This window comes from Hippocampus bargibanti, linkage group LG14 (assembly GCF_051943395.1).
Source record: "Hippocampus bargibanti isolate YZ-2025 linkage group LG14, ASM5194339v1, whole genome shotgun sequence".
Taxonomy (NCBI): domain Eukaryota; kingdom Metazoa; phylum Chordata; class Actinopteri; order Syngnathiformes; family Syngnathidae; genus Hippocampus; species Hippocampus bargibanti.
The window spans coordinates 11,693,233-11,931,662 of NC_142747.1; the positions used below are offsets into that span (position 1 = coordinate 11,693,233).

The 238,430-nt window shown below is 41.1% G+C and overlaps 16 protein-coding genes across 31 annotated transcripts in view; 7 read left to right on the top strand and 9 right to left on the bottom strand.

Annotated features, from left to right (window-relative positions):
* Window positions 1-9,427, top strand: part of pde2a (phosphodiesterase 2A) — a 125,215-nt gene extending 115,788 nt beyond the window's left edge. For all 3 annotated transcript variants that reach the window (XM_089013519.1, XM_089013518.1, XM_089013520.1), the window contains 12 exons: window positions 76-153; window positions 250-372; window positions 479-549; window positions 1,226-1,348; window positions 1,441-1,528; window positions 1,975-2,022; window positions 2,562-2,636; window positions 2,716-2,815; window positions 3,419-3,531; window positions 4,502-4,540; window positions 4,732-4,838; window positions 6,261-9,427. In XM_089013519.1, coding sequence (XP_088869645.1) covers window positions 76-153; window positions 250-372; window positions 479-549; window positions 1,226-1,348; window positions 1,441-1,528; window positions 1,975-2,022; window positions 2,562-2,636; window positions 2,716-2,815; window positions 3,419-3,531; window positions 4,502-4,540; window positions 4,732-4,838; window positions 6,261-6,495 — 1,200 coding nt within the window. In that variant the 3' untranslated portion in view covers window positions 6,496-9,427. The remainder of the gene's footprint in view (window positions 1-75; window positions 154-249; window positions 373-478; window positions 550-1,225; window positions 1,349-1,440; window positions 1,529-1,974; window positions 2,023-2,561; window positions 2,637-2,715; window positions 2,816-3,418; window positions 3,532-4,501; window positions 4,541-4,731; window positions 4,839-6,260) is intronic.
* Window positions 9,428-11,004: 1,577 nt separating this feature from the next.
* cul3b (cullin 3b) lies at window positions 11,005-22,138 on the top strand. The gene is made up of 16 exons (XM_089013905.1): window positions 11,005-11,266; window positions 13,209-13,406; window positions 14,026-14,139; window positions 14,234-14,394; window positions 14,504-14,618; window positions 15,420-15,648; window positions 16,720-16,865; window positions 17,107-17,283; window positions 17,374-17,544; window positions 17,730-17,837; window positions 18,225-18,349; window positions 18,570-18,666; window positions 19,376-19,510; window positions 19,621-19,807; window positions 19,982-20,127; window positions 20,899-22,138. Exons 1-16 carry the CDS (start codon window positions 11,204-11,206, stop codon window positions 21,028-21,030), a joined length of 2,304 nt encoding a protein of 767 aa, XP_088870031.1. The 5' UTR covers window positions 11,005-11,203; the 3' UTR covers window positions 21,031-22,138.
* Window positions 22,139-23,065: 927 nt separating this feature from the next.
* Window positions 23,066-32,583, top strand: fam124b (family with sequence similarity 124B). Of its 2 annotated transcripts, none has more exons than XM_089013912.1 (7): window positions 23,066-23,272; window positions 23,586-23,617; window positions 24,913-25,122; window positions 26,687-27,082; window positions 28,033-28,229; window positions 30,112-30,274; window positions 30,344-32,583. In XM_089013912.1, the coding sequence occupies exons 2-7, from the start codon at window positions 23,602-23,604 to the stop codon at window positions 30,799-30,801; spliced, it is 1,440 nt and encodes a 479-aa protein (XP_088870038.1). In that variant the 5' UTR covers window positions 23,066-23,272; window positions 23,586-23,601; the 3' UTR covers window positions 30,802-32,583. The 2 variants fall into 2 exon arrangements, with proteins under 2 accessions (XP_088870038.1, XP_088870039.1); XM_089013913.1 differs by having other exon boundaries at window positions 30,448-32,583.
* A 129-nt stretch (window positions 32,584-32,712) lies between these two features.
* mmp28 (matrix metallopeptidase 28) lies at window positions 32,713-43,922 on the bottom strand. 3 transcript variants are annotated; one of them, XM_089013911.1, is made up of 9 exons: window positions 43,650-43,922; window positions 42,785-42,861; window positions 42,039-42,238; window positions 37,688-37,909; window positions 37,042-37,287; window positions 34,644-34,796; window positions 34,029-34,196; window positions 33,821-33,942; window positions 32,713-33,320 (listed from the first exon to the last, which is right to left on the bottom strand). In XM_089013911.1, the coding sequence occupies exons 1-9, from the start codon at window positions 43,755-43,757 to the stop codon at window positions 33,306-33,308; spliced, it is 1,311 nt and encodes a 436-aa protein (XP_088870037.1). In that variant the 5' UTR covers window positions 43,758-43,922; the 3' UTR covers window positions 32,713-33,305. The 3 variants fall into 3 exon arrangements, with proteins under 3 accessions (XP_088870037.1, XP_088870036.1, XP_088870035.1); XM_089013910.1 differs by adding an exon at window positions 42,333-42,391 and having other exon boundaries at window positions 32,713-33,942; window positions 43,650-43,698; XM_089013909.1 differs by having other exon boundaries at window positions 32,713-33,942.
* A 204-nt stretch (window positions 43,923-44,126) lies between these two features.
* On the bottom strand, window positions 44,127-53,452 carry taf15 (TAF15 RNA polymerase II, TATA box binding protein (TBP)-associated factor). 2 transcript variants are annotated; one of them, XM_089013914.1, is made up of 16 exons: window positions 53,322-53,451; window positions 52,627-52,660; window positions 52,482-52,515; window positions 52,308-52,395; window positions 52,147-52,219; window positions 51,940-52,049; window positions 51,664-51,859; window positions 49,665-49,699; window positions 49,134-49,166; window positions 47,109-47,218; window positions 46,837-46,966; window positions 46,654-46,749; window positions 46,501-46,570; window positions 46,326-46,411; window positions 46,108-46,246; window positions 44,127-44,505 (listed from the first exon to the last, which is right to left on the bottom strand). In XM_089013914.1, the coding sequence occupies exons 1-16, from the start codon at window positions 53,329-53,331 to the stop codon at window positions 44,466-44,468; spliced, it is 1,284 nt and encodes a 427-aa protein (XP_088870040.1). In that variant the 5' UTR covers window positions 53,332-53,451; the 3' UTR covers window positions 44,127-44,465. The 2 variants fall into 2 exon arrangements, with proteins under 2 accessions (XP_088870040.1, XP_088870041.1); XM_089013915.1 differs by lacking the exon at window positions 49,665-49,699 and having other exon boundaries at window positions 53,322-53,452.
* Window positions 53,453-54,383: 931 nt separating this feature from the next.
* On the bottom strand, window positions 54,384-75,937 carry porb (P450 (cytochrome) oxidoreductase b). 2 transcript variants are annotated; one of them, XM_089013907.1, is made up of 16 exons: window positions 75,686-75,937; window positions 72,445-72,620; window positions 66,565-66,613; window positions 65,324-65,452; window positions 64,988-65,140; window positions 62,480-62,604; window positions 62,205-62,294; window positions 61,921-62,019; window positions 60,577-60,693; window positions 60,352-60,470; window positions 59,812-59,993; window positions 58,613-58,762; window positions 58,262-58,529; window positions 56,675-56,820; window positions 56,419-56,504; window positions 54,384-55,623 (listed from the first exon to the last, which is right to left on the bottom strand). In XM_089013907.1, the coding sequence occupies exons 2-16, from the start codon at window positions 72,606-72,608 to the stop codon at window positions 55,479-55,481; spliced, it is 2,022 nt and encodes a 673-aa protein (XP_088870033.1). In that variant the 5' UTR covers window positions 72,609-72,620; window positions 75,686-75,937; the 3' UTR covers window positions 54,384-55,478. The 2 variants fall into 2 exon arrangements, with proteins under 2 accessions (XP_088870033.1, XP_088870034.1); XM_089013908.1 differs by lacking the exons at window positions 72,445-72,620; window positions 75,686-75,937 and adding an exon at window positions 69,311-69,660.
* Window positions 75,938-76,806: 869 nt separating this feature from the next.
* LOC148888317 (transmembrane protein 120A-like) lies at window positions 76,807-104,814 on the bottom strand. 6 transcript variants are annotated; one of them, XM_089013018.1, is made up of 16 exons: window positions 104,625-104,814; window positions 104,364-104,428; window positions 104,103-104,245; window positions 91,045-91,193; window positions 79,894-79,943; window positions 79,605-79,723; window positions 79,234-79,344; window positions 79,038-79,097; window positions 78,774-78,869; window positions 78,604-78,693; window positions 78,460-78,525; window positions 78,307-78,368; window positions 78,133-78,225; window positions 77,947-78,011; window positions 77,646-77,679; window positions 76,807-77,301 (listed from the first exon to the last, which is right to left on the bottom strand). In XM_089013018.1, the coding sequence occupies exons 3-16, from the start codon at window positions 104,147-104,149 to the stop codon at window positions 77,135-77,137; spliced, it is 1,209 nt and encodes a 402-aa protein (XP_088869144.1). In that variant the 5' UTR covers window positions 104,150-104,245; window positions 104,364-104,428; window positions 104,625-104,814; the 3' UTR covers window positions 76,807-77,134. The 6 variants fall into 6 exon arrangements, with proteins under 6 accessions (XP_088869144.1, XP_088869143.1, XP_088869147.1 ...); XM_089013017.1 differs by lacking the exon at window positions 104,364-104,428; XM_089013021.1 differs by lacking the exon at window positions 104,364-104,428 and having other exon boundaries at window positions 79,894-80,001; window positions 104,625-104,788.
* gdpd1 (glycerophosphodiester phosphodiesterase domain containing 1) lies at window positions 80,088-88,991 on the top strand. 2 transcript variants are annotated; one of them, XM_089013025.1, is made up of 11 exons: window positions 80,091-81,572; window positions 81,669-81,806; window positions 82,095-82,137; window positions 82,212-82,347; window positions 83,910-83,955; window positions 84,645-84,766; window positions 84,906-84,995; window positions 85,114-85,247; window positions 85,488-85,547; window positions 86,796-86,847; window positions 87,961-88,991. In XM_089013025.1, exons 2-11 carry the CDS (start codon window positions 81,671-81,673, stop codon window positions 88,093-88,095), a joined length of 954 nt encoding a protein of 317 aa, XP_088869151.1. In that variant the 5' UTR covers window positions 80,091-81,572; window positions 81,669-81,670; the 3' UTR covers window positions 88,096-88,991. The 2 variants fall into 2 exon arrangements, with proteins under 2 accessions (XP_088869150.1, XP_088869151.1); XM_089013024.1 differs by having other exon boundaries at window positions 80,088-81,806.
* LOC148888319 (protein yippee-like 2) lies at window positions 89,824-102,707 on the top strand. The gene is made up of 5 exons (XM_089013026.1): window positions 89,824-90,069; window positions 94,253-94,484; window positions 95,474-95,517; window positions 95,949-96,057; window positions 98,546-102,707. Exons 2-5 carry the CDS (start codon window positions 94,368-94,370, stop codon window positions 98,633-98,635), a joined length of 360 nt encoding a protein of 119 aa, XP_088869152.1. The 5' UTR covers window positions 89,824-90,069; window positions 94,253-94,367; the 3' UTR covers window positions 98,636-102,707.
* A 4,814-nt stretch (window positions 104,815-109,628) lies between the features above and the next one.
* Window positions 109,629-142,422, bottom strand: hip1 (huntingtin interacting protein 1). Of its 3 annotated transcripts, none has more exons than XM_089013674.1 (31): window positions 142,132-142,422; window positions 129,151-129,214; window positions 127,553-127,695; window positions 127,315-127,371; window positions 125,639-125,719; window positions 125,086-125,162; window positions 123,781-123,842; window positions 122,969-123,109; window positions 122,511-122,568; window positions 122,334-122,409; window positions 121,659-121,802; window positions 121,460-121,557; window positions 121,098-121,170; window positions 120,781-120,964; window positions 119,529-119,617; window positions 119,325-119,441; window positions 118,782-118,883; window positions 118,302-118,496; window positions 117,296-117,443; window positions 117,128-117,214; window positions 116,917-117,024; window positions 116,017-116,153; window positions 115,817-115,927; window positions 115,622-115,680; window positions 115,131-115,224; window positions 114,851-114,951; window positions 114,577-114,682; window positions 114,364-114,487; window positions 114,167-114,228; window positions 113,015-113,132; window positions 109,629-111,613 (listed from the first exon to the last, which is right to left on the bottom strand). In XM_089013674.1, exons 1-31 carry the CDS (start codon window positions 142,246-142,248, stop codon window positions 111,606-111,608), a joined length of 3,141 nt encoding a protein of 1,046 aa, XP_088869800.1. In that variant the 5' UTR covers window positions 142,249-142,422; the 3' UTR covers window positions 109,629-111,605. The 3 variants fall into 3 exon arrangements, with proteins under 3 accessions (XP_088869800.1, XP_088869799.1, XP_088869802.1); XM_089013673.1 differs by having other exon boundaries at window positions 109,629-111,725; XM_089013676.1 differs by lacking the exon at window positions 142,132-142,422 and adding an exon at window positions 136,257-136,554 and having other exon boundaries at window positions 109,629-111,725.
* Window positions 142,423-146,704: 4,282 nt separating this feature from the next.
* On the top strand, window positions 146,705-149,005 carry bcl7bb (BAF chromatin remodeling complex subunit BCL7B b). The gene is made up of 6 exons (XM_089014452.1): window positions 146,705-146,952; window positions 147,351-147,426; window positions 147,633-147,720; window positions 148,211-148,369; window positions 148,543-148,646; window positions 148,761-149,005. The coding sequence occupies exons 1-6, from the start codon at window positions 146,840-146,842 to the stop codon at window positions 148,830-148,832; spliced, it is 612 nt and encodes a 203-aa protein (XP_088870578.1). The 5' UTR covers window positions 146,705-146,839; the 3' UTR covers window positions 148,833-149,005.
* Window positions 149,006-151,137: 2,132 nt separating this feature from the next.
* On the top strand, window positions 151,138-165,900 carry baz1b (bromodomain adjacent to zinc finger domain, 1B). Its single transcript, XM_089014028.1, has 21 exons — window positions 151,138-151,878; window positions 153,311-153,427; window positions 155,712-155,856; window positions 155,991-156,183; window positions 157,308-157,429; window positions 157,575-157,772; window positions 157,843-158,031; window positions 158,126-159,416; window positions 159,526-159,675; window positions 159,764-159,902; window positions 159,985-160,118; window positions 160,627-160,738; window positions 160,839-160,937; window positions 161,311-161,488; window positions 161,603-161,785; window positions 162,271-162,418; window positions 162,867-163,014; window positions 163,118-163,233; window positions 163,613-163,743; window positions 163,864-163,970; window positions 164,073-165,900. Exons 1-21 carry the CDS (start codon window positions 151,760-151,762, stop codon window positions 164,677-164,679), a joined length of 4,626 nt encoding a protein of 1,541 aa, XP_088870154.1. The 5' UTR covers window positions 151,138-151,759; the 3' UTR covers window positions 164,680-165,900.
* A 19,439-nt stretch (window positions 165,901-185,339) lies between these two features.
* fzd9b (frizzled class receptor 9b) lies at window positions 185,340-187,835 on the bottom strand. Its single transcript, XM_089014027.1, has one exon. The coding sequence runs from the start codon at window positions 187,453-187,455 to the stop codon at window positions 185,698-185,700; it is 1,758 nt and encodes a 585-aa protein (XP_088870153.1). The 5' UTR covers window positions 187,456-187,835; the 3' UTR covers window positions 185,340-185,697.
* Window positions 187,836-208,382: 20,547 nt separating this feature from the next.
* On the bottom strand, window positions 208,383-213,477 carry grk7b (G protein-coupled receptor kinase 7b). Its single transcript, XM_089013360.1, has 4 exons — window positions 212,153-213,477; window positions 211,631-212,068; window positions 211,265-211,536; window positions 208,383-211,002 (listed from the first exon to the last, which is right to left on the bottom strand). Exons 1-4 carry the CDS (start codon window positions 212,744-212,746, stop codon window positions 210,675-210,677), a joined length of 1,632 nt encoding a protein of 543 aa, XP_088869486.1. The 5' UTR covers window positions 212,747-213,477; the 3' UTR covers window positions 208,383-210,674.
* A 491-nt stretch (window positions 213,478-213,968) lies between these two features.
* On the bottom strand, window positions 213,969-215,477 carry rnf7 (ring finger protein 7). The gene is made up of 3 exons (XM_089013554.1): window positions 215,242-215,477; window positions 215,097-215,144; window positions 213,969-214,462 (listed from the first exon to the last, which is right to left on the bottom strand). The coding sequence occupies exons 1-3, from the start codon at window positions 215,405-215,407 to the stop codon at window positions 214,344-214,346; spliced, it is 333 nt and encodes a 110-aa protein (XP_088869680.1). The 5' UTR covers window positions 215,408-215,477; the 3' UTR covers window positions 213,969-214,343.
* A 177-nt stretch (window positions 215,478-215,654) lies between these two features.
* rasa2 (RAS p21 protein activator 2) lies at window positions 215,655-236,457 on the bottom strand. The gene is made up of 24 exons (XM_089014134.1): window positions 236,058-236,457; window positions 233,788-233,911; window positions 230,223-230,326; window positions 230,046-230,140; window positions 227,698-227,774; window positions 226,113-226,196; window positions 225,917-225,989; window positions 225,724-225,800; window positions 224,624-224,725; window positions 224,106-224,259; window positions 223,806-223,954; window positions 223,520-223,634; window positions 223,310-223,384; window positions 221,038-221,161; window positions 220,763-220,869; window positions 220,596-220,679; window positions 220,256-220,333; window positions 220,102-220,175; window positions 219,753-219,859; window positions 219,114-219,196; window positions 218,798-219,006; window positions 218,135-218,238; window positions 217,668-217,848; window positions 215,655-217,591 (listed from the first exon to the last, which is right to left on the bottom strand). Exons 1-24 carry the CDS (start codon window positions 236,113-236,115, stop codon window positions 217,561-217,563), a joined length of 2,469 nt encoding a protein of 822 aa, XP_088870260.1. The 5' UTR covers window positions 236,116-236,457; the 3' UTR covers window positions 215,655-217,560.
* Between the last annotated feature and the right edge of the window lie 1,973 nt (window positions 236,458-238,430).

Sequence of the window (238,430 nt, forward strand, 5' to 3'; positions counted from 1 at the left end):
GGTCAACTTTATTGTTGTGATATGTATTATTATTTATTTCTAGGCAATTTATACAACTGTTTGCTGTGTTCTTAGTCTTTGCTGTACAAGAAGGTTCACGAAGCTCAATTCAGATCTCACCTGGCCAATGAAATGATGAAGTACCACATGAAGGTAAATTTTAACTGCACGGCTCGAACTCGCTCACGGGGACTTGGTTTGAATCGTGGTTATTTGTACACCGCATCATTCGGTATGTGTATGCAACAGCTTTCAGAGGACGAGGTGTGTAAACTGCTGGTAGTAGGGATCGAGCCGGTCAAGAAGATCCACCCATGCTTTGCTGAGTTCACCTACACCCCACGCTCGCTACCTGATGAGACTACACCTATGGTAAGCCGAGGGAGGATTGGACTTGAAGAGCAATAGGCTGTACGAGGCAAGATGTTTGGAAGAAGTGGAAGGGATGAGTGACTCATTTTCTCGTGTGTGTCTGCAGTGTGTCCTCAGCATGTTTGAAGACATGGGTTTCATCAACACATACAAGATCGACCGTCAGACTCTTGCCAGGTCTGATATTCTCAACAGTCCAAATGCAGTACATTTTTATTGACGTGCTTTTTTGATCATTTTTCACCAAACAATTATGTATTTTTGTTATAATTCTTTTATTATACCTGACACAGGTTTAAAGCTTGTAAATCAAATCATTCACTGCCAGACAATGTGCAAATATGTGTCCACTCCAGTGCCAGGGTTTTTGTCATTTTCACTCAAATTTCAGAATATTGAGTTTTAGGACAACATAAACATTCAATGCAGCATAAGAAACCTTACATTGTCTTCTTTCATCAGAAAAAAATATTTAATTCCTAAGTTATGAGTCTGGAGTTATCTAAACTTAAAATGGGGGCAGCTGTCCAAAAGGCAAATGCTGCCCCGTCGTGGAAGGAAAAAAAAAATTGCCAGAGGTCTGACCAGCACTTTAGACAAACCAAAACCCGAACAAATTCGGAAATGGTGCTCCACGTCATATTTTCAATTCCCAAATAAATTCCGGAATGGCAGTGAATGAGTTAAGTTGTGGAATTTTGCAAGGGGGCTATTTTTTATCATTAGATTTATTTGTTTGACATATGTCCTACATCAACTATGAGGAAAAAAAACTGCACTTTTTAAGATACTTTTTAATCCTAAATGTAGCTCAACACTGAACATTTGAACTCTGTTTTACCCCTTTGGATAGGTTTTGTCTAATGGTCAAAAAAGGCTACAGGGACCCGCCATATCACAACTGGATGCATGCATTCTCCGTTTCCCACTTCTGCTACCTACTCTGTAAAAATTTGGGCCTGTCCAACTACCTCGAGTGAGTCTCTAACCCCGATCACGGATAAATCTTGACAGTGACGCCACTCGTTGCCTGTGGTGAATAATCTATTGACTCCGCTCTCTTTTTAGGGATATAGAGATTCTAGCTCTCTTTGTCTCCTGTCTGTGCCATGACCTGGACCACCGCGGCACCAACAATTCATTTCAAGTGGCCTCGGTGAGAACATACGAGGATTTCTTGTAAAACTACCGATGCGGTGACGCACGCGGTGGCTTAAAAGGAGGAGTTGGCCTCCTGAGCATCAGTCATAGAATGACGTTTTGTAATGCAACTCAACTTGAAGGCTAAGAGTGGGAGTAGAAATAACAACAACAATAACAATTTGTGAGCGGTTTCCCGTGGGATTGTGTCTCACCTCCAAAATGTCATTGGGACTGGAAAGCATGTTTGTCTGCTTCATTCACATCTTGTATGAACCCCTACTTCGCTCCACTCCATTCGTTTTTTTCAGATTCTTCAGAACAGAGGTTACAATGAAATGAGTGTTTTGTTTGTTTGTTTTTTTTTTTTGGGGTGGGGGGGGTTGCTCTCGTTGATTTTCAATCAATGAAACGTTTGAGGTGAAAGGCTGTGTTTCATTTCTTGACTGCCTCTACTTTCAGCAATCTGTGCTGGCTGCTCTCTATAGCTCAGAAGGATCCGTGATGGAGGTAAGCGTGCAGCAAGAGACACACAATATCTGGGATGTGTGATACGGTGCCATCTTGCAGGAGCATACATGCTGTCAATGCTATCCGCTAGTATTGGCTTCCGTTGCTGACAGTCTATCTTCAGAGAACATCTGAATTGGTCGTAAGGTGTTGTGAAAGGTGGAAATGGAACAGGAATTCAAGATTCAGATGAACTGGAAGAGACGAGACAAGGCATTTTGCTCTTTTTTAAAACAGTCCATGAATGTTGTATGATTTATTGTTTTTGTGATATTAACTGTTCTGTGATTTACAATAGTGTGCCTGCTATTTGACATATATTAGGATAATTTCCATCATTTGTGGTGGGTAAAATAAACACAATGTCAAACATAGTCAATTGACTGTGTTGTTATTTTGTATTTTCTGACACCTTGTGGTCAAAAACGACACTTTATACAGAAGTTTGTTTTTTCATTTTTCTCATTTATTAGTCATCACATTTTCATCTGACAGTCATCATCAGTCTCAATCATTTGTTTTTTTCCCCCTTCTGACAGAGACATCATTTTGCCCAGGCCATCGCCATTCTGAACACCCAAGGCTGCAACATTTTTGAGAAGTTTTCACGAAAGGTGCCATCTAAACAATTGCATTTACACGTATCTGTTGGCCATTTTGTTAACTTGGTGTGTCATCTTTTGTTGACATTAGGATTACCAACGCATGCTGGATTTAATGAGGGAAATTATTCTGGCCACAGACCTGGCTCATCACCTTCGCATATTCAAAGACCTACAGAAGATGGCTGATGGTGGGTGTTATACAGCGGAGATGCGACATTATCACCATTTTTTACCTTTTAATTGTCACAGTGGTCCTGTTTTCCAAAACTGTGTCTGATTCATTAAAAAACATTCATAACCAGATCATCAATACATTTTGTAGTTAGTGTAAACTGTAGATGATTATTTTTGTACTTACATTACAACCCAAATTAGTGGAATCGTTACCATTCCAATGAATTTCTGCTTGAGGAGCCGGTAACTTACTGTATAATATAATTGGCTATTACCTCTTGACCAGTGGAGTGTTACGAGTGAATGCAATCAATTAAAAGTCATTCTGGCTGAATGTCGATAAAATGGAGCCTATTTTGACCTACTTTGATGATTCATGGACATGATTTTTTTTTTTAATGAGTGCCAGTCAGTCATGGATGCGCGCCAAGGAATACAGTTCCCATTCTGACATTTTTTAATGGACTCAGGTAACACTGGACAGTCCTGTCCTTCAAAAGTATCAGTGAGAAAAATTGAGTTGGCAATTTCCGAAATTCGCTGCATCTCATTTGAATGTTACATTTGTAATCACATGGCAACTTTGTGTGTGTGCGCGCGTGCATTGATGGCTTCAGATGGCTATGATTCAAAGTGCAGTACCCACCGCTCCATGTTACTGTGCCTGCTGATGACATCATGTGACCTGTCAGACCAAACTAAGGGCTGGAAAACCACACGCAAGATTGCGGTCAGTTCTTTTTTTCTTCCTCATTTGTAATTTGTGTACTGTATCGATGTAAAGCGTGTCTGCTTGTTGCTGTCTGTATGCTAGCACGATTGTAACAGCTAAAAATTTATAATTGCCCTTACAGGGGTTTTATGCTGCTTATTTTTTATTGTGGACATACAGTAGTCATTTATTTCAAGGGAATTGTATGATACGTTTATGCGATAATGTTTAATCTTCCTCTGCCCGGGTTTCAACACAAGTCTCTGACCCTGAATTCACAGACCTCAAACATTGGCTTTTATTATTATTATATTATGTGTGCGTTACTTGCGGGTTGAGTGAACGCTAGTGCGTCTGGCTGCCGCGGCTCACCCACAGAAACTTATCCTGTGACTGTAAAGTGTCATTGAGAGTTTTGAAAGGCGCTTATAAATGAAATTTATTGTTATTATGGTGAGTATAGTTTTTGCTTTTTTGAATGTTGCTGTGCCAATTACGATTTCGTAATCGGTACACACACATGTGTGTAATGTTGCTTGTTCTGTAGCCACAAAGGGACATATGTCTTCTTGTGCCGGTCCCAAGCCCGGATAAATACAGAGGGTTGTGTCAGGAAGGGCATCCGACGTAAAAGCTTGGCCAAAACTAACATGCGGATCAAACCTCGAAAGATCAAGGACACTGATTTGCTGTGGCGATCCCTTGAAGGGAAAAACCGAAAGGAAAAAAGAAGATTGTTATTATTATTATTTACTGTTTTGCCATAATACCTTCATCATTCAGTCGCTGTGGCGACCCCTTGAAGGGAAAAGCTGAAAGGAGAAGAAGAAGAAGATTCAGTCAACATAACTGATTCTAAAACATTGATTAAAATGATTGATTTGTATCCCGGTTCAATTAAAATAACTGATTTTAAAAGAGCAATCAAATATTTGATATGTAAAAGACACTGAATGAACAATGACACGTCATTCTCCTTTGTCTACAGGAACTTATCTATAAAGAGTTCTTCTCTCAAGGAGATCTGGTATGTGCAAAGAGACTGTAAAATAAGCAATTTAACATGTTTATCAAGTGTTTCTAAGATCTGCGATGGATACATGAAATCTTGTGTGTGTGTGTGTGTGTGTGTGTGTGTGTGTGTGTGTGTGTGTGTGTGTGTGTGTGTGTGTGTGTGTGTGTGCGTGTGCGTGCGTGCGTGCGTGCGTGCGTGTGTAGGAAAAAGCCATGGGGAACAGGCCCAGTGAGATGATGGACAGGGAAAAAGCATACATTCCAGAGCTACAGATCAGCTTTATGGAGCATATCGCCATGCCCATTTACAAGTATGTATCAAACAAAATGCTCTACCTGATCATGGTTCACCAAAACAAACTTTGTGGAGATGTATCAAATAATATTGATTAGCAATTGATTTTCGAGTTGTGCATTTGCAGCTAAATTGAGCCACTTTTTGGATTCTAATAAATTCATGAATGTCTTGATCAAACTGGCGTCGTTAATTAGACTAGTATTCTGCTTACTGATGACGGGAATGTAAGAGTACATCCAAAGGTTATCAAGAGAGTTGGTTGTGTACAAACAGGCATTTCTAGATCATAAATATTATGGGACATCAGTGAAACAAAATAAATTAAGTAGCACAAGGCATCTCCCTCCCCAGTACTAAGCGAGAGCCAAAAGTAAATTTGAACACAGTACGTCTGTGTAAGCTCTCAGTCGTACAGGAGTGGTCCATCGATGAGAAGGTTTCTTCAGCCGTCATCTGTACAAAAGTGAAGGTTTCGGACGTATCGCCTCCTATCCAAGAGACTTCGTTCGGTGACGAAGTCTCTTGGATAGGAGGCGAAACGTCCGAAACCTTCACTTTTGTACAGATGACGGCTGAAGAAACCTTCTCATCGTTTGAACACAGTAGCTCGTTTATTGCCAAATTTCTGGATAATTTCCTCAGGGGCCTAGCAGAAGGGACTGGAAAAGAGAATCAATGTTGGCTGTTGTCCAGCCACCATCTGCCAACACTTGAAGCATCTCTGCTTCATGATCAGATGGATTTTGTATTTCAATTTTGCTCCCCTCAAGTGGCCAGATAGGTTAATGGCAGGTGGCGCCATACCTTTTGACTGCAGTTAGTACAGCGCTCGTATATCCGGATTGATGGCCTCCAATACAGCAGATGTATCTGGAAAATACTTTAAAGTCAGTACAAAACTCATCATATTGTATCGTAAGTAAGCTGTGTAATGTTTTCCCCATTTCACGCAAACAAGCGCAGTGGTCAAAAGTAATGAAGTACATTTGTTACTGCGCTTAATTAAGGATATCATTCATTTTATTCACTTTTTTTGGTGGGTTTGACTATATTTTCCCAATATTTTAAAGTTGATATTGTACTTTCTTCTCCTTATTTGGTCAAAACAGGCAAAATGTTCCCCCTCCAAATCTGTGACTATGAGACCAGGAGTGGGTCGAGTGGCCAAAGGTCTACTCAGAGTCCTGTGACTGTTGTATAATGACTCAAGTCGAAGTAAAAAGTAGTCCTGCTATATATTGACAAAAAGAATTCCAAAAGAAAACCTACCCAAGTTCTATCTAGTGACTGACTTTGTTTTTTTTCCTGAATGTCTACATTTACATATTGGTAATCAGTATCACTGAAACCAAAACAGTCATATATTTTTGGTAAATTGGGGAGCGGTGGGGGTCATTTGCCTCTGAAACTGATATCTGAAATTGTGTTCTATTAGGCTGCTGTCTGAACTACTTCCCGGGGCCACTGAGCTCTACGAGAGGGTGGCGGCAAATCGAGAGCAGTGGACCAAAGTGTCCCATAAGTTCACCATCCGGGGGTTGCCAAGCAACAACAGCCTAGACTTCTTGGACCAGGAATATGAGTTACTACAGTCTCAGGGCGCTTTCGGGAATGACCACCTCTGCCTTAACGGCTGCCTGGACGATTGTGAAGGGGGGCACGGGCAGTGACATCAATAGCCCGTCTTCGGGCTCATGAAGATTTATTTGGTGGTTCGATAATGAGGCTGGGACACATTTTCATGGCCGAAGAAGGAACAGTCCCACTGTTACTTGTCTTAGCAGCCGTGCAGGACGGACAGGACATCATTTCCAACAAAATCCAACGAGATGAAGGAAGGATCTGAAACATCTGAAGGTGTTTTTCATGATCACACGCTTCATGTTGCTGGCGTCCGCAGCTCACGATCGCAAAAAGTGGTGCAGTGGAAAATGGACAACTGTAATAAGATATTTTACAAGTTCATATGTGCAGTTCTCCTGATTAAGATTGTACAAACACATTGACACACATGAACGTCTTGACAGAAACTTTTGGGGAGGGAGTGAAACGTTGTCATGTAAACATATTATAAAGTGCTTATAAAGTTCAGTGATATGTTCCATGATGTTGAATATTAATTTGAATAGCTGAGTGTTCTTTACACATAAGCAACTGCCATCAACTTAAGAATGCTTGCGATGTCTTATTCTCCTCTTCCATCAAAATGACAATGCAGTCCAGGTTTTCATCATAATATTTTTGTATTGAAAATTCAAATGAGGTCAGTCAGTCCCATCATTTCTGCATTCCCACAAAAATCTGCAAGGGCAATTTGTTTTGACTTTAGCCTGAAGCCTTTTGGGCAAAACAGTTTTGACAATCACTCTAATACATTAGATTAAAAATATATTCAAAACCACATCAGAACTAATGTAATTATTTTCAAGGCGGTAAATTCTTCCATCACTCACGTATCACCTTTTTTGTTCCGATCCTCACAGAACCACATGAGATGAAAGTGAAGCCCTTTAAACGATCCATCCTACCTGTTGTGTAAATGAGCCAGAGTTGAGTGTGCTCCACCAATTGTGTCATATGGATCTGCCTTATTGTGCATCGTTGCTGCCTTTCTTAGAGCTTATATACAACTGAAATAAAAGAGCCTGTTTATTATCGTGTATTTGTTATAGACATAGCTTGACCGTCAATGTGGTGACTGAAGAACCAGCTCAGACAAGGTATATTTGTGTAATAGACTTTGTGAAGACCTCGATTTTGTCATCTCACCCATTTGATTTTGAAATATGAAGCCATCATTTGGCAAGTCTCACTCGTCAGGTGTTGCTTGTGTGGCTAGAAAAAGGAATCAGCGATGTAGCCATCAATTTAATTATTCTCAAAAGAAAAGTTAGAACATTTTTTTTGTTTTTCTTTTGCCAGCTCTTAGATCGTGCCTCATTTATAAACGTTGGAGTCCTTTGTTAAACGTTGCACCACATTTACCTTGTTTTAAATAGGAAATGCTGCAGCTTTTGTGGAGCCAACCACTAAGTTACACAACATAGTCGAACGAAGAACAATGGATGTGGGCTGTGTCTGCCCGTGCGTGGATGGGAGAGAGTTCATGACCAAATGAGTGCATGAAAAGTTTGGCTGTGTGGGTAGCTGGGAAAAAAAGAGGTTTCAATTAAGATAGCGTGGCTTATTTGAAATGATATTGTTACGTATCTGGCAATGCCATTGGGGGTGGAGGAAAGTACAGAATATTACAATCAGGGTGTATATGTGTCCTGTTTTTGTCTCTCAATGTGTGTCATGGGCACTTATGTTGGTATATGTATTTTACTTACACAGCATGGCTTGAGTGTTTTCTACTCAAGTGCTTTAAAAGGGCATAGATTGATGTTTTTACAGTAACTCCCACTCAACATTTCTTTTACGTTGCTCCGTACCATTTCATTTTATTTGAAGCAACAACTGGCACGTTGCCTTTTTTCCACATGCAATTTGAAATGTCTCCCTGAGTGAAAATGTAAATTCTCCGGCCGCTCGTTAATTTATTTTCCTGGGATTGGAGCTCCCAGAGGCTTTCAAAATAAGGGTCACTGAAGTGTGACTGTTTTAATCCCGGAATGCCTCAGAAAGTTTCAATATTGAGTGGGTATCTGTCATTGTGTGATGCCTTTAGAGCACAGGTGTCAAAGTCAAGGCCCGCGGGCCAAATCCGGCCCGCCACATATTTTTTTTCGGCACGCGAAAGCAAATCAAACTTGTTAAATTCCAGGATGATTGCTAAAATCTGAGCCAAAATTTCATATTTTTGGATGTCAACCACAATAAAAGTCATTATTCTTGACTTCAGATTTGAAAACGAGTTATTCATTAATTTGCTGTGTGCTCTATATGTAATATTTGAAGGGATTTAAACATTCTAATGGGTTCCCCAAATTCATAACGGACCTCGAGAGGAAACCACAACTACAACGTGGCCCGCGGAAAAAATGACTTTGACACCCCTGCTTTAGAGAGTCTAAGCTATTTGGCCGGGTGAAGATTTGCTTCACAGTTAAAAATAAATGTATTCTCTTGTATATGTCAAATGGCTTTATTTTTCTGCTACATTATTGCAAGCTTTGAAATGTCCCCATCACAATGCAGTTAAAAAAAATAATATTCCTGTAAATAGGAAACATTGAAGAAAGGTAGGTTATGTTATCTGTCATTATCACCATGGGAAACATTTTCTCTGTAATTAAAATGTTTATTTTGCACACCCACACACGCACACACACATACACACCCGCCACCCGCCATGCCCCTAACTCCATCCCCTCACTATTCCAAACTGAATTTTCAAGAGATGTGAGAAAAAAATATATACTGTATTCTGGAGTTTTGATTGTGTCGCACAAACAGGAGCCAAATTAAACCTGATACTGTATAAAAGATGCTTTACTGGGTAATAGATAGTAATTGATTTTTTTTTGTTGTTTTGTTGAGTCTTGAGAGCTTGGGCTATGTCTTGACTTTCAATGAACAATGATGTATTTGGAAGGGGGTGAAGACAAATGGATGACTTGTTTGGTTCAATTTAGGAATAAATGTGATGAAAGCTGTCAACATTACTGACTAAATGTTTTGTGACTGGGAAGTCATACTGTATATTTAAATTACCTCATCATATTTATCTTACAAAATCAGAGGTCATTGATAATACAGTAGTTCAAGTTACTGTATAAAGGGAGAATAATAAGTACACCTTTATTTGTCCCAAAAATAAAGGTGTTAAAAAATAAAGATGGTTTTAAAAAACAAGGGTGTGTGTGTGTGTGTGTGTGTGTGTGTGTGTGTGTGTGTGTGTGTGTGTGTGTGTGTGTGTGTGTGTGTGTGTGTGTGTGTGTGTGTGTGTGCGCGCGTGCGTGCGTGCGTGCGAGTGACAATTTTGAAAATACGTCATATAGAATGTTACGGGGGCGTGATTTCCTTACCTGTCAGACATGACAGGGAACTAATATGAAATGTTGCTGTTTTTTTTTTTTTTTGCAAGAATCACAGAAATCAATGCACATTATTTGGCCTCGTTGACAGGTTGCAACAAATGGTGTTCTGTTATTAAAGTGCAGGCATCCCCATCAGGGAGATTCAATTTCAAGTCAACTGTCTGACAGAGTTGACGACATAACATCACCGGTCCTAGCGACACACAAGAAATAAAAGTGGCCGATAACAATAAAAGTTTTGAAATTACGGAAGAGGATTAGAGCCATGTAATGAATGAGCAAATCGTATTTGCATGTTCGACTCGTGATGCCTGGCTATAGACCAAACGGAGCATGCGCTGCTGCGAGTCAGTCGTACGAGAGTCTACGAGAGGCACGCATGTCAATTGCCTTCTCCCTCCTACTAAAACGTCAGTCCTAATAAAGAACTTCAACTATATGCGGAAGTTGTATCATTTACCGAACCCGCTTGCACAAAGCAACACAGTCAACTAAAGGAAGAAATAAGGTTGGGAGACTTTCACGTGAATCTCAGAATTCTGATTTTTAAAGTGAGAATTCTTAGATTAAAGTGAGAATCTTGACAACCGTATTTTTTCTTCGGTGGCCCTTTTCCTCTCCCGTACATCACCACAAATCATTGTTGTCTTTAGTTCTTTAGTTTATGGTCGTGGACGGGGAATACAGTCGCTTTTCTGGATTACCATAGTTGTCCAGAGCGTGTATCCTCTGCGTTTCACGATCACATCCCTCTATGACGCTGCTTTGCTCCCCAAGTTCAATGTAACTCAAGCAATCGCTCAATAAGATCTCAAAAGCAGTATATTTGTTTCGTCTTTTTTGCGTCATGTCATCAATGCAGGTATCAAAAATTAACAATTTTGACAAAAGGAGTAGAATGGACAGTTCATATGTCGTAAGAAAATAAATACAGTTAAAGTCGTCAAGTACCGATGCTTAAATAATCTATTCAAGTATATTGACGAAGTGTTTGTCATTAATTACTTTAAAATGCAGTGAACTCTGAAATATTAAATGCTTTTCTGCAGCACTGCAGAGATCACTTTGGCAAATCGAGATGTAAATTAAACCATTAGATAAATGACATCCCTTGTGTTTGAATGCAACAATCAGATGTTCGTCGTGCCATGTTTCCTGCAACTCTCGCGCGATTTGCAGCGCGTGAGCTCTGCGCAATGAGACTTGTAGCTCATCCGCCATTCCTGAGCCAAGTACTACTAGTGAATTTGGTTGTCAACAATAAACTTACTGCGCCGGGACACTGAGCGACGAGTTCGAGTGAAAGCTAGTCGTCAGCTTCGGTACCCTGTAGGCGCCCCCGTCCCTCCGTGGAGAACTTTTTAATGTGAATATAGAGCTCACGGAAGAGGCAACCATGTCCAATCTCAGCAAAGGCGGCACCAAGAAGGACACCAAAATGAGGATACGGGCCTTTCCTGTAAGTGGACGCCGGAGACGATGCTTTGTCTGCCCGCCAGGCGGTGACTCGATCGCCGTGGTCTCGGGCTGCTGGCTTGCTAGCTCAGAAGCTAACCAGCTGAGCAGGAGATGACTAGGAGTAAACAGTGGCGCCGTCAAATGTCGTCGAACCGCCAAACCTCCCCTTCACATATATTGTAGCCCATTAGATGATATTCGTGTATTATTCAACGAACATCGAGGGACGTCTCATCAATTTTTTTCGTGTTTGTTATTTTGCCTGTTAGCTTAAAAGCTCCCTAACGTTAGCTTGATGGTTATATGAGTCGTTGACGCTAACATTAGGTCGACTCGTGACACTTGTTTTTTTGATTATTTTTGGCTTTAACAATAACATGCCTCTTTCACACGTAACTTTATTTGAACGTTTATGATAACTGACACATTTGCCCTACCATGTCAAGTTACCCATCGGCGACATAAAAGAACAAACAGACGTCACTACATGTAGATCGATGGCTCACCATTATTCGGGTAGTTAGCACCGTTTTGGTTTTGCGACGCTATAATGGGCACTAGATCCTAACTCGGTGGATCGATATTTTCGAATTGCGGGGGTCTAGGAGGAAGCCCATCTATCCACCTGACACTCCTTTTGTCTGCAAGTCATTGGATGCCCTCGTATTCAGCTGACCTCATTTAGCATAATTATAGAAATTCACTCGTGGAACTGCTGAAGGGAGCTTGTATATCTTCCAAATGGACCTTGTGGCTGATGTTCCTGTTCTACTGATGGTTTAAACCATCGGTGTCAAAGTCATGGCCTGGGGCCAAATCTGGCCCACCACATCATCTTATTCGGTCCACGAAAGCAAATCAAGCATGTCAAGTTCCATGATGCTTGCTGAGCTCCTAACCAAAATTTCAAATTGGTCCGCGGCAAAAAGTGTGTTTGACACCCCTGGCTTAAACCATATGTCCATGGCGTCACACAGCCTAACTGTTGTTAACTTGATTTGGGTCAACCTGTTGATAAGGCCCAATGGAATATACATCCAGTTTTGGGCTTGCTTCTAGACAAGATAAGATGAAGGTGGGAATAGCCACATCCCCACATCTGAAAAAAAACATATTTACTTTTGGATAAATTGTGATCATCATTCAACTCACAGGGTGGATGGGGCATGCATTGAGCATATTTGCAAAGCAGTTCTCAGGTTGGGTTGAAATTTGTTGCTCCGGCCTTCGTGTTCAATTTGTCTTCTCTCCCAGTGCTTGTTCTTGCTTGGTTAATTGTTGTATTATTCCCCCCCGCCCCAATACTACAGTTTCCTTACACATTCCAAAAACTCGCATGCTAAGTTAATTGAAGACTTAGTGAATGGTTATTTGTCTATGTGCACTGCAATTGCCCTGGCAACATGTCCAGGGTGGATGCAATTAGTCAGCCAGTTCACCGGTGTTCGAAAATAGATGAATGGATTTTCGAAATCGTCACTGATGGTATATGTGTACACCCACCAGATTTATGTGCGGACAGCATGGAATCGGTTTCCACCCAGTCTAGGTGTAAATATTCTTATCAATGCCTGTTCTTCTCTATGCGTCCCCCTCAACCAATACAGGGTGTGGTCTCCTTTCCGCCCTTGGTCGGCTGGGATAGGCTCCAGCCTCTACTTACGACCATGTACAGGCTAAGCGGTTTTGAAAACGGATGCTCGTCAGTATGGAATTTTTACATGGCCAATTTGCTATTGCCCAGTCCAGGGTGTAACACACCAAAAGTCAATCAGCTATGATAGGATCAAGTACAACCATGATTCCAATGAGGATGAATGTAATCTCTTTGTGAAAAATGTTTTCGAGAAGAGAATTATAGTGCCAGTAAAGGACACATTCAAGGTTCACTTCCAAATGTTGGCATGAAAATGCACAAACATTGATATACAATTACTTTGCAGATGACCATGGATGAGAAGTATGTGAACAATATATGGGACCTCCTCAAGAATGCCATTCAGGAGATTCAAAGGAAGAATAACAGCGGCCTGAGCTTTGAGGAACTTTACAGGAACGCCTATACCATGGTGCTCCACAAACATGGCGAGAAACTTTATACTGGCCTGCGGGAGGTTGTCACTGAACATCTGATCAACAAAGTAAGGTCAACTGACACACTGTATCACAAATGGCTGTGATTATAGTTGCAAATGACTTGTGACCTGTGATACACATTTTTAGTTTTTGAGAAGTGTAATGAAGAGGAAGCAGCTTGCCAATGCATTGCATGAACACGACATGGATTGTGGAACCAAATCAAGATACACACACACACACACACACACACACACACACACACACACCTATTAATTTTGTCAAGGAGATGTTTTGTTCCTGGTTTCACATGCCATCGACATAAAAAGTAGTCGTGGGTTTGATGGAACAAAACCTGTAAAACAACTCAGTGTGATTATTCGTCATGTCTCCACTAGGGGGTAAAAAGGCTGGAGGTCAGCTTGCCCTTAAAATCTACTGTGACACTTTTTTTTTTCCCTTTACTGTTGAGTCACACTCATATCACGCTGCCGAATGTCTCCTAGTGATGTTCCGTGGACCAGGAAAGTGTCGACCTTTATAAAGGAAGATAGGAAAACCACAAGGAAGTTGACATATTTAGTCCAACTCTCGGTTTCATTTTGGTCACCATCAGTGCATCGTGTGCGGGCACATACCCACTTATGTGTTTTGTTTTTTGTTTTTTTTTCCTCCTCCGGAAAGGAACGAGAAGATGTCCTAAACTCCCTGAACAATAACTTCCCCCAAACTCTAAACCAGGCATGGAATGACCATCAGACTGCAATGGTGATGATTCGGGATATTCTGATGTACATGGTGAGCTCATGATTTTTTTTCTCCTAGCCTCACTGAACATGATGACACTGCCCGTCACTTAAATTTAATATCATCGACACTCCCCTTTCCACAGGACCGTGTTTATGTGCAACAGAATAATGTGGAGAATGTCTACAACTTGGGTCTCATCATATTTCGAGATCAGGTTGTCCGCTATGGCTGTATCAGAGACCATCTCCGACAAACCCTCCTGGATATGATCGCGCGTGAAAGGAAGGGGGAAGTGGTTGACAGGTAGAACACCAAGCATCATTTTGTAGATTTATTACTCGTATCTTTGAGTAAATACCACTTATTTTGACCTGGTGATGGTGGAATTAATATTTGGTCCGCAATCCGTTAGGGGCGCCATCAGAAATGCCTGCCAAATGTTGATGATCCTTGGTCTTGAAGGCAGATCAGTTTATGAAGAGGACTTTGAAGCACCTTTCTTGGAAATGTCTGCAGAGTTTTTCCAGGTCCGTCAAATAGATTTGACTGCGTGGCACTGCCAATTCACGTGTCACCATTTACCCAATATTCCATCTCAGTCCTGCGATACCTGTCCTCAGATACACTGACTTCCATAATTAATGCCGCCCCTTTGTAGGATGCTCTGTTAGCACACTTGGGTTAAAATTAATAATAATAATAATAATAATAATAATAATAATAATAATAATACATTTCATTTAGTTCGGGGCTTGGCACATGAAAAAAATGCATGTTTGATAGACATGCACCTAAACTACATGACAAGTCCTTTCGACTTAATGTCCACGCTTTCCATTTCATGCGTAAGGGCTGGCGGGGACTGTTGCCCCTACCAACATGGCTACCACAGTTTTCCAAGCATTACCTTGGACAGTCATATTTATTTTACTTTTAAATAAGGAACAAAAGAAAAAAAGACAGAATGTAGATAACTGTATTTTAAAATATATTTAACCTATAGAAAGGCAAACTAACTGATTGAGGTACAAATGATGGCGGGAGTGGCCTTTTTACCCATTTTTAATTACAAAACATGTCAAACTTGGTACTTTTAGCAGCTTTTCTTGTCTCGACCTTTGGCTACAGTGGCGCTATTTGAGGTACATTCAAAACACATCGAAGAAAAACGATACTCGTGTGAGGCTTTTTCTTCCATTTTAAAAATATCATTAGGCAAAAGAACATCAAAGGCAGTTAGACACGTGGTTTACAATTAGGTCAAAAACTAATAACTGGAATGACTCAATATATCAAGAAAATAATGTTGCATATCATGTATCTCTTAGATGGAGAGCCAGAAATTCCTCGCAGAAAACAGTGCGAGTGTGTACATCAAGAAAGTCGAAGCCAGGATTAATGAAGAGATTGAGCGGGTGATGCACTGCCTGGATAAATCCACTGAGGAGCCCATTGTCAAGGTAGTCGAGCGGGAGCTCATATCCAAGCACATGAAGACCATTGTGGAGATGGAGAACTCTGGTCTGGTCCACATGCTCAAGAATGGCAAGACCGACGGTAAGGCCACTGTTTTCCGTGCATGACATGCTCTTTTTTTTTTTTTATTAGTTGCAAGAGTCACAAAAAATCCAGTTTGAATCTTGTTTGAAGTTTGATATGTAGCAAAAAAAATCCAAATGTTCAAAGGCACCTACTATTTTGCAAGGCACTGTGTGATACATACAGAGTATGCATATTGCAATTTTCATACTCAGCACCGGCAGCCAATCAGAAGACTGTTTCGTGCTTCGGACTAGACCATGACTGAAAAGTGTACTTGAGAGTTTTGAAATGAACATTCATTTGGCAATATGCATACTCGGCACCGGCAGCCAATCAGAAGCCTGTTTCGTGCTTCTCAATACACCATGACTGAAAAGTGTACTTGAGAGTTTTGAAAACTGCCGAGAGGAGTCCACGTAGCTTGTTGCGTGTAGCTTTTGCTTTATTGAATAAAACAAACATTTGATTTGAAAAAAAATGTTATTTTTTTTCTTGAAGAAGTTTTGAAAGTCGTACGCCCGACGTAAAAGTTGTACGCCCCGGGACTCCGGGCAGACGTTATTTCAAACACTGCCTATCGTCAAGGTCACTTCACACTTGACCAAACTGCACCAAACAAAAACAAACTGGAGTTCAGTGTGTCAATTGGTTACCTGCCCACAGTTTGGACACTTGTAGAACAAAGAATGTGTTATGTCTCCAGTATGTGTGAACGTACACAAATATTAAAAACAATGAATCCTGTTTGTCAGGCCTTAACTCATTGACTGCCATTCCCAAATTTATTCGGAACCTGAAAATATGACGTAGAGCGCCATTCCCAAATTTGTTTGGGTTTTGGTTTTTCTTGATGGGGTGCCTTTTTCCATGTTAACACTTTGTTCTAGCTTCAGCTGTTGTTAAAGCGCTACATAAATCAATATGTATGTATTGCATTGTGTTTTGGACAGCCACCGTCATTTCAAGCTCATGTAACTCCAGATCCTTATAATCTAGGAATTAACTTTTTCTGATAAAAGGAGATTCTAAGGTTTCTTACGCTACTTCTGATGCATGTGTGGGGGTTCTGTGCATGTCAATCCTCAGATCTGGCATGTATGTACAAGCTGTTCAGTCGAGTTCCAAATGGACTGAAGACCATGTGCGAGTGTATGAGCTCGTACCTACGGGAGCAAGGCAAGGCTCTCGTGTCAGAGGAAGGAGAAGGGAAGAACCCTGTGGACTACATCCAGGTACATCTAGCAAGGCTTTACTGGCACCATGTCACTCAGATTTGCATTTTCATTTGACAACCAGTCCAGGAAAGAATCACAGATGAGTTTCTCATTTTGTGGTCGTTAAAAAAAGAAAAGAAAAGAAACAAGGTGAATTAACATTAAAAAAATATGTTTAGGGTCGTCAGACCCCCGTCAACCTTTTCTTTGTGAGGTTGCTGTTGGATAGCCCTCGCCAATTTGCTTCTTCTTCCCACAGGGTCTACTGGACCTGAAGTTGCGGTTTGACCGATTCCTTCAAGAATCCTTCAGTCATGACCGTCTCTTCAAACAAACCATTGCTGGAGATTTTGAGTACTTTCTCAATCTCAACTCGCGCTCGCCTGAGTACCTCTCACTCTTCATCGACGATAAACTGAAAAAAGGAGTAAAAGGGGTAAGTAAGTTTGAGCATTCCAACCCCTCTCCATATCCCCCACTTCCACTTTTTCCATGAACCAGTGTATACATTTATTTTTTTCTTCAGCTGACAGAGCAGGAAGTGGAGTCCATACTGGACAAGGCCATGGTGCTGTTCCGCTTCATGCAGGAGAAGGATGTGTTTGAGAGGTACTACAAACAACATCTGGCCCGCAGGCTGCTCACCAACAAGAGTGTTTCAGATGACTCAGAAAAGAACATGATCTCCAAACTCAAGGTGTGACATAAATATTAATCTTTCAATCTAATACGCACACCTGTTTTTCCTACATCTTTCAAATGCAATGTCACCATTTGAGAACAAATGACATTCGCACACAATGATTAACTGATTGCGTCTCGTAAAATCTAGCTCATATGTACCATTTGTGATCCCTAATCCTTTTGGTCATCCATGGTCAGACCGAGTGTGGCTGTCAGTTCACGTCTAAACTGGAAGGCATGTTCCGAGATATGAGCATCTCCAACACCACCATGGATGAGTTTAGACAACATCTGCAGACCACAGGGGTAAGCTGATGCAAAACGCCACACCTCCCTGTCAACTTCTACTGTGTCATCGCTAGGCTAACCGCCAAGCTGCGAAGATAACTGATTTGGTCCCAAGATAATCCAAAAAAACATGTCAATCAAATAACTTGTTAGTGTGTATGGTGAAATATATCAATTTATTTAAAGTGTGTGGGTGGGTGGGCTATATCATTGAACATTTCCGTATCAGTATGACAGATGCTAGCTAATGGCTAAGTTTTAATCTGTAGTCCGCTTGGCAGGTTGTCCCCTTTTCATTAAATGCGTGCACAAAGTGACTGCATTGTGTAAGCATGGCCTACTGGATTAAAGACACTGTCTGTTGTGGTGCTATTGTCTTTTTTATCCATTTACGGGTTGCCCCAGGTGTCTCTCGGAGGCGTCGATCTCACTGTGAGGGTGCTGACGACAGGTTACTGGCCGACGCAGTCAGCGACACCCAAATGCAACATCCCTCCTTCGCCTCGACATGCTTTTGAAGTCTTCAGAAGGTCCGTACATTAAACGGGGCATTTTGCTGTGCGGGTTCTTTTTTCCAGGTTTTTTTTTGCATATTGTTTTACTGAAAGCGTTTGAATCACTGATGTATTCCTTGAATGTTTTTGTCGTTTAAAGCTATATCTATTCTATATTGAAGCAAAATCCATGATTCATAAAACCACAGTGACAATTCTTTAATGTTTCTCTTGTGTGACTTGATTGTGCATGTAGGTTTTATCTTGGGAAGCACAGTGGCAGACAACTCACACTGCAGCACCACATGGGCTCCGCAGATCTAAACGCTACCTTCTATGGCCCTATCAAAAAGGTATGTGCCATTCGTAATAGTCAATGACAGCAAACGTTGTGACCCCGGTGAGATGATTTCTGCTTTATAAAATCGCTCAACTTTCCCTGGCAAAAATCAACGTGTTGACTTATCTTAAAATAGTACAGATTGCACCCCAACTTACGAACATTCGAGTTACAAATAACGGTACATTTGAACATTTTTGTGGGTATGTTCGGACAGTAATGCTGTAAGTCAGATTTTGTATTGCACGCCTTTTCTCGGCCGAGGTCGCTTGCGATTGGCTGCGTACTGTATAGAGTATGTGGGCAGGGAGGAAATCGCTCTTCCCAGTTGACGCTCCAAGAGGATGCGGTGCATAACAAAAAGTAATGGCTGCTGGCACGTAATTTAGTAATTACTTGCCAGCAGCTTCAATAATGGCTTACTGAAGACCCAAGGATATATGTTGTCGTGCTACATTAGGTGTGAATTTATTTTACGACAGTTAGAGTGTCTGTGTTTTATACTTCCCCATCCAGTGTTTGACTTAAACATGCATTACATACAAAATATACCACTGAAGAAACTTATGAACAAATTCACCTTACGAACGACCACTCGGAACGTATCTCGTTCGTGAAGTGGGGAGTGTCTGTAGAGTGTTTTTTTTTTTTTTAAAAAAGCAATGGAAGGCCTAATGTCCATCCTTTTTTTAAAAAAGTGATAATGGATGATGTGTCAACAGGAGGATGGGTCAGAGGTCGGTGTAGGTGGAGCCCAAGTAACTGGTTCCAACACCAGGAAGCACATCTTGCAGGTGTCCACCTTTCAGATGACCATCCTCATGCTTTTCAACAACAGAGAAAAGTCAACATTTGAGGTGACATTCTTTTTTTCCTCCCTCATTTACACAATCTACTGCGCCTTTATTGCTGATGCGAGACTTTGCATCACAACTCAAAAGTGTCCATTGCTTTCTCAATCCTGTAGGAGATCCAACAGGAGACGGATATTCCGGAGAGGGAGCTGGTGCGGGCGCTGCAGTCGCTGGCCTGTGGGAAGCCCACCCAGAGAGTGCTCACCAAGGAGCCTAAATCAAAGGAGATTGAGAATGGTCACGTGTTTACAGTAAATGACCAGTTTACCTCCAAACTGCACCGGGTCAAAATCCAAACAGGTATGCCGGTCCTTCTAGTAAATTAGAGTGGTCATGTTTCATTCATTTTCAGTCATTTTCACAGAATCTTTTTATTTTTTTTTTTCTCTTGATGTACAAAGTGAATACAAAGCTGACGGAAGTACTTTCCAATGTGTGCCTTGAGTCTTGACAGTTGTCATTTTCTCCACTTAGTGGCTGCTAAACAGGGGGAATCAGACCCTGAGAGGAAAGAGACCCGACAGAAGGTGGACGATGATAGGAAGCATGAGATTGAAGCGGCTATTGTTCGCATCATGAAGTCGAGGAAGAAGATGCAGCACAATGTCCTAGTCGCAGAGGTGCTTTTTTTTACATTTCCAGGGATGCAACTGGGAGGATGCAACCCTTTCGCCATTTACGCATTTTGACAGCCACTGGCTGGTGCATTGCAGTATTTACATTGAACATGGCGGATGTTTGCAAGAATGCAGCATGAGAACAGGAGTAAAACTAAAAGACATTGTAAACAAACATTCTCATTTTTTCAGAAACAATTGAATAAATCTGCGCAGTGTAGTGACAATTTGTTACAGCAAACTGCTGTTAATGATTCGAATTTAGTGGCTAATGGAAATTATGTCAGAGCTGTTGCAGCACATTGGAAATAAAAGTAAAGTCGACACCGGAAAGAAATGTTGTGCTAATTCTGTTATCTTTCTATTTTCTGTAATACCGTAGCATATCAAAATAGCACAGGCTTGATTGTGTTGTAGCTAAAGAAAATTTAAAATGTTTGTTTATTTTATATACAAATAAATTATTTGACTTGAATTAAAATTGTTGATATATTTGAAAAATATATTTTAGTCAAATAATAGTTTTTCATTTGCAATTTAGAAATATCATGGTCCAATGAATATATTTTGCTTTATTTCAATCCGTTTAGCATACTTTGGCAATCTAAGTCGGGCCCATCAATTTTAGAATTTGGCCCCTTTTTCAGACACAAGGGGGCCAACTTTTTAATTTCCCAGATGCATCCCTGCATTTCAGTGTTAGGCTCCTTAAAAATAAAATCCAATTTGAGCTTTTACTGAATTGTTTTTTTTTTTTTTTTTTTTTCCTTCCAGGTCACACAACAGTTGCGAGCACGATTCCTCCCCAGTCCTGTAGTCATTAAGAAGCGTATTGAAGGACTCATTGAGAGGGAATATTTGGCAAGAACGCCAGAGGACCGCAAAGTGTATACCTATGTAGCATAAACCACGTGAATTCATTGCACCGCGCAGTCGGGAGAAACAGCGAGCCTTGTTTTTTTTGTGGACTGCTATACGTTTGAAAGAACTTGGAAGTGCTCTCATCATTGATTCTGGGATACACTGGGAAGTTTAACTTTTCTTCCATAAAAAATGTTAGGAGAAATAAAAAAAAAATCACGCAAAGGATGGGGAAGTTTTCTAGCAATATTAGATTCCTTCTGCTAACAGAAATGACTGCAAGGTCTAGTTTTGTACAAAAGTATGTTTCTTGTGGCCTTTGAAGAGAATTGTGGGAGCCTGTTTGACCAAAAGGTTGAAGGAGTGTTGTTGCTCTGTGGTTACTAAGCAAACCTGGTGTGGCTACACAGAGACTTAAGAAAGCTTTTGAATTCACGCCCCAGTTTTAATTGTAGATGTCTGTCTTATGTTTGTGTTTTGTGGCACAACAATGACTGTACAGACACTCTTTCCCTTCCCAGAGGACGGGAAATGGAGCAAAGTGTAAACTGGCACGCACTTGGCTTATGGTGATGTCAGTCAAATTCACTTTGAGTACTTGAGAAAACTTGATGAATGCTTAATTTATTTTGCAAAATCATCTGTTTCTGAGGTTGTTCAATACCTGGAAGTAATTATTTGCTCCTCCAATGCTCTTAAATGCCATTGTCACATACGATGTTTTTCAGAGGCTAAACCACCGCACTTTTACCACCCGACTCCTTCATGGGAATAAGACCCATTCAAAGATCCGTAGATGTTTTGGTCGGTCATGACATATGATGCAGGCCTGTAGGAGTGATCACGTAATAGTGGCTGCTCTCTGAATGGTGACATCCCTGTGGTGCAGGTTGCAATGAGGTTTTTGTTTTTTTTTTCATTCTCGGTTTCATTTTGAATGGGTGGAACCTACCTTGCACCATGTTCTTCTAATGTGTACAAATTGTAAAATAATTATTGTACTCACTGCAAAGGTGGATTGTACAGGGCCTTGTTTTCATCATAATAAATGTAGAATAAAACGGATATTCTCTCTTGATATTCTTCCAAGATGAAGGCCCGAGCAAATGTCAACTGCCTCTGCAACTGTCAATTAAATGTACTTAAAGCTCTACCCACTTGTTCATCTTCCTACACCGAAGGAGCTCAGCAGGCGTCCCACAAACCCAAGTGCAACTCAAACATTTTGTTTTCAAGTACAGGAGTCACTTGTATTATTGTATTTTCCAGACTATAAGGCATACCGGATTATTAGGCGCACCTTCAATGAATGACATTTTAAAACTTTTTCCATATATAAGGCGTACTAAGGGGCATGGTCAGCTTTTGAAAAAATGGAAAGCTTTTAGGTGCGCCTTATAGTGTGGAAAATATGACATTTTAAATTTGGGGAAATCACCCAATGAACGTGTTTGTACCACTTTACTAAAGGGAACTCGTGGTTATGCAAATGATTACAACAACTATTGGATGTTAAATTAAAAGGCTAAATAAATGTAGTACAAATACTATCAAATTATTGTACAGGAGTAATGTTGATTGTATCATTCCATTTAGCTTATTGTGACATGACAGGATAAAAAGGTGGAATGAATGAACTTGAAGTGAAATTTGAAATGTCTGAGCTTCACCCAGTTATTGGAGCAGGACAGCTTTGTTAAGTGACGTTGTACCTAGGGTGATGGTCTCTGAACGTGGTAAATAACGCTAAACTACCCAAACGGGGGAAGAGCGAGCTCAACGTGGACTATAAGACTCTTAGCAAGCTCTGAACAAACAATGATAAGTTGAAAGCTTCCGTGCACTTTTCAATCCGTACGGGCCGTCTGGACTCTTTTGTCTTGTCGCACGCCATCTGGTCGAAGTATTAGCGACGGCTTTAAAACAACACTTGGAGTCGCCTCCTTTCGCCCAGGCTTTACTCAACCCAATACCGACGAGTCTTGCCGTGTTTTGTTTTTGCAGGGTAGCCGAATTTATAACAACCCGACGGTGTCTGCTTTGCCGGTGACGTCATCACCCCCGAGTCGGTTCCCAAAGTAACGGCGTTCGCTCGATTGGGGAAGACGTCATCCTGGATGCTCTCCTTGCCCCGTAGTCTGTCAGCTGTCCCCGGCGAAACTTTGTCTAGTCGTGCAGAGTGACCCGGACAGCGTTGGCACGACTGAAGCTGTTCAAGAGAGGGCAAAATGATTCCGAAGCTGAAAGTGGCAAATGTGTCGACGCATCGCTCGTAGTTCGCTTGAAGGTAGCTTGAGGCTAACGCCAGTTAGCCATCTTCGCCTTTTGACCGGAGACAAAATGGAAAGTAAACTTTTTGGAATCGCTTTCCCTTTGCTTACAACATTGTCAATTTTCCTTTATTGCTTCCTGCGTTTTTAAATGATATTCATCAAATTTCTATCGACTTCTCGTTGAACCTGACGAGCTCCTGATAGCTAACATTGCGTTGTCATGACGACCTGACCGAAGTGGCAGGTGTCGGGAGCCATCCTAATTACGAGATGGATTCAGGACATTGTTTTCGAAACTTGAAATCATCTTCTTGTGTTCTCTCTTAGATCGGACTCCAGTAGGATGTCAATATCTGCCGGTAAGTGTGCTTAATTCTTCACCGTGAACATCACCGTCGAAACGGCTCATTTGGTTTCATCCTCACTTAGTCCGACTCAAACGAATACACCGAGACCTCAACTTACGAACTTAATTGGTTCCCAGACAGAGTGTGTAAGGCGAAAAGTGTGTATCTAAAAAAAATTCCCATAGGAAACCATTAAAATGGTTTCCATAAAATATACTTTTCAACTAAATCAGCCTTAAAACTACACACAACATACCTTATTCTATGTATAATAAATGTGCTATTGTATTGCAATGAAGGAAATACACTGCATTGTATCATAAAGTCACTTTATTTACATTTGTGATGGTCATTTATGGCTTGATGGAATGGCGTCGAAGGTCAAAGGGAATTGCACGAGGACTGTAATTAAAGAAATAAACTGTGCTGTAAAATAAAGTTTTATTTACCTTTTTGATGGTCGTTGATGGCTTATGGAAGGAGAGTCACCTTCCATAAGGACTGTTGGTGCTGTTCGGTCGTGGTCTTCCACCGAAGATCACTCCACCAGCCGTGGTGGGTGTGTATTATGAAAATAGTGCTTATTATAAGGTTTAATTTTCATAAATTTGACGTTTGTAAGACGAAAAGTTTGTAAGTTAAGGTGTTTGTAAGTTGAGGTCTCACTGTATCCCCATTATTAGGTACAGTTGTCCAACGAACGACGTTCTACGTAAGAGTTGTTCACTTTTCAGTGACAAAGGTGTATTCGTTTAAATGATTGACATTTTTCATTTTTGCACTGCTCTGATTTGCAATCACAAAGATAAGTAAACATACTGTTATACAATCAAAAGAACAATTGCTGGATCCGTGTTCGGTACTCCAGCACCACCAACCAATGAGAGCCAATAGTAGACTTAATCTGACTTTTTGGAAAGTGAACTATCAATAGTATGTTTTCTTTTTCAGAAATAAACAAAGCACAGGGTACAAATATAACACTTTTGATGACTGGCTAATAAAAACCCACAAGCATTTATGTGAAAAGCTTTTGAAATACCACTCAAAGCACTGTTTTCTTAGTACTAGTTGTCTTTCAAGCTCCCCTGATATTCAAATTATTTTGTACGACCAAAGCACATTGCGGACCAAGTTCATTTATGGCCAACCAAATCTTGAGATGTTGTTTATTTTTCGAACTAGCTTATGTTACTAGTACTTAAGCACTTGTGTTTCCTGTCCATATGGTAGACAAACTACTCTGCATTGTTCGTATTTGCATGGAAATCCTACTGACTTGTCACATTGCAACTTTTCTTGATTAGCTGAGCTGATGAGCCGGTGCGCCCGAGAGCACCACCAGCAGCGCCTCTTAGTTCTCAACTTGCATCTCCTGGCCAACCCCGGAGACTCTCTGTTGTTGCAGCACAGCCTGGACCGTCTACTCCGCTGGCTCTGCCCGAGCCTCCACGTCTTCCACGTGTCTGAGAGGGCTTCTCCCCATGGTGGCTGCGATCGTCCCTTTCTGGTGACAGGTAGGAGCATTCCTCAGCTCCCTTGATGGGGTCGCCACAGCAAATCAGTGTCCTCCATCTTTAGAGGTTTGATCCGCATGTTTGTTTTGGCCAAGCATTTATGTGAAAGTCAAAGTCAGCTTTATTGTCAAATATGCTAATATACATGACATACAGCACAGATGAAATTACTGTCCTCTCGGACCCAGCATGCAAGGCACTTATGATGACTTTAACAAACATAATAAACATGAAAACGACAATTTGCCGGCAGAGGGGATGTCGGATGCCCTTCCTGACACAACCCTCTGTATTTATCCGGGCTTGGGACCAGCACAAGAAGACTTATGTCCCTTTGTGGCTACAGAACAAGCAACTCGCTCAGTAAAAGGCTCCGGTATCTGACTCATAACCCTAGCATATTCAAACGAATGTGCCTAATAATAATAATAATAATAATAATAATAATAATAATAATAATAATAATAATAATAATAATAATAAAATTAAAACATTTCATTTATAAGCGCATTTCAAAACTCTCATGGTCACTTTACACTGCATGGTATGAGCCTAAATAATATATTAATTTCACCTTTTAAGTTGAATTATGTAAATGAATAAACTTTTTCACACCATTCTAATTTTCTGATTTTTACCCCCCCCAAAACAAAAAAAAAACAAAAACAGGAGTCCGATGCAAGATGTAAACAATGGATCAGCGATTAAATTTGTCTCTCCAAGGTCCAATAAAATGAGTGGACAAAGGAAATAAACAGCATAAATAAATAAATAAATAAATAAATAAATAAATAAATAAATACCTGAGCATTGCAAAGTTAACAAGCAAGTGGCAGAGAGAGCTGGACAAAGTAATGTAAGAAGAATAAAAAGTATCACTTTCATACGAAATGGGAGTCAGACTTTTTTTTTCACGATCTGCCAGTTATCTGTGTGAACTCAAGTATAATGGCAAAAACATGTACATCATTATATTGTGTTGTGCAATATATGCGGTTATATATTAACATACGTTGCAAGAATCCGCAATATATTTCTCAATATATCGATGAGAAGGTTTCTACAGCCGTCATCTGTACTTTTTTGAAGGTGTCGGACGTTTCGCCTCCTATCCAAGAGGCTTCGTCAGCGAACTAAAGTCTTACTGGTTGTATCGGCCCTATTTATATCGATGGACCACTCCTGTACGACTGAGAGTTTACACAGACGTATTTCTCAATATATTTCCTTGTAAATGTAAATTTCTCCACTGTGAGACTAATAAAGGTAAATCCAATCCAATAAATATAATGGGTAAATCATTTTGACATTTCAAAAGTAGCTCCCATGCTGAAAAAGTGTGAGCGCCCTTGCCTGAAACCATCTGTATCGCCTTTTCCCCAGGCTGCCCATAGCTACTCCCAAATCAAATGCAAAACCTGTCAATCAATCAGCTAAACCAAAACAAAAATGGCCGTTGTAAATAATAGGAGGTATTGTTGTCATGAGATCACAATTGTCATGATCTGTTAATGTTATCCCCCTTCCTCTAGAAGTGTCATAATGTGTGTCTTTTTCCCCCTAGGCTCCCCTTCCCTTGCCATTACTTTCTTTCTCCACGAGGCTTACGGAGAAGAGCGAATCCTGAAAGTTCTGGACTTTTTCCAGCGGCCGCCTTGGCAGTACCACCACACGGAGAGCTGCAGCGGCAAATCCGCCGGACTCACCAATTCCCGCGGCAGCTCGGCCGTCAATGCCCTATTGCGGCCTTACCTCCTTCCTAGTCGGGACTTTTACAGCTTGGGGGTAGGGATGCCCGTGTGGGGCGTCCGACCGGTGCACTGCGGCGGGGAGATCCTCCGCGTGACGTTGTACAGCGCCTACGACAACTACGAAGACGCCGTACGCTTCTATGAAACGGTGCTGCAACAGCAGGCGGAGGAGCAGAAGACGGGCTTCTGCTGGTTCACTCTCCACACGGGTAAGATGGCGCATTCTTCACATTTTTTAACTCATTCACTGCCAGACGTGCTAAAATGTGTCCACTCCAGTGCCAGGGTTTTTGTCACTCGAATTCCGGGACCCACATAATATTGAATTTTAGGACTACATACGTTCTGTCCGCACTATTGTTCAAACATGGCTGCAATGGCACATCTTTATGCAGTTACTATTAACTCATTCACTGCCAAACAATGTGAAAAAAATATATCCACTCCAGTGCCAGGGTTTTTGTCATTTTCATTCAAATTGCAGGACCCACAGAATAATAAATTTTAGGACTACATAAACATTGAATGCAGCGTAAGAAACCTTAGTCTCTCTTCTTTCATCAGAAAAAAAAGTTAATTCCTAAATTATATGGGTCGGGAGTTATCTGAGCTTGAAATGAAGGTGGCTGTCCAAAATACAATGCAATACATACATATTGGTTTGTATAGCGCTTTAACAACAGCTGAAGCTGGAACAAAGCACTAACATGGAAAAAAGGCAAAATGTTGCCTCCTTGTGCAAGGGAAAAAACATTGCCAGAGGTCTGGCCGGTGCTTTATCGGCATCCAAACAAGAAAAAATAAAACCCGAACAAATTCAGGAATTCAGAAGAATCATAATCATCTTTATTGCCAAGTATGTCGAACACACAAGGAATTTGTTTCCGGTAGAACACGCTGCACTAGTATCATCATCCAAAAAATTGCAAAGAGGCACTAAACGGGTCTATTTGGGTGATTATTTGAAGAGTTAATAGCTTGGGGGAAGAAGCTGTTTAAATGTCTACTGGATTTGGTGCGCATGGATCGGTAGCACTTGGTATTGTGCTCGACGTCATATTTTCAATTCCTGAATAAATTTGTGAATGGCAGCGAATGAGTTAAGAACATCCGCTTGGATATTCATTTCCTGAGGTTTTTGTCTTCATGCTCCACGTAGAGCCTGGCCTCAGCCTGCAGCTCGCAATCAAGCAGGTGTCAGCGGGCGTCGGTGTGGAGCCGTGTGACTCCGCCGTGTTGCAGTTCGGCGTGGATGAAATCGGCCAGTTGGTCCCGCTGCTGCCCAACCCGTGTACGCCCATCAGCCCCTCTCGCTGGCAGACAGAAGACCTGGATGGAAACAAGGTTCTCTTCCAGGTAGCTCACCCACAAGTCACCAAGCACTTTAATTAATATTCACTTATCAAAGTCCACCAGGAGAACATTTCCTCCATGTTCTTTTCAGAGTGCTGACTGAGTAACACTTTTATTTGAAGCACATTCACATGTTGTGTTAGAAAAGTGACTTTTGGGATATCGGGCAGTTTTTTTAAAAGTTGTCTAAAACCCTCTTTTCTACTTGTGTGTGGAAGATGCTGAATCTTGTTGAATGACCTGCAGTTGGAGTTCTTTCTGGGAGCAAAACACAAAGTCTGTAATTGTGATGAGAATGTATTCCTTGTCGTTATTTAGGAAATGCTGAATTTGTCTTGGAGTTGATTGGAAGTACCTAACATTGTGAATACATCATACAATATTCTTTTTTTTACCATTGTCATATTTTGACAAAACAATAGTCATTGTTTTATTGTGTTGGAGGTTTCAATGATAATATTGTAAAGCACAACAGACATTACAGTGTGATGGCGTCAACGTGGGGTGTGTGTGTGCGTAAGTGTGCTCACAAACGTGTGTGTGCATGTGTGTGCCTGCGAATTTGTGTGTGTGTATATGTGGACATATGTGTGTGTGTGTGTGTGTGTGTGTGTGTGTGTGTGTGTGTGTGTGTGTGTGTATTATGTGTGCGCGCCCTTGTGTGTATGTGTGTGTGTGCGCATTTGAGTTTGTGTATGCGCAAAGCATGCGTGTGTATGCGCTTGTGCGTGTGTGTGTGTGCCTATGTGTATGCGCTAGTGTGTGTGCGCATGCGTGTGCGTTTATGTGCTCGTGTGTGCGTATGTGTGTGTGTGTTTGTGTGTGTACGTCCAGCTGTCTGGCTGTCTGTTAGCTATCTAGCTAGCTATTTGGCTAGCTATCTAATAGCTATCGAATGGATATCTAAGAGCTATCTACTAGCTGTCTGGCTGGCTACTAACTATCTGGCTATCGGTTAACTATCTGGGTAGCTATCTAATAGCTCTATATTGGCTGTCTATTGGCTAGCTGGCTGGCTTTCTATCTATTTGAGTTACTTCCGGGTTGGGTGAAGGCTGGCGCATGTGGCTGCCGCTGCTCACCCACAGAAAAACTTATCCTGTGACTGTAAAGTGACCTTGAGAGTTTTGAAAGGCGAAAATTAAATGTATTATTATTATATGTGTATGTATTTATGTGTGTGCATGTACACGTGTGTGTGTGTGTGTGTGTGTGTGTGTGTGTGTGTGTGCACTCATGTGCGTGCATGTGTGTGTTAATGCGCAAAAATGTGTGGTTGTGTGTGTGTGTGTGCACGCTTATGTGTGTGTGTGTGTGTGCACTCATGTGCGTGCATGTGTGTTAATGCGCAAAAATGTGTGTGTGTGTGTGCACGCTTATGTGTGTGTGTGTGTGTGTGTGTGTGTGTGCGTGTGTGCGTGTGTGTGTGTACACTCATGTGCGTGCATGTGTGTTAATGCGCAAAAATGTGTGGTTGTGTGTGTGTGTGTGCACGCTTGTGTGTGTGTGTGTGTGTGTGTGTTAATGCGCAAAATTTGTGGGTGTGTGTGTGTGCGCAGTCATGTGCGTGCATGTGTGTGTTAATGCGCAAAAATGTGTGGTTGTGTGTGTGTGTGTGTGTGTGTGTGTGTGTGTGCACTCATGTGCGTGCATGTGTGTTAATGCGCAAAAATGTGTGGTGCGTGTGTGTGTGCACTCATGTGCGTGCATGTGTGTGTTAATGCGCAAAAATGTGTGGTTTTGTGTGTGTGTGTGTGTGTGTGTCAAGGATGCCATATGCTGGACGCGTATGAGTGTTAATTCCATGGTTGTGCTCACTTATCCTGTTTGAAAGCCCCTCCCCCCACATCGTAATCCCTCTCCTGTAATTCCTTCTGTGCCGCAGGTGAAAACCCCGACCCAAACCAAGCCACCTTCCACCTGCGCTTTCCCCCTCACCTCTAACGTCCTTCCCCGGCGGGCCACGCAGCTGAAATGCGGAGGACACCCCCGAAACTTATCGCCGAGCAACCTTGAGGCTCCGCCAGCCTGGCAAAGCCACCGACACGGTAAGAAAGCTCCATTTGGCGTCGGCCGGCCGATTGCCGATGAAACACGTCCACGTGGCCGCTCCGCAGGCCCGAGAGTTGCGGGCGAGAGCGCTCCGGAGAAGCTGCCGGGGAGCCAAGGATCCTCCAGCCTCTGCAGCAGCCCTCCAAGCAGCTCTTGCTACTCTTCGCAGCGCAGCAGCCCAGCCCAGCCGCCTTCCTCCGACTCGCCCCTGCGTCCCCCGCTCACCCGTTCGCCGTCCCGTCTGCTGCCGGAAGAGGACGAGGGGGAAACCAACGTGGACACGGGGATCGCCGTCCCCGCCGCCATCGTTCCTTCTTCTTCCGTGGAGCTTTTGCGTCAAGCGCGGAACCCCTCCGGGAAGTGTCTTTCCACCGATGGCGCCGACGCCGTCATCCATTTCCCAGCGCGCCGCACGACGGATTCCTGTTACATTGAAACGAGCGGCGCCGCCGTGGAGCTTTTTACCAAGAAGTCATCATCACTCGCGAGTGCCGAGGAACACGCCGACGAGTTCTTCATCTGAAGCTGCCGGAGAGAGCCGCACTCAAGTCCAGCGGCGGGTAAAGTGCCACTTTTTTTGAAATATTCCGTCACTTGTTGCTTCTGACTCAGACGAGTCAATGAACATCACAAACAGAAGTGTACATATTTGTCCAAAGCTACAGAGACCAGTAGATAGTGTGTAGTTTTATTTTCAATGTTATTGTGTGAATGTGCCATGCGATTGACGGGTGACCAGTCCAGGGTGTAAACATTTCCTTGCTCAAAGTCGGCTGAGATGTGGTCCTGCTCACCCACAATTTGCGACCATAATGAGGGTAAAAGCGGGTCATAAGAACGCTATACAATATCGGCGGATAAATACCGTGTTTTATGGTGTATAAGGCGCGCCTTCAATGTATGAAAAAGGTTTTTAAAATAGAATCTATAAATCTATAAAAGTTTTCCAAATATAAGGCACAGCACATTATAAGACGCTACAGTAGAGGCTGGGGTTACGCACTACTTCTACAGGGGAGGGAAATGGAGTTGGTGGCTGCTGACAGTAATTGTGAGTCATAGTGTGGCTCAATATGACTTCACATGTCAGGGGCACCTTATATGGGAACTACACAGAAGAAAATCAAGGCTTTTGGGTGCACCTTATTCACTGTAAAATACGGTAATTTTATCGTTGCAACGACTTTGTGTTTCTACGTGCAACTTGTGTTAGTTCGTGAATATCATTTTTTTTAATTTACGCCTTTAAAAATAAACAAATAGCCACAAATAAATGAATTAAACAAATTTATAGATGAATAAATACACATCAAAATAAATAAATTAAAGGACAACCCACATCTCGTCAAATCGCTTCAAATGACTTCTACTGAGCGTATTTTACAAAGATTCCACCACATATAGCTATATTTTACGTTTTAAGACTCGCGCTGAATATTCTGGAAGTCTTGTTTTTGAGTTAGTGACGAGTCCTCGCCCTACGTCACTGAAGGAACGCCCCTCACCGAGAAAGGACATACCTTGCATCACCTCAATGCATTTTGCGGTACTTTGTTTGGTCTGAAAACTTTGTGTTGATCCGTGTTGATGGCGAAATTAGAAGGAAAACACATAAATAACGCGATGGTGAATCCTTGTGTGTTGCGCCAAGACTTCTACAGTGTATTTGATGTTCGCTTACAAAACGTCCCAGGAGACAATTTACACGGAGCTTTGTCGCCCTCTTCTGCGTTTTTTTGGGTACTGTGACTACTAAAGAGTTTGTCACTACATTTCTCTCCAGATGCCTCAAGATGACCGGAATAAATTCTTTAATCGATTGCAAACATGTATGCTTTCCTCTACAGAACTATTTGAATCATATTCATAACTGGATGTGTAACAAGAAAGCATCTTTTCCGAATCTGAAGCCATTGTTTTGATTCTCCAGCAAGGTAAAAGACGTCTTGGGGTGACACCACGAACAGAACAAGGGGGCGAGAACTTCTGAAACTGGCCACTTCCGGGTTCAATTTGAAGTAGTTTTTGGACACTAAGTCATTTTTATTGTTGTTTTGCATTTGACTAAAAATATCATACTGCGTTTTGGGTATTTTAGATGCTATAAACGGTTTTTCTGATGTCAGTTAGGAAACAAACAAGTGATGTCGGTTTTCCTTTAATACACAAATAATTACATAAATGAATAGATAGCTTAATAAATAAATACATAAAAAACATCCGCACAGAAGCTGAATTCTTGGAATTGATTAAATGTAGAAAATAGCAGCAATGTACAAATCCTTTCTAGCAGGAGTTATTTTTTTGAATGCATAACAAATGATGGTTTGTATATATTTAGGAGAAGTGCGTCCTCTGCATTGTTGTGAACAAATATTGCACCCAATGATGAAACTTTAGTGGTGTGTAATCTATATTATTTCAAGAGGAGATGTTGGAAATGATGGATAGATCCACTTTTTTATTTGATCTCACAAGTTAATAGCACAACTTGAGTTTTGTGACAAAAAAATGTTTCCGTTCTTGTGTTCATACATGAATAACAGTGTTTTCAAAGTGCTGCGTCTTGGTCTTATTCACGTCGTTTCCGATTCTGCATCCAAAATGCGAGTATTATACACGTCCAGCAAATTTTGAGTAACTGTTTGATATTGTTATAGCAACTTATACTTGTTCTGTCCGCACTATTGTTCAAACATGGCTGCAATGGCACATCTTCATGCAGTTAGTATTAACTAATTCACTGCCAAACAATGTGAAAAAAATATATCCACTCCAGTGCCAGGGTTTTTGTCATTTTCATTCAAATTGCAGGACCCACAGAATAATAAATTTTAGGACTACATAAACATTCAATGCAGCGTAAGAAACCTTTGACTCTCTTCTTTCATCAGAAAAAAAAACAGTTAATTCCTAAATTATATGGGTCTGGAGTTATCTCAGCTTGAAACGGGGACAGCTGTACAAAAGGAAAAAGGCTGGTCCCTTGCTGGAGGGAAAAACATTGCCAGAGGTCCGACCAGCACTTTATCGGCACCCCCCCTGCAAGAAAACACAAAACCCGAACAAATTCGGAAATGGCGCTCCACGTCATGCTTTTCAATTCCCAAATAAATTTGGGAATGGCAGGGGTGAGTTAAACTATTACTTTCGATGTTTTGTAAGAGAAATAATCCAGAAGTAGCATGTTTTGGCCAGACATATAAAATAATCAAAGTAAGTATAGTGGTAGGTGAGCACATGCAGTTTTGCAAATCAAAAGATGATGATCAAAGAATGTCATTGCTCTGAGGAGCCCCACCACATCCAGTCCAATTCAGCTCCTCGACCCACTGGCCCACCCTGGTGACTCGAACTTTTACTGGGTCAAACCTCCAGAAATGGCGCTGCCTGAAAAAGTAGAGGCGCCCATCCGGACGACTCAATGCCCCGTTAGTGCCCTGTGGTACACCATTCCAGTCTTTTAACTTACGGGGGTAGTAGGGTTCTCGGCTAAAATTTTGCAGGTTGAGAACAAAATAGCGAGAGCCCTTAAGTAGTACCATGTGACCCAGAGGGGCGTAGAAGAAGGCGCAATCCAGGTGGCGGGGTAGGCCCATGTCGGTGCTCCGCCGGGGGAAGCCTGCGTCAAGTACTTGGCCCATGTAGCGCCATATGTGCTTCCCTGAAGGAAAAAGGACAAACACTCCATCTAAGCGTGCATAACAGCGTCAACACCACCTCAACTGAATAATATTTATTTGTACTGACCTTTAAAGAAGTACCACTTTGCGTCGAGAGGCGAAAACGCAGCCGCCTCGATGGCCGACGGGAGGTCAGCCCAACGGTGACGGAGATGCAAGGCGCCACTCACTCGCCCGTCAGGTGTTACACTCCAGAACACGCTGCCTCGGAACACCAGCACTGTCCCGTTTGGGTCTAGATTTAAGACAACAACAACATTTAGGAAAGAATTTGGTAAACGCAGCTGCCTCCAGTGAACCCAGAGAGAAAAATAAGTGTGTGACGGTGCTTTAGTCGTCTGTATTACTACTATTTAATCATGCAGGGGGGCAAAAAATACATACATTAAATGTGTGTTTCAGTATCCCAGGTGATTCAAAATGATGTCATTTAAATGTTGTCCCCAACAGGGGGAGCAGTTGGAATACCCCAATTGTCGAAAAATACAAACGGAAAGCAATGATGTGAAAAATCCTTTTTAAATGTTTTTTTTTCATGCTTAGACCTGATTTTTTATTTTTTTTTTTTTTGGGGGGGGGGGGGAAATCTTGACTTCTTTTAAATTTGATGCCGACAAACCCAAAACAAAGGTAAGCCAAGGAGCACGTTTACCACTCTGTTACATTCCAAGTCATGACTCACCCGCGGTGATGGCATCAAACACACCAGAGTGACAGTAGAGAGGCAGACCGCTGCTCTCGTCGGACACGTTGACATCCATGAACTCCCACTCCTGCAGGGTTGCGAACAGCACCTCACCCGGCAGTCGCACGAGCCGATCACCGGGTGGCTTACCTGAACCGTGGTGTGAAATAAGGACAAGAAGGAGTCAAAAGCAGGAAAAGGGAGCCAGGAAGCTGGCAATCTGATGTAAAAAGGTGTGGCACGCACACACACACACACACACACGCAAACAGGCTGGATTGATTTAAACACATACGCCAGATGAACTGTTTCAACTACAGTTGTCAAAGTCGAGGTCCGGGGGCCAAATCTGGCCCGCCACATCATTTTATTCGGCCCGCAAAAGCTTATCTAGCATGTCAAGTGTCATGATGGTTGCTAACGTCCCAACCAAAATTTCAAATTGTCGTATGTAAACCACAATAACAATATTTACTCTTGAGTTGATATTTGAAAACTAGTTATTCATTAATTTGTCGTGCATTCTGTATGGACTATGCGGAGGGGATTAGACATTCTAATGGTTTCCCCAAATTCATAATGGCCCTCATAAGTAGAGTAGGCCGTTTTTAGCCCGAAAAAAAAAACAACGATGTATATTAAGGGGTTTTTGGGAGAAAACACGACCACATGTATAGCAAGGTGTTTTCAGCCTCCCAAAAATGACCGTGTATACGTATAGCAAGGCTTGAGCCCGAAAAAAAGACCATGTATAGTAGGCCATTTTAGGCTGAAAAAAAAACATTTTCAGGAAGGCATTTTTAGTCAGAATAAAACAACCAAATGGTTGAAAAAAGACCATTTATATAGTAAGCCGTTTTTGGCAGAAATTCTGGGTTTTTATCCCAAAAAACATGACCATGTATAGTACGTCTTTTTTGTCCCCCAAAAAAAAGACCATGGATATAGGAAGGCATTTTTAGCACGAAAAAAAACGACCATATAAAGTAAGCCGTTATTTGGTCGAAAAACAGTTATCATGTATTGGAAGCCGTTTTTGGCAGAAATTCCTGCGTTTTTAGCTTCCCCCCCAAAAAAAACGACTATGGATAATAAGGCGTTTCTAACTGAAAAAACTAACTGAAAAAACAACCATGTAAGGTGTTTTAGCCCAAAAAAAAATGACCAGGTGTAGTTAGGCGTTTTTGGCCCCCCAAAAAAAACACCATTTAGAGTAGGGCGTTTTCAGCCCGAAAAAAACGACGATGTATAGTAAGGTGTTTTTTGCCCGAAAAAAAAGACCATGTATAGTAAGATGTTTTTGGGAGGAAAAAAAACACCATGTACACTGTACATGGTGATGTTTGTAAGACGTCACCCAAACGAAAAAAACACCATGTATACTAAGGTGTTCTAACCCGAAATAAAACGACAATGTGTACTGTAACCAGTGTCTGAAACTCATGACAAAAAGTTAGCGGACAGCAGGGCAGACAACTCTGAAAAGCTGCCTGCCCCATTTTTCACAACTTGAAACACAATAAGACGACTAATCGCAAAAAAAAAACCCATTGTTGCAAAGTATTAAGGATTGTTTTCATTCAGGATGTACCTACTACAAATGCTACCTTGCTTGATTTATCGTAAATATCCCTTGCTGATGATTTTGCTCCAGTTGGTCATTTGTCCATACACTGTTCATCATTTTGCACAATGCAATGTTTGCGTTGCGTCGTCTGCTACAATCCACGTGAACTCCTCTTTCCACCATGCTTTTAAAGTACGTTCAATTTCTAAGCGCCTTTCAAACCTCTCAAGTACACTTTACAGTCACGGTATAATGTGCGTTTACGTTTTGTAGCGTCATAAATTTAATTTTGTTAGCTTCTTTTGAATCTATCTTCTGGGGATGAGGTTCTGTGTATCTACTTCGGAAAATGATATGCAAATGCAGGCTTCTGATTGGCTGCTGTGCCCAGTATGCAAATTGCCAAACAAACCAAAATTCAGACATTTCTAAAGCGAATGAAGATTTCGAAATCGGAATAATTTATTCTGATTTCAAAATCTTTGTTCAAACGTTTGATTTGAAAAAAATAGATATATATTTTTTTTTCTTGGAGAAGTTGTTGGCCACCCGGGCTGAGACATTTTGTAACTTGTACACCCGACTGCAAAGTTGGACGTCCCGGGCAGATGCTATTTCAAACACTGCTGTAACACGTATTTAACTGAAAAAAAAGATAATGTATAGTGACCGAATTTAGCCGAAAAAAACAACCATGTAGAGTGAAGTGTTTTTAGCCCGAAAAAAGGACCATGTATGGCAAGACGTTTTTAGCCCAAAAATAACAAGCATGTATGGCAAGGTGTTTTGAGGCAAAAAAAAAATGACAACGGATAGACATCATCTCACCATACAGCTGCTGCACGGCCACGATGTCATCCCAGCTCATGACCAGACTACGGCCCAACTTCCTATAGTATGGCGACATGAGCGCGTGGCGCACGGGCGAATGCTCCAAACCCAGAGTGTGTCCAATCTCGTGGGCCATCACCATAAAGAGATTATGGCCCTTGTGTCCGTTTAGGGTCCACCTTTCCGCCTTGTCAAAATGGGCCTCCCCTCGGCGGGGGAGGAAGGCGTGAGCCAAGGTTCCCCCTGAAAGGTCAAGAAATGAGACCAGCTCACATTTTTCACCTTCTCACTTCACATCTCATTGTACATAAAGAGAACGCTGTCATAAGATGATAGCTAATTAACTCATTCGCTGCCATCCACGAATTTATTTTATTATTTATAAGTGTGACATGGAGCGCCATTCTCAAATTTGTTCGGGTTTTGGTTTTTCTTGCGTGGGTTGCCGATAAAGCGCTGGCCAGACCTCTGGCAATGTTTTTTTCCCCTTTCCACTAGGTGGCAGTATTTACCTTTCGTCCATGTTACCGCTTCAGCTGTTGTTTAAGCGCTATATAAATCAATATTTATGTATTGTATTTTGAGCAGCCGCCCCCATTTCAAGCTCATAACTCCAGGCAAGAACATTGACTTTGGCCAAAACCTGGTCCATCAAAGGCGTTGCCAGTCCCATCATTGTGGACGCCCTCGTAAAAGGCCAGCCGGATATCTGCGGGTCCTTGGGGGGCCTCCTGGAACACCAGGCCTGACACGTTGCTCCACATTTGGAAAGCGGCGCTCACTGCCAGTCGTACCGAGCCCAGAGACAAGTGGCCGGGCCAGTTCACTATCTGGTAGGTCAGGTGACTCTTGTACCACTTGTCACCTACACACACACACAAACAAAAACAAATATAAAGCTTAAGAGGAATTAATCAGAGTTGTTTTCAATTGCAGCAGGCTAGACTGTACTTGCAATTCCGACTCATGACTCTTGTTTCTTACTTACTCTAGCAGAGACATGACTTGCCAATTCAAATTATATATTACCCGTAAAGGCTCACTAAATGTCTCAGACTAACAACCGTGATGAGTACATGCCAACTTGCCAGCAGGGTATTTTAAAAAAACCATGTGGTCATAAACTTACCAAACATTTGTTTATGGATATTCAGAACTAAAGGAAATGCAGGACACATTATGCTGCTGTTTAATCGACACAAGTATAAACAGGAATACACAACGCGTCCATCCGCAACCGCAGTAGACACATAAAGGCAGCCACGCATGGAGTACACATCCGCAGCACACAGACACAGCGGCTGTGTGACAGGAAACAAGCTTTAGATACGCTGGCAAAACTTTTGGAACATCCAGCATGATTGTAGCTGGCGGTCAGAGAAAAAATAAAATAACGATTGCAAGACTTAACTCATTCACTGCCAGACGATGTGCAAAAATGTGTCCACTCCAGTGCCAGGGTTTTTGTCATTGTCACTTGAATTCCAGGACACAAAATAGAGTTTTAGGACTACATCAACATTCAATCCAGCGTAAGAAACCTTAGACCGGGGGTGTCAAAGTCATTTTTTGCCGCAGGTCACATTGTAGTTATGGTTTCCTCTCGAGGGCCGTTATGAATTTGGGGAAGCCGTTAGAATGTTTAATCCCCTCCACAAATTCCATATACAACAAATTAATGAATAACAAGTTTTAAAACCTGATGTCAAGAACAATGACTGTTATTGTGGTGAACATCCCAAAATATGAAATTTTGGTGCGAATTTTAGCAAGAATCATGGAATTTCACAAGTTTGATTTGCTTTCGGGGGCTGAAAAAAATGATGTGGCGGGCCGGATTTGGCCCTCAGGCCTTGACATTGACACCTGTGCCTTAGACTCTTTTTTTCATCAGAAAAAAAGTTAATTATATGGGTCTGGAGTTATATGAGCTTGAAATGAGGGTGGCTGTGTCTTTGTTTTGTCATATTGTCTCTATGCTGTCATATTATTTGTTATTTAGTTTTTTTTGTTCTTTTGACTTCAAGACGGCGCCGCGAGAGTGGCTGCCTTTCCAGCATCTCATGTATTTTGTTTTTCTACTTTCATTCCTTTCATCACTTTGCTGCTGTGAAATGTAAATTTCTCCACTGTGAGACTAATAAAGGCAAATCCAATCCAATCCAATCCAAAGAGAACACGGGGAAATGCTGCCCCTTATGGAAAAGAAAAACATTGCCAGAGGCCATGACCAGCACTTTATCAGCACCCAAGCATGAAAAAAACAAAACCCCCAAAAAATTCAAGAATGGCGCCCGATGTCATATTTTCAATTTCCGAATACATTCGTGAATGGCAGTGAATGAGTTAAAAGTCTGAATATTGAATTTCTTTAAGGTTGATGTGACCACTGAATGTGGTTCTGCATCAGAGGGGGTTCTGGCAGTTGTCAAATGGGACAACTGCATGACGTAACGTCGGACCAAGAGTGAAGATAAACACAGTCCTACTTGAGCTTGGCGGAGGCTCATATTAGAATGACCTCATTCAAGTAATGACAGGTTGAAAAAGTACACCATGACAAAAACATATTCGCACTCACTCCGCACTTAAAAAAAAGTCTGGTTTTTTTCCAACAAAACTACCAAGTTAAAAAAAAGTAGTATTGCTCGGTATTGAGAGGTCTCTGTAGACAGCTGAGAGGCCAGGAAGTTGGATACACACAACATTCATCCGACTTCTAAAGAATTAGGAAGTGAGTCTGATGACCAGATAACAACGACTTATTGTTTGTGTAGAAGCTGACACGAAGAGGACAATCCTTTCATACACGCATGTGGTGAGCCGTCACAAGTCATCACGGCAATTGGCGAGTTGCGAATGCGTTTGCCAGATGGAACGTGTCAGGTACATGAAGCGGCAGGCGGCGCGCAGCAGCCGTCGGTGCATTCCCCGAATGTTAAGCAAACTCTTTATGTGACACTGAGGAATGCGTGAATTCAACCATCACAACGAAAGCAAGGGGAAGGCGCAGGTCGGGAGGATAACAACACACAAGGGCACGCCCACCCTGTGTGGGATAAGGAAAGTCACTCCGAGCCGTTCCCATGTGAAAAAACAAGGGAGAAAATCCACACAAGGAATGTGCAGAAAAGATTTCATCACCTCCATGCAACTCCAAACGTCATTAAAAAAAAAACACCCAGTGGTGTGCAGGACGTCTTTGTAAACTCATTCGCTGCCATTCCTGAATTTATTCTGGAATTGAAAAACAAAAACCCACATTTGTTCGGGTTTTGGTATTTCTTGTGGTGGGTGCCGATAAAGCGCTGGTCAGACCTCTGGCAATGTTTTTTCCCTTCCACGAGGCGGCAGCCTTTGCCTTTTGTACAGCCGCCCCCAATTACAGCTCAGATAACTCCAAACCCATATAACTTAGGAATTAACTCTTTTTTTCTGATGAAAGAAGAGAGTCGAAGCTTTCTTACGCAACATTGAATATTTATGTAGTCCCAAAACTCAATATTCTGTGTGTCCTGCAATTTGAGTGAAAATGACAAAAACCTTGCCACTGTAGTGGACACATATTTGCACACCGTCTGGCAGTGAATGTGTTAAAGAAGGAAAAAAAACATCTTGTCAATTGTAAAGAATGGTGGGGATAGTTTTTCATAGAATTCTTTAAAAAAATGTAATTACTGTATACTTATCATTCATTCAGAAAATAGTATGCATTTTTCGGTATGAAGGCATCAAATCCAGATAGAAGAATCTTTATTTTTTCAACAGACTCTCAACACCATCACGCACATTTCCCATCTGTGCGCAAACGTCCCTAATCCTTCAGTGTCGCCCTCAACACTTTTGACGTGGTTTGGATTGGATTGGATTTGCCTTTATTAGTCTCACAGTGGAGAAATTTACATTTGGTTGTCTCTCTTAAAGGACAACCGACATCTCCGGGCAAATTGTGTCCATAATTTGTAAAATGGCTTCAAATGACTTCTACTGAGAGTATTTTACAAAGATTCCACCGCATATAGCTATATTTTACGTTTTAAGACTCGCGCTGAATATTCAGGAAGTCTTGTTTTTGAGTTGGTGACGAGTCCGTACGTGACGTCACTAAACGAACGCCCCTGACCAAAAAAAGACACATTGTAGCAGTCCTTTCATCACGTCAGTGTATTTTGCTGTACTTGTTTGGTCTGAAAACCTTGTGTTGCACCCAAAAGCCACCAGAAGAGGGTGTCCAAGCTCCATGGAATGAATTTATCAGCCTGTGGAAACGTGCTGATTCATTCCTCACAACAGTTCGGTGGCCATTTTCTGCCTCTTTTTGGGTGAGACATTTCCCCCCAATGTTGCCTCAAAATGGCACGTAATAAATTCTTTAATCGATTGCAAACATGTATGCTTTCCTCTTCAGAATTATTTGAATCATATTCATAACTGGATGTGTAACAAGAAAGCATATTCTCCGAATCTGAAGCCATTGTTTTGATTCTCCAGCAATGCAAGACGTCTTGGTGTGACGTCACGAACTGGGGGCGGGACTTTCTGAAAATGCCCAATTCGCAGCTCAATTTTTTGCAGATTTTGGACACTTTAAGTCATTTTTATTGGTGTTTTGCATTTGAATAAAAATATCATGCTGCGTGTTTTGAGTATTTTAGATGCTCTAAAACGTTTTTCTGATGTCAGTTAACAAACAAAAAAGTGACGTCGGTTGTCCTTCAAATTTCATGCCAACTCCCGTGAACTGCTGAGGCAGATCAACAAAGACATGAAGAACAAACACAGGGATCATCAATCAGAAGAAGTCATCCTGGATCATGACAAGGCAAGGCCACGCGCAGCAACCCAAACGATGGAAACCATCAACGAGTTGGGCTAAGAAGTGCCCCTTCCTTCTCCCACCGGCACACAACATGCATGCACACATTACAGCCGCCTCTGCAAGACAAATACGGCTTGCATTGATGATAAACATTTGAAAGAAACAAACACCCAACCTTTTTTGGCGAACCGCTTCCTGCGCCTCCACAACTGCCCTGCTGAGGAAGTCCGGGCAGTGAAGATGATGTTTACCCTCTGGGCCCACACCTGCTGACTGCCCTTATCTGACACGCCGCAACGCGGCTGGGCCATCTGCCTCAGGGTGGCGCTGTCTAATTCACCTGTCACGGGTAGGCGAGACAATCGCTGGAATTTCCTAAAAAAAAAGCGCAAATGTTTGGATTCCTCGCATGCATTTTTTAGATGATTTTGAAAACGTTACATCGGAAATAGTGGTTAGCGTGACTTGCCTGATGTAAAAAGTGCGATATTTGGCAATCACGTACAATATTTCAGACAAAGTCGTACTCTGGAAAAAAATATTTCGGTCACAATACTGCTTAATGATTTCAATATTAAATCCAGCGACACATGGCGGCATGGTGCAAATGAACTAGCCTTGCAGTCAAACATTGATTGCATTGATGGACTGGGACTAAGTGAAGCCTACTTGTGGGTGTGTTTAATCTTTTTCCATTACTATACAGGCAAGCGTACAGGTTGGAAGGAGAGTGTGACGCTCTTGAAATTCCTGGATGATTCAGGGAGCGTTTAGGAGAGGTTTGTGGTTTTGAGGTGAGTGAGGGACCTTGCTTATACCGAGCCAAGCCACCATCCACAATGTATTATTTGGCTATCATCGCCCTGAATAAAATCTGTCACATGAGATCATGGTTTTATAGTTTTGAGAAAGGGAACTTACTGGATTGCTGATTGCATCTCAACTGCATTGTGGATAAAGTGGTCGTCGTGTAGGTAGCCATATTTTTCCAGAAATGCCTGCAATTGATATCATGGTCATTAGATGTAGAGTCATGCAAACGCAATGCGCTCTAACTTTCATGTTAACAAACCGTTGGACATTGATTTGTTATAATCATAGTGAATAGTCAGAAACCAGCACAGTCTCTGTGATTACAGATATGTAGTAGTGGAAATAAAAAAAAAAAAAAAAAAAAAAAAAAACAAGGCAAAGCAGAAATGAATGTGCAATATAAAAAAATTGTCTGTCCGGTGCCACTATATGCAGTAGTGTAAAATGAGTCTGCACATACTTGCCACCATTTAATTCCTGTAACCTTAAATACAATTCTAAGATTCTTGTAGACTATTGCCTAAATTTTCTTCTTACTACCCAAAGGCCCAACATTGTGTGCAAAAATATCATGTGGTTTGAGCGTAATCCCAGTTCCAGCTGAAGAAAAACACCCCAAACATTTGCATGGAGCATATTTAGGAAACCTTGAGCAAAAATTGACAAATGCCTCCAGTGAGTGGAGTTAAAAAAGTACTATGAACACGGCAAAACAGAAATTGCCCCCTTCCTTCTTAAAAACGTTGACTATATCAACAAACAAGGCAAAAGTAGCATATACTGTACATTTCCTGTGTTGGGAGCAGTTAGGTAATTAAGACCCAGGAGAGTTCCAAAATGGTAAACTGCATTCAAAACAAGACAACACAAATATCGGTCATTCAGAAACAACAAAAGTCGACCAGTTTCAGCGTTAGACCTTACAAATGGAGTTTAGTAAGTTCTAAGGTCATCATTTTGGGAGATGAAGTACCTGTGGGTCGAGCAGAGGAGAGCCGAAGGCAGCGCTGGCGCTAATCAACCAGGTCGCGGCCAGGATCCAGGCGGGCTTCACGACGCTCGCAGCCCAGTACCGGTTCATTGTCGAGCGGCCTCAGCGGTGGTACAGGTCGCATTACTGGACTTCAGAAGGACCCGTTCGTGATAACATGGCTTGTCCGGAGAGAAACAAGGGCACGACTGCGTTTCTGGCTCCCCGTCCACATGCCGGCGAGCAGTGACTTTAGCAAGCGTCGGTTTAGGTGGGAGACGGCCCCACCCCTCCAGCGCCACAGCTGAGCTCATTAGACTACGACTGTACGCATATCAAGACTTGTAATTGCACTTCCTTGAAGCCAAACTATCTGTCGATGTTTGTCGCTAACAAAACAGTTGATTGCTTTGTGTAAATTATTCATTCCAGGTTTAAAATCAACTACCTTCTAAGTAATGTAAAGTACATAAAACAAAATGAAAGATCACAGTTTAATATTTGTTGGGGATAGAGAAGCAAAGTAAAACATTTTATTCCATTCATACAAAACAATGGTACGAAGTCTACCACACATCTGCAACCGGGACAGAAAATTAAAAGATGTACAAATAAATGAAACAAATCCATTTGAGTACATGCCACAGCCAGTGAGTCCTTGTCATAGTTTCACATATAGAGTGAATGATATTCTTGACTTGGAGCAGTTGATGGAAAAAAATGGGGACAAGTCAAAAATGTCTGTCTAATCCCACTTTGACAAAAGCTCTGTCTATGTGGGACTCTGTGGCTTGACGAATGCACATCTACTCTACACTTTTAATATGGCCGGTCTCTTCGGTCATCCCTCCGGTCACCCCTGAAAGACAGATGCATCCGAAAATAAATAAATAAAATGGACCAAATGTAAACCATCATTAATACAATACAAATTGATTTGTATAGAGCTTTAACAACAGCTGAAGATGTAACAAAGCGCATAAGGTGGACAAATACCATATATTCCGAACAGACCGCCCAACTCTATTTTAACGCAGAGCCATTTTCTTTTAGCTAACAACCATAATGTCTGTGTAAGCTCTCAGTCGTACAGGAGTGGTCAATCGATGAAAAGGTTTCTTCAGCCGTCATCTGTACAGATGACGGCTGAAGAAACCTGTACAGATGACGGCTGAAGAAACCTTTTCATCGAACAACCATAATGCCGTGAAGTTTGTACATCATTTTCACATTACAGGGGACCATACTATACAATTTGTCACTTTTCAAATAACACCCTTTCGGTTGCCGCGTGGGTTTTCTCCGGGTACTCCGGTTTCCTCCCACACTCCAAAAACATGCATGGCAGGCAGATTGACCACTCCAAATTGTCCCTAGGTGTGAGTGTGAGAGTGACTGTTGTATGTCTTTGTGTGCCCTGCGATTGGCTGGCAACCAATTCAGGGTGTCCCCCGCCTCGTGCCCGAAGACAGCTGAGATAGGCTCCAGCAACCCCCGCGACCCTAATGAGGAATAAGCGGTACGGAAAATGAGATGAGATGAGACTTCAAATGACTTCTACGGATTCCACCGCATTTCGCTATATTTTACGTTTTAAGACTCGCGCTTAATATTCAGGAAGTCTTGTTTTCGAGTTGATGACGATGCCCTAAGTGACGTTGAGGAGGAAAAGCCAGTGACCGAGAAAGTGACACAGAATGCATTTTGTATACTTTTTTTTCATCTGAAAACACTGTGTTGATGGCGAAATTACAAGGAAAAATACATAAACAACGCGATGGTGAATCGTTGTGTGTCACAGCCAATTGCGGTAATACGCATGAAGAAGGTGTTAAGTTGACAAATTCCCAGCGGACAAAACAGCCCATTTCCAATGGAGCTTGTGCGCCATTTTGTGCATTTGCTGGGCGCTACATTGGAGTCCAGACGGCTCAAATTGATAGAGAAGGACTTCTTTAATCGATTGCAAACATTTCTGCTTTCCTCTTCAGAACTATTTGAATCATATTCATAACTGGATGAGTAACAAGAAAGCATCTTCTCCAAATCTGAACTCTCTGAAGCCATTGTTTTGATTCTGGAGCAAGGTAGCGTGTGACCAAGAGTGATGTCACAAGCAAGTGGGCGGGACTTTCTGAATCTGCCGAGTTGCGAGCTCATTTTGTGGCAGTTTTGGGACACTTTAAGTCATGTTTATTGGTGTTTTGCATTTGACTAAAAATATCAGCCTGCGTGTTTTGGTATTTTTGATGCTATAAAAGGTTTTTCTGATGTCAGTTAGGAAACAAAAAAGGTGTCGTTTGTCTTTAACATTTAAGTGAATCATGCCCCCTGCTGGCACAGGAAGCTGAATCAAAATTGCTGTCATTACCACTCATTAACTTTGGATTGGATTGGATTGGATTTGCCTTTATTAGTCTCGCTGTTGAATTTTAAAAGACGGTAAAATAATAAGACCAACCTTCCTCCCATTTTGTATCCCCCTCCATATCCACCACCACGATCACCTCCATAGCCACCACGGTCTCCACCACGGAATCCTCCGCGGCCGCGGAATCCACCCCCTCTGTCGCCGCCATAACCGCCTCTGCCCCCACGATCTACAAAAAAATCAATGTGTTACGACTTTCCACACGTACACATGCGTGGAACCAAAGAAATAGATGAGGAATCACACACCTCCAAATCCTCCTGTATCACCAGGTTTGGGGGCACCGCACTTGTTACACTCTTGTCGCCGTGCGAAATTCATGTTGCCGCAGGAGCTGAAAACGACACAACACAACGCAGGAGGAACTGAGTTGGTCTGAGATGGGCATCAGATGTGCATAGTTGTTGTCGACTGTGGACAAACCTGTTGGGGCAAGGCCAGTCTCCGCCTTTCATATCAAAGTTAGGACCGCCACCTCCGCGACCTCTGAAACCTGAAAGCGTAAAGAGGAACAAACATATCAACACGAAATTGGACGAATGTGTGAAATCGTTTTTTTCCCCTCCCTCTACCAACCTCCTCTTCCGCCACCTCTTCCTCCGCCACGCTGTGTGAACTCAGCTCTGCGGGTGGCAAACGACACTTTGATGGGTTTGCCATTGAATTCTTTGCCTGAGATGACAAACAGGAGCAGTTAGAAGACACCAAATGACGAGAAAATCTTCAAGTCTATGTCAGTCTGTGTGCGAGGGTCTTTACCGTCAAACCAGTCGATGGCAGCTTTGGCAGAAGGCGGGTCATCAAAGGACACCGTGGCTTCGCCCTTAGGCCGGCCGGTGGCTTTGTCAGAGTAGAGGTTTATCATTGGCTGACCAGTCTTCTTGTTCACCTGAAAGTGGCGAAGTTCACAATTTCAATAGTGTAACGTAGCTCCTCATTTCTTGCCAAGCATCAAGAGTTTTTACACCACAGTGACGAAATTGAGATAGTGAATGCAGGTTTCTTCAAGATAAACACACAAAAGTCAATACCTTAATAATGCCAATTTGCTTGAAGTAGTCACCCACTTCCTGAACTGTGGCATCTTCTCCCAGGCCTTGGACAAAAATGGTGTTGTTGTCAGAGTTGTCCTGGTCACCACCTGTGGGGTGGGTAAATGAAAACAAATTCATCATTAGTGATGAAAGAAGCCAGTAAAAGTATCTTCAAATGAACCGTTCTTATTCTGGGTTGCATCTGGGAAAGTAAAAAAAAAAAAAAAAAAAGGAGGGGGGGGGGCGGCTTGTGTCTGAAAGGGGGGCCAAATTCTAAAATTGATGGGCCTGATTTAACTATATTGTCGAAGTTTACAAAAGTGATTTAAAGGACAACTGACATCACTTTTTTTGTATCCTGACATCAGAAAAACGTTTAATAGCATCTAAAATACCCAAAACACGCAGTATATTTTTAGTCAAATGCAAAACAACAATAAAAATGACTTAGTGTCCAAAAACTACTTCAAATTGAACCCGGAAGTGGCCAGTTTCAGAAGGTCCCGCCCCCTTGTTCTGTTCGTGACGTCACACCAAGACGTCTTGCCTTGCTCGAGAATCAAAACAATGGCTTCAGATTCAGAGAATATGCTTTCTTGTTACACATCCAGTTATGAATGTGATTGAAATAGTTCTGAAGAGGAAAGCACACGTTTGCAATCGATTAAAGAATTTATTCCGTGTCATTTTGAGGTAATAGGGGGGGGGATGTCGACCCAACAAAACAGGCAGATGGCGACAAAGCTCAGTGTGTAATAATAATACATGGGCTCAAAATGTCACAACACACAAGGATTCGCCATCGCGTTATTAATGTGCTTTCCTTCTAATTTCGCCATCAACATGAATCAACACGAAGTTGTCAGACCAAACAAAGTACCGCAAAATGCATTGAGGTGATGCAAGGTATGTCCTTGCTCAGTCAGGGGCATTCCTTCGGTGACATAGGGAGACTCGTCACCAACTCAAAAACAAGACTATTCAGTGTGAGTCTTAAAACGTAAAATATAGCTATATGCGGTGTAATCTTTGTAAAATACGCTCAGTAGAAGTCATTTGAAGCCATTTTACAAATTATGGACACAACTTGTCCGGAGACGTCAGTTGTCCTTTAAATAAACCAAAATACATTAATTGGAGCATGACATTTCTAAATTACAACTAAAAAAACATTCAAAAATCTTTTTTCTAATTTATAAACAATTTTAATTCAAGTCAAATAATTTATTCATACATAAAATAAACAAACATTTTTCATTTTCTTTAGTTACAGAAGACAAAGAGAAAACAATATTTCTTACTAGTGTCTACTTAAATAAATGTATCTGCTTTGAATATTTTCAATGTGCCTGGAATCATTCCGATTATCCACTAAATTCGAATCATTAACAGCAGTTTGCTGCAACAAATTGTCATTGCCCTCCGCAGACTCATTCAATTGTTTCTTAAAAAAACGAGAACATGTTTGTTTGCTGCCTGTTTTTAATGTCTTTTAGAGTTTTACTCCTGTTCTCACGCTCTATATTGCAACAATCCGCCATGTTCAATGTACAGTACTGGAATGCACCATTGGTAAATGAATCTTTGATTTGTCAGTTTACGGCGGACCACGGAAAAGCCCAAAATATCACCATCGTGACTTTGGGATGCAACGAAACAAATGCAAGGTGATCATGGCTCGATATTGGCAAGGCAAGATGGCAGATGACGAAAGTTAAAACCTCTGAAAGAAAACGAACAGTATTCAATTGCTGTTTAACTAAATTAACTTCTTTAGCAATTTTAACAGAAGTATGTCATATGTGGTACGGATCATCTAGCAATATGCACGAATCCTAAGACTTGCGCCAGTGCAGTGGAGTTACAAAGTTGCACCAGAGGCTGTCAAAATGCGTAAATGGTGCAAGGGTGCGTGCGGCCCAGATGCAGCCCTGCTTATTTGTTCCAAGAAAACTCAATCCGATACCGTTAGTGACTGTGATATTTGGTTACTAGCGAGTACGGCCATAGCGTGATAGTTACCAGAGTCATCCCGTGAGCCATAGTCTCGAGAGCCTGCAAAACAGGTAAAAAGGCATAGAGCATATGAGCAAGAGATCTTGTCTTGTTTTATATCAACATCCTAGCAGAGTATAACAAAATAGAAAATTTAACAAAGTCCACGTTTACAGATGTGTTTGGTGTTTTCATACCGTAGGCTCACAGCCACCTTTCACCGACAAAAAGCCTCATTCCGTTTTCTCCCACCCTTTCTTTCTTCAGTTAAACCACCAAGTTTTCAAATTCTAGGAGGTTTACCTCTTCATCCCAGCAACACCTGCCACGTTAATAATAAAGCGTTGTCCTCATGCAACCGTTACCATTATTTTACATCTCAGGCCCCTTGTCTGTTACCGTATCTGAAGACTAAAGCGAAATCCAAATAAGTCAAATCCTTTCGGTTTCGGCATGATATTGATGGCATTCAGTTGTTTTATCCCCAGTTTTCCTTTTGTGCTAACTCAAGTTTTTTTTTCCTCCCCCACCGACACAGTTCTGATGCTCGTCACTTACCACCGAAATTTTTGAAGCCACCACGGTCACCACCTCTGCAGAGGGAAAATTGGAGAATTGATGGCTTTTCCTTTGTCCCAACTGAGAGCTCAAAGCTCCCCTACATCCCACCAGTTTGCACTCCTGTCAGGGTGTGTGACAATGTGGAATGTCTCACACGAGGAGTGTTGTTAGTCTTTGACAATTATCAGTGGACAGGTAGATGACCAGGTAGTTTGGACTCAAGCAGACGTGTGAAGATAATTATCACATGTCGCGGAGTCAAGAGTTTAACCAATTTCATACTTGGTGCTGGTTTCCATTCGAAGGAAATGAAAGAAAAAGAAAATAGTGTTGAAATAGCATTGTCTGGCAAATTTGTGTTTTTTAACATGAGAGGCCGAATTGGTGAGAAGGGCTTGATACGCAATCTTCCACTGAGTGCGCTTTTGACATCCTTTAACTGAGGTCCTTGTTATAGTTCAATCACTGTCATACCTGTAGTATAAAATGTAGATCCATGTTAACAGAACACACATGTTGGCCATTGTCAAAAATACAACAGTTGAATGAAACCTGGAGAATGCGAAGCAGCTGACGACGTCGCTCCAGGTCTAACCGCAGCGTTTCAGCCAAGAGTTCCTTGTTCAAAAAGCTACATGATCCTCAGAACAAGGACAGACCAAAGTGTTGCACTCACACTTCCTCTCAAGATGCGTCGGAACTTTGAAAGGCTTTGGGTTATTGGCATGTTAACGCTCCTTCTTGGCCGTGCAATTTATTGGTGCAATTCTTACACCGTCATCCTTTTGTCGTGTACTTAAGTGACTGGTTTAGCCAACACACAAGAAGCAAAGTAAAAATATATATATGAAGAAATTATTGTCTTCTAATCGTTGGAAAGCTCACTTTTTAAAATTTCTGAAATAAGAGTTATTAGGAGTCATTTTGCCATGCTGGGCCACAAATTTTCTCACTTTCCCAATTCCTGACAGCTTACTGCTGATCGCACCTGTGACCTCTAGTTTGGCCACTTCAACCATCTGACAAAAATAGACCATGAAACTGCTGACATCCACTAGGAACCTTGTGCAGTCACAAACGGCCTGGCCCGTGACAGAAATGAGACTGTCTGAAATTAATTTTAAAAGAAAAAGGAAAATAAATGTCCACGCGTCTAGCCGGAGATAAAGAATTAAGTGTGCATCTTGTGTTTTATTTGGATAAAGCACACATTGAAAATGCTCATTTGCCATCAGCTGAAGTTACTGACTTCTGATATTTATAATCATTTGCTTAATAAAATATTGATTCCCAAATCTAGAACAGGTGAAACACAGTCCCCATCCTGTCAGTTTGCGGCTTTTTCCATCTTGATAAAAGTCCTGCTTGAGTGTTGAGTTTTTTTAACCATACACCCCCTTAATGACAACATCCCTGACTGCTTTAGCCTTTTCTTAAATGCATGTATGAGTTAGTCTGCATTTTTGCATCTGAATTGAATACAGAGGGCCTCGGGTAAAGACAGTCCAAAAATGTAAACAGACGGCACAAAAATGTTGACATGTGCCACGAGATGTCCTACACATGTACTGCCCATACTTCCAATATTAAAATTTATAGCCTACAAGTGTTTTTAATATAAGTAATATTCCAAGTTTAAATGCAAAAATATGTCACCAGTAATCACTGTATTTACTGTTTTTCATTTGTCTTTTACTTATGGATTAAAAAAAATACATCCTGCGATTTAGTTATTTATAGAACAAAAACATTGATAGAAACATTGAAAGATTATGGCGGGTTGTAACTTCTATTCAAACAGAAGCTACATCGCTATCGGAAAAGATACGCCGTCAAACCGAGGACCCCTGTATACAAGTGAAGATGATATAAATCGATCAACACAGAATTTGGGTTTACAGACCTAATGTGGATTTCAAGTTTGATGGATGAAGTTGTGAGCCATGTTATAAAAAACATTGAAGTACCTTAGGGGTAGTGGCACTGTGCAACTTACCCCATACCAGAATGTCCGCCTCTTCCACCACGGTCATAGCCACCACGGTCATAGCCGCCACTGCGGTCATAACCGCCACTGCGGTCATAGCCACCTCGGTCGTAGCCGCCACGACCCCGGCCTCGGTAACCTCCGCCTCCTTCGGACCGGTCTCCTTGGTCACGGCCATATCTGCCACCCTGTCCGCCACTGTCTCCTATTGCATACGAGGAAAGACAAGTAAGATCAGCTGCTCTTTGATAGCATTACAACTTACAAATATAATTATTTCTTTACCTTCACTCCATCTTCCATAACCGCCGCCTCCACCACTTTGTCCCTGGCTACTGTATGACCCTTGTTGGCCAAAGCTATCTCCACTTTGTCCTTGTCCATATGACTTCTCACTGTAACATGGCACAAATGAGTCAGTTAATAAGAGGAGATTGTATGATTAACAGAAAAATAATACAAGAATAACTTTTGTATTATTAAAATGCTCACCCAGATGACTCCTGTCCATAATTATCATAGCCTTGTTGCTGCCCGTAGCTTCCCTGAGACTGACCATATCCCTCTGTCAAAAATATATATATGGAAAAATGTCTGTCATTATTTGGCTTTGAATGTTACATTTACACACAAAACACAAAGTGATACAACACCTTGTGTTCCAGTTTGCTGTCCACCATAGCCACCAAAGCTTTGGCCCGAATAGGAACCTGCACCGTTTCCTTGGCCTTGACTATAATTCTATAACATATGAGCAAAGACACATCAGATACATAGTTCAGGATACGTCCAAGATCAAATAGTCAGTAGTTAAACGCAGACGTTACCTGTCCACTCTGCTGTCCGCCATACGAGCCATAACTGGAAGACATTTGTGAGGTACAATTTAGTATCCTTCAAACTATGTGGAAGGATTCCACATTTCCATGTGGAAACCTCCACATGGAAATAAAGACATCAATGTAAACGTACCTCTGTGAGCCACCATGCTGTCCAAAACCCGAATCTAGAAGAACAGGATAATTGGATGTTATTTACACAACACGAAAAAGCAGAACGTTCATCGTTGTAAAAGATTACTACTCATGCAGCGCCTCAACACGCCTTCCATCACGCTGTTCTGGTGAAAATGGCGGTCAAATCAGGCTACGACTAAACCTTGGATCGACGCAGACGTTTGGAAGACAGAACATGACCAAATTGCAACTAACATCAAATTTAAAACGATTGCAATTTGTAGAATACGCAAACGGAACGAGGGTGTAGCGGATTTGCAGAACAATACATATTCGCATCCACGTGCGTTGACTTAAAACGGAAGCCAACTGCTAAATTGTAAACAAAGACAATCATGCAAACCATCGGGCGCCTTCGGCAAAGTAGGCGAAGAACGACATCGGCAGGCCTACTTGCAATTTCATAGGAATGGCAAGGTCAAATATCATAATGCAAACCAAATTTACGAGTTGACCAAGCACGCTAAAAAGTTAAGAATAATTTACACCGATGCCGTTCGGCTAATCAAAACGACAACTCCAAGAAATAGACGGGCTCCACTTTAGGCCTCGCGGTGAGCAAGCAAGTTAGCCAGTTAATACGTTATTTTAATTTTGAACTCACGTCACAATCAATCCACATTATATTCAAATACAGAATGAAAGTCTTACCGGTGGCCATAGTGCTCGCCTAAATCGATGGCGTGCTTCTCCACAGAATAGTTAAAAAAACCCGGTAAGTGTGCCACAACGCCCCTAGGTTGAATGCTAGGCCAACCTTACGCTGCACTTCCGTCGTGGCTATTCTTCTTCTATCTCAAAAAGGTGTCAGCTATCCAAATTCATTAGGCTTTACCGCCACCCATTGTTAAAGAGAAATAGCGCGCCTCATCCCTCAGAGTCCATTTCGACATTTGACTGCCAAACTGCCCGAGTTTTTTCGTTAAACTGACCCTGAGCGAATATAATACTGCACCTTCTAATTTTGTCAAAATCACATAAAAATACCAGCTTTATCGACCGATTTGAACCCAAATACTAAACACAACCTTACAGGGAGTGTGCACTTTGCTAAAGACATTTGCATCCTGTTCAAAAATATACATGTACCCTATGTATTTTGAACAGTTACGTTGACGGAGGTGGGGGTACCCGCAGTGGCTCCTCTCTTCTGTTTCTATGTTTGCACTGGGTTGGAGAGAAAATACATTTTATCTGCGCTGTATGTTTCACATTGAGCACATTTGACCTGTCAAGTAAAATTTTTCTTCGCAGTTGATTTCCCTAGTAAATGATATTTTAGAATTACCAAAAAATATGCTTAATATTTATTTAAATTCTGCAAAAGGTGTATTTTTTTCCTGAAACATCTGCTGCTAAAGTACTATTCAGTAACATGGTAAAACAGGACAAGGTAGACATGTTTTTCTCACAGCATGAATACACTTAGGGACATAAAGTCCAGCATCCACGTTTGCGGAAAATTGTTCACAAAGGCAACATTTAAATTGCTAAAATCCAACTGTTGTATTGGAAAAAAAACCCTCAGGGTAACAAAGTATTTCTATTAATTTACATATAAAAAAGGCAGGCATAATTTCAGCATGAAGAGGAATGGACAAAAGTGACAGGATACTCAGCAATTCCAGTTAAAGTACACGAAACATTCAAAAGGAAAATAATTAAAGTAAGGTTTACAAATCCAATATGAAAGGCAGTGTTCAAAAGGCACAGGTTGCGCACGATTTCTTTACTTTTCAAATCCATGCTTCACATACAATGTGTAGGGAAATCACAGACCAAGCGACGGAGAGAAATGTCTCTTTTGTGGGACTTAATGATCGGATACATACATATGTTGCATTAAAATGTACAGTCAGATGTATTTCAGTGTTACTGGCACTGGACAAACCAGTCAAATGCATAAAAAAGAAAAACCCAAATGCTGTTACAAGCCAGATTTTTCAATCCTGTAACACTTTACATTGTCTCTACACGTTTTCTTTTCTGTTTTGTTTTTCATTGCATGCTTATATGAAGTCGAATACAGTAAAGAATCCCCTTTGCATCATTAATCTCATAGGTGTCAAACCTAGGTTCTCTCGGCCTGCTTTTCTCCATGTTTTCCATCCCTTTGATCATTTGAATCAGTTGTTGCAGCAGGGAGGGATGGAAACCCCGGAGAATAACGGTCTTCGGGGACCAAAGTTTGACACCTGCGACCTACCTGCATTTCAAGTTTATTACTGATTAAACTAAGCAGTAAAGGTCCCTTGTCAAAACAGAAAGCTGCACATTACATTACACGTTGATGGCAGTTAACTAAAAACACTTCCCTCAAAATCTTCATATCTTATAACATGTTTGATTGTAATTTTTCGCTGAAAAAAACATTTACAGTCGACCCCTGCATAGTTATTGTATTGCACCCGCAAATTTGCTCAATTTGCATTTTTTTAAACCATCGGAATATGAAGTTTAAAGAGGAGGAAAACAAGAACCCTCCAGGGTAATCTACTTTAAATACCCCTTTATTCCAGCCAGTTAAAATTAACAGCACAGAGGACCCGCACAGTGCTTTGGGAGGCTGAAAGACAAGTGCTGAAGATCCAGTTATACACATATGTTACAGATGAGTAGTAGGCAATGGGTTTCCTAAATAATCAACAGAGGTAAGGCTTCCACTTTAAACTTCATGAACCAGAATGAAAATGAAAGAATGTTAAATATGTTCATATTCAGTCACAATAAAATAAGACAAAAAAAAACAGATACCACCATTTAAAATCAAGCACTTGAGAAGTGAGCTGAAAGTTGGGTTTGGGAATTTTAACTCCACACATCTTGCGAGTAGCGTCCCTTGGTCATCAGTTTCTTGATGTAGTCTGTGGCCTGGGTGCGGGTCATGCCTTCAACATCTTCTGCTATCTCATAGAAGGCCGTCTGCACATCCTTTGCCATGTTCCTTGCATCACTAAAAGTTGAGACATATCGTAGCCAGTTTTATTTTTTCATCATGTGGCACCTATAAAATTCTACGTTCAAAGTTCATTCATGTAAAAAAATATATTTTGTCATTGTAGTGTATTCAATTACATACTGTATACGTTGGATGTGATTTGCAAATTACAGTATTGTTTTTAATTTACATTTAAGACAATGTACCAACTTCAATGGAATTGGTTTTGTACTCTTACAGCACAAAGCCTTAACTCATTCACTGCCATTCACAAATGTATTCAGGAATTGAAAATATGACGTAGAGCGGCATTCCCGAATTAGTTCGGTTTTAATCTTTTCTTGCTTGGGTGCTGATAAAGCACTGGCCAGACATCTGGCAATGTTTTTCCTTTCCACGAGGGGGCAGCATTTCCATTTTTCCCCGTGTTAGCATTTTGTTCCAGCTTCAGCTGTTAAAGTACTATATAAACCAATGTGTGTATTGCAGTGTATTTTTGACAGCCGCCCTCATTTCAAGCTCATATAACTCCAGACCCATACAATTTAGGAAATAATTCTTTTTTTCTGAAGAAACAAGAGAGTATAAGGTTTCTTACACTGTATTGAATGTTTATGTAGTCCTAAAACTCAATATTCTGTGGGTCCTGGAATTCAAGTGACAATGACAAAAACCCTGGCACTGGAGTGTTAATGCAAATTAAACTTTTGTTCTTCTTTGTTTCAAATTACAAACACTGTCAAAAAAACAACCGAACAAAAATAATCTGTAAATTATTCAGACCATGAAAAAAAAATGAATAAAACCTACCCGCAAATGTAGATATGGGCATTTTCTGAGTGAATGAGTTTCCAGATTTCCTCTTTATTTTTCTTCATGAGGTGTTGCACATAAACCTGGCGTGTACACAAAAATAATAAGAAAACCTTAAGATAATTAAAAGAGAAGGTTTAGATACAAACTATAGCGCTTAGAACATTAATACGCATTCACAACAAATCAAAAATTATGGTTTCAAGGCTGCAACTAACAATGATTTTAATCATCGATCAATTATTTTTTTCACCTTTTGCTCCTGGTCTCGGGAGAAGGCAACATTGAGCCGTGTTAGAACGTCATTCTTCTCAGCATCCTCTAGTTCCTCCTGGTAGAGATAATCTTCATTCTGATGTCTGCAGCCATAGAACAATAATGTCTCTCCAACTTCCTTGCCTGCACACAGACAGGAGAGAAACAGAGCAAGAGGGAACATCAAAAATGCGTGTAATATTTCTTCTAGTTTGTTTGACGCAAAATTTTACACAAAAATTGTTCGGCGGGCAGACTACATCATCGACTGTTTGTTGCTCAAACTTATGAAGATTTTTGTGTTTGTTTAAAATAAAATCTCATTTTGATTTTATTTTGATGCTTGCAATGTGTTAAAAAAAGATGTAACAGGGGAAAGTCAAGGAACGCTTAAAATTTTGGGCAGGGGAACATTCCAGAGGTGAATATGTTAATTGGAAGCACGTGAGTGTTATAATTGTTATTTAACTCATTTAGTCCCATTCCCGAATGTGCTCGGAATTGAAAATATGACGGGGAGTGCCATTCCCGAATTTGTTAGGGTTTTTGTTGCAGGGGTGCCGATAAAGCTCTGGTCAAACCTCTTGCAAAGTTTTTTCGCTTCCACAAGGGGGCAGCATCTGCCTTTTGTACAGCCGCGCCCCTCTTGCACCTCATGTTACTCCAGACCCATATAATAACATAGGAATTAACTCTTTTTTTCACATGAAAGAAGAGAGTCTAAGGTTTCTTACACAGCATTGAATGTTTATGTAGTCCTAAAACTCAATATTCTGTGGGTTCTAGAATTTGAGGGAAAATGACAAAAACCCTGGCGCTGGAGTGGACATATTTTTGCATGTGAGGTAGTGAATGAGTTAAATAGCTCATCTTTGTTAGTCCCTGTAGGAATCCATGATCACAGAATTTGTGGCAAATTTCAAACCTCGGTGAAATTAGAAGCATGTGGCGGAAATAAGAGTGAGGTGCACAATATTACACTTCCATGTACCATATTTTCCGGTGTATAAGGCGCACCCCAAATAAATGTTGTATTTTCCGATTTTTTCCATATATAAGGTGCACCGGACTATAATGAAAATGAATGAATGAAAAACGTTCTCCAAACGTAATATATAAAAGTTTGTCAAATATAAGGCACACCACATTATAAGGCACTAGAGTAGAGGCTGGGGTAACGCACAACTTCTTCTACAGGAGGAAATTGCGAGTAGTTGTTGTGGCTCAATATTACTTCATAAATAAGGCGCACCTGCATATAAGGTGCAGCGTCATCTTTTGAAGAAAATGAGGCCATTTGGGTGCCCATTATACACCAGAAAATATGGTAGTTTTCACCTCGGCAGCTAGATGTCACAGTGTGGGCGTGTTGCCCAGATACTGTCCTAAAAAATTCTTGCTTCATTTTTAGATTATTTAGCTTCATAATCACTATTTTCTGTTGATCGTTACGTTTTATACAATGTCGCGACGTTGTGGGAATTGGGGTTTATTCACAGATATATTTATCTTGTCATTGTAACCTTTTGTAGGACTGACTTTGAGAAAGTTTATTTAAACAAGGCCAGATGTCATTGAGAAATACCTTGCTCTTTGAGCCAGCCCCTTTCCTGGATGAAGCCCATGAAGGGAGCGATTCCTGTCCCGGGACCAATCATGATCACCGGGACGCTGGCCTTGAAGGGTAGGCGGAACTGAGACTTGCGGATATACATGGGAACAGTAGATTTGTGGCCGTTGTCAGAGACCAACTTGTTCTTCAGCCAGTTTGTGGCCACTCCTTTGTTGATACGGTTCGTCTTGGTCATGTACTCCACAACCACAGCACAGATATGGATGCTGTTCGGGTGAACCTGGGGGACAAAGAAAAATAACATTTCTGCATATACAAATCGAGTGCTGCCTGCGTTTAGGTTGTTACTGATGAGAGACTTACTTTAGAGGAGGAGGCTATGGAGTAATATCGAGCTTGAAGACGAGGCAGAAGCTCACACAGGTGGTCAATGGGTGGCCTTAAAGAGGGCATGTCCTCCAGAATGGCAAGAATGTTTCTGCAGGGTTCTAATACCCAACTTTGGTAGAGTGCCTAAAGAGAAACAAAAACAATAAAGATGCTTAACTCATTCACTGCCATCCCCGAATTTATTTGAAAATTGAAAATATGACATGAAGCGCAATTCCCAAATTTGTTCTGTTTTTTTTCTTTCGGGGCTGATAAAGCGCTGGGGGGGCAGCATTTCGCTTTTTTCTATGTTAGCGCTTTGTTCCAGCTTCAGCAGTTGTTAAAGCGCTAAATAAACTAATATGTACTGTATGTATGCCCTCATTTCAAGCCCATATAAACCCAGACCCATAAAATTTAGGAATTAACGCTTTTTTTCTGATGAAAGAAGAATGTCTAAGGTTTCTAATGCTGTATTGAATGTTTTTGTAGTCCTAAAATTCAATATTCTGTGGGTCTTGGAATTTGAGTGAAAAACCCACAAAAAAGTGGATACATTTTTGTACGTCTGGCAGTGAATGAGTTAATATTTCTCCCCTCGAGACAAAAACTACAAATGTCAAGTCTAATCTGAAATTTGGTAAAAGGCAATTTTCAAGCTTTAATGGGTAACTTGACATTATATTTCTGATCCTGTCATCACTTCTTACCTACATTTGTTGCAGCATGATTCTCGACCATGTTGATATGCTCCATTTTTTACTTTTTTTTTGCTGAAAATGACTAGAATGAAATTACTATTACTTTGTTACAGTTAAAAAAAACACCCTGAGCATTTTCTGCCACTGGAAATGTATTGTCACAACCCAGCAAAGAGCTTCTCGATTGAAATCAAAGACATTCAGACTTTTCTGATTGGGCTTTACAAGTTCTCCCTGTAATTTTGTGTGTTCTTGTGCATTGCTGTCTCACAGAATGTAAACTTATCAGTAAGTTGAGCTTTCCACAGTTGTGTCAACTGTCTTCCGTGTGTTTTGCATCCAGCCCTCCTCTCTGTGGTTACTTTGTATTTTCATAGATAAGACTTTTACTATTCAACTTTAATCTCATATCTGCGACTGGTGACAAAAATGTATTTACAAGGCGTAACAAGCACTCCGGGCCCACAACAACTTAGTTTTACACACACTGACCTTGCCCTGAGGGGAGGAGGACGCCATCTTGCGCATATTCTCCTGTTCTTGAGGGTCCGAAGCATATTGTGCAAGCTCATAGAGGACATTGGTGCGAGGAGGGTGCGTGATGTCGAGGTAGTGAGTCAGAGCTGTGCGGTACGTCGTGGGGCAGGGGAATGGGTGTTTCTTATTAGACTCCTCTGAAAGATAAACATTTGATATGTATACATTAGTTGTCACACTGTGGCGACCCCTTGAAGGGAAAATCCGAAAGGAAAAGAAGAAGTTGTCACACAGAAATGTATATATATATATTAAATAAAAAACAAAATGGGGCCACCCCTCACCAGCTCAGCGTATATCACGCAGATATTAATCATTCCCGGCTCAATCACTCACATTTATTATAGTAGAAATAAAGTCATAACCAATTCAAAGGACTTGCAGCAATTATAAAGGAGCCGATTGTGCAAGTGCAGCCATCAGGGGGGAAATGTCCTGACAGATTGAAGGGAGGAGCTCTTTAAGTCAAACCACTTTACAATTTCAATATCATACCATCAAGGTTGTTCAGAGAGATAACCACATCAAGGTCCACACCAAGGACGTGTCCCAACTTATTCACCAACGCTGCATCGTTAGTAGGGAAAACGGCCACATGGTCTCCTGACTCATATCTGCAATGACAGAATATCACGTTAGCCTTTGGTCATATGTTGGATGAAAGCACTCAGTTTTATGAGCCTCATTTAAGAAGTACACCTACAAAGCCCCAAAACTCACCTTATCTTTGAGCCTGAAATATCTAATTCAAGGTGCATCAGATGCCTCTGACCACCTTTGTTGAGTTTACGGTTGACAGTGACCGGGGCCAAGAAGGGATTTTTAGAGTCATACGGCCTGTCAAGCAGAGGACATAACTTTAGCCAGGTACAGATATTGAAAATCACTTGGGATAAAATTGTCAAATGTTCAAAGTTATACTTTCTTCGAGGTCTACAACAATTTTTAGACATTTTAAGTGGCAAATGTTCACGTTATTTGCACCCAGAGGGAGGTTTGGAGAGGAAAGTGTTGTAAATGTGAATAGGAAACCATTAAAATGAGAATAATCAGTTCCCAGGTCCCCATAAAACATAATTTTCTACTTTCTAATTTTCTAAGCCTTAAGACTACACAAAATATACCTTATTTTATGTATAATAAATGTGCTATAGTATTATGATTAATGAAATAAACTGTACTTTACAATAAAGTCATTTTATTTACCTTTGTGATGGTGGTTAATGGCTTGATGGAATGGAGTGTCCGGTTTCCTCAGCATTAAACACTTGAAGAGGAACATCGGCTTCTTTTACCATCTTGAGGAATGATCCGTTTTAGGTGCTTTCTCTGTGATAATTGTATCTAGTTCTTCATCAATTGTGATCTGTTTAGCTGGGTTAATAGCTTTTTGCATCAAGTGTACAGATGACTCGTGTGGGTTATTTGTGGAGCCTGATGGATGGGATATTTTAACATTTTTCTATCCATCTTCTGACGATTCTCACACTCTCACACTTTTTTTTTGTTTCAAGCTCTGTCATCTCCCTTTCGTGTGTGTGTGTGTGTTTTCTCACTCTCTCTCTGTCGGCCTGTCTCTTTAATGTTTAACCCCCCCCCCCCCACTGCTGGGTTCTTGACCAATTACGTGGCTTTAACCGAAGACGCCATTTTGTTTTTTGGAGAACGGCCTCACTCTCTCTCTGTCTGTAACCCCATCCACCACTGCTGCGTTCTTGACCAATCACGTGGCTTTAACAAAAGACTGGGGGCGGGGAATAGAGGACAAAAACAGTGGGCACCATTTTCTTGTTAGGAGAATAGGCTCGTTCGCGAATGACACATCACTCATTTGGCAGCTCCGTGTGTATCCCAAAAAATAGTTCGTCGGCTAAGGTAAAATTTTCATAAATGTAACGTTCGTAAACCGAAAAGTTCGTAAGCCAAGGGGTTCTTAAACCGAGGTTTCACTGTATTATAATTCAGAGGGCAATTTTTAAAAATAATGTCCACCAGAGGGAAGCAAGCCTTCAATGACCAAAAATAAGATTTGCAGGAGGCAGATTTCTCTAACACAGTACTTACGGTTTCTGGACCTCAAAACTCTTCAGACGGCCAATCTCTCCCGTGAACACTTTATTCATGTTGATGTCAGTGTGCTCCTTCAGTTCATATTGCCGTATGCTATGTGACCAAACAGCACTTTAAGTTAGACATTACATAAGAATAAAATGACACCTTGTATTTTTCATTCACACAGGAGAGAAGATGAGATTCTAGTGTGACATTACGCCAAAGGATAAGTGATGTTTTATCTGCAAGAGTCTACTCAAAAGAACAGCGACAAGTATTACAGACGAGACATGCACCTTGAATCATCTCCTAAGGCTTCCACGCCAAAGTGCTCACAGACAGCTGGCCAAAACTGCTCTCGCCACGAGACAAAGTCTTCTTCCAAGCTGTGAGAAGAACAAAGAAATGTGAAGTGAGCGCTCAAATAACATATTTACAGTGGAAAAAAAATAAAATATTCAAATCACTTGCATTTATCTGATGACTGGTGGATGGTGTGTTATTTCAGGCAACTGACCCTTACTTATTACCATCAGACATAGCAAGGCATCTTTCTTTTTTGGTCACTTACTTGCCATCATCATCACCTAAACCGAGGTCAAAGATGCGTTTAGCCCCAAGTTCCTCCAGCCTTTTGTCCACATATTTCCCCATGGCATTGTAATGCTCATATGTCTTGTTACCCAAGGAAAATACCTGCAGGAAAAAAGAAAAAAATAATTCCAATCCGAAAGGCGCAACAGACTTTTCACAGAGACAGCTACTCTCATTTTTAATCTGGAAATTATTTACAGTGAATCAATGAGGGAAAAAAGAACACACTATGCACGTTAAAATAAATTTATGAGTAGTTGTACAGTATATGGCTGTAAATATTCTAATTGATCCGGGTCATTTCATTTTCAGGGCACTAAATCAATCCCAACTGGACTGCTGTGGTTCTTTTAAATTTTCCTTCTCAACCGAGCAGGTTCAATCATTTCGTGCGTAGTGTCTACATTCACTTCTCAGCACTCGCTAATGAGAATGCTGTTATGATACATTTGAAAAAATAAAGTTGCAAGTGTTTGATGCAGATCCACTTATAAAAAAAATGTACTCAGAGTTTTATTGTTAAAAACATTAACTCATTCACTGACAGACGATGTGCAAAAATATGTCCACCCCAGTGCCAGGGTTTTTGTCATTTTCACTCAAATTCCAGGATCCACAGAATCATGAGTTTTAGGACTACATAAACATTCAATGCAGCATAAGAAACCTTAGACTCTCTTCTTTCATCAAAAAAAGAGGTAATAAGTTATATGGGTCTAGAGTAATATGAGGTGAAAGTGAGGGCGGCTGTACAAAAGGCAAATGCTGCCCCTTCGTAGAAGAGAAAAAAAAACATTGCTAGAGGTCTGACCAGCGCTTTATCGGCACCACCGGAAGAAAAAACTAAACACCAAACAAATTTGGAATGGCGCTCCACGTCACACTTTTCAATTCCTGAATAAATTCGGGAATGGCAGTGAATGAGTTAAATGAGACACCCTGAAAAAAATCTGAACTTAAATTGACATATAACTTGAAAGCCCAAAAAACAGGTCATAACTTCAATGTATGTAAATTTAAAGGACAACTGACGTCACTTTTTTGTTTTTTAAATGACATCAGAAAAACGTTTTATAGCATCTAAAATACCCAAAACACGCAGTATGATATTTTTATTCAAATGAAAAACACCAATAAAAATGACTTAAAGTGTCCAAAATCTGAAAAAATTGAGCTGCGAATCGGGCATTTTCAGAAAGTCCCACCCACAGTTCGTGACGTCACGCCAGGACGTCTTGCATTGCTCGAGAATCATAAGAATGGCTTCAGATTCAGAGAATATGCTTTCTTGTTACTCATCCAGTTATGAATATGATTCAAATAGTTCTGAACAGAAAAGCATACATGTTTGCAATCGATTAAAAAATTCCGTGGCATTTTGAGGCAAACGGGCGGGGGGGGGGGGAATTCACACCCAAAAATGGCCACCGAGCTGTTGTGAGGAATGAAACAGCCCGTTTCCACAGGCTGATAAATTCCTTCCATGGAGCTTGGACGCCCTCTTCTGGCGGCTTTTTGGTGCAACACAAGGTTTTCAGACCAAACAGTACAGCAAAATACATTGACGTGATGGAAGGACTGCTACAATGTGTCTTTTTTTCAGTCAAGGGCGTTCCTTTAGTGACGTCACGTACGGACTCGTCGTCTTCTTCTTCTTCTTCTTTTCCTTTCGGCTTTTCCCTTCAAGGGGTCGCCACAGCGAATCAGTCACCTCCATCTTCAGAGGTATGATACGCATGTTTGTTTTGGCCCAGCTTTTACGTCGGATGCCCTTCCTGACACAACCCTCTGTATTTATCCGGGCTTGGGACCGGCACAAGACTTATGTCTCTTTGTGGCGACAGAACAAGCAACTCGCTCAGTAAAAGGTTCCCGAACACAAAATGGTCATCAGCACAGCAACAATCAAAAAGGCAAAATTACTCGTCACCAACTCAAAAACAAAACTTCCTGAATATTCAGCGCGAGTCTCAAAAAGGTAAACTATAGCTATATGCGGTGGAATCTTTGTAAAATACGCTCAGTAGAAGTCATTTGAAGCCCTTTTGCAAATTATGGACACAACTTGTCCGGAGATGTCGGTTGTCCTTTAAATGATGGAAATCACCTGGAATCTCATTTGCTGCTACAAAATGACAAATGTCAAAACATTTTCAGTGTGGCGAGTTTATAAAATTATTGCGGTTGCAGAGAGACTATAAATCCAACAGATCTCTCTCAACGGGCTAAAAATAAATGTCCATGTTCAGTAGGAAATCGTTTGAATTCTTTACAAAGTCGAACAACTCTAGAGACAGAGAGAAACAATGGTGGCAACATTCAGCGGCTTCAAAGTTGAGCAAATTTGATGGGCCGCTGAATGAAAAACCTTTACGATGGTAAATTCACTATGGTGTGTTCGACCACAGATAGGGAGACTAGCAAGAACCTTCATACTGGCACTATTTTTGCAAACTGACAGAAATGCGTGAGAATAAACCCTTACCGTAAAGTTCAGTCCCGAGAGATCTTCATCGTCATTTTCCTGCAGCCAGTCATAAAAATCCTGTGCATTATCCGTCGGGTCTCCTTCTCCATAGGTGGCCATGCAGAATATGGCAAGCGAGTTTTTGATCTCAGACAACCGAGATAGTTCACCCTGAAGAGCATGACAGGATGCAGAATGAATGAGACTTTTTCAATTTGACTTTTGCAATAAATATGAGTTTCCTACATTATGAAGGACAGTATTTAAAAAAGAGAGACTTTACGTGTACTGTATGTTGCACAAATTGTCCCCATTGTGGTACTATTGAAGCCTTTCTTTTTCTTATTAAGTTACCATGTCATATTCTTCTGGGTCAGCCGCCATTCCTTTCATCCCGTAACGCTGAGCGTCTTTAGAGAGTCTGTTGGCAAACTCCTCTGCTGTGCCCGTCTGGGAGCCATAGAACACAATGATGTTCTTTCCCTGAAAGGGAAAAAAATAAGTTGAGGGGGACAAAAAAGAAAACTAGTGAAATAGTGGTAACAGATAGACTACTTTGCTATGACAATTCACAATGCAGACCAACAGGTAAAGTTTAGCGCGCTGCTAAATAATATAATAATAACAACAACAACAACAATACATTTCATTTATAAGCGCCTTTCAAAACTCTAGGTCACTTAACAGTGACAGGACAGGTTTTTCTGTGGGTGAGCAGCGGCAGTCACATGTGCCAGCGTTCAATCAACCCAGAATAACTCAAATACTGTAGATAGAAAGCTAGCTAGGTAGCTAGCTAGCTTAGGAGCTAGCTAGGTAGCTAGCTAGCTTATAGCTAACTGGTAGATAGATAGCTAATAGATACATAGCGAGATAGTTAATAGAAAGCTAGCGAGACAGCGAATAGATAGCAGATCGCTTTTACTTCATAAGTAAGAGTTTTTTTTATAATGCCGTATCTAAATTATGTGCAGCAAAACCACAGGAATCAAACCCGCACTATTTCTAACCGTTATTCACAACCTTTCATTTAAGTCCAACAAATGACGCAGTCGCCCATCGCAAGTGCTATTTAGTACATGTGTTCTTAGATCAGAAAAGGTTTTTCAAGTGTGAATACTGTACATGTGGGAGACACTACCAATGCCGAGACCCAAATACTGAAACCACATTTAAAAGAACCATGTGACCAAATGACAATGAATTGAAGGATGGGAGGCGACTAAAATATCAATCAACCTTGACAAAGCTAATTCTAGCTTTGAGTCATATAGTAAAGAGGTTATTATGAGAGCAATATTGACTTGTGGGTTTTCATACCAAGCTAAAACCAAAATATTTGAAAGAGCTTGGTGCAGTTCGAGACGATTGCTGACAATCACCACAATAATGAACACATTTCTGGCTTAATGTCACTCAGACAGTTTGACTTTCAACTGAAACTTTGCAGGAGTCTCTGAAAATATGAGCAAAGACTTTCTCTTCTGGATTGAATCACCCGCGCCCCATCCTACTTTAAAAACATTCCTGCATTGTTTGCATCAAATTTACCAATACAAGTTTAGAGTAAAATTGTTGAAAATAACACAACTTACTGTTTTCTTCATTTTCTCAATGAAACTTGTTTCTCTTGTTGTTGGGGCTCTGGAGAAGACAAAATGTTTAACTTGTTAGACTAAAGTGGATAGAAAATGAAGACGTGAAAGATATATATATTTTCAAACAGGTCAAGCTCTCTTCTTTCAGTCACATCATTCATGTGCTTTCCTAAGATATTAGCCCCCCCACCCGTGGGATTGCAGAGCGACAAAAAATTGCAGAGTAAATCCCCTTTTGATACTCACTCCCCCTTTGAATCTTGGTTCATCAATAACATACACAAAAAAATCATCAGGTAAACTGCAACAAATCCTAATTAATTCATTCACTGCCAGACGACGTGCAAAAATGTGTCCACTCCAGAGTTTTTGTCATTTTCACTGAAATTCCAAGACCCACAGAACATTGAGTTTTACATAAACATTCAATGCAGCGCAAGAAACCTTAGACTCTCTTCTTTCATCAGAAGAAAATAGTTAATTCCTAAGTTATATGGGTCTGAAGTTATCTGAGACATGCCATGGGGGTGGCTGTACAAAAGGCAAATGCTGCCTCCTCGTAGGAGGGAATAACATTGCCAGAGGTGAGACCGAACATTAAATTCGAGAATATAATCTTGGCATACAAACTAGTTTTCAGGGGACGAACCAAACCACACAGCGCCATGGTAGCTGGCAGACTAGTTTTCCACATAGCCTTTGAGTGCAGACATGGTTTGCTATCGAGTGGAGTACATTTGCTATTATGGGACCGAAAAAGACCCCACCACAGGCTAGTGTTAAGCCGAAGAGCACACAAAAGAAAACTACGGTTGTCCAGAAGAAGGTGATCACGTAAAAACACGAACGAGGTGTGCGTTTGTGTGACTTAGCATCCCAGTACCAGTATGCTACGTGTGGCTAAGGGTGTTTCTGTGTTGTCTAAGCAACGGTCTCAGGCAATAGAAGAGGTTGAAAAACTTTTATTTGGATTTACCAAATCCAGCTAGCAGGGGACCGTGTGAGTGAGGGTATTATTGCCGAGAAAGCGTGGCAACTTCACTCGGACATCATCAAGAGGCAACTACATCAACGACCATCACAAAGGTAAATAAAACGACTTTATTATACAGTACAGATCATTTCCTTAATTACAATCCAATAGACAATAGATAACATTTATTATACATAAAATAAGGTATATTTTGTGTAGTTTTAAGGCTTATTTAGTAGAAAACTATGTTTTATTGAGACCTGGGAACGGATTATTCTCATTATTAATGGTTTCATATGGGAAATAAATGTTTGGCAGACGAACTTTCGCCTTACACACTTTCTGGGAACCAATTAAGTTCGTAAGCCGAGGTATCACTGTCTAAGTATCTAATAAGTGATTAGGGATGTTTATGTTTCAGGTGTCAATAGGATAAATAAAACAATCGTATAATTCTCATCTCATCTCATCTCAGATGAGATAATTCTCATTTTTCCGTAAAACAGCTTAGCAGTTCTACTGCAAACATAAGAAAGCAGTTACAATTCAAGCACGAGAATCCAGTGCCCAAACTGCCATAAAACACTTATACTACACTTGTACTCTGGAGCAAAGATGACTCCAGATGGAAATAAAAGAAGCAGACATTTGCCCCCAAGCTCACGCATTCCTGTCAGACCTAATATAGAGTCTAAGAACATAATCAGATAGTTTTGGAAAACGTCTGCAGCAAATGCAACAAACCTGAGCACGTGAAAAAACCCTAAGTGCTCTCGGGGGAAACTCATTGTACAAAGAGCTGAGTTTTTGTGCAGTAGCCATCTCAAATACTGCACTTCCAAGCCCTCCCCTCTCTCTCTTCTGTCAAAAAATAAAATGGAAATGGACCCCCCCCCCCCCACTTGAAACTTAGAGTAAGTTTCAAATTAATTGTCCGATGTATTATTGCGCACTTTCAGAACAACCTCTGCGAGCTAGCTTAGTGCTTATAAAGCACATTGACAGTGTCATGCTTGCGTATGCAATGTTTTTTTTTTTTTTTTTTAGGTGACTCATGACTGATGGCAAACAAACGCTGCAATTTGTGGTTAAAAAAACACATTTAATAATTTTCTCATGACTTACTGGAAACGCTGAGTCACTTTTAACTTCATTGTCAGGGCATTAGGAATTTACTTCCAGATCTTAAATTCCAGAGCACCTCAAACTCTGCCATGAGCTTGAACCCAAGATTCTTTTGGTTGCAGTGAACTCATTCACTTCCATTCACGAATGTATTCAGGAATTGAACATGTAATGTAGAGCGCCATTCATAAATTTATTCGGGTTTTGTTTTTGCATGCTTGGGTGCCGATAAAGCACTGGCTAGACCTCTGGCAAAGTCCCATTCAACGAGGGTCAGTATTTCCCTTTTTTTGCTAGTGCTTTGTTCCAGCTTCACCTGTTGTTAAAGCGCTATACTGTATAAATCAATATGTATGTATTGCATTGTATTTTGGACAGCCGTCCTCATTTCAAGCTCATATAACTCCAGGCCCATTTAATTTAGAAATTAACTCTTTATGATGAAAGAAGACAGTCTAAGGTTTGTAAACGCTGTACTGAATGTTTATGTATATCCCAAAACTCAATAGTCTGTGGGTCCTGAATTTGTAATGACAATGACAGAAACCCTGGCACTGGAGTGGACACAGTTTTGCACAAGTCTGGCAGTCAATGAGTTAAAATGCTTCTTTGATCCAGGGAAAATCAAGCAGATAAGTAACTGACCTCTCTGCAGCATCTCTCCTGTCTTCTGGCAGGGAGAAAACACAGCCCATGGCATTGAGCCCTGTAAGTTCAGCAAAGCCACGATCACCGCTGGCTGGGCAACGCCGCACCGCGAGCAAGCCAGGCTCCGTATCAATAGCAGGATGTCAACACTCCGTAGCCACAAGCAGACGAAAACAAGTCCAGTCCAGAAAGACACAAAAAAGCTGTGCCAAGAGTGGTCTGCTTTCACCCTTAGAAGCTTCAGCGTTATCTGAATTCAGCCTCTTCCTGTGCTACTCTCAGAATTCCGTCTGTTTCTCATACTCTGACCATAAAACACGCACATTGCAGTCCCGTCAGTGTCTGGACACAATGGTGGGAAGCTGACTTTCCCATAAAAAGTAGCAGAGCTGCAGACCCACATTTTTTACTTATAACAGTACAAACTGAACCACCGCTGAAAAGCCTTCCCCCTAGGACCGCCCCCTTTTCCTCTCCGGCCTGAAAGGTGTTAGGCAAGAAAAAGTCTACAAGATCCATTCTCAGGATTTGGCTAGTCAACTAACCAAAGCCACTCCTCCGTGGACCACTAAAAGTGGGGAAAGAGCTGACTGGAGGGTTTCTGTCCCCCACCCCCACATCACCGGAGGAGAGAGGGGAATGCCATTGCTATGGCAACCTCATTTATCACAAAAGGATTCATTTGTGACATGACCGAATGGCAGAGGAGCTCATCTGACGCACAGAAAGAAAAAGCAGGGAGAGGGGAAAGATGGGGGTGGGTGGGGAGAGGGGTAACAGGGCTGAAGAAAGAGTTGCTTGTCTTTTGCCTCAACGTCCAACTTTTGGAAAGGAGTCACAAAAGAAGCTCGGCTCACAACTTTCTCATGGTTTTAGGGCCAACAAAAAGTTGCAGGATATACATGGAGACGACGCCTCCTTCAAAAACATTTAGGTAGTCAACACACTCTGAAATGGGACAGCAGACGATCTTCAGGATTGTGTGATTTTGATGCTTCCTTCCGGTAACCCCTCTCCTACTGCCATTCGCATATCAACCGAGCAAAATGCTTCCTGATGGTCATTCCTCTGGTGACCAACACCCAGCACACAAAGTCAACAGTTGTTTTTGTGACCAAACTTTAACCACACAGAGAACAGAGTTCAGGGATGAATATCTGTTGTGGTTGGGGACGGTCTCCAAACGCAGCCAGTTGAGTTCAGTGGAAACAAAGCAAGCCTCCATCTCTTGTCTCTTGTCACGCAGGAAGAAATGAACCGAAAGGGGAACTTTCAATGCTGCTACGCTGTATTCAATAGACAAGTGCTCATTTTCTATCCAAAATACACGCCCATGCTAACCAAACAAAGTTGGTCTTCTAATTTCAAATGTTATAGTTGACAATATTCAAAATAATTTTGAAAATACCACACGTACCATATTTTCCGCACTATAAGGCGTACCTTCAATGAATGACATATTTTACAATTTTTCCCATATATACGCGCACCGCATTATGAGGCGCTACAGTAGAGGCTGGGGTTACGTTATACATCCGGTGCGAGACGCTGCTGAGACGGTGCAGCGCTAAAGGCAATGTCAACAAAACAGTCAGATAGGTCAGCCAAACTTTATTAATAGATTACAAATCAGCTTTCTGACAACTCCATTCACTCCCAAAATGAATAAACAATTGTTTGATTATTTTCTCCAAGGTAAAGTATTCGTACTTTTGTGACAGTTTATCTTTTAACAACAGCAAGTTAGTGGAGGGGAACTTTTCCTCCATTCAGTAAACACGTAAAAAAAAAAAAAAAAACATTCTGATGCTGTTACGGTGAATTAAACGCAAGTACAATCACAATATACTAACACTCTTACTAGTCCAAAGCTATAACAACAATAATAACTCTAAAGCAATAGCGTAATAGCTGATGTTCACGCGTTAATGTCCATACTCACAATATGATCAACATTGTTGAACTGTAAACACACAAAGGAAACACGTTAAGGTCACTTTATCAGTTCATTCTTCATCTATGAATCCCTGGAATTCTTCTTCTTCCGTGTCAACAGCTGGGCGAATGCGTCATCCAACACGCCCGGCTCCGTCTCATCCAAGTCGCCATTCATGGAGTCAGTGTCGCTGTTATCTGGCAGTTCAGTGACAATTGCTGCCTTCCTATTAGCCCAGGCATTTATAATCCACTGGCAGATAGAGGCGTATGTCATCCGGCACTGTCTCCCTGTCTTGGTGAACGTGTGTTCGCCTTCTGCATCCACCATTCCCACGCAATTCGCGGTCTCGCTTTGAATGCTCTGTTGACGCCGTTGTATATATCCCAGCATGCACTGTGCACCACTTCTTCTTCTTCGGGGTAAGTTGGAATCTCAGCTGCTTACCGTAGTTGCGAGACGTGTTGTGGCTCAATATTGATCCTTATATACGCGCACCGAATTATGAGGCGCATGGTCAGCTGTTGAAAAAAACTGAAGGCTCTTAGGTGCGCCTTATAGTGTGGAAAATACGGTAATTAACTTGGAGGGATTTACCTCTGCCAGCTAGTGGTCAAACAGGGAAACGCGATGCAAACGCATCATTGTTTATTATCATTGCAGAAAAAATAATACATTTTTCGTTTTAAGTACGTTTATCAAAGGTGACGTACAATGCCAACATATATTTGAGAAAAATGTACAATTGACATTTTTTTAACTTTGCACAAAATGTTAATATAGTGTATAACGTCTTGTTTGGTAAATGGAGTTATCTGAAATAAACACTGAAATAAAAATAAATCAGATAAAAAAATAATTATCATATTCTAATTCTCATGTCACTTTTTGAAACGATTGTGGTCCCATTACATTATTTCAGTCTGCAGTTTTTATATAACAAGTTCAATAATCAACCATTTATGAACCAACTGTACTCATTTAAACAACTTTTGGAATGATATTTTGAACAATCAAAGCAAGTCATCATCATCACAATTGTGAAATATTAACAGAACAGAACGTAGTGGATGTTCTTTTTTTTGAAAATTCTTTGCCACTCCACACTTAATGGTAATGTGCCCAATTTTTTTAAGGACTCTTGAAATCAATAACATGAAAAAAAAAATGAATACGAAAGGTGAAAGAGACTCACATTGTTTCAAGCTTCTTGAATTCAGGGATGGGTTCAGGCTTCTTGCGGGACATGAACCAATAGATGACAAGCCCGACAATGAGAGAGAATAAGAAGAGGTCGAGATTGCTGAAAAGAGGCTCGTCCTCGTCCGCCAAGGTTGTTGTGTCGGTGGCGGGGTCCATGTCTGCCAACCTCTTGACAAAGAAAGAAAACCCTTATGAACAATCTCTCAAATGATAATGTCAATCTGATGTTTTCAAATTGGACATTGAATTTCCCTGTATTTTCTTTTGCTACCTTAAAGTCAGTAATGAATCATTTTATTTCACTCTCAAATGAATAAAATATATGAATCTGCTCTCATGGTTAACTGGTAATTTCATTTCTGGTGACTTCATTTGGATCCATCATTAGTAAATGTATTATATGATGAAAGTTATTACTGCTATTTTTACTTTCACTTTGATCATGCATGAGTTACAGTAATAACAAATAGCTTATATGAGTCGGTTTTCGGTAACAGGGCTGCGAAGCTAATTTTTGTCCCGGGCCAAATCATAGTCATGGTGTCCCCCAGATGGCCCATATAGGTTGACGATGTAAGAGTAAAATACACAGCTGCACAATCCATATAAACCATGATCGCATTAGATTAAATAAATATACATCAGAAATTGATGAATAACAAATGTTGAAATCAGAAGGCAATAAGTTTGTTCAACTATTTTTTTTATTGAATTGAAAGGAGGGATCGGTAGCTAAAGGTGCTTGCAATATCTCATCTCAGAGTTAAGAAAAGTCAAGACAATTTGATAAAAGTAGGAATTTGATGCAGATGATCGCTAACGGTCTGGGTCAATGTAGGTTCGGCGGTCAAGGTGGGTTGGCCGGCCATGATGGACTGGCCCAGATATACACTCGCCGCTTGGTAAAATTCACATATTTTCTCAAAAATCCCAGTAGCCGCACCACCCGTGGAACTAGTTAACCTGCATTGGGAAATATGATGATTAACAGATGTGGCCTATGCCATTACATTCTCTCTACAATGGCGGCTTTTGTCCAGACCTTATTGAACTAATTGGCTGGAAATCAACAGAAATATCTAGCTTTGCTTCAAGAACTGCATTGAGAATAGCATTGTTTTGTTTTTATTTCATGAGTGGAAAAGACGTGCGCTGAGCTCGTTTCAAGTTTTTTTTCCTTGGGGGGGGGGGGGTTTCCAAGTAAAAGAGCTGGCTGCTAGAAAACGTGAAGCCCGCTTGAACAGTGACCCATCCATTTTCACCCATTCATTCATATATCAATTGCTCATGCCGTTCAGTCATGTGTGAACTGAAGGATATCAAGATAGTCCATGGCATGCGGGCAAGAAGCTGTCGCAACTACAGTGATTCCTTGAGATGCAAGTTATTTAGTTGCACGCCCATGCTTAATAATCAAGACTCTTATCTCAAAGCATATTTCCCTCTTAACTGGATGAATTGCTAGTAATGGGTTCCAGCGCAAAGAAATACAAACATAATTAATTAAATTAACAATTGGTTTGTAAAAATGTGTGAACTTGAATGACCCCTGATGAACTCTGATGTAAGCAACATTCACTGGCTTCAAAACATTTTTTTTGCCACTTGGTGTGTTAGGGGCTAAAACGGCATTGTAAAGGAGTTGAGTGAACTCCGAGTGCAGCAGAGAGGCTCGTGACATTAAAACAGCGCAAGTTCCAAAATAAGATTAATAATAATAATAATAACAATAATAATAATAATAATAATAATATATTTAATTTGCGTAATGAGTGAAATTTTATTTGGTGACAAGCAACCTTGTTCCCCACTGGTGGCATTGGCACATATTAGGTGGAATGGTACACATGCCATACAGACACACACACACAGACAGACACAGACACACACACACACACACACACACACAGGTTTATATATTTTATATATATTATGTCGACGCAATATATTATGCATCCACATTGATGTAATATCTTAATTTGAGAAAATAGCATGCAGCCCTTTAATTTCCAATGAATGCATTGCAGAGGTTTTCTATCAAGGTGCGGCACCAGCAGATACTTGAATCCAAAGACCAAAAAAGCTTAATGGTGACACCCCTAATAGCTTTAATAAGTGAACACACACCTCATAAAATACTAGTCTAAAGCCACGTAAACCTGTTTTAAGGAAAACATTAACAAAGTGAGAAAGAAGCTAAATTCAAGTTGAATCATTATTAGTGGTAGATTCCAATTCTTATTATTTAGTGTTTGATTCTTTCTGCTGAGGAGAACCCAGGACAACTGATAAGAACTATTAAAGACAGCTTTTCTTGCATATTGTGTGAGACTGGCTTAACGGGCAGCATATTATTTCATAGAAACACTCTGTGGGGTTAAAAAAAACAAAAAACAAATACATTTGAAATCCACTTTTGGTCTGAATGTATGAAGTTGGCCAATGGTGAATGTCTCCCAAGACAACTCACCTGTGTACCTTTGCTAACAAATGAGCTAATGAACTCATTAATGAAAAGATTTGATGTTGAAAAATAACCTTTGTGATTGAGAAAGTTGACTGAAATCGAAAGGATTTGTCACATCATCCCAAAGTGAAACACTGCTTCACTGGGCACCAGTCATACATGATACGGGTTCATTCATAAACGTGTCTAACAAGGGACTGGTTCACACATCATGTGAAACTTGGGTTTCTTGCCAATTACAATCCAATGAAAGGGGCTTTTAACGGAACGATGGTTGGACATCCAAATATTTCACCCAGACAGGTCACGAGATGACATATAACATGAGTACGAGCAACAATGAAAGTGCGAAGAAAAGGTTAATACGTTTATCTCGATTACTGCTGCCCTTTACACTTAAGTACACATAAAGACAATATTGACAACAAGCTAGCCGGACTTTATTTTGGCCCCCTCTGGACAAACAGCAACGAAAAAGCACATTGCGCCATAGAAGCACTTTTGCGACGAAGTACATTTAGTCAGCTACGTAGCACATGTTTTTAGCCAGTGTTCATAGCAAACCAAGGTAGCGAAAACCCTACTTTAGCTTTACATTGCGTAACCCCACATCACATCTATCAGCTACTTCGTGTATAAAATTGAACTTCTAGTCATTGTTTTGACGGTTATATCCAACGTGTCATTCCAAAGTGTAATTACATCCAATTGCCACTCATTAAAAAAAAAGATCTGTCAATAATCGTCAGGATATTACGAATCTTACCTGCTTGCCTCCCAAACTCACGTTCACAAAGCTCACAACGCTGAAGGAAACTTTACGGCATGTTGGACCATACCATCATTGACTTTACAGCGGGGTATCCAGCTGGGTAGTCAAAATAAATTCTACAAAACGTAGTCGTTCTCTGCTCCTTTTTTGTTTGCTTATGCGCTCCAGAATACTATTTTTGGAGAAAATTACATTCACGTGACTGTGTGTGTCGTTGTGCGAATTATTTAATCAGATGGAATCCTATAAAGCTGGCGCGTTTTTCGAAGTAAACCCCTACAAAAGCATTACCTAATATCGTTAGACTATTGTAACCTTCCATGATATATAACTGCTGAGGTATTCGAGAGCAGGGTTCATGGTTATGTAATCTGGACAACACAACACGCTGTGTAGCCCTGACTAACTAGACACCGAGTCCTCAAAGTCGTTCTCCTAATGTTACAAAAGTGTTATATTCTGAACACGTCCGGGGAATAACCCAGTATGTTATGGTTCCTTCCGCACACCCAAAACCGCTCAACATCAGTGTCCTGGTATAACTCAGAGAGCCCTAACCATATCAAATAATATTGTGCAGTGGGATGCATTATAAATGCAGTCAAAGTATTAATCAGAGGAACTAATTAAATTTTTTACTACCTTCGTAAAATAATGGTTTAAAAATTTCGACAGTCAAGTACAACAATAAAAATGATGACGCCCCGTAATATGCAAGACTCATTTCGATAACTATACACATCGAGAAGAAATACAATTTGCACACAAATACTCTTTTTACGTTTTAACTTGAAATTGTTCTATATTTTTTTAAGAATATTTGTCTATTTTATCACGAAGTGTTCAGACTAAATTGATAAATGTTTGTGTGTTTATTTATTTATTTATTTGTTTATTTATTTATTTATTTTATTATGTAGCCTGTACATGGACGACTGGTTAGCACACCCGTCTCTCAGGGCTGTTGTGTTCCATTCCTCGCCTATTGCCCAAAGACTGCTGGCATACCCGCGACACTCATCAAGATAAAGTGCTTCAGATCATGGATAAATTCATAAAGACGGCAAGTCCCAAATATAGACATTGAAAACACACTGTGATTTCTAACACACAATTCCAGTGTTTCCCAACCTTTATTGAACCAAATCACAAATTTTATACAGCAAAGATTTCATGGTAAAACGCTAAACAAAAATTCAACCATACAAATTATAGATACAGTAATAATGATCGGCTTGTCTGGACCTGTTGAATTAAACACAATGTTGATACTCGGAGGAAGCCATCACTTGTGTTGTGCAAGCGATGGATAAACAGGTTTATTCTAACTTCTAATGACTTATAGTGGAGGAGTACAGAGATGTTCTGATTGCCAACATACACCTGTCTGTTAATTAAAAAAACTTTTGATGAATTATGTGAAAATTCATGATTTTCAATTATTCACTTGTGTGCCACAGCACCCTCCTCAAGATAAACTACTCGTACTGTTTGAATCATAGGATCTTTGTTTTGTGATTCATCCGCTTGAGCTTCTGATGGACCACAGCAAGCGTCGTGAAGAAATTTCCCGCGAACAGAATTAAGAAGCAAAGGCTGCATACCAAGACCTGGCATTAATAACAGAATGAAGTTTCAATTCACCTGCAATCGGGACAAGCTTTTTTTAATCAAAAAGTTAACTTGGGAATTCAATCACGGCGCCGCGAGAGTGGCTGCCTTTCCAGCAGCTCCTGTATTTTGTTTTTCTACTTTCATTCCTTTCATAACTTTGCTGCTGTGAAATGTAAATTCCTCCACAGCGAGACTAATAAAGGCAAATCCAATCCAATCCATCTTAACGAGAAATGGTTGCCTCATTGTAACGTGAGTAAGGTATGTCTTTTAAATGAATAAATTTCAATAAAATGAAAACATCAAGAGGGGATGAAAATTGGGTTATGTGAGCGCTGACCTGCCATTCTTTGCAATCTGGAAGCTGTGCCAGTCTGAACAGAGAGATGCTATTAAAGAGCTGCCAGAACTACAAAAAAACATGAGGTCTTAGAATTGTATGTTTTGACGTGAAAAGAAAAATCTAACAAACAATGACACATCAAACGCAACACGCAAATGCAAAACACAAATAGATCGTAGCATGTAAACAAGCAGAATGTTCACATGAGCCTGTGATGAGTGAAACCATGACAAAGTTAATTATTAATGCAAGCTCATGCGTGACTCGTGTGCCGATGTTCCATTGACGGTATACTCACATGACCAAAAAACAGGAACGGCAAAAGAAATGTCAGTCCTTTCCACATCCAGGACTGAAATCCTTCTAAGAAGAGAAACTACCCATGTACCGTGTTCTGAATTCTAAACGTTAATCATTTATTTGTACATGGCCTCCACATGAAATGATGCAGAGAGCATGTTTATTCTGTGTTTGTGAACCTTACCCACGGTCAGATCCATGTTATGTCTTTCACCCAACGCTCTAAGTCTGTATAGACAGCCACTCTGATAATAACACTGCAGACATTGAACAAAACCTGCATGTTCATGAGAAAATGTTTGGATGACGTCTTGAGAAAAATCTGGTGTAACTTACACTATCAAAGACTTGACCTTACTTTGATAGAGGGAGTAAGCCAGGAACTGGTTCCTGAAAATCTTGTACAAGTTGCCATCTGGCCTTGAGTGCAGAAGGGAGGACACTTTAACCATACGATGCCAGAAAACTTTCAGGGTTCACGTTAGCTGTCAAGGGCGTTCTCTTTACTCACCATGTCAGCATTACACCAGACAAAAAAGCTGAGATGTAATGATGGAAAACCCACCAGCCTTTGATTCTGAAATGGAGGTGACACATGGAGAAAATTAACTTCCAAAATAATTTTCTTCAGAACTTTATACTGTTTCCGGCTGACCTGGAGCCATTGTTGATGAGGATACTTTCCCTGATTGTTAATGTGCAGTAATACCAGACCAGCAGGAAGTTGAGGATGGCATCAAGAAATCTGAAGCCATGAACCAAAATTAAACACAATTGTCCCATTGACTCATGGGAAGGACCAACTTTTTTTCTGGAAATGCTTACCTGTAGTTCACAAAGAAATAGCATGTAAAGGAAAACAGCAGCACGATGACAGTGAGGTACAGCTTGAACTTCTCATATTCGTCTTTGTAGGCAAATCTGAGAAAGAGTTTTCAAAAAGTTACAAACAAAAATAGAATAAGGAAGTGCGCAAGGCTTGTGGACTAAATGAAGTTAGTGAGATGTGATGCCTATGGGAACATTGCTGACTTTTCTATATAACCTCCTTTAGAAAAAGGTCACCTTTTCAGGAAAAAAAGTACTTACTTTAAGTGTTTGCTGAGCAGAGTTACATTCACATTTCCAAGAACCAGTCTGAGATACAGCCTGAAACACAATCACATTGAAATTTTGTCCTGATTTCATTTTTTTCATAATAATATAAGAACACAACATGTACAACGTTTTGTTTTTTTAATGGTAGACTAAAATGTATATTTTTAGCATAGTTGATTTTTTTCACCCATTTTTCCGTGGGAGAAAGGATTCCATTTCAAAGAAAGCATTGGTTTGCAGTTTTATTTTCTCTTTTATTTCATCAAGGGCATCTTCTTCCAACAGTCCTTTGTTGCACCTGGTTAATGAGACAATAAGACAAAAATGTGAGTGTCCTAGTGTATACCTATGAGTTTGCGTGCTTGAAAGTCTCCCCTTTCAGCTAAATGTGTGTGCGTGTGTGTGTGTGTGTGTGTGTGTGTGTGTGTGTGTGTGTGTGTGTGTGTGTGTGTGTGTGTGTGTGTGTGTGTGTGTGTGTGTGTGTGTGTGTGTGTGTGTGTGTGTGTGTGTGTGTGTGTGTGTGTGTGCGTGTGTGTGTGTGCATGCGTTGACAGGTACTTTTTGACACAAGAGGACAACTCCTTCAATCGTGTTTGTTGATGGCGAATGAAGGAAGTGCATCTTATTTGGAGTTTGACAATTTCATCCAGTTTTTGTAGGTATATCCGGTGTGACTCCTGATTAACAACAAAACAGAATTAGAGAATATCAATAACCACAGGAAATTATGCAGTGCAGTTGGTGTGACTGAGTTTTTTGCTCGTGAATTTAAATAGTATCTTGAGAACTGAGAGCATGTGCTATTTAATATTAAACACAGGGTTGGTGATTACTCATAGTTGCTTACCTGAGCATGCTGATACTCTTCTTCCAGGCAGTCCAATTGCTGCTGAATATCTGTTAAATTTGGCGGAATTTTGTGAGTTCTTTGCTGGTCTTCCATTTACACCAAAGTCTGTGCATTAAATATAATTATGTGCCGTCAGGGTGTGTATGTCATTATCACAGACAGTTTATTGCACCAAGTGAACTTTGACTGGAGTGCGAATATTCAAACTTGGACATTGTTCTGCGTTTACATTTGTGTGTCATTGTCAAATATTGCTAAAAGGGGTTGTTAATCCTGACTAAATCATATATATTAGTTGTATAGATTGATACAGCTTTGTCTGATTCAATATTTATATTTTTTATGAATATGTGAAATAAAATAAGAAGAAGAAATGACAAATCTATAATGTAAAAATGTATACCACAGGTCTAAAAAAGGAATATAACGTCAAAATGTACATATACAAAGTACAATTGATAGCTTTGCATTCTCAATTGATTATTGAAACAGAGGTCCATATGTTTTCTTTCGTATCTCCTAAACAGAAATTAGAAAACGTAAACATTTTCATCATAATGTCTGGTACAAATTTAACACTTCCTATTTCCAAAAGACTGTGAAACATGGTAGGAGCAGGTTCAACACTTACAAGTTTCTGTGAAAAGAAATGACAGGAAAAGCTGAAAGTCTATATTTTATTTGGGGCAAATCAAAGACAGCAGAATTACTTCTGAAGGCCTTGAGGACATTAGATTGGCATGTCAACTAAAATCATCTGAGAGAAAGAATTTGTAATCAGAAAATGTAGAAATGATTGTTTTGAATAACGTAATAGGTTGAATTTCCACTTGTGCCATGTAAGGATTAGTTGCCACCTAGTTGACAAAATAGTCCCCACTACCATATGTGCATTTCACATTCTCAAATACTATGACTGGAAGATAAAGCTTCTTAAAGGACTGAAGTTCTGTTTGTGATGTAATGTAAGGAAAGACATGCCCATTTCACGGTAAGATCAGAAAATTGTCATCAAATGGTGAGTATAGTTTTTGCTTTTTTTGAATGTTGCTGTTGCGATTACCATTTTGTGTTTGGGAGCCTTTTACTGAGCGAGTTGCTTGTTCTGTAGCCACAAAGGGACATATGTCTTCTTGTGCCGGTCCCAAGCCCGGATAAATACAGAGGGTTGTGTCAGGAAGGGCATCCGACGTAAAAGCTTGGCCAAAAAAAACATGCGGATCAAACCTCTAAGATGGAGGACACTGATTTGCTGTGGCGACCCCTTGAAGGGAAAAGCCGAAAGGAAAAGAAGAAGACAAAGTACAACTGAAAATGTTCACCCAGTACAATGACATTGTCTGGTTTCTGGTGGATTGAGTCATTAGAATTTCTCAATCTATCCGCCAGAGGGTGATAATTTACCTCTATTGCAGCATTGTGTCCATGACGCAGTCCACAAAGAAGAAAAGCTAAACAACCACACAAGCGGAGACAAGCAATGTCACGCACTCGTTTTATTGCATTAAAAACAAGCAGCGGACTGACCCAAATGACAGATACACACATCTAGACATTTATCAACTGGAACCGGGACTAAAACGGTCGATTGAACAAAGGACACCGCGAGAATCTTTAATAAATGGGTAGGCGCCCGACTTGTCAAGCTCTACCCGGATGCTAAACAACTAAAATTGGTTCGTACACCGGCGTTAAAGGTGAAGTAGTTACTGTTGGACGAATGGTGCTCGTAACAACTCATATTTGTGCGTGTCCCGTGAATTCTGGAGAAGGAATGTACGGTGCGGTTTACGTCCTGTCCACGGTGACTGGTTACGTCCTCACCTCCGCGTTATTACTCAAATGTCCGACTCTTTTGCATCGGAAGAAGAAAGAGAGGTTCCACAGCAAGCATATTTCACATCGTGGAGGTAAGTGAGTACTCTCTCAAGTAGCAGTGCGTATGATTTCATTCTTGTGGGGGCAGGAATAATATCCCAATTCAATGTTGTGGGATCCCATTCCCAAATTAGAACAATACTCAGTCGGGACTTTAAAGCACAGACACGTGTGTGAGTAGTAGAGGTTCTGATTCAACTCTAACTTTGTTATTAACGCACAGACTCAAAAATCACTACAGATCAAGCTTGTATCTTGTGCGGGTCTTATTAGAAATTGCAACTGTCCATAACATTGTACCACTCTTGTTTGCATTGCAGGAGCAGCAGAAAACCTTGAGAATACCATGGCAGCTTTCAAACAGTAAGTTGAACTTCAACCCACAGCACCAGGTGGAAGTCTGCTGCTGAACAATATCTACCTGTTGTTCCTCTCAGTGCCGTGGCTCTTGGCACGGACATGTTGGAGCTTGACTGTCACCTGACAAAGGATGAGCAGGTTGTGGTGTCACATGACCGACACCTACAACGAGCAACTGGTATTAATGCATACATCGCTGACATGGCATATGGGGTACGCATTTATTTAATTTATTCTATAGTATTTTAATGGACAACCGACACTATTTTTTTGTTTCCTAACTGACATCAGAAAAACGTTTTATAGCATCTAAAATACCCAAAACATGCAGGCTGATATTTTTAGTCCGGAAATGGCCAGTTTCAGATGGCCCCCTTGTTCATGACGTCAGGCCAAGACGTCTTGCCTTGCAATCAAAACAATTGCTTCAGATTCGGAGAAGATACTTTCTTGTTACTCATCCAGTTATGAATATGATTCAAATAGTTCTGAAGAGGAAAGCATAAATGTTTGCAATCGATTAAAGAAGTCCTCCCATATCAATTCGAGCCGTCAATGACAGCATGTAGTTTCCGAGAAAATGCAAAAGATGGCGCCCAAGCTCCGTTGGAAATGGGCTGATTTGTCTGCTGGGAATTTGTGTCTGCGAATATCAAATAGTAGTCTTGGTGCAACACAACGATTCACCATCGTGTTATTTATGTGTTTTCCTTCTAATTTCCCCATCAAAACGAAGTTTTCAGACCAAAAAAAAAGTCCCGCAAAATGCAATTTTGTGTCACTTTCTCGGTCAGGGGGCGTTCCAAATGTGATGTCACGTAGGGGATCGTCATCAACTCGAAAAAAAGACTTCCTGAATATTCAGCGCGAGTCTTAAAACGTAAAATATAGACAGTATATGCGTTGGGAGTCTTTGTAAATTACGCTCAGTAGAAGTCCTTTGAAGTGATTTTACAAATTATGGACACAACTTGTCCGGGGGCGTCGGTTGTCCTTTAAGTTCCCTGTTATTTTAGCTGTCTTTCGCTAACTCACTCACTCATTCATACACAGTACAGTGAGACCTCAACTTGCAAACACCTTACAAAATTTTCGTCTTACAAACTTCAAATTTCTGAAAATTAAACCTTATAATAAGCACTATTTTCATATTACACACCCACCACGGCTGGCGGAGTGATCTTCGGCGGAAGCACACGACCGAACAGCACCAGAGGTTAAGTTACCAACAGTCCTTATGGAAGCTGATTCTCCTTCCATATAGAAGGTGATTCTCCTTCCATAAGCCATCAACGAACATCAAAAAGGTAAATAAAACTTTATTTTACAGCACAGTTTATTTCTTTAATTACAGTCCTCATGTAATGTGCCTCTCTTTCCAAACAGCAATTCCCTTTGACCTTCAACCTCCAACGCCATTCCATCAAGCCATTAATGACCATAACAAATGTAAATAAAGTGAATTTATGATACAATGCAGTGTATTTCTTTCATAACAATACAATAGCACATTTATTATACATAGAATAAGGTATGTTGTGTGTAGTTTTAAGGCTTATTTAGTTGAAAAGTATATTTTATGGAAACCCGGGAACGGATTATTCCCATTTTAATGGTTTCCTATGGGAATTTTTTTTGAGATACACACTTTTCGCCTTACACACTCTGTCTGGGAACCAATTAAGTTCGTAAGTTGAGGTCTCACTGTACTTCACCACCATATTTGACTTCATGTCTCCATGCCTTTTCCACATTCCACTCTTTGCTCTGTGCAGGAGTTACCACCATACCTCTGCAAGCTGAATGTGACCTTTCAAAAGGGTGAGTGCCTATGGCTGGGTCACTCCAATGCACGCTCACGTGTCAATCGGACCTCTTAACTCATTCACTGCCAGACATGTGCCAATAAAGCTGGAATGTACTTGTCGGGCTCATTTAAAGGGGCGTTTACCTGTTTCAACACGACGGCCAGTATCATCCAATCAAAATTGCGCTCTCCGCCAACCTAGGTCAGTGTCCTCCAATCAAAATTGCGCTTTCCGGCAACTGCAGTCCCAACAGGAAATGAACGGCGAAAAAAACGAGAATATGTATTTAGTTTTATCGGCGAGCCATATGCAATCATCAAACGAGCCATAGGTTCCCGACCCCTGATATAGCGCTTTAACAACAGCGGAAGATGGAACAAGCGCTAACATGGAAAAAAGGAAATGCTGCAACCTTGTGGAAAAGAAAAAAACATTGCAAGAGGCCATGGCCAGCGCTCTATCGGCACCCAAGAATGAAAAAACAAAACCAGAACAAATTCAGGAATGACGCTCTACGTCATATTTTCAATTCCCGAATACTGGCAGTGAATGAGTTAATCAAACTGCTACCGCTGTAAACCAGTAAACATCCTGCCGAGGTTGTATTATATAATAACTATTTTTATATGGGGTGGTTAGGTAGGGGGTGCCATAATTTCTACTGAAACTGACCCCGTTATCTACATGTCCTTGTGTGTACAGAGTGTATATGCGAGGGGGGAGATGACAAACGCATTCCTCTGCTCAAGGATGTTTTTGAAGCATTTCCCAACACCCCTGTCAACATTGACATCAAGGTCAACAACGACACACTAATCAAGAAGGTGTGTGTACGTGCGTATGCTCTGAAAGAATATCAGTATGAAAGCCTATTTCATTTTGTCTCTGACGGCTCAATGTCAGATCCATATTTCCTTTGACATTCAGATTATATTTTGGTATTTTTTTGTATTTGGGTGGCAGGTGTCCGAGCTGGTTGTAAAATATGACAGAGAGCACCTTACAGTATGGGGCAACGCCAGCAACCAGATAGTCAGGAAGTGTTACAAAGAGGTATGTCTGCCTGCTGTTTCCACATCACCACTCAGTCATATTTGTCATGGTAGTTTCATAACAAACCATTTGCAGAGTCGGCAGCTATCCCTGACCATCTTGGATTCGTGTTTTGCAGAACCCCCGCATTCCTGTGCTGTTTAGCTTTCCCAGAGTGTTGCAGTTGTTGTGTCTCTTCTACACGGGTCTTCTCCCATTTGTTCCTTTAAAGGAACAGTTCTTGGAGATACCAATGCCCAACATTGTTAACAAGTAAGTGTATGCATGGAAAAGTAGGCACAATGTTTGTCAGATGTAGAACACGTACAATGAAGGGACAGTGCTTCATTTTCCCACACATGTTATGTTACAGGCTTAAACTTTGTTTTTATTCCCCAATTCGCTTGTCAAATAATTGCCCAACCCATCTGTTAAATTTAAAATCAATCAATGCCATTTTTTAAAAAAGCAAAAAACATTGTCATTTCTTCAATATACTGTACCTCTTTCCAGACTTTATGATGCGAATAGAGTGAGCAAGAGTCAGCGCCTAATTACCTGGCTTGCAGACTGGTGAGTTGACTCAACAAGTTTGGCAGTCAGTCAACTTAGTGGCCTATTGTCTGATTGTTGGAATTAGGTGCACTTAAAGGACAACCAACGTCTCTGGCAAGTTGTGTCCATAATTTGTAAAATGGCTTCAAATGACTTCTACTGAGCGTATTTTACAAAGATTCCACCGCATATAGCTATGTTTTACGTTTTAAGACTCGCGCTGAATATTCCGGAAGTCTTGTTTTTGAGTTGGTGACGAGTTCTCACCCTACGTCACTGAAGGAACGTCCCTCAGCGAGAAAGGACATACCTTGCATCACCTCAATGCATTTTGCAATACTTTGTTTGGTCTGAAAACTTCGTGTTGGTCCGTGTTGATGGCGAAATTAGAAGGAAAACACATAAATAACACGATGGAGAATTCTTGTGGCACTGAGCATCTATTTGATATTCACTGACAAAAATTGTTAGGAATTAATCAGCCCATTTCCACGGAGCTTTCCACTGAGCTTTGTCGCCCTCTTCTGCCTCTTTTCGGTGCTACATTTCCCCCCCAGATGACACACATTCGGTGCTATATTTCCCCACTAAAAATGACACGGAATAAATTCTTTAATTGATTGCAAACATGTATGCTTTCCTCTTCAGAACTATTTGAATCATATTCATAACTGGATGAGTAACAAGAAAGCCATCTTTTCCGAATCTGAAGCCATTGTTTTGATTCTCGAGCAAGGCAAGACGTCTTGCCGTGACACCACGAACATGGGGGCGGGACCTTCTGAAACTGGCCACTTCCGGGTTCATTTTTTTGCAGATTTTGGACACTTTAAGTCATTTTTATTGGTGTTTTGTATTTGACTAAAAATATCATACTGCGTGTTTTGGGTATTTTAGATGCTATAAAACGATTTTCTGATGTCAGTTAGGAAACAAAAAAGTGACGTCGGTTGTCCTTTAACATTTTCCTGTACTATTTTATCTTGTCCCCTACTCAGTTTTTTAAAGTAATGTTTCTACCCTTACTACTTTCTCAATTCATTTTTTTTCCTTTGCAGCTTACTGATGAGGAAAGCTATCATACTGCGTGTTTTGGGTATTTTAGATGCTATAAAACGATTTTCTGATGTCAGTTAGGAAACAAGAAAGTGACGTCGGTTGTCCTTTAACATTTTCCTGTACTATTTTATCTTGTCCCCTACTCAGTTTTTTAAAGTAATGTTTCTACCCTTACTACTTTCTCAATTCATTTTTTTTCCTTTGCAGCTTACTGATGAGGAAAGCCCTCTTCCAGCATCTTACTGCTCGGGGAATACAGGTGATGTTTGACGAGGTTATTTGTACCTTCACTGATATGTTGTTTTGTTCAGTTTTGTCCTGGAGTAACCCGACTTGATTAGAGAAACCAAGTCACACATCATTGTACGTTTAATGATACAGTGATATCTCAGCTTATGAACGCTTTAGCTCACGGACATTTTGCCTCACGAACATTAAATTTGCGAGCATATAGTCTTGGCTGACGAACTAATTTTCGGCTGACGAAACAAACCACGCAGCGCCACGGTGGCTGGCGGACTAGTTTTCGTCACCCCTTTCTTTGAGTGTGGACGTGGTTTGTTATCAAGTGGAGTACTTTTGCTATTATGGGCCCGAAAAAGACCCCACCACAGGCTTGTGTTAAACTGAAGAGAACACAAACAAAAAATTACGGGCGAGCAGAAGAAGGAGATCATCGAAAAACACAAATGAGGTGTGCGTTTGTGTGACTTAGCGTCCCAGTACGAGTATGCTAAGTCGACCATTGCTATGTGTGGCTAAGGGTGTTTCTGTGTTGTCTAAGCAACGGTCTCAGCTAATAGAAGAGGTTGAAAAACTTCTGTTGATTTGGATTAACGAAAAGCAACTAGCAGGGGACAATGTGAGTGAGGGTATTATCGCCGAGAATGCATAGCAACTTCCCTCGGGTATCATCAAGAGGCAACTACATAAACGACCATCACAAAGGTAAATAAAACGACTTTATTTTACAGTACAGTTTATTTCTTTAATTACAATACAATAGCACATTTATTATACATAAAATAAGGTATATTTTGTGTAGTTTTAAGGCTTATTTAGGAGAAATTTATGTTTTATGGGGACCTGGGAAGGCATTATTCTAATTTTTAATGGGTTCTTATGGGAAATGTTCGGCAGACAATCTTTTTCGCCTTACACACATTCACTGTATTTTATTTTTCTGGCATGTAATGGCATAATCAGAATCAGAATCAGAATCAGAATCATCTTTATTGCCAAGTATGTAGAACACACAAGGAATTTGTTTCCGGTAGAACACGCTGCACTAGTATAGTTGTAAAAAAAATTGATTGACTATCTGTATATTCAGAAATATCCAAATTAATAGAACTGTTGCTTCTGGTTTCAGGTGTACATTTGGGTGCTGAATGACGAAGAAGACTTCCAAAGGGCATTTGACTTGGGAGCTACAGGGGTTATGACAGATTTTCCTACCAAGCTTAAAGACTTCCTTGATCAGAATAGCCTTTCCAAGCCTCAGTGATGTGTCTACGGCCAACTGAACTCTACCATCAAACCAAGATAATTGTGTTTGAGCACTGCAAATTTTTAAATTTCGGTGTTAAACTAGCAATACAATTGAACCTAAAACTAATTGAAATTTGGTATCAAATCTTTTGATGCAATCATTACAACCACACGTTTGATCATTTTACTTGAATGTATTGGTTATGTTTGCAATACTACTCAAGCGTTAGATGTTGTATGCAAAAAGGCCGATAGATTGTGCTGGCCGTTACAATTTACCTCACATTTTACTCCATGGACCGATGTTTCGATTTTGGTTTCATTTTAAAATCTAGTTCTGCGTTTCTACTGGTGAGTGCTGTCTAAACAGCTGCACTAAATCTGTTTTCAGAGACAGGATTCACAGGTCCCGACGACTTTTGATTTCAATTAAATTTGTCAGCATAGGCAATTTGGCCACTGTGCTGACGTCAGACAGCAAGTGAGTAAAAACAAGGGCATGCTCAAGGGCAGTACTGCACTATTTTCTTGAATGAATAATATATTTGAATATAAGAGGCATTTCCATGTGCAAGAATGTTTTGCAAGTTTCTTTTAATGAGTTGCACATGTCTTTTTTCCCCTGAAAAAATGTTTTAACATTTTGGGATAATCCCATCATGATTCATTTTTTCTCAATTAATGCAGAGGGAAAAATACACTAATTGGAGGATGATCAAACCACTAATATTCTCCAATGCAGATAGGTCACCAATCACTTTACGTTATGATTGAATGTAATGTTCAATGCTGGTGTCAAGCGTTGTCAATGAAATGAACTTTTATATTTGTGTATGTGTGTATTGATTAGTACACTCCCCCAGTCTCAAAGTCAACCTGCATTGCAGATATTAAAGCAACTGAAATTGTGTACATTATTTGTATTGCACTGTTATTGTTTGAAGATGTACGACTGTGTTTCAGTGACTTGGTCTGTTTTGACAGTCTCACTTCGTCGTGTTTGCACAAGGGACAAGAGTTTTGTAGTAGTTCAGTTATTATTGAGCCATAATAAAAATATACACGCTCTATTTCTGACAAAGGCAAACAGTTTTTCTACCGGTGTAAATATGATCGCACCACTATCGAAGCTGCTATTTCCAATTTAGCACACGAAATGATAGCGCCATAGAAACTGGTCACGTATTTGACACAAGGGGGAGCCATGACGTTGGATTTACGACTATTAGTCTTTTGACCCCAGGTACATTCTCGAGTTACTGATTGGAAATATTGAGTCATAGTGTAACGATGTTTTGTTTCTCCCCATAAAACGTGAAGTTTTACTCCTATAGAATGATTCTTTATAAATCACTTCAAAAATACATAATTCGTCTTCTCACCGATTCGATAAAACGTGTACGGACGTAAACAGCGGACTAAGTCTTTCTAAACCAATGAGCGCGATGTTGCTATGCTGGTTCACTTCAATGAGTGGTCTTTTGGTATGCCAATCATACTTTAATACCGCCCTTACTAAAGACCAAACAGTCAAGATGAAAGGATGAACCTCTGTCGTGACATTTTAAAACGTTTTGCCCGAGATGTTCGACGCGATTCGCGTAGTCCACATACAAAAATGTGTATAATGGGATGGAGTGTACATGTTACTACAAGTAGAAAATACAATATACGTATTTTTGTTGACGAGTTTACAGTGACTTGAGGTAAAGGGAAGGGAAACATCTCGCTACGGCTGGCAGTCTCCACACTCTTTGTTTTCCTCTAGAACTGTGCTGGGCATCGTCGCGCGTCAAAACATTGCGTCTATGCACGACTTGCCCGGGCCCAGGAGACCAAAGACAAGAGACAGAAAGACTAGAAGCCCAGAGGACATTTTCACATTGTAAGAAGCATCAACGAACGTTTAAAATTGGCACTGTCACGAAGAAAACGAGGAGGTGCGACGTTTTTCCAGACAACGCGTAGTTTCTTTTTCTCTCACACAAAGGTAAAAGTAATTGCTACGCGTTGTTCTTGTTATTATTGTTGTCACATTCGGTGCATCTCACTCTTTGTTAATATTTTTTTGAGTTTACGAGTATTTCAGTGTTGATGTCAGCCCATTAAGTCTATGGTGCTTGATTATTTGTCAACACAGTCGGGACTCTGGTGTTCCCCTTGACACGCTATTTATTTATTTTTTTCCCCTTTCCGCATTAATTTATTTTGACATTTGACGAGGTTTACTTTGTCATTCACTTCAACCTCACGTTTTTGTATTGTTTTCCGAGGCGCGTGCGCCACAATGCGCGCGCACGCGTCTATTTAGTCTCGAACAATCCACATTACCTCAACCATACATGATCGATGCAACTGATCTTATAACCCTCTCACGGCACCTGACAGGTCACTGCAGATCTTCAACTCAGTGTCGGATGACAGTGTGTGCGTTTGTGTGAATGTGTACGTGTGTCTGGCTGCGTGCGCGTGGGCGCGCGCAGGATTGCTGAGCTCAGGCATCCCTGCCATCTGGGCTCCGTGTGTTGGCTGAAATTCTGGCCCAGATAAAGTGTGCCACTGCCTGTGTGACCTGATTCATACAGTAGGGATCACACATACTCGCTGCAGGTCTTCAGCGTCCACAACAATTCACAATTTTTAGTACAGTATTTTGAATGATGTGATGCGTAGGACTTCCTGTGCACCTTTTGGATTTTGAAGAGCTACACGTGATTAATGTCCTCTTAAAAACTTGCAGCCTCCCCATATTGCATCACTTTGATCATGTGGCTATTGATCATGTTGTTATTCAAGAGTACAGTATACTTTGGATTTGATGTCATCATTGTAACTGCTGTACCACAAAAGTGAGTACACCTCTCAAATATTGGTAAATAATTTTGTATACATTTTCACGAAAGAAATCACATTTTGTTGCTAGTGTATAGTTTGTATAAGAGTGTACTCAAATGAAAGCACTTGCCTTCGTACTCGGTTAGAAAATAGTGGCTCCATGACAACATCCATCTCCCGATATAGTCACTGTCCCTCTTCTGTACATGTTCAAACTTTTGCGTCTCAGTCATTCCACTCTGTCTTTGACTCCAAACCTTCTGGTCCGTTTTCCCGAACCTGCAGAGAGAATCTCTTAATCTCCAACTTTGACACTTGTAGCTCAGTATCCCGTTTTCAGGTCATTGATCCTGTCTCAAAACCATACATGTCTGGCCTCCCTAGCTCTCGTTTTACTTTTGGTAAAATCTACCTTACGTACAAGATCCCTTTTTGTCATTTCTCTGAGAAAACAGATTGCTCCTCAACCAAGACAAGAGTACGGAAAATCCTACTGAATCCTCGGCACCCTGCCCACCACCTTTTCCAGCTACTCCCCTCAGGCAGGCGCTACTGTTCCATGCGTACCAAATTCAGCAGACATTCTTCTTCCTAGCCATTAACTCTCTAAACAGTAACCCAAATGTAACTGTATAGTGCCCCTTTGCAATTTCTCACAACAGTATGCCATTATAATCATGGTAGCTCTAGGTCTGTACTCACTTGAACCACTGTTACTGACAAATAAAATCTCCAGCACCAGAGACTTTGAGGCGCTCAAGGACATCTGATCACTTTAAAGTGGTTCACTGATTTTCTGCACCAACCGTAAGCGGATTTTATTCTACAATTTATCACTTTAGCTCTGCTTGATACCTTGCATATGGTTGTTTCTGAGAGGTACCACTTATATGAAAGAATTAGATTAGATTAGCCTTTATTAGCGTCCTCCATACTTATTTGTCATGTCTTTTTTATGACGATAGTGCAGCATGCTCTATCAAAGTCAAATTCTTGCGTACTCTACACACTTGGCCAATAAAGATGATTCTGAATCTGACCACGTCGCACAAAACGTTAACAAAAAGATACACATTCTTTTGCGACATCATAGGTGTGCCCAATCAGTTGCATTTGATGTGCTGTGAGGCTAAGCGATGTCACTCTGCTGTATTCCTCCGGCTTGTTTAACACCAAACGGGGAAGACGTTAAGAGAAGGTGGGGTGCTTATTTGCCGGTCGTGGGTGCAGCTCATGCACAGCAGCATTTTATGCACACTTGTACTTCCCCACTCTGTCCCCATCTGACTCGCATCTCTCGCTTTGCCCCGATCGTCGTCACAAACGGTAGTGGCGGCGGCGGCATCAGTCGGTTATATAACAAAGGTTTTTTTGTTGGGATATACAAGGGCCCTTTCGGCTGGTGAGACTCATGGCATGTAGCCCTTTTGTGATGACACTCCGAAATGACCAGAACGGCCAATGCGGTGACCTGAAACGACACACGGTCGGATTGATGAATAGACAGTGGCAGCGGTGGAAAAACAAATGCAATTGTGTGGCGAGGCCTTTCGATAAGGAGAGCACAAGTCGGGGGGGGGGGCTAAATGGACAATGATAGAAAATGGACAAGCACGAGTAGCTGCGCACATAGTGCAGATCCGTTGTTACCTTTGCTACGTTCTTCACTTGGCAAATGGATAGCCTGCTGGGAAGTAGAATTGTATCTTGCCAGTGATTTGACAGGAACAAACTGTGGAGTTTTGCATGTATATTTTGCTACTAAAATCTCTTACGTTTGCACGCGTCCTGGCCAGCTCACTAAGCTCAGTCACCCCGGCAAGGAACGCAAGTATTTTTCTGGGCTTTGACTATTTGGTATCATGCAGCGAGGTGAGCGTGAGGCTCACAGTTGCGTTAAGCTAAGAAGATTAACTCTGCGGCCTCATGCTAGACTTGGATGTGAGCTAGCTTTCCTGCTTACTTTGGTTGGGTCAATGGGAAGTGTGCCTGCAACTGTGGACAAACGCTCCAATGCAGCTGCTGGGGGAGGAGGCCTGGAAATTAAAATGGCTCCAGCCTGCAGGAGTTGTGTTCGGCTTGAAATTTAGGGTATACAAAAGTTGATTTGCTTTTTTTTTTTGAGGGGGCGGGGGGTTGGGGTCAGCTGATTCTCCTTGAAAGAATCACATGCATACCATTTGAAGTGCTATTTGTTTGCATGCATATGAATAACAAATGTAAAAGACTGGCGCACGCTTGCAGTAAACATGCAAAACTATGTTTCTATGCTTTTAACTCATTCACTGCCAGACGTGCAAAAATGTGTCCACTCCAGTGCCAGGGTTTTTGTCATTGTCACTCAAATTCCAGGGCGCACAGAATATTGAGTTTTTGGACTACATAAATATTCAATACAGCATAAGAAACCTTAGACTCCCTTCTTTCTTCTGAAAAAAGTTAATTCCTAAATTATATGGATGTGGAGTGATGTGAGCTTGAAATGAGGGTGGCTGTCCAAAATGCAATGCAATACAGTACATATAGGTTTATATAGCGCTTTAACAATAGTGGAAGCTGGAACAAAGCGCTAACATGGAAAAGGGAAAATGCTGCCTCCTTGTGGAAAAGAAAAAAACATTGCCAGAGGCCATGGCCAGTGCTTTATCGGCACACAAGTATGAAAAAACAAAATCCGAGCAAATTCGGGAATGATTGTAAATCATTGTGTGTGTGGCCAATACAAATTTACTTCAAACAACGGACTCCATGAATGCGATGTTTTATGTGACGTGTCTCATGAGTCATTCCCCTTGAAAGCAACATTTCTTCAGGTCACGAGAAGAGTGCTCCTTTTGTTTTCAAAACAGAATAATTGCAATTATACTGACTACCACAGAGCACTAGATTCAGGTTAAATGAGTACAAATCAGCTTCATCTTGTCTAATTAAAAAAAAACAACATTAAGCAGTCATATTTTAAGAAAAGCAAAATGGCAACCAAGTTCCATAAGTTTGATCCTCACCAAAATGACTAGAGCCCAGGTGAGCTGGTCAAAGAATGCGTTTGTGCATTCACGAGATCGTCTGCTGTACTAAAATGCTCATAAACTTTCTCTACAATTTAAAATCTGTGGAATTATTTGCAAATGATGCCACATTGTTTCAAAAAAACAACAACAACACACTGGGGCTTACAAATGCTGACATGTATTCAAGCGACAATGGAGTGCCAAATACGTACTTCAGATGCACACGCAAAAAAAGATACAAACAACTTGAACACTTTCATGCACCCTGTCACCCAATGACACGATCAGCTGTCCACCATAGTCACCCCCTCCCACCTCTCCTTGCAGGTGTTTGCCTCCCGACCCACCGCCCACCACGGCCCTCACCTGTGTGTTGCGGTGCTTCCCTTGTGAGCCGACCTGGGCCGGCAGTCCCTTTTTGCACCGCCCGCCAACCCCGCCCATGGTCAGAATGACGCGTTCCAAGACCTTCCAGGCCTACCTGCCGAGCTGCCACCGGACGTACAGCTGCATCCATTGCCGAGCTCACCTAGCCAACCACGACGAGCTCATCTCCAAGGTAACCAACAAGGGCCGCTTCACTGAGTTAACTCGACTCATGGCACAACTGTTGTTGCACCTGGGTAGCATTTCAACAGCATTACGGCCAATAAGGAAAACCAGCAGGGTTACAGATGTGCTCAACTCATTCACTGCCAGACTGAAGAGACATGTATATGGATAACAAACGTAAAAGGATGGCGCACGCACACAGTGAACATGCAAAACCATTTTTCTATTCTTTTAACTCATTCTCTGCCAGACGATGTGCAAAAATGTGTCCACTCCAGTGCCAGGGTTTTTGTCATTGTCACTCGAATTCCAGGGCCAACAGAATATTGAGTTTTAGAACTACATAAATATTCCATACAGCGTAAGAAACCTTAGACAGACTCTCTTCTTTCATCAGAAAAAAAGTTAATTCCTAAATTATATGGGTCTGGAGTTATATGAGCTTGAAATGAGGGCGGGTGTCCAAAATACAATGCAATACATATTGGTTTACATAGCGCTTTAACAACAGCTGAAGCTGGAATAACACGCTAACATGGAAAAAAGGGAGATGCTGCCCCTTGTGGAAGGGAAAGACATTGCCAGAGGTCATGGCCAGCGGTTTATCGGCACCCTAACATGAAAAAGCAAAACCCGAACAAATTTCCATGATATTTTCAATTCCCAAATAAATGTGTGAATGGCAGTGAATGAGTTAATATGTTGCAACTGACGTGGCTTCACGTTCGCAAGTATTGGGGAAAAAACACCACATTTGAATATGGTATTTTGTACAATAGATTTGCGAATCACACCTCTGAAGATGGAGGACACTGATTCGCTGTGGCGAGCCCTTGAAGGGAAAAGCCGAAAGGAAAACAAGAAGTACAATCGACTTGTACTTCTTTGTCTTTGATGGTCTTCATTAATACCTTCTGCGAGAGTCTCTTCCTGCAATATGAAAAGGGTCCATGCGTGTCACAGCCTACTCATCTTGCTTTCTTCTCGCCTCTGCAGTCGTTCCAGGGCAGCCAGTGTAGAGCCTACCTGTTCAACTCTGTGTGAGTGTCCGTCTTTTGTTCTTTGTTGCCTCCATCTGCTTTCAATTGGCTTAACTTGAGCGCCTATGCACGCTACCCCTTGGTAGAATTGCCATTTTCCATACGCTGTTATTTAAGGAAGTTTGCAATTTATGTTCTTCCAGCAGGCTGGCACACTGTTTTGGTTTTACGGCTGCTGTGTAGACAGAGCAAGCCCGCCTCCGGGGGACCGTCATTGTCAGATGAATTTCAGGCCGTTCAAGTCAATTGTAGGCAGACTAGTCCTCTGCTCTCTTAGAGGGAGTGGGTGGGATTGACTGACTCACTCACTCTGTGCACATTATATTACACTCTGTATGAAACAGACCAAGATAAACTCACCCCAGTCTCTCTCTCTCTCCCTCTCTATCTGTCTGTCTTTTCTCTCGCTGGACCCATTCTTGTTCTTATAGGGTGAACGTAGGGTGTGGTCCTGCAGAGGAGAGAGTTCTGCTCACAGGCCTGCACGCTGTAGCGGATATTTACTGTGAGAACTGCAAGACCACCCTCGGCTGGAAATATGTGAGTGCCCGCTACCGATTTTCAGTCCTGTGCCTAAACAACTTCAAAGGTTCCGAGATGATTAACTCATTCACTGCCAGACGTACAAAAATGTGTCCACTCCGGTGCCAGGGTTTTTGTCATTGTCACTTGAATTCCAGGATCGACAGAATATTGAGTTTTAGGATTGCATAAACATTTAATGGAGTGTAAGAAACCAGTGACCAGTGGTTCTTAACCTGGGTTCGATCGAACCCTAGGGGTTCGGTGAGTCGGTCTCAGGATCCTCCGCCACAGAGGCCCACCTCTCAGTCTAGACTCCAGTTAGTAGGCACAGTCATTGGAAGAAGGGTTGGAATGAGCATATGAAACTGGTGGGGTTTGGTGTCTCCAACAAGATTAAGAAAAAACAAAATCCGAACTACGATAATTCGGGAATGGCGCTCTGTCATATTTTCAATTCCCGAATACATTTGTGAATGGCAGTGAATGAGTTAACAGCCACGTCTTAATTTTATTTGCACCCCCAGTTATATTTGGAACACCGATGCATTCTGGATCAGTGAACCCGCAGGCACTATTCTGTACTCGGCATCTTTATATATCGTTGGGGATGCTGTTTGGCAGGTTAGAAATGAAGTGTGACATTTAACTTAAATAAAATAAAAGGGTGGCCTTTTGAGAGACGGGATTACTGTAACAAGAGACTGCAACATTTGGTTGAAATACACACACACACGCACATACACTATGAGTTTTCGAGGGCCCCTGTAGGCAAAAGTTGATTTTATGAGGGGATTTTTTGTTTTTTTAACACAAGACCACCAACGTTAGAAACTTTGTCGCCCTCAAAATCCCCATTCCTACATCATGGCTTCATTTGGAAATCGTACTGCTTTACTCAAACAGAAAGTCATTGTTCAAATGTGCTGTTTGGTTATTCAGTGCCCTCCCCCCAAAAAAACTTGAGTCCAGTGCAAGCAGTACAAGGAAAAGCAAACAGCCGCATTCAAAAATGAATCTGAGTGGACCACGTTGTAAGGCACCACACGAGGACACAGATCATGAAATGTCGACTCAATAACGGTGTTGAATATTTTTCTTTTAATCTCACAATGGCCTAGGCAAAGGCACAATGTTGATGGACTAATGTGCTTTCTTTGTAAGTTGCTGTGCAAAAAGCAACTTACAACTTCTACTTCTCTCCTTCTATACAACTCATCTGTCTGTTTTCAAAATCAAATGAGGCCCTTGAGCACAAACGTTTGCTCGCACTTCAGCATGGATGTAATAGATTGGCGTGAGAGTCACCCGGTTAAAATCCATACCTAGCACCAATTTAGTGTTGGCAATACATGAAGGAACTTGAGCAGGAAGCAGGCATGTTATCCTTCTTTTATCTATCAGCAAAGCTGATTGAGTGCAGTTGTAGGAGGTGTACGCAGTCAGCATGGAGGTGAGAATTTACACTGTGGGCACATGAGCGTCTTCCTCGACGGTGGGCCTGCACAAGTACACAATATCCTTGTTGTTTGGCGCCTGAGAAGGCTCTATTCACCGTCTGCTTGGGCCTCACCTCCAACTCTTGACATTTCCCGGGATAAACATTTTCCTACATTCATCTTACGAGTCGTTATTTTGCTTTTTTTTTTACATTTTCCAACATTCATCTTACAAGTCTATATTTCCTTTTTTTCAACTGAGATTCTATTCCTGTACCATGTACCAAAACACATGGCGAATGCACGTGCCCGCACACACACACACACACACACACACATACACACACGTAATCGTACTTAATCGGGGGTTGTAGGGCGGGGTCGATGGCATACATATCAGTTGCAGCTGTGTCGAGTTTCTGCTGTCATCAAAGTGGCGATGACCTTAACCCACTGCCCTTATATACCTGAAATATGATCACGCCACTCCAAATCCACACAGGCAAATACAAAGTCGACAACCTCCACATTTAAAGACACTTCTGTATCTGGTGCGTGACCTCAAGGGGAAGGGGGTTAAAAAAACAAGTATAGTGTATCCTCTAATTGGAACTTATGGTTGCGAACCTACAGTTTTAGGTTTGCTTGCTACACCCAATGGCATCTTAAAATGTGGTGGGAGTTTGTGACCTGGGACTAGATGAAAATGACGTTGGATTCAAAAGCCGCAGTCATGGTGCTGCACTGTGGCCAGAAAGCAGTGGCGAGCCATGGATTTCATCGCTAGGCCTTCAGTAGTACTATGTCTGTATCAATCCACAGACTTTAAAAAAAGCGTGGTGTGATTTGTCCAAGTGTACTTACTAGAGGGTACCATTAGCCATGAAATAACTCAGACCTTTCTTAATGATATCTACCGTTTCTTGAAAAGTCTGTCCTGAAAATGGCTTTAATAGTAAATCTCCAACCAAATCCATTTCTTCTCCTCCTTCAACCATTGTGGGTTGACAAAACTGCTATTAAATCAGCACAATGTATTTGTCCTGTCTTTTGCTGCACCCCTGCAGGAACATGCCTTCGAAAGCAGTCAGAAGTATAAAGAGGGCAAGTTCATCATCGAGCTGGCCCACATGATCAAGGACAACGGCTGGGACTGAGCCACGAGCCCCGCCAGGACACAAACACATTGCAAGGGGAGAGGGTTGGGTGAATGGATGGATGGGGAGGGCGGGGAGGGTATTAGGGGGTTGTACTGGGTGAGTGTGTGACTTTGGTTTGGCTGATATACCATTAACCTCTGTAAGTCCCTGCCCATTACCCCACTCCACCCCACCCCACACCTCTATGACGCCTTCTTGCACACACTGACACTCACACGCGATACGCCTCGAGTCGTTGACATCTGAACTGGGAGCTGACAACCTTTGGCCGCGAATGAGACGGCCGGTCTCCTTTTCTTACTGAAACCTGATTCCGGATCTTTAGGATATTCTAACACTAAAAACAGCTCAGAGGAAAGGCGACGAGCAGTCAGCTATGCTTGGTTGTTCTGTACCCCCCTTGCTGTTGCCAACGATGACCTAAGATGATTATAGCACATTGACATGATTGGGGGCGGTGCCAGCTGGGCCACTGATGACGTTTGGCACAGACATCCGAGCGCAGCGGGTAGGCGGGAGATTGATTCTCGACGGGCCGTTCACTCAGCATGAAGGGAAAGATGACGCTCCGGTCGTGCGGGTGCTTTGGCGGCTTGTGGCCAGGTCCAGCTCAGGGATGTAAAATTTAAGAGAGATAGCTCGACCATATCAGGTTTTCCTCAAATCTTGCTTGGTTTGAAATACTCAAACATGACCTGCAGGTTTTTTGGTGGGTGTCAAAGTCTTGTAGGATCCAAAGACAAGAAAGGTTCAGTTGGATGCAATCCGAAACTGTGACTGCGCTTGGCCATAGAATGAAAAGTTTGATGGGCTTATTATCGTGTTGATGATTACTTGCAGCGGCACCACAAAGTGCGCCGTGGATGCTAAAAAGCTAATAATTCACGTGGTGATGTGCCGTGTCTGTACAATCTCACTTCAGAGGAAATGACTTCTTTGACCTGGACTGATTTTAGTGGACATGACCTTTGCATTTATATACATTAAACACATACGTACGAGTAACTGCGATGGACCGCCTAGGGCAGGGGGCGGGAACCTATGGCTCGCGAGCCATATATGGCTCTTTTGATGATTGCTATGGCTCGCTGATAAAACTAAATACATATTCTCACCTTTTCGCTGTTCATTTCCTGTTGGGTCTGCACTTGGCGGAAAGCGAAATTTTGATTGGATGACACTGACCTAGGTTGGCGGAAATCGCAATTTTGATTGGATGATACTGGCCATCATGTTGAAACAGGTAAACTCCCCTTTAGATGAGCCCGACGAGTAAAAAAAATGACCAGTACACTTCAGCTTGAATACACCGAAGGATTCGCCTTTGTGGAGAGAAAAAGTTCTGATTCTAATTTGCAATGAAACAATTCCATTGATGAAACAGTCGAATGTCAGGGACATTTTAAGAAGCCCCATGTTCACGTTAGCATCAATATACTTTTGCAAGAAGCTAATGAGCTCTGTGCAGGCTAGCTAGCAGTAACTTCACATATGGACCCGGCAAGTTGACTTTCATTCCGATCGTTTGACTGGATATTTACCAATCACGAGGAACGGAAAACCATTCATGTTAATCAGAATCAGAATCATCTTTACTGCCAATGATGTAGAACACACAAGGAATTTGTTTCCGGCCGAACACGCTGCACTAGTAGTATCATCAAAAAATTGCAAAGAGGCACTATACAGTTCAATTTGGGCTACTGTTCAAAGAGTTAATGGCTTGGGGGAAGAAGCTGTTTAAATGTCTCCTGGATTTGGTGCGCATGGATCAGTAGCACCTGACTGAGGGGAGTAGCTTGAAAAGGTGGTGGGCAGGGTGCGGAGGGTCAGGTATGATTTTCCGCACCCTAGTTTGGATTCTTGCAGTGTGCAAGTCCTCGAGAGTGGGTAGGGCGGTACCAATGATTTTTTCCGCCGTCCGAACTGTCCGTTGAAGTCGGATTTTGTCCATTTTTGTGGTGGCCCCAAACCAAACGGTGATGGAAGATGATTAATGGTGACTACAATCACAAAGTTATTTTAAAGGACAACCGATGTCTCCGGACAAGTTGTCCATAATTTGTAAAATGGCTTCAAATGACTTCTACTGAGCCTATTTTACAAAGATTCCACCGCATATAGCCATATTTTACGTTTTAAGACTCGCGCTGAATATTCCGGAAGTCTTGTTTTTGAGTTGGTGACGAGTCCTCACCCTACATCACTGAAGGAACGCCCCTGACCAAAAAAAAGACACATTGTAGCAGTCCTTCCATCACGTCAATACTTTTTGCTCTACTTGTTTGGTCTGAAAACTTCGTGTTGCACCAAAAAGAGGCAGAAGAGGGCGACAAAGCTCCGCGTAAGGAATTAATCAGACTGTGGAAAGGGGCTGATTAATTCCTCACACGGAGCTTTGTCGACATTTTCTGCCTCTTTTTTAGTGCTACATTTCCCCCCCCCCCCTATTGCCTCAAAATGGCACAGAATAAATTCTTTAATCGATTGCAAACATGTATGCTTTCCTCTTCCTCTTCAGAACTATTTGACTCATTCATAACTGGATGATTAACAAGAAAGCATATTCTCCGAATCTGAAGCCATTGCTTTGATTCTCCTGCAAGGCAAGACGTCTTGGGGTGACGCCACGAACCAGGGGGCGGGACCTTCTGAAACTGGCCACTTCCGGGTTCATTTTTTTTGCAGATTTTGGACACTTTAAGTAATTTTTATTGGTGTTTTGCATTCTACTAAAAATATCATACTGCGTGCTTTGGGTATTTTAAATGCTATAAAACGTTTTTCTGATGTCAGTTAGGAAACAAAAAAGTGATGTCGGTTGTCCTTTAAATAATACATTCTGACATTTTGTTGAAAAATGGCCGCACGTGCGTTTTTGTGTGCGTGCATGCATGTGTGTACGCGAGCGAGCGCGAGCTCGCGCGTGTGTGCCTCTCACTGAAAAACATTTCTAAATATTTTACTTTTATGCCTCTCTTAGTCAAAAAGGTTCCCGACCCCTGCCCTAGGGCAATGATCAGGATCTCATGGTGTAATATCCAGCTGTCGTTTTTAGTACAGTGTTGTGTTTTTCTTGTTTTTTTGCAGTCTAGTGGTTGACCTTTATGTGTTCCATCTCTTTTGCTGTTTCACTTACATCGCATCCGAGTACTGTATTTTCCGGTGTACAAGACGCACCCCCAATGAATGGTGTATTTTCAAACTTTTTCCATAGATAAGGTGCACCGGACTATAAGGCGCACCTTCATCGAATGAAAAGTTTTCCAAATATAACATATAAATAAATAAAAGTTTTCCCAATATAAGGCACATCAACATTATAAGGCACTACAGTAGACCCGTTACGCATGACTTCTTCCTCAGGGGGAAATGGAATCGTGGCTGCTAACAGGAGTTGTGAAACCTGTTGTGGCTCAATATTACTTCACATACAAGGCGCGCCTGCGTATAAGGTGCAGGGTCATCTTTTGAAGAAAATGTAGGCTTTTGGGTGTGCCTTATACAGTGGAAAATACGGCAGTCCTACCACTCCATTGTGAACCTAACTGGCTACATAAAGCAGTTTTGCCAGAAAGACCCACGTGTTCGTCTCTATAACGCCCTGAGGTATTTATTTTTTTGCGTTCCCATCTCTTGCCCATAGTCGATAGTCCACGTATGAAGGGGTTGTCCTTCTTGTATCGACTCCTTCGCTGATGAAAATGTGCTTTTTTATTTTTATTTTCAAATGAGAGAATCCATTAGACTTTCCATCTCGCAGACACCACAAATATACAGTATGCATGAGCTAAAGTGCCCAGTGGGCTTTGAGTCTTTGCTTCTTCTCATCTGAGTGTTACTGCCAATGGCCCCGTTTCCGAGCCATCTCCACAATGTCCAAAACAAAGTAGATAAACACACTCCAGATGTATGGCAAATAGAATGTCGCATCTTCACGTGGTAGACTCTTTTGTCGATGCTTGTTCCAACCTCTCCGGTTAGCAGCAGTCTGTCATATTCAACCACATAACCAAAGAAAGCACCCATCAACATGAACCTGACCGAGCAAAAAAAAAAAAAAAAAGAACCCGTTTTGCTTGGGAAAGTTGTGAAAGAGGGTGTGTTTAGCTGAACGCCAAGGCTGTGGATAAAATACTTGTCTGTCAGGTGTATTTTGCATATTTTATTTTGTAAACAAAAGATCTTTAATATATGAATCTATTGTGATCACAGCATTTGCCGCGAGGCATACCATTGGTGTCAACCTCTACGTAACAGAATGTAAATAATGCCTATCCACCAGCCCCATGATGATGAATGCATTGGATTTGGGTCACGTCAGCCTTTCTCTCCATTTGGCTGTATAAAATGACATTTTTATCCCAAATGTTTCAATTTTAACATCTTTTGTAAAGAGGGATGCTGATGTTGACTTCATGTAATTGGATCATCATCTAATAAAATGCACCTTGCTATCTGGATGGACAACATTGTGTTTCTTCTCTTGATGCAGAAGTATGAAATATTTTTTTTTACTCATGGGCTCAGCTATTAACTGTAATTGACTGTTGGAGTCAACACTTTTCAAATCAAAATCATCTCCAATATAGATCCTCATCCCCTCATTTATATGAAATATGTATCACCATATTTTTCTTTTCATTTTCGTCGGTCCCCAAACAAGTAAAAGCACCGTTTTTCTGATTAAATGTTCGGAATCGATTTTTTTCAAAGTAAAAAAAAAGTTTTTTTTATTCGATAAACCTCACATCAGCCTAAATTTTACTTTTCAAAAGACACTTTTTGGATTGGATTTGCCTTTATTAGTCTCGCAGTGGAGACATTTACATTTCACAGCAGCAAAGTGATGAAAGGAATGAAAGTAGAAAAACAAAATACATGAGCTGCTGGAAAGGCAGCCACTGTCGCGGCGCCATCTTGAAGTCAAAAGAACAAAAAAACTATACAAATAACAAATAATATGACAACACAAAGACATAGAGTCATTCATTCTTAAGCACTTTCTGTACCCTCTTTGTTACATGACGCAGTTATAGATGAAAGAGGAGAGGATCAAAGCGTAAGTGTACACTTAATACACTTATCACCTAGCGATGGGCAACCACCCTGAATCCCGACTACTGTTTGTGCTGATGCACACCACGACAAAACATAGCACTCACCATTTACTCTGTCTGTCCTCCCCCAACCCAAAAACAAAACGTATGTCATAATCCAACGAACAAAAAATCCAATGTGATTAAAATAATAAATGGAGTGCGCCATCACTCATCATATGATGACTATCCAAAGAGCACTAGACGCACATGCACACGCTCACACACATGTAATATATACTTATTTGCCAATCTATTGAACCATAAAAGTAAAGTGGAACCGTGCCGGTGGCTGGTGGCTGCTTGCAGCTGCTATTGCTCCCAAAACACCAACAAGTTTAAATTAAAAGTTTAAAATAGCTTACGTTAACCAGAATTGGTACTGTGCTTTCATCCCGCATCGTGTCAGCATCGAGTGTTCTCGTGTTCAGGAATGAGGGTAGGAAGGAGCAGGAGCGTGATAGGCTGATGTGTGCAGCATCTGGCGTGATGCGAGATCTTTTTCGGTCTGTCGTGGTGAACAAGAGCAAGAGTTAGCAACTTGGCAAACAAAGGACTTAGAGCAAGACAATTTTATCTGGAATTAAAAAATTGACAGTTATTGTACTTAAAATTCTATGGAATACCTACGGCCGGCTGGGGTGTCCAAACTTTGTTTTGTCCGAAGATATCTACTTTTCGATCAACCAACCTACCGAGAACGACCCGTTACCCCCCCCCCCCCCCCCACACACACACACACACACACACACACACACACACACACACACACACACACACACACACACACACACACACACACACACACACACACACACACACGTATGCACACAAGCGCCAATGCCATAATGAACAACATCTTGTTCACTATCGTAACTCATACGTACCGTTTTGAAGTACTACCCTCGGCCCTCTACATTTCTGTTCCCTCGGTGGATTGTAAACGAAACAAACTCTGAATGAGAATAATGATAACGATAAAAGATATAACGAAGCGAAGCAGCTCTTTACACAAGGCGCAAGTGCACATTGATATGCGCTAACAACTTCCGGTGACGCCCCATCATAGGTGAAATAGTTACCTGTTTTTTTTTTTTTTTCAATTATTTTGTAAAGGTGATAGTAACAGGATGATTAGGGTGCAATGTGAATTGACACAAAATATATTACAAACATACACCGAGACACACAAATCTTTGTTTTGTTTTTCCTTCTTCGTCAAACATCGCGATAATTTGTCCGCGAGCTACCGGATTCTCGCGTTTGACGTGACGAGCATAGTTAGTGTGATTTTCTTTCACATTGCACACAAGAATTATACAAATACAAAGAAAAGTCACATCAAAATTGATTTTGAAGGTTGTGGAGCAAATTAAAATGACATGGCATCACACCGAGGCTGAAATTTGAGTGGGTTGATACATCAACCAGTGCTGCACTAAAACGCTTGGTCCACAATAGGAGCCATTGTGGAGCGTGTTTCTATACTTTTGCGAGCAACACTTCATCTGATGGAAAATTTGTCATGACACTAATACAGTCAGAATATCTTTTCACATCGGTTGGCCACGTGGATGTTGTTGTTGTTTGGGTGAACTAAGCATTAATGCTGATATTAGCACTCTGCCATGACCCTTGAAGATGAACATTTCATTGTTTCCATGGAGATGAGCAGATTACATGAGTTACTTTCTGGGGAATTGGGGCCGATGGCCTGAGTACAAAGGGGAACATTTTGTTTAATAAGAGCGTGGGTTGGATGAGTGGGCTACTGCACATGTATTTGGAGGAAGGTGATGAGCGCGGGTCATGTAAGAGTCAAATATGATAGTCACACATGAATCACATTTCATAGTGCACTAGTGTGATTGTTATTCCTCCTATTCCACTGCGCTCCATTCTCCATCCCACTCTCGTCCACTCACTTGCTGTAACGTCTTTCATGTCAATCTCCTGTATTTATTTGGTTTCCGGTGTTGTTATTATTGTTGTTGATTCCAATTATCCTCCACCACTCTGTATCACTCTATCGGACTTGGTTAAACTGCTGCAAATCTCACTGCAGCAGATGGTGCAGTGTTTGCATCGGGCTGCGTCTCCTAGCAACCCCCCCCCCCCCCCCCCTCTCTCTCTCTCTCTCTCTCTCTCTCTCTCTCTCTCTCTCTCTCTCTCTCTCTCTTTTTCTTTTCTAAATAGAAACCAGAGCAGAGGAGAGAGGAGTCACGCGCTGCTTGGATGTGCTATGTTCAACCTGGCACTGACCGGACCTTTGCGGTCTATGTTTACATCTGAATGCATGTAAAAATCCAGGGCAGGGGGCTGGCTGACTGTCTGGCTTTTGTCATGTGTATTGATTCATCGTGACGTGCAAGACGAGCAAAGCGGGACACAGAGATCATGTTCTCCATTCTTCTTCTTTTCCTTTCGGCTTTTCCCTTCAAGGGGTCGCCACAGCAAATCAGTGTCCTCCATCTTGAGAGGTTTGATTCGCATGTTTGTTTTGGCCAAGCTTTTACGTCGGATGCCCTTCCTGACACAACCCTTTGTATTTATCCGGGCTTGGGACAGGCACTCCGTTATTTTGCAGAAAAACAGCGATTTTTAACCTGATGTGACCCAGAATTTCACAAGTGCTGTGATGGCGGCGAGTACGAAGGAAGCAGTGCCTCCATTTTTATGTCACTAGAAGTATCACCATGTGGATGTTTATGGAAGTAATTTCATTTCTTCTTCATCACTGAAGGGAGAAAACATCCAAGTGCCTTCCTAGCACTGGGATGTTTTCAGGATTGGTCAGACCTGGTTTATCCAAACATTTCCACAGGGGTGTTGAGGCCACCGCTCACTTAGTCAATGGCCTTTTTTCATTTGAACAATAAGTAATAGAACATAGGAGCAGCGGTGGTCAGGGTGTTCAATTCAAAGCCCAAGGGTCAGGTTGACACCATTTCTCCTTAACTTCTGTTGAAGACTATTATTATGTGGGATGGTGTGATTATTATGGGTCGTGCAAAAATCTTGCTGTAATTGCACAGATAGTTTGTAAACAAACACAACATAGCTCGCTTCTGGCTAGCAAGTAGCCCAAGTGACTATTTTGAGACTTTGCAAATCAATAGGAGGCCCTGCAGCAGCTGAGAGCTCAGTTTCTTACATGAAAGCAACCGTTAGCCTCTGGGGCGGAAGGAAAGTGCTGTATTTTTGTACTTTGTGTGTACCTGCGTGCATCAGCAGAGAGGGCAATGTGTTCCTTCTTTCTGTCCACGATAAATCTGCCAGATTTGGCAGGTCAGGATCTGCAGTGACAACTTCATGACACAATCAAAGGCCCTCAGTAGTGATGACTCTTCGGGAATTATGTAATCCGATCTTTTCTCTATAAGATTCTTCACTTCAGTACCACGTTGCTGGCTCAAAGATTCGTGTCAGAACTGATTGTGAATATTAACCATTAAATTTGAGCTTGCACATTTAAACAGGGATGGTTGGACTGAAGACAGTGTCTGTTTTATAATTTTTTTTTCTGAGAAAGTTAATTTACGGTACCGACAGTATTTTCAGTGGCACTACAGTAAAAAAAAGAAGAGTGTCAATTACAAAGTCATATGATAATCGAAGTCAAAAGTGATGCTCGAGGAAATTTACCTGATAAATCATTTCTACGTGCTTGATGCAGCGAGTAAGCAACTCGTGAACAGCAAAAATACATTCGGGTGATGTCTAAATATCAAGGAACCTCTGAAAGTGGATGTAATCAATATATCAAAAGGACAACCCTATTTTTCGGCATATAAGGTGTGACAGGTTGTAAAGTGTCTTATTTCGTATTTTGGTTACATTCGCGTAGGTATATTGGTTTACAAATGATATATATTGAAAATGTTTATTTAAACAAGGAACGCCTGCATCGGTTAGTGTTTCGTGTCGGACCGATTTAGATCGTTGGACAGAAAATTGTTGTGCGCATACGTTTGCGTTACATCTGGGCATTCGAAGTAAACCTCTGTTGAGTCAAGACATATCGCACTGCTTGTCTTGTGCTTTTTTTCTGGATCCCACAACAACGTTGTGTGGTTACCATAGTGGAGAGCGCAACAAAGGCGCACCAAAAAGCCGCAATTTTCTTCAAAAGATGCCCTTGCGCTTCATACGCAGGTGTGCCTTATATGTGAAGTAATATTGAGCCACAACAGACCACACAACTACTGTCAGCAGCCACGATTCAATTTCCCCCCAAATCAGTAATGCATAACCATACTGTAGCGCTTTATAATCTGGTGTGCCTTATATTTGGAAAACTTTGGTATATTTATATACAGTATTCTATTTGGAAAACTTATTTCATTCATTAAAGGTGCGCCTTATATGTGGAGAAAGTTTGAAAATACACACTTCATTGGAGGTGTGCCTTATACTCCGGTGCACCTTATACACAGGAAAATACGGTATTTCTTAGATTGCAGTTTTGTAAACCGTCTTAAACTAGATTTAAATCATATGCAGGTTGTCTCATTTGAAATGCGTTATTTTTTTGTTTTAGCGGATCAAAGAAAATCAATTTGGTGCCACTCTCCAAACACCTCGAACTACACCTCGAACTACAGTACATCACTGTAACTCGATGTGATGTTTTGAAACCCTGTAATCACAACCACTCTTCATGAACCGTACCGCTCAGATTAAAGGTCCAAACTATCAAAATGGGACGTTTGCCTGTACAGCACGAGCACACTAAACCGGGCTGCTGTTGTGTCACATGGTTAATGTGGTGGGTGGTGCCTGGGAGAAACTGATCTATTTATAGTCTCTGCAGTCCTAAACTGGGCTGCCGAAGAGCAGCACCCCTCTCGGAAGAACCACTGAAATAAACAAACGCATCTGCTTCTCTTTGCATTTGGGAGGTGAGGCAGCCACTCATTCATATTTTATGAACAGGACTTTGAGCTTTACACACACACGCAGAATCAGGACGCAGTTGCATTCAGATCAAGCAAAACATACAAAAACACTAATAAAGACAGTAATTAAAAGTATATTATTGTGATTCGAGGTCGGTAGTGTCAGTAAGAGTTCCCCAAAAAGTTTGAGACATTTTCTTCTTGATGTGCATTGTGAAGTGTTTAAAAAGGATAGTGTAGATGCCTAGGTGGGTATGATTTGAAAACTGCCAGTGGATTGCTGGCCAAAAAGTAGTACCGTATTTTAGGGTGTATAAGGCGCACCCAAAAAGCCTTGATTTTCTTCCAAAGATGACCATGCCCCTTATACGCAAGTGTGCCTTATATGTAAAGTAATATTGGGCCACAACACGTCTCGCAATTACTGTCAGCAGCCTCCGACTCCATTTCCCGCTGTAGAAGTTGTGCTCAACCCCAGCGTCTTCTGTAGCGCCTTATCAGAATCAGAAAGCCTTTATATTTATTTTGCCTTATATTTGGAAAACTTTTATATATTTATATCTTGTATTTGGAAAACTTTTTTTCATTCATTGAAGGTGGAAAAAGTTTGAAAATACTGTACACCATTCCTTGAGCAAAAGAAAGTCCGCAGAATTGATCTGCATCTTGAGTTTATAACACAAGCACTTAAAATGAGTCGATGCTTTTAGAGGGAAACTCGCTGTACCCCTAAGGATCAATAAGGGTGCATTAGAATTTGGCTCAGCTTTGATTTGAACACTCTTGAAAATGTGGATGGAATTACATCATTTCAAAAAACAATAAAGCACTCACCAGTACGGGGCTCCTTTCTCTTGATTGATATCAAATATGTTCCCTAACACTAAACTAATGTTGACCAAGGCAAAAATAAGTCACATTAATGAAATTTAAAAAGACACGCAAAATACAAATAACGCAGAATTAAAAAAAAAAAAAGAGGCATACCCACAATTGTATTATCAAGTTGAAATATTTAATTTTTTAAAAACTGAAAAAATAAAAAGAAATCCAACAACAGTTTTAGTACACGGTACATAGACACATATCAATGTCGCTAGGTGAGGGAGTAGTTTCTTTAACTACAATGTGAGGCAGTTTGAAAAGCTGGTTGAGCTGGTACAACGTCGAACCCGAGACAGGTTACTATTTGGACAAAAATACAAGCATCTGTTACTCAAAGTGTGTTTCCGTTCACCTCCAAAGACAGGTGAATCGTCTCCATTCATCCCCTTTTGAAAATATTCCTTCTGATTTCTTCTCAACGAGTATGTGACGTGATAGATGAGGACACCTAAAGCAAGTAGTTTTGAACACAAGGAGCAACAGCACTGCCGTTAACATTTGCCTTATCCTTAACTGGCCTTGCCTTATGCAACAGTGACTTTTACTAAAAACGACATCATCTGCTGCATGCAGATATCAAAGAATTATCCAATACACAACCTTTTCATTGTGAAATTGGGTTTAAAAACAAACTAAGATCACCCATTTATCAGAACACGGTCACAAGATTCTCTCTTGAATAACTATCCGAAATTGATGTCAATTGGTTTAGGCCTGCACCATTTTGCATTCCTTTAGGAAATGGCGCCCAATTCAACTAGAGAGAAATATTGATGCAGTTGAAAGTGAGTTAGCTCATGATATAGGATGTTGACAATGATCCACAGCTATCTGGTCTGTAGTGTTGCATCCTCGCAAGAAATACACTTACAAAAATGTATTTAAATAGCAACAGGTAGGAAGAAGTTAATAAATGTGCAGTTGTATCATCTTCTGATTTTAAAAACAGATTCAACATTTCTGGACTTAGAACTCGAACTCTACTGTGTTGTTGGCGTTCGAGTTTGGCAAAAAAAAAAAAAAAAAAAAAAAAGATTATCGAATAAGAGGCAGCTTTATCAGAACAAATACGCATTTGTTTACGTAATGAATCTTAGCAGAATCACTGGACAGAAAGGTGCCAGGAAAAAAATCCCCGTCTACTAGTTGTTATTATAACTAGTACTGTAAAATGCCCATCAATCACTTTTCTTTTGGCGTGATGCGAGTTCTGACCTTTGATGGTGTAGAAACAGGATGTGAAGCGCTCATCCTTTACATTTTGAAACCGTTTTCTATGGGAGTGACAATTAAGATGAAAAAAAAAATTGATTGAGGTTCAGTATGATTTAACAGTCAGGTTTGCTCTAAAAATGAAAGAAAGGGAGACAGTCCAGTCAAATGTGATGAATTTGAGGAGTGACAACTGTCAAACTGACCAGTGGCTCTGTGGCGTCACAGGTTAGCTCCTCTGGCTGGTTAGCAAACTCCATGTTGAGCGTGCGTGTGTGGATGTGTGTGTGAGGCAAAGACACGATTGAGGAAATTTCATGATTGATATCACCAGCGAAACGAGCTGATCATGTGATACCCGGAAATTGTGAAGCCTTTTTAAGCGCATGCGCAGAATAAAATGTTTGTCGAGTTCCCAGACCAATGATTGACACTGCTGTGCATCATTTCTCTCGTGAGTACTTTCAATCGCGACGAAAAGTTACCATTTTGGTTACTGTTAAAACGCTAAGACTGCTGCCAGAATGACTAGCGCAACACTCCATGATGAGAGTCCTCTTCTTTCCACGGATGTGATTTGTGAGCTCTGATATCATGCTTACCGTTTCGAGATGTAGAACTTGCGCACATGTTTTGGATGCAACTTTTTGGGTTGGTGCGTTTGTTACAAATTTGAAGCAAGGAGCACGGATAATAAATAACTGATAGACTGCGTTATACCCCCCACTGCAGACACCCACACACACGCACACACTCTTTGATGAGTAGGTATGATGTTATGAAGTCATGTCGTCTTTCCATCAGAGTCTCGTTGCTCGTGGCTGAGCCCTTGGCGCCCGCCGTCTCCAGACATGGGTGAGATTAAGCACCGTTTCATTTGGCTTGAACAACAAACAAAAAGGGCAGGAAAAACTAGTGAGACAGTGATGGAGAAGAGTGTATAAATACTATTTTTTCCAGGCAAAGGCCACGATGAAAGTGGTCAACCAGAGCCTGCAGGGGGAGAGAAACAGCATTTAAAGAACAACCGACTTCTCCGGACAAGTTGTCTCCATAATTTGTAAAATGGCTTCAAATGACTTATACTGAGCGTATTTTACAAAGATTCCACCGCATATAGCTATATTTTACATTTTAAGACTCGCGCTGAATATTCCGGAAGTCTTGTTTTTGAGTTGGTGACGAGTCCTCACCCTACGTCACTGAAGGAACGCCCCTGACCGAAAAAAAGGACACATTGTAGCAGTCCTTCCATCACGTCAATGCATTTTACTGTACTTGTTTGGTCTGCAAACGTCGCGTTGCACCAAAAATAGGCAGAAGAGGGCGACAAAGCTCCATGTAAGGAATTTATCAGCCTGTGGAAAGGGGCTGATTAATTCCTCACACGGAGCTTGGTCGCCATTTTCTGGTGATACATTTCCGCCCAATGTTGCCTCAAAATGGCACGGAATAAATTCTTTAATCAATTGCAAATATGTATGCTTTCCCCTTCAGAACTCTTTGAATCATATCCATAACTGGATGTGTAACAAGAAAGCATATTCTCCGAATCTGAAGCCATTGTTTTGATTCTCCAGCAATGTAAGACGTCTTGGTGTGACGTCACGAACTGGGGGCGGGAGATTTTGTGAAAATCCACAGCTTTGAGCTGATTAGCAGCAGATTTTGGAAGTCATTTTTATTGGTGTTTTGCATTTGACTAAAAATATCATACTGCCTGCGTGTTTTGGGTATTTTAGATGCTATAAAACGTTTTTCTGATGTCAGCTAGGAAACAAAAAAAGTGATGTCGGTTGTCCTTTAAGTCTCTTTTACAATATGGAATTAAAAAAATAAGAAGAAAAAGATACACCACAGAAATTTGAACTCTCCACAAAAGTTCTTAATTACACAAAATAAGCTATGACTAAATGGCACGGAGACAAATCTGTTACTATTAGTAAAAGACAGAAAAATAAAAAAATAAAATTGGATGAAAATTATATCATACAAAATCAGACGTTGCTTTTGAATGGGGTTTGAACAGAATTATTTCAAGAAAATATTTTGACAATAGTTACATATTCAACCAAGGTTCGTCCCCTAATTAGCTGATTTTTTTCCCCTTTTGTTAGAAGCAGACCATTAAAAATCACACACACACACATACATCATTTTGGTTTTGCTGTGCGCTGTGTCATTATTTGTATACTAAATGCAAACCTAACGTTTCTTGGCCCAATTATCATTTGAAAACAGTGCCTGAAAAGTTCCCCAGTGAATTAGTGGTCTGCCCTTACCCTCCTCGTCGGCCCCCCATCCCTCTGCTACCCCTGCCAGCTCGTAATGTTTCTTCCTCAGCTCCCCGAGACGCTCACGCTCCTTCTGCAGACGTGTCTCAAGCTCCAACACCAGAACCTGAACAAAACACACGCATATATGAATCATATATAGAAAATTGTGAAATTGTGTTTTAAATCTCTCTTCTTTCTTGGTTTAGTCGTACATACTGTAGATCAGTGTTTTTCAACCTTTTTTGAACCAGGGCACGTTTTTTACATTGGAATTTTTTTGCGGCACACCACGAACCGTCTCGCAGGAAAGAGGCAATCAGCGACATGTTGCCACACGGACGAATATTAAATTACCCTCCCAGTCTTTTCAGCAAGGACACCAGAAAATTACATAATATTGGGAGAAAATGATTAATAAATGTTTGTAAAATTGTAAATTTTAAAAAGGGGCATTGGATAGTTTTTCACGGAACACCTGACGATCTCTCACGGCACACTAGTGTGCCGTGAGAGATCGTGCACAGTGGTTGAAAATCACTGCTGTAGATGATGACTTCTTTAAAACATAAGTGCTGAGAATCAAAATGTTGCAGGATCACAATATTGGCTTAATTATTTAAAGTAAATTTGCATTGTGGTCAATGGAAAGAAGGGAAGGAGAAGAATGACACACAGAAGGCCTTATTTTTATACAATCCTTAATTTGTATTTTCATTTCTTTGCATTACAATTTTATTTGCTGGGGAGTTAGACCTTCTGATTGCTAAGTATTTAAACGCTCATGTAGACCCCCCCCCCCCAAAAAAAAGAAGACTGATCAGTGGCTCAATGCAGTTGAGAAACATACTGTAAATCGTATTTACTCAAGCTTAGTCACTGTAAATACGCCGAATGCACTCTGCCAATAGCAGTTCGTGATTTAATGTTTGTATGCACTTGTGTGACAAAGTTCCAGCAACTGTTGTTTTCCTTTCACTCACTGGGGGGAGGAGGTGGGAGAGTGTCTCATACACGCTACTTTACTATTTGTTTAGCTTTAAGTTCAACTTCCCGTCGGTTGAAAAACAATTAAGTGTCGAATGTGGAACAATGAGTACATTCCTAAACAAGTCTGCTTATCGTTTGACTGTTGCTTGGTGCGTGCATGTTGCTGCCAACCTGGGCGTCCATCTCTTGTCGCTTGATCTGAGTGAGCGTCATGCTGGAGAAGTCCATTGTATCTGTACCGCAATCAAGACCAAAAAAATGTTTGCATGCAGTACTAACAATAAAACTTGTAACGACTGAAGGTTATGCTCTCAATAGCGTTAATTCAGTCTTTAAAAATAGTCCAGGAGACGCTGAAATGTACTTACCTTTGTCTTCAATTTGGGACTTTCCAGACTTGGTGGAGGCCACAACAGTGGCAGTAGCCTGCGTAACGCCTCGCGATGCCTGCTGTAGTTGGTGCAAGTTGGCGCTGTCTTTGTCCGCTTTAACCTGAGGAGGACAGCAGGAATAAACAAAAATACCACATCCTATATGGATGTAAAAATACAATTTAACATTTGATTGCACTTGATACTCACTTTTGAAGCAGCAACAAGTTGTGCGGTGCTGGCCGCAATTTCACGGGAACACACCATCAATTCCTCAAACTTCCCTTTGCCCTGAACCACAAGATCCGCCGCATCCCTGAGATGACACATTTTTGAAGCACAAGACAGCGCATCACATTTCAAGCCTTCACATAAATAATCCAGACGCAACCATTCGGAGCAGCAGTCACAGTGCTCCTCATTTTTGTTATGATTAGTGATTCATTCATGAAGAAATAATTGAATCCGAAGTTTAGTTACTTACACCATGACAGTGGCGCCCCATCCAACAGCCTTCGAAGCAGAAATTAGGCCCTCCGTCCAACGAGAATTCTTGGCATAAAATTCCTTTGTGGATGCTGCACCCTGGTGGACAAAGGAGTAATTGTAACCAAATCATGGGGGTGAGGGGTGGTACTGTAGTTCCTTCTTTATGTTCAAATTTATTGAGATGGTAAATTTGGATGTTTTCGTATGATCAGATGAGTTAAAAAAATCATCAGTCATACAAACCAAACACAGAGACAAAGATCATTTTAACGTACTCTGCCACTCTCAACGATATCCCTTTGTAGGTCTTTGGAGGACAGAACAAGTGCCTTTATAGCTGCCATCAGTTCCGTGCACGAAGCTAAAATCCTGCAATGTGGTGACAGGAAACACATAAATGCACACACACACGCACATACACACACAACTGTGCATATGTACCCATTAAATGTGCCGTACATCGTATCATATAAAACACTCAGGCACATAAAGTACAGTAATGGACTTAAAAAAAACAACTGACGAGACGAGGTACACCGTAGACTGGTCGCTACTCAGTTGCAGTGTTATTATTTTTAGTTTTCATTTGGAGGCCTTTTAGACAACACATGAAATGAAGACTTGAACATAAATTAATATAGCATTTTGTTTTGCTACTTCTTTTCCTTCCCTCTTACTTTCGTCACTTTGCTGCTGTGAAATGTAAATTTCTCCCATGTGAGACTAATAAAGATTAATCTAATCTAATTTTATTTTATTTTATTACCTCTCATTGACCTCCATCTTGATGCCGGTGTCAACTGCTCGAGACTTGTTGAGCATTTCCTATCGGAGGACACAGGGAATAACTTCCAAGTCAGTATGACTGGATAATGAAACTGATGGCGATTGAATTCCACGTTAAAAGTGGATGCTTGTTTTACGTAGTTGTGAAACTGAATGTAAAAAAACACATACACACCTCTATTCTTGAAGCAGCTGATTCCACAGCTGCAGATGTGGCTGCCATTTCCTGCTCCACAAGATCTCCAAGCTCGCCTTGCTGCAGCTCTAGACGCCGAGGACGCAGTTTCTGAATTCACGACGGAAAACATCACAAGGCAAAGTTTTCATTTTTGTGGCCATTGTTCAGACAAGGACAACATTGAGACAGGCATCGACCTCGGCGGAGACCAATATGGCCTGGAGAGCCTCCTTCAGCTTGCAGTTATCTGCTGTGGTTATGTCTTCTTTCGTCTTCATGTGACCCAGCAAAAGCAGGGCCTCGGCGCCACATGCCTTCACGCTTTCTAAAAGAACTGTTACAGGGTACATATTTTACAACCAAAACCACTGTTGGTATTGTAAAAATTGCTTGCCAAAAAACACAATGGAGGGTGAGCAGTGGTTCAGCTGCGGGACAGGGAGCCCCTATAAAATCAAGTGGTTTCGCAAAAGTACCCCAGAACAATGTACAGACCAATGCACTCTATATCATACAAGTCAAGTCTCATGATTTGGTCGGGAGAATCCCAATTTTGACCGCAATAGTCACACCTCACCATTTGAGGGCCAAATTTCCCGCTTTCCAAAAATTTTAATTTTGTTTTTGCCGCTCTCATTTTTCACCATTTTGTAACAATACAATTCACTCCGATTTGGAAAGTGACCAAACTACGAATAGCCTCAATCGCCGTCATTTTCTGCCGGTGCTTGAAAAATGAGAATCGAGAATAGCTGGTCTCGCAGTACACATGATCTCATACGTTCGAAAACAGCATACTAATAAACATGGCGGATAGTAGCAAAGCGCTCAGCAAAAAAACGCAGATATGAATGTAAATTTAATTTTTTATACTAATTGAATACAAAATTCATTTGTATACAAATTGAATGTATAAATAAACAATGCAAGCATTTCTGTGGTTTATTTAGTTGTAATTTACATTTTCGTAATGCTCACATTGTTTTAACACGCACCACAGAGTTGCGAGTATGAAAATCTCCCTATTTATGATTTCTGAAACTTAACATGTATGATATATACTTTTGGATAACTGGTACACCAAGTCAACTGCCTACCATCAGCCTGCTCTACAGGGACCATGTGAGAGGTTGCACTGCCTTGAACAATGGTGTCACCCACAAGGTGGCTACATTGGGTCACCACTTTAAGCAACTGAGTCACACCTGTGTAATCATAATGAAAGACAAAAGATAATTAATCTGAATTCACTGTGCATCCTGGAAGTATGCTATGCAAGACAGCATTCAATATGAACAAGATGCTTGCCTGTGTCATCAGCTAGAAAAGCGTCTATGGCAGGATGGAGCTGCACCACACAGTCTAAGGACGCTTGACATCTGGATGCCAGGTAGTCTGCAAAGTCGGCATTATTGGCCATTACACACACATCCTCACACTAATGAGTGCCTCACAGTGGAGGGAGATAACAGCAACCTGCTGAGCTAGTGCAGGTGATGAAGGCCGGGTCATCGATCTGAGCCAGTGAGTCCCGGATGATCTTTTCTGCCTCTTCAACAGCTCCCTGCAGACTGGACCAGCGGGCTGCTACTAGTTGGATCTCTAACGCCTGCTCCTTGCTCTCCTACAGACACACAAGCTTCCATCATTTAGGGCCTCAATTTCTGGAATTTTCCATATTTTTATTTGATCCCGTGTACACCAAAGTGGAATTGGAAAACGTTTGTCTCTGTCATCAGAGGAAGTATAATGAAGATTAAAAGCATTTTACATCAATATATTTTGAAGATAATGATCTCCAAAAAGGGATGTAAATCACAACAAAACTGCAACTAGGCTATATGTAGACAATGTTGTTTGTGATCATGGCTTATTATGAAATTTAATCTATTGCTTTTTAACTCATTCACTGCCATTCACAAATATATTCGGGAATTGAAAATATAACATAGAGCGACATTTCAGGAGTTGTTCGGGTTTAGTTCCTTGTTTGGGTGCCGATAAAGCATTGGCGATGGCCTCGGGGAGCATTTCCCCTTTTCCATGTTAGTGCTTTGTTCCAGCTTCGGCTGTTGTTAAAGCGCTATATAAACCAATATTATAGTTTTTTATTATAATTGCATTGCATTGTATTTTGGACAGCCGTCCTCATTTCACGCTCCTATAACTCAAGACCCATATAATTTAGGAATTAACTCTTTTTTTCTGATGAAAGAAGAGAGTCTAAGGTTTCTTACGCTGCATTGAATGTTTATGTAGTCCTAAAACTCAATATTCTGTGGGTCCTGGAATTCGAGTGACAATGACAAAAACCTTGGCATTGGGGTGGACGCATTTTTGCACATCGTCTGGCAGTGAATGAGTTAAAGTAAACAAAATGAATGCATGATTTTAATTATGGCTGACAAACATAAGAACTAGAACTGCATACAGTATATATAGCTGGACCCAGTTGATTTGATTTTCCTGTTTGACTTTTCACCTTGTCATTGAGCTGATTTTGCAGGGCTTCGGCTGCCTTAACACCACTCTCCCTCTCACTGGCCAATGAACTCCGAATACGCTCAAGCTCCTCCCCTTGAACGGCCAGCTCGGCTTCCACTTTGGACAAGGACTCAACCAGTTCCGCTTTCTGAGTTTCCATGGCAGCTAGTTGAGTACCGAGTGCTTGCTTGGACTGCCAAACAATGAAAAAAAAAAACGTCTGTGTAAGCTCTCAGTCGTACAGGAGAAGAAAACTTCTCATTGAAAAAAAAAATCTTAAAATATCACAAATACATGGGAAGCAGACAGAAAGGCATTTCATATCATCGTATTTTGCTCCAGTAAAGAAAATATGTTGCAATATAAGTGAAATGATTAAAATCAGACAATTTTGAGTAGACATACGTTGCTTTGAAAGATTATGGTGGAAAAAAAAACAATTGTTGTTTTTGTGGTGTAATGAAGAACAAGAACCGACCTGTTGAGAAGAGGCCATTGTGGTTTTAAGGGAATCCAGCTCTGTCCTGCTGGACACCAGCTCTCTCTGCAATTCTTCCATGTGCTCTCGCTGCACTCGTTGCTGGGTTAAAAAAAAAAAAAAAAAAAAAAAAAAAAAAGAGATTTCTTGAGATCAGTGTTTGGACACCTATGCTGATATAAGGCATATAGTTCACATTAGAATCAACTCACAGGACACCACCAAACACATATCAGAAAATGTATAAACATCAAATTGACAATCTTGTGTTAAGTCTCTCACAAATTAGTTTTGTCTGTGTTCAATCTGGGCCTGTTTACTTGGACTCAAAACGGATACACATGCAGGGGTTGAAGGAAGACATATAAATCGATTTTCAAATATAATTTTCAGATTTAGACTGTTAAGTGTAATTGGACAATTTGTGCGCGACACCCGATGATTCCTTAACAATGTGAGCGTGCCACAACACAGTGGTTACACGAGCCAATTCATGAACTTCATGAAGCCATTACTGGAAAAAAAGCAGACTTCAATGCCCACCTGTCTTTCTGCACAATCCTGAGCAGTCTTTACTTTGTCCTGCATTTCTTTCCTCGCTGCATCAATTTCATCCTGAGCTGCCCGAGCTACCGTCACCTGCCGGGTCACCTCTGCATTCTGCACCCACACACATAAATGTACGCTTAGGGCATTAATGAGAAGCGTTCTTCAATATGAAGAAAGGTGTTTTTTTCCCCCCCTCACCTTCCTTAGTAATTCAGCATGGCCTTGTACCAGCTCGCTGTACTTCTCCTTCAGCTTAGTATAGCGCTGTTCATTGGCCTGAGCTTTTTCTGCAAAAGAATGTTTGGGAATATTAATTCCATTAGCCACCAATATATTGGGACCTTTACCTAATGTTTTCACCTGTGTAGAAACAAATTGCACAATGCAGTCATTTTCTTTAGTTTGAGTACATGTATTTACACGTTAAATGCACAGACTACACTAATGTGTACAATGTGTACTCCTTGAAGAACAACAAATTAAATCCTTTATTTGTTCAAAGTCGTTCTGACCATGGCAATATGGTGGTCTTGTGAATATTTTGCATGGCCTCAAGCATGGCAGGTCAATCAAACACTCTAAAACAGGGGTCGGGAAGCTATGGCTCGCGAGACCTTTTGATGATTGCATATGGCTCGCCGATAAAACTAAACACATATTCTCGTTTTTTCGCCGTTCATTTCCTGTTGGGGCTGCAGTTGGCGGAAAGCGATGATGCTGGATGATACTGGCTGTCATGTCCAAACAGGTAGACACCTCTATAAATGAGCCAAACGAGTACACTTCAGCTTGAATGCACCAGAGCATTCGCCTTTGAGAAGAGAAAATGTTCTGATTCTAATTTGCAATGAAACAATTCCATCGATGAAACAGTCGAATGTAAGTGACATTTTAACAAACCCCATGTTAACGTTATCATCAATATACTTCTGCGAGAAGTAAATTGCAGATAGCAAGTGTGGAAGTTTATGAGCCGTGTGCAGGCTAGCTAGCAGTAACTTCGCCTATGGACCCGATCATTTGGCTGTCTATTTACCAATCACAAGGAACGGAATACCATTCATGTTAACGGTGAGTACTTTCACAACGTTATTTTAAATGATACATTCTGACATTTTGTTGAAAAGTGGACGCCCGTGCGTGCGTGTTTGCGTGTGTGTGCTCTCACTGAATAACATTTCTAAATATTTTACTTTTATGGCTCTCTTAGTAAAAAAGGTTCCCGACCCCTGCTCTAAAATGTCCTTGGGTGTGATTGTGAGCACAAACGGTTGTTGAAAATTTGTGCCATGTGATTGACTGGCAACCAGTTGAGGGTGTCCCACGTCTGCTGCCCGAAGAAGGCTGGGATAGACTCCAACACTTCATAGACATTTTGGCCAGCTTAACATTTTCTTCCATAACAGCAGGTCATCAAATTACCCTGTGATATACCAGAGAGAAGACTTACTCTCTATCTCGGTGAGACTTCGCTGCTCTTTCACTGTGTCCTCTCTGACCTTCCTCAGGTCGTCAAGCTCAGCCTTCAGGAACTCACTTTCTCCGGCCGCCTGTAGCCTCAGGTGGCTCTGCTCTGCTAGCTCTGCCTCCAGTTCATTGACACGCCCCCTCAATATCTGACATAGTCGTCCACTCTGGCAGATGGGGAGAATGAGTAATTATGTTTGTTTGATCAAGGGAATTATGAGCAAATTCATTTATCATGAACTTGGATGAAATCGGGATTTTTTTTTGGGGGGAGCGGGGGGGACTCGCTTTTCTTTTCACCTCCAGTCGGAATGATTCCAATTCGTCCTGAAGGGCCTGGATCTCCTTTGTCAGCTGTTCAATCAGTCGGTCTCTGGCGGATCGAGGAAGACGGAGACTTGCAATCAAAACCTCTAATCATATTTCTTTCAAAATTTGAGTTTTATATTGAGATTGCAGTCATCCTCAAATAATGTACAAAAAGCTTTGAACAGCTGTAAAGTCTTAGTATTTCTGACAGACAGGTAATTATTTTACCTGGGGCTTGTGACCAAATCGCAAGGTATTCATTCAGTTCAGGTCAGGTCAAAGTTATCCATTTCGGGTCATAACGTGCTGGGTTGCTTAATCAGACTTTTATTGACATAGTCTTCAAGTCATACTTATCGTCCTTGCGCATGCCGTTCTGATTGTTGAAATTGAAGGGGTCAATTGCAGCCGAGGTGCCAAACATGTCATCAAATTTTGTCTCCACCGGAGCCTAGAGTGTTAAAACATTCAATATTCATAACTACGGGTTCAAATGTCACTAATGACTTCAGTTATTGGTCAATGCGCTTCAGACAGTTATTGTGTATTTACCGCAAGGACGGGCAGGTCTGTGTCCACCAGGTCGTCAGTTTCCACCATGTGTTCTGACTCTGGGGAAGACGACTCGGCCGGGATCACAACCACAGGACTGATGTGCTCCGACAGGGCAGATGCACGGAGGAAGTTTGGCGGATTCTGCAAAGAAACATTCATCCGAATCAATGTTTTTAAATTTGTTGTATGAAAAAAAGACAGAAAGCAAATTGTAGTCACGCTAGCAAATGTTTAACAACATGTGCTCCACCCGAGCAGAATTTTTCATCACTTTTTTAACACAGTGCAAAAAGAGCACACTTTTAAATAAATGTTCAAAACTATTGATTGACTTTATGTTGGAAATGGATTAAATGTAAGAGATTGATGTGCTTTGTAGACATTTTGGGCAGACCTTTTCATTTATTAATCAGGTTGAGATGGACTAGACCCATTAGCTCCTGCTGTTTCACTTTTGAGCAATTCTATGCCTGAAATGCGAACAGTTTGGCGAAAGGCTTTCTCTGATCCGTAAAAGAATGTTTGCATGAATTTTCTGATGAGAAACCTGGTCACAACCGTCAGCCCAACCTCACCAAACACTTTGAAAATGAAACACAAAGCGGACATGCCGCTGTACTCTAGGACTGTGACATCCATGTTTTAGAATTAATTCAATGGTTCAATCATCACCTCAGGCAACTGTGGGATCTGAATCAACCGCTTGAAGTACTGCAAGTTACTGGAGCGATAAAACAGACTCTTCAACCTGTAATGAACAAAATCGAAGAGTGTAAGAACATCTTTGTCAGCGCTTAATAGTGGTGATGGTGCGACCGGCAAGGTTTGTGCACCATTGGTCATTCATACTTTTTAAACTGTTCCTGGAAGCGATCTCGATGGCCTTGGAGAGTGTCTGCTGGAAGGCCTGCATACGAAAATAACACATTAAATTGTCAAATTACAGATGATATTTCTTTCAGGTTGTCAGATGAGAACTTTCAGAAAATATTGAGAGAATATAATGATTCATCTGATTCGAATGTTTTTTTTTTTTTTTATCTAATGAAAACATTCCACATTTTTCATGAATAGCATCGAGCCAGGATATACTCACAAATTTAAATTAGAACCACGATTTGGACATGTTCATGACTTTCTGTCAGATCACTGATACTTACACTAAAACGGCATGTGGATTTGTATTTTGTTATTCTTTCAAACCCTGTTGTACAACCACACGTGATTACACATTTATTTTGTTGTTTTTTTTGTGCCGGTTCACCAAATTATCATACACAACCTTGGTGAACGTGTGTGTTACTCACATGAGTGCAGCTTAAATAGCAGCTTGACTGTGTAGTCGTATAGGTGGCTGCAGTCCAAAATGACTTGAATGAGCGGAGCCAGACGACATTGGCCTGCAGCAGTCACAGATACTGACCGAGACATGTCTAGCGAGCTGAATACTGGGACACAGAAACACAGACTGCTAAAATTGATCTTGCAATTTATCTCAACTTTCTTATTTCACTTAAACACCACTCTTAACAGAATTGTGTCTTTTCTCAGTCTCCGAAAATCATGAAACACCTCTGACGTTGTCGAGTTGATTTGAAGATTGCCGTGAAAAATCGCTTTGCACTGTGTTCACAATGGTTTGCATTAAAGAAGAAATGTGACTTAAATAAGTCTGCCATTCTAAAAGCAGCCACATAAAGGGTAAAGGTTTCAGAAACTCCTCTCAAAAGAGTCTGAAATAAAAGTGAATTGTGTGAAAATAATGTGCACAGGATGCAGACTGAAGGCCATGATAAAAAGAAACAAGAATGTAATTTTCTTCGAATCATTCATGAGTGGAGGAGAGCAGCTTTTGTAGCATTTCCTTTCAGCACAACAGCCTATTTTTAGCCATGTCCATATACTGTGAGAGACAAGCACCTATGATGACTCACCCAGACAACAAAAGAGTCTGGAACCACTCAATCAGACGCATCACTGGTCTGATCATAAAAGTGTCTAGTTTTGTACCGCATTAGAACTCTATCACTCAGTGCTACGGTCTGCCCGAGCATGAACTTTGCGGCCAAATGAATGGGTGTTCACAGCCGATCATCCCATCAGTCCAAAAACACCTTACCGCCTATGAAGAGGTTGAGTTGACACTCCAGGTAATCAAACATCTCCACTGTTAATTGAAAGCTGTGGGGGGACACACAAAGAGGAATACATTTTACACACCTTTGGCAAAATGTAACATTACTATTCTGCTACTTTCATCGGAAATAATACGGATGGCATACAATGCCTCTGCTTAGCCTCAGAAGCAAACAGAGTTTCCCCACACAGCTACGATCCTGTCATTTGAGTTTGAAAGTCTTTTGTTCTGGGTGGCAAATGATGACGTTGGAGGTGAATGGGTTAATAATCTGTGTTCCAATCACAGGCATCTGCCTGTCGCACGTATGTGACACACTTCAGTGAATTGCAGAAAACCGAACGGGAAGACGGCTTAAAAAGTCTTTCATTCAAGCAAATAGTTCTTGTTAAGTTATTTATTTATTTGATACTGGAAGGATTTATCCTGACGCGCTTCATAGACGGGCACCTTGTATGCGCAGTCAGAGGGCCATAGATGTGTTCCAAAGGGCCTTCGCTGTATCAACCCCCTGCCCGCCCCTGCCCAAAGTCCCAATAGGAGCATGAAAACATGCACTCAGGCTAATGCCGACAGATGAATTTTTTACTGGCACACACTGAAAGGTTGGGAGTTTCTGCAAGCATATGGGCTGCAGTGTTGAGCCCAGATACCAAGAGCAAAAATAGGACAACATTTAAGCTCAATCCACTAATATCCACTGGTTCCATGTCGATAAAGTTATTTGTGTTTTTCTTTGGCTTTGTTTTGTACGACTATGTTAACACTACCAGGCAGGGATTAGTCACGACAAACCCAAATTGGAAAAATTAATGACAATAATCAGAACACTGCATCGGCCGAATTGGTATTCAAAAGGTATTTGCCTTTTTCCCCCCAGTGTTACTATGATTAGCATGACAATCAACTCGGCTAGAGTGGTAAATGATTGTATTGTGTAATTTTATAATGGCAAATACAATACAATAAATACATATTGACTTATTAGCACTTTAACAACATCTGAAGCTGTGACAAAGCGCTTAACATGGACAACTATCATATATAGGAAATAAAGCAGTCACACAGATAGTAGAAAACACCAGGGGGTAAAACTAAAATAAAGTCTGAATGATGCTGACTCAAATGCCAAAGAGTGAGTTATGAGGCGGATTTTAAAGAAAATATTTAACAATCATATTTTAATTAACACATAAGGAGAACATTTGAACAAACCAAAGCTCAAAGTTTTTTTTAAATCTTTCCGGTTTCCATTGCATAAATGAAATGGCACCTTTCTTTACTCACAAATTGTTGACGTCATTCTCTCCTGCCTCCTCAAGTTGTCTGTTCGACATCTGCAGGTTGCCGGGGAAGCGAGGGTTCTGAAGAAGAAGACAACACAAGAAGGGTGGAGGCTCAAATAACATGAGTAGCACGCTGCAGGCTACCTGTGAGACACATGTGACTCAATCCCTATTATTGTAAGGTGTGCAATATAAAAATCCCGCTGAAGCGTAAGCCGCTGTTTGAGCAAACAATTTCCGCGGAAGTATACATGATCGGCTCCTCCAGACTTTGCAGTGTTAGCCACTAAAGCCCCACCTGAGTGTAGTGGAGGCGTGACCCCAACTTTTCTTAATATTGTAAAGAAAATGTTAGAATAATTAATTTCTGTCTACCACTACGCATGAAAATGACCTTAATTTCTTGACAAGGCATCTGTATCACACCCGCAATGTTCTATGAGTAGCCACCCATGTCCCACCCACAGGGAAACGATTGCAATAAAGAGAGACGTCAGGCAAGGATAATGAGCGATGACAGAGGTTTGTTGGTTTTATAGGCTATGCCAACTCACTTTGATGTGAAACTCCATTTTGGTGATTATCAGTTTGAGGTAGATGCTGCAGAGCTTCCCGTAGCCTTCACTTAAGTGACCCTGTAGGCACAAGAGGCTGTGTGATAAAGGGAGACAAACATTTGGAGACATGTCCATGTGTAGAAACACTACCTCCTACTTTTGGCCTGCAAATTGTGCTGCTTGAAGAACACAAGGAAATTTGAGATGACACATGGGCCCGAGGCGGTGTTTAATTAAGGTTGGAAGTCTGACTGGCTTCCTCTTGTGGAGCAGCTACAACGAATGTAAGTCAAAATATTCCCTCACGCTTTATTGATCCAGTTAACTTTGGAATTGCACGCTGCAGGCAGCTTCTGGTCCACTTGAACCCTTTTCTCTTGTGGTCACAAGCCAGGAAGTATCAACGCTCCAAAACAATATTTTTACGTACCGTATTTTCCAGTGTATAAGGCGCACCCGCAAAGAATGGTGGATTTCAAACTTTTTTCATATATAAGGCACACCGGACTATAAGGTGCACGCACCTTCAATGAATGAAAAAAGTTTTCCAAATATAATATATAAATATATAAAAGCTTTCCGAATATAAGGCATACCACATTATAAGGCGCTACAGTCGGGGCTGGAGTTACGCACTATTTCTTCGACAGGGGGAAATAGAGTCGGTGGTTGCGGACAGTAGTTGCAAGACCTCTTGCGGGCAAAATATAACTTCACAGATAAGGTGCGCCTTAAATGTGAAATGAATTCAAAATACTTCTGTTTACATTCAAAGCCATCCATAACCTTGCCCCTCCCTATCTTTCTGACCTGCTTCAAATCTCTGTTCCCTCTCGGTCCCTCAGATCTTCATCCTCCCTTCACCTCTATGTGCCCTCTGCCCGTCTCACCACGATGGGATGCAGAGCTTTCAGCCGCTCTGCTCCCAAACTCTGGAATTATCTTCCACCCAACATCCGCAATATTGACTCCCTCCCTATTTTCAAGGCTCACCTCAAAACCCACTTGTTTAAAATTGCTTTCAATGTATAGTTCTATCTGCTATTTTATTATGTATCATTTTACTTATGGTTTTATTGTTATGTGCTTTGTTTTATTGTTTTTATTGTAAAGTGTCCTTGGGTGTTTTGAAAGGCGCTTGAAATAAAATGTATTATTATTATATAGTGAGACCTCAGCTTAGAACTTAATTGGTTCCCAGAGAGAGTGTGTAAGCCAAAAAGTGTGTATCACAAAAAAAATTCCCATAGGAAACCATTAAAATGGGAATAATCCGTTCCCATAAGCATTAAAACTACACATAACATACCTTATTCTTTGTATAATAAATGTGCTATTGTATGGTAATGAAAGAAATACACGGCACTGTATAATAAAGTAACTTTATTTACATTTGTGATGGTCGTTGATGGCTCTTAATTGACAACTGTTGCTTTCTGACTTGTAAGGTCTTACGAAACTGAGGCATCACATTATCATTCATCATGTTTGCACACATACATGAACTCACACACAGTACCGAAAGAAAATTGAAAGAATGGAACCTTTAAAGATGGAAACAACATTTTTACCAAACGCCACATATTTTCTGCTCATGTTTAAATAATCATTTGACAAAGTCAGCGGTAGGTGCATGTTGTGATGGGAAGAGACTGTCGTGTGTGCTTCCTTACCCACATCCTGCTCATATCCGTCAAGTCAGCCTTATTCCTCATAGAGTCCTTTATCACCTGAAGCGATGGCAACAGGCACAGAGGAAATTAGGGAAGGAAATAACATTCTGAGTTTACATAAATTAAAATGGTGACGATAGATAATTGGAGAGGTAAGTGGGGGCCAATAACACTGGTCGATAAAGTTTATAGTGGAAAATATAGTGTCAGAAAAAAATGCGATGCTGTCTTCACGTACGTTGGGATGGCCGTCTCGTAATAATTTGTGGAAGACGTGGCAGAACTTCCAGCAAAGGACTGCATTGCTTGAGAGAGGAAGCCTGTTGACCGCTGCCCAGAATGTGTGAGCACCTTTCTCATGATGAGTTCCCAAAATGCAGGGTGACACAGTCAAGGAGCAACATTTGACAACGTGCAAAATAATTCCCTTCAACATTTGATTCCCCACCAGTCTCATTTTACCCTCGTGAAACCTTGGGATATCATCATGGGTGTTTATTATCCAATTAATGCCTCCATAAATTCTTACAGATTAATCACATCTATCTATGACCGAAAAGCTACGCTCTCACACATGCAGTTCAATTGTCTGTGAACAACACAGTTCCGATTTTTTTCAAATCCAACCTGGCCTTCTTTTGGGAGTGGCGATATAACAGAAAGCTATGGGATGGATCTGCTGTATGAATAATAATCTGTATAGATGCGACCAATATGTTTTCAACCCTGAGATTTATCAAATCGAAAATAATTTGCTTTTCCATTCCCAACTGTACCGGTAATAGCTGTGATGTTAGATTTTACACCTGCAGATGATAGATATGATGGCGCCACATATAGCATAAAGCAGATAGAAAAAGCTCAGCAGAATAATGCTTAATGTATCTATATGACAGCAGTTTAAGTTGTCACTCCGGCTTGGGTCACTAAACAGTGAAATGCAAAGCATTCTATCACTGCTTTATCGGTTGGACACTGTAACCTACCAAGCATCGGAGATTCCCATTACCACAAACCACCCCAGAGAGCATTGGCATCATGTAGCTTTAGCACTTTGTTGTGCAATCGAATGTTGATTGCTTTGCAGACTGCACTGATGCAGTAATTCTTCATCATGATCGGAATTGTTGGCATCTCACAGGGTTTTTTTACTGAACATTTTGAATGCAAAACAAAGCCCTGTTAGTGCACACTGTACATGCCATGCCTAGCGGGAAGCTGTTTATTGAACAGTGTTTTTAATGTACAGCAATCTTTCTCAATGTTTGAACTGCAAATAAATGTTTTGACATCGTAGTGGTATTTACTTATGGGTTAAAATATTAATATAAGAAATGCGAATCATTTTCAGGGGGGCGTCAATTATTCATCGGAATTTGTGACTTGTGGACAGGCACGGTTTTAAGTAACGGGGGGTCTACTCCACTGACCAATTATGACTTTGTTCTCTGTTATTTGATTAGGACACAGCACAAAGTTAAATAAAGAGAAAATATATCTTGGAAAAAATCCAAGAACTTTCATTTTATCCTTCTGTCCACCCAAAAAGACAATATTAATATCTATTTCACTCACTATTTTATAATGTCAAGCAGTTTTGCACTACTATTTTATAATTTCAAGCAGTTTTGCACTACTATAACTGAAATGATGAACCATAATGACTGTATTGCATTTTATTTTGTATCCTACAAAATACATTCGTTTCAGCATAGATGAGGCTACTCTCTGTTTGTTGTTTTGATGTTGCACGAACATACTCTCATCCAGCGAGTAACTATGTCAGACGGGAATCACAAACACACACTTGTGCATGCACACAAAATATGAGGATATTCCTGGCATGCTTCTCTTTGACAGCAACCTCCTGTGTGTTGATGGCCTTGTTGATGCTGACTGCCTGTGAGGAAGAAAGAGGAACAAAATGGGAAACCATACAAAATATACATTTTCCAAAACTCTCAAAGTCTTTCATTTCACAATATGACACGTTTGTATTTTTCAGCTTTGCCCTTTTTACCGAGAGACTGAGAGTCACTGAAGATGAAGTGAAGGTGATTGACCTATTTTCTTTTGAGTTGGTATTCAAGACAGAAGCTGAGAGGCATACTGAGCTCAAGGCTGACAACAAATAGTCTGAGCGTATGTGACCGTTTAACTGACTCTGATTGTAAAGGGCAATACAATCACAGGCACCTTTTTTGTCACGCGCCACATTGTAGTTATTGTTTCCCTTTGAGGATCATTATGACTGTGAAACCATATAAAGAAGTCAAAGTCAAGCATAAAATGTATATTCAACCATTGTTTAAGTTTCCGTAATACTGTCTTCGTAAGAAGAAATTGCTTAGAATATTTCTCTTATTCATTACATATGAGGATTTGAAAGTTGGTATATATTTGAGCAAACACAATGGGTGTTGATGTGTTTGATTGGCTTCTGCGGGCCTTATAAAATTATGTCAGGGGCCAGATTTGCCCTCAGGCTACGATTTTGTCACCGGTGGTCTAAGATAGAAACTCCAACGCCTTTCAGTACGCTACTCTACCCATGTACCGTGCCCATCAACTTCTACTTTTTCTGAAGCATGATCCTAGCTTATCCTTTAACACATAGCGCCAGCAGCTGGACATATTTCAAATAATTTGCTGTGCAAAAAAAAAACAGCAAAAAAAACAGGAAATGGCCTATCAACATGTCCTTTTTATATCAGCTTTGCATGTTTTCAAGACGTATTCATACACCATTGGCATTGTATGAGTTAAGATGAGAAAATAAATCACAAATGGCATTCTGTCGATTTACATTTAGTTAGTGGATAACAGCAAAATTCAAGAGAGCACGGGAAGCCTTTTCATAATCTCGCTTCCCCACAGACGTCCTGAATCTGTTTGTGCCAGTGTGCAAGAAGTCAGAAGAGAAAGTAAACAAGAAAGGGGAGGAGCAAACCCAGTGCCCTGTCCATCAATAAATATCATAGTTTATTATTTGAGCGTTGATGTATTTCCCACGTGTTACAATTCTGAAGACATTTTCAACCCCCGGCCACACCTATTAAAAATCCCATGGTAGCCTACTGCTATTGCTTCCCACAAGTGGATGACCCAGTTAGTCCACAGTGACACTTTGTACTTGGAGGTTGAAAGAGAGAGCCAGCTGCCCAGGACTCCTTAAATTGGCTGTGGAGGCTGAGTGGCATCAATAGTCAATTAGCTCCTTGCATTGAAACAGACGGTCCTGACTGATAAATCCAAGTGCACTAAAAAGGGGGAGAAGGCAAAGTCTGAGATGAGCTGTGGTTTTTGATTAGATTTAACTGGTTTAACTCGCCCATCTATACTTGATATTTGAAGACGTTCAGCATGATGATACGAAGGTAGATGATGAAATTTGCCAGAGGCTAATTCCTTGTGTGTTCTACATACTTGCCCAATAAAGATGATTATGATTCTGATACCTCCATTTTATTCCTTTTACACTTTAAAACGTGTAACAGAAGAATTTCAGTGACCATCATATATTTTACAGTGGTCTTTTGTAAAACCATCTCTTTAAGCCATGTTAGCTTGGTCAAAGCAGACCTAATTAAGTATAATGTTATGCTCAGAATATCTTGTTTTCTATCCTTTCACCCCCCACCCCATCCCCTTTCATTTGCTGCTGTGGACTGCAAATTTCCCCATTGTGGGACGAATAAAGGTTTTCTGATTCTGATACTGATAAAAAGGCAGATCATTGATATGCTGATGGTAGGCTATCTGTGCTGGGAGGAAGCATCAACTGCCTCCTTAATGAAACAACTCAGTAGTCATTCTTTTTTAAAGACTCCACAGAATATTTTGTAGAGTACAGAATGGATGTAAGGGTTTTCAGGGTCACAGCAAGAAAAGGATGTTGTGTGCTGTCTCCTGAATTCATGACATCATTGATCAATAATCCATTAATTTCCAACGCATGCTTCACAGAGAGACAGGGATCATGATTTCATCCCTGCTGACAATATCCTCTTTAGATGTCTGACAGTTTGCACATTAGGAAGAAAGTATAAGTAGACAAGAGTACAGAACTTGTTGAATACTGTATACAAGCCCCGGGTGAGTAATTTACACATTCTGGCGATTTCCTGCTGGGCTGGGTTGCAATAGTACATGATGCTCGAGAAAGCAGTTCCAGCCTTTCCCTATAGCCTGTGTAAAATCAGCAAATGTGTGTCCAAGTCATTTGAATGCAACTACTACCTTATCCAATAGGTGTACCAATAAAACACACTTGTAGGCTAAGATATACTGCCTACTGCACTCTTTTTGACGAAGGGTGTCACCAAGTGAAAATAATTTAATGCCAAATGTCGCAATAATTCACAAGGGTTACTTGGAATGCCAATAAAGTATGATGGGAAAGCCTCCATTGATAACTGTGTGGCAATCATGAAGTTAGAGTCATTTCACTAAGTAGTCCATCGGAAGGAGTGTGCACACATTTCAAATTAAGAGCACTTACAGAAAGGCAGCATTGGCTGCCTTAATCTCAGCGTTTGATAAAACGACATTGTACAGTGTCAAAAACTGATACAATAATCAGGGTAACTGTGTATCTTCATTGAAATGTGAACATTGGTGGGCTGGTCTGAGCCCTGAAACTCTTGGTTCGACTTGAGGTATGGAAGCGGGACTGATTTACAAAATTGTGTAATGTCTACATAAGTGGAAAGATAAATAAGGCCAGTTAATATGTTTAAAAGTGGCTTCTTTCCCGACAAGTGAAAGAATTGTAACTAGCTCCAATTCAAACCATGGCAAACGAATGCTCTCCAGGCATTGATAATTGTGGAAAGACAAGAGCGCACTTGAATCCTATAAACATGAACGTCATCCATCATATGAGCTAAGGTGACTTTGAGCTGTAGCTACCTTCAATGAATGGCACCATTACTCACTTTTTCCAATCAATCGTTTTGGTTCTTGTAACAAACAAATGGTGTTTCAAAGCGTTTACAAGTGCTTGGTCATGCTTCCTGTCTTAGCAAATCCAGCACTGCCCATTTCCTGGCCAGCTTCTTCTGAAAAATACACAGCTCCACTCCTCATGCAAAAAATAAAAAAGTGTTGCGTTCCACCAGACAGTGGCAGGATCACCATAATGAAAGACATTCTTCCTTCTATCCCTTTCACATTGCGTACTGATGCTTAAGGTGGGTAAAGCAGCTGCCAAACTATAAGCATCATTTCATGTACCAAACTGAAGGATGAATAGAATTGCAAAACTATACCAGGATTTGCTTCATAAAACATGGTATGCTTTACAAATTAACAAAACGTGGGTCCTGCTTTAAAAAAAAGTCTAAAGTTAAACAATATGAACAATTATTTGTCCTTTATAGTAGGATCAAAATAAGTAAACTAGTCTTGTTGGCTTAAAATGAAAGTGATTTTTCAAACAAAACACAAAAAAAAACCTGCATGGCCCTTCCAAAAATGAAAACCTCAAACCTCTTAATCACACATGTCAACAACAAAAGTTTACGACAGCAACAAAGGAAAGAAATGACTTATGAAAGAAAAAAACAAGCAAAAAACTAAATAGAAAAATCAATGTGGAGGTAAGGTGCATTTCCAAATGTAACTTTCCTCATTCCTTTGAACTAATACAGTGTTGCTTGTGTCAGGACCATTTTACTTGTCGCATCTGACACAAACATCTGTTCCCCCCGAACGTCACTCCTCACCTCTTGAAGTGCTGGCACCAAGTAGAGGAAGGTAGTGGAAAATCGTCAGCTTAAGAATACTGCATGGAACATGCAAACACTCTGAGAAGGTCTGTTCGAACAGAAAAGCCTGCAATACTGTTCAACACAATGTTGCCAAGTTGGACGCATTTAGTTGATTTCAAGCTAATCACAAGGTAATTTAAGGCTGAAGAAAGTTACCAATTGAGAACAGTGTAAATCAAATACCATAACACAAGTCTTTTGTTTATGTAGGTACACAGTGGATTACGAATGTCGTTTCATAGGCACTTAAAAAGGCATGAAAACATGTAAAACTTTGGCGTATTTAAAATAAGTCAAATGTTGAGAATAGAAGCAGAAGACAAGCAGAAGCTCGTTAAAGCTCTAAAAATGCACAGACGGCCGGACTCCAGCATAATTAAACCCTTAAACCTACACCCCCCCCATGTTTATGAGACCCTCCTATTGGGAAGTCTTTCTGCACGTTTGCGTGAAGCCTCGGCTCTAAAGCTTAAATCTGGGAGGGCTGCTGATGTCATGCGGACACATCATAAAAAAAGAACATCTGTGCAGCTCAATGAAGCTGCTTAGGTCACTTTTGTCAATGCACCCCACCACCAATCACATGGAGCTATCAATCACAGACTCCCAGTGCGTTTGTGTGTGCGCCTTCCCGCAGGAAATGTTTGGAATTAAGTTGTGACCATTTACTACCCAACAAGTTTAAAATACATCAAGTTACATCCACCAAACCTGGAACAAATTATCTCTTCTGTGAGTATACAATTTTGGAATAGTGATGCGTAGATTCAACCAGCTGCGTTTGTTGCATAAGAAAACCACCAACAGTTCATGGTGCTTTCAAAACACAAACAGTATTTCTTCATATATGACACATGACAATACTACACGAATACCCATGAGGTGTACTTAACTCATTCACTGCCATTCCCAAATTTATTCGGGAATTGAACATATGACGTGAATTTGTTCGGGTTTTGTTTTTCTTGCTGGGACTGCCAATAAAGGTAAAACTTCTGGCAGTACTTCACTAATTTCCATGTTGGTTATGTTGTTACAGCTTCAGTTGTTGTTGGATTGTATTGGATTTACCTTTATTTAAAGGTAAACCAATATATATGTAATGCATTGTATTTTGGACAGCCGCCCTCATTTCAAGCTCATGTAACTTCAGACTCATAACTTGTGAATTAACTTTTTTTCTAATGAAAGAAGAGAGTCTAAGGTTTCTTACTTACTCTGCATTGAATGTATATGTAGTCCTAAAACTCAATATTCTGTGGGTCCTGTAAAATGTGAGTGACAATGATAAAACCCGGGCACTGGAGTGGACACATTTTTGCTCATGTCTGGCAGGGTATTTGTTAAAAGTCTTAAACTTTCTGCAATATTGATGGAGCACCTAATGATGCCTTATGTGTGCACCAAGTTCCAAAAATGAATGCTTTGTTCGGATAGTGTTTAGCCACGCCAGCGAGTAAGCACACACATGTGCCTTTTTGTGCCGCATGTTGGCCCAGTACCTCGCATTCCTTCTTTGTGAGCCGCTAACAAAACAAGGACGGTGTTCAAGTGTGTGTTGTGACGCCAATAAACAAACTTTTTTACAACTTGGAGCTGATTGCGATCAAAAAATGAGAAATCATTCAGCGTTAACCAGAAATCACAAAAACGAATATGGACAGCTCGCATCTTGATACACTTCTGTAATAACACGTTTTCTCAAATTATTTGATGTGCTCGGCTTCAAGTTGCACAGCTGTGATCTATGTGAAGACAATGATCATGTAAATTACATTAATATTCCCACATGTGCTTGGAAATCACAATGCCCAATCGAAGGCAAATGCATGAAAAATATCAACATTATGATGGGAATTGCGAACAGTGCTGACAGCAACAATCTTTTTCGCAGTTGTCTCCATGCTACACAATCTCTGACCAAACTCAACAACCAAAACAAAGATAATCTCAAGAAACAGCCTTGAGAATATCACAAGAGTGACTCTTTGAAAATAATAACTAATGCAATTACAACATTTGTGTGCACCTCACTTTGCATCGTCAACAACAAAACAATAATTTCTTGTTTTTGGTAGTCAAAATAAGCATTGGGGTATTTAATGTCAATTTTATCCTATATCATCGGCATTGAGACGATATCAATACACCTCTTTCACAAGGATAAAGACGGTGTGTTCAAGATGTCCGTGCACCTCCCATCCACCCCCATTCCAACAAGTCTATGTCCCATCCATGCTTCCGATAAAAGGCCGCTCTTGTTTCTTACATGCACCTGCTCGATTGCATTCGGAACACAGCCTATTTGTCTCCATCACATCATTTACTGCTATAAATCATGCAGGTTGGACTTTTTTGAGCCTCCTATGTTGCACCACACCTATGAATTACTGTACATTACCTGATTTGCACATGGTACCTTGCTTTGTTTTTATTTTTAAACCTCCTGTTTTTTTAATTGTACTTCTTAAAAATACTATTCTGTTTTAGGGAAGTTGTAGAATGGATTGCTTCACACTTTCTAACTGCTGTTTTGCTGTCCATACGGCCATAAGACATCTTGAATGCATCTGTTTGTATTGTATGTAGTATCTACACTAACACACACCCAAGCATTTTAGGTTCGAGATTAACCTTCTAGCAAGTTAGGACTTGTTAGGACCTAAGGTGTTGGTATTTCCCTGCACTATTCTGTCAGGTCAGTACTTTGTTTTTTTGTGACCGGGTCTCTCCTCACACAAAAAAATGGATACTAGGAGCAAGTGCGTTTTACTCTTTCTCTACCCAGAGAGAGACCCAGTTCAATAGCAAAACCACTATTTGTTTGACAAATACATATTCTAACTCCAATTTAGGTTTAGTAACTCTTGTTTGTTAATAACACAGGGTGCCCTGTACTGCTGTTTGGTTCGTGATTCTATTTATCGATGCTGCTTACATTTGACTGAAGATGTGGGTCGCTTTGTTTTAAACGCACCCCGTGTGCCCCCCAGGCCAACAACACAATAATAAAACTTGTCATTGGCACATTTGGCTAGACGAAGGAAAACAGGCCCTTTCTTGAGAATACCTTCGACGCCTTATTTCACACCAGCCCGCAACCCGCCGAAACAACGCCGTTCTATGGCAGTCGCTAATATCACGAAACTGCATGTACCCTAGAGTACTTACAATTTTACTGAGATCCATGGTCCTTTCCCTCCCTAAGCGGGGGGCTGAAGATCCGCTGGCTTGATCCAAACGCGAGGACCAGGGAGGTAACAAATGCGTTTGGGCGAGAAAGGGGGGTGTGGGTGGAGGAGCGCGACGTTAGCTCAACATGTGTCCCGATTTGGTATAAAAATGCTACCCCCTGTCCCCACTTCCTTCCTTTCTTTCGTTGTTCCGTCTCTCTCTCTCCCTCCGCGAGCTGCACGCAACATACGACCGCGGAGAAACTGAAGTGTTCAGGACGACCGCAAATTTCATATCCCGCCCGCCACAGCTTGAAGCAAGACTCTCCCTGCTTGCTTTATTTTGCAAATAGCCCGCTTCTATTTGAAAACAATAGCGGCACGGGAGGCTGCAGAGTAGGATGGCGCAAACTCGGAGGTTTTCAAACGGGGTTCCGCGCCCACCAGGGGGCCTGCAAAGTTCGGTGGTGGGGTGGTTAAAGTCTACCATTTGTGCTTTCCAAAACAAGCTTCCAGAGACAGAATGATTCCCCTTCTCCTACTTACCTACATGCTTGCAATTGCCCCTGAAATATATCCAAGATATTACAAAAAAAAAATGCATACGTGTCAATCTTGGCTAATAGCTGCCCTTATAAATGATTACGAGGCAACCTGGAAATCTGCAGTCTATATTGCAGACGTGTTATTTCTTTTTGGCTGTTGGATATTTCATAAAAGAGCAAGCTTCAGGAACAAAAACTCAATTCATATCATTCGAGCAACTCTAGGCAACTGACACCCCCGTCTGGAGTCTTATAGGTTCCTCAACTTTTAAAAATGAGCATGGTAAAGTCTCCTGCCCCTAGGCCAAATAAGTGTTAGGCCTAATTGGTTTTGTTTTGGGGTGACTTTTAGTTTGACCAAGGGTAAAATCTAATGGACAAATACATTTTCTAACTCCAATTTAGGTTTAGTAACTCTCCAAAATCTAGAATTTCCACACTGTTTCATATGACGATGGATCTTTGAATATGTTTGCAAATATGCCCATTAGCTATTTTGCCCAATCATTCAAACACACGCACATTGGAGATGCAGCTTGAGATGTTTGTTGTTTTGAATACATTTTTACCATCAGATGAACCACTGCGTGAGATGCACACTACCGATAGCAAGGGTGTCACTTTAGGGAAGCCAATCGAATGTTTAATCCCCTCCACATATTACATATTGAGTGCAGAACAAATTAATAAATAACCCATTTTCAAATTTGAAATAAAAAATAATGACCGTTATTGTGCTTTACATGGGATAATTTGAAATTTTGGTTCAGACTTCAGCAAGCATCATGGAATTTCACAAGTTTGATTTGCTTTTGCGGGCAGAATAAATGTGATGGGCTTCGACTTTGACCCCTTCGATCTGTCTGCTCCACATCAACAAATTGGCTCAAGACAATGCAGCTTCTTTTCCACTGCCTCTCTTCACTTTCTGGTACCATGAGGGGCCTTCACCAAGAGACTGACCATTTTTGACATATAAAGTACATACCTTAATATACTAAGCCTCACATTCGATAAGTTCAGCCATTATTCAAGAATTAACTTTGTATGCAATTTCCTTCAGCTTTTTTGCACGACAAATGAACAAGGGATACACATTTCTTATTGTACATACTTGTTTGACAATTAAATGATTAGATGTGATTCTCTTTGCTCTATCGCATGGTGTATTTAATAACTTGTTATTCTTTTGTACCTTTCACCTCACCGATACATTTGAACAATGAAATCACTCGGATATCATAACTGCCTATCAGTTCTGAAGCAAAGACCAACAACAGGGACAACAAAATATGAAATGGTGATGTGATTATTGGATTGCAGTTAAAGGTGTGAGGGCATAATCCATAGAGAAAAAAAATGGGGGAAAGTGAAAAACAGATTTCTGAACTGGCTGTTATGGCTTTTGGTGCCTGTCCACCAAGATGGTCAGTCTTATCTGCAACAGACAATCACTCCATGACTGAAAATAAGGTTCGTTACGCAGGCGTATATTCAATGAAGAAGTCAATGTTTGCATGAAAGAGTCCCGCATATGGTGTAGTGTGCCAAGATATGTCATGTGTTTTGTATTTCATGCACCACGCGTTTCTCTCTTCAAGTGACGAACTTTGCAGTAAGGGCCTCTGCGAGGAGGAAGACACCATACAACCCCTAATACTTGGCCGATTATTGTAAGTATTTTCAAAGGTTGATGTGAGGATAAGTAAAGATGTCAACAACAGTCTAACCGCCACTACCGTAGCGCCTTAAAATGTTGATGTGCCTTATATCAGAATCAGAATCAGAATCATCTTTATTGCCAAGTATGTAGAACACACAAGGAATTTGTTTCCGGTAGAACACGCTGCACTAGTATCGTCGTCAAAAAAACTGCTAAGTGGCACTATACAGTTCCAGCACTATACATTTCCAGTTTATATTTGGAAAACTTTTAGATATTTATAGGTTATGTTTAGAAAACTTTTTTTCATTCATTGCAGGTGAGCCTTTTAGTCCGATGCGTCTTATAATAATAATACATTTAATTTCTAAGCGCCTTTCAAAACTGTATAGAAAAAGTTTGAAAATACACCATTCATTGGGGGTGCACCTTATAATCCAGTGTGCCTTATACACCAAAAATACGGTACACGCATACTCTTAACAGACAATTGCTGACAAAGTGATATATCGGGCCATCTGCCATATTTTATGTAGATTGAATATTAGCCATACATTTGGTAAATGATTGTCAATGAATAATCCACTTGTATTCATTATGAGATCAATAGAAATCAAAATAACCAGGATTGTTTGTCTTCCCCCATAATCACCCAGCCCTCACGGGTAGTCTAATTTTAAGGCCTTTATTTTGCAACACACAATGTGAAGTCAGTCAGTGGTTCACACTGCATACCCCAGCGGGGGAACTTGCGGGGAAAAAGCCTTCCACAAGCTTTAATTATGGTTTGAATATCCAAAAATGACTACTTACACTAATTCCCAAATAAAAATAGCATCTGGGGCCGTTTTACAATGTCTGAGTGACAAGACATGGATAACAAACAACAAACATAAAGCAGCAGCAACACATGTTCCTTTTAGGTGAATACCTCGCGATATTACGGTTCACTTTTCAGGGCTTTGCTGTTTAATGCATCAGTTTTAAAATGCATCTCCCGGCCCTCCAGATTTCTATTCTTTGCCATTGCTATCGGTGAATTGTAGATGAAACAAACTATGACAATAATTATGTTTTAAAAAGATAGATTTTGTTAAAGTAAGTATTTTTATTTTTATTCTGTAGTACAGTATTGTATTTTATAATAATTGAAAAAATAAATAGAGCTGACAACTTGACAGATTTCAACTGTCACTGAATCTTTTTGGAACCTACCCCCCTTGATAAATGAGGAATAACTCTACTTTGAAACTCACAGACACAAATGAGAACCCACATTAAACATAAATACATGTCTAAGAAAAACATATTTCCGGTTGACGTCATAGCATAATTTAAGAGCCAGCTGCCATAATGAGCATGTCATTAAAATCAGGCACTGTGCGCTATCTTGCCTCCCTCGTCCAGGCTTATATCCCATGCGGAAACTCTGACCGATATGATTTAGATCACTCCCTGGTAGTTTACCCTGCTTAACAGGGTGAAAGGTTATGTTGCTCAATAATTGCAAAACTGCACACGTCTTTGTAGACAAACCCATAGCCTAGGACGCATTTTCATAAAACTGGATTTCAGTCACACAACAAGAAGAAAACAAACATTGTCCCATTCCTCAAGCAAGTTTGATTATTTTCATCTTAAAACAAATCAAGACAGTGAATGCAAATCAAAGCAATCATACCTAAAACTGCAGTTGCCAGTTTTGCCAAATCTTATCAGTACCTTTGACCCATCAATCTAACCCCTGCGACAAAACATGCATTGGCATCACAGGCCTCAATGTTAACTAAACTGGAAAACATATTGAAATGATTAATAACTAGAGCTGGGCAGACAGCCAGATGCCCAGCCACGACAATGCCAACCCCAGTGTGGGCTTGCACACTAGACTAACAATGCTGAACAGTTTGGTATTTAAACAGATGGACACAAGCAACTATTGTTCACCATTCTCTCTGAAATCATGTCAACTACAGTCCAAAAGCCTGTGACTCTGTATGTCAATAGTTATGCACCATTTGTAGACCGAGTATATTTTTATGCCGTTTCTTCTGTGTCTAGAAAGTGTATTTACAAACACGATTTCTCCATTGGTTTACTTGATGGCCGGCAAGCCACAGGTCTAAAACACACAGGGATTTATTTGGTTTACAACAAAAGAGGTGAAATCGACTGCACAACAGATTTAGCCATCTTTAGAACAAAACAGATCAAATGGATTATCTCTTGTTGATCCCCTGCCAAGTAAAAAGCGGAATCATTGATTGCTGCCATCACTTGCCCCAGCTCACCAGGCAAAATTCAACCATGAGGTAAAATATAAACATGTACAGTACATAGTGCTGGGTGATTTTGATAAACAAGTTGTTAAAATTAAATAAGTAACAGTGTTACTTATTTATGTGTGTTACTGTAACACACATACTGTAGCTAGTTCTTTCTTGGTGTGAAAAACATTTACGCATTTGAGAAACTGTCATCATAGTCCAAAGTAGTCATATCCTTCATTTAATATAAGGTTGTACTGTATGTAATTGCTTTGGCACGGTGGGGCATGTGGCTAGTATTACGTCTGCAGGTTCTAGGTTCAAGACAATCCTTTGGCATTGTTGCAAGTTCTCCCCCTCACTTGCAAGTATCTCCTCAGACAGTCGGAAAAATGAGTATTAGGTTGATTGATGGCTCAAAATGGCCCATAGATGTGAATGTTTGTCTATGCAGCATGTGCCCTGTGGTTAACTGGTGGTGAGTGAAGAGTGAAACCCGCCTCTCACCAAATTTGCTCCAAAAGACTGCACCCCATCAATGACCCTATTCATGATAACTGGTAGAAAAGAATGATGGACATACGTCCAGTAAAGGTGATGTAGCAGCCTGACAGTGACCTAGTGACCATGTGTTGCTTTGAACACACAATCCTTCTAATACACGCTGCCTGTCTTGCCGGACAGTCGTGTGTGAGTGTATCGGGAGAGGGTTCAGCATGACACAGACAATGCGCAGGTCAGATTGCTGCTGTTCACATTCAAACGTAAAGAATGTCTTTGAAATAGCACTGTCACAGCAATTTGGCTGACTTGATTCATTTGACCTACATAAGGCCCCACCACTACCCCCTCTCAACTGCATGCCTGATCTGTAGAAGAGGGTGCGTAGTAAACAGCAGGATCCACAACACAATTGCAGCCTACATGCTCAATGTGGGTGTGCACAATCAAGTCTGATCTTTGTTTTTGCCATGCATTTTCACTGGAGCACCATTGTCATTCAGTGCCCTTAAGATAACGCAGGTATGATTTGACACGTATTGCACGTGTTAGGATGAAAAGTAATATTCAAAGCTCCTGCAAGATTTGTATTCCGCTGGTGGGATAAATAGTACAATTATCTCAATTTGAAAGGCCAATGACCTACATTTCAATTGCTCTTTTGTTATGGGTACTCATTGGTATCTGCTGATCACACACAACTGACGTTGAACACAGTACAACTTGATTTGCACAGAAAATCTGCGTAATATGTCAGACATAAAATACTGTGTCATTTTTCATATGGATTCACCCCCACCGTTTGTTTTGCGTCCAATACTATAGTCTATTCCTACTTCAGTATACACATAATTACAGTAACTGGCAAGTAAACGTGTTGTCTGTTGTGGTACACACCTGCGCTCTCTCAAAGTTTTCTCTCTCCAGCTCCAGACTGTTGGCGCCTCCGGTACGTCGAATCACTTTTGGGATGGCGTTGGGTACTTGCTGCATGGAGCTTTTCACTCGATCCATCGTCTCAGGCTCACGAAACGCGCCAACGCTTATTTAAAAAAAAGTCAGAAACCGGTTAATTAACTGTAAAAACGGGGGGAGTTACATTAACTATGGCGGACAGCAGTCCATGCTATGCAGATCTCGTTCGGTTCAGCGGACCAGTTGGCCTCTGCAAAATAACACCCCTGTCTGTCTGCAGCAAAACTTCACGACAATTAATACTTCTGCGACCTTACATTATTTCAAAATAAAATGCCGTCGCATTGATGCATTTGAGTAAACACCCCTGCTCGTCTAGCACACAAGTAGTAAGTAGAACATGGAACACGACCAGAGTTAAAGAAGATATGAATATCGTTTTCTGTAAGTGTATAGTCATGCAGTTTGAAATACACTACATTTCAACGTTTTTATTTTGTGAGGTCAAACCGTCCAAGCGGAACTACTTTGTATATCCACTTTTGGATGCATATCATCCCTCACATGATATCGCTGCTTTTTGACAGCCACAAGCCAATCTGTGGGCACAAAACTGCACTTCCCACTCACACCGGATCTTCTGATTAGTCTGTATTGTATTTTGTCTGGTGTCATACAGTCTTAATATAATAAATGACGTATCTGCGTGAATATTTTGTCATCGCCTAGAGTTTGGGCACCAGTGCTGCTAACGATTTTGGAGACATCAAAGAGTGCCATGCATATGCCACTTTTAACACAGACAAGCGTGTGTGTGTGTGTGTGTGTGTGTGTGTGTGTGAGTGTGTGTGTGTGTGTGTGTGTGTGTGTGTGTGTGTGTGTGTGTGTGTGTGTGTGTGTGTGTAACGGTTATTAAACGATTATTAAATTATGACAGAAGTGACGCAACGGCGCACAGTGTGGCACTAAGTCCCGCCCATAGTTTTCAGAACTAATTGCACGAGATTTATGGTGAGTGGCATTTCTCTGATGGTCTGGATTAACTTGCATTTTCATGACAATATCTTATTTCGTTCCCCCTTTGTACTGTCTAGTGTTATCTAATTAGTCCCTGATTCCTTTTGAGTCCAGATTACTTTTTGTGTCATTATTTAATTCAAGTTTTGTCAAGTGATACTTTGAAGCACATGTGCTTTATAGTGCTTTTCTGTTGCGCAGTTATTCACAAGACGAAACCCATGTGACTTCACCCATCCCTTCTGCCATACTGTGTTGCAGGTAATGATTTGCACAAATAAATGATTGCCTTTACTAACAGTACATTTCTACCCCAAGTTTCTACCCCAGTTATTTTGACAGCCACAAGCCAATCTGTGGGCACAAAACTGCACTTCCCACTCACACCGGATCTTCTGATTAGTCTGTATTGTATTTTGTCTGGTGTCATACAGTCTTAATATAATAAATGACGTATCTGCGTGAATATTTTGTCATCGCCTAGAGTTTGGGCACCAGTGCTGCTAACGATTTTGGAGACATCAAAGAGTGCCATGCATATGCCACTTTTAACACAGACAAGCGTGTGTGTGTGTGTGTGTGTGTGTGTGTGTGTGTGTGTGTGTGTGTGTGTGTGTGTGTGTGTGTGTGTGTGTGTGTGTGTGTGTGTGTGTGTGTGTGTAACGGTTATTAAACGATTATTAAATTATGACAGAAGTGACGCAACGGCGCACAGTGTGGCACTAAGTCCCGCCCATAGTTTTCAGAACTAATTGCACGAGATTTATGGTGAGTGGCATTTCTCTGATGGTCTGGATTAACTTGCATTTTCATGACAATATCTTATTTCGTTCCCCCTTTGTACTGTCTAGTGTTATCTAATTAGTCCCTGATTCCTTTTGAGTCCAGATTACTTTTTGTGTCATTATTTAATTCAAGTTTTGTCAAGTGATACTTTGAAGCACATGTGCTTTATAGTGCTTTTCTGTTGCGCAGTTATTCACAAGACGAAACCCATGTGACTTCACCCATCCCTTCTGCCATACTGTGTTGCAGGTAATGATTTGCACAAATAAATGATTGCCTTTACTAACAGTACATTTCTACCCCAAGTTTCTACCCCAGTTATTTTGACAGCCACAAGCCAATCTGTGGGCACAAAACTGCACTTCCCACTCACACCGGATCTTCTGATTAGTCTGTATTGTATTTTGTCTGGTGTCATACAGTCTTAATATAATAAATGACGTATCTGCGTGAATATTTTGTCATCGCCTAGAGTTTGGGCACCAGTGCTGCTAACGATTTTGGAGACATCAAAGAGTGCCATGCATATGCCACTTTTAACACAGACAAGTGTGTGTGTGTGTGTGTGTGTGTGTGTGTGTGTGTGTGTGTGTGTGTGTGTGTGTGTGTGTGTGTGTGTGTGTGTGTGTGTGTGTGTGTGTGTGTGTGTGTAACGGTTATTAAACGATTATTAAATTATGACAGAAGTGACGCAACGGCGCACAGTGTGGCACTAAGTCCCGCCCATAGTTTTCAGAACTAATTGCACGAGATTTATGGTGAGTGGCATTTCTCTGATGGTCTGGATTAACTTGCATTTTCATGACAATATCTTATTTCGTTCCCCCTTTGTACTGTCTAGTGTTATCTAATTAGTCCCTGATTCCTTTTGAGTCCAGATTACTTTTTGTGTCATTATTTAATTCAAGTTTTGTCAAGTGATACTTTGAAGCACATGTGCTTTATAGTGCTTTTCTGTTGCGCAGTTATTCACAAGACGAAACCCATGTGACTTCACCCATCCCTTCTGCCATACTGTGTTGCAGGTAATGATTTGCACAAATAAATGATTGCCTTTACTAACAGTACATTTCTACCCCAAGTTTCTACCCCAGTTACGTCTCCATCTCCTTGTGCACTCCACAAGGCTCAATGCTACCCCCAACAGGACAAACGTGGCTTCGTTATCATGGAATCACGTGAACTATTTGCAGGACCCTATCTGCACGAGTGACAAGCATACCTCAATACGTATTTTGAGAATTTCAGATAAATACACACACGTGTATTATGGTTGATGTATATGAGAGCAAAAATATGCCCCACGAAGTACTACATGCACCCCCAATCCTTAATTTCCATGATTCCACGTCTCTCTGTCTCTTTTTTTTAAATTATTTGCTCGATGAATATTTATTGCATATCTATCAGGGTCAATGTGGTGCTTCGAACTTTTTCCCCTATGAGCTACTGCAGTAAATGTGAATGCATGTCTTTCTTGTAACCTAGCTGCAGAAACATAGTAGCTCAAAGTGATTATGCGAATTCCACATATGTTTAGCTGAACAACATACTGTGATGGAAGTGTGAACAATGGTAGAGAAAACTAAACTAAACAAATTCTCAAAAAAGACTTTATCAACATCGCAGGGATATTACTAGTGGGCCTCAATCGGCAGTACATATGCACCTAAAAGCTAGCAACCACTCATTTGACGACAATGAGGTTAAAATCTTAGCGAAAGAACATAGATGGTTTGAAAGGGGAGTAAAAGAAGCAATTTTCATAAAACAACTAAATCCTTCATTAAACCGGTTTGGTGAGGTGAAGTTCAATTTGGATCGTTCATACAATAGCCTGCTTCGGCAACATAGGATTAGTAATACTGATGAGGTGATACCGGTCGAAGTGGGGCAATTAGGCCAGTCGTTAGTCAGAACGATAGGAACTATCAGTGGAGCATCTGCAGGGAATAGTCCTCTGCCTGCCAACCTGGGAGCAGGGACCTATCATAGCAGAGTCCGGCACCGCCATGTTTGGACAGTAGGGATATATATATAGGGCCTAAACTACTAGTAAGACTTTAGTTTGCTGATGAAGTTTCTTGGATAAGAAGCGAAACCTCCGACACCTTCAAAGAAGTACAGATGACGGCTGAAGAAACCTTTTCATCAATGGTAGAGAACAAAAGATAGTTTGGCATACAGCTTTTCAGACAGTATTATTTCTTGATTCATAACTCTTTGGATTTGTGGGCTGTCGCTTCTGCACTCTTTAAAGTATACTTTGTTCAACAATATTTTTACGTAATACAGATGACTATTTTTGTCTAGTCTAATGTAAATAAATACACCGGATTGCGTATGATGTATTTCGGTTGTTAAAAGGGTAAAGTTTTAATTGAGTAAAGAACGTGATGCATAATTTATTTCGGTTTATTTACTTGGAAATAACGAATATTGTACACAGCTATTGAATACAACAATGTCTTTGAAATTTGTCATGTGAAATGTAGATTGTGAAATTATTTTGCACGTGTTAATCAGATAATGCAATACTAATACAATATAATTATTTGTGGTATATTTACCACATTAATATGTAGGCAATTTCATTTTAGTCAACACATCTTATTACGTATTATGATTTCAAACCCAGAGTTGACGTCATCACCACCGCCGCAGTCTCGTGACAATGGAGCGAAAGGTATGTGTCTTCATTAGTCATTTACTACTGAGAACATAGTGTGTCGTGAATCGCCGTATAATAAAGTTGCTATAGTATTAGTAGAGAACTAGCGGGAAAAGGGAGGTTGATGAAAGAAAGGATCGAAAAGAAACTCTCGCGAGACTACCACGATACAGAAGAAGCTGGGGCTCGGTCTAAGTTTTCCTCATGCATCAGTAGATGATTCATATCAGCGTCAAGATGTCGGGACGTTCAGGCCGCGCGGAGACTCGGAGTCGGGCCAAGGATGATATTAAAAAGGTTCTAGCCGCAATCGAGAAAGTGCGCAAATGGTACGTAAGCTGTGTAGTTTACAATTTTGAGGAAATGTTTTAGCTAAGCGTCATTTGTTAGCTGCTATGTCGCTCAACTAACTTCAGTCGCAAAAGTTAGATAATTGACATATCTGGTAGCCAATCGCTGTCCTTATTTTCGGAAAAGGGCGGGACCGTGTGATTTTTCTTTTTTTTGCTTTGCGCTGTCAACATGGCTGCGGCTGTTCACAATGAAATGCAATTGACGGTTTACAAAGACAATTATTATGATTTGTACGTGTCAGTATAAGTATAAGTACTATAATTCAGTACACGGAAAATGTGGCCATCTACTGTATGTCGAGGACAAAATTCAACCGATTAGAGGAGATCATTGTTAGCTGGTCTAAATATAGCCAAACAACTGTAATCCCCAGGGAGAAGAAATGGGTGACGGTTGGAGACACGTCCTTACGCATATTCAAGTGGGTGCCAGTCACAGAAACAAAGCAGGTGGCGTTTCAATTATCTGTGTATATATATATATATATATATATATATATATATATATATATATATATATATATATATATATATATATATACACATATACACACACACACACACACACACACACACACACACACACACACACACACACAGTATAATGTGCGTGTGCGTGTGAGAGAGAGACTGGTATTAATGTCTACTTATACCAGATCTTTCGCACGAAGTCGACTGGTGGAGATACCAGAGGGCTAAAAGATGTCGTCCTTGAAAACACCAACTCTTTGCCAGATTTGACCGGTGAGTGTCTTGGGGGGGGGGGGGGGACAAAGAAGTTGAAATAATAGTAACAGTAGTAGTAGTAGTAGTAGTAGTAGTACACAGTAGTTGCACTAAAGTGACTTTAGTTGACTGAAGTGTGACTTTAGTTCACTGAAGAAGCATCTTGGATAAGAAGCGAAACGTCCGACACCTTCAAAGAAGTACAGATGACGGCGGAAGAAACCTTTTCATCGATGGACCACTCCTGTATGACTGAGAGCTTGCACAGATGAAATAATAATAATAATAATAATAATGAGAAGGAGAAGAAGAAAGTTTCATGTCATGCTTCTATCATTTTTATGACTTATTTCTCAAACAAACTATGTATGCTGCATTGGTTGTTTTAAAGTGCCCTTTAAATTTTGTTGAGTTGTGTAAAAATACTATAAACGCATAAGACGAACAATATGCCCATATGCCCAAGTTTATTTAATAAACAATATGAATCTTGTGCTCTTTACATCAGATGAAAACAGCAACCAGAGCTTTCTGTCTGACGGTTATCATCCTAAAATGGATAACAGCAGCAGCAATTCTAGCTCGCAGCCGGTCAGCCCACCACACACCTCCAGCCTCCGAACTGAAGACTCACAACCACCAATGCTTGGTCAGGAGAGTGTGGATGGTATGTTAATGATTTCACATGGATCAACACAGTTGTCTTACTATCCATTTTAAGGTTTGTCCGCTCGGGTTTTTCTGATGTATGTATTCATGCATATCAAACGAAGAAATGCTTTTTTTTGTTTACATTGTCTTCAAGACTTTACTTGTTATGTTGTCCCGCAATGAATCCAGATCCAATTCACTCTGGAAGGGATGGAGCAGATGAGCCTCCAACTTTGATCAAGGAGGACCTTCTGTCATCAGGAAGTGCCAGACGGAGTGCCAAACACACACAGGTTTCATGCCACTTTCCTATAAAGTGGTTCAAATTACCCATAACAAATTCTCAGTTACATTATTTAAAGGTGATGTTCAGTCACTAGAGTCACCATATTTTCCTCATTCTACAGGATGAACCTGAGGAATCGGGAGCTCCTTCTTTAAAGAAGATATGCACAGGAGAAAATGCTGTAATCAGATAGTGTGCTGTGTGAGGATGCACACAAAACCAATTCGCATTTTTTTAACTTCATCTAAGTTTTCAATATTCAAGTTTTAAGTCTCTGTAGTATGCTTGATTTGGGACACCTGTACAATCTAATTCATTCTGTATCTGAGGTCACTGGTTTCTAGTACAGATAAAGATTTGAATTACCTTTATCCTTTAAAAGTATTTGTTTTGGCTGTACATTTATGATATATGGTCTCTGTACACTGTCATCTCTTGTTCTACCCAAAGAGCCAATCCACACTTATGCATTTTTGAGGCACAGTAGGATTTTAATCTTTGACTATTTGATTCTCATGAAATGAGCTACACCCATACATACAGAGCTACATTCAAAAATATGAATATTTTTATTCAAAATAAAAACGACAAATTATAAAACTTAGTCAAAGGAACATGCTTAATATTTGAAGACCAGTATACTGCTTACATTACTTATGTAAATTGCTAGGGTTGGAATAAAACCTTGGCAACATGAAATTTATAATGTCAAGCAGTTTCACAACAACAATGTTGTTTTGGTTCTTGCACATGTCTGAGAAGGTATAATAGCTGGTTATGGCCCAGTATGAAACATTTAAAGTCCTGTAGAAGGGTCAGCTTTTAAAGTGAGATAGATCCTGACGTACCAATTGTCAAATGTGCACTATTAATTTATTAGTGTAGTGTTATTGTAGTTCACAGCAGTGTTTCGCTCATTTACATAATGGAAAGAGGCAATTCTGGTGTTTTGGTCATCTTAGCTGTTCTACAGTTAAATAATAGACAGCTGATTCTGCTGAGTGCAATTTTACATTGGGACATACACACCCCTTTAATCAGCAATGTTTTAAATGTATTTGGCATTGTACAAAAACTAAGCATTACTTTATTTGTGATAACTGGATTTTTTGTTATTGTGAGATTGTGCAACATCTAATTGTGTGGTTGCTAAGTGCACATAGCACAGTGAAAATACAACATTGCAACATTCCCTGCTAAACATAAACATGTTGAACGCTCACAGTGTATTGTCCTTGACATACAGTATATGTACTGTCACAGCCTTTTTTTGTGATATATATATATACACGCCTGAGTATGTGGGTTTATAACATGTAAAAGAGTCCAAGATGCCCGAGTAGGTAGCCGTCAGCAAGTCCTCCCATGAGCCTTCCTTTTTTTGTTGTTTTTGTCCTGTTTCGTGTTTTCTTTTGTCACTTTGTGTTGTTGCGCGTTGTGTGGAATGGATACGGATTGTTTTTCAGCATTTTTGACCACGACATTCATCAAGGAGGAGACTGTTAAGCGGTTGCACCTTTTCGGAAGCATGAATATGCTAGTACTGTTTTTGATTGGGAGGAATGTCGGTGCCATTCGACTGTCATCGCTGGACAGCTCTGGGGCCATTGTGCTTTTTTGTGCCTGTCATGGGCAACATCTTCACAGCCCCGCTTTGTTCAGCGGAAAGGTTGGTGCTGTTGAACAGTCTGCGGCTGGATGGATACATGGCTTGAGGAGCCGGCGATAAGAAGAAAGGAGCGTCAGCGCAGAGCGCCGATGCGTAGGTGGAACTGTTGCGGCTTGGAATTGAAGCGGATTTATGTGGGGCAGGAGATGTGAGACAATCTCTTTTCGTCGATGGATGCTGCAGCGGCGTGTTTGCTTTCAACATTTAGCTTATAGTCGACGTGCACATTCCACCATGATGTCCCTGATCCACTGGTGGAAAGACAATTTGATCTTCATCTAGAACTGCTTCATGTAACAGAGGGTACAGAAAGTGCTTCAGAATGAGTGTTGTCATATTATGTGTTATTTCGTTTTTTTTTTTTTGTCATTTTGATTTCAAGACGGCGCCGCGAGAGTGGCCGCCTTTCCAGCAGCTCATGTAGTTTGTTTTTGTACTTTCATTCCTTTCATTACTTTGCTGCTGTGAAATGTAAATTTCTCCACTGAGAGACTAATAAAGGCAAATCCAATTCAATCTAAATTGAATTTGTTCTTAATCATTATAAGATAATCAATGTTTTATGAAACATTTGATTAGCATGCATATTTTTACTTGTTGCAAACCAAACTACGATTAGTTAGTTAAGCAATGTATTTTATGATTCTGCTGAAATATTAATTGAACGAAATTTGGGACGTGAGCATGGTCAAATTATACTGCACTGGGTTGTTGAATAACAATCAAGTTCAATGGCAATCGACAAACGTCACATCCGGTCAGTTTGACGAGGGCGCCTCGCGAAGAGAGCCAATGGCTGAGAAGTGAAGGCGTGGTCGAATTGTTACGACATTTGCTGCCGGGGAAACGGGACACTTCAGTGCGAAATTGTACCGGCATCGAAAAACTCCCGCCATTTCGACAAGGAACCAACCTCTTGGAAAGATTATTTGAAACAGTTTATGGGATTTTTTTTCTTTTCTCTCTTCGAACGATAAGAAGAAAAAAAGACCAGAGACCACGTCGACTTCTTTCAGTCGAGTAACGAGTGAATTGTTCTTGGCGCCAGAACACCCGCTGCTTCGGACTGTAAACTCTGGCCGCGAATTGGACTAGGGGCTTAGATTGTCTCCTGACGGCTCAACCGGCAAGGGAAAACTTCGCAAAATACTTCGAGACAAGGATAAAAACTATCTGTGTATTTTTGCAAACTTGCTCGGAATAACTATGGCGTCACTGCTAAAGCAGAGAAGAGGACTGCGATGAGGAGGCGAGGACGACACACTGTTTTGTTTTGCAACGGACGAGCAACCGGGGCCGCTGTCTAGCCGGCTAGCTGCTACACGTTGATTTCTTCAGGCCTATCAGTGAAAACGTGATACATGCTATCTGGCGGGAGAGAGGAAAAGATCAAATTTTACATCCGAGTGTTAAAGTGATTATTTAGTTCCACAATAACCATTTGATTTACAATGGCGCCTCTTTTGGGCCGGAAACCGTACCCATTAGCGAAGCCGCTAGCCGAGCCGCTGGGCCCAGGAGAGGAGGTCTACATCGTCGAGCACACCAAGGAGGCCTTCAGGAACAAAGAGTATCCTTTAAACGTGATGCTGGTACTCATCGGAGACATACATCAAGAGCTATTTGCTCATCTGGTCCCTTCATGGTGTATTCTACACCACACATTCCGTGTGCAAATGCGCAGGTCTGTGTATAGCGTTCATTTGTTCCGTACTGACATTTACACTTTAGCGTTTCCTCGTGGAGTGTTAAATCTCATTGGAAAGCTTAGCCTAAACATGCATGTGCTACAAACAACACATTCCTAACCCTTGGCGTTCAATTGATTAATCTATTCATATAATTGGCAAGTCATTTTGGCAAATGTCCACTTTTATTATTAGCTTATGCGAATTTACTGTCGACCATCACCGCGAGCCAGGTATGCTAATCCAATGCTAATGTTGGTGTTATGTCACTGTTAATGTCTGTCGATGCGAAGTCTTAAGTGTAATTTTGCAACCGTGAATTGTCACGAGAGGCGTGTTAATGGCCGGAGTTTTTTTTACACCGAGCCCCCTGTGATGGTCTACACACCTGCAGTTGGATAAGCTACAGATGTGCTTCTTCTCCTTTCGGCTTTTCCCTTCAAGATGTCGCGACAGTGATTCAGTGTCCTCCATCTTCAGAAGTTTGTTTCCAATGTTTGTTTTGGCCAAGCTTTTCCGTCGGATGCCCTTCCGGACAAAACCCTCTGTATTTATCCGGGCTTGGGACCGGCACAAGAAGACTTGTGTCTCTTTGTGCCTGCAGAACAAGCAAGTCGCTCAGTAAAAGGCTCCCAAACACAAAATGGTCATCGGCACAGCAACATTCAAAAAAACAAAAACTACTCATCATTTGATGACAATGCCCTGATCTTACCGTGAAATTGGGCTAATAAAGGCTAATCCAAATCAAATAACTATAAAAAAAGAAATAAATAACTTTTTAATTAGGTTTTTTTATTATTATTTTGACTTCAAGATGGCTCAACGAGTGGCTGCCTTTACAGCAGCTCCTGTAGTTTATTTTTCTACTATTTTCCTTTCTTCTTCCTTCTTCATAACTTCGCAGTTGTGAAATGTAAAATTCTCCAAAGATGAGACTAATTAAGGCAAATGTAATTGAACCTAATATAATGTGGATGTATGTGGAAGTGTCACGGCTTTGAATTAAAGTGGATTTATGTGGGACAGGAGATGTCCCACATAAATCTGTCTTCTCGTCAATGCATGCTATAGCTTCATGTTTGGTTTCAACATTTAGCTTGTAGTAGATGTGCACATCCCACCATGACGTCCGTGATCAATTTTGGATTTTCGTCTCCACTTTTCAGAATTATAGGCCCTTTGTTTATAAAATCAAACGTACATCAATGTGATTATCGAGTTCATTGTTTCTTTGTTGTTACATTGGTTGTGAACACACTCATCCGAGATGGCTCGTATATACAAAAGTTGTTCTTGACAAGATATCAATAGTGAATATGAGGCCCGCTTGAAGAGGTATGAAGAGCGCATCTGGACTTGCAAAAGTACTGGAAGCATTCAGCTGACACACAAAGAAGCATGGGAGGAGGAACAGGAAGTCACAGAATTGTAAGTATCGATTCTCAAACGTTTGTTTCAAAGTTACTTTGACAATCTTCTGAATTGTACTGATATGCCTCTGACCCATACAAATTGCTGCAGCCGATGTCATGATGACATTAAACTTGGATACAGTGTTTCAGTTATTATCATACAAATTCCAGTTATTGCTATTTGTAAAATTAATTTTGTGACGGTCTGACAAGTGTGAAAACAAAGCCATACAGTGAGACCAGTGAAGGTCATGATCTTTCAGCTGTGCTGTGATTGGATAAAGTCGGTGTGTCACCTCTTTCTATTTTGAGGTTTGTGCGTGTCATTGATTGGATTAGATTGGATTGGATTGGATTTGCCTTTATTAGTCTCGCAGTGAAGAAATTTACATTTCACAGCAGCAAAATGATGAAAGGAATGAAAGTAGAAAAACAAAATATATGAGCTGTTTGAAAGGTAGCCATTCTCGCGGCGCCGTCTTGAAGTCAAAAGAACAAAAAAATGAATAACAAATAATATGACAACACAAAGACACAGATAGTCATACTAACTGCTCTCGTCCTAGAAAAACGAACTTATTGGAATCAGCAACACAGATACAGACAAAATTTACATGATTAACAATGTGGAGTGGAGCTATTCGACAAAAACTGCATGTGCAGTAATGAGACACCATGACAAAGAAAAGAGCGATTAGATGACCCTTTATTTGTCTGACAGCGGAAAATTTGACATTTTACAGCAGTAAAAACAAAATACAGGGCCTGCTGTAAATGCAGCTAATGTCGCGGCGCCACCTTGAAGTCACAAACAAAATAACAAGTAATGTGACACAACACAAAAGATACGGTCTTCAATCTTTAACACGCTCGTTGTTGCATATAGCAGTTCTAGATAAAAGGGAGAGGATCAAATCCTCCTTTCATCAGTGGAGCTGGGACATCATGGTGAAATGTGCAGGTCTCCTACATGCTAGGTTTTGAATGCAAACACGAAGCTATAGCATCCATTGACGAAAAGAGATGGTCTCACATCTCCTGTCCCGTGTAAATCTGCTTCAATTCCAAGCCGCGACAGTTCCACATACCCATCGGCAGTCTGTGCTGACACTCATTTCTTCTCATCGCGGGCTCCTCGAGTCATGCATCCATCCAGCCACAGACTGTCCAACAACATCGACCTTGTGCTGTGAGAATTCTGCCCATGACAGGTGCAAAAAAAAAAAAATCACAATCGCCCCAGAGCTGTCTAGCGATGACAGTCAAATGGCCCCAACATTCAACATTCCTCCCAATCCAAAACAATGCTGGCATATTCGTGCTGCACAGAGAGTGCGACTGCTCAGCAGTCTCCTCGATGAATGTTGTGGCCAAAAATGCTGAAAAATAACCAACATCCACATGACGCACAACAACACAAAGTAACAAAAGAAAACACAAAGAGAACACACAAAAAAAATAGCAAGGCTCGTGGGAGCACTTTCCGACGGCTGCCTACTCGAGCGCCATGTTGGACTTCTATACAGAGATGTAATAAATTTCTCCACACTAGAAGCTGTATTTAAAATAACACTTAGTGATACTTCTGCTCCCAAGTGCCTGCTATTGAGAAACAGATTTTCACGCTTAATCGATGTTGCAAATAAATAATGTGCATTTATATAAAAGCCGGCCAGGGTAATTTGAGGTTGTATGAAACTGACGTCACAGGCTTTGACTCATTTACAAGCCTTTTATTTACATTGTGTGTTTGCATACATATGACATAGATGGTCTCCATATTGTACACTGACACTGTGTGACCTTGGGTTACAGTGGAAATGACTTTATTTGCTTTGTTACAAGCCGACTTGGTGGCAATATTATGTGTAGGCTGTTACGGTTCGTTTTTTCCACACTGTTCTTCTCATCCTACGACTGTAAAGTGTCGTTGATAGTTTTGAAAGGTGCTTATAAATAAATTTATTATTATTATTATTATTATTATTATTATTATTATTATTACTACTGTTACATTGAATACTGTCCACGTGTTCGAAAAGAGATTTTGCAACCCCTGCAGGCCAAATTCAGGATTGAATGGATGGTTGGGGGAGGGACTTGTCGTACATTGTGATAGCAACCACAGAAATGGATTAATGGCGTCTATGAAAATACTTCATTAAATTATATTTTTTCAGAGCCATATTTCTCAACTTTAATTTGACATAATTGTACTAGTTCTATGATGCAATCTGGGTGAGTTGTACATATATTTGTTTTGTTTGTTTCTCACTACAAAATCTTTTGTATCTGTGCAGGCTTCTGGAAGAATATCCTCGGTGGTTTGAGAAGCCCATACTGGAGATGGTTCACCACAACACGGTGTCTCTGGACAAGCTAGTTGAAATGGCCTGGGTAGAAATCCTCACAAAGTATGCTGTTGGCGAAGAGTGTGACTTTACAGTGAGTTTAATCTGCAGTTATTTATTGTCCATTTTGTAAACTAATTCATCTCAAGTGTCTTTCTTTAATCTGCATAATTCATTCATCAGAAATGTGATGCTTGCTAAAATATTCTCAAACATAATTTAATGTAGGTGAGCCAAGACAAAAGTTTACGAGCGAAGGTGGCAAAGATTCATCCCCTTGAACACCCTGAGGGGGAAGCTGGAGAGAAGAAGCTTGAAGGTGCCTGTGATTCTCCTTCCAGTGACAAAGAGAATACCAGTCAAGAGAACCAGAGGAAGGAACCAAGCCATAGAGAAGAGGAGAGTAGGAGAGAGACACTCTGTAAGTTTAAACAAAAATTTCTTTTACTCCCCTTTCAAACCACCAAGAAGCGATTTTCATAAAACAACTAAATCCTTCATTAAACCGGTTTGGTGGGGTGAGGTTCAATTTGGATTGTTCATACAAAAGCCTGCTTAGGCAACATAGGATTAGTAATACTGATGAGGTGATACCGGTCAAAGTGGGGCAATCAGGCCAGCCGTTAGTCAGAACAATAGGGACTATCAGTGGGGCTGCAGGGAGTAGCCCTCTGCTCCCCCCAACCTGAGAGCAGGGACCTATCATAACAGAGTCCGGCACCGCCATGTCTGGACAGTAGGGATATATATATATACACACACACACACACACACACACACACACACACACACACACACACACACACACACACACACACACACACACACACACACACACAGTAAAGTCTCGTTATATCGATATCGGATATATCGATAGTCCCGGTTATATCGATACTATTTCTATGCACGCACGGAGAAAATTACATGCAAACAGGGTCGGATATATCGATAGTCCCGGTTATATCGATATTTTTTCGGACTCCCTTGAATATCGATATAACGAGACTTTACTGTGTGTGTGTATATATATATATATATATATATATAGAGAGAGAGAGAGAGAGAGAGAGAGAGAGAGAGAGAGAGAGAGAGAGAGAGAGAGAGAGAGAGAGAGAGAGAGAGAGAGAGAGAGAGAGAGAGAGAGAGAGAGAGAGAGAGAGAGAGAGAGAGAGAGAGAGAGAGAGAGAGTGAGAGTGAGTGAGTGAGTGAGTGAGTGAGTGAGTGAGTGAGTGAGTGAGTGAGTGAGTGAGTGAGAGAGAGAGAGTGAGAGAGTGAGAGAGTGAGAGAGAGAGAGAGTGAGAGAGAGAGAGAGAGCCTAAACTACCAGTAAGACTTTAGTTTGCTGACGAAGTTTCTTTGATAAGAAGCGAAACGTCCGATACCTTCAAAGAAGTACAGATGACGGCTGAAGAAACCTTTTCATCGACGGACCACTCCTGTACGACTGAGAGCTTACACAGACGTAGGCTTCTTTGGTTTCAAAAGTTGGCAGGGATGCATTATTTAATGCTGAAGTGTTGGTGACGTTAGATTCTTCTTTTTCAGGTGAGCGAGCACGGCGTTCACCAAGAAAACTCCCCACTGCTATGAAGGAAGAAAAGAAGAAGTGGGTAATTCCTAAATTCCTTCCTCATAAATATGACGTCAAGCTCGTCAGTGAGGACAAGGTTTGTATGTAAACACACACACAACCAAAATTATGTTTGCTTTTGTGTAAAGGGGGGGAAGGAGTATGTAATGATTATCAACTTTATTTCATCTTTGAAATGTTTTGTTGCACACTAAAATAAATCTTTCTGACCGGTGCCACAGGTAATTAGTGATGTGCCAGCGGAAAGTCTTTACAGAACAGAGCGCCCACCAACCAAAGAGATCATCCGTTACTTCATCAGACACTATGCACAGAGGCTCGGCATGGGGGAGAGTGCACCCTGGGTGGTTGAAGATGAATTAGTGAAAAAGTTTAATCTGCCTAGTAAATTCAGTGACTTTCTTCTCGACCCACACAAGGTACATTTCTGGTATTTTTTTCTAGATAAGGTTATGAATGACATAAACTCACACTTTTGTTTGGCCAAAGTTTTTAGCTGAGAATCCTTCCGCCAAGCGCAAGAGTTTGACTTCTCGTGAAGGTAAACCCAAAAAGAGGCCGAAGACACCTGGCACACCAGGAGAGCACTCGGGAAATGAAAAAGGGGAAAAGAAAGACAAAAGCAAGAAAGATGGTCTCGTCAAGGCCCTTAGTCCAACCATCTGGGGTCATGTGCAGGTAGGATCAATTTTTGTCAAATATTGACACAGGATGATCCCGTAGTTGTGAAGTGTTCCTTTTTACAATGTTTCATTGTCTTCTCCCCCCACAGAAAATAAAGATGAATGGTTCTCCGTTAAAACTAAAGAACTCTGGCTTACCCAAGAAAAGTCTTTCCAGTCCAAAATCTATTAAAAAATCTGGAGACAAGAAGGATGGAAAGAAACCTGTAAAGGGCGGTGATAAGAATATTCTCAAAGCTTCTCCAAAAGATGCAAAAGCAGGGGCCAAGACACCCAAGATGAAGCAGATGACCCTGCTTCATCTAGCTAAAAGCACTGCTGCTGGCAGCCCCAAAAAACGCGCCCGTAGTAGTAGCATTGGCTCTCCCAAACTCGGAAAGCCATTACATCCTATGGCTCTCCACCTTCTTCGCTACTATAAGGAGAACAAGGGAAAAGAGGACAAAAAGAGTGTTCTGTCGTCCCTCATCTCAAAGGCTGCAAAGGCCCTGTCACCGGATGACCGTGGCAGACTACCCGATGAGTTGAAAGAGCTGGTTGAGAAACGTTGGGAGAGATTGGAGCAAAAGAGACGTTGGGCAGCCATGAGCGAAGAGGAAAAGCAAGAAGAGATAAAAAAAAGACGCAACAATCTGAAGGAGAAACTTCGGGAAAGAGCCAAGGAACGTCGCGAGAAGGAGATGCTACTCCGTCTTGAACAGTCGCGTAGATACGAGGACCAGGAAATAATAGGTGGCAAGACACTGCCGACATTTAAGCTTGTTGATATGCCCGAGGGGCTGCCGAACACCCTTTTTGGGGATGTTGCCATGGTTGTGGAATTCCTTCATTGCTATGCCGGCCTGCTGATGCCAGATGATAAGTACCCCATCACATCTGCAGCTCTGATGGAATCGCTGGTTGGACAACGCTCTGGTTTCCATTACCTGAACCGTGTGCTGGTGGTGCTGCTTCAGACGTTGCTACAAGACGAGCTCGCGGAAGGCTACAGTGAGCTTGATATCCCTTTATCTGAGATACCCCTCACCTTGCACTCTGTATCAGAGCTGGCGAGGCTGTGTTTGCGTCCTTTTGATGCACAAGGTGAAGAGAGCGGTCAGGGGTCTGTGGATATGTGCAAAAGTGGCTTTGATGATGTTGTAACTAGCGAGTTTCTCGAGAAGCTTGAAACTGTAGAGGTCTTTGAGCTTGACCCAGAAGAAAAAGTCAGCCTGCTGGTATCGCTGTGCCACCGTATTCTCATGACATACTCGGTGGAAGACCATGTTGATGGCATGCAGCAACGGACCGCTGAACTGTGGAAAGAGCGTGTGGCGATGCTGAAAGAGGTCAATCGCAAAAAGGCTGAGAAGAAGAAGCAAAAAGAGGTCGAGGGCAAAGGTAAATTGGACTTATCAAAGAACAATTATTTAAAAAATGCATCTTGTGATCTTTATTCTGCATTTGGTAAAACATCGCTTTTGCAACGTGTCTTTTTTCATGGCTCAAGATGAGAAGAAAAAAAAGGATGATCCAAAGAAGGAGCTCAAGAAAGAAGTCAAAGTAGAGCTGGTGGACATGATCAGCTCAGTCAAAAGCAGGCAGCTAATGAGCATGCAGGCCAAGAGAGAAAGAGAGGAGATGGACAAACAGAACAAAGGTGATCCCTGTTTCTCTTCAAATCAAGTCAAGTTGTCAGTTGCAATTGGATTTGGGGACTAATTTGTTTCCAAATTATCATCCCCAAGAACGCATGGAAGAGGCAGCCGAAGAAGAGAGACTCCGCAGACAAAGAGCGACTGCCGAAAAGAACTTTCAGGACGGTATAACAAAGGCCAAACTGGTCCTGCGTAGAACTCCACTGGGTACAGACAGAAATCATAACAGGTCAGTGAAATTATTTTAACCATTAAATAAGGGGGAGTCAATTAACGCTAACAAAAATACTAATTCATGACCATTTGTCCAGATATTGGTTTTTCTCTGACGTGGTTCCTGGACTGTACATTGAGAAAGGCTGGGTGCATGACAGCATTGACTACAGCTTCACACCTCCTCCTGAGGAAATAACAACTGAGCCAGATATGGACGATGAAGATGACGGTGAGGCTGCTGTGACTTGTACTTCTTTTCCTTTTGGCTTTTCGCTTTAGGGGTCGCCACAGCGATTCAGTGTCCTCCATCTTCAGAAGTTTGTTTTGGCCAAGCTTGTACGTCAGATGCCCTTCTTGACACAACATTCTGTATTTCTCCGGGCTTGGGACCGGCACAACAGAACACTGGCTTGTGTCCCTTTGTGGCTACAGAAAAAGCAAGGAATAAAATATATATCCATAACCATGTGCAAGTATCGTATGACTAGTCGTGTTATTTTTCCACAGAAAATAGCGTATCTTTTTCCTCACTGTAAGGCTCACCTAAAATCCTTAATTATTTTCAAAAGCTGACCTTAGTATCCAGTGCACCTTATAATGTATATGGAAAAGGTTTTAAAATATTTGATTTGTTGAAGGTACGCCTTATAATGCGGTGCACCTTATAGTCCGGAATATACGGTAAGCAAAATATTGATGTTTTGAATGTGTTTATTTTTTATTATATGTCTTTGTAGAGGCTGATGATAGTGGAAGCATCGATGGCGCTAAAAACGTCGAGGCCCAGCTGGGGGCACCAACAGACGTCTGTATAGAAACTACAACCCCGAAGCAGGGACAGAATCTCTGGTACGTGTTTTACAATCACATTTTCCTTTGCATACTGGTCAGAGAATTTCTACGGTATTATTACGATCATATCGGCTTTCTAATCGACGCATTTTGTCAGGTTCATATGTGACAGTCTTACTGATCTGGAGGAGTTGGTGGACAGTCTTCATCCTCACGGAGTTCGAGAAAGTGAGCTGAAGACAAAGATAGAAAGCAGGTGAATGAATGCATGCTCAAGACATAATAAATGGTTTGTTTACACAAGCACACGTGTAAAGTGCCGTCAGATTACTTTTCAAAGGCAATCAATATAAATGACTACACACTGCAGAAAAAAAATCAGTAAATTAGTCCTACACTTTTTTTTGGTCTTCAGCATTTTTTTATTTAATTAAAAAAAAATCCAAATACCTGATTTTTCAATACTTTTTAGTATGATATTCAAATACTAAATATTTGATCGCTTCAGACCTAATTTACATCCAAATCCCATTTCTAATTGCCTTGTCCCATTATTTTCACTTACATTTACAATGTGACTCACAAGGAAGAGCAATTGAAATAATTTTGTTTCTAATGTCCTTCCGTAGGTATCAGGACATCATACACTCCATCAATTTGACCCAAAAGGACAAAGTGGGCCCTGAAGTCCCCGATGAGGACACAGAGCTGCTGAAATTTTTGCGCAGTGATATTCAGGAGATAGCCTCACGCCTCCTGAAGGGTGGCTTGGGATACTTTGATGATGAAAAGGACATAGAGGATCAGGTGAGAACACTATATATGGTCAAGTGTTTGTTTGGTCACAACTAAAGATGTGTAGTCAGCAAATTTGTTGTAAATTTGCTGATATTTATCTATGTGTATGTTTGTTGTTTACAGCTTGAAAAAATGGACAACTTGAAAGATTTAGGAGAATCCATCATTACCATTCAAGCCTGTGTGATCAAGAAGTTTTTGCAAGGATTCATGGCCCCCAAGCAGAAAAAGAAGAAAAAGCAAGGCGGGGAAGAAACCAAAGCTGAAGAGATGGATGAAGAAAAGAAACTAGCTGAGGAGGCGAAGGTAAGAGAAAGAAAAATGTTGAGTTTTGATCACAACAATCACCCTAGCCAAATTCATTTTCTTGAACTTTTTTTAAAAGCTGTGCGACTATATTAAGACCTAACGTCAACCGTGAGTGCATTCAGAGTTGGGGATTCCAACCTGTGAATGCATGGAATGTGATGAGGGCCAATCCACTTCGAGTGTCTCATGCGTATTAGGCAATTTCAAGGCCCGAAGCCCCCCGATATCTTGTGTTGTCATGTGAATTGACTATGTATTTTTCGGTATGGTCTGACCATGATATACAGTAAAGTCTCGTTATATCGATATCGGATATATCGATAGTCCGGGTTATATCGATACTATTTCTATGCACGCACGGAGAAAATTACATGCAAACAGGGTCGGATATATCGATAGTCCCGGTTATATCAATATTTTTTCGGACTCCCTTGAATATCGATATAACGAGACTTTACTGTATTCCAAAACCATTCCCTCAGGTGGCAACAGCACTCGAGAAGTGGAGGACAGCTATCCGCGAGGCCCAAACCTTCTCCCGCATACATGTGCTGCTGGGGATGTTGGATGCCTGCATCAAGTGGGACATGTCTGCCGAGAATGCCCGTTGCAAAGTTTGTCGGAAAAAAGGTAAAATGTCTACTATAAATCGAAACAGATTAGTATAAAATACTGAAAAATTCTGGTTATCAGCAATGCAGCATATAACATTACAGAACTGCAAGCAAATCTTCAAAGATAAGATAAGAAAACCTTTGTTTGTCTCATAATGGAGAAATTCCCGATTCACAGCCGCAACGTTATGAAAGGAAGGACGACAACAACATATAGTCACTGCTCTACAGCCAGCCACTCTGCGCTATTTTGAAATCAAAATAATACAACACAACACATAAGACACAGTCAGTTATTCAACCGTAACAACTTTTCTGCATTCTCTTTGTTGTATGAAACATTTCCAGATGAAAGAGGAGAGGATCAAAGTGTCCTTTCATCCGCAGATCAGGGCCGTCATGCTGAAAATGTGCACACATCTTAGCGGTCGTATTTAATAAAATAAACTTTGAATCCTTCTCAGGCGATGACGAGAAACTTATCCTGTGTGACGAATGCAACAAGGCTTTCCATCTTTTCTGCCTGAGACCGGTCCTGCACCGGATTCCCGAAGGCGAGTGGATGTGCACGGCCTGTCAGCCTGCAGTGGCCAGACGAGGCACACGCTCAAGGTGAGTGTTGAGCGGTGGTATTTCGCACTTGACTTATTTCAAAGCACTGCCGCTTACTCAAATGTTGCTGTGGAATTCTCTGGAATAAATTTGTCTTCAATAGAAACTACAAACAAGACAGCGATGAAGAAGATGAGGAGGAGTCTGAAGAGCAAGACTCAGACGAGGACGAAGATGATGATGAAGAAGAATCAGAACACAAGGCCACGGGCCACAGCTGTGAGTATGGCAGAGACACTTTATCTTGGCTTTGTTGCCAAAAAAATGCAGGGATGGACTTTCAATTGAAATAGTTTCAACCTAATTCAGTCCTGTTTATTATGGATGATGCTAAGAAGTGCATTAAGAGCCACCTTAAATTCAAACAGCTTTGTCCATCCCACAAAATTGTTTTGTAAGATATATATTCATTATTTTTTGTGGTGAGAAACATATTGTCTCCTTGTTGTTTCTTTTGGGTGTCGCGCTATATTTTTCATCCTTATTCAATAAGCGAGTTGGATTGCAAGAAAATACAGCATGTGTGCATTTGGCGATTTTGTGCATCATTTCCAAATACTGGACAAAGACTTTATTGCCTCTAATTTTGGCTTGACAGTGAGGCCAAGAAAGAAGAGTAAACAGTCTTCAGCCCGGCCGAAATCTAAACCTAAAAAGAAGTTGTCCTCAACTAGCCAGAGCAGCAAGCACAAAAATGTCCTCAGCAGCCCCGCAGACATCGATGAACTGGTAAGAAAGCAGATCAATCCTATTACTCGCTCTCAACTGTAATGTAGTGTTTCACGATGCTGCACACAGTGAAAATATTCATCTGCTATTTGTGTGATGTTCTGCATTTCATTTGTAAAGGTGCGCCAGAGCACCCAGTCAGGAATGCGCAGACAAGCACTAGAACTGGAGAAATGTGAGGAAATCCTTAAAAAACTGACTAAGTTTCGATACAGCTGGCCCTTTAGGTGAGTGGACATTGTCACCGGTGTATAAATGGTTATTCTCTGAAATAATTTGGGTGTGGTTTTTAGCCCGTTGCTGATCTTGAATGCTCTTCTTCCCCCCAGGGAACCTGTGTCTATTGACGAAGCGGAGGACTATTTAGATGTCATTTCGCAACCCATGGATTTCCAAACCATGCAGAGCAAGTTTGGCCAAGGCTCGTATCGCAACGGCCACGCCTTTGTGGAAGACATGAAGCTGATCTTCTCCAATGCGGAGGAGTACAATGAGCAGGGAAGCACTGTGCTCTCCTGCATGACTAAGACAGAGACAGCCTTTATGGAGCTGCTCCAGAAGCTGCTACCGGGCTTCAGTTACCTCCGACGACGCTCACGCAAGCGTGTCAGTTATGCTCATGTATCGTCGGAAGAGGAAGATGAAGGGCAGGAGGAGGAGGAGGAGGAAGAAGACAAGGAAGAGGACAATCGGCCACTGCCGCAAAAATTGATTAAAAATAGCAAGTCAAATGCCAAGAGAAGCAGAAACAGTCAGGAAATACAGGGTGAGCATGAGGAAGAGGAGGACACTGGCAGGAGGACAAGTAAGAGGACCGCTTCCAAACCGGATTGTGACAGTGAGCGAGACACTCGGAGAACTCATCTGCAAAGAGGCCGGTCAGAGGCCGAAGGGACAGGCCAGCAGCGACATTCCAAGAGACTGAAACACTCATGAAGCCCAGGGTGCTTTTGATTTTTTTTTTTTTCCATCCTTTTAGAATTAGTTCCCGATCAATTGATCAGACTCCTTTCGTCCACCAACCTCACAAATAACTGATTTGTTTTTATTTTTTCTCAAAAAGGATTTCTATTTTTGACATGCATTATGTGGAGGGGTAATTTCCCCATTGAAAAACAATGACAGTTCGAGAGGTCCTCAGTGTTTTGTTTTGTTTTTAATAAACACATTTCTCTCAAATACTGCTGGGACGGAATCAGCCCGACTTATTGTGCATTGAATAAAAGCACAACCCCATTTCCCTTTTTTCATGGGAATTTTGAAAATGTTCCAGTGTCACAGCAGCGGACTGTTGGGGGAGAGAGTTGGCCTTTCTCTTCCTCATCTTGGTCATTGAATTTCGGACTTTTTCGGACATCTTTTTTCAATTTGTGTTCTACAGTGGCCTGCCACTTTAAACAAAAACGGTATCTCAAGGTTCTGTCACGTGCACTACTTTGTGTAAAATGTACCAAAAAAACAGCAGCCGCAGGACCATTTTGCTCCAGTAATGTGCATAAACATTTGTAAAATGACAAATATGTTTCTCAATATGGGTATTTTTGAAGAGTTCATATTTTTTGCACATTTAATTAGTGTTTTGTAAATCACATCTGCATAAATGATTAATCAGGACTCTCCTGCTTGTGCAGAGAACGTGTTTAGTATTATAGATTTTTTTACTCATCTGTCCTGGCAGAAATGGCACATTTAATCATGCGCTTTTTTAAAGGACACTTCAACGTGTATTTGTAATCACAAAGCAAGTACTGTACTCAGTGTAGTTCTCTCACTGAGTCTCTAGGTGGCACTCTTCGATTTTTGTCAGATTCTTTCACTGCGCTTTGCAAACATGTGCAGCAACTCTCTTGTCATACAGGGAAGGAAACATGTCTGATACGTGACTTGAATATTTTCCTGCGTAGACGACCAGTCAAGATGTTGGCCGTCCGTTCTTCCTGTGACTATCCTGTGATGTGTTTCCTTTGTCGTGGTCTTTTCTCATGCCTTAATGTGTCTACTTTATTCCACTTTTACAACCAGTGAGTGACATTTCAGAGCTTTTCTCAAAAGGACCCCTGACTGTCTTACACATCCCTTTTATATGTATATTTATAGTCTAGTCAAGGGTAAGGAGTACTTGCGTGTAAAGGTTTCCAATAAAGGCTATTTGCAAGACTGGAGTTAAAATTATTTTCTTTCTGTGCCATTCTGGTTTTAATTTTAACAGAGCGTTTGTTACGTACTGCTTATAGCGGTAGTATATAAAGTGAAATTAAATATACAACTTGAGTATGACCTTATGCAAATCAGCAGTCTGCCTATGTTTACAGCTGAAGAGGCTGCAATGGAGCAAAGGCTGAAAAAAAGGATGTTCTGGAATTTTACCTCTGATAGATGGCAGGGCTTCATCTTTCTGAACGTGGATTTCAAACAATTTCCTGTCGGTGGTGAATACCAAATGGATCCAAAGCCTTCAGAACAGTGCTGATGGCTTCATTAAAACTAATTTGCTTCTGAAATGTCGTTTAATTTGGATTCTGAGAGAAATTTATGTGTACAATGCAGAATTGTTTTTGTGATGAGGATTTAGTGAGGTGTAAAACTATGTCATTTGTTCTATTTGAATGAACATTCACATTTTCCACTTCATTTCGAGGCATGAACAGCAATGAATGCATTTGTCAGGTTTCAAATGAACTCCAAATCAGAAACAGGTGCATCCACACTCCTAAAAAAACACGCTGGCTGTGCTCAGAGTGACCTTTGAACTCTGAACAAACTGACAACTGGGGAGTGTGGTTGTGGATGCGGAGGAGTGAGTTGTCCGGCAAATATTTACCTGAGGTCAAAGTCAGTCGCGGGGGAGCTTTCGGTGAGGAAGGAACAAGTGCGTGTTGACCTGACAGACGCGATGCCAAGCTTCTTATATTCTGGTCATGATAGACGCAGAAAAAAAACAAGACACCAACTGGCCGCACCAATATGACCACTTGCCCATGCTAAAGTGAAATACAAAAGCTGTAACAACGCTGTATTTTTAAAGTTTTTCGCAGTTAATGGGATCAGTACTACGTACTTGAGAGATTAAAATCAGTGAAATAGAGTTACGTGTATATAATAACGCACGTGATAAGAGGTGGTGCTGGGCACGGCTGCAAAGAGGCACAGCGAATCCACATGGCTGTAAACCATCAGAAATCAGAAAACCATTAATCGTCCCACAATGGGGAAATTTGCATGAGATATCATGCTGTCATTGGGTGACGTCAGTACTGGGAACCAATCAAGGTACAGGAGGCATTCGGCATGTTTTTATTCTGAATGTTTTTTTTCCCCCTGAAAAAAAATCTGCGATGCATCAAAACCGCGATAATAGAACCGCGAAGTAGCAAGGGATTATTGTAATACCTAATTTTGATCGAAACAGCTCTTGAACTTGAGCAAAATCGTCCTCATAAGCATAGATGTTTTGAATGCTAAATGCTAAAAAATACTACAGTCATATTTCACAGTTTTTTGTAGATTTTTTTATTATTGACTAAACAAAACACTTTCAACAATTATTAAATGTACACTAATTATTTCTGACATTTACTGATCCACTGATCAGTAAAAGCTGCCTAAAAATTAGAAGGCTTGTGTTGTCAGATAAAAGGCCTAACGTATGGAAACATTTAAAACATTCAAGGACTGGGGTTGCCTACCACTGTTGTATACTTTTAAGCGTACAATTTAACCTCAGTTTACAGACATCTCTTATCTCTGTGCTTTCTAGCATCAGACGTCACACGGCTCTTATCTGTGATGATCCAGTTCAAGTTTGGTTATTCAATTCATGGTAGTGAAAGCTTTGGTCAACACTTTGTGATCTCATTATGTGATCATGGCTGTCAGACACTTTCTGTTGTGCCAGTTTCATCATTAAACAAGGATAACCTCCCATCTCTCGATCAAAGAATCACCCAAGAGTGGTTGGAGTGGAAAAAAAAAAATCAGGGTCGCCTTTTTTTTTTGTGTATCCTGATACCTGTCCTTGGTCCAAAAACTAACACAGAGTGGAGTTCTTTTAATTGGAATGATTAGCTCTGAGCGTAAAAGTGATTTATGTTATGTCAAGGCACACTTCAGACAGAGCTCAGTCAACGGCGTGCCAAAAATAAGAAGTCACACATTCCCTTACCGACTTGAAGGTGCCCTGAAAATCATGCGTCAACTTACATGCACATGAGCACACTGAAGTGAAATGCTCCAAGTGTCTTTCTCCTTTTTTTTTGCTTTCAAGTGCAAGCTATTATTAATAAATTATTTGAAAAAAATCTTCTCCCCCAATTTTCTCCACTGATTTGCTTACTCTGGCTTTGATGATATAACCAAAATATGAGGGAAGAAAAGTGGGTGAGTGCAGAGGAGTTCAGAGGATGCCGTTTTCTCTCGGGAGTTTGCGTTTCCAGTTTCCAGCACTCGTTTGAAACAAGTCTTCTCATAGACCCGACTCCCCCAAAACAGCATATTTGCATACCAGTCATTTATCCTCTCAACCACAGGCACCAATGCTACGATGCAAACCCCTTATACGCCGTTGATATGGAATTTCTGGCCTCTCATCAAACCACGACGATTATGTGAAAGGTATTGCCGTTGACATCTTTGTCAGTCCTCCTGAAACGTGTTGATAAAATAAGCACATAAGGCAAAAAGAAACTGGAAGACGAAATCCAGTCACCCGAGAATTTCTTTGAACTCAGGGATGCGGATACGGTGGATGCGGAACAATTGGATGAGCATTATGTGGGAGAGATGAAAGGCAGTCAGACTTGCCGATGTCATAAATGGGATGAGACCCGTCATGATTCATACGAAGGCTTCATCAGCCTGCTCAGTCAAGCTCCAAGATATATCTCGCAATTCTTTGTACGGTTTAGCACAAAGTAATTAACTTTCTCCATCCGTTATGTGCTTCAGTTCCCTTTCACAACGCGTGTCTCCTCGTCTGATCAGTCTTTCCTTCTTTTCCTCTTTTTGTGTGCAATTAGGTCAGAGCAGGATGTTTGATGAATGAAGAAGGAATAATAAATAGCCTGTAGCCCGCTCCGTCTTCACCTAAAAGCGTTCAGACCTCTGACAAAAGTCAAAAGAAAAGAAAAAAAAAATATTGCACCACATTTGCATTTGTTTGTCTGACCAAAGTATGTCCTGTTTCTGCAATCAGCAGAGCTCAGAAATCAACGGGGCAGTGGATGCCTAATGTCAAGCTACACACAACACCAAAAAACGATCAACATTCAAAGCCAGTTTTTTTTACCTTATTCATATTTGCATTGTAGATTTGACACTCAGTAGTATAAGTGGCAAAGTCAAGGTCAGGGAGCCTTATGTGGCCCACCACAACATTTTTTTGTAGCTTGTGAAAGCTAATCGTCATGTTCACCTGTCTGTGTTCAACATGTCTTGCTTCAATAAATAATATCAATGTGTCATATCTAATGAAGCTCATTTTCAGAGTAATACAGTATAATACCATACATATCGATTTATATAGCGCTTTAACAACAGCTGAAGCTGTAACATGGACAACTATTATATATACAGGAAAAATGAAGCAGTCAGAAAGATAGTAGAAAGCATCAACTTGAATAATAGTAATTTGAGTAACTTGAATAATAGTTGAGCAAACTAATATCCAAGACTTGTGATTGCAGAGCTGGTCGTGGATCAATTTGATGTCAATATTTTGGTGGTATGAAACATTTACATAGGTTCACAATCATAAAGGCACTCGCAGAGACTCATATATTTGTAGTTAGATTTATTGGGATACACACCAGGTAGATTAAATTAGATTAGATGATCTTTTATTTGTCTCACAGAGGAGAAATTTACATTTCACAGAAGCAAACAAAATAAATGAGCTGCCGTAAAGGCACCACCCTCGCGGCACCATCTTGAAGTAAAAAAAAAACACACAAAAATAACAAATAATGTGACACAACAAAAGAGACAGAGACAATCATTCAATTCTACGCACTTTCTTCACTCTCCTTGTTGCATGAAGCGGTTCTAGATGAAATAGGAGAGAATCAAAGTGTCCTTTTCACCAGTGGATCGGGGACGTCATGTGAAATGTGCACGTATCCTACAAGCTAAGTTTTGAAAGCAAACATAAAGCTGTATCATCCATTGATGAAAAGAGATTGTCACACATCTTCTGTCCCACATAAATCCGCTTCAATTCCAAGCCGCGACTGTTGGATAATTTTGATTACCCCAACAGCGACAGTTCCACATATGCATCGCTGCTCTGCACTGACGCAAACTCGTGTAATGGTCAGTTTGAGTTGAACTTTAGCGATGTCGCTTTGTACAGTGTATACAGAGAAACGCACCATTCAAATGCATGTGCACAACTTAACCCCTTATTTCCATTGCGGTGTACCGGCGACATGTACATGATGACCTGCTGTTCCATCATCTCATGTTTCTTAACTCGTAAGGCGCATATGCCTTGTAAGGGGGCGTGTGCAATAAATAGATTAAAGTGTGCAATGGTCCACTAACCATTCCTTCGCCTTCAGCAGCGGGTGAGACGCTTGAGAAAAAAAAAAGCTGCAGCTGTAAGGGCTAACTTCAGTTCAGTCTTAATTTTCGGTTGAGTGAAAAAAAAGGTGTGGGTATGCGCATATATATTTACAATATAGAGCAAACGAAAGCAACAGAACAGAAAAGTGTGACACAAAATGACATAAATGTGCCGATTTAAATATTAATGTGTGTAGCTCCATAAAGGGGTCTTTGAATGGCTTGCCTCTGCCAAATTTGCAGCAGATGTGAAGGAAAGAATATCCACCCAGGTTGAGTGGCCCTTCACTGTGAAGGCAACAGGAGTCCAACTTGGGGGAAAGAGACGGATGGCAGAGAGCGACCCACCAAGTGTGGCACACACACACACACACACACACACACACACACACACACACACACACACACACACACACGCACGCACGCACGCACGCACGCACGCACGCACGCACGCACGCACGCAACACACACACACACACACACACACACACACACACACACACACACACACACACACACACACACACACACACACACAAGGCAAAATCCACTCAGGCCGGACATGGCAGCGTGCTCCTTTATTTAGTTATGTGGTGTGTTTATATTAAGTGACTTTACATACAGGATCACTCTTGCCTTCTACTTGAATCTGAGTAGTCTTCATGCCACTTTTTTTAGCTCAGGATTGACGCCATAGAGAAAGGGGTACTGGTGGTGGTGGGGGTCGTCTGGTTGCTTGTGGGAGACTGGCGCCTCTTTGCCAATTAGCATGCCCTCTCACTGAGAGCGCAGCCAGGTAACACACCATTCCATGGAGTTCGGCAGGCGTTCAAGGTGAGACTTGTCGATGCACAAAACATTCATGTCACCGTATAAAAAAGGCAGGTGTGGTTTGTTATTTTAAAGGACAACCGACGTCTTCGGACAAGTTGTGTCCATAATTTGTAAAATGGCTTCAAATGACTTCTACTGAGCGTATTTTAAAAAGATTCCACCGCATATAGCTATATTGTACATTGTAAGACTCGCGCTGAATATTTAGGAAGTCTTGTTTTGGAGTTGGTGACGAGTCCGTACGTGACGTCACTAAAGGAACGCCCCACACCGAAAAAATACACATTGTAGCAGTCCATCCATCACGTCAATGTATTTTGCTGTATTGTTTGGTCTGAAAACCTTGTGTTGCACCCAAAAGCCGCCAGAAGAGGGTGTCCAAGCTCCATATAAGGAATTTATCAGCCTGTGCAAACGGAGGTAACCACAGGAGGTCGCCATTTTGTGCCTCTTTTCTGGTGATCCGTTTCTCCCCAATGTTGCCTCAAAATGGCATGGAATAAATTCTTTAATCGATTGCAAACATGTATGCTTTCCTCTTCAGAACTATTTGAATCATATTCATAACTGGAGGTGTAACAAGAAAGCATATTCTCCGAATCTGAAGCCATTGTTTTGATTCTCCAGTAATGCAAGACGTCGTGGCGTGATGTCACGAACTGGGGGTGGGACTTTCTGAAAATGCCCAATTCGCAGCTCAATTGTTTGCAGATTTTGGACACTTTAAATCATTTTTATGGGTGTTTTGCATTTGCATAAAAATATCATACTGCGTGTTTTGGGTATTTTAGATGCTATAAAACGTTTTTCTGATGTCAGTTAAGAAACAAAAAAGTGACGTCGGTTGTCCTTTAAAGGTGCTGTTTATATTGTTTCTATGGTCATAATTGAGTATTTTAATAAACGTGTGAAAAAAATTGGCTCACACATTGTAAATCACACAGCCACTTCATGTTGAGTAAATACAGTTACAAGTCAAATTCTACTTTTCTTTTTTCTGTAGTATTCAATTTCTTACCTCATTTATTGAAAAGAAAATCGCCTTTAATTGTCAGCAGAATGCATTTTCTCAGAATTCCGTTTCCATAAGCGACTCCTGGTAATCTTTCTCAATGAGAAAATTTTGCATCACACAGAGAACCGCTGATATATTCCATGTTTTATTTATTTATTTATTTATTTATTTATTTGTTTATGTATTTATTCATTCATATATTTATAATTTATTTATTTTTTTCATTTGTTTATATATCTATCTAGCTATCTATCTGTAACTTTGCTGCTGTGTTACTTCCGGGTAGAGTGATTAGAGTAGAGTGATTCAGTGATTATTATTATCTATCAAACATGCTTTTTACACTGTATTTTTTATACTTGCACTATGTACAGTTCTTTTTATTAAAGTTTTTTGTGCAGTTGTTAATTTTAGGCTCCTGATATTTTCTTTTGTGCTTTCGATTGCAAATTTCTCCATTGTGGGACTATTAAAGGCTTTTTGATTTTGATTCTGATCCATATTTCTTTATGTTCATGTGTAAATTTATTTATATTTGCCCATATTCGAAAATGTAAATCTCTGCCCCATATATTTTTTTAATTGCTGGCAATTACATCGCCTTTGTTAAACTTGCCCACTTAAGTGCTAAAATGCCCGAGCAATGTACTGAGACCTTTTTCCACCTGTGCTTTTATTTTGGAGAGTCCACTTCCTGGGACCTTGTCTCGATTTTTATTTGATTATCAGGTTTGGCCGGAGGGTGCGCCCTCACCTGCAGCTGATTCGGCATCACCTTCTGCGTATAAGAGATCTGTTGATGTGTAAGTATGAGTGGTATCTCGACCATTTTTAGTGCACACGTTTGATATCTTTGTTCATTTGTACAGATTAAATTGTTATATTTGTCTCCCTGCCCAGGTTGTCTCCACGTTTATATATCGCCACAGATCAATTAACCCTTTACTCTACGTAACCCTCCTCACGCCCCCTCCTCTCTTCTCCCTTGCTTTTGGCTCGTCCGCCGCCATTCATTAACTTTGCACCCCACAACATTCAGAAATGTAAAATGATCGATTTTGGTCTTATACAACAATTGATTCGATTAGATTAGCCTTTATTAGTCTTGCACTATAGAAATTTACATTTAACAGCAGAAAAGTGATGAAAGAGGGAAGGAAAAGAAGAAGTAGAAAAACAAAATACTAGAGCTGTTGTCAAGGCGGCCACTCTCGCGACGACATCTTGCAGTCACAACAACAACAACAAAACAAAACAAAACAAAATAACAAATAATATGACAACACAAAGACACAATTTGAATCATAGCTTCGAGGAAGAGGAAAAATCAGAGACGAAACAAACTCCAAACAATAGATTGAAGAGTTTTACAAAATGTCGACACCAGTCTTACAGTTTTTTTGATTGCTATGAGCTTTTGAAATTTTGTGGCAACTATTGTTAACGCCTTCTTGGTTGATTAAGATTACAAACAAATGTTTTGAGATATAAATATATTCTGCACCCTCATTTTATAGTGACTTTTTATGGAATTATTGTCATTTTTTCCTTTTTTTTGTAATTCTGCATATGAATAATATATGTTTATAGCTACATTTATTTATGTGTATGTGGATTGATAAATTTTTGGTGGCTGAGACCTACTGGCTAAATACTCCTAGCCTCATTCCAGAAATATTTGTATTTGGGGATAAAAAGTATTCATAAGTTTAACAAAAAATAATTTTTCATGTGTAGTCCACAAAATTTGCAAATCTAAAAAAAAGTTGCTCTCACAATATGGGGCCCTTGTTTGGATGAGTGATTTAAAGTTTCGAAAAGAAACGTCGCCCAAGATACCATAAAACAAATTCACCATGGCTTAGCAAATGTGCAGAAATGAGTTGAAAATCACACTAGGCTTTATCGCCACATTTACTGTAACCCTGCCAATCACAACTGACAGAAGGTAGGCTTAGCTTTTATTACCTGTGTTGCTCCAAATACAAAGTACATACAGTGTCCTTTTTTTAAGTGTAGCATGATGATGGAATCCATGTGCCAGATCATAAATGTAGCCCGAACGCTTGTACCTAGAGGCAGAACATGAGCTCACCCGGGAGCTACTGCTTTCACTGTGACCACAATACACTATTTTAACACAAGGAAAATGTTATTTTGAAGGGGATACATTTTCTGCTACACATTTAGAACCATGCTGTTGTATAGTGTCGGCTAAACATGTACACTTTATATCCTAGTTTGTCAAATTATTTGACGCAATGGGTACTATTTTGATGCCAGGACTGGTGCAAAGTAAAGTCTAACTGTGCCGATGGCGTTCGTCCCATGCCTGCGCGCTATTTTGACATCATTCAAAAGTACGGTGGGAAAAGCCTTTTTATACTTGACAACTATCACGTCATGGATATGATGCAGAAAGCAAATAAACTCTGCATACTGGTAACCTTAAGGCACTCCTCGTATCTTATCTTTGGAATTCTTTTGGTCTTTTTTTTTTTTTTTAATCTGAGTCAGTTTTCTGTCATAACAACTTTCTTTCCGCAGTCCCTGCTCGGATGGAGCTCACGGAGGAGACAAATCTGGAGGAGGTTGCCTGGCGGGCATCACTTTTCGCTTTTTAATTAAAGCTGCGCACCCAAATAAATGTTACAAAGTCTCACACCCACTCATATTCGTCATGTGAAAAGAGCCCGCCAGGATATGAAATTTGCCTGAGCAAGGATAAATATAAGTGGCAGCTTTCTCTGTAAGGGAATCTACCCCGTAAGGGAATCTACTCCGTAGTCGTTTTGTCAGATTAGCCCGGGTAAGGAAAACATGAGGATCGCGCTCCGTGCGTTTCCCACTCTCTGGGCTGTTCAGCATAAACACCTAAAAGCTCTTGGCTGTCCTCGCATCCGCCTGCTTCAGCTCCATCGCCACTCTCCTCCGGGGAGTTCTAGAGTGGGGTTTGTTTTAAGTAGTGCAACCCCATAAGAGTGTTTGTTTGTGTTGTGTTTTACGCCGGGCAAGTGTTTAATTATGTTGAGTATTGCGTGGTACATGCATGCGTGTTTGCGGCGAGATGAAGGTCGCTAAATCCTTCCCTGTATTGTCCTCTGCCGCACTGTTTTTTACTTTCACTTCAAGAATACATTGGTATAGCATTTTAGGGGGAAAACATACAAATTTTATTAACTCATTTACTGCCATTCACAAATTAATTCAGGAATGAAAATATGACATAGAGCGCCATTCCCTATTGTTTTTTTCTTGTTTGGGTGTAGATAAAGCACCGGCCATGGCCTGTGGCAATGTTTTTTTTCCCAACAAGCGGGCAGCATTTCCCTTTTTTTCCATGTTAACGCTTTTTTTCCTGTTTCAGCTGTTGTCAAAGTGCTTTTAAACCAATATGTATGTATTGCATTGTATTTTGGACAGCTGCCCTCATTTCGAGCTCATATAACTCTGGATGAATATAATTTAGGAATTAACTTTTTTCTGATGAAAGGACAGTGTCTAAAGTGTCTTATGCTTCATTAAGCATTCATGTAGTCCAAAAACTAACTATTCTGTGGCTCCTGGAATTCAAGTGATAATGACAAAAACCCTGGCACAGGAGTAGACACGTTTTTTTGCAAATCGTCTGGCAGTGAATGAGTTAAAAGAATGTTAAAAATGACTTTTGAGAAAACTGTAACATTGCCTGATGGAACGCAACTTTATGGGATTACAGATGGCCTGATGTCCAGTGCCTAGACACGTAATGTTTACACAACACAGAAGAACTGCGAGTCCTGCTTGGGCAGCTACCTCCACATGCGTGGCAGGGTGAGTAATGAAGTCATCTTATGTAATATAAAGCCAATTATGACCTCCCCGAATGTTCACTTCAAGAGCAACATTCCTCGTGATATGGATGGATGGACCCAAAGTGCCAAATCCAATTTGCAATGCGAACCCTGAGCCGTCACTTCTATTGGGTTGGACTTCATCTTAAATACACCACCTGTAAATATTAACTAAGGAGCCACATTTATTCACCCGTGTCTAAATATAGGCCTCCCAAAAATGTGTTATTGACTGCTTTGTAATGAGAAACTTAAACACCACCTCGTCCTGCTTTTCAGGAAACAATTAGAATTTTAAAACAGAAACTCGGCAGCTGGGACTGTCAGTAATGTTCAGCATGCTGTGCTTGGTTTGGAAATATGACATAAGAAGGAATGTGTGCGATAGTAAAGTATCCAGGAGAGGCATGTTGGTTTTGGTTCATTCATGAGGTTGAATGAATGTATTAAAAAGGAGCAGAGAGCTGCGTGGTATTTTTGCATTCTAAAGGACACGAAAAAAAAAAAAACGTCAACGTAACGCAATGTGAGCGACGAAGAAAATGTTGAGCACTATTTGGGCCCGTTTGACCGTGTTTTGAAAACCAGTTGGAACATTACAGCGCTGGGCTCGGTTGGGTTCTGGTTTGGCGCTGCAGGCCAGTCTCGCTAATAGGCTTTGAGCTTCCAACATCCATCTCGAAACACTTAATGAGCCTTTTTGCTGGCTAGTAAACAAGGCCACATGCAAACCTTTTTACACAGCCACAGGAAATGTCTTGTGCCGGAACATCGCAAGGCTGCGTCTGCGTGATGGGGTGCGAACAGGAAGGCTGTTCACTGCGAGTCGGCTCCCACTGCTTGACTAGCAACTTGTCATCCCTGAGGGGAAAGGGCCGCGTGCGGCGCTGCCATTCCAGTTCTTGCTCTGCGTGCCAATTCTTTACCGGCCGCCAAGATCATCACAGACTGCTGCCTGTGCTCCTTTTCCACACAGCCTACGGTTACACAATGTACACAAACCGCAGTTTATTCAGCACCGTGTCGGACTTGGTATGTCAGCTTTGACACGCCACAATAGGAACAATATCTGCCTCCGCACGGAGTATCTCTCGCGCAACAAGCTTTATATTTGACTTACAAGGGGGTTGAGTTTTTGACAAAAGCTCCAGTGTTTCGCTGTGAGTGGCCCCAGCTGGTTCCTTTTACCACACAGACTGGCTAATGTACAGTGATCAGCCTGAGTCAACAGTCCCAGCCGGAAAAAGAACTTAATTGATGATGGGAAATTTATGCGCCTAATGTGTTTGAAATGTCGCAAAGCCTCCCCTTTTGACTGCCCTCTCTCATTTGCTCCACAAAAGATAAATAATACCGGACAACCTCATTGGTTTCTTGCTAAATGTGAAGTAAGTTCATTAACATGTTCGTTTGTACGAACCAAGTTTCCCTCGTGCGTACAATGCGGACCCCCGCATTCTTCCCCAACGCCACCTGCACTGCCGCCTCTCCCTAATTAGCTCTAAAGTTCCTTTGCGAGAATGCTGGAGCTCCTTCACAGAAGACTTTTATGTAGCTCGGACTCTGTGTTTGACTAAAATGTATCCGCCGTTTGAAAGAGATATTCATGTTATTTACCTCCATGGCATGAATACAAATTTCAAAGCCAAATGTTTGAATCACTGGCAAGAGTGACGGTTGGTATTTATATCTGTGAGAGTAGAGTACTGTTGGCACTGCAATCGCTGTTACATGAAAAAAAACAAAGCTTACATTTGTAAAAATGAGACAAATATAATTATTACATTCAGCAATTTGTTGTGCAGTATATGATTTTATTTATTTTGTTAACTCCATCAATGCCATTTACAAATTTATTCGGGAAAATATGACATAGCACCATTCCCAAATTTGTTTGGGTTTTGTTTTTCTTGTTTGGGTGCCGATGAGGCGTTGGCCATGGCCTCTGGCAATGTTTTTTTCTTTCCACAAGGGGGCATGATTTCCCTTTTTTCCACATAGACACTTTGTTCTAGCTTCAGGTGTTGTTAAAGCACTATATAAACCAATATGCATGTATTGCATTGTATTTTAGACACCTGCCCTCATTTCAAGCTCATATAACTCAAGTCACATCTAATTTAGGAATTAACTATTTTTCTGATGAAAGAAGAGAGTCCAAGGTTTCTTACGCTGCATTTAATGTTGATGTATGTAGTCCTAAAAGTCAATATTCTGTGGGTCCTGGAATGTGAGTGACAATGATAAAAACCCAGGCACTGGAGTGAACACATTTTTGCTCATCTCTGGCAGTGAATTTGTTAAAAGTCTTAAACTTGTCACGCATCTGCTTCAGAGAATTTGCAAAAGTGCAACTTTTCCCTGTGAAAAGCTACATATACTGTCAACGTTAACAAGGTGAGAGTTGATGATTAAAGGCAGTCAAGTGAATTAAAGCGACACGGGAGTCAGTGGTGCAGAGCGCCGAGTTGGAGTTTCGTCGATAAACTTGAGGAAGAAAGCCGCACAAAAAGAAACGCAGCCAAGTCGAAAAGTGGGTAAAAAGGCAGACAAGAACCAAAAAAGTTGAAAACTCCCGATCAAAGACTACGCGAGGGAGAATATCAGATCTATGCAGTGTGCAGAATTGTGTCTCCTCTGCCAGAACACAGAGCCCACGGGTGTGCGACAAGAGCCCTTTTTTTTAAAGTTCTGCAGCTACACTATGCCAGCAGACGCATTACATAAACACAACAGCTACTAATCGGCGGGCTTCTGATCCAATTTATTTCCAACTTATCAATTACCGGTACTTAAACTGTTATAGGTGAATTTGAATACAAACCGAGGTCCATTTGTAGTCATCAAATCTAAAAAAACGACACTGGCAATTCATTTGGTGTGACCTCCTCTCGGGCAATATTTTTGTTTGTCAAATAATCAGATGTGTGGGCGACATTTATTTCAACTGATCAATTGAAAATGTGAAACTTGAATACACATAGACAAATGACCAATCCGCATTTACGACACTTGAGATAGAGTGTTCAATCAGCCTGCCAGGCATGTTTTTGGAATGTGGGAGGAAACTGGAGTACCTGAAGAAAAGCCACATAGCCACAAGGAGAGCATGTAAACATCACATTGAAAGGCTGGTAACGAACCTTGCACCGTTGCGCTGTGAGGCAGACGTGCAAAGCAGTCGCTGACTGGGCCTCACTAACTAAGAAACAATCTGAGTGGTTTTTTTAATGAATAAATTCAATCGGAATTGGCCTTCCTTGAAGTAGTTCACACATTTTTAAATTCATTTTAAATCCATGAACTTTATTGAGAATACAGCAAGACAAATGTGGAAACATGCTTTCAGATTTTGAGTTCAGGCATGCCCCTTTTAAAAACCATGTTTGAATCACAGACAATATTGTGATACATTGTGCCTGTGTGGTGATGCGATTGGTTATTTCATCAGTTGATGTCACTGAGGACAAACAAAGTGGTTTAATGCCTGAGCAAGTTTCGAACCCCCACATCCTGTCTACATCTACTCCCCCCATTTCGAGAGTCCCTAAAAGCAGCCGTTGCATGGCATTTGTGTTCTTTGTTGATGCTGTTCTCACATTTTTTCATCCTTTTTAACTCCGGTTCCATCACTTTTTCTCTGGGGAGACACTCTTTGGAACAAGAGATTAGAGCTGGTGCTGCCTAGCAACTGAATAAAAATGGCAATAACAAAAGGAGCGCTTTCACTCTCAAATGTCTGACCTACATAATCCCAAAGCTCTGATCATACAACACAACAACATGATGAAAGGCCCCTGTGATTTAACCTTGGTCCAAACACTCGGCATCGCTGACCCCCTCTTCCCAATGAGCCACCACGCATGCTGCCGGACACTGACGTATGACTTGCGAAATCTGGATGGTGTTTTAGAAAAGACGAAGAGGCAGGGAAGACTTGAGAAATGAGATGAATGCATTTTGGGGAAATGGCAGCAGAGTGGCAAAGGAGATTAACAGTGATCACAGTAATGCTGGGGGCTTCAGAGAGTAGACTCATGCGCGTTTCAGCCACAGGCAAACAGGACAAGGGTGAGGGGAGAGGGATGAACCAGCTTTACTTTTCTGCTTTTTCTGCTTAGTGATCAAAGGAAGAAACTACACCCCCCCCCCAAAACAAAAAAAAAAAAAACCAAAAACAACAAAAAAAAACCTTTAAAGCGCTGTAAACATATTTTATCTCATTTTCCCCCACAACACATTAACTCCTTCAGTGCCAGACATGTACAAAAATGCCTGGGATTTTGTCATTGTCACTCGAATTTGAGGACCCATAGAATATTGAGTTTTAGGACTACATAAACATTCAATGCAGTATAAGAAGCCTTCGACTCTTCTTTCATCAGAAAAAAATAGTTAATTCCTAAATTATATGGGTTTGGAGTTATATGAGCTTGAAATGAGGGTGACTGTCCAAAATACAATGCAATACTTACATATTGGTTTATATAGCACTTTAACAACAGCTGAAAAAAGCGCTAACATGGAAAAAGGGAAATGCTGCCCCTTGTAGAAAGACAAAAACATTGCCAGAGGCCATACCCAGCGCTTTATCGGCACCCAAACAAGAAAAAGCAAAACCCGAACAAATTCGGGAATGACGCTCTAGGTCATATCTTCAATTCTTGAATAAATTTGTGAATGGCGGTGAATGAGTTAATTTGAGTGACTCTCCAAAAACTGAAAGCCAAATAACATTGCCCACTTCACTTGTGCATCTCAATGAATTACATAATCTGAGTTGATTTTAATTTATTTTAGGAGTTAATTTCACGAAGCATGCGTGACACATCATGAACATGTTGCATTCACATTAAAAATCGCTATTGTTTTTGTAATGTGAATGAGTTTCATAAAAAGATGGGATTCAAATGATTCAACAGCTATAATAACAACAACAATCTGAACGTAGCCTCAGCAAAAAGCCTGACTTGGGAAGGAGGTGGTGGGGGGGCAACATTCTCATCAATACCATGTACTGTATAATGTTTTATAATTAAACATTTAAATAAATGTGTGAACTGCTGTAGTGCTTGTCTCAAATATTTTAATCATGCTGGTACTTACAAACAATTGCGCACAAATTCCTTGGGGAGGTTGATGGGGGCGGGGGCAGGACATGTTGGCCTTTGCGGATTTTTGTCTACTGCCGGTGGTCCTGATCCCCATTAACAATGAAAAACGAGGGATTACTGTACATTCAACATAAACCATGACGGATTTTCACAAGGTTTCCTTTTTTTGTCAATGTCAAAACCACCAAGCATTTAAAAAAAGAGCCAAAAATATTCTAACTGATTGCGATTGTGCATGACCCTGTGTAATTTTTGGGTTAACACAACAAACCATTCATTTTGGGACCATTTTAAAGAGCATTCTTTTATTGGACCTCACCAAATTTAGTTTGTAGGTTCCACTTTCTAGTTGTTTCAAGTGTTTGATATCCAGCAAGAAGTGGATTGTGCACTCAACTCTTGCAGTAGTCATCGCGGCTTCTTCAGATCAAGATGAAAGGGTTGAGTCTGGTGTACAAAAACTTCAAATAGCTCAAGCGTAGTTGTGACTGTGAAATCTGTTTGGAGTATGCCCTCCTTCCTTCCATCTTTATTCTTTCAAAATAATGCAAATGTATAACGATAGTGATCCAAACTAGCAAAAGCATTTTAAAAGACTTTATTTTTAGACAGTATATAAAATGAGTCGACTTCAACCGAAAACATGGATTTATTTTCAACACAAACGGATAGAAATGCCACAGTTAATTAGAACGTTTTTTTATCCACAACTTTAAAACCTTTTGTCTGTTTCCACAACATTCAACACTCACTTTCCATCTTTGTTTACTTTTCACTACACCGACGGGACAACCTTTCAAATGAATCAAATGATCTTCTTACTTTACTTTATCCTCATTTCAGAAAATCAATGTCAAGCCAAATTCTTGCCTGTGTGCTTTCACCCCGGATTCACCTCTTGATACATCTGCGTCAGTGTTTGTGGGTGCTGCATGATGGCAGTCATAGTGTGTGAGTCTCTATGCGTGGGGGCGATGGGGTTACATGATGACGTGACTATGTGGAGGTGGGGTGGGGACTGTTATGTCTCGTTCTCGCAGCAGTGGCCGACCAAGTGTCTAATTAGAGTCTTGTTGCGTGGAGTGGCGAGCTGTGTGAATTCGAGTGTTCTCTGACTGGCACATTTTCATGGTCAGCATCTCTTTGGGGGCCTGCAGGTTTTCAATGCACTCATTTACACATCAAAACGAGCCAGGAAAGGGATAGTACTCAAGGAGGGGGAAGGACTGCACGGGGAAGGGAGGGCAGGCCAATGAAGGATGCTTTATTTTCTCACCCCCTACCCCTCTTCTCCCCCTCACACGGGGCAAGGGGATGAAGTCTATGAGGGAGGCACATGGATGCCACAATGATCAACTTGAATCAGACCCATGACCAGATGGGTGGAATTCTCCTGTGCAGACAATAACACGGCGTCAGCAGGTAAAATGCGCTGGGATTTCAAATCTTTTCATAAAAAACAAATGTTCCTAATCCTATGCGAATAGTCTCAGTCTGCATTTCTTCCATATCAATAAATATACTTCCAAGCCCCTTCAAGACAGAACCAAACATTCCCTGACGGACCATAGAGGGGAGAGTGTTTCCTTTTCTGGGAGTAGTTTAACTTTTGGCCCAGACTAATGAGCTGCCCAGAGTGACTGACACTATTGAGCCTCCCGCGTAAGCCAAACTAAATGTTTCACTGAGCTTACTTACTCCTGAAAGTGGACATTACTCGAGTATTGGGAGGGGTCTTCTGCAGTATGAGCCTAGTGATGATTGGATGGCTCCATTGGCAAACAGCAACCACAGGTGTGTGTTTGTGTGTGTGTGTGTGTGTGTGTGTGTGTGCGTGTGTGTGTGTGTGTGTGTGTGTGTGTTTGTGTGCATGTGTGTGAGTTCTGAAGGTGTTCCCGGCAGACAAGTCCCCGTGACGCCAAAGTAACCACAACTCAAACAAACTGTTTTTGGATTGAATCTTCTAAATACTGCGTGCGATTCCTCTTCTTTTTGGTAAAATAATAAACTAAATGTAGTTGTTAACGAGCCGGAACTACAGTATGTGCTGATAGGGAAGATGTTTGTGGAAAAAGAAACAATAACATCCTGCTTTTTTATGTTGTTAAGGAAAATAAAGAAAAGTTAGCAGCTCACTAGGTGGTGCTGGTTCTGTTTCATGGTCGTTGTGGAGGCCTGTCAGAGACTGCACCGGTTAAACGTGGCCCCCCATGCCATTCTTTGCTTATATCTGAAAAGATGTAATTTGGGCCCAATAATGTGAATTCTTATTTTCAATATTTTGCCTGAAATGAAAACAAAACAAAATAAAAATACTGATCATTGACCGTGTGTTACGTGCTGATTTTTCCCCCTACTGCTATAAAAATCCCCTAAATGCCATTTGTGATTACTTTGCCTAAATTTAGTTAGGCTCATAAAACTAAAAGAACTCGCTCTGGTTTCAGACAGAAACAAACAAAAAAAGAAGGTTCAGTCCCAAAACAGTTTCTTTTCTTTCTTTTGAACATGTGTTTGCTGTTTCCAGTCAAACCCTATAATGGTCCCAACATATTCAACATCATATTTGTTATTTTCACTTTTAGGACTACCAGTTTTAAAGAAAACCAATGAGATGACAAGAAAAAAGTAAAATAAAATGAAAAGCGGAGAAAAACAGAAAAAAACGTTATGTAAGGTAAGATCATGTCCCAAGGAGTTGAAAAAAATCTTATTTAGATACTTGGCCGGGAAAAAAACCCACAAGAAACTGAATACAAACCCATGAAGCGGCTGCAGTCTTATCTGAAGTGCAGGGTGCAGGTGGAACAAGCTGCTTTGTGTCTCACACAGCGTGTGCTTGGCCTCTCCGGGTCATGTCAGTGGAGTGTAATCTTGGGATGAAGCACGTACCCCCGTTCAGGCATCCATGAAGTGGAACATGCGGCTTAAACACCACCAGCCGAGTCTCTGGCTGCGAACTCCCTCCAAGCTAAACGCTGCTTTTTAATAGTTAAATGTGATCTACACAGTATCAGAGTCCAAACCGTGGACCACGATCTGCACTGGCCCGGATGATATCCTCCCCCACCTCCGCTTCCATCCTATCTTGTTCTAGAGAAAGTAATTGAAGCTAACTCATGTATGGCACATATCCACAAAAGACTGTGCCAAGTTGACACATTTGTGATTGATAACTAAGAGCCCAGGATTCATTAACACATTAACTCAAATGCACAGAGAACAATCTCTCATACAAGAACGATACTTTGACTTTGGCGGAATGCAAATGCTCCACTCCTGCTTCCAACGAGACTCAGTTCTTAGAATGGCGCTGCACATAAAACAAATACCCAGGCTTTTATGTTTTTCCGTGCTATCATGCTAAACAATCGCTCCCAACTGCGGTCAAACGCCGTTAATCTCCACCGTTGTGTTTTACGATGTCTTGCAGTGTGTGACTGACTGCAATTCACAGATCTCCTGAAATTATTGAAGCCCCGTGATGTAAAAGTGAATGACTTTTCTCCATTTTTACGTGCATAATAAAATAGGCTTCATTACTGAAGTGTAATTTGTACGACCCAAAGTGGGCTATTTATGTTAAGAAATGAACGTTCTGTTTGGCTTTTCTTCAATTAGGCCACTGATTATTTCAGTCTGTGCATAAAAGTGGCATTGTTTGCTTTTGCCTTCCAGTTCACGTGGAAATGCGCTCGCTGCTCGGTAGCTTCAACACAATCACCCTGAACGATTGACCACAAACCTCATATAAATGTTAATCTCACATCTGCTTGTTGAAACCACGCAAAGATGAGGACTTGTGCCAAAAATTGTGCCAGGCAATGAAAGTGCAATGCGCCAGTGGTGTCCTGCATGCCTGATGTGCTTTCGCAGCCTCCAAAAAGAGCAGCAAAGAGCAAAAAAGCCATCATGAAGCCAGCTATTAATTAAACATATTCCCGTGTGCACTGTTGCTGCATTTTAAAGACGCGTGATGCAAACATTCGTTCTCGCCGCAGTTTGTCCCTCTTTTCATCAGCGAGTCTCTTTGAGGATTATCTTCGGAGACGCCTCTGGGACGCATTTGGATAGGAGACCCGCTGCAGAAACACTCCCGGAGAGAGAAATCTGCAAAACACGACATGAGCACTCACTTGTCACATATTAATTGTCTCATTTAAATGCTTTAAAAACTAGAATATTTATCACAGCAGGCGGTTGGAATTGTTTCATAAATGACAACAAGCCAGGCGCTCGGAATTGAACTGAAATTCTACAAATTTATTATTATCCAAAAATAAAAAGTGGAGAACCGGTGTGCTTACAAAAGGCACTTTCATCTCTTCTGAATAGATACATCTAAACACAACATCTGGTGGGGAGCGGGAAGATGAACTTAAATTAAATATATTTACAATAAATAAACATTTATATACATCTAATTGTGCTGCTTTGTCAAACAAAATTCCCACAGTTGCTTCCAATCGGTCCACTGCACGAAACAATGTGGCTAATAATACCAAACGTGTCTCATTTTGCGCTGAATCTTGTTGGCCGACCATCTTGACCGGACCCGAATTGCCTTTTAGCAGCTTCTTATGTGTCACGTGTACGTTTGTCAAACATGAGTCGGACAGTCTGCGTGCAGGTCCGCCTTAGCCATATGCAGGACCACGGCGGGGGATTTGTAATGGCAGTGGGTGCTGCTGCAGCTGACCCCGCCGCAGGGCTTCCTGCCGTTAGTCCTGTCCGTCAGCTTCCTGCTGCACAGTCCCTGCCACGTCTGCAAAGTCTTGGAGCTCCACACCCACACGCCGCTGGTGATGCCCACCACCAGAGACATGAAGATCTTCAGCATGAAGATGGCCACGGTGGGCACAGAAGCCTCCAGGGTGCAGTCGCCGCCGTGGCCGTTGTAGGAGCCGCACGTGGCCTGCAGGCCTCTTAGCTTCCAGTAGTCCATGTTGAGCCTCTCGTAGAAGTAGCAAACGATGACACAGGTGGCGGGGACGGTGTAGAGGATGGAGTAGATGCCGATTTTCACCATGAGCTTCTCCAACTTCTCTGTGTTGGTGCCCTCGGTTTTCATCACCTTGCGGATGTGGAAGAGGGCCACAAAGCCAGTGAGGATGAAGGACGTACCGATGACCAGGTAGCAAGAGAGGGGGATGAGGACGAATCCGGTGAGCGCTCCCGAGTCCATGCTGCCGACGTAGCACAGGCCCGTCAGCTCATCTCCGGCCACCTTCCTCATGGTGAGGATGACGATGGTCTTTAGCGCCGGGACGCCCCACGCCGCCATGTGAAAATAGTTGCTGTGCGCCTCGATGGCCTCATGGCCCCACTTCTTCCCCGCCGCCAGAAACCAGGTGAGCGTGAGGATGACCCACCAGATGGAGGAGGCCATGCCAAAGTAATAGAGGATGAGGAAGACGATGGTGCAGCCCGTAGACTCCAGCCCTTCCTGGATGATGTACAGCTCGCCGTGCTCCCGGTCGCAGGCGATGTTCTCGGCGCCTGCCACCGAGCGGATGATGAACGCCACCGAGTAGACATTGTAGCACATGGAAAGGAAGATGATGGGCCTTTCTGGGTACTGGAAGCGGTGCGGCTCAAGGAGGAAGGTCAGCACGGTGAAAGCGGTGGACACGAAGCAAAGGATGGACCACACCGTCATCCAAATGAAGGCAAAGTCTTTATCTCGCCTGGACCAAAACACGTCCGTAGCGGGCGAGCAGCGGGGTGCACACGACTGGCTCTTCTCAACGAACTGGAACTTATCTGGATTCTCACAGGAGCCTCCTCCGCCCGAGGAGCGGCCGTTGCTGGCGCCCCCAGGCCTGGGCCGAGGGGGTACGGGGAGCATGCCCTCACCTTTCTTGCCTTCGGTTCTGGTCTCGTTCTCTGGGGCTTCCATGCACAAGGCGTTGGGGTCGTTTCTGGTGGGCAGCTTGGAGCAGTCGAGCGAGTCGGGCCAGGTGTAGCTGAACTTCTTCATGATGGGGGCGCACCGCTCCCTCGCCTGCTCACACATGGGTCTGCAGGCAGGGATGGAGGTGGACACCTTGTCCGTGCACATCGGTGCGTAGAGCGAGCACAGGAAGAAGCGGAGGTGGACGTCACAGCCGTAAGCCACCAGAGGGGCAAACTCGTTCAGCTTGATGGCAGCTTCCTTCTGATCATCGTGGTCCATGAAGTTGGGCATGCGGGTCAGGTTGTATCCGATGCCTTGGCACATGGGGATGGTGATGGGCTCGCACTTGGCCGGTCTTCCTCGCTCAAGCTCGTACGAGCCGATCTCGAAGGTGGAGCCGGAAATCACCAGCAGGCACCACAGGAGAATCACCACCTTCAGCGGATAACCGTCCATACTCATCGTGGAGGTGCAAAAAAAATCAAGCTCGTTTTTTAATATACATGAAGATACTTAATGGGGCTGGAAGAGTAGTCGAGGCTCCCGCTCCGATCCCCTCCACTATTCCCCCATGCCGACAGCTGGTGTCAGTCCGCTCAAACGAGACTTCAAATGCCAGTCTTTAAAATGTACCCCCGGTTATAAGTCCGTAATTTAAAAAAAAAAGAAGTAAAATGATTATTAAAAAGGACGTGGGGGTCACGGGGGGGTCCTTCACATGACCGCCAGCTCTGCAGACGCGAGGGGAGACGAAGGACAAGCTGTGCTCGCTTCGGTGGCTGCCGCTTCCAGGCTCCGGCACACTGAGACTGAAGAGCGGCGGCGTCGGGCTCGTGGTTGTCGGCGAGGGAGGAGAGGAGGGGAGAGAGAGTCGAGTAGGGGAAGGGGCGTGAGTCGCTGCGTGCGTCTCACGTTTCAGTCGAGGCACCCCACGCGGGGAAGACTGCGCAGATGGCGGAGGACGCTCAAATAGTTGTGGTGTGACAATACTGTACACGCGCTAAATTAATCATCGAGGTGCCTGTTTACTGTTATGCATTGCTCGGTAGATATTTTTAAATATAGATCGGTTGAAGTTGTGGTTATTATCTATCTATCTATCTATCTATCTATCTATCTATCTATCTATCTATCTATCTATCTATCTATCTATCTATCTATCTATCTATCTATCTATCTATCTATCTATCTATCTATCTATCTATCTATCTATCTATCTATCTATCTATCTATCTATCCATCTTTGTAGTTAAATGGAAGTGATTAACGCAAAGACTATAGAGTATAAACTACTTCTTGAAATCTTGAAATCATGATATGAGACTATGACTAAGACGATCACAGCGATTTACTCTTCTGACATGAAAACTGGTCAAGTATTCCAGATAACTTAAAAGTGCGCTTTTCATCAGATATTGCATCAGTTTGAGGCGAGGGAAAAAGAAAACTCCGACAACTCTGATGTAGTCAAATCTGAAGTGTGTTCTCAATTTTGAGATGATATCTTTTTTTGTATGTGCTGGCGGCGAGACACTTTGAAAATCAATTGAAACAGCTTTTGGTTGAACTTCCACCACAGCTTTTAAGCGTGCCTGTCATAGATAAGAAGACATCTGAAAGGCTCAAGAGCACGCTTAAAAGGGCTCACATTATTATCGGGGCAGAATCATATGGCATGCTGGGCAGCATGTATCATGATTAATTAACATCGTCGACATGAACATTTTCAGACTTTTTATTCATTGTATTGCTATTTAACACTTGAAGCTTGTTGCACGGTACTCTGAGTATTCCGGTTGCCTCACCACATTCCAAAAACATGCACAGTAGACTGTTCATGGTACACTCTAATTAAACCCGAGGTGTGAATTTGAGCACTGTTATGCGGATGTGCGAACTTGTGAACGTATAGACTCGCAATGTGTCTCTTTTTCAATGTTTCTCTTTTTTTCATCGATGTAAACAACAACAAAGTCCACTTCAAATCCACACGACCCTGCTTAGGAATATAGGAACATTGCAAAAGAAATGATTTAATGTATGGATATGCCGGAAAATTGTTGCGAGTCCACAAAATTCCAACAGTCCTGTCATCAATTTGCCATCCAACGGAGTGAACCACTACAAATTCTACTTTCTGGTTCCCTTTGTTTCCAAACTTGCATGTCTCATGCCAAACTAAGCTAACCGTTGTAAGGCCATTTAACCACAGAAATGAGATTTTGTGCATTCGTGCATATTTCCGAAAACAGAAATAATCTTTGATGACGTAGTGAGCCTCGGAAGAATAACCAAGTTATTCTCCGTGATCAAAAAATAAATAAATCACTAACTGCGCTGCTGATTAGTTAGAGAGAGACACGAGGTCTGACCGCACCACTTTCAGAACATGGAGGTCCATTGTGATCTTCTTCCATATAATCGTATTATTTCTCATTGACTTTAACAATAAATGGCCAAAATGAAACAGATAGCTAAATATTTCACATTCAGCTTTTTTTCTGGCATGATTTTGTCTCTGCGAGGTCAGGTGTATTTATTTAACTATCCAGAGGAGGTAATCGTAACATACGGTTGTTGAATTTGTACATCTAAGTTTTCTCTCGCTTCAAATTACGGCCGCATGTAAAGTCTTTGTATGCTTTGTAAATAACCGCCTTCCACAATGAAGAGGCGTCTTTAATTTCACACATTCAACAGATGAGCTGATGGAGTGCCGGCCGTGTAATTACTACCTCTTACTTATTGCTTATCGTGTATCAGGTACAAAGCTATAAACATCTCATAGAAAACAATGCCCGAGAATCCGATCTCAGAGACACCGACTGTCTCACATTGTTTTGGATGTAATGAGAGACACTTCACACTCGAGGCGGTTCATCACAACCAGCGTAGCGCCCGGAGTTAACCACTGAGGCTCGGATCACACATTTCGGTCCTTGCTCATGTTGTGTTGTGCTAATCTGTAAATAATGCGGTGCCAGGGGAGCGTGTAAATCAGCAGCTGTTTATTCGAATAATGACTGGGCCGACAGACTTCAGTAAAGTCATTCAACGCGGTTTGAATCTGCAATCAGCAGCAAAGGAAGAACCCTGTTTCACTTTCACTCTTATCTCATTTTGTTGCACTGTTGAGTGAATGGGCGCAATTCATTCCCTTTGTCTGTCTGTGTTCGCCATCCCCCCCAAAAAATAACACAATGAAATGCTTGTGTTGGGTCATTTAAACATGACAAAGCTAGTGAAATAATGTCCATATTGATACTTGTCTCAAATTGAGGGATAGTAGAGCTTGTCAAACTGAAAAAGAAGAGTTATCATGATGTCTTGAACATCTGGAAATTAAATAAATCCAAATGACACTTTTAATATATGTCAATAAATGTTAATGTTAATGTTGTGCTGTGCCAGAGCTTGCTTTGTGTGTGCATCTGAATGTGATTTTTAAACTTGCAAGCCAACAAAATATAGAATCACTCTACTTTGGCTTTACAGCTTGCAAGTTGCTCCTCCATAAGCCAAGCAAGACAGCTGTGCAATCTCGAGTCCATATCTGAGAAGGCGCCTCAAAAAAAGGCCAGCCCTCTGTATCTCACACTGGTTACTAAATCAATCACATATCATGCCTAGGAATAGCAGGCCAATAAGATCAATTAACACTGAAATCGGCGCCCTTCTACAGCTGTACAACGCATCCAGGCAATGGCCCCGTAATATGTGGGCGACATGAGACGACACAGCCGCATGCAACCCCTATCAATCTATAGCTGCATAACTTCACCCTGCACTCACGCTCACAAACAGCTTAGTGCCTATTTTTACATCACATCCTGGCAACGCACATGAGAAAACAAGCCCCCCCTGCGCTATCAGCGTATCCACTGTTGTCTGGCCCTCACTGTCTGATGTCGGAGAGGGCAGGAACATAAGATAGCTGCTTCGGATAACTGAAAGATGGCTGCTTTTGATAGTCGGAGGTACCAAAACAACTTGATTATGCATTTGGTAGCAGGCACCAGTTGTTCATTTTCCAGAGGTTATGTTACCCTCTGCTATTCCGGTGTGTGTAGATTTGCTTGCCTGTGTGGTGTTATCAAATCATTATCCACGTAAGATAGGGATAATGGACTCAAATGACTGTTTCCACTCTGCGTTGAATGGTGAGTACTGCCATCCCCAAAAAATAAATAAATAAAGATTTCTGTTTTTAATGGAATTACGACTGTGCAACTCACAAGATGCACTGCTCGTGTTAATTCAACACTAATAAGAGTGTACATTTTAACCCCAGCAAAGTGTCCACGCACATCCACACTACCTGGTGTTAAAGTAACGTTTACAAAAGTGTTACTGTTTTAAAGCATTGCCTCAACAAGTTGGCACCGCCAATTTTAGCCCCCTTGGTTCAAGGAGGCCCTCCCACCCCACTAACATAGGGTCATATTACAACAAGACATCTGTGAAGGCCCCCCGGCTCCCCTCCTCTCGTTGGCTCCCTGTCTTGTTAGCAGTTACTTTGTGCTTTCTAATTATTTGGGGCCTTTTTACACACTCAAAATGTTAGCAATTGCTCTCATTTTAACTCATTCACTGCCAGATGATGTGCAAAAATGTGTCCACTCCAGTGCCAGGGTTTTGTCATTTTCACTCAAATTGCAGGACCCACAGAATATTGAGTTTTAGGACCACATAAACATTCAATGCAGCGTAAGAAACCTTAGCCTCTCTTCTTTCATCAGAAAAAAAACGTTAATATGGATTTTATTTGGCTTTAGAGTTATCTGCAATTGAAATGGGGCAAAAGGCTGCCCGCTCGTGGGAAGGAAAAACATTGCCGGAGGTCTGACCGCAGCTTGATTCGCACCCTCCCACAACAAAAAACAAAACGCGAACAAATCGGGGAATGGTGCTCCACATCATGTTTTTCAATTACTGCATAAATTCAGGAATGGCAGTGAATGAATTAATGGAGTGCCGTTTTTCACCTTAGAAAATAACATCAAATCAGCATGATTCAATGATGACCTCTTGGGGTGCGTCAATAAAAACTGAACATTCATGTTTTTGTTAAGGCAGAAAATTGTATATGACTGTCATATTGGATATCATTATAGGAAGTCATGGTCAGTTCGTATTTCCCAAATTGATGAAAACATTCTGCATCAGAATTGAAAACCAACCACCTGCCAATCAAGACGTACCTAAAGCAAGTTAATGCAGCAGCAATATGACCCAAAGCGCATTCTGCAAAACGAAATGGATTTGACAGAACAAAATTTGCCTTGTTGCCATCAACTGAGATGCTGCGGCATACTTCCAAAACGTGCTTAAATTGTACCATACTGCAAAAACTGAACACCATGTTTCATAAAGGCAAGGTATTGATTTCAAACGATTACAAAGGAACCTGTGTTTCTGAGTTTAATCGGAGTTGTTACAAATGTTTTATTTTTCTTCTTGAAAAAAATGAACAGGAGGTGTTTTAAGCTGTTTATTTTACGAGATATCAAGCTAAACACATGAAAGGTTGAATGTGTTCACCATACTATAAACCTGCTAAGGTTTCTTCAGATTCCAATCTGTAGAACACAAAGCAATGAGACCTGTCTCCTGCTGTCACAGTTGACACTGTTGAGTGTTGTTGATCAATTTCAGATCCTCGCCCGGGAAATTGCCTACCTCCTTTTCTTGATTCCTGTGATAACTCTTGTATTTTTAACACTCTCGGTCGGCCTCCAGCACGGCACCAGGAAATTATAGCCTGCAGGCGTGTACAAACCAGTGAGAAAACAGAGGCTTTGGGCACATGCACACACACACACACACAAAATCATACTTAGACTATGAGCCAAAAATGACAGTGTTTGCCTCTTGTTGAGCTTCAAATCAATTTGTTGCTCCCCTCTCACTTTGCTCCGGTGTTTCATCGAATGATTCTACTTTAATCCCACTAATCTGCATATCCAGTTTCTCGCGGACTGTTGGGAAATGGAACATGTGCTTGCCAAGCAGTCATTCTTCCTCTCTTTTTTTTCTTTTAATACATTGACTCATTTCGCAACACAGCCATGTGTGAAGATCTTTCCAGGAGGAGTGAGAAAGTCTATCACCGTCATCATAATGATGCACGAATATCTCCAACTATTTGCCACATTCCTGATTACAGACTGGCAATCCAATTTCATCATAAAGCCTCCCATCCCCCTTTCCGCTTCCTCCAATCCATTTGTCATGTTTTCATGTGTTTTACCATTTCGATGATATAATGTCAGCTGAAGAGAAGCGGAGATATGGAACATGTGAGTGAATGGCGCAGAGAGTGACACATGTTACGCAGGGTTGAGTGAAGGAGAACACATGTTGTCCTTCGAGAGATCTTACAAAGAAGTGCATGTGAAGCAAAGCTGCCAAGGTCCATGCGCACAACGAGAGGAGATATTTTCAGGGTGAGAGTAGTTAGAGGACAAGTGGAAGAATATCATCTATCTTTGACCCTCCATTGCCCTCTAACGAACATTCCCCGCCCCGATCTGCCCACCCTGTAAGCACCCACACTGTAAGTCCGATAAATCCTATTTATAAGCTGTGGATGGATGAGCAAATCAGGTGGAGAGTCCCAATTGGAAGGGTGGGGTCATGTGTTAATGTGTGTTTACGTCTATCTTTGTGGAGACCCTTTCAATTTGTCAGTCCCACCCAAAAACAAACAAACGAACGGACGGACGACTGAACAAACAAACAAACAAACAAACAAACAAACAAACAAACAAACAAACAAACAAACAAACAAACAAACAAACAAACAAACGCCATTGTGAAGTTGTCTCATATCTCGTTTGGAACAAATGGCCAGTGCGGATAACAAAGCAACAGATGTCGCCATCACCGCCGATGCTCATTTTTTCTACTCAATTGAAACTGATCAAGTTAATGTCATTTTGTAGTTTAAAACATTCTCATCACGTGCAACCAAACATTAGCACTTTATTTTCATTCTGCAGTGAAAACGACCAAGCTACTCTATGGCTGCTCTCTCATGGCGAGATGGGCTGTGGTGATGTTTTGTATTTGTGCATGTGCCTCCAAGAATGTCCCCCCAAGAATGACTAAACCTTTGTGTAAATGTTTTTTTCTACCATATACTTACCTTGCTAACGACACCCTTCAACTGTCTGTGCTATATCATATATTGGAAGCATTGTGATGGACGAACATAAAGGATGCGACCCCTAAAACAGAATGGGCGCTTGATTGGGTTGAACATTAGCACTTTGTATGTAACTACAGTTTACAAAAAGAATCTCAGTTGCTCATTTCCTCATTTTCCCAGAAATCAGCCATTGAGGGGCTGATGATATTTTCATAGGTTGAACTGGGCATAAGTTGATGTTGACGTACATTTTGATGACAGTGAGGTTAAAATATTAGATAAAGAAAACAGATGGTTTGAAAAGGGATACAAGAAGCAATCTTTGTAAAACAGCAAAACCCGTCACTAAATCGCCATGGTGGTTTGAGGTTTAATTAAGTTCGTCCTTACAACAGACTTCTTAGGTCGTTACCGCATAGTTTTAGTCATCCTGATGAGGTGATACCAGAGCTAATGGGGCAATCGGAGCCAGGCATAGAACATTAGAGGTAATCTGACAGAACAAAAGAAATAATCAGATTAGTTTCAGAGAGTAGTCCATTACTCCTCCAACCTTAGAACTTTGATCTATCAGAACAGAGGTCTGGCACCGCCACCTCTGTCCATTAGGGATATATAAAGCCAGAGTTACCAGCACAACTTTATTTCGCAGAAGAAGCTCTTCGGATGAGGAGCGAAAAGTCCGTCACCTTCAAAGTACAGATGACGGCTGAAGAAATCTTTTAATCGATGGATCACTCCTGTACGACTGGGAGCCTACACAGACATACATTTTGATGCGGAATCATGGCCATATTTGTAAATTATTACTAATGTACAGAAAGTATCATATTTTTGTTGATAAAATCCCTAAAGACTTGCCCTTCCAGAAAGATAGAGATGTTTTCATGCCTTTTGTGTCCAAAGTGTCAGATGCATCGGGGGGTGCGGTACATAATAGTACATAATAATACCCAATGATCTCAATCGTGGTCCCAAGAAAGGTAGACTACATTTGCCCAGGCATGAAAATGAAGAGCCCATTTTTATGCCGAACATAAGGGCATCTGCCCCTAAAAGTAAGGCCTGAGGTGTAAAATGACAACAAAAGTTAAATGCGCAAAGGTCCCCTGTTGCTTGCAGTAAAAAAGCAGTAGGAAAGGTGTTACTCTAAACCTCTGGCAACACTAGACAGTTGATCGGTTCATCTATCATTTGACAAGATTCTCATTCTTTCCAGGCACACATTTTCATGCTTTTCTCTCTTTATTATTGTAAGTGAACAAGGCAGCCCATTGTAATTTATCCTGTGTCTCGTTTCTGAATAAAAAAGACTATAAACAAAGCAGAAAGAGCTTGAAGGTCATTGTGGTTTGAAACCTTCAAAACCTCAGGCCTGAATGTGCAACCAAGGCCAACGGGTCATGATGAGGCCTGTTTCAGTCCTGGCTTCTTTTTGACACTGCAAAAACACAGATCCACCAGGGAACTAATTCACAAATGCCTGCATTCCTACACATTGTTCCTCTTTCAGTAATTTACTCACTTACACTTGCAGAATCTTTTTGCTGTTGTGCCTAAAAATGCTACTCTGATACATATAGAATGCATTTTTAATAATAATAATAATCCATTTAATTTCCAAGCGCCTTTCAAAACTCTCAGGGTCACTTTACATTCACAGGATATGTTTTTTCTGTGGGTGAGCAGAGGCAGCCACACGCGCCAGCGTTCACTCAACCCGGAAGTAACTCAAATAGATAGAAAGCTAGCTAGCTAGCTAAGAGATATGTCGTTTCTTCAGGTGAGGCAAAGTCATAATGCATGTTAAATGCATTAAAATGCATGTTAATGCATGTTAAAAAGAAATGTTCAGATGGCCCATTATGTTCTTCAAATACATAGTTTCAGACAAGTAATCTATTGCTCAGACAATTTTCCAATGGCTGGGAAGATGATAGCTCAATAGCTAGCTAGCTAGCTAGATAGCTAGCCAGATGGATGGATAGATGGATAGTGTTGAAAATGTTGCCATAAAAGTGCAACATCTCAATATAGAGGTGGATTTTTCAGCTCTTATGTGTCTTTCGATGGCAAAAAAATGTATTACTACCAATCAAGACACACACATAAAGTTAAATCAGAATCAGAATCAGAATCAGAATCATCTTTATTGCCAAGTATGTAGGACACACAAGGAATTTGTTTCCGGTAGAACACGCTGCACTAGTATCGTTGTCAAAAAAACTGCTAAGTGGCACTATACAGTTCCATTTTGGCTACTGTTGAAAGAGTTCAAAGAGTTAATGGCTTGGGGGAAGAAGCTGTTTAAATGTCTGCTGGATTTGGTGCGCATGGATCGGTAGGATTAATAAGCCAGCCTTTAACTTTTGTTCACCTTGTGGTGCTCCTTTGATTAAATAAATAATTTGCTCTTTGCTCATCCATTGTCATCAAATGGTGAGTAGCGTTTTTGCTTTTTTGAATGTTGCTGTGCCGATGACAATTTTGTGTTTGGGAGCCTTTTACCGAGCGAGCTGCTTGTTCTGTAGCCACAAAGGGACATAAGTCTTCGTGTGCCGGTGCCAAGCCCGGATAAATACAGAGGGTTGTGTCAGGAAGGGCATCCGACGTAAAAGCTTGGCCAAAACAAACATGCGGATCAAACTTCTAAAGATGGAGGACACTGAATTGCTGGGGACCCTTTGAAGGGAAAAGCCGAAAGAAAAAGAAGAAGCTCATCATTGTTGTTGTTCTGCTTTAGGTTTCAGAATTCTGTAATACTAAGTACAGTATTAAATTGATGAAAAGCATATTCATAGTTTATAGAAAGTACAATATTCAATTTGCCTGTGTTTGCCTAATGACAAGTATGTTCCTGATTTGAGGTCACGCTTGTAGCCCATAGTTGTGTGGGACTTTAGAATTTCCCTCAACTCCAAATCAACGTTTCAGACCTCAGTGGTTTTCAAATTGAGCCATTTGAATATCTTTGCAGGCGTCCCGGTAGTCGCATGGTTAGCACACCGGCTTCACAGTGCAGAGGTCGCCGGTTTGTGTCCCGGTCCGGCCTCCCTGTGTGGAGTTTGCATGTTCTCCCAGGCCCGCGTGGGTTCTCTCCGGGTCCTCCGGTTTCCTCCCACACTCCAAAGACATGCATGGCAGGCAGATTAACCACTCCAAATTGTCCCTAGGTGTGAGTGTGAGAGTGACTGTTGTACGTCTTTGTGTGCCCTGCGATTGGCTGGCAACCAATTCAGGGTGTCCCCCGCCTCGTGCCCGAAGACAGCAACCCCCGCGACCCTAATGAGGACTAAGCGGTACGGAAAATGGATGGAATGGATGGAATATTATTGCTGTTTTTCTGGTTGTGTTTTGAATGAAACTTAAGGCTCACAGTCAACTTGATGCTATAAGACTTCTTTGTCTTGGTCTTGGCTGTACCCAGAAGTCTGTGTTTTCCTAAAAAAAAAATACAAAAATCATTAAAAAGCCCAGATTCATGAGTGAGTGTCGCTCAAAGCCTCTTTCTTTTTCTCTCTCTTTCACCTCTCGTCCCGCCAGCCTCACCGTCTCCAACCTTTTCCTGCCCGGGCCAGCAGCAATGGGGGCTTTCTCTTGTTTCCTGGTGCTGGTAGTGCTGGATAAACACACAAGCTGCCTCTCATATAAAGGCTCAATTCTTCTCCATCATGTTTAAATATGGATACAAAGAGAAACTTGTATGATAATTTCTGGCATGTGGTAGCAGGGGCTGCTGCTTTTGAGGGGGGTGGAGTGTGTGTGTGTATAAGGGGTTGGGGTCACTGGACAGACAGACACGAGCCTTGTTCTGATTCTTTTTGGAGATTTCAAGGTTTTCTTTTAGCGTGGACCAATTTCATTTGACAAAGTCACTGCCCGAAAATGTGAGATGTGACAAATGATTGGCTGCCCTAAGTTGCATGTTGGCAGTTGAAGCAATGGCAGCACAAAGCGCCGCTGTCGTGGAACTTAGTGGCACACAGAGCAGCCGGGGATTGAACCAAAATACTTACTTAACGGAGATGGCTTCTCTGATACCTTTCACCTTTGATTTGAAGAGGTGCTTGTGCAAAAGGAGACTGAATCTGGCTCCTGACTTGGAACATGCCAGAGGTGTCACAGATAGTTGGGATGATACGGATGGCCTGCTGATATGTCGAAGATCACTTTACTGTCCTGCTGCCATCAGCCAAGTGCACGCAGGATATGATGTCACGTTCCTTGGAGGCTTCAAAGGCCTTAATGGGCTCCAGCAACAAAGTGTTTAAAAATACGTATATTGCAGTTTCAGATATATTCATATGTTCTAGGGGTGAGTAGTATTCATGATAATGTATTGATTAAGCAGCCAGGTAGTCAAGTGACTTCTACCACATAAAAATCATTGAAGTGTTTCATTTGTGAATGATTGCTATATATCTGTCCTTTGCCCGATATCAGCTGAAAAATGTTCCTGCTCAGTCGTAACCTTAAAGGCAAGTGATGGGATGGATGAATAGAAGAACTTTTGAACTTGAAGAAAGGTTTGCGTCAAATTTCACAATCCTGAACTGCAGGGAATCTTCTTCTGGACCTGTAAAGGTTTTTGTATTATTTATTGGCCTCAACAGGAGACACGGAATTACTTTCAGCAAAGAGCATGCGTGAATCTGTATTTTGACAACAGCAGATAGTAAATCAAGAGAAAAAAATTAATGCTTTCTTTTTTATTTGCCAGACTACAGGTGTGAATGTGAATCTGGTGCAATTCGAAGTCAGCTGCATGTGACCCTACAGGATAAGTTCGTTACAAAAAGACGTCTGGTAATGATTAGAAAATTCTGGTAATGAAGATTGCCAGCAGCAAGTTTTGTGTTATAAGATGACGGAATAGAATAATTGAAGAACAGGAAATGAACATTTTCTTTGCTACTATGTCGTCATTCCGATGCATTGAGCAAAGGATCAGATAAGAAAACTGGTTAATGGCACAGAAGGACGCTGCCATTTTTGATTGGGAGAGAGTGAATGAGACTTCCTGTCTGTGGTTCCCTTGCATCACTCGTTCGTGCTTGTGAAACAAATACACTCTTGAGAACACCCGCAGAGCTTTGCAAAACAAACTAACAAACGGAACATGCACCGACATGGTGTCGCTACACGAAATATCAACCTGGGGGTAAAGTTCAACAATACCTTTGCCCCTCGGCATGTGTGTGTGTGTGTGTGTGTGTGTGTGTGTGTGTGTGTGTGTGTGTGTGTGTGTGTGTGTGTGTGTGTGTGTGTGTGTGTGTGTGTGTGTGTGTGTGTGTACATGTATCTTCATCTTGCATCTAAAGTGAGATTAGAAGGTTGTAGGAATTGTTCAAGTGAGATAAAGAGCCCCTATGCCAAACTGCACCGGAAAACTGACATGAGACATAATAAAGATGTAAAACTTTGATGTTGAAGTTTTCCGGCCTGTAACTGTGACCGCTAACAACCTCCTCAGTTCTACACAACAGTACGGAACAACCTTGAAGAAATTCGACATGTGGTCCAATTATATGTAATTTTTTGTGCTGTGATGCTGTGTCAACATAGTTAAAAAAGTTAGTCTATAATTGCCCCCCAACGCGTTTTTCTTGAAAACTAGAAATAAAAGACACTAACTGATTATTTTTACTTTGCTACTTCTCAGTATTGCAATGGTGACATATCATTGCACTGGTGGGTTGTTTCCTGTTTGAAAAGTTACTCCCTTTCATCCTAAGTCATGAAAGAATGGTAGGAGTGTACAGAAGATTAAATTCAGTTCATACATGGATCAAGTCATTATAAGTGCCTTGCACACTGGGTCCGAGAGGACAGTAATTTCATCTGTGCTGTATGTCATGCATATTAGCATATTTGAAAATAAAGCTGACTTTGACTTAGAACTTGGGTGATATGTGGCATATAAGGAAATGAATAACAAATAATAAGCGACAAGATGTCAATATCAATGCAGATTGTTTCATGGTTGTGCATGCAAAAAGTTGTTTAGACTTTCAAGATGAAAAGTTACGAAGTTACGTATGAATGGCCTTCTATACAATGGAGTTCATAATAAGAAAATTGTAGTGAATCACAATTCACGTCAAATCCAGAATTTAATCACGGGGTCAAAAAAGCATTCGTTTTTCGATTTAAAAAAAAGTCTGACTGTTGGAATGATACGTACCAGGTTGAGTGTCATCGAAGCGTCCTTTCGGCTACACCAAAGAGCTCGGTCCCCGTTCTGAATAATAATATAATAATAATAATCCATTTCATTTCTAATGTCATCATCTTTGGTTTGGAAGAGCTCCATTTTACTTGTATATGTTCATAACAGCGGTTATCCATCGCTAAGTCCGTTTAGTTGTTCTTTGGCTGGTGCTTGACAGCTACGAGCTAACAGCAGCTGGATGTTTGCCCGATTCACTAATATGCCGATTGCTCTTTTTCACCACTGGAAGCAACTTTCTCCCCATTGTCACAGGCTGAAAGGATGACAGCAGTTATCCAAGTGCCGGATCGCTAACTCCAGTTAGCTTCCTCGTTCGCCTCTGCTGGTGCTGTCCTGCTTTGGTCCGTTGGAAATGGCTTGTTTGCCCGCTGGGAATTTGTGTAAACTTACACCTTTATGCATGTTACCGCAATTGGCTGCCACACAACGATTTACTATCGCGTTATTTATGTAGTTTTCCTTTTAATTTCGTGATCAACACAGTGTTTTAAGACGATACAAAGTACCCAAAATGCAATGTGTATCGCATTCTCGGTCAGGGGCGTTCCCTCTGCGATGTCACTTCTGGCATTGGCATTAACTCAAAAACAAGACTTCATGAATATTCAGCGCGAGTTTTAAAATGTAAAATATAGCTATATGCGGTGGAATCTTTGTAAAATGCGCTCAGTAGAAGTCAATGGAAGTGATTTTACAAATTATGGACGGAACTTGTCTGAAAGTGTCGGTTGTCCTTTAGGTGGCCTTATGTGCAGTTGAAACAAATAGACTTCAATGTAAGTTTACGACAACATCAAAGCCTTGATAATAGTATTAATAATACATGACATTTTAAGCACCTTTCAAAGCTCTCAAGGACACTTTACAGTCACAGACAAGCATAGGCACTACAATAAATAAGATACAATCACAAATAGAAGGCAATAAATAAAATACAATTATACATAGAAACAAGAGAGAGAGCTCCACAGAAAATGCAATTTTGAAAAGGTGGGTTTTGAGATGGGACTTAAAGGTGGGAAGAGAATCGATGTTACAAATGTTGGGAGGACATGAGTTCCAAAGTTTGGGGGCAGAGCAGCTGAAGGCTCTGTCAACCATCGTGCTGAGACGGGCATAGGGGGGGCACACAGAGGCGGAGGGAGGAACAAGATCTGCGGGAACGAGAGGGAATAGAAATTTGAAGAAGGTCAGATAGGTATGGGGGGCAAGGTTATTGATAGCCTTAAATGTATAAGGAAGAATCTTAAAGTTGATTCTATATTTGACCGCGAGCCAGTGCAGCTCTTGGAGGACGGGGGTGATGTGGTGTAAGGATGAGGTTCTGGTGATGATCCGGGCTGGAGAATTCTGGACGAGTTGCAGTTTGTGGAGAAGCTTTTGAGGGACACCAAAGAGAATTGCAATAGTCAATCCGGGAGGTGACAAGACTATGAACGAGGATAGCAGTGGTGTGAGGAGTGAGAGACGTGTGAAGACGATTGATATTGAGGAACAGAGTTTAGACTAACTGGGCACAGAGAACATATTTCAGTGCATTTTATTCTCCTTGCTTTGTGTTTTCTTTACACTGTTAAAACGCATTACTATTGTACTTTAAAAATTCTACAAAAGTACTTTTAAATCCCAATATGCATTGTGTATTCAGGTGAGAATCCAGTTGAAGACTTCAGCGAATAGTGCCACCGGTGTCCCGCACTGTTTGGAAAGTTGAAAGAATTTACTGTTCCAGACTCTCAAAGTCATAATCCACGCTTCATTCATCGGAACAGGAACACTTGACAATTTAGTTTCTCGTAGTCAGTCATACTGAGATCCAATGTTCCCTCTAAACTGCGCGCGTGCGCAATCGCGCACTGCTTGCACGCAGCGCACAAGAACATCTACGCAGCGCACATTTTGCAATGTAACTCAATGAGTGACAAGTGTCCAGCCAATAATGCCGTACAGTTCAGCTACGCAGCCAATCGCAGCAGAACGGCGTGAATGTGCCCTGCCCATACGCACCGTGATACTGGCGTGATACTGGTGTGTGGCCACAGCGTACACATCTGATGTTGCTCACAGTGGTCCTCAGTGTGCTCAGGGAGCTTGTGTGTCTGCTCAGACACATGAAAAATTTGAGGGAACATTGCTGAGGTCAGATGCCAAACCACTACAGCGCTTTTCAAGACTTTTTGCAAATAAGTGTATCATCCCCAAATGTGCTGTGACATTTGTGGACAATGGGCCACTTCAGCTGTTTGTCCAGCCAGGGAAGGTCATTTCTGACCGTTTGTGTCTTTAAAATCTGAATCAAATTTGCTGGTGTAATAATTAATGGAAACTTTGTGCACCATGATTCTTGACTCCTTTAATAGTTTTAGACTCATCAGCCCTCCAGGTGAAACAGCAACTATAACATGACGCGTGACAAAAAATGACTTTGACACTTCTCCATTTTTCTTGCTCATACTTGGCAAAATCCAAGTACGTCAAACAAATCTGACTTGATGCACAAAGCATCAGAATTAAACTGAATCGAGTCATAGTTGCTAATGACGTCACTGGGAATGGAACGTTGCCCCTTTCTCTGCTGCAGTACCGCTGCCGTGTGCTGTGAGTGCAACGTGGAAAAAGGATGTTTGTGCCAAATAAGGTGACTTCTCTAGATCTTGATGCAGAATAAATCATATGAACTGAACCTGCTTTGATGAGAGCCCTGCAGCGCATGTCAGCGCTGCCACAAAATTCATTCATAAAGGGATTATCTCGATGATCTGCGATAATATGCTCAACTGTTTTCCACATGTTGTCGTCATGGCCGCAAGGGTACCGCAGGGAGCAGGGAAGGCAAGAAAGCAGAGCAAAGTGAGTGAGCAAGATGGACACAGAGAGACACAAAGGAAGAGAAGTATAAAAAGCAGTGTCAGAAGCGACAGACTGAAAGATGGTGGAGAGTTGAAACGAGCCAGGGAAGGAAACAAAGAACATATTGTCACTACCGGGTGCTAATCGACTGCTCTTAGACTGCCAGGGACAACAGGTGAGAGTAGTTTGGTTCCCTCCAGGCCCCCACGAAGTACTCTGTGTATGCGTGTTCATGTGTGTGTGTTGTTTGCCCGTGTGCCAGCATGGCCAGTGAACCATATGAAAAGTCTGCCAATGCCAACTGAAAACGGCAAACGAGGAGTGAGGCACGCTCCATCACCGGGATGTCAGCGATGCCAAAGTCTGGTCTTGCACGTGCGTGTGCATGTGTGTGTGGGAGATAATATTTACAGATCTTCAGAAAAATGTTCCATCTCCTCACACCAAGCAGCAGTAATGGTGGATGCATCAAGGGGTCAATGCACCGAATGGAAATACACTTTGATGTTAACAAGAGCGTGTGTGTGTGCTTATTATGTGTTAACAATTCGATAAAGCATGTGACCCGTAGCAGCTGCGAGCAGAACTCTCACCTATTGGAGTGACCGTGAGCGATAACGGCCGAAACGTGCCAAGAGCAAGTTACAAGAATTACTGTGGCTTTCAATGTATTCAGCGAGATGTTTTTTATCATTTCCTAACAAATGATCCCCATCAAAGTGACGTCTATCTAGAATTTAAAAAAAGTATATTTAGTTATTATTTTACTTGTAATTGTATTATGACTTCATGGTGGCGCCAGAAGAGTGGCTGCCTTTACAACACTGTGACATATGTTGTGGTGTCAGTGAGTGGAAATAGAAAATAGTGATTTGACGCACATTTTGGGATGAAAATTAAAGACTCACAAGATAATCAAGAGTGGTACCGTGATATCCTCAGCCATCGGTTATGAAGTACTCGCTGAATGCGGCTACTTTGATTTAGGGCATGTGACCCATAGGGCAGGTGACCCAACAGATGATCATCAGTCGGAAGATCACAGGAGCAGACAAATTTAGCAAGATTAACTACCTCTTTTTTTCCGAAGTGGGACTGTAACCCAACACCCCCAGCACGGCCATAAATAACCTCTAGAGCAAGTGTGTTACGATGACAGTGAGTTGCATACTTGCAAACGGAACCGTTATGTGCAATTCAATTCCACAATTGGGCTTCTGTGATGGTTCCTCATAAATTTGAAGTTGAAAATGTGACGGTGTAAAAGTTTTTTTTTAATGTCAACAACTGAGCAGAACAAATGATGTTGCAGTCACACTAGGCAATGCTGAGGAACATCTGGGCACTGTGCGTGTATGTCAGTGTGTATTTATCCTGGCATTCTAGTGAGCGGGAACTCATGGGCCTCATCCTCATGATGGTCACAAGATAGAGCTCAGCGCTTTAATCCTCTGTATTTATTTTTAGATATCTATTTATTTCGTCACACCAGACCAAAACAAAGCGTAAAGGTTAGAGAGCTTTTAGTTTCTCGTGAAAACATTCTCCAGTATGTGATGTGGACCAAAAACTTGAGAAATGTTGGTTTTGAAATGCTGAGAGAGACGTGAGCCCGTTTGGACTCCCCGAATGAGTTTCCTTGTCAAAATATCAAGAAGTATGTCCCCCTGAAGACAGTCCATCAAGCAAACACTCCGGTGTGCCAACATCAGCACTCTGTCATTTTGTCCCTCGCTCATAAAGAGACAATATTTTGGCTTTATGGGTTAAAATAGATTTTGTGGGGCCTGATACAGCTACACAACAAAGCTATAAAAATGCTATTCTTAGTGTAAATTCTATGTAGGCATAGTTTATCTGACAGGATTTAGAATGGGAGGGTTCGAAGTCCCGACTCTCATCATAAAAATCGAAACTAGTTGAACAGATGCTAGGCTGCTTCTTGACAACTGTCAACGGGCCCTTGAGTAAGCCACTAACCCCACCCATCCCCAATTCACGAGATACTGCACTCTTTGCGTGGCTCTTCACTCTGATGTCTCTCCGTTCACACTTTTATAAGAAGTACAGTATAATAAACAGTGGTGAGCTGTGGATTTCCTCACTGGGCATTCAGTTGTGCTACGTCTGAATCAACCCAGACTGAAAAGTGTGGTGTGATTTACTACAAGTCCACTAGAGGCTACCATTAGCCAGGAAATAACTGACCAACCATTCTTCATGATGTCCATTTTTCTTGAAAAGTCCGTCTTGTAAATGGCTTTAACAGTAAATCTCCAACCAAATCCATTTCTTCTCCTCCTTCAGCCATTGTGGGTTGAAAAAAATGATATTCAATCAACACAATATATTTGCTTATGCAGCTCGCTACCGATATAGCGTGCTAGATCTGGCCAGTATGCACTTGTCACTTGCGGCTTGTGATCAGAGCAGCTTACGCACTAATTAGTTTGTGAAAACTCTGACGTTGACAAGCACCTTCAAGAAGGCATTGGTACCCCTTTTGGGTTGCCAACCTGAAATCTGATTGGTTCGAGCAATCGTTTGATCGACACATTCGATGCGACAAGGCTCGCAGAATTGATTGTGAAGGCGGCAAGGTAGATTTCTGACCCTGATAACAAATGATGGCTGAAATGTGATGAGGTACATTCTTAAATACGAAAACACACATCTGGAGGCAGCGCAGCAGGGGAAATGTAATTAAAGGAAGCTGAAAGACAATTTGGAATTATTTAATTCATAAGAATTGTCCATGAATTCATGGACAAAATATAATTAACATCAGTCCGTGATTCAGATATTTTAGGCTAGCAGAGATGGCTTTGCAGACCTTGACGTCAAATATTTTATAATGTATGTATCGAAATATATAAATACAGTAAAGTCTCGTTATATCGATATCGCTTATATTGATAGTACCGCTTATTACGATACTATTTTCATTTCCCTTGCACATTTCTAGTCTTTTTTTATGTATAATTAGTACCGTTTAGTACGATACCCGGTTATTACGATAATCCGGTTATTACGGTGCTCCTTTTCATCCCCCGCCGGCCATTTTTGTTGTTTATATCGATATATCCGTCGCGCCATTGGTCAACTTGGTCAAATGTCTTGTTACGTGAGCCGCCATCGGTCGCGCCATTGGTCGACTTGGTCACATGAGCCGCCATCGGTCGCGCTATTGGTCGACTTGGCCGTGTGACTTTGTCACGTGACACGCCATCGGTCGCGCCATTGGTCAACTTGGTCACGTGTCTTGGTTACGTGTCACGCCATCAGTCGCGCCATTGGTCGACTTGGTCAGGTGACTTGGTTACGTGCCCAGCACCCGTGTAGCAGAGCCATTTTCATTTTCAGACGCTAGCTCGTGTGTAGCAGACGAGATTGAAGTGTTTGTGTTAAAAGGTAAAAATGGGAAGCAGAAGAAGATTGATGACTTTTTTAAATTGTATACATAATACAGTAAGATGTAAGCGTTGCAGTTTCCCTGTTGTGTTATGTACATGCCCAGTGTACTGTATATGAATGCAATCGTTTTTTGCAACAATGTTTCTTGTTTTGTGTGCTGAAGCGCGATGATTTTGAAAATTATTAGCATTCCATACTGTGTATTAAAGGACAGCCGATGTCACTTTTTATTCAAATGCAAATAAAAATGACTTCACGCCAAGACGTCTTGCATTGCTTGTGAAACAATGGCTTCAGATTCGGATAATATGCTTTCTTGTTACACATCCAGTTATGAATATGTTTCAAATACACTGTAGTTCTGAAGATTAAAGCATACATGTTTACAATCATTAAAGAATTATATGTGCCATTTTGAGGCAACATTGGGGGAACATCTCTCACCTAAAAAAAGGGAGCTAATGGCCAGCTCCGTTTCTTATATGGCGCTTGGCTGCCCTCTTTTGGCGGCTTTTGTTTAATGCAGTTCGGCGCAGGATCGGATATATCGATAGTCCCGGTTATATCGATATTTTTTCGGACTCCCTTGAATATCGATATAACGAGACTTTACTGTATATCTCTGGTACACCACTGAGGTAGACCTGAACCATTTGATGAACATATTTCAAGTAAAACATTGCATTTATAATGACAAAACGTTTTTTTTTTATTGATAAGCTCTTCCTTTGAAAATCTTTCGAATATGGATGTGATTGACTTTATCATATTAGAAGAGCTGGTAACTCGTCGGTGTCAAACATATGGGCCGAGGGCCGGATTTGGCCCACCACATTATTTTTTGTGGCCCATAAAAGCAAAGCAAAGATGTCAACTTTTATGATGCTTGCTAAAATCGCGATCAAAATTTCAAATTCTCATTTGTAATTAAAAAAATATGATACTCGAAGCATTTTCTTGTGACCAAACCCCTCATTACACTAACTTAAATGAGTCAGTATACATTTATTCTTGACTCTTGAGTCTCTGGTTCACCCACAATCTGACTGAAAACTAGTGCGAGGGGGGGAAATAGATGGACCTAGGTGAATAAAATGTCATGTTGACAAATTGGAACTTGCCAGGAGAGCAGAGAACTTTGAGTAACGCCAAGCTGTCAGTGACAATGCATCACCAAAAAAGAATGCAATAAGCAGCAGGTAATTAAATCAAAGTTGATACTGTCCCAGGAACCAATAACAGCCTTCAGCTTATATTTCTGTTTTTGCCTTAATGTCATCCAGTGAACCAAATGCTTTTAGACCCCTTCTCCACTGAGACACACACACTTATACTGTCATCAAAGTACATGAACATATGCACCACTTTTTTTCTCGAAAGGATGAGATGTTGTAAAGTGCTTCCCTGCTTCATGAACCTGTATCATGACACCCTTCTCCCCGTGTTTGAAGTGCTGATCTCCAATCAGCCTCCAGCGGAGGGGATGAAGGGGGTGCGGGAAACATCAGGCAGCTTTCAACCACTCAAGCTGACTCAGGTTTCGGGATATTGTGAGTTCTTGAACTTTTGGCCGTTTCCTTGGGGTTTTTCTATTTGTGGGGAAGAATTTTTATTTCAGGTGACAGGTGAGCAGAAAGCAGAGTTGAGGTATGGGGGAAAGGGTAAAATTTCGAATACTTCAGGTTGAAGGATTTGGGAGTAACACTGTATTGACTTCATATTTTTATTACACACACACACACTCATTTTTTATCATATCAATTTCATTCAGAGGAAAAAAAACATATTTTCCTAAATCAACAGAGACAAGAATTTCCTTTTTCTTATAAAAGCATAATGTCTTCACAGTTACTTTGTGAGTGACAACAAGTGATACTTTCCACCACAAGCAAAATTCTCTCTTCAATAATCTCGCCGTAAATGACATCGACAGATTTCTGCAGTAAAGCGGTTGAGTTTTGTGGACAGATGAGCAATGGCTGTCGGACTGTTTACAAGCTGTGTCCTCGTTTGGCCAAAAGCTGATGTTACTCTGAGTAAGTGTTACGGCAAGTCTCCCGGAAATGACAGCAAGTTGGAGAAATAGGCCCAAAATGATGAGAGAGAGAGAGAGAGAGAGAGAGAGAGAGAGAGAGAGAGAGAGAGAGAGAGAGAGAGAGAGAGAGAGAGAGAGAGAGAGAGAGAGAGAGAGAGAGAGAGAGAGAGAGAGAGAGAGAGAGAGAGAGAGAGGAAGAGATACAGAGAGAGAGACAGACAGACAGACAGACAGAGAAAGAGAGGCAGAGCGAGAGTCAGAGAGAGATGGATAAACAGAGAGAGAGAGAGAGACGGGGAAAGAGAGATGGAGAGAGAGATGGAGAGAGAGATGGAGAGAGAGAAAGAGAGAGACAGAAAGAGTCAGAGGGAGACGGAGAAACAGAGAGAGAGAGAGAGAGAGAGAGAGAGAGAGAGAGAGAGAGAGAGAGAGAGAGAGAGAGAGAGAGAGAGAGAGCAAGATGAAAAAACTGACTGTCCACTCTTAGAAGACGTCTGGGTCTGAGTCCACCATGGAAGGAATCCCACACATGCACATGCACATGCACGCACGCACACACACACACACACACACACGCACACGCACACGCACACGCACACGCACACGCACACACACACACATACACACACACAGATCCTGTTGGATTGCACAGCAGGAATTCACTTATTTGTGTAAACGTGAGGAATTCAAGCAATGAAGCAAAGCAAATTGAACGTTAACCAAAAAATAAACACTTCCCCGGCAGAGGTAGGAGTGACCCCGCTACCACAACAATGATCATATATGACTACCTTCCAAGTCTTAATTTGAGTCTTCATTCTTGTAAATCGACCTTGACCTCTGCTGGCTCGCTGCCCTACGGTCTCCTTTGTTGTTCAAATAGCAACATTCCCCTCAACAGCTCCGACCTTCACGTCCCTCCTCTCACTTTCCCTGGCCAATCTTTTCTATCTTGACTGACCGATAGATGTTTTCTCACCCCCTCTGGCCTCAGCTGCTTTCAGACCCGTGGAAACCACACTGAAAGTCGTTACTGTTCCAGTTTGATGATAGTAGAACATGAATGTGACTCATTGCCGCAGCCCGTCAGTGTTCAGTGAATCGCTACATCATCAGGTGTAACATTCAGATAGGCGAATGAACATTTTGTTCCTGAATTTTACTCTATGACAAATTGTTGTGTGGAATTTTAACAGCAAAAGCAATTAGGATTTAAAGTGGCAATTCAGTGCTTTGTTTGTCATCTGTCCTTGAATTATTGAATGCAGTTGGACAACGCGATGTCTACTTCTACCGTCTATGTTGGACAGTCACACGTGCAAAGCATTCATGGTTGTCTGGCGGCATCTGGTGGTTAAAATTGTTTTCCTACACGCCACACTTGAACGCTGTAAAATGTGATCGACAGTGACGACGACGTCACTGTTAGGCTGTCGTTGGGCGAGGCGGTGGTCTTTCTGTGTGAACTTTGCATGTTCTCCCCGGACCTGCTTGGGGTTTCTGCGGGTGCGCGGGTTGACTTCCACAATCCAAAAACACATGTGGTAGGTTCATTGAAGACTCTAGAAGTTTCTCAGGTGTAACAGTGAGTGTAAATGCTGGTCTGTTGGTGTGCCCTGCGACTGGCTGGCAAACGGTTCAGGGTGACCCCGCCTACTGCTCGGAGGCAACTGGGATAGGCTCAAGACCTTCGTCAGGATGAAGGTTCAGAAATTCATATCTTGACCAGAAGTGATGAAAATCACATTCGTTTTTCATCTAGTAGCCCAAGTCATAAATTCAGGTGCAATTAAAGTGTAAATCAAATGAGATTATTACAATCTTATTTGAGGTAGTGAGATTTATTGTCTCATGATTCCGTTTAAAACCAGCACCATCAATTCAAGTATTCCAGGTCTGCATTGCTTATCCCTGAGCCTGTCACTCTTTATTGTCATTATTGCTCAGCAGATTTTGTTGGCACGCCCAATCTTATCTCAACTGGAGATTCGAAGGGATGCTTACAAAATGACACATGTCCTTGATTTCCACGCCATTGCTCGCCCATGGCCGTTCTTTTCTGCCCTGTTGAGCTCATCAAACAATCCGCTGTCAATCATCTCCTTCTGCCAAGACACCGCGACCGCGCCTGTGCTGAATTCCTTGAAAAAGTTCTCATCCTTGGCATCCAGTTCAATGTCTCCGACTTCCGAAGTGTCGTTGAAGCAGTTTGTGTCTTTGGCGTACACCACATTGGGCTTGGGTATCCACGGGGGCTCCAAACGCCGCACCTCCAGAAGATGGAAATTAATGCTCTTGAAAAACGGGTGTTTTCGTGGGTCCTCACTTCTAGTGTGAAAAATAAGAGCTTTGAGGGCAAGCGACACGGTGTAACCAACCATGGACCGTTAAAGTATCTTGCTGCGTGCGGCCTTATCGTATACTGCAAGAAAATTATCAAACTGAGCATAGGGATAACAAATACCAAATAGGTTGCACGGCTTTTAAACATTTTGGCAACCTTGAGAAGATCATTAGTAGTATTTTTGCTTCTTGCATTTATGTGGCAAAACCACGACTGTCTTCATAAAGACGCAAGCTTGGTACTTACTGGCACCCAAGGCGATGTGCTACTTTTTTCTTAAGGAGGCAACAGATGACATCTTTGGTAGGGGGGTCAAATCCCTTGTGATGAAACTTGCACAGATCTTCAAGTGTGCGCCGGGTCACCTCGCTCTTTAGCACCTTTTCGCGGAAGTCTCGAAAAGGCAAGCGAGCAGCTACCATCTCGTAGATGCAGCAGCCCAGCGCCCACCAGTCCACGGATGTGCTGTAGTACTGCTGAGTCAGCATCTCGGGGGACATGTAACCAGTTGTACCAGCCTGAACAAGCAAACAAATCGATTGTACTCTTTGCTGAGCGCACCGCAGCGAGTTTGAAAATGCAGGTCAAGAGAAGAATAGGCCGCCAGCTGACCTTTTGGCAGATTGTTTTTCCATTTGGCAGCTCGACAGCCAGTCCGAGGTCTGATAGTCTGCAATGGCCGCAGGAGTCCAGCAGCACGTTCTCTGGCTTCAAATCACGATACACGATGTTTAAGGAGTGCAGGTGAAGGAGGCCCATGGTCATCTGGGCTGCGTAGTAAACCACGCGGTTCATACAGATACCACGCTGTCCGAGTTCATAGATGTGAAACCTGAGGTCTCCTCCATTCATCAGGTCCATGACCAGGCACAAGTGGGTGCTGTTTTCATAGGCGTAGGCCAGGTTCACAATGAAAAGATTGTTCGCCTTTGCTAGGATCCTCTTCTCCTGAAGGGCCAACCTCTCGCCACCTTTCTTCTTCAAGCGTCTCTTATCCAACTTCTTGCAGGCATACATTTGTCCTGTGGTCCTCACCTGCACTGCACACACCTGCAATACATAACGGTTTTATATCACAAGCTGTTGCTTTATCACCAGTGTATACCAGGGGACTGCATTGCTTTAAACACCTACCTCACCAAAACCACCTTTGCCTAATGTCCGAAACTCCCGAAAGTATTTATCACTAATCTTCTGTCTCTCATACTCCTTCCACTGCAGAAACCTGAAAAAGAACGGGCTCCCCAAGAACTCGGAGAAAGGCTTTCCTCGCAGGAAGTCCCTTGTGGCTTCTCTCATCTGGTTGACCGAGGAGTCATCGAAAATGTTTGAGAAGCGCTTGCCTGTTTCCACTGAGTCTGCTTGAAGAAAAGAGAGAAAACTCCTGGACTCAGGTTGACAGAACTTCACGAGGAGGTTCTGCCTGGCCTTTTCTTGCTCGTCGTCTACAGCGGAGGTCCATCCTCTCAGCTCATCCAGGAACTCGATGGCGGCTGCATACTGGGGGTTACGACTGAGGAGAAACTGCCGGAATAACTCCCTGCCAATGGGCTGCTGCTCACAAAGTGACTCGTACTGCTTCCCTCCTGCTTCCTTCAGAGTTGTGGAGTTCTTTGGCAGAGGCAGAGTCAGGGAGAGTCTCTCCTCTCGCAGCTCGTTCCGGTCCTGCCGCTGAGCTTTGAGGTAAGCTGTGTTGGCCACCAGTTCCTTCACCAGCAGGTCACTCATACCGGTGGCCCCAACTGTAATCTGTGGGGCCCTACTACTACCCTAAACATGGTCCAACAGCAGCCGCGAACACCTGCAAGCACCCCTCTGCTCCTGACACACCTCTTAAGGTATTAAAAGTGCCACTATCTTCAGGGATTTGTTGGCCCCCGAGGGAAAGCACCTTAGGTGCTTTGAATTTAAGAGGTTTAGTCGGGTCTATTTTGAGGCGCTGCAACGTGCTTGTGTTCAGTAAGAGTGCTGTCACCTCACGTTATGAGTAGCAGGTCTCAACTGCTCGCTCGATTTAAGTCCGTCAATAAATTTCAAGGCGTGTCAAGCATGTTGCCTTACTATAGAAGCATTTTGAATTAGTTTAAATCATGTTTCATGAACACAAGTGGTTCCCTTATGTTTGTGTTTATCTATGCTGCAGGTAGCACACGACTTCAAAGGCACATATAGAGAAAGGAAGGGTGGTCTGACGAGAAACTAAATCGACGTTCTAAGTATTTGAGTCAATGCATCCATCCCTTTTCTGATCCGCTTATCCTCGCAAGGGTTGCGGGGGTGCTCGAGCATATCCCAGCCGTCTTTGGGGCGCAGGCGCGGGACACCCTGAACTGGTTGCGAGCCAATCGCAGGGCTCACAGAGACAAACGAACATCCACGCTCACAATAATACTTAGGGACAATTTAGATTGTTCAATCAACCTTCCATGCATGGTTTTGGGATGTGGAAGGACAATTACCTGGAGAAAACCCACACAGGCTCGAGGATAACATGGAAACTCCACATAATGTGGCCAGGATTGAAACCACCTCTGCACTATATTCATAAGAAAGCATACTAAAGTTGCAGTGTGTTTCTTTATTGCTAGATTGGATTTGCCTTTATTAGTCTCACAGTGGAGAAATTTACATTTCACAGCAGCAAAGTGATGAAAGGAATGAAAGTAGTAAAACAAAATACATTTTATATATATATATATATATATATATATATATATATATATATATATATATATATATATATATATATATATATATATATATATATATATATTATGCTACATATTTTGTCATTCTTCCAATTCTACTATTAACTTACTTTACGATATACGTATTAAAAATACTTATACATGTTTATAATGGCTAATAATAAATAATATATATGGCTAATAATATATAAATAATATTGAAATCATCCCAAACTGCACTGAAAAGAAGCAAAATACATCAATTGGCAGGCATGTATCATCTTTTATTCCTAAAAATTATTGTCACATATTTGACATGTGCCAACCCCCCCATACCTACACGAAAACTCAACTGCGAACAAGACCGCACACTTCAAGGTTTCTTTCTCCTTGCACATCAATCATAAATCACCAGTCAGAGTGTGTGTGTGTGTGTGTGTGTGTGGCATCCACTTGGTACTTGGTCAGTTCATTGCCCACCAATGACACTGGGAGTACTGTAACATGCAATCAAATAGCTGAGGCAAGATGTCGACGGCGGCTCTGCATGGGGTGTCACTATGATCATGGCCAGATCTGTCTCCAACCTCGGGTGCGTGCAGCCAAAGTCTGTGAATCGTGTCGCAAAGGTGCTGGCCTTACTTGCCGATTCTCTGAACCACCCAGTCCTGCTGGCAGAGTGGGCACCGATTGTTCTGCTTCACCCAAAGGGACATGCAGCAGTTATGGAAGGAATGGTTACACTCTCCCCAAACAACTGTAAAAGAGGAACAGGTTGTACTTTAAGATAATAAGGCAAGAGACAAAGTATTGTAAGAGAAAATGAAAGAGAAGACACTGGTACTTGATGACGAGTAACCTGATTTATAAGTGTTTTGATATATTAGCCTTCACTTCATCATTTATTGTCCATGGAAAGTTTGAGATAGAAGTGCCACAGATAGACAACTGAAAGCCCGTGAGCACGGAATGTCTCATGATTACTTAATTGTAACATTAGGGAGCTAGTTAATATGAAAGTCAGGTGAAATTGGGCAGAAAATAACCTATTCATGTACAACTCACTGTAACCACGGTAAAATTGAGAGTGAGATTTTGTACAGTTAAGAATTAGAGAGTATTTTCTTGCACCCACGGTTAGATATCATCAATACAGTTGTGTTGTTTGGACTGAAGGTAGAGGATATAGAGAAGAGGACCAAGCAGACCCTTGGGGGACAAGGTCTTAAGAGGCGTGTTGTACGTAATGTTGAACTGTCGTATGTCGGTAACGTAAACCCCCAGTACCTAATATGCTCTTCCACTGCCATATATTCTATTGGACTTTGTCGTGATAGCTGTGAAACAACTTTAACATTAGCATGTGTGTTTTACAACTGACATTAGCTTACCAACACAGTCCTCTTGCTTATTTTCCGCCTGGCACCTGAGACAAGCATCTGTCAACGGAAAAAAACTGCGGTTAAATTTTTGGTAAACAACCGGCGTTTCGATACAGAGCAGCTAATTCAACAAAACGAGCATCGACATGCTCACCCATCACTTGCACCCGGCAAATGGCGCAAGTATCACATTCGACATCCCAACTCCACATCGCAACGGCGTTCCACTTTTTTAAGGAAAACATTTTGTCACCACCCGATTTAGAACCAGAGGATGTGTTGTGGGAGAGAACTATTCCGAGATCGTCGCCTTCATCCATATCTGCAGCTGCACACAGCAATTAGCTTAGCGGGATTAGCTTGAACAGTGAACACCCAAAGCCAAAATGGACGAAAAGGCGAAGGTCCAACTGCACGTCACCTTCAACGTCGTCAGGGGGCGCTATAGTGTAACAGAAACGTGCCAATGCGCCTGCCAATTCAAGATGCTATACCTGTTTGTATGCACACACAAAACCATGACATTGTAGATGCGTATCTGAGAAGGTTCCACAAGCAAAATAGGCTTTGGCAGAATGTTTATTGTACATTTGTTTAAACCGACACAAAAGACCAAGTATAGAAAATAAAACATTTGTGTGTAAAAAGGACATTTCTGGAGACATTCAGAAGAAATGCCCTGTACCTTGAGAAGTGACTTACATCCCAACAAATGGCACAGAAAAACAAATCAATGTATTTAAAATAGTATTCTTTCAAACCACAGCAACGTACTTTAAATTATTTACCAAATTTGACACTCTGAACACAAAACATACTACAGATATGGGCATTAACTGTCATCTGGATTTATTTTTCCAGTTCATAGTTTTGTTCCCCTTTTAATATTCTTATGCACATGGCAAAGCTGTTATATTTGAATTCACAGACTGACCTTAAGAGGAAGATGACAGTCACGTTATTTTAATTAATCAAATAATATTGTACCTTATATGGACTTACATGTATACAACAGAAATGCACAATTTCACGTTTCACTATCACACACAAGGAAGCCAGCCGCTAAGGGTCCCTTCTTAAAACTACAGAAGCATCGATATGCATTAATGCAGAGAGGCTGAGAATGAAATGTTATGATCTCAATAGTCAGGCTTTCTCTTTAAATCTGGAAAACTCAGGCTTCAAAAAGAGTTGTGAAGGTGATGTATTAGCAGAACATCAATAGCATTAAAAGGGTGCAGTGGGAAACATAAAATCAATTTCTTTGCATTAAATGTAAAAGACGTGTTAGATAGAAATGGCAGACCACTGCCAAGAAAGGTGATTTCCAATAAACCCAGGCCATAACAGAATATGATGGAATGGCTCACTGATGCTGCTCACACAAATTGTATTAGAAGAATGCTGCATAAAAAGATACTGAGAAGTTGAGCCTTTTGCTTTAGAAAAATGATGTGCTTTTAAAGATCACGATTTGGTAGCTTGGCCTTTGTGGATTTTTGTCTTTTGTGGCAGTCAATTTGAAGCAGTGCTGTGAAGAGATTCTTCCAGTGGTAACCGTATGAAATGCATTCATTACTGAGATCATGTGTGATCATGTTCATAAATAGTTTGATTTCCTTCATGTGTAGTTACCTGTCGAAATGCATATGTGCTCTCGTACCAATATGAGCCACAAACAGGTTAAAAAAAAATAATCATATCCATGCAATCTGCCTGCCACAGGTCATGAAAATGTAAAGCATGTTATTAAAACATACATATTAAACAAATATATAGATATTACATTTTGTTCCACTTTTAAAATAGTTGTATTCAAAATACATTTAATTTATTTTTCAAGTCAAAGCTATGAAATTGTCTTTGGTCAAGAAAAAAATATATAAAATCAACGAGCTAGAAACGTTACTATACATGGTTAAAAACAAAACCGGGATCATGTAACTGATCAAAACGGGGAACACTGATACACGAAGTATCTAGTAATTGGTTTCTCATTTGGAGAAATATTTAAAGTGCTTTTGCATTATTTACTCCCTCAGCATGTCATGCGAAGGAACATCCAAAGAAAGGCAGATTTGGCTTTTTCCATCATAGTGTTTAGGATGGTCCATCCTCACAGCCATTCTTCTAAAACTGAGTGAATAAAAATTTAAATAGCAGCCTCGTCACACAGCTGTGGACATGAACTATGAAGGGAGCTCTTTATAAAAGAACTACAAGGTGGAGGGAGCGGGAACGGGATGACATATGGCATGAAGACGATAACATAGAAAAAGGGGGTCCATCTAGTTCTGCTCAGATGAACGAACACGTTAACTTCCTGGGTTTTAGGATGTCAAAGCTGCAAGGCTGACTGAGAGGGAAAGCTTCTTCTTCTTCGAGACAAGTGTTGGCTTCCTTCATTGGGACTCCCAAAGAACATTCACTTTTGTCACTGGCGTCTTCTTGCTGGTGTAAAGGCCTGGCAAGCCTAGGAGGTTTTTCCCACTATTGGGTTGTCCCTAAAAAACAAACAGTACAGTATCAGAAGTGTTTTTTTTTGGGGGGTGGGGGGACAATCAAGCGGCAAATACTCACAAACTGCCGTATTGCGCCGCAGTGTCATTTCGGATATCATGTTGCCGCTGAAGCTCCACCATGATGTTTCGGAGCTGTTTGAGCGTCTGAAAGGTCTCTTTTGGTTCCTGAATGGTAAACTTGGAGTATTCCTCCTGCTCTCCTTGGGGGCCTTGGTATACTGCCAAAGTGGCACACGCATCTAAGCAGATTACACACAATGTTAGGGAAAGCACCTTTAAAAAGTGAGCATTTTGAAGTTAAGAACGGGACAATAATAGATGCCTATACATGCATTCACTCTCCGAGAGTTTTTTAGTGTGCTTTTTATACATATACACCTTGAGATTGTTACGTTTTTCCTTTTTCTCTTTATAACCTCTGAGCCCAACCAATGTCCCTGCATTTTTACAGAGAATATGGTCTCCGATGGCATCTCAGTCCCCCAGGTAGAGTGAATTGATTTTTTTAAAAGATTAAATACAAACCCTCCATGTTCTGCAGCGTGATGTCATTAGCGGAGAGGAGAGAGAAAATCCTTTCCGTTTCCCGATCACAGTCAATGTCCAGCTGCAGGTTGGCCTGTGTGGTGCTGAAAGAGTAGAAGGTAAGTTAAGAACCGTGATGATGGAAGTGCCAAGCTGAGAGACAACAGCTCGACTGAAATTTGTTGAGAAGAATAAGGTGGCGTTATATGCGATTGGAAAACAATTAGCAGGGTAGGGCTCACGCAGAGATGCTAAAATATGAAACACATCTGCCATCATAGGGAAAAAGATTATGCCTTTTGTGGCCATTTTTCACTGTGGCGTCTCAAAATAATTAACCTTTTCTAACTGCTTTCTCACCTAAAATACAGTAAAGTCTCGTTATGGCAATATCGGATATATCAATAGTCCCGGTTATATCAATACTATTTCTATGCACGCACGGGGAAAATTACATGCAAACAGGGTCGGATATATCGATAGTCCCGGTTATATCGATATTTTTTCAGACTCCCTTGAATATCGATATAACGAGACTTTACTGTAAATGTAAAAAAAAAAAATCACACAGTCATGAATCCTTTTCCTGGATGTAAAAAACAAAACAGGTTTGCAAGAACAGGTCAATCTATTGACCTCTTGGTGATGTGGAGAAAGACTCACATGGTGCAGGGTTTACAGCCTGGCGAGTTGCAACTTTGGCTTTTGCAGCACTGCCAGAAGCCGCCGCTGTAGGTGGATGGATGAAAAATGGCCAATCGGCCCTCATTACAGCGACTGACCTGGCCCAAGACATCCAGCCATTCGCACGCTTCCACACAATTTCCTGCCTGCACGTACAGCTGCTTCTCCGCATGAACTACCTGAAACATCTAACACAACAGATACATGTCCATTCTGAAGAATAATTTGCCTTTCTGGGCAACAGCAAATAAGTAGTGCATACAATCCTCGGAAGTAGTAGGGGGAACCCGCTTACATTTTTACGGTTAAAGGCACTTTCGTCAAGTTTCTCCACTGCCAGGATATTTTTCACATTGATGATACAGACGGCCTCTTTTCCTAAGATGCAGAATTCATTGTCAGGGGAAAATATGGCTGCAAAGGATTCATAAAGTCACATTTGTTTTTATCTATGTATGTCTCTATTCACAATTGAAGTCAATTTTTTCCCAACCAAAAATCTTTACAGGTGATTGTTTATAGCCATTTACTTATTTTTAATTAATTAATTTACAGCATTCATATTTTCATTAAATCTTCATACTGTGTGCATTAAAACAAAACAAAATAAGCACAGCCGACTGGTACAGTATACTGGTATCAAAAACATTCAATACACCTCCTCATTGCACTTTTAGTTTCAGAAGGCCAATTAAAAGATTAGGAAATTATATAAACATATACTTTACTTATTTGAAGGGGTTTGATAACGATCAAAAACGTTACTAAAAGTGAAGACGTATGACAATTTTGGTTCAAATTTGAGCAACACACACAAAAGTTGATTTGTCATAAATAGCCACAGAAAATGATGTCGGACTGGATCTTGTGTTGGACTCCCATGAGCTAGTGGATTAAACCTTTAAAGTAAGGATGAATAATATTGCTCGCTCACCTTTATGCTTGTGATAGGAAAGCTCTCTGTTTGTCACTCGAAGCCATCGCTTTTTGAAGTTTTTCTTGCCGAGGCGTTTTCTCCCCTGCGCCCGTTTCTGTACTTCCCTAAAGAGTCACCAGTATGCCCTTTCACTTCCAATTCACCCACATATGCTGCTTCTTTATACTTAGACTAAAACTGCACATCCAGATTTACAGAAGATATCAAGTTTGAATACATTTCGAAATGTCAATTTACAATCGAAATACAATACAATTACGATTATTTCAATTCACAATCAAGCCAAAAACAGCTCCCGAATCCCTGTGTGGCAACCTGGATCCACATTTTTAGAAAGAACACTTACCCCTCTTTCAAAACCACCGCGTCTTCCAAGCCACTTGCCTCTTTGCTGACATTTGAAGATATTTCGTCAAGAAACTACAACACAAGAGGACAAACTGTCGTTCTTAGACTGTTAATCAGAATCTAACAATGACGAAAGAAAATGTATTTAATACCTTTTTTACTTTTTCAATGCACTTATCTTCTTGGAATGATTTGAAGAAGTCATACATGTATGATTCTTTGAAACTAGACTGAAGGTACCGGGGTCAGGAGAAAAACAACATTATTGGGTGATAGAAAAATGTTAGTGTCACTCTTTCCATTTTTGTCTGTTTAAATTGAACACCATTCACTATTTCTTACATGATTAGCCAGGCCAATGGAACAACAACTCTAATTAGAGTGAAAATCCCTCAATGTTGCCTCTAAACATTACAAGCTTTATTTTAATGGTGTTTTGTTTCAATGAAAGAGTCTAATCTAGAACAGATATAATAGAACAATCCTGCTTACCAATTTTTTGGACAAACTGCCCCAGCTGCCCAGAGTCTGAATGGTTTTTGAAATGAGAGTGAGTGTGCGAGAGATGTCCGGATCCTAGAATAAAAAAAAAAAAAGATATATGTATTTTTATCCCACCCATTAGATGAGTATTAACAATATTGGCTCTGTGACCTTACAGGATGATGTGAACGAAGCTGGTAAGAGTGTGGCGAAAAAACAGCAACAGCAAAGAAGCGCAAGAACACAAAGCTGCTCACAGCAGAGTACTGGACATGAGGGTCAGCTGGTGAGAGACAACACATGTTTTCAAAACAACTTAATGTGATCATTTTAATTGCATTAGATTTTTCCCCAGGGCTTAAAACAATGTAGAGTAAACATTACACACATGCCTTGGCTTTACTAGAATAGTTTTGTAGCAGTTTTTTGAAGGGGTTCAAGACAGACAGACCTGGAAAACGCTTGCAGGCCAATTGTCTTAGTGACCTGAAGACAGCACACATAGACGGAGGGCAATTGGCATTTGACTGAGTGATTGAGGAGAAGACTTTCTGGACGTAAACCTGCAGGTTCTCCTGTAGAGAGAAGGGACATCATTTTGTGATTTTTGGAGACAAACGATAGTGAGTGGTAGACTGAGTGAGCACACATGGCGCACTGAAAAAAAATAAAATATATCATCATTTGAGGAAACTCGTTATTCCTAAATTGGAATTTAATACAGTTGCAACATCTTTGAAACAACACACACAAATGTAAACAATTTACTCAGCATTTTTTGAGACCATAAAAAGGGGGAAAAGATGACGAAACCCCCAGAGGCATTTTCCTTAAAGGACAACCGACACCATTTTTCTGTTTCCTAACTGACATCAGAAAAACGTTTTATAGCATATAAAATACCCAAAGCACACAGGCTGATATTTTTAGTCAAATGCAAAACACCAATAAAAATGATTTAAAGTATCCCAAAACTACTTCAAAATGACCTCGGAAATGGCGAGTTTCAGAAGGTCGCGCCTCCTTGTTCGCGGTGTCACGCCAAGACGTCTTGCCTTGCTCTAGATTCAAAACAATGGCTTCAGATTCGGAGAAGATGCTTTCTTGTTACTCATCCAGTTATGAATACGATTCAAATAGTTCTGAAGAGGAAAGCATAAATGTTTGCAATTGATTAAAGAAGTCCTTCCGTATCATTTTGAGGCGTCTGGACTCCAATGTAGCTCCCAGAAAATGCACAAGATGGCACACAAGCTCCATTAGAAATGGGCTGATTTGTATGCTGGGAATTTGTGTCAACTAGTATCAAATTGTGGTCTTGGTGCAACACACGATTCACCATCGCGTTATTTATGATTTCCTTCTAATTTCGCCATCAACATGGATCAACACAATGTTTTCAGACCAAACAAAGTACCCAAAATGCATTGTGTGTCGCTTTCTCGGTCAGGGGCGTTCCTTCCGTGACGTGACGTCAGGAATCGTCACCAACTCAAAAACAAGACTTCCGGAATATTCAGCGCCAGTCTTAAAACGTAAAATTCGCTATATGCGGTGGAATCTTTGTAAAATACCCTCAGTAGAAGTCATTTGAAGTGATTTTACAAATGGACACAACTTGTCCGGAGGCGTCGGTTGTACTTTAAACATTATGAAAAAAGAGACATTTTCCTTGAGCATACTTCTTGACCAGACACAAATGTTTATTTGCCCATAGGTGCAAGCCTGGACACCAGGTGCTCGTCTTCGAGCTTCATCTCCAGGCCTGGCTCTCGAGGGCACTGACTGGCATCCAGGTAAAGTAAAACGATTGATAATAGATGAGATACTTGTCGGGGCCTTTAGAGTTGTGTTTTCTCTTGTCCCTCACCTTGACAGGCACCTAAAGCCCCAGACTACTTAGCTTGTCAGTGTGACACACAAACCCATCTACCACAATATAATGGTTCACAGAAGAGAAACATATTTCCTTATTATTTTACTGCTTGTCTTCTTTACAGTTCGGCACTCATACTCATTTGAGGCAAACTGATACAAAGTACCTTGAACTTCACAAAGTCTATTTTACTGACTCTCATCCACTCTTGAAAGAACACTTTGATTCTCTCATTTGTCATCTAGAACTAATTCAAACAACAAAGTACATGCAGGAAAATTGGGCTCAGATTGCAAGTTATTTTTGTGTGAAGAAACCTGCCTTGGGACTATGGCTGAAAACTAGCATTTATGCTAAGTCTGGCGCGTTGACAATGTTTATTCACGTCGATTGATTCATTCACTGCCATTCCTGAATTTATTCGGGAATTGAAAATATGACACGGAGCGGCATTCCCGAATTTGTTCGGGTTTTGGTTTTTCTTGCGGGAGTGCCGATAATGCGCTGGTCAGACCTCTGGCAACGGTTTTCCCTTTCACAAGGGGACAGCATTTGCCTTTTATACAGCCGCCCCCACTTGTACCTCATTTTACTCCAGACCAATATAACTTAAGAATTAACATTTTTTTCTGATGAAAGAAAAGAGTCTAGGGTTTCTTACGCTGCATTGAATGTTTATGTAGTCCGAAAACTCAATATTCCGTGGGTCCTGGAATTTGAGTAAAAATGACAAAAACCCTGCCACAGGAGTGGAAATATTGTTGTACGTCTAGCAGTGAATGAGTTAATGTGCACACGGTCCCAATGAAACAAATAAATAAAATAAGACAAGTAAATATTTACATACCTTGTTGACTTCCACATTATCCCCTTCTTTTAGTTTATTGGGGTCAATCTCACATGTTTTATTCGACTCGCAGATCTATGAAAAGAGCAAGAACTATTTGAGACAGCAGAACAAAAATTGTCAAATAAAACACATTCGAACTATTTTCAGCTAAAGAACAAAAATGACGACACAGTGACAGATTTTCTCCTACTTTTCATTTTCTTGTACCTCATCTATGACAGGCTTCAGCGTAACAGCGAGGTAATTCTTTCCCACAATCTTCATCATGTCATCCATGCAGCGTGTTGCCAGTGAGTTGCCACGGAAGATAGTGTTTGCCTCCCTGTACAGACAAGAATTATTACACTTTTCACATTGTTTTGGGCTAATGAATTAATCTTGACAAGTGAAACATTGGAAATTGGAACCCGGGCTTCCTCTCAAAGTTCTGAAGTCCATGAAACAGTGCTAAAAGATACTCTATGACCACGGTGTAAGTGTGCAAATTTCTCACTGAGTGTTGTCCAACTCCAATGCTGCCACAGCAGAGACAAAAGGCACAAAGCGATTATGATGCAGCAGCAGTCGAACCATGGGCAGAACGCCTTCGTATCGCTCTCGGCAAATGTCCCCCAGGATATGTGCTGATGATGCTGAGATGGGCTGAATGGACGGAAAAGGATGTGAAGAAGGCGGAAGGGGAATAAAAGCAATATATTGATTTGGTTGTATTCTTCTAGATCTTATTAAGTAGGAGGGAATATGTTGCATATTGAAAGTAAGTTGCCCAAGATGAGGCTTTACTTCATCCCACCTTCACATCTGGAGATTTGAGTAGCAAATTGCAGAGTTGTATGTAGCAGGCAGATGGCAGCACTGTGTCTTCTACGTAGGCCAGTTTTAACCTCAATGATCCCAGATCATCCGATTTTGACTTGCCTCCAGTCCCTTTAGGTTGAAGAAGATACCTAAGAAAGGGAAATACAGTAAAGTCTCGTTATATCGATATCGGATATATCGATAGTCCCGGTTATATCGATACTATTTCTATGCACGCACGGAGAAAATTACATGCAAACAGGGTCGGATATATCGATAGTCCCGGTTATATCGATATTTTTTCGGACTCCCTTGAATATCGATATAACGAGACTTTACTGTACTTTGTTATGATACGACAGCAAATCAGTAAAACGTCGAGCTTGGCTGACCTGTTAAAATAGCTACGATAGAGATATGCTGGGTCTCAATGTGGGAAATACTGACATCAGATGTAACAATATCACCCTTTAACATATAGAGTACAGTACTTTTGTTCCCCTATATCCTTACCAAGCTTTGTGGATGTGGTTATTTCGCAGGATCTTGACAGGCACCCGCGTTTCCCCAAGAAACACATCTTGAGCCAGATTCTCATTATTCCATAAATCAACTCTGCAAAAGTACATGATTCAAGTATGGACATACGGCAAGTACAGTTGCGGCAAGTTACGGTATGTAAGATCCTACTCGTATTCATCACAAAGATGCAACCCACACATCAAGAGGTAAAATTTCAAATCCTTAAAAGTAATCCCGATTGTCAAGACATGTTTGCGCTAAATGATTTATTTGGTTGTTAGTAACATAACTAACTGTAAGACAATATTTTCAAGATTATTTCCAGTTTGAAATACACTTGAAAGAACCTTAATTTGCATGTACACATCATTTTTTCTGGCCAATGCATTCTGATTAGTGACATACAATGGTTGCTGACCAGCTTGACAACGGCAAACGACCGCGATCATCGCGAAAAGGAGTCAGAATGCCACACAATGTGGCATATGACTTCTTTATATCAAGATGTGACTGGTTGCTTAGGTGATGTGCTTTCTAGCATTGTCTTTCACCGATGCTAGTAGTAGCTTGCACTTGTGTACCTTCGCTTGACAAAGAGTGAAGTAAACAACAATGGCAGGGTACAGGTAAATTAAATTTTTACCTAACGTATTGAACTGGAAATAATTTTCAAAAATGTTCACTTTTAGTTATATGATTAACAATCAAATAAATCATACGAAGCAAACGCGTCATTTTAGTCGCAGTTCCTTTTAATAATATTAAATGACGGTTTCAACTGTGCTTTTTGTCTTGGTTTATAAAAGCCAATGAAATAACCATGCAACAGTCCACTTCAAATTCAAGTGTCAAAACGTGCAAGAAGGTTTACCTTTGAATTAGTCTAGTCTTACCCCTTGTGCTATGAGTCCATTGAGATTGAAGCCCCACATATCCTTAACCAGAAACCAAGGCCCTCTATCAGCTCAGTACATGCTTGATACAAATACTATCTGTTTGTATTTCAATACGTTTTGTAATGTACTAGGTGGGAAATCACTTTAGTTTGGGAGGACATACAAATATTAAAGATAGAACACAACTGAACTAACTTGATCTCTAGCTTTTCAATGTCTTCTTCCTCCACTTGGAAATGAGATTTTTTGGAGTAACTGCTTGACCGCGAAACCTGAAAATGAAAGCGTATTTTATTCAACCTCAACGTACTAAAAAAAAAAAAACCATTGTAACGTGAAACATTGCAAAACTGTAACACGACTGGGTTCTAAAACTTTTCAAATTTACCTCAAAGAAGAAAGTCTCTTCAAAAAGAGGGTTGCTGGTTTTCTTCTTGACCTTTGTTTTCTTTTGGTCAGACCTGAAGTTGAATTAAAAATGTCATTAAAAACACAGTTTCTCAAAAATATCTAAAAAATAGTGTGGATGTAATTTTTGAATTGTTTGAAAATTGTGAAAATAAATTGTAACATTGAGAAGTTACCTGGCAGGTCCTACAAGTGACACGGTGGCATAAGGGTCACAGATCTGTCCACTGATTAGTGGCAGTCCCTGGCACTCTATTATTCTGCAGATAGCACAAAGAAAATGCAGTTAAGACACCTCAAAAATTGATAATATTAACTATTGATTACTATTATGTCAAAACATTATTCAGGGTTGAACAGCGACAAATGAGATTTCACAAATTGGTTCCTTTTCAGTAAAGTCATGTGGAATTTACTTTCTTCCCTCCTTTGAAATTACTTGCATATTTATAAAGTCCATTCAAGGGTACCAATATTGTATAAGTGTACGCAGATTCTGAATCATATAAAAAGGACATTTGTTGTTAAAGCGGTAGCATGTTAGACAATTAAGTATATTGCTTTGCCCTTATGTATGACCCGTGTTGCTCAGGGACCATGATTTCTTTCACAGGTGTTTCAGGTGAAAACAAACAGACACTGTAGGAACCCTAAACAGGATGTGGCTGCTAAGCAGGGGTCACTGGGGAGTAAGAATGAATTCAGTCCCTCACTAAGTAAGGCCAGGAGGGAGAAGGCTGCGTTGTTTGTGCACAACGCTCCTTGGTACCCTGACAATATTCCCCAAAGTTTCCTTTGTCTTTTTCGTAATTGACGAAACCACCGCAGTATTGTCTGCTGGTTATTCGTGACACTGACAGTGTGACTTGCCCGCAATTCACGAGCTCAATCATATTTACTTTACACCTGCAGTCGTCAATGGCTAGCTCATTGGAGAGGTGAAAGCAAGCAGGTGACATTTTAACCAAACAAACTGAGTGAGATAGAATGACAGCTACAAAAATCACAGCGCTTGCAGGCTTCCAGCCATGCACCATCATTTCCTCCTCATTACGCTGCACTTAGATTATAAAAGCGGGTGTATAAACAATACAGTATGTAAGAACTGAATAAGGGCTGACCGTAACTGTGACTCACTCGCATCCAAGTTTTATTCATGCTTTAATGAGTGCTTGTCTCAAAACAGACCAGCCCAGTGTCATTAAATATTTGGTTCAAAATGTTTTATAAACATTATGTGGGTACTAGAGTCGTAGTATGTTGCGCAGAAACATCAGCAAAAGAAGAAATGCTGGATGTTGGTGTTTTTCTGAATAAATAAAAATATAACCCCTTAAAAAATCATTTTCATCTGAATGAGTTTAACGCCACACAATGTAAAGCAGAATTCATGAATATGAAAAAAAAGATCTGGCATAAATCTTTCTGTGATTTGAAATTACAGACCAGTGACCGCTTCCACAAGATCAGAATCGAATACTCCCCGACTGCTTATAATGTTAAGATTTGATCGATGATGTAGTACACTTCTAGTTGCACACCACCGCAAACTACATACACAACGCATTAAGCATATTAGGATGTTAACGCTTCACCGGTAATGTCAATCAAAACCAAATGTCACAATTTCAAAGAGGGAAATATATTCAGCACTTTATATGGATGTCAATATTTTATGAAGTGGTTAAAATGTTGGAAGACAAACACCATTAGAGCATAAGAAGGCTGAAAAAAAATTGCGTATTGAGTGTAAATACTCACTGCACAAGTAAATGCTGACCCACTGAGCCGTTGTCCGTGATTACTTCATTCAGTCTCATCTCTAGATGCACCTTACCCTGTTCAAAAACAAGGACAAGGTGTGGCTGATGAAACGTGACATTGACAAGCTATGATGCAGTGTTGGATCGCTGTAAAGTATTGACTTTTCTTTTATTCAAGTTCATGAGACATAATGAACAAAATTATTAAAATATCACCGGTGTGTACTGATGGTAGATTAAGTAGTGTCATTTTTTAATACCCTTTTTTATTTTATTTTCGTAAAAATCATTGTTATACCTTCACTAAGCGTATTCACTGTAAATCTGTGCTGCCTGCTATTTCATGTCACCTCATTTAAAGGACAACCGACATCACTTTTTTGTTTTCTAACTGACATCAGAAAAACGTTTTATAGCATCTAAAAAACCCAAAACACACAGGTTGATATTTTTAGTCAAATGCAAAACACAAAAAAAAATGACTTAAAATGTCCAAAATCTGCAAAAAATTGAGCTGCGAATTGGGCATTTTCAGAAAGTCCCGCCCCCGGTTCGTGACGTCACCCCAAGACGTCTTGACTTGCTCGAGAATCAAAACAATGGCTTCAGATTCGGAGAATATGCTTTCTTGTTACACATCCAGTTATGAATATGATTCAAATAGTTCTGAAGAGGAAAGTATAAATGTTTGCAATCAATGAAAGAAGGTCTTTAGGGTCATTTTGAGTGATCAAGACTGAGGTGTAGTGTCACAGATAACGCAGAAGATGGCGGAAGAGCTCCGTTGGAAATAGTTTTATTCTTCACCTTGGAATTGTTGTCAATGAATGTTCAAAGAGTTGTCTCGATGTAACATACAATGATTCACTATTGCGTTATTTATGTGTTTTCCTTCTAATTTCGCCATCAACACAAGTACCGCAAAATGCATTGAGGTGATGCAAGGTATGTCCTTTCTCAGTGAGGGGCGTTCCTTCAGTGACGTAGGGTGAGGACTCGTCACCAACTCAAAAACAAGACTTCTGGAATGTTCAGTGCGAGTCTTAAAACGTAAAATATAGCTGTATGCGGTGGAATCTTTGTAAAATACGCTCAGTAGAAGTCATTTGAAGCGATTTTACAAATTATGGACACAACTTGCCCGGAGACGTCGGTTACAGAATTTACAGTGTGTCTGATAAGATCCACCACAGCTGTGGATTTTGTCATCACTCACACAGCTCGGATGTGGTGAAGGCTTTCGGAAGTGTCAGAGTGCAAGAGAACAAGTAAAAAAAAGTGTGTGTGAGTGAGAGAGTAGGATAAGAGTGAGAGATAGAGATAAACAAGACACCCACACACATGCACAGTCTCTGCAGCTCAGCACTTAACGTTCCTGAAGTTATTTTATTGCATCAGCAGACTTAGGTATTATAATGTTTAGTAGATTCCAAGTATGTATTTGAATAAGTAGTCTAAATGACAAGCAAATTTTGTGATTCATTGATAAATGCTTTTTTGTAAATATGACAGATATTTTGTCTCCTCACATTATTTTCATTATTAGAGAAGTTCTTTGGAAAATGGATGCACATATTTGAATTTGAGCAAACGTAAGATGACCCAAATTCCAAAGCAAAGGGGGAGACATTAAAATAAGACCTCGATCACTTTCCAATGGACCTTTTACATTCGAGTGTGTCTGAGTGAATCAGTGAAGCAGGAGATATCCAGAATAATCTGGCGTGGGTTAATGGCAATTTGAGTCAATTCTTTAACAACAAGCAGTCATGGTGGTGTACAGACCACAATCCCTTTTCAATTGCTGCTGTGGACTGCAAATTTCCCCATTGTGGGACGAATAAAGGTATTCTGATTCTGATTCTGATAACCACATGCTTTGACAATAACAAATACAAAATACCATAAAACAGAACAAAACGCGCCTGCATGGCCCGTATCCCACAAAATCTAGAACAGTTGTCTTTTCAAAAACAAACAAACAAAAATGACAGACTATGAAACCATTATGGAAATGTTTGCAAATGTTGCACATGAGTGACTTCCTCCTTGTGTCGTTGCGGTATGAAGCATTGTAATGTGCCCTGAGGAGGAAATTTTATTTCCACCAATATGGTAATGTATGGTATGCCTTAACAATCAATGTGCAAAATGTGTGATTGAAATGTAATCCTAAAGGGCCCATAGTTTCAAAATGATGACATAAAATAACAATCAGACAATTATTAATGGGAACTTTTTAGAACGAGGTGTTCAAATTAAAAGTAAATGTTTTGCCATTAAAACAAATGTAACACATCCATGATGACATGCTTCATATAACAGGGCCTCGTTAAAGACATTTACCTGAACCTCTGAGTTTGGGTCTACAGGCTGAAGGCTAAACCAGTGCTCCTTCCCTTTGTATTTACACAAGTCATCCTTTCGAATGGAAACTTTACCTGAAAAGGCAAACAAAAACACAACTAACTCTAGCTCCACAAAAACTAAACTCTGATTACTGTACAGTATATGGTGACTTACCAACTGGTAAATCCCTTTGGAAAACGCTCTTGGCATAAACATAAAATGATAAACCCTGGAATGGCCGTGGAATCTCAAAGTAGAAGTCTTCACCGTAGAAAGGGCTGGAAGTAAAGGGAAAGCAAAGGGTAAGCAAAGGTTTTGGAAAATACACAGGACTTTTAGCTGCTCTGCCATTGGGTATTACGTAGCATCATCCTGGCATCCCATTGGATAAGAAGTACTTTGTGTAACTGTGTGTGTCCTGGTAGTTAGATCAAGGGTGTCCAAACTTTTCGCAAAGAGGGCCAGATATGGTGTGTTAAAAATGTAGGACGTTCTTTACATATAATAGCAATAAACTCATTCACTGCCAGACAATGTGCAAAAATGTGTCCACACTAGTGCCAGGGTTTTTGTCCTTTTCACACAAATTGCAGGACTCACAGAATAATGAGTTTTAGAATTACATTAACATTCAAGACAGGGTTAGAAACCTTATACAGTGAGACCTCAACTTACGAACTTAATGGGTTCCCAGACAGAGTGGGTAAGGCGAAAAGTGTGTATCTAAAAAAAAAATCCCATAGGAAACCATTAAAATAGGAATAATCCGTTCCCGGGTTTCCATAAAATATACTTTGGAGGCGCATTACATGAGGACTGTAATTAAAGAAATAAACTGTGCTGTAAAATAAAGTTTTATTTCCCTTTTTGATGGTCGTTGATGGCTTATGGAAGGAGAGTCACCTTCCATAAGGACTTTTGGTAACTTAACCTCTGGTGCTGGTCGGTCGTGTGCTTCCGCCGAAAATCACTCCGCCAGCCGTGGTGGAAAATAGTGCTTATTATAAGGTTTAATTTTCATAAATTTGACGTTTGTAAGATGAAAAGTTTGTAAGATAAGGTGTTTGTAAGTTGAGGTCTCACTGTACTCTCTTCTTTTATCAGAAAAAAAGAGTTAATTGCTAAGTAATATGGGTCTGGAGTTATCTGAGCTTGAAATAAGGGTGGCTGATGATTTATATAGTGCTTTAACAACAGCTGAAGCAGTAACAAAGCACTAACATGGACAAAAGGCAAATGCTGCCCACTCGTGGGAGGGAAAAATATTGCAAGAGGTCTGACCAGCACTTTATAGGCACCCCGCAAGAAAAGCAAAAACCCAAACAAATTCGGGAATGGCACTCCATGTCACACTTTTCAATTCCCAAATAAATTTGGGAATGGCAGTGAATGAGCTAATTTAAATACATTTCACATAGCCATTATGTTGTTATGTATTTCAGTGAAGAAATGGTAATAATAATAACAATTTGCACCCATCCCTTGGAGTCAACTTTCCTCCTATTATTGATTGTCATCATTTTAGAAAATGGGGGAGGGGAGGTGGCATTGAATCAATTCCTCATATACTAAATTGTTGTTCCTAATTTAGCCTCTATAAGGCAGCACTTAGTTCACGCAGGTAACAGCGCTACTGCCCAATATTAATTCTACATACGGGCCAAACGTTATTCATTTTATGACTGAAGCTGCGTGCCGGATCAAAATTGACCAAGAGCAAAATTTGGCCTCCTGGCCAGACTTTGGACTTGGACATGCTAGATAGATAGGTGTCTATGCAGCATCACCGTCACGTGCCCCTTTAGACCATGAGATGTTCCAAATGAATCGGCCAGAAAAAAATCATCTCCAGTCGAGCGATCGCTCACTATGATCAGGTTTGCCTTGGACATTGCTCAAAGCCCACAAAAAATGTCCTGAGATCGGTTCTTTAGAATATGTTCGGCAAAAAACACTTCTGAGAGAGACCATGGACTAAAGTGTGCAAAAAATGATGAGGATGCAGTAAAAAGTCAAACGAGCATCATTTTTTATTCATTATAGACAGGCATTTTATATAGTGAGATTACAACATTCCTTATGTTGTTATACAGTCTGCTAAGTGATTATGATATGACTATTCAAAAGGAAGCTTCCTTGCAAACTTTAGAACATCAGAAGTAGCAGGCTAATACAAGAACGGCAGTGAGGGAGGAACAAGTAAAGGAGACAGGAGGTGAGTGAATATTAACTGCTTTAACAGAGGCAGGGGTAGCAAAGAGAGAATCACAGAGGTGAGCGTGGGAGGACGCACTTCCTCAGAGAGTGTAAAATTCTTTTAACCAGCACGGAAATCAAAAGAGAAAAAAAAAACAGCTGATGTAAAACAGCTAAAGAAGACCCTTGTTACATTAGGGGTGCAATTGGCTCCAACACGGTTCTGTAAATCCCGGCTGGGTGAACTTGATGTGAATTGTAACAAAGGTTTTCATGATCATTTTTATAGCGGTGCATCACTAAGTGACACCCTTTCTTCAAAACCACAAAATGTATTCAAAGCCAAGTTCCCATGATACATGTTAGCACTAAATAGTATAATGAATTCACACATTCTTCCTTAAATACAAATACAGTGGACAAGGATGTTATATGATCGTGGATCAAAAGTTTTGAATTAGAAATTAATTTTTGAATCGTTTGTAGGATGCTTTGTTGTGGGATACTAGAAAAAACGTTTTTTTCCCCCGGTATGAGGGGTGCCTGTGAAAGTCATACAACTACTCTATTTTAGAGACAAACTTGATATGACAGGCTGGAAACCACAATTACGGTCAATATCATGGTTCAACTGAACTAAAAATGCACGGTTGTAAATGAGTACAATGATGACAACTGACATCTTTCCAATTCTATTTTCACGTTCAATTTAACTACAATTACAGTGCAGAGGCCTTCATTCAAAATGTGGGACAAACTGCCAACAGAATTGAAGTCAGCACCATTTGTAGATGTTTCTAAATACAGTACCAAAACATTGCTTTTCCGCACGACACACACTCATGATTATGGTCGTTTAAAGCATTTGCAAAATCAATTTTTCGAAAATGTTGTACTTGCAAAGTACATTATTTGAGTAATTTTAGAACACTACTTTTTATTTCCTTACTGAGCTCATAAATGTCTGATATTTTGTTTGTAAATGCTTTTCAACTTCATTTTAATTATGTGATGTGCATCGCGTTTGAAATGTTTCTGAATGTGATTTATGTTACCACGCTTGGCCAAAGATAGGATACTGGTTGGTTGTTTCACATTTTGGTTCTGTTAATAGTAAATCATTGTTGTGGCGAATGCCGCATGGAAAACTGGCGATATGTCACACATTAACTTTCCGTAGCAAGTACTACTTACATTTCTTCTATTTGCTTCTGGTGACCGGCATATACTTTTAATGCATTTTTGCATGCTTCTTCAGCATGCAGCATCCGAGAACAAAAATGTACAGTAAGATTCTACCCTTGACCATAATGCCAAATGTTTAGTAAACCTTTTGCAAACATTTGTGATCTGGAAGAAGCCCCTGATGTGAACGCACATTGTGCTACCTTCGCCAACAAGCGCAAATATTTTCTGCTCAGTGGGATAGGAGCAATTACATAGCGGGCAATAAAGTAGAGGTAAAAATAACAATAACGCATCATCATGGACATCTGTGACCCATGAGAATGCTTGAAATTACAGTATAATTTAACCTACTTACCTGACACTTTTGTCAAACACCTTGGTTCGGAACACCTCTTCCTGATCTAGGCTGACGGTGCAAAAAGTACAAAGGTCTCTTTGTCGGTTTGGACCTGAGACCGGACCCAGATTTTTAGCTTCACCTGCATCACATAAAGAAGCATAAAAAACTTCTTCAGAGTTTATTTGGGGAAGGAGAAAAGCACCATGCAAAGTACATTGCGGTGTATGCCTGTCACTGGCACCAACATACCGCGCAGTGATGGGGGAGGTGATGATGAAAAGGTGAAAAACAGAAGCTAGAATGTTGTCAATATCATCACACCAGGTCAGGTTTGCACTCAAGGGATTAGAAAGACAGAAACGGAGAGCCTTAATTGGCCCCGATGCGCTAATTTTAAATACTGGTGGGGACGTAATTAAGAAAAGCTTCCGGTTAGTCAGGTCAAGCTTTATTGTAAGCATGCTCAATGTGCAACATACAGCACGGATGAAATTACGTCCCTCTATTAACCACAGCGTAAACTTTCAGTGCATTGAAACATACATAGCTAAAATTAGGACAGCTGATGAACTGCATAAAATACACCATATAAAGACAAATATATCTACTATGTTCGGGTTAACTAATATGTTAATAGTTCAAATTTTGTTTCAGAATGACTGGGAAGAGGTCACTTAATTCCAATTTGGATTGTCATGCACCTCCATCAACATTCCACCACGTTAACACGTCACCCTGTAAAAACCAGCACCTAAGATATTCCTCAAGTCATTCATTATTTTGCAGAGCATCTGGTTTCACAATGCCCCCACCCCCCCTGAAATATACACAGAAAGAGAAAAACGAACAATGGGTCAATGCCATTTCATAAGATGGCAAAGTTGAGGTTATAGTTTCTTTTTTGTTCTTCTGTGCGTATTGATTTATAGTAGTGAAACCGACACTTAATTTCTTTTCATGTTCTAACCACATGCTTTTCTGCCTTAGCCTTTTTAAAAAATATTTAGGGTCAACGAGGTACATATAAACACCACAGGACTGTGATAATGGCAGATATCAAAATAAGACAGCATTTTTTGAAAGTGGATTGGTGTTCAAATATACCAAGGCAATAATATAACGTATATAGTAAGTGAGATGTATGCACTTCCTGAACTAACTTAACAAATTGCACAACAAAAAAAATGTCAAATTCTATTGATTCATGACATCAACTAAAAGTGACATTTCTGATACTTCATGTCTAACTCCCTGTCAATGCATTGCTTATTGGTCATTAAAAAACTAATTTGAACTGTTTTAATTGAAATGAGAAAGGGGCAAATTGTAAAGTGTATCCTGAAATTTACGGATCTTGTACTATATTATTATTATTATTATTATTATTATTATTATTATTATTATTACATATATTATATATCACGTTTCATTGACAAGACTGGTTGTACTTCCTGGACATGCACTTTTCATTATGACTGTGTCTTTAAACCAGACATAAACTGTATTTTATTAACTTATAAAAGTAAAAAAAAATGTCAAATGCAGCACAACACACAGACACATGTAACTTAAATCATTTATGCTTCGACAGTACGTAGTTCTCAGCCACTGTATATTGACATTTTTGTTCGGTCTTCCCAATCTCCTAATACAGCAGCCACTGTAGTATATTGTAAAGACGTTTATAAGAAGCATTTCATACAGTGAAATAAAATATCAACGGTAGCGAAAACCTGATTATGAGGTTCATGCTACAGGACTGTAAGGGAAGTCCACAGTCATAGACAACATTGAGTGGGTGTACTCAGAAATAATCGGTTGAGTGACTCTCCGCTCGCCGTCCGTCAGTCCTTTGCTTTCAACATGATTGTTCAAATTATTGTCAATAATGAGTGCTAACGCTCGCTATTGACATGACAACTTCAAAGGTGGCTAACCAGGGCTGCTTCTAAATGCGATTTGCCCAACGGAACACCTGAAGTAAAGACCAGAGGCCACATAAAAGCAAGGCGAGTTCCGTTTTTAAATGCGCTTTTATTTGAACAGCTGCCGTGGCCCCGACATATCATTGGGAACGCGCTGGATGAATGAGATCACCTGCAGCGACATTGACGGGATAAACAGAAGCCGGCAGAAGTAGCCGATGAACAGGCTCTCCTGCCCCCCGACTGGAGATAGATAGCACGCCGCGCCCCTCCGGCTTTGCCTCTCGCTACTGCTAGCTTGTTCCCAGTGGTCACTCAAACGGAGAGAAAAAAAATATCGGCTCTGGCCGCCAAACTTACATATTTTACCACGCAGGCTCTGTAGAATCCGAATCTTCGTGTCGTCCTCTTCCGCCATGGTGAGAGCTGACCGACGTGTATTCAGCGCGGCTTTATCATATCCGTTTATGAATGCAGGCAGGCAGAGTGGGAGAGAACCAGCCCCACAGTCGCGTTACGTCAGGCTCCGTAACACAGCATGCACAGCAAGCAACTGCCTCTTGGAAGAGAAGTTGCCCACATGCGAGGCCACTGCAACGTTGATGGATTTCTCTTCGCGTCCTCGTATTGCAAACAGCCGTGATTGACGGTCATTATTAGAACACAAAATACGACTGAAAGTCGCAACAACGTGGTCGCCCACACTATTCGCACTTGACGCATCCAGCTGCAGCATAAACTCTGGCCTTGTTGATATTCAAACAATAAACTCGCTAACAAACGAACTTTCGTGTATTTTCAGAGCAAGTTCTGTCGCCTGGCCACGCTTGATGTTCGCCCCGCTTGTTGCCAGCCATAATTGACACATTGCCATAATTATAATGACTCATATAATTTCTTTAAAAAATGTACATTCTCCCTGGAGCCAGCAGGAACGGAAAGTTAGACAAAACACTAATGATATGACATCAAAACATAACTTTAATTATAATACATGACAACAATCACAATTTCATATATATTCGATATAGAATCCATATTTGGAACGACGGGAAAATAGTGGCATCTTGTGGACGAGTTACGTACAAGTACTGTCGACCACAAGATGCCCCCCATACATTTAGAAAAATAAAGCTGTGACATTGTTACTTATAAAATGTTTAAGATTCACCATGAAGCAGCGACGTGCAGTCAGGGGAGGCACGTGAGGCTGTGCCTCACCTGCCATCATGGAAATATCAAATGACAAAATAAATTAAACAGTTATATTTATTTTGTGATTTGTACTTTAACGTTCTTTTCCATTTAACTTGACCATTTTTTGATGTTTTTTCAAAATCGCTGAATGTTCACATTTACCGTTCAAATACTAAGTAGAGACGAGCGGTGAGGCACCAGCCGGCTGAGCCTCACCATGGATTGTGCAATCACTATGCTAACTGCTGGCTTGCTCTGCAGTGAGACCGCATTGCTGTCCCTCTGCATATCGCTATTAAAGTGTTCAAAAGCTTTTAGTATATGAACTAAATGTCTACACTTTAGCTGGTGTATATAATGTACAGTCACTGTACATTATAAACACTGTACTACAGTGTTTATTTTATTTTATTTTGATCAAAACTATGTGCATAGGTGAGGCACACAGTTTTCCTGCCTCATGATAGGCGGCGCTGGTGATTAGAGATTCTTCTTGCGACTCCTCGGTTGCAGAATGATAGAATTAGTGAGAGCAAGCGACAGTAAACAGTTAGCAAGTTACGTGCAACCATCCAGTCATTTTTTTCGTGTTGTTTGGCCTTATTTTCAGAATGGTGGATTACATATCTAAATTGAAAGAATTTTCTAAACTGGACTTTCAATCGAAGCAGGAGATAATAATTAAAGGAAGACCAACACCGGACTGTATAGCTCACAAACGGTGAGGGATGAATGTAAATCTCCTGGACAGCTTCTCAGCGTTTTGGCCAAGAAGGATCTCATTGAAACTATTCCTGAAGCGACAAAGTTGCTCCAGATCATGCTCACTGTTCCAGCTACGACAGCATGGAGCGGTCATTCTCAGCACAAAACACTGAAAACATACAGTCGGAACAGGACTGATTAAGGACGACTTTCTTCACTGGCAGTGATCTCCATTGAGACAGAGAGACTTGGACTTCATTTATAAGTAAAGGTAAACATGATAATAACATTTTTTAAATGTTTTTTTTTCTATCCTACAGTTTGTATACAATATATAAAGAATGCTGACATGATATTTTAAACAAAACACGTTAACTGTTGCCAATCAAAAGGTGAATAAGCTACTCTGGAGTTCATGTTTGTGAATCTGACTGTGATGACGTCAGTGCCTCACCAGCCATGAACCTCACCGCACGTCACTGCCATGAAGACTAATATTTACAGCATACCTTTCTGAAAGGTGACTTTTATATATTTCAACTACCAACAGCTCACCTTTAAAACATTTTTCAAAGATATGAAAAATATGAGAATGCAACCCATCTATACTATATCATTAATGTAATCTGTTAAGCGGTACTACATTAAATGTTAAAATTCTTTCTGCATATCAGGGTACAGTGAAGAACCTACTCAGCAAGACCTCCTTCGGTAAGACTTCAATTCACATCTTGTACATATCTTGCACTGCTACTTCATTCCCAACAATTTACATTTCCTGTTACGCATCAGTGCCTTCTACAGTACCTGTAATATTCAAAGGTAAAGTGG

Excerpts from the sequence above, each read along its gene's own strand:
- cul3b (XM_089013905.1), top strand. The coding sequence starts at position 11,204 with ATGTCCAATCTCAGCAAAGGCGGCACCAAGAAGGACACCAAAATGAGG. Across the intron at positions 15,649-16,719 it reads CAAGAATGGCAAGACCGACG|ATCTGGCATGTATGTACAAG; the intron begins GTAAGGCCACTG and ends GTCAATCCTCAG. Across the intron at positions 17,838-18,224 it reads AACATCTGCAGACCACAGGG|GTGTCTCTCGGAGGCGTCGA; the intron begins GTAAGCTGATGC and ends GGGTTGCCCCAG.
- fam124b (XM_089013912.1), top strand. Across the intron at positions 27,083-28,032 it reads CTGGTTCACTCTCCACACGG|AGCCTGGCCTCAGCCTGCAG; the intron begins GTAAGATGGCGC and ends TGCTCCACGTAG. Across the intron at positions 28,230-30,111 it reads GAAACAAGGTTCTCTTCCAG|GTGAAAACCCCGACCCAAAC; the intron begins GTAGCTCACCCA and ends TCTGTGCCGCAG.
- mmp28 (XM_089013909.1), bottom strand. The coding sequence starts at position 43,757 with ATGAACCGGTACTGGGCTGCGAGCGTCGTGAAGCCCGCCTGGATCCTG. Across the intron at positions 37,288-37,687 it reads CAACGCCTTTGATGGACCAG|GGGGAACCTTGGCTCACGCC; the intron begins GTTTTGGCCAAA and ends TTGACCTTTCAG. Across the intron at positions 34,197-34,643 it reads GTTTGATGCCATCACCGCGG|ACCCAAACGGGACAGTGCTG; the intron begins GTGAGTCATGAC and ends TCTTAAATCTAG.
- taf15 (XM_089013914.1), bottom strand. Across the intron at positions 52,220-52,307 it reads ACAGCAAACTGGAACACAAG|AGGGATATGGTCAGTCTCAG; the intron begins GTGTTGTATCAC and ends TATTTTTGACAG. Across the intron at positions 46,967-47,108 it reads AGCAAATTGGCATTATTAAG|GTGAACAAGAAGACTGGTCA; the intron begins GTATTGACTTTT and ends CGCCACTTTCAG.
- porb (XM_089013907.1), bottom strand. The coding sequence starts at position 72,608 with ATGGACCCCGCCACCGACACAACAACCTTGGCGGACGAGGACGAGCCT. Across the intron at positions 62,020-62,204 it reads GCCTTAGGAGATGATTCAAG|CATACGGCAATATGAACTGA; the intron begins GTGCATGTCTCG and ends TTGGTCACATAG. Across the intron at positions 58,530-58,612 it reads CCATAGCCTCCTCCTCTAAA|GTTCACCCGAACAGCATCCA; the intron begins GTAAGTCTCTCA and ends TTTGTCCCCCAG.
- gdpd1 (XM_089013024.1), top strand. The coding sequence starts at position 81,617 with ATGGTGCTCGTAACAACTCATATTTGTGCGTGTCCCGTGAATTCTGGA. Across the intron at positions 84,767-84,905 it reads ACGACACACTAATCAAGAAG|GTGTCCGAGCTGGTTGTAAA; the intron begins GTGTGTGTACGT and ends TTTGGGTGGCAG. Across the intron at positions 85,248-85,487 it reads ATGCCCAACATTGTTAACAA|ACTTTATGATGCGAATAGAG; the intron begins GTAAGTGTATGC and ends ACCTCTTTCCAG.
- LOC148888319 (XM_089013026.1), top strand. The coding sequence starts at position 94,368 with ATGGTCAGAATGACGCGTTCCAAGACCTTCCAGGCCTACCTGCCGAGC. Across the intron at positions 95,518-95,948 it reads GCCTACCTGTTCAACTCTGT|GGTGAACGTAGGGTGTGGTC; the intron begins GTGAGTGTCCGT and ends TTGTTCTTATAG. Across the intron at positions 96,058-98,545 it reads CCACCCTCGGCTGGAAATAT|GAACATGCCTTCGAAAGCAG; the intron begins GTGAGTGCCCGC and ends GCACCCCTGCAG.
- LOC148888317 (XM_089013017.1), bottom strand. The coding sequence starts at position 104,149 with ATGCTGACACGATGCGGGATGAAAGCACAGTACCAATTCTGGTTAAC. Across the intron at positions 79,098-79,233 it reads TTTCTCCCACGGAAAAATGG|GCTGTATCTCAGACTGGTTC; the intron begins GTGAAAAAAATC and ends ATTGTGTTTCAG. Across the intron at positions 78,870-79,037 it reads CTGCTCAGCAAACACTTAAA|ATTTGCCTACAAAGACGAAT; the intron begins GTAAGTACTTTT and ends ACTCTTTCTCAG.
- hip1 (XM_089013673.1), bottom strand. The coding sequence starts at position 142,248 with ATGGATCGAGTGAAAAGCTCCATGCAGCAAGTACCCAACGCCATCCCA. Across the intron at positions 120,965-121,097 it reads TGGAATCATTCCGACTGGAG|AGTGGACGACTATGTCAGAT; the intron begins GTGAAAAGAAAA and ends CCCATCTGCCAG. Across the intron at positions 113,133-114,166 it reads GACAAGAGATGGACGCCCAG|GTTCTGGTGTTGGAGCTTGA; the intron begins GTTGGCAGCAAC and ends TGTTTTGTTCAG.
- bcl7bb (XM_089014452.1), top strand. The coding sequence starts at position 146,840 with ATGATTCATATCAGCGTCAAGATGTCGGGACGTTCAGGCCGCGCGGAG. Across the intron at positions 146,953-147,350 it reads ATCGAGAAAGTGCGCAAATG|GGAGAAGAAATGGGTGACGG; the intron begins GTACGTAAGCTG and ends TGTAATCCCCAG. Across the intron at positions 147,427-147,632 it reads CAGTCACAGAAACAAAGCAG|ATCTTTCGCACGAAGTCGAC; the intron begins GTGGCGTTTCAA and ends TACTTATACCAG.
- baz1b (XM_089014028.1), top strand. The coding sequence starts at position 151,760 with ATGGCGCCTCTTTTGGGCCGGAAACCGTACCCATTAGCGAAGCCGCTA. Across the intron at positions 157,430-157,574 it reads AGCTCGTCAGTGAGGACAAG|GTAATTAGTGATGTGCCAGC; the intron begins GTTTGTATGTAA and ends CCGGTGCCACAG. Across the intron at positions 159,676-159,763 it reads GATGGACAAACAGAACAAAG|AACGCATGGAAGAGGCAGCC; the intron begins GTGATCCCTGTT and ends ATCATCCCCAAG.
- fzd9b (XM_089014027.1), bottom strand. The coding sequence starts at position 187,455 with ATGAGTATGGACGGTTATCCGCTGAAGGTGGTGATTCTCCTGTGGTGC.
- grk7b (XM_089013360.1), bottom strand. The coding sequence starts at position 212,746 with ATGAGTGACCTGCTGGTGAAGGAACTGGTGGCCAACACAGCTTACCTC. Across the intron at positions 211,537-211,630 it reads GAAAAACAATCTGCCAAAAG|GCTGGTACAACTGGTTACAT; the intron begins GTCAGCTGGCGG and ends TTGCTTGTTCAG. Across the intron at positions 211,003-211,264 it reads GCACATCGCCTTGGGTGCCA|AAGTGAGGACCCACGAAAAC; the intron begins GTAAGTACCAAG and ends TTTTCACACTAG.
- rnf7 (XM_089013554.1), bottom strand. The coding sequence starts at position 215,407 with ATGGATGAAGGCGACGATCTCGGAATAGTTCTCTCCCACAACACATCC. Across the intron at positions 215,145-215,241 it reads TTGCCGGGTGCAAGTGATGG|ATGCTTGTCTCAGGTGCCAG; the intron begins GTGAGCATGTCG and ends TTCCGTTGACAG. Across the intron at positions 214,463-215,096 it reads TAAGCAAGAGGACTGTGTTG|TTGTTTGGGGAGAGTGTAAC; the intron begins GTAAGCTAATGT and ends CCTCTTTTACAG.
- rasa2 (XM_089014134.1), bottom strand. The coding sequence starts at position 236,115 with ATGGCGGAAGAGGACGACACGAAGATTCGGATTCTACAGAGCCTGCGT. Across the intron at positions 230,327-233,787 it reads GTGTTTGACAAAAGTGTCAG|CCCTTTCTACGGTGAAGACT; the intron begins GTAAGTAGGTTA and ends CTTTACTTCCAG. Across the intron at positions 230,141-230,222 it reads CCAAAGGGATTTACCAGTTG|GTAAAGTTTCCATTCGAAAG; the intron begins GTAAGTCACCAT and ends TTGCCTTTTCAG.